The following is a 288358-nucleotide window of genomic DNA, read 5'->3' as shown; positions in this document are numbered from 1 at the left end:
AATCAAAATAACAACAGCATTTACAATAGCAAACACATGGAGTGCCTTACATACACTAGTCACTAAGCTAGACACTTTATATACATTATTTTATTTAATTTTCACAACAATTCTATGATAGTTATCATCTCTATTTTACAGATGGGAAAACTGAGGCACAGAGAAATTTAAACATACTGCTCAAGACTATACAGGTTATTGTGGGCAGAGACAGGGTATGACTTCATGCTTACTAATTCCAGAGCCTGTTCCCTTACCTCTCTCCAACATTATACTCTTTCCATATAAGTGTAGATATTTATATAAATACACATAAACACACATATATACAATGAAGTTGTACCTGCTGACCACTGCCTTTCTCTAGACGGTCAATCATCTCCTCAAATTGCAATGGGCAGATGTCCATTTTCTTTTTCAGTTTATTCACGAATACTTCATCTTCAGAATCCAAATCATAGTCAGGCTGTTCAGCATCCAAACTAAAAGCTGACAGAAGAAATCATAACCATCATTTAGTATGTGACGCCATTTGACAAACCTTCTCACAAATGTTTGGGTAAAAACAAGACATAGACTTTCTAAAGAAATAAAGAAGATTTTTGAATTTTGTTTTCAGACACACAATCTAAGCTTGTAGATATGTTTCCCACGTTTAAAGTTTAAGAAATAGAGATTATCTTTACTATTAGTATAGATGTCATAAAAGACAATGGATGTGACTCCACTCCCAAAAGCAAATAAATTAGAAGTCCATTATTAAAAACATAAAGAGATTATTAATGCATATGAAAGTTTTTAGTTCAAAAACTGACAAAATATCAGCAATTTCACATGGTTTGATATAACATAAAAAGATCTTAAGTCCTATCTTATAAATTATTTAACTTCTTTACAAAAAGCGTAGGGTGCAGTATTTAAAGCTAAAGTGTTAGAAGTCACTGCCAACAATAGTAATAACTATCACTTAGTGAATGCATTCCTGGCAAAGGAGGTTTATTCCCTCATGAGACTCACTGTCATGGTGATAGAAATGTGAGGTGTTACTTGTATTTGCCAAGATTTGAAAAAAAGAGGCATAAACCACCACTCTATATTATCAAATGTCATTTAATTACTTATGAAAATGAAGTGAGGTTGACCATAATATAACTAAAATTAAATTAAGTAGCTTGATATCACAATTTGTCTTACATCTTTCCCTTGCCTAATTCCTCCTACTAACTTCCCATCACCTTAGAATCCAAATCCTTACAATTACATGAGCCCCACCTCCCTTTTTAAATATGTTTTTATTGATTTCAGAGAGAGGAAGGGAGAGGGAGAGAGAGATAGAAACATCAGTAATGAGAGAGAATCACTGATTGGCTGCCCCCCTGCATGCTCCCTACTGGGGATCAAGCCTGCAAACTGGGCATGCGCCTGGACCGGGAATCGAAACCTTACCTCCTGGTTCATGGGTCAATGCTCAAACACTGAGCCATGCCGGCCAGGCCACAAGAGGTCCTTTTTGATCTACTTGTCCAGTCTCACCAGTATTTTATGACCTAGCAATATCAAATTTCATATCTCACACAGCAAGTTATTTCGAGTCTTCAGGCTTTTACATTAGCTATTTTCTGCCTGCTCACCTAGCAAATGACTATTCTTCTCAAAACTCAACCTGATATCAACTCCTATAAAGTATAGCATAGGAAATATAGTCAATAATACAGAGTGGAGCAAAAGTAGGTTTACAGTTTTCAGTATGTGAAACATATAGTGTTTATTCTTTTCTTTTTTTTTAATATATCTTTATTGATTTCAGAGAGAGGAAAGGAGAGGGAGAGAGATAGAAACATCAATGATGAGAGAGTCATTGATTAAGCCTGCAACCCGGGCATGTGCCCTGACCGGGAATCGAACCCTGATCGCCTGGATCCTAGGTCGACGCTCAACTGCTCAGCCATGCCTGGCCGGGCTAGTGTTTATTCTTGTATTACCTATTATTTATTGTATTATTACCCTACAAACAACTGCAAACGTACTTTTACCACCCCCTGTATTGTAATAACTAATAACTATCTATGTATGGTGTGAGGTGGGTACTAGACCTATCAAGGGAATTGCTTTGTAACTTGTATAAGTATCTAATCACTATGCTGCACATCTGAAACTAATATAAAATAAATATTGAATGTCAATTATAATAAAAAATAAATAACTGAATATATCATACCATTGTGTTTCATTTTTTATTTTGGCCTATATCACACTTCTATGACATTCCTAATTACAGTAAATAAATATTAAGACTCATAAAAATCTCTGTATGTTAACATCTTTGCACCCATGTTTGTTTCAACTACAGGCCCTCTAACGATGTTCCATGATCTAATTCTGTTTGTTACTGCTATGGAAATCGAGTTTTTGGAGATCTCGAAGTGAATTAAAAACACTTGTTTCTCTTGTCCCTAACCAAGATAATCTATATTTCTGTGATTCAATAGGGTAACCACTAGCCATGTGTGATTAATTGAATTTCAAGTAATTAAATTAAAAATTCAGCCCAGCCGGGCTTGATTCAGCTGTTGAACATTGACTTAGGATCCAGATCGAGGTTCGATCCCTGGTTGGGGCACATGCCAGGGATGCGGGCTCGATCCCTGGTGAGGGGCATGCAGGAGGCAGCCGATCAATGACAACTCTCTCATCACTGATGTTTCTATCTCTCTCCCTCTCCCTTCCTCTCTCTGAAATCAATAAAGATATATTAAAAAAACACAAAAACTCAGTACCTCAGCCCGGCTGGGCATGGCTCAGTGGTTAAGCATCAACCTAGGATCCAGGAGATCATGGTTTGTTTCCCAGTCAGGAAGCATGCCCAGGTTGCGGGTTCAATCCCCAGTCCGGGGCATGCACGAGGCAGCCGATCAGTGACTCTCTCATCATTGATGTTTCTATCTCTCTCTCTACCTCTCCCTTCGTCTCTCTGAAACCAATAAAGATATATATATATATAAAAAAAAAAAATTCAGTACCTCAGTTACATTAGCCACATTTCAAGCCACAAACGCAACATATGGCTAGTGCTGTACCAGATGGCAAAGATTACAGAATGTTCCCATCATCATTAAAAGTTCTATTAGAGTGGTGATCTAGATAATCCAGAAAACCAAATTGATAGGGACCATCTAGCAATGTTCTGCCTTTGTAAGGGCATATTTTATATATTTTTAGGGTCTCATTTATACACTACTACTGCATCCTCCACTATAAAATTTGTTTCCCCTTAGATCAAACACATTTATAAAGCTTAATTATTCATAGAGAAACAGGCTCACCTAACATCAACTTACTTTTGCATTACCAAAGTACATCTGATATACTTCTGGCATACATTATACCATCAATGACAAGTCATGTCCAACATATCAGGAAATGGAATCAAGACTGGAAAGGAAAATTCCTATCCAAGGGATCTCAGTGTGTTTCCCACTGAAATTAACAAGTATCTGAGAGTCAGAGTGCTCTTGCCTCTGCAAGAAGCTATTCTTTTAGTTGGTACAAATATATCTAAGATCTTAAAATATAAAGAGAGCCCATTCTTGTTCAGATATAAAATATTAAAACCTTAGAGAAAAGCTAACATGAAAAAATTCACTTTAGGATTTCATTTGACCAAAATAAACTCATAGACAATGATCTAAGTATAATTTAGCTTCAGCCAAAACTGGAATTCTGACAGCTCAACCACAGCTAACAGATGTAATATATTTATTATGGTCCTAGAAATAGGAGTGTCTTCTAATTTTCTGGGCCATGTTATTGAGTGTGTTCAAAGTAGAAAACAGGGTGTAAAGAGAATCAGGCCAATGGGTTGCTTCTTCTAATTAAGTTCTGCCAATTAAAATGAGACCTAGCTAGCCAATAATTGTTAAATAATGGGAACCATACTGTAGAAGCTGACTCCTTTAAAAATATTTGATAGGGACAAACACAGATACGTGTATGGTTAAACAAAATACAATATAATATACAGATGGACAAAATACTATTGAAAACAAATCTAAGCAAAAAGAACACAATACATATAAACTGAATAATTATTTTAAATAGACTGGTACAAACCATGGTACTTACCCTCAGACTTAAGAGTCCAGTGATAGAGATGAAACGTATACGAATGTCTGTGTAACAAATGCCATATTGTGGCTTGGACTAAGTGTGTACAGGTGGGTATGTCCATAACTCCAAATAGTATTTTTAAAACATAAAAAGCAAATAGTGAAATAATATTTGGGCCCATGGAATGCACAAAATGTGGGTTACAAACAATATAATTCCTGATTGAAAAGAAGGCACACTATTCAAGGTTGAGGAGAAATTTCTCAGATCAGGAATGGTAAATAGGTTTCAACTCAGTACTAACTCTCAATGATTAGTTAATATGTACTTGCAAAACTCCTGGAGTAAGTACGTTCTGAGCAGCAGAAAGTATTGTCATAATAGTGATATTTAGTTTGAGGTGGTAGGTATTTGATATTTTTTGCCTTAGACTGAAGAAGACAAAACTATCAATGGACAACCAGACCAGGAAATTCTTTCAACATCTCCCCCCCCCCCCCAAAATATATCGTTATTGATTTCAGAAAGAGGGGATAGGGGGAGGGGGAGAGAGAGAAACATCAATGATAGAGTCATTGACTGGCTGCCCCCCTGCATGCCCCACAGAGAGAGAGAGAGAGAGAAAGAGAAAGAAACATCAATGATGAGAGATTCATTGACAGGCTGCCTCCTGCATGCCCCTCAGTGGGGATCAAGCCCACAATCCTGGCATGTGCCCTGACCAGGAATTAAACTGTGCAATTTCCTGGATCAGGTTGACGCTCAACCACTGAGCCATTTCAGCCAGGTTTTCAACTTCTTTATAGTATTTATAAGCGATTAGAGCTTGTTGTTACGTCTAGAATGTTCTTGGGAACAGTAAGTGGAGAATCCCACATTTGAAAGTTCTAAAATCCCAGAAATGAAAATTTTTGTAGACAAAGTTCTATGGTTCATGCTACAGAGTTTATCTGTCAGAAAGTGGTAGCTGAAGAGTAATGGGGGAAGAATGTATGTTGTAGTGGGATGTGGAGGCAGTCAAAGGGAAGGAGAAAGTATGTAATCTTTGAGAATGAGGGCATAAAGACAGGACACATCTATTCTGAGAGGCAATAAAAATAAGCTCTACATGTATCTATTTTAAAAAATATATTTTTATTTATAAGTTTAAATTTGTAAAAGATGCAAAATAAAAATGGTACAAGAACACCTGCAAATCTTACCCAAATTCACCCAGTGTTAAAATTTTATTGTTTTATCATTTGTGTGTGCATGTATGCTCTCTCTCTCTCTCTCTCCACACATACACTTATTTATTCATTTTTAATGTTTTTATTGATTTCAGAGAGAGGAAGGGAGAGGGAGAGTTAGAAACATCAACAATGAGAGAGAATAATCAATTCATTGCCCCCTGCACACCCTCCTACTGGGGATCGAGCCTGCAAACAGGAATCTAACTATGAACTCCTGGTTCCTGGGTCGACGCTCAACCACTGAGCAATACTGGCCAGGCAAACACTTTTTTTTTTTTAGCCATCAAAGAGTATTATACGCTGCTCTTTCTGCTAAATACTTCAGAGTATATTTCCTAAGAATGGAGAGATTCCGTTATATAATCACAGTCATCAACTTCATAAATTTACACTCATACAATTTTACCTCTTGCCTATATTCCAATTTGTCAACTAGTCCAATAATTTATAAAATTTTCTCCCTCCAGCATAGAACCAGTCTAGGATTAGGTATTATCTTCACTGTTGTCTCTTTAGCCAACTTAAATCTGGAACATTTCCACAGCCTTTGTCTTTTTAAAAAATTTTAATTTTCAATTACAGTTGACATTCAATATTATTTTTTTAAATTAAATTTATTGGGGTGACAATGGTTAATATGAACATATAGGTTTCAGGTGTGAGTTTCTGTATTATAAGATCTGCATATTGCTCTGTGTGCACACCACCCAAAGTCTTATCTTCTCCCATCACCATATATTAAGACCCCAGAGATCGTGCTTTGATCTGTTTCTCCCTTTAGATGTGTGTTTTGGTGCTCCCAGGTTGGGTGCATATATATTAAGAAGTGTTATGTTTTCTTGATGTAGCATCCCCTTTATTATTATAAAGTGTCCATCTTTGTCTCCTGCTATCTTTGTTGTCTTGAAATCAATTTTGTCAGATATGAGTATGGCTACACCTGCTTTTCGGTGGATATTATTTGCTTGGAGAATCATTTTCCACCCTTTTACTTTGAATCTACCTTTGTCTTTGCAGCTTAGATGTCTCTCTTATAGGCAGCATATGGTTGGGTTTTGTTTTCTGATCCACTCTGCTACTCTGTGCCTCTTTATTGGTGAATTCAGACCATTTACATTTAGAGTAATTACTGATGTATGAGGATTTCCTCTAGCCATTTTATCTTTAGTTTTCTGGTAGCTCTGTGCCTCCATTGGTTCTTTTCCTTTCTACTTCTATCTGTAGTTTTGGTTTGGTGGTGTTTCATACTGCTTTCCTCTGTGTCCTCTTTTTTTAAGCTATGTGTCCTGGATTGGGGATTTTTGTGTGTGGTTACCATTAGGTTTATAAAAAATAAAGTTGCATATATACAATAGTTGTTTTTTTTTCCTTTCAAGTGCATCTGCTGTTCATCCTTCTTTGCTGGTTCAGACCCTTACCCCCTCAACTTTTACGTTTTTGTTGTCACAAATTATCCCTGTTTACGCTGTAAAGTTTTTGGCGATCTTACTCGTAGTGTTGTGACCTTATGTTTTTTGTTGCAGGTAGAATAACTCCCTTGAATATTTTCTGCAATAGAGGTTTTCTGTTTATAAAATCTCCCGGCTTCTGTATGTCTAGGAATGTCTTTATTTCTCCTTCATATTTAAAAGACAATTTTTCTGGATATATTATTTGTGGCTGGTAATTTCTCTTTCAGATGTCTGAATATTTGGTTTACTCTCTTCTGGCTTGTAGAGTTTCTGCCGAGAAGTCAGATGAAATTCTGATGGGTTTTCCTTTGTAGGTCACTTCTTTTCCCTGGCTGCTTGGAGAATTTTTCTTTGTTATTAATTTTTGACAGTTTTAAAGTAATGTGCCTTGGAGAGGGGGACTCATTGAGGTAATAAGGTATTCTGTTTGCTTCTTGGATTGGATGATCTAGTTCTTTCCATAGGTTTAGGAAGTTTTCATCCACTTTTTGTTGGAATAGATTCTGTTCCCTTTTCCCTCTCTTCTTCTCCCGTCATGCCTATTATTCTAAAATTGCTTTTTTGGATGGAGTCAGATAATTCTTGTAGAGCTCTTTCATTTTTCTTTATGTTCAGGTCTCTCTCTTCTGCCCTCTGTGTCATTTCGAGATTCCTATCTTCAATATCACTATTTTTTCCCACCATCTGGTTGACTCTATTTTTTATGCTCAGTAGCTCATTCCTAATCTCCACAATTGCATGCTTCATTTCCAGGATTTCTGACTGGTTCTTTTTTGAAGTTTCTGTCTCTTTGGTAAAGTACTCATTTTGTTCACTGATGTGTTTTCTGAGTGCACTGCCTTTCCTGTCTGTATTTTCTCATATCTCACTGTGTATTTTCAGAACTACAATCTTGAAATCTCTGTCATTTATATCACATATTTCCATGTGTTCCAACTTGCTTTCTGAGGATTTTTCATTTTCTTTCTGATCATCCTCATTACCATGCTTGTTCATGGTAGTTGCTCCTCTCCATTTTCTAGGCATAAATGCCCCTTATATAGCAGCATTCTCTGAAGAGGTCTTTCTACTATATTCCAGTAGATGGCGCTGAATTGCAAGATTTTTTTACCTCTGTGACCTCCCAGACTTGCTCTCCACAGCTTCCTTAACACAGTACAGCTGTGATGCTTGGGGGTGGGGTTTTACACTTATTGCATTGACAACTCTTGGGTCTCCCTGGATCTCCCAGCCCCAAGCACCAAACCCAGGGTTCAGGCACAGAGGGAAACAGCGGTTCCACCGGAAGCTCTTGGTTTACAGATAAAATGTTCCTCGACCTGACACCAAGGGCAATGGGAAATGAGTTTTGGGAGTCCAAGGGGTGGCAGGGCTCTGTGGTTCCATTTCTTTGCCAGAAACAACCCTGCCTGACAGTGGACAGTCCCACAGCAGAACCCTGCACTCTGTCAGGCATTTGCTTGCTCAGTCACTGTTCTCTCTGCTTGCCCTGCTGGCCTGGCCCCCGCAGCTCTGTTCCTCCCAGACAGCTGAAGGAAACACCCGCTTGCCAGCTTCTTCCCCTCTCCCAGCCTTGCCTTGAGCTCCTGGCTGCAGGGCTGCATCTAATGGCTATCTGAGATTTCCTCCCTTCTTGTCTTGCCACCTACTCCCGGTTGCCCACCTTTAGATGTTTCAATGCCTGGGTTTCTCAGGCATGGCTCTGTGTTGGGTAGGGAAATCTTTGTTGAATTATACCTGGTTAATCTGCTGAAATGTCAGGGAAAGATTTCAAGGGTCTCTCTCACGCCGCCATTGCTCTGATGTAACCTCAATATTATTTTACCGTCAGGTGTACAACATAGTAGACAATTATATAAGTTACAATGATCACCCCCCAAAAGTCTACCCACCTGGTATCAGACATAGATAGTTATTACAATATCATTGACTATATTCCCTATATTCCACTTTACATCCATCCTTTGTCTTTTAAGACATTGATATGTGTGTGTGTGTGTGTGTGTTATAATTACACTGCTTTTTAGAGAAACTGAAAGGGGGAGAGAGAGGAGACATTGATATTTTTTGAAGAAAACATACCTCTTCCCAGGATATTATTTTATTATTATTTATTTTCACCACATTTCTCACTTTGATTTTTCCCCATTGTGATTACATTATGCCTTGTTGGCTGGCATACTGCATAGTCAAGTTTTTCAGTCTTCCTCAGGAGAAGACATCTAGAGGCACACAATGTTCATCTGTTTCTTGTGAGTGATAATAATTTTGATCATCAGTTAAGAAACTACCTTGATTATGCTGCTGTATTTTTTCCATTCTTGTAACTAATAAGCAGTTTGAGGATTAATGACTAGGCAAATATCCTGTGCCTCATCAAAATTTCCTCATATACTGGGCACACATTGATGATTCTTGTGTGATCCAATCTTTTTTTCTTTTTAAATTATTTTTTTAAATTTATACTTATTGTTGAAATTATTACAAATGTTCCCCTTTTTCACCCATTGATCTCCTCTCCCTTCACTCTTCCCCCTAGACCTTCACCATGCTATTGTCTGCGTCTATGAGTTATGCATATATGCATATAAGGTCTTAGGTTAATCTCCACTCACCCATCTAACCACCCCTGCCTTCCCTCTGAGATTGTTCAGTCTGTTCCATGCCTCTGTGTCTCTGGATCTATTTTGTTCATTGGTTTATTTTGTTCATTAGCTACCACATATGAGTAAGATCACGTGATACTTGTCTTTCTCTGGCTGGCTTATTTCAATTAGCACAATACTGTACAGGTCCCACAACGCTGTCTCATAGGGTAAGGGATTCTTCTTCTTCTTTTTTTTACATCTGCATAGTATTACATAGTGAAAATGTCCAAGAAGATGCTTGATATGATTTCAGTCTTCTTGAACTTGTAGAGACTTGTTTCGTGTCCTAACATGTGGTCTATCTTTGAAATGGCCCACACACACTTGATGAGAAAGCATATTCTGGAGCTTTGGGGTGAAATGTTGTATTAATGTCAATTAAATCCATCTGGTCTAGTGTGTCATCTAGAATCACTGTTTTCTTGATTTTTTAATCTGGAAGATAGATCCTGTAAAGTCAGTGGGGTGTTAAAGACCCCTACTATGACTGACTGTATTACTGTCGATATCTCCTTCAAAGTCTTCCAGAAGTTTTAAAAATTTTTTTCAGCCTGTGTGAATCTTTTGTTCTGAGGTGGGACTCTTGTACTCAGCATATATTTGGGTATGTTTTCTTATCCATTCAGCTACCCTATATCTATTGAGTGGAACATTTAATCCATTTACATTTAAGGTTCTTACTGATAGGTAGTTATCTATTGGCATTTTATTTCTTTATGCCTGTATTTCTCATTCTCTCTATTTCAATTTATTACAGCAGTCCCTCTAACATTTCCTACAATGCTAGCTGGTGGTGATAAATTCCTTTAGTTTTTTTTCTCCCCTGGGAAGATCTTTATTTCACTATCTGTTTTCAATGACAGACTTGCTGGATAGAGTATTCTTGGTTTCAGACCCTTGCTTTTCATGACCTTGAATACTTCCCTTCTGTCTTGTAGTTTCTGATGAGAAATCAATCAGCTGACAGCCTTATGGGAGCTCCTTTGTAGGTAACAGATTGTTTTTCTCTTCCTGCCTTTAAGATTCTCTCTTTGTCTTGAATTTTTGGCATTTTAATTACGATGCATCTGGGCACGGGCCTCTTTGGGTTCTTCTTGCTTGGGACTCTGTGCCTCCTGAACTTGTGTGACTTTTTCCTTCACCAGGTTAGGGAAGTTTTCTTCCATTATTTCTTCAAGCAGATTCTCTAACCCTTGATAACTTTCTAGATCTTCTGGTACAACTACAATGTGAATATTGTTACATTTCATGTTTTCCAATAGCTCCCTTAAATCGTCCTCCTGTTTTTTAATTGTTTTTTCTTTTTGGTTCTCTGATTGATTTTTTCCACCCTGTCTTCTAAATTTGGTGATCTGATCCTCAGCTTCCCCTAATCTGCTCTTTATTCCTTCCAATGTTTGCTTGTTTTTTTTATCTATACTATGTCATTCTTAATTTCCTTCATAGTTTCCATTTCTTTTCTCATGCTGTTGAGCATCCTTATGACCAGTACTCTGAACTCTGTATCTGAACTCTATATCTGATAGATTGATTATCCCCATTTCACTTAGCTCTCTTTCTGGAGAATTCTTTTGTTATTTCATTCGGGGCTTGTTTTTTGGCCTCCCCATTTTGGCTGTCTGTTTGGATTGGTTTCTATGTATTAGATAGATCTGCTAGGACTCCCAGTCTTTTGGATGATCTCTGGTGCAGGCCAATGTCAGATGCTGCTTGTGACTGGACTTGAGTACCGTGTTTGAAGCTCTCTGCCACATTCAGCTTGTTGTTCCCTGTGCTGGGGCTGGGAGCTGGGTGTGTTTAGACAAGACCAAGATGTGCACCAAGGTATGCTTTTCCAAGCCCTGGGTCCAGAAGCAAATCAGGCAAAGACACAAAGCACCCAGAGGCTGATTGTTATTCAGTCTCTTAAGGTGCCTCAGGCTGTAGAAATTCCACAGGGTGGGGCAATTGCTTTCCTGCCAGGCAAAAGCTGCTTGGATGGTAAATGTCTGCCTGAGAAAGATGTCCTCTGCAGTTTGGGGAAATGACTCAGCACAGGAATCCAAATGGCTGTCCTCTGAACTCTATCCCTCAACCAGCATACCTCGATTCTCCTCACACAGCTCTGGTTCACTCTGCCCTCTCTTTGTCAGAGCCTAGGGCGAGTGGCTGCACACAAAATTCTGTGCGTTAGACCTTTAAGAGTGTGTCTGCGTTTCCAACTGTCTTTTCCTGGCAGAAAGAAAATCCTGCTGCTTTTCATAGCTAGATGCTGTGTGGGCACCTTTCTCCATTCTGGTGCTCTGGGCTGGGAAGCCCAGCTTGAGATTTAGACCCCAGATTTCTTAGTAGGAACCCCCCACAGGTGAGATATCCCTCCGGAACTTAAGCTGCTGCTTGCCAGCCCTCTCTCTCTTCTCTGCATTTCCTACCAGTCTCTTTTGTCTTTGGTTATGAGGGTGCTCTCCAGTTAGTCTACTGTTGCAGTTGATTATTTAGGATATTTTTTCTGTATTTCAGTTGTAATTCCAGTTTGGTCCTGGAAGAGTGTCAGTATAGCTTCCACTCAGTCTGCCACCATCTTGGAATCTCTTGTGTGATTTCATCTTGATCATGTTAATTGCGAAAATAATTTCCCACTCCAGAACTCTCTTCACGTGTACCATTCGGCCACTGGCATTGCACAGTAAAAGCATGAGACATACTCTTACTCTTATCCATCACTTGTCTATTTATCATCACTTTGGCATCATGAATTCCTACTTTTTCAAAGGTTTGTAATTCATTATTACACTTAAAAATTTCCCGTTAAATTGTCCCAAAATTAGGTAGTGGAAACTCCTGTGTCCTTCTGAGTGCTTAATTTCTTGCATGACATGATGTTCCAGGTTCATCTTTTACTACCCTGCCCCAGCCCTGAAATCAGCCACTCTCCACAGATTCTCGGTGCTAGGTATGCTCACTGCTACTGAATATTTTTGCTTCTTGGCCCTTCCAGTGGACAGAACTAGAAATGCATATATCTATATCTATCCACACATATATATATACCTATACAAATATACATATCAAAACCTTTTAAAAAGTGTTTGCTTTGAGGATTAACAGAAGAGCTTTGAAACCCAAGTGCATGGGGAATAGGGAGGGCAAACTGTTCTAGTCTTCTGGTCAGAACTTTTTTGTCCTTTCTTACATTATTAATAGGAAAGGAAAAGTCCTATTTATATAATGATTTTTATATGGGTTTCTTCCTTCAAAGCTCTGACTAAGATAAGAGAGAGTAAATTATTATCTCTTTCCTAAGCCAGGTGAAGACAAGAATAGAATTGAGATTTTCCAAACTAAAAAGTTACGAAATATTAACAGATAACATGTAATGAATACATTCAAAAAATGTTTGGTTAAAATAAACGTTTTTTAAACTGCAAGACACCCAGAGTCTATAAAGAGAGTAATACTCTCATACGCATTATGCCTCTGGGGGTGGGGCGGGAATACAATATGCAATAATTCTAACATGTTTAATCACTGAGTTTTACGGCATACTAATTATCATCTTGAATACTCCTAGGAACAGTGTGTGTAACTTTTAAGAGCTTTATGTAACAGAAATGAGGGGAACTGAAATGAACCAGTCCATATATGTAATCTGAGGCAATTTACTAGACCACCTAGCAGTAAAGATGCAGTATCAACTTTGCAGAAACTTATACTATTATTAGCTTTTTATTATTTAGTATATTAAAAGCCAATAGACATGATCACCATGTCTCTCACCAACAGACATGGGGATAGCCAGAGGGAAAGCAGAGTTGGGAGAGGTAGAAGTGAACAGATGGAGAATAAATGGGGACAGAGAGAAACTGGACTTTGGGTGGTGAACGCACAATGCAGTATGCAGATGATGTTTTGTTGGGCTGTACACTTGAGACCTGTATGGTTTTCTTAACCAATGTCAATAAAATTCAATAAATAAAAAAGTCAATACCAACTTATTAAAGAATTGACATCAACTTTACACAATCTCTTCCTGAAAATGGAATAAGAATTTGTTCAATAAAATGTTAGCAAATCCTACCCAACAATGTATGAAAAAAAACAACAACAAAACACCACAGCCAACTGGGATTTATTCTAGGTATATAAGGCTGGTTCAACATTTGAAAATCAACCAGTTGTACGCTATGGTATCAATAGGCTAAAGAAGAAAAATCACATGATCCTATCAATTGATGAAGAAAAATGCATTTGACAAAACTCTTTCATGACAGAAACTCCCAGCACACTAGGAATAGAGGGGAACTTTCTCAATCTCATAAAAAGCAACTACAAAAAATCCTATAGGCAACATTATACTTAATTGTAGATGAAACACTAAAAATTGTTTCCCTCTAAGATCAGGAATAAGCAAGGATGTCTACTCTCACCACTTTTATTTTAACATGGTACTAAAGTTCTAGCCACTATAATAGGCAAAAAATGGAAAGAAAAGAAAAAAAGATATGCAGATTGGAAAAAATAAAACTGTCTCTATTTGCAGACTACAACATGATCTTCTACACAGAAAATCTGAATCTGAAAGAAGTTGCAAGCATTTCCTAGGACTAATATGTAATTTTAGTTAAGACCACACAGGACATAAGCTCAACACGTAATTAAACTGTATTTCTATATAGTGAAACGAACAAATGCAAACCAAAATTAAAAATGCAATACCACTTTTAATTGCTTCAGAGAAAATAAAACACTTGGGTATAAATCTAAAAACATCATGTACAGGATTTGTGTTATGAAAATTATAATGTGTCAATGAAAGAAATCAAAGAAAATCTAAATAGCAAGAGACTCATACTATGGCCATGAACTAGAAAATTTAACACAAGATCAATTCCTCCTAAAATGATCTATATGTTTAATATAACTCCTATCAAAATCTCATCAAGTTTCTTTGTAGATAACGAAAAATAAAGGAGGAATCACTCTCGCTGATGTTAAGGGTTATTATATAGCTGCAGCAACAAAGACAGAAGTACTGTCTTGGGATAGACACAATAGAGGTCGACAGAACAGAATACAGAACCCAAAAATACACCCAAATCAATATGCCTAATTAATTTTTGTCCAAGAACCAAAAGCAATTCAATGGAGGAGGGAAACTGGATATCCAGAGGCAAAAAACAAAAACAAAAAATTACTTTGACCTAAACCTCACATTCAAAACTGATCATACACTTAAATATAAAATGTAAAACTTCTAGAACAGGACATAGGAAAAAAACTTTGGGACCCAGAACAAGGGAAAGAGGAGTTAAAAACAAAATCATGATTTATCTGTAAGAGGAAAACTGATAAAACTAGACTCATCAAAATTAAAAACTTCTGCCCCGTAAAAGACCCTGTTAACATAAGATAAATTACACACTAGGAGAAAATATTTCAAATCACATATATGACAAAGACTTTCTGTCTAAAGTATATTACCAAAACAAAATCCTCAAAACTCAACATCAAAACAAACCAATTAGAAAATGGGCAAAAGACATGCACAATCATTTCACCAAAGATGGCAAATAAATACAAAAAGAGATGTTTAACATATTAAGCATTCAGATAAATGAGATATCACTGTATACCTATTAGGCTAAAATAAAAAGTAATAATCCCAAATGCTAGCAAGGATACAGGAGAAACTGGATCACACAAACATTGTTGATGATAATGTAAAGTGGTACAGTAGTCTGGAAAATAGTGCAGAAGTTCTTGTGCAACTAAAAATGGGTGACCCAGCAACTACATTCATAGGTATTTATCCCAGAAAAATAAAAAACATATTCACACAAAAACTTGTACATGTATGGTTCATGGCAGCTTTATCTGTAATAGTATAAAACTAGATACCCAAATGTCTTTCAATGGGTGAGTGGTTATAAACAAACTGTGGTACATATATATTATGGAATACTTCTCAGCAGTAAGAAGAAATGAACTACTGATATATGAAAAACTTGGATGAACCTCAGGATATCATGCTAAGTGAAAAACGCTAATCTCAAAAAAATACAAAGTACATGATTCCATTTATGTCACATGAACTAACATAATCATAGAGATGGAGAACAGATTAGTGGTTGCCAGACTAGGGATGGGTTTGGCTATAAAGGAGTAACAAGGTGAGTCTTGTGGTGATGGTATAATTGAGTATTTTGATTGTGGTGGTGATTATACATATTCTGTGAATCTATAATTATTCAAAACAAAACATTAAAAGAAACTCAAAGGCAGCTAACACTAATTTAGTTGACTTTCTTTCCAAAGACAACATACTTCAAATTTGTACTGATTAAAATTTTTCTTTCCAAACAAGCTATAATTATGCTGCCATTTTATTACTATTTGATTACAATGTCAGCTAAGTCAATTCTTTTCTAAATATAGTACCTTTTGACTTTTCTAACCAGAATGTAATTCACTCATTACCAGTAAAATGTGTTTCGTGGATTTTAGTCATCAATAAGCAGTCTATTTGTAAAACATGCAAATTTTTTTCCTGACAATGTAAATTGATTAATATAATTTTATCTTACTCAATCCTGCTTTAACCTAAAAGCATGCAATTGTAAGATAATATAGCCTGTGGCTGTGGAATACAATGTGGCTCTAGTAAATATATACAGGAAGATCAGATTTACAACTTTCACATGGACATGACTTTTCCAGAGAACTTACTTTTAGGTTCTAATATTGATCAAATTTGTTCAGAATGTCTGTGTCTTATATGTAATTAAATGTGAGTGGACAAGAAAATTACATGACACTTAAATTTGGTTCACTTCAAAGTAACTTTTAAATGAAGTTATTTTTTCTAAAGGAAATCAATAAGGTTACGTGCAAATAAGAGGTAAAGATGAAAAAATATCACAAGTTAAAAATATCAGATGTCTCCTACCACCATGTGAGGACACAAACAAGTCTGTGGTCTGGAAGACAGCCCTCACCTGACCATGCTGGCACCTGATACCGGACTTGCAGCCTTCAGAACTATCTCTGAGGGAATAACTAGGGCCTGACAAGTTACAAGACTTTGAGAAACAAAAGGCACTCTGGACTCAAGAACAGACACGGGAATATATAGTCACTCTGGCTATGATAGTTTCACTAGTTCAACATAATGAAATAGACATGAGACAGCTCTTTTCCTCCCTGGTTACTTGAAGATGGGCCGCCATCATGAACAGCTTAATAACTATCCATACCAGGAAGTTCATGACCAACAAACTACTTCAGCGGAAACAAATGGTCATCGATGTCCTTCACCCTGGGAAGGCAACAGTACTTAAACCAAAAGTATGGGAAAAACCAGCCAAAATGTACAAGGCAACAATAGATGTCATCTTCATATTTGGATTCAAGAATCCATTTTGGTGGTGGCAAGACAACTGGCTTTGCATGATTTATGACTCCTTGGATTATGCAAAGAAAAATGAACACAAACACACACTTGCAAGACATGGCCGTTAGAAAAGAAGACAAGAAAACAGCAAAAGGAACACAAGAACAGAATGCAGAAAGTCAGGGGGACTGCAAAGGTCAATGTTGGTGCTGTAAAAAGGAGTAAAGATTCTTCAGTGACTTTATCTATGATTATGCACATTTTTCATGAGAGGATTAATAAACTAAAAACTTAAAAAAAAAAAAATCAAATGCCAATATAGTACTGGTAAGAACCAATATGGCCACTATGTTTACTTTTGGTTTTTACATTTAAGAAATAGTAAATGTTTAAAACCCAGGACAAAAACTAGATCATATAGAGAAAAAGTTAACGAGTTAGAAAAGTAATTAATGAGTTAAAAACTAGTAAAAAGTAGTTTCTTTATGCCCTTAGAAAAAACAATAAAAGCAAAATAGACTTATACTATCCTGAAAAAAGTTTAGAAAGGCCCCTGGAAAAACCTCTTGCTATAAAAGTCAACAAAACCACCATGAAAACTGCCACAATTTTTTTTTTTGAAAGGACACACATTGTATAATTCTTTTTATTTATTTATTCTTAATCATCACCTGAGGATATTTTTTCCATTGGTTTTTCAGAGAGTGGAAAGGGGAGAGAATGAGAGAAAAAGAAACATTGACGTGAGAGAGACACATCAATTGGTCACCTCCCACTCCCGCCCCTACCAGGGTGAGCCTGCAACCGAAGTACATGCCCTTTGCTGGAATCAAACTGAGGACTCTCTGGTCGGAGGGCTGACACTCTAACCACTGAGCCAAACCACCTAGGGTGAATGCTGTTGCAATTTTACCTTAATAACTTATCAACTATGTTTCAAGTTGTCAACTACTTGGGGAATGAGAGAATGAAATATACAGTACTTATTCCCTTACAAGCTCTCAGCTATTCAGCATCATCTGTGATAATTATCAAAAGATTGTTTCTAATGTAGAACTTATCATTATCAAGTGAAATAAGTTAACAATTAGAACACTAAATTTTAAAAAATTAGTAGAGATACAGATCAAGGACTGGCAAACATGGCCCAGGGCCAATATTGGGCTGCCACCTTTTTTTGTCAATAAAGTTATACGGAAACACAGCCATGTCCATTCGTTTACATATTATCTATTGCTGATTTTGCCTTACAACAGCATAGCGGAATACTTGTGACAAATGACAAAAATGACTCATAAAACCTAAAATATTTCCTCTCTGAACCTTTACAGAAAGTTTGCTGACTCCTAACATTAAGTTCTTTAAGACTTATTAACATTGCAATTTCTGAACAATAAGAAAACCATTTCTGTATCTGAGGCATATTACTTATCCTATTTGTCTAAAGTAATGTAAGATCTCATGTTGAGATGAAACTCTAAATCTAGGATAAAAATGTTATCTTTTTTGTCAGGCAGAAATCTCAAGTACAATTTTAAAAGTTGAAAACGGACTTCAGTAAGGCTCATTTCATTAATCCTGGTCAATGAAATAGGTACTGAAAATGGCTTGAACAGATAAAAATCTGTCAAGAGTTACAGAGGAAAGATGATAAATACAGAAAATAGAGAGTAGTTACTTACGCTGTATGTGAATGAGCTGCTTTGGCATTTTAAATTCCCCAGGATATATAGACTCATAGTAAGCAATATTACTTTCTGCCTCTGGGACAGGTATAACCATATTATCCCTCTTCTCGCCATACACTTGCTGTGCTGAAATAGCCCGTTGAAGATGGTGTTCCTAAAAAAAGAGGGAAAAATAGGTAAGTTTATGTATTTTTAAAAAAGCAAACGGGATGTATAGTGTTATGAAGAGGTTTCTGTTCATTTGTTTCTAAAATACAGGGATTTTAGTAGTCATTTGAAAGGATGTTGCTAAAAATTCAGTTAGTAGCAAAAATATTTTAAATAGAAACGAGATTTTATTAGACATATTGTGTATTTCTTTAAATTAAGAGAAAGTACTACACTGAAACTGAGAGAGTTAAATTATACAAAAGATTCCAAAAGTTGACTGTTACATAGTCTGCATTTTACAGAGGAAATTTCAAAGAAAAGGGTTAAAACATTGAACATGTATGAGCAAAGCAGGCTACGGAAAAAAATTTAATCGACTCTTATCTCCTATATAGTACTTTCATACAAATATTATGTTTTCAAAGAAGGATAGAGATTATCTCCATTTTTAGTTGATAAAATGGACACAGATTCAAGCCTGGTCTTTTGTCTGGAGTAATAACTTTTTTTTAAATGAATTTCCAGACCCCTTTTGAACAATAGTAGAGAAAGCACTGGAGCTGAAAGCATAGGCTCTGGAGTTTTGTGTCTCTTGGCAAGATACTTCAGTCTTCTAAATCTATTTCCTCCAGTAAGAGAAAAATAGAATCTACCTGATAGTGTTGGTTAGAGATATAAGAAAGGTAAATTTACGTAAAATGTTTAGTATGATGTCTGGTATGTAACAGTTGCTCAAAAGGAGCTTTGATTTAGTGACCACAAAGGATGATTTTGCCAGTTTGTGATACTACCAGCTGTCATAAAAGTATCAAGTTCTCATCCAGCCCTATAAGCACTGAATTTTGGTTAACATTTTATTAAATTTTAACTATTTTTCTTAAATATATAAAATATAACTTCAAGGATGAAAAACATTCCAACAGTATGAAAACAAAAAATTCCAGTCCTCATAAGTAGCCTCTGTTAAAGATAAATGTTTATATATATATTTAAATTTACAGATAGGATTCTACTATGCAACATACAGAGCTTTATCCCTTGGCTCACTTGATATATTCTGGAGATCTTCCCATACTGACACTTCAATATTTGCAACAGCTGCATTGTATTGCACTATATCGATGCACAGGTTTCTAACGTAATCCGTTCCGGAAGACTGTTCAAGTTCGGAAACGTTCGAAAGCCGAGGGATTAACAGCCAAGAACTAGGCCTCAGGATCTTGCGCTCAGCGGAAGCCGCGTGGCATGTTCGACTTCCCAGGCGGGTTGGAAAACCTAAGCATTTACTTCCGGGTTTACGGCGTTCGTAAACTCAAATGTTCGTTAACGGAGGCGTTTGGAAACCGAAGTACCACTGTACCATAATTTATTTAACTAGACACTGATAAGAAAAAAAGCCCCGGAAGCAACAGAAATGCCATTCCTTCTCCCCGAATGCTGCAGAAACCACTCCTGTACTATTATATACAAGACATTTTTGTGGATTTGTGAAAGCATCTACAGGACAATTTACAAATGGAAATGCTCAAAGGGTATATGAGGTTACAACATATATGCCTATCATTCCTTGTAGTAACTAAACATCCCTTTTGAATTTTAAAACCACCCATCTCATTTTAATTTTTTTACAATGCCATTTATGTTCTCCCCCCCAAAAAATGTTGCTGCTTTTTGCTCATTGTCAAAAGTTCTGCTTTTTTCTTGTTGATGTTTAAATACATGGATTATTTCCTTTTTAATATTAAGGAAATTAGCCCCATGTAGTAAGTTTTACAAATATTTTCCTGAAGTTTGACTTTTTGACTTTGTTTAGAGTATTTTTTCCACACAGGAAAGTTCTACCAGTCAAATTTACGAATCTTTTTCTTTATGATTTTGTCAAGCCTAATAATAGGTATAAATTGTATAGTCACAAACTAGGGTGTATAAACAAATACTTTCTTTTTTATAACCCAATTTGATCTTTGATTCAGGCTGCGTAAGGGCTTCTGGGAGCTGGTAGAAACTAAGTGTGTAGGTGGGCAGGAGGGTTGACCAACAGCTAATTGTATCCTCTTATACTTGGGTAGTCTGTTTTGTCTACTGGTCCCTACTGCCCACTGACACAGGGTGCTTCTGTGAGGCTCAGCTGGAAAGTCAGTCACATGCATACTCTTCTACTCTGATACCCTCAAGAGTCAAGAGAAAATTTTTTTTTACCCATGCCCCCCCATATATACATCAAAATCAAGGAAGGAGTGGGGAAGCAAGGCACGTTATTCTTGGTTTGCATTTTGTGCCTAATTTAGAATGCTCAATCTATTATTTCTTTGTGTAGGTGAGCATGTGTGAGAGAGATGATTGTTTAATTTTTTTTTTTGTATAAGGATAGTGAGCACATAAATTTCATTCATAAAATCATCCACTTTCCTTAATGATTAAAAATGTCCCTTTATCATAGAATAAATTCCCCTTGCACTTAGGAGTATTTCCAAGCTCTTGTTTCCTACTCAGCTGTCTCCTATGCCAGTATTTAATGTGTTTTAAATGTAGAAACTGTAGTTTTATACTACATTTTATTATCATAATTCTTTGCCAGAACTTTCCTGGATATCTCATTTATTTTCCTAGATGAACTATAATAAAAATTATTTTCTAGTTGTGAAATAGGACCCCCAAAAGTTGATTTTTATAGGCAATACAGTATGGTGTTTAAGAACATAAACTTTATCATCAAGACTGCTCTGAACTTGAATGTTGGTGCCACAGTTTGCTAGCTCTATGACTCTGGGACCTGGAACAAGATATTTATCCCAGCCAAGTTTTATTATCTGTAAATGTACATTTGTGTACCTACCACATGGGACTGTGGTAAAGATAAAATGCCTGAGGCATACTATATACCCAAAACATGGTAGCAAAGGTATACCTTTCAATATTAAGAAGATGAAGAGTTTTCTACATGCTTAATATTTCTAGTGTGAACAGTGTTCTGTAGAAAGATGTTTCCTTACGTTTATATCCATTTCCATAACTGTGGAATCAAATTTTTGTTTATCAATATTATAATGAATACTTACAGCTTTAAAAAAATCTTATTTGTGGTTTTTTGTTTTATAAAACATTTCACACAATTTCTTCGTATCTTTAACAGTGAAGAAAATTATTTCCCCTTAATACATGGCATTTAGGGGTGAAGTGTCATGATATGTGCAACATACTTTCAAATGATTCAATCAAACACCATTTTCTTATGACAGAATAAAAAAATACTGCAAAACATTATAGAATCTAGACTGAGAGTATGTAGTAGTTCATTGTATGATTCTTTCACAGTTTTTCCTCTAAGTTTGAAAGTTTTCATAATGAAAAGTTAGATAAAGAATAGGAACCCAAGATGGGTCTAATAGACAACAGATATGGTTAAGTTCTTCTCTAAGTCTTAAAAATCATTCCTCAACAACTGGGGTGTAACTATAACCTCATGTATTCCCACTTATTTTCTCCCATGTATGTATGAGAATTCTAAGACAAGAAGACCAAACAGAGAAGGCTAGCGTGGCACAGTAAGTGATGGGGGAGAATGACAGGAGCCCCTGCATAGGAAGTTAGCACCAAATCATGCAGGGTCATGGGTCATGTTAAGGATTTGTTGATTTACTAAGAGCAATAGTGGCTGAAGGGCCACTAGCTGCTGTATAGAAAATGAACCATAGTCTATGTAATAGGATATATGTAGCCTTTAAATGGTTCAGAATAATATTTAATGATATGAGAAAGAGCCTCAACAATTTATTAAGTAAAAAAAAAAAAGATCTGAATATTGTATGTTTAGGATATTTGTGTTTTACCTTTTTAAAAAGAAAAAGGCACAACTGAACATAGAGAGAGAGAGAGAGAAAGAGAAAAGTCTAAAAGTAGATGTGCACATATATAATAACCCTTCTCTTTATAGTCCTTTTTTCCTTCTTTCCCTGCTTTATTTTTTCATAGCACTTATCATCCTCTGACATGTAATATACTTGGTTTGTTTACTATTGTCACCCCTTCCTCCCCATCCTATCCCCCCATCTCAATCTAAGCACCTATTTTGTTCACTGCTGAATAGCTACCCTAAAATAGAGCTGGGCACAAAACATGGTGCTTAAATATTTGTTGAATAAACAAATATGTATGTATGCATCTGTGTATGTACATGCATATGCACACACATGCATGCATGCACATACATACATAAAATTTTAAAGTGCATACACCAAAAAGTAAATAGATTATGTCCAGGTGGTACGATTTTGAAATGCTCTTCTGTAATTTTACTTCCTATGTTTTCTTTTTTTTTTAATCCTCATTCGAGGATATTTTTTCCATTGCTTTTCAGAGAGAGTGAGAGGGAGAGAGAGAAACATTGATGGGAGAGAGACACATAGATTGGCTGCCTCCGGGGACGGGGATCGAGTCTGCAACAGAAGTACATGCCCTTGGCTGGAATTAAAGCCAGGACTCTTCAGTCCGAGGGCAGACACTCTAATTACTAAGCCAAACCGGCCAGGGCTCCATGTTTTCTAAGATACTTTCTGACAAAAAAAAATCTGAATACATTTCACTAAATGATTTTCTAAAAAAATTATTTCTAAAAGACATAAATTATTTGCTTCAGTAAAGCTTTTCCCATTTAAGTCAGAAGCAATCTAGGAATCTATCAATAGATGAATGGATAAAGATGTGGTATATATTCACAATGGGATATTATTCAGCAATAAAAAAGAATGCAATCTTGCCAATTTGCAACAACATGTTAAGTGAAATAAGTCACACAGAGAAAGACAAATACTGTATGACTTCATTTATATCTGGATCTAAAAAACAAAGCAAACAAAAAACAAAACAAAACAGAAACAGATTTAGATACAGAGAATAAACTGATGGATGCCACGGGGAGGGGTTGAGTAAAAAGGGTGAAGGGAAATAAGAGGTATAAACTTTCATGGGGTTATAATGTACAGCACAGAGATACAATCAATAATATTGTAATAACTCTGTATGGGTATAGATGGTTACCAGACATATGGTGATCACCACTGTAAGGTATATAAATGTGGATCACTATGTTGTACACCTGAAACTAATATAATATTGTATATCAACTATACTTTAATAAAATAAATTTGAAAAGTAAATAAGCAAAAGAGTAAAACATCATGCTTATAGCTTTTCAGGTAAAGGAAGTAGTTTTAAAACCCAAAACTATATACATCTATTTCTATGAAATAGAACATTAAATTATATAATGTTAAATTATAAGTGAAAATGAGATTTTTGCTTTGAGTAGGAAAATTCACAATGGTGAAGCCAAGTAACAAATGAAATAAATTACAATGAGTTCTGAATTTGGTTCAATAATTATTTACTAAATACCTTGACTAAATACTTAAGACGATCTAACTCTAAATTATAATTATATAAAAGTTAGATGTTTCCTAAAGATATCTGTCAATGAAATTTTAGAATAAATCAACTTGCAGCACTGAGTACACCAGCATTCCCAAACTGTGTTCACTGGAATACTTTATTTCAAATTATCAACAGATAGCCCAATAAAGAGTCTGACAATAAAAAAATAATAAAAATAGTAGAAAATGCTGGATTCTAAACTTAGATTTTTCTACTTTAGAATTCCTCAGAGATTTTAACATGCTAATGTAAATTGTGGTTCTTCATGAGGGAGAACATAGCCATTCCAAACCTATGACCACAGAATCATTTCTTTCAGAAAATATCTATGGAGAACTTTTAAAATATATTTTGGGAAATACTGGTATAGAACAAAAACTAGAGATAACAAAGCAGAACATCCTGTTCATTAATTAACTTAGTCTATATTTATGGAATGCCAAATATGTGCCTGGCACTGGGAACAATGGTAAATAATATAGACACAGTTCTTGACATTGCAGAGCTTACACTAAGGTAGAGGAGAGAGACACCAATAAAATAGTCCTAAAAATAAACTGTAAAGTGTGATAAGTGCTATAAAGGAAAAGTACAGTGTATTAAAGGAAATATAAATAGGAAAGGGATTTCAAGGACAGTATCACTTTCACTACTGCAAAGTGACATTTAAGCTAAGATCTACAGGAATGGGAGCTAGTTAAAAGATTGTTTTAAGAACAGGGAATAAGCTATGTTGAAGACCACTTACTAGTTTGACACCCTGGTCTTTATATTATAGAATATTTATAATAATTAGGTTCAGTTGCAATTTAAGAGTTAATCACCAAAACACAATGAACAATTCCAATTTTTCATAAAATAAAAGAGGCATAAACTCTTGAATAAGTCTGATCTTACAGGAACAAAGTAAATAAATAATCTAAAGAATTCAATCTTATATATAATGGAATCAGATGAACCATAACTTATGATTAAACAAATAACTTTAAAAGCCTCTTGCACTGCAAGTAATTATAGACGTTTTCTATACATAGCAATATAAACAATAAAAAAGAGGATATAAAAAAGACTCAACAATGACCTTTAGAAAGTTCAGAGGCACACTTTCATGTCTCCATGAACCTTGCTATTGTGAAACTGGGCTCCAAAATCGTTCACTTTTGTTACTTCAGCCTGCCTAGTACATTGGAAAAGCATGAGCTTTAGAGACAAGAGACCCAAGAAAGAGCCTTAGTTTCCTCATGAGACCCCCAAGTCCAGCAACTCACTTTGCTACCAATTTTAAAAATTGCATTATATATATATATATTTTCCTTACCCATCTTTCCCTCTCTTCTCTCCAGCAGTTAATGTTTACTCTTTTACTGTCCTCTTTGTTATTTTTGCTTGCCCTAGAAAAACTTTGCGTTTTCGGGTGGCTTTTTATGGTCTTTGCTAAACACATGGGTAATTAATGTGAAAAGATTCATTGGCTCTAAACAGGGCATATCACTTAAATTTGAGAAGCCAGAAAACATTTTTACTGATTAAATAGCAGTGGCATTAGATATGTTAATATGTAGGCTGAAATATTTAGGGAAACATGCATTGATGCCTGCAATTTATTTTGAAATGTATATTAAAAAAAAGTAAGACGGATTGATGGATGGAGAGATGGATAGATGTCTGATAAATCAAGTAGACTCTAACTTGTGGGTATTTGGGTGGTCATGGTAAAAATTCCTTTTTTAATATATGTTTTTAAAAAATATATTTTTATTGATTTTTTTAGAGATAGGAAAAAAGGGAGAGAGAGAAACAGTGATGCAAGTGAAACACTGATTAGCCCACAACCCGGGCATGTACCCTGACAGGTACTTGAACAGGCAACCTTTTGATGCACGGGACAAAGTCCAACCAACGGAGCCACGCTGGACAGAGCCATGGTAAAAATTCTTCAAATGCTACTATGTCTGAAAAGTTTCATAATAAAATATTGCAAAAGAAAACGGAATCTCTCCCCCTCTCAACCCCAGAACACTTACTCTCTACCCCTCCACCCTAATTTATTTTCCTCTATAACATTTACCACCTAACAGACTACTGAATTAATTGTTTATTTCTTGCCTGTCTCTTCTCACCAGAATATAAAATTCATGAAGGTAGGTATTTGTTTTTTTGCCTTACTTCAACCAGGTCTAGAATTGTATATAACACATACAAGCGTCCAAAAAAATATTTGCTGAATAAATGAGCCAGAATAGACTTCATAAAAAACTAAGATTAACTTTCAGAAAAGGAAAGAAAAATTAAGACCTGAAGACATTTTGTTTTCGTATTTAAAATACTCAGGGTAAATAGTTAAAATAGTTGAAGGATAAAATATTTGACAAGAACAATTCAATACTTTTTTTCTTGAATAAGTGGTAAAAGATCCTAAGACTATTACCCTCTACCGCTCTCCTCCTACGTAGAGCTCAGTACTGCTAAGGTACAGGTAAAACAGTCCAGTCTTGTTATTTCTCTTCGGTGTGAAATATTCGTCAATTTAGTACTTTTCTTACAAAATATTCAGGGCTTATAGTTACTAAGTAGCAAGGTCAAAGGCAGCCCTAGGAAAAATTGAGTTTAATTTTGCTCCTTGCCTTTCTCATATTCCTTATTTGTACCCCTTACATCCCTTTGGACTTGGGTTGTTTGTGTTGTACTTATTAAGAGCCTACTTGCCTAGTGTGATGTTTGGCAATATGAAGGAAAAGGGACCAAAATTAGTTTCTTTCTACTCGTAAAACTCAATCTCACTGGAATGTTTCCCTAAAATTATATTTAATAAGACTCAAAAAGCTTTTATTTTTGGTTACAATCTTTATACTGATGATTTCTTTACCTCCCTCCAATGCACTCCTGAGAGCTAGGAATCTGTCATTACTTCATATCTTTTAATTCACGCAGTCAAATAAAATTCAAAGCATGTTTCTCAGGGGTTTTTGTTTTTGTTTTTGTGGTTAACACCCTAAATAAAGCAAAAGCATTGACTACACTGACTATCTAATTTAAACTTGTCTAAAACAAAACATGTTTAGATAATCTAATACAAACAAAAGCTGTACCAGGACTTATCCTTAGCCCCTGTACCACCACTCTTGGGCTTTCATCCACTATCATGGATTTAATTACCATTTGTATGCTGATGACAGGATTCAAAAAATCTTAATTTCAAGCCCAGATTTCTGCTGAACTCTAGGCACATTTATAAAAAGATCTCTTACTATATATTCCACAGACATATCTCTCATAACATCATTTCCATCCGCTGACTCTCCAAATCTCTTCCTCCTGTTTTACCTATTTCAGTGAATTAAACAATCATATATCCAATCATCAAAGCCAGAAAACTTGATTTTTCCAGCTCCCTCTTGCTTTTTACTTCCCCATTTCCAAATTAGGCACCAGATCCTCTAGATTTCTCATTCATTTCCTATCTAGAAATTATTCAGTGAATTTTTCATCCCATTGTCATAGTTCAGGCACCAACTAGCCACCTTATCTCTAGTATTACACTATTCTCAAATTCCCTTCTAGTTACTGCCAGTGATCTTTCTAAAAGAATTTGATCACGCCACTGTCATGCTTAATTCTTGGCTCTCTATTGCCTTTGTGATGAAATTCAAACTTCTTCGCATGGAAAGCAAGGTCTTTCATGATCTAGCTCTACCTAATTCTTCCAGTCCAACATCTTACCACCTTCTACCCTGAATTTCACACTCTGGCCACAGAACTTTCTATAACAACTATTGGTGATGCTTCCTGTATTTAAGTCTATAATCATACAAACCTCTGTATTATTTATAATTCTACTAAGATATCTACCCCCTTTTAGAAAGTCTTTCCCAATTATACCACTATCACAATAGTAACACAGAAAACAGGAAGGGGTGATTTTAAAAAATGTCTATTTCATAAAGATTCAATTAAAATCCTTATAAAATTGAGAACCAAGCAAGTCAGAATCCAGAAAAAAAAAATTCCTGATGGGGTTTTCACTCCTAAACTACCTGTCTCATACATACCAGAGGGGGCAGAGCACGACGGGCAGGGAAGAACACCAAAAACAAGAACAACTTCTATAATTAGATATTTTTAAAAGGCATTCATCTTGGTTAAAATATTAATCTATTTGGAAGAAATGACTTTGTGAAGTCCCTTTCAGCTTTGGGTTATAAAGCTTTAACAACTTCACTTAGGCTTTATTATTATGCGTATTAATTCATCTTTCCAGAATTAAAATAATAATAGCTAACATGTACTGAGCATTTACCACATGCCAGGCTTGAGCTTCACAAATCTTATTTAAAGCTTACAATACCATTCCACACACACGTAGAAAAAGAGGTGGCAACTACCATCCCTATTTCACAGATCAGTAAACTTGCCTAGGTTCATTCATAGCTGAATTCAAACCCAGCTATGAGTATGAGCTCTAAACAACTTCACTATATTGACTCTCAAAAAGATGTAGATTCCTCACAGATGGCTCATTAGTTGCAAGGAAAAACTATTAACTATACAGTGGAGAAACTGGACCACACCTTGACTGGTGATTAAAATTAACATTACTAATGAGGGACAGATAGATGTGCCTCCAGATGTGATGCCATGAGAATACAACATCTCTTCTGTAATATTCTAGCTGGGAATGCAAAACCTGAATCTAATTGAGAAAACATCAGACAAACCCCAAATGGTATCGCTATTTAAAAAAAAAAAAAAATCAAAGGGACTGCGATCTTAAGAAATGTCGACATCATAAAAGATTAAACATTCACTGAAATGTTTAGGGTGATGACATAGGCAACTTATTCTCAAATGGTTTGGGAAAAATACAAGTGTGGAGGAATGACAGAAAGTGTGTGAAAAACATCATAAAGCCAATGGGGCAAAATGTTAATAACAGGTATATATGGGTGTACTACTCCTTTTCTTAACTTTTCGTTAAGTTTGAAATTATTTTCAAATAATAGCTTTTTTTTAAAGCTAAAAGCAAAAGGAAACTTAAGAACAAGTAGACTGTCTGTAAGGAAGAGATACAAGTACTTCTTCCAGAATTGCTGCCAAGAAACTGCATAATCTTCATAAATCAGTTAGTTTCCAGCTCTTAATTTCCCAATCTAAACTAGGTAGTCTCAAGACTACTGTCCTCTGAATAGTAGTTGTAGGGATATCATTAGGTGTTATGTGAGGAGTTCTGTGATTAAATAATTTTGGGAAATGCATAGACATGGATAAACAATGTTGAATAGTTTCTTTACAGAAGAATCCTCATAGATTTTACATAGCCAAAATGCACCATGATTTTCCAAATGAGTAATATAGAAGTCAACCTTTTCTTATTATTCATTGACCATTGTTAGTGTGATTTATCTGAATTTTTTGTGGGACCAAGTCTTTACTTTTCAGTATTAAAAAGTATGGTAAGCATTAAAGTAAAGTTGTAATGTTAGACTGTGGTATACAAAATCCATTGTCTTCTACACTAATAGAGAGTTTATCAATTTTGGGAAACAACTTATTGACTCTATTTAACTCATACTGAGGTATCTTTTACTAAGTTCATTTTTAAAAAGGGGAACTGTATTTAAATATGCAATCTCTGACAAAATACAGATTAGGGGTTGGCAAACCATGGTCTTAGGGCAAATTCTGCCCACCACCTGTTTTTTGTAAGTAGTTTTATTAGTACGTAGTCACACTCATTCATTTGCATATTGTCCATGGCTGCTTTTGCCCTATAACAAGAGTTAAATAGTTGTGACACAGATTGTAAAGCCTGCTAAGCCCAAAATATTTACTATCTGTGTCTTTACAAAAAATTTACAGACTCTTGATATATAGTTATTTATGCTGAGATTCAGCAGTCTGGTTGTGGTAAGGTGGACCATTGGCAGACACTAAAGCATGCTTTACTATTTATATGGTGGAAATGACAGAGAGAAGAAGGAAGTAAATTATTAAGTACAAATTTTAATCACTCTGTTCAGACCCTAACAGACACAATCTGCATTCTGAAGATGTATTACTATGCCTGTTTTACAGCAAAAGTGAAGCTCAGTAAGATTAAGTCACTTGCCCTAAGTAGGATTTGGATTGAGGTCTGACTCCTCATGGTCTTTCTACTATAGCTTAATTCCTCCTCCCTACTTCTTTTGCTTTTCCAATGTATGGCTGAGTTCTGATTGGTACTCAGGGGAGAATTCAGAATACTGAGAGAAGCAGAAGGGACTTGAAACAGCTATAAAGAGATGAGCAACAGCATTGTGGTTACAAGGATCACTGGGAAGATACAACCAGATAAATCAAGGGAAGTAACAGCCGATTTCCTTTTTTTTTTTTTTTTTTTTAATAGAATTCTCATTAGAGTGCTTTACTGGATTAGAGCTCATAAACCTTATCTGCTGGTAATACCCAGGCACACTGGATATGAGGGATGAAGCTGAGGAGAGATTAAGTGACGTGAAAGCCAAGACCAGGTACATGTTTCCCTGTGTAACTACTCTTAATCAAGTATCATCCCTACATGTATAGAGGTTCACAGTAAAGGGTAAAGTATGTTTTTCTTTAATAAGTATTGTTTTATCTTGCTGAATGGACAATAGAAAAATATTAAAATTTGTTACTTCTTGCCCTGGATTTCCAACACTATATTGTATCTTTATCAAATGTGGAAACAAAATAATCTTTTTACAGAAATAACTAGCAACATCAGTTTTCCTCCAAGAAGGAAATCAAGAAATCAGCTTTTAATTAAAAAAAAAAAAATTATGAAGGAACTCACTTGTCTTTACAAGTACTGTATTTAGGTACTATTATATATATATAACCTACCGTAAAGGAAGTCAAGGATACTAACTGATTTACCACCTTAAAGAGATAAGGGCCTATGTGATGAACTAAGAAGGATGAAACAACTCACTCAAATTCACTCTCCCTTTATTTAAAGTAACTAACACAGTAGTGAATGAAAATAAATCATATTTCATAATTTCAAATCATTCTAATTAATTCAATGTTATTTGGTGCTACGAATTTTCTTGTATATAAAACATACTGTACAGAAATAAAATTTGACTTTATTAGAATACTCTGTATTCAATAGGAAGACATATACAAGGTATATTATTTAACAGCACACATTCTGGTGTCAGAACCCTGGATTGGAATCCCAATTCTGCTGTTTATTAATTGTGATTTAATTCCTCTAAACATCAATATCCTTATTAGTAAAATGAGGTAACTGCCATAGGATAAAATGAGATAAGAAATGCAGGTAAAACTCTCAGCACACACTTATTAGCACTTCATATATAAATAATGAAACCAATTGAACCTTTTTTCCTTATTAATAATGGGCAGAAAATGCTACCTAATTTACAAGGTTGCACTGAGCAAAAGTGAAGTTATACCAAAAAGCACTGGTCCATTAATAGAAATTGCTTTACTGTAGCTATATATGAATCAATAAATCAATATTAAAACTAATTCCAAATTTACCCTGTGTTTTCCTAAAAGGTATTTTTTCTCCTACTAATCCTATAAAAGCCGACATTTTATTATTATTATTTTTAATTATTTTTTCTAATATATCTTCATTGATTTCAGAGAGAGGAAGGGAGAGGGAGAGAGACAGAAACATCAATGATGAGAGAATCATTGATTGACTGCAGCCCGCAACCCGGGCATGTTCCCTGACCGGGAATCGAACCCCGATCACTTGGATCCTAGGTCAATGCTCAACTGCTGAGCCACGCCCGGCTGGGCAAGCCGACATTTTAAACCTCCAATTAATTTTTGTTGGCAGACCGACACTATTAACAAAATAATCCTAACCTCTGAAGATAATCAAATCTCACTATAGAACTTAAGAAGAAGTCTACATAACAAATTCAGGCACCATACTATAGCCAGTCACCTTTTCAGCTTTTACAAGAGAATGAGATCTCTACACACTTTAAAAAGTACAAAACAAACGAACAAAAAGTACAAAAAATGTATCGCAGTCATAAAGAAGCCTTGTTCTCCCAGCTTTCCTAAACAAGTTAAATTAATGGCAGTAATTCATTTCAAAGCTTATACCACACACTTCATTCCAATAGGTAGAGATAACTCACTAGAAAAATGTAAAACTTTTAAAGCTACCTGAAGTAGGTCTGGTAAATGAGAGAAAAATGCCTTTGGGAAGGGAAAATTGGTTGCAAAACTTGAACAACAAATATACCTACAACAGTTTCAGGTCTAATCCTAACACATTTAAATTATTCTCTCTTTAGTTGACATTTATAGACATAAGAGAAAGGAAATTATAGTCCTTCTTGCAAAGGTCTTTAGGCTCATAAGTCAACTCAATAAAGCTTCCAGATAATATTTAAGTTTCTTATAAAAATGTTAAGCAAACTACGCTAAAAGTTTGTATCGTCTCAGGAGATGCATTAAATTTGGTAAGAATGAAAGGATGATTCTTCTACACCTAAACAAGAATAAGTAATGTACTTAATAAAGATCTCATTTCAAAGCAGCAAACTGTGGCAGGCAATGACAGTCAATTCTTTTCTTTTTTTAACCCTATAAAGGCAAATTAACTTTCCAGTAATAAATGGTAGCAGAGGATTGGTATTATACCTGTACCTCATTAGGAACTAACTTACTTCAATCTGATCATAACGACCAAAACATGCCTTCTACTAAGTAACTGAGATATTTACCTTTTTATTATAATATGAATAAATCATGTTCAGAATGCAAAACTTACTTCTTACAGTGAAGGACAGATCAAAGGCCTTAAGCTTGGAAGATATAAAACACAGACTACTGAAGTTATACCTCTTATCTGTCTTCACAAATGTCCTCTAAAAATGAGAGGACAGTTAGCACACTGCTCAAATGCAAGGAGTTGTAGAATTTAATCTACAATAAATACCCTCTTTTCCTCATCTTCTTTCCCTAATACACAAAGATGAATATTGAAAGTCTAATAGTCTTTGATTCTGTTCATCAAATTATTTCTGACTGTATTCAGGCATGCAGTACAATTGTGCTTTTCTGGCCCTCCTGTGGCTGGCTGGTGGCACAAGGTGGTATTTCTGGCCAATGAGCTGTGAGTCAAAGCCTCTTATGTCACTTCTGGACCAGAGTATTTAATTGCTGGTAAATGATGTGAAATCCTTCAAAGTGCTCCTTCTACCTGTCACCATGTTTGAGAGGTTGACTGCTGCATCAGCCTGTTTCCCCAGCTGAACCATGGAAAAAATATGACATTAACAAGAAATAAACTTTTGAAGTTGTTTTTTGTTTTTGTTTTTAATATATCTTTACTGATTTCAGAGAAAGGAAAGGAGGGGGAGAGAGATAGAAACATCAATGATGAGAGAGTCATTGATCGGCTGCCTAGCCCGTAACCCGGGCATGTGCCCTAACCGGAAATCGAACCCTGATCGCCTGGATCCTAGGTCGATGCTCAACAGCTGAGCCATGCCCGGCTGGGCTGAAGTTGTTTGTTATCACATCATAATCTAGTTTGTCCTGAATGACATAAATTGGCCCCAGAAGTGCTGTACTGTTATAATACAAAGACTAAAATATATGCCATTAGTTTGGGGGCTAAGAAGCAAGGAAATGTCCCAGAGGCTGGAAGGTTGGCAACTCATAGTAGGTAGTACAAAATATTGGTGAAAGTCAGTTATGATGACTTGAAAAGCAGGTAATGTATTTAACAAACCAAAAGCTCTAGGAGAAGAGGTTAAAAAAACAATAACTGAAGATTAAAACGGTGTGTTAGCTGCTCTGTGTTTAGTATTACAAGAAAAACAATTTTAAAAACTGACCAGTTTGTAAGCAGGAATGATAGGGAAGAGTCCAAAAATTTGTGGACTTGGAGTATTTGAAGAGTGCGTTGTCTCCTGGTCATACGGTAGAATTATACTTCCTGGTTCCTTTGTGGTTAGGTGGAGCTATAAGACTTGTTTTGGCCATCAAGCTTTGAGCTGAGGTGACATGTAACTTCTGAACAGATAATTTGAATAACTGATACAAGATATGAAAAATTCCAGGCTCATTCCTCTATTAGTGTCCATCAATGTTCAGGAAGGAGGATGCTGTGTCAGCTGGACCTGGAGTGAGGTCATGTAGAACAGAACTCCCAAATTAACCCAATGAGAAATGCAGTGTCAGGAATTAATCTGTTACAAAGCCACTAAGATTTTAGGATTGTATGTTTATAGCACAACCTTGCCTATCCTGTCTGATAATTGGAGAGAAATCCGAAATGTGACTAACATTTGAGTCAGAGATCAACTAGTTCAGGTTCCTTCTACAAATGATAAAAGGTCTAGCAGTTAAGTGACATGTCTAATCACATAGAAACAACATGTTTTAAAGAATTTAATGGAATCACCATTGTCCCACTAAATTATAGTGGGAGTTATGCTCCTAAATCTTTAAACACAGCTCTGAAATAGATTAAACTAACACATGAATACATTAACAGGCAAATCTAGTCGTTCATTCAACAAATAATGAAACCATTAAGCTGTGAAATTAAAGGTACTTGGGGCTTAGAGTCATATGGTAAAGACTAATCAAATAACCACATAAATAAAATGGAAGTTTAAACAGTAATTGCTAAGAAGACACGATTATTGGAGCATGTAAAAGACCTATCCTAATACACCAATATGCTACATATTTATATCACAAGGATGCCTTAAGAGCCCCAGCAATACTTTTAGAAAATACACATATATTAGGAATACTGGTCATCTTGTTCCATGCCACTTCATATAGTAAACGTTAGATTATATCCCATTATTTCCCAAATGATAAGGCAGGCTACCTAGTGAAAATTTTCTAGATCTGAATCTTAGAAATTGTAGATGTTTTTAAATCCAAATTTAAGATCTATTCCAGAAAGGATTTAACTAAGCTGAACCAGAAATAAAGAAACATTATCGTTATTTAATTGTTTTCCTGTTAATGATACAAAGTATTAGACATCCATGAGAAATAAGAGCTTTAGATATCAGTAAGAATTAAGAATTTTATATGAAAAACCCAATCCTAAAAGTATAAAGACAAGAAATGTTAATTTTATCATAAGCATTTCTTATTCTGCCCCATCTTCAGGGAAAAAAAATTTTTCCCCTTCACTACAAAAGTTAGCAGAAATTTCTGAAGTGTATTCTACAAAATCACAACATAAAAGTTGAGACAAAAGGTAAAATAGAATTCAAAAAATGATTTTAAACAGTATAAAAAAAAAACCAATGCAAAGGAATCTGGGACTATATTTTTATGGAGTTGCTCTATGATATTTCCTGGTATAGAGGAAAAAAAGATTGCTTTTCTTTCATTGAAATTGCATTATAAAGGAAAAATTTACCAAGGGGGAAAATTTATATAGGATTCTCATATAGAGTGTCAAGGTGTCACTTATAGTAGATGAAAAGGAAACTTTAAAGAAGGTAGTAAAAAGGTAATTACAACCAAAATTTTTTGATTTTCATAACACTTTCAGATCAGAGAAGGAATTTTAATGTAAGAACTTTAGAGTAAAATAACTGATTTTGATTTTACATGATTTTACTTGTATCAATTATGTAAACTACCCAGAGTAAAAAGATATTTCTAATCTTTATAAAAGGGACTTAAAAAGACTACCCCAGATGATGGTTTACTTCTCATGTGAACTATAAGCCCCTTGAAGAAAAAGACATGTCTGTGAACCCCATAATATAATATTTAGCATTATACTTGCTAAGTTTACAAATATTTATTAAATCAACACAATATAAGCATTTTTAGCACAGTGTTTCACAAAACATAATTTTGGCAATGCCACGATATTTTCTCTGGCTTAAAATTTTGGCTTAAATTATTAGAATGTCACATGTCCTTCCCAATCTTATAAAAACCATAGTTTAAATCCTACTTTATTAGCCCCACTCTGAAAGCTCAAAGGCAATTAAAATAGGTATCTACCATTTTCGAACCCAAATAATCATGAAGTACCTATATTTTTACAGAATTATTTAAACATCAAAGGAACATCTGTGCCAGAACAATATTGTCTTTTAAGTTGCAACATTGTTTGTTTTCAAAGGGCTTGTAGTATAAAGGAAATCATCATATAAATGAATTTGTTTTCTTAACGTGTGTGTGCTGTCATAGGGCTTTGAAGGGGCAAGTCGAGAAAGGCTTCATAAAAGTTGACAGCAAACTGAAGTGTGTTGACTGAACATGGGGAAAGGAAAGACATTTGGGGTTAAGAGGGACGATGTAAGCAAAGGCAGAGGTGAGGAACTAAGACAACATTAAGTACAATAGTTCAGTTCACTGAGCAGAGGGCTTGTGGTAGCCAGACTCCAAGATAGCCTCCAATGATCTTTCCCTCTTGGTATTCACACCCTTGGGCAGTTCCCTCCCACACTACCAGTGTTGGTCTGTGTGACCAATAGCACATGGCAGAAGTGATGGTATGTCACTTGTGAGATTAGGTTATAAAAGACTGCAGCTCTTGTCTTAGGTGCTTTCTTACTCACTTGCACACTTTTTCTTTTAGATCCTTTGCTCTGGGAAAGCCAGATGTCGGGTGCCCGTGTATGGAGGAAAAAATGCCTCCAGCAAGGAATGTGAGTGAGCTGAAAGCAGACTCCCCAGTTGAGATGACTGTAACCCTGAATAGTATTCTGAAGACACTGAACCAGAACCACCCAGTAAGGCCACTCACAGATTCCTGATACTCAGAAACTCAGACTGTTGTTTTAAGCTGCTAAATTTGGGATAAGTAGTTATGCAGCAATGGGTAACTCATGTCAGTACTGAGAGTCCTCACTGTGTAACAAAAGCCTAAATTGTTGGGATGGCTTTGGAACTAGACCTTGGCCTTTGAGATAAGTATTAGTGAAGAAGCTATTAATAAAAGCCTCATGGTATTTTACAAGGCTGCAGGTGAGGGCAGAAAATATAGTAACACTGTTAACTTTAGTTACGTGAAAAGTAGAAAATTTATCTAATGAACTGAGTTATTTGGCTAAGGTGATTTTCAACCAGAAAGTTAAAAGTGTTGCCTTGTTCTTCTGCTATATGTGGTAAAAATGAGGAGCCAGGACTTGATTTTGAAAATTTTCAGTCTCTCTAGATTGCAAACAATGCTAAAATTTAGCAAGGGATTCCGAGCCAAGATCAAATATAGGGTACTGACAAAAAACATGGTCTAAAAAACTAAGCCAAGGAAGTGCCTAAAAATCTTCTATTAAGACCTCAGAAAGATCAGAGATGGTGCCTCAGACAAAGGGACTGCTAAAGAGAACTATGTGCTTCAAAGGTTTTTTTCAATAAATAAGGCTAAATTTTAGGAAGCTTAAGGGTGTTGTCTCCAGCAGAAGCTCAAGGCAGCAAAAGGCTTATGTCAAAGACATTTATGGGTGTGGCTTTAAACTAATGGAATGGGCCTCAATGAAATTCACACAGGACTCATAAAAGAATGATATATTCAGGAACATTGCCAGCTTGAACTGAAAGAGATGATATGAAATAAAAAGGGGCCTTCAGAGTCTAAAAATTTTGGCAGAAAGCAAGCTAAGAAAATTCAGTAACAAACATATTCTACCTTTCATGGAAAAGGAAAAGATGAAAAGAAGGTAGAACCAAATGCACAAAGGGCAAAGATGAGAGCCTGGGGTGAGTTATCCCCAGGAAATGATGCTCAACCAAGGAACTACCATCACATGCCTGACTGGATTTCAGACTCCCCCTTATGCCCTCCCACCCCCCACCCTCTGTCTTCCTTTGAAAAGGAATATTTTATAGCAGTTATCCTAGCCTGACCCAGTATTGTATACTGGGTATGTGAGGGAGGATGAGCAGATACCTCTCTTTAGGTTCTTAGGTAGAGAGGAATTTTATTTAAGAAGCCATACTTACAGAACTGCATCTGAGAAGCCTCACTGTACTTGAATCCAATTTGGATGAGATTCTGGACTGTGAACTGATATTGTAATGGGATGGGACTTTGGGAGGGGCTGAAAATATTCTGCATGTAGAGACTGTGGTAACCAGCCTCCAATGATCCCCATCTCCTGGCATTCACAGCCTGTGTAGTTCCCCCCCTACATTTTTACCAGGGTTGGTTTGTGTAACCAATAGCATATGACAGAGGTGAAGGTATGTAGCTTCCAAAATAAGGTCATAAAAGACCGTGGTTTCTGTCCTAAGTGCTCTCTCTTTTGTATCACTCCCTTGGGTTGAAACCTGCTGCTATGTTGTGATGACACTGATACAGTAATGGAGAAGTTCATGAAGAGAGGTCTCCAGTCAACAAGGAATTGAGGTTGCTAACAACTATGTGAGTGAGCTCAGAAATGAAATTCTCGACTCAGTCAAACCTTTAGAAGACTGTGGCCCTTAGCACCTTGTAAAACACCCTGGGCCACTATCACCCAGATAAGCTGCTCCTAGGTTTCTAGTCCTCAGAAACTGTGTGATCCAATAAAGTGGGGTTTTTTTTGTTTTGTTTTAAGCTGCTAAATTTGGGAGTAATTTGTTATGCAGCAATAAAATAGAGGGCTTAAGGAAGCTTAAGGAAAAGGCGGGATATGAAGGCTAAGGTCATTAAACCCCATTAAGGAGTTTTTACATTTTATTCTATCACAAAAAGAAACAATTTACAGGTTTTTAGATATCAAAGTAACAACCAGACTCAGCTGTGTGGCTCAGCGGTTGAGCATCGACCTATGAGACCTATGATCCAGTAGATCGCAGTTTGGTTCCCCAGTCAGGGCACATGCTAGGGTTGCGGGCTTGATCCCTAGCTAGGCCTGGGCAGGAGGCAGCCAATCAATGACTCTCTCATCACTGAAGTTTCTCTCTCTCTCTGAAATCAATGAAAATATATTTTAAAAAAACAACAATACCTTGATAACTTTGAGTTGGAAATTTGAAAAATAGAATGGGGAGACCAGTTAAGAAGAAATTATAAACCTTTCAGAATAAAGAGGGCATCCTCAACTTTTAACAGGAATTCTTAGATCTAAATGAATTGATTTATGTAAAATTTCACCTACTAGGATATTCTACGGGATAGCCAAAAGTCACACGGGTGATTCCTTGTTTTGCAGGACTATCCTTGGCATGGTGGAACTGGTTCCTGGCCCCAAGAAGTATCTCCCCAAATTGGGACAATCAAAAGCATCCCTACAGTTTTCCAGAATGTCTTGAGAGTGAAAGAATGGTATAGTCCCTGTTCCTGTTTGAGAACCATGGTAGAGGAGGGAGAGTTTGCAGACATTCAATAGCAACCCCAAAGATCCTGAAACAAGCATGCTGTATAAAGATTCTTTGTTGTTAAGATATACAACTGTGCAGCAGGAGTGATACTCCTTGGAGTTCACCGAGCCACAGTTTCTATCTAGTGCAGTGGCTGTCCTTCCTACAGGTACCATGTCTAGCTGCAGGAGTGGTCCCGTACAGTTCAGAGTATCTAATAGAAAAGTATCTTGAACTGTCTGTGCATCTGAGGTTGGCTGGATAAATTTCATCATTCTTAATAACCATTACCAACAAAGTTCAAGACTTAACAGCATCACCATTCTCATCTCAGCATTCCCAATCTGACCCATTTTTCTCTTTCCCCACCTTCCTCAACTCTTCCACTCTGTTCTCTAGAATAAGGATATTATCAGTAAACTCTTCTTTATAGTCTCAACTTATTTTAATATTCCCTCATCTTCTTGCCCTAACTGAAGCCTGGCAGTGTCTTCTAAAAGCAGTACTCCATATACTGCAGCCCTTTCCAGCAGAAGCTTTGTTTTCTCATGTCTCACATACTGACAGACAGGAGAGGAGTTTATTCTCCTTGCTTCCCACTGCCCGTCCTTTCCTTGTTGTCCTTTCAAAAATCATAACCCTTCAGAAGTTCATACACCAGTCTCCCTCCCCAAAGCTGTCATGCACATTTTCTTGGTCACAGAGCTCATAGTCTTTTCAACTACTACTGCATTTCTGGCATCATTCTTAGTGAAAATATCTACATGGATGATACATCTAATACCATGACATTATCACCTGCACTAATCTTTTCTCCACCTCAGCCATTCCTGTGGTTATACTCTAGATTTTGCCTTCACTAATCATTGTGCCACCTCTGAAATCTAAATGCAAACATCTCACTCTTTAACCACCACCCTCCCAACTTCATTTCACCTATTCCAGCATTCACTCCAACAAAGCTACTGCACAGAGCTTTCTGTACAAATGAGTCCTACCACTTCCCCACTATTCATCAGCTACCTGATGTCTTTTTTCCTCTGCTTAGTCAGTTTAGAACCCAAGGTCTACTATCATGATAACCTACCTCAGATACTTTGAATCTCAACTCTCTCTTCCTTCTTAATACTTGCTAGAAAAACACCATTATATACCTACTTTGTGCTTGAACTCAATCAAGCTCAATGCTTACATTCAATTGCCCAAGTGAGCTAACTGGTCTTACTTGATTTAAAAAAAAAAATGTTTTTACTGATTTTAGAGAGGAAGGGGGAGGGGGAGAAAGAGAAACATTGATTGATTGCCTACCTTATGGTTGGGGGACCCTAAGGGAGGCAACCTGGGCATGTGCCCGGATCAAATCTGAGATCTTTTGGTGCAAAGGATGCAACTCCAACTGAAACACGCCAACGACCAGGGTTTAAGTGGTCTCACTTTAAATGACCACAAATATTCCTCATCAATACTACCACATTTCTCCAGTAAGTTAGCTTTCCCCCACTTACCTTTGTCTCTCTTAAGGTCCCTCTCAGTCTGAGGTGATGACCTCACCTCATACTTCATAGTGAAAATAGAATCATAGGATAAAGTACCTCATCCTCCCATTGCCAACTCTACCAACTAATTGCTCTAATTAGTGACCAACCCCTCCAAATAACTGAACCAGGAGAGACAGTAAATAGTTCTTAGGAGCAAAGTCCTTGAGTAGAAGGAAAAGAAGGGATAGGACAGTTTACCCTTTTTAATGACTTAATTCCAACCATTATACTAGTTCTAATAACTCATATTTTTATTTATAATAGCTATTTTAACATTTTAATCTACTAATTCTATCACCTGAGTTGTTTCTGTATCTCTTTTTGATGAAATTTTCCCTTAGTTATCCATTATATTTTCGTTTCTTTGCATGTCTAATTTATTATTGGGTCCCAGGAACTAACATTTATGTTGTAAGATCTTTTAGTACTCCTTTAAACATTTTTGGGCTTTATTCTGGGACACAGTTAAATTACTTCAAATAAATTTGATCCTTCTGAGACTAGAGTTTAATTAGTTAATCTTTGTTAGGGGAGCACAGAACAGTCTTTTTTTAGTCTAGAGCTAATTTGACTACACTACTAAGGAAATAACCCTTCTGAGAACTCTTATCTGATGCTCCTGATATTAGGAGGGCTTTTCACTCCGGCTGTGAGGACACAACCTATTCCCAGTCCTTTGTGAGCTCCCAGGACTGTTCCTCCTCCTTCCTTCCAGCTGCCTTTTCCCCAGCTTCCAGATTCCTCACAGAACAGTTTTCAGCCAAAGACTTAAAGGGGATCACTCTGTACACCTCTTGTGCCCTGCTCTGAAACCACTTCAGCCTCCCCAAACCCTGCATTCTGTCTCTCTCCAACTCAAGGAGGCTGTCAGGTTCTATTTGGGACCTCCCTTACTTATGCTTGCAGCCTGGAAACTCTAGATAGTGACTAGGACATTTGAGGGCTCAGCTTTGCTTCCTTCCTCTTGTTTGTGTCTGTTAGAACTTTGTAATTTTTTTACGAAATCATTTGTTGATGCTCCAGCTCCTGCATTATTTTTTTCTACTCCTTTTCAAAGCAGAACTATTCCAGAGTCATCTATACTTGCTACTGACCCCTTTCTGTATCATTCACTTTTTTCTACTATTCTAATTGGGCTTTTGTTCCCACCACTTAAACAAAACAGGCCAATGGCACACATCTAATCAAATTAAACAGTCACTTTCCCCTTACTCATCTTTTCAATGAACACAGTTACCCAATGCCCTTCCCTTCCTTGAAACATTTACCCTCATTTTCTTCCTACTTCTCAAATAGCTCATCCTCTACCTGAACCCCAGGGCACAGCTTTAAAAACCATTTATACACCAAAGACTTTTAAATTTATAGTACCAGCCCACTGCTTCCAGATAATACACTTCTAGAGCAAACTGCTTTAATGCACTACATTTTTGCACATTCCAATTAAATATGGATGACTAACAGGCACTTCAAACTGAACAAGTCCATCCTTTCTATACCCTCCCTCCACCAATTCCCCCTATCTCAGTAAGTGGTCCAATCATCTATCTATCCAGCTGTTCAAGGTAAGAATCAGGGTTAATCCTTGATTCTTTCTCCCCAGCTGGTTCACTCAAATTGCTCAGCAAGTTCTTTTGATTCTACCTTCAAAATACACATCAAATTCATCCATTTCTCTTCATCTCCACCCTAGTTAAAGCCACCAACTCTCACTCTTGCCCAATATGACTCATTCTCCACATGGTAGGGAGAATAATCTTAAAAAACATAATTCAGATCTTGTTATCCCCTTGCCTGAAGCTACCTAATGACTTACTTCATTTCAAAACAATCAAAACTCCCTGTAGCAGCCTACAGATATGGATCCCCTGACTACCTCTGGGTCCTCTTCCCATACTTCTTAACCCTTTTTTTACTTTGCTCCATTCATACTGGCTTCTGTTCCTACCTCAGGCTCTCTGCATGTGGTGGTCTCTCTGCCTGGACTATTCTTCATCCAGGTCTTCATAGGGCTGGCTCATTCTGACCATTCAAATCTCAGGTGCAAAGTTCCTTGACCATCTATGCAAAGAAAACTATAGTCTCCTCCTTCCACCTGAAATTCTGTATTATCTTGTTCCACTACCACATAAGAGTTGCATTATATTTTTTTACTTTGATTTATTTGCTTTTTGTCTGTGTTTTCCCATTGGAATTTGGTCACTCAAACAAACACTCACTACGTGCCAGGCACTATTTCACGTGCTGAAAACACATCGTGAATAAAACAGGCAAAATTCCTGCCCTCATAGAGCCTATGTTCTAGAATGTAAGATATATGAAAAATGGAACCCTGTTCATTCACTACTGTATCCACAGGGCCTTTATTTAACAGTCCTTGGCTCCCAGCAAATATTTGCTACAAAAGTGAATGAAATGGATTTTCTCAGTCTTTGTACAACATACCTCACCTCAAATATTCCCACTTAGCTTTGAGAATAATGATCAGATTCTTACTTTAGACTTCAAAATACACTTTTATTTTGTTTCCCCTTCAGACTCTATTACCTTATGGGTAAAGCACGAATCTGCAACCATCTCTACAAAATTCTGGCTCTAATTTTAAATTCTCATAACACTAAAAGCATTTTGTGACTACCGCATCCATTTATATTCATTAAATCCTAGAAGAACTAGAGCCTCCCTAAATGGAAACCACTTATCCATGCACACAGACTACTTTACTTCTGTGTCAATTATGTTTATGTAATATGCAGAAGTCATTAATTCAAGATTTAATGATTAAGTAACTATAATTATAAACACAATATACATTTGGAAACAGACTTAAATATACTGGTAACACAACATGCTCATTACAGCAGCAAACTATCATAGTTCTACTTCATTTTGCAGTTAAGAAAACCTGGGTGAATGAGAGCATGTATGCACAGCACACAGTTTTAGAAGCTGGATGAGACCTTAGCTTTAATAACTTCCAGTTAGATGCTTTTCCCAATTAACAATTAGCTAACTTTAAAGAATTTTTTACAACTATATCATACAACTCTTTAAGGTCAGAGAGCACATCTAACATGTTTGTATCAGATGATCCCAAATACAAGAGACTGTATAAATACAAGTAGTTTTTGAGCATCAACAAAAAGCAAGGCCATTCTAAACATTCTATTAGTATATAATAATGAAATTCATCAGTACAGCAATATTTACACATGCTGCCTTATACTAAAGTTCATTTAGACTTGTCTAAGGCCACAAAAGCCAAAGTACGTTTTCTCAGATATATTAACTGGTACTTGGGATTCCAAAATTATTCAAAAATGAATCCCAAAATAATTCATCCTAATATATAAAGACACTTAAACTTTGATTACATTCAGAGGACGTTTAAACTTCAGATTATCTTTGCCCTTGGAGTCACTGTAAGACCACATCCTATTTCTTCAGCCAGAACTTGCTCTACTGAAGAAAATTAAACCAAAATGATTTGCTTCAATAATCTGTTGGAAGGTTCAGCAAACTATGTCACCATGCATATCCAAAGCTGAACCAAACTTATTAAAGATAACCTTTATAACAAGTAATTGAGGAAGGACTTTATTTTTTGAAGAACTGATTGTATCCCTATTCATCAAAGGTACAATTCTAGACAATGGGTCATATTAGATTTATTAACTACACAACTTTGTTTTTCATATACCTACTACAGTGGGGCTGGTGGACAAAATTCCCTTCTTAGATCTGCCACAATTTATACATGTACTGAAGACATGTGAATCATTTGTTTACTCGTTGATTTCCCCATAAAATTATTCTTACAGAAAAGTTACTGTAACATTAATGTAAGTCACACTTCAAGGGTTCAAAAATTCACATTAAAAGTAAGACATATTTGCCCGCCTGGTGTTGCTCAGCGGTTGAGAGTCAACCCATGAACCAGGGGGTTCTGGTTTGATTCCCCAGTCAGGGCACATGCTTGGGTTGAGGGCTTGATCCCCAGTAGTGGGTGGTGCAGGAGGCAGCCGATGATTCTCTCTCATCACTGATGTTTCTCTCCCTCCCTCCCTGAAATCAATACAAACAAATCTTTAAAAAAAAGAGAAAAAAAGATATATTCTACCTAGTTCTGTCTCTGTATTTCATACTTTCATACCACTTCTGCACTTAGAGGCTCACAATTCACTTTATCCCAAATTAAAATACAAAATTCTTATTTCCGTGTGAGTTGACTTCTTTAAAAAAAATTTTTTTTTAAGATTTTTTAGAGAGAGGAAGGAGGGGAAGAGAGAGAGAAACATCAATATGAGAGTGAGACATCCACTGGCTGCCTCCTACACGCCCCCACCAGGGATCAAGCCCAAAACCTGGGCATATGCCCTTGACCTGGAATGGAACTGCCAACCCTTAAGTGCACAGGACAATACCCAAACGAGCCACACCAGCCAGTACTGAGTTGACTTCTTTTAAAAAGTAAAGTGACAAACTCTACCATTATTCCATGGCATTACTGCCCTTTTTAAAATGCTACCCTCTGCTTTACAATTACTGTTTTAACCAATTACCAATTGTTGATAACAAGGCTCCTTAACTTTCCAGGAGAACTGAATCATATAGTCATAATCCACACCTTCATATATACAAACAGAAATCCTGCCGTTATGCATGTACATACATACACATATGTATCTTCTATTTTTTTTTACCATGACTACTACTACATACCACAATGTGGTAGAATGAAAAACATAAAACTGAAACCGAGTCCATTTTAAAGTAGTAGGAGCAATTGGTTTCATATTTAACCCAAGCCACAAATTCATGAATTTGTAAGCACAGGTTATATTATTCCTTGTTTACAAAATTTAAGCTACCCTATATTTAGATGGTAGTTTTAATTAAGTCCTGCTGATTAACAGAAAAAAGGTAGTTCGGCACAAATTCCATTACATATCACAAAGCACCCACAAATGCCTTTAGATACATAAGCCCATTAGTTTTCATTATTACTGTTTTATAAGAAAACGAAGTCTAAGTACAAATGGTACTAATCCAAAATTTTAAATATCAAATAGTACACTGAAACAGGAGCTAATATTAACACTTTAGGCACTCAGGCACTATACTTTTTGAGAGATTCCTTTTGTAGTAAAGAGTCCTTAGTCTCTGAGCCGTTTTCAATTACGTCCCCCTATTAAATCCATGTAATAACTGCCATTCTGATAAAAACCAAAAAAACTCCGTTTGAAACTTCTAGGACAGTAGATCCTTGAGCTTTGCCTTGAGAAACTGCTGACAAATACGAACTTTCTTCCTAGAAAAATATACCATCACAAAAGTTTACATGCTTATCACGGTAACCACCATGTTCCAGAATCATTTTCATATAACCCTCAAGACCCCAACTTCTATTCAAAAATATCTTGAGCCCTAGCCAGTTTGGCTCAGTAGTTAGAGCGTCAGCCCGCAGACTGAAGGGTCCCGGGTTCAACTCCAGCCAAGGGCATGTATCTTGGTTGCTGGATCAATCCCCAGCCCTGGTTGGAGCTCCTGCAGGAAGTAACCAATCCATGTGTCTCTCTCACATTGATGTTCCCTGGCCCCCGCTGAAAAGCAATGGAAAAAATATCCTCGGGTGAGGATTAAATATATATGTACATATGTATGTGTACATATATATCTTGGTCAGGGTAAAAAACTGAAACTAGATTTTATCATTGCTTCTCAACCTGTGATTTTATCTGATTACAAAACCTTGCCCTGGACAGTGTTGCTCAGTGGTTAGAGCACCTAGCCTGTGCACCAAAGGGTCTCGGATTCGATTCCTAGTCAAGGGCATGTACCTGGTTTTCGGGTTCACTCCCTATCTCCGGTTGGGGTGCTGGTGGGAGGCAACCAATTGATGTCTTTCTCTCTCCCTCCCTTCCTTCTACTCTCTGAAAGCAATGTAAAAAAAATATCAAGTGGTTAAAAAAAGCCGTAACACAAAAAAACAAACAAAAAACTTTGGTTTACAAAATGTTAAAGGAATTTCTCTCAAAAGGAATCATTCTTTTAAACTTATCATTTAAAGTAATTTAAACTTATTTTTATAAAAAAAAACAAAAAAACTAGATTTTTGTTGTTTTGAAAATGTAGTGCTTAAAATTATTTCTCATATCAGAGATATGTACATATTTTCAATTTCCTCCTAATTAAGATCAAAAATCATCTGTCTGCTTTGTAAGTGGTCCTTAGCTTGGGTTTAATAAGATTTTATACTGGGCCAGTAATGAAAAATAGTTTTAAGAGGTGAGAAAACGTAGGTGTATGAGACTATTCCATCTGGTTAGAACCCAATGAAACCTAGGTGTTGGACTGTGATGGCTAGACCCCAATTCTAAGGTGGCTGTATAGGGTAATATCAATGTGATACCATCAACATCTTATTAATTACATCACATAGCCTACCCAACTAGGTCTAAGCAAGGACAAGGAAGGTTAATTCTCTGCCCCTTATAATAAATGCAGCCACACAGCCTATCCATCCCAATGAAAGAAGTTAAACCGTTATAGAAACCAGGTAGCTCCGTTTGTTAAATATCACTTTAAAACCAATGTTTTCAGAATGTAATTGCTAAAGTGAGAAATATCCATAAAGGAGAATTACAATTTAACATAAAGCTCCAATTTTAATAATATATTTTAAAAAGTCACCCTTTCAATTAAAGGTAAAACTGTGGTACCAAACTTACTATTTTAACACTTCTAACTTTAAAGTTAAGACCTTAAAGTTAAGATATAATCTTAAGAAAAAGTTAAAATATTATAATGGTGCAACATCTGCCCCCTCCCAAAATGCTTTAACTTCCATCCTTTTTTAACCCCCAAAGGGACTCATGTATCTCATATTTACAGCTAAGTCTACTGACTTCCTATGATTTGAAAATTACTCCTGTAACTCATTAAATCAAAGCCTTCAACTGTTACTTTTTGATTTAGCAAGCTACAACATATTACATTATATCAATTCAGACATTTAATACCTAACAGCTATGATCTCCATCAAGTCCCTACTACAACAATCAAAAAATGACTAACAACTAAATTCCAACGATGAGAAAATTTCACTTATGGGGTACTTCTAGTTTCTTAAAAATTAAGAGGTATATGCCTAATTAAGTCATTGTGTTAAGTTTATAATATAAAAATTAGTTAAATGGGAGTACATTAAGAAGTGTTATTTTCCCAGTGTTAAAATGTAGAATTCCTGTCAAGTTTACCATAGAAACAAAATATGGTAACAATTACTAGAGCTCACTTGACAATTTTGCAGACACATTTTGATCATGAAATGCTTTCTTAATGAGGTGGTGTATACAAAACTGTCCTCATCTAAATCTGCACCCATCTTTGATGATCAACACAGGATTATATATTCTCTAAACTAGACACTCAATTCAGGTTCTCGGTCACTCCAACCTAAAAGACACTGTAACTAATGTGTCAATTAAAGACAAAAGTTTGTTTTAATCCTTTGTCTTATAAGAAATATATCATGCTTCAGTAAATTATCAAAAAGTTTTTGTTTTTCTAAGGGTAACTTAGAATTCAATTACCTTTATTCTTAGTATACATTTCCATAATTGTGTAACATGCTACTTTCAATATTGTGATTTATACATCCGCTAACTACCGGCATGAACCACAGGACTGGAAAGCAGCTGTTGACCTGGTACTGTTCACCTTCTTCTATTAACTTCATTATTCCTGAGGTCTATGCTACCCAGATCAGAGTTTTAGTTGGACGTGAAGTGAAACAAATTCTAAACAGATGACAGAAAAAGATAGTGTGAAAGAAAAAAGAAATCCTTTATGTCCCTCAAAAACAGGGACTCCACATGTTACAAACTAATGATATCCATTGCACTATAAAATGTCAAGATCATTTCAGTGCACAAAAATAATCTGTAAAATTTAACAAGCATATTGATACTTAAATTGAGCTCAACTCTGATTTCAGACTGTAGCTCTTGGATTGTTCAAGACTTTTAACTAAAGCATGACTTAACTAACTTTCGAAAGTGTACTGTAGTGCTACCTTGCTTTTATCAAGGCTATCCCCTTCCTTGGCTGCAAAACAAGAACTACAAATTAATTTCCAGGGCAGTGTAACTGCAACACCATAAATTTAAAGTATTATCTGTAAAACAGGAACAAAAATAAAACCAAAAGACAAGATTCTGCAGTCACAAGTACTTTAATTTTTAAAAACATCACTTATTTAAAGATAAACAAATGGCACCATTCTGCACTAAAGTTGATACAAGTAAAATAAGAGGTTCTGTCTCATCATGTGCTGACAATCTCCACTACTACATCACTTATTCTTTAGCATATCTGTAAAGTTAGATTTAAGACACTATTCTCAAAAGTAACATGCAACTGTCACAACTGTTTTACTTTAAAAGGTTAAACAACCCGAACAGTTTAAACAGCTTTATTTTCAAAATCAACATTACAGAGCAGAGCATAATTTCTACATTTAAAATTCTTACAGTACCAAATAGAGGTATTACAGTACAGTTTTCCACAAGAAAATTGTAGGACACAAATCCAGCGACTCCTCGACTTCCTTGAACTGTCAATACACTGCACCCTGTTTAAATGGCTGTACCTGAAAACCAAGGTATGCAATTCCTTAGTTTTAGAAGTCATCAAGTTATACTGTCAAGGATCTGGGGGAAATGAGATGAAGATTCTATTATCCTTATGTCTGAACCCAACTTCCACGACAAAGTAAAGCCACAGCTATGATAAAATGTCTATTAGCTGTAAATATTTAAATACTGAAACCCACCCAAATTAGACATCTTAACGTTAAGATTTTAGTTCTGTTATGGACAAGAAAGGACACTCTTTCGAAATTTCGATCTGAAACATCTACTTAAGGTGCGTGTTTTCTACCCCCGTGATAAGAAACTAGAAAGCAGGCGAACTTAAAACTTTATTTAAAAAACAAAAGCAAAACAAAACCTGATAATAAAATTACAGGTTTTAGACGAACCGCGTACTAAAAAAAAGACAAAAACAAAACAAAAAAACTGCAACAATCTGCAACACATTCTCAAAGATCAAAGAAAAACTCAGGAACAGTAGTTTATTATCCTCCGACTAACTAGAATTGGGGAGGAATGGATGCAGAAGTGCCAAGGATACAGAAAATGTAAGTCTCCTCTAGTATGAAAGTCGTCCGGGCAAACACGCAGTCCCCTCAACACTTCGTTGCAGGGAAGGGTGATAAAACCTCAACGGCCTGCAATCAACATTGACTGAGCCCCAGGAGGCTCCACGTGGGGCCCCATGGAACCCCACGTTTCCAGGCCACCGGGAAGCGAAACGCCCCCACGGTGCACAGAACCTGAGCTCCCGGGCGCCAGTGACGCGCGAAGACCGAGGTGGCCCTAGAGCGCCACCCAGCGGCCCGCGGAGCGGCCTGCAGGCGGGTACTCCACAGCACCCGGCGCGCTGCACCCCCACCGCCACCCAGCCCGCTCCCGTCTCCAGAAGCATAAGGCCCAACCCGACAACTGAGACCACAAAATGGCTGCCGGCAGCTTCGTCACGTGACCCCTTTGTGCCTTTCGGGCTCCCGAACTCCGTGGGACCCGGGTACAAGTGGCCGGGGTCGGCGGGTGGCCTCAGAGGAGGCCCCGCCGAGCCGCGGCGGCCGGGGGTCGAGGCCGGGGAGGCGGGGTAAAAGGCCGGCCGGCGACTGAGTCGGCGGCGGAGAGAAGATGGCGGCCATTTTGTGTGGGTTTGGTGCTCCGCCGCCGCCGGCAGCAGTGGGAGCGGGGCCTGGCGGTGGGTCGGACAGGGGAGTTAACACGTACCGACTCCTCTTCCTTCTCCATTCCGGTGGGCATCTGCGGCACGGCCCGGTTTATCGAGGCGTATTCGTGCAGGTCGGGCAGATCCTCACAGCGGAAAACCGGCAGCGGCTTCGAGGCGTCTAGCGCCCGCGCCCGAAACGACAGTTTACTCATCTCAGGCGCAGCAGATACCTCTCTGCTCTGGGGAAACGGCCCCGGCCAGCGGGATCATGGAGAACCGGGGGTTCGGTCCCCACTCGCCTACCGATGCCGGGGACTTGAGGGGCGGAGCGCAGAGCTCGCCGTCCGGGCCCTAACAGCAGCCTGGAGGGTGGGAGGCTGTGCCGTTCCGCTCCTCTCTCGCTCGCTCTCTTCAATACGCCATGGCCAACATGGCGGACATTAAAACTCCACTGTGCGCTCTTCAGCCAACCCCAGCCATTCCCCACACTGCATCGCGCAGCGGCGCGGGCACGCGGGGGGGGGCGCGGGCTCGAACGGGCGCCGGCCCGGAGCGCGCGTCCCGTCAACCCCCGGCGCCCGCCGGCCGCGTGGGCCGCGCCTGGCTGCTCGCGGCTCCCGCCCTCCGCGGCCCCGAGGCGGCCGGGCTGGGCGAGTGGCCTGGGCGCTCGGAGGCCGGGGCCGCGGCCCGGCGCCGCTCGCTCCCGGCACACGCTCACTGTCTCACGCTCGCTCCCTCCCAGCGCCTTTGGAAGACAGGCAAAGGGGCAGGCAACTATCTGCGCCCGCACGGATTTCCGAAAGGCCGCGGCGGGAGCCGCACGGGGCGGTGCTACCGGCCGGGGTCGCCGCGCCGGCACCTGCCTTTCTCCCGCCCCGGGCGGCGCGAGGGGCGGGGGCGGCCGGGCGGGAGCGGCGCTCCCGGGGCACGGGCGGGTGAGGAGGCGTCGTTACCGCCGAGCATTAGGTCTTTAAAACAAAAAAAGCGAACGAAATTAGGGGTAAAATGCTACTTGGGGCGAACTTTTGACAGCAATTATTTTTATGTCCAATGAAAGTCTGGATTATAACATTTCATAGGCTTCGCATCCCATCACTGGTCACTTTCCACCGGGCCTAACATTAAGGGCTGTCTCCTGCTCTGATCCAAAGTAGGGTTTTTGTTTTGTTTTTTAATTCTGCATTTTATCAACCCGTACTGCCCCCTTTATTATAATTGAAGCAAAGGGAATAATAGTTATCAGCCACTGTAACCTCCAGGGGAAAAATTTAAAGCAAAACCTGTTTCAAGATTTTAGAGCCTGTTCTTTATAGGTAGCTCATGATTTTCTGTTTGTATTCAAAGAAAGTGCTGCTTCAACATAGTTATGGGCTTCGCACTCATTTCTTCTGTGGGAAACTTTATAAAATTGAATCATATGAAGACCTGTAGTACTCCTGCCAAACCTAAAAATGAAAAATGAAATAAAAGGAAAAGCGGAGTTATTAGAAGAGATCTAGATGGATGTGATAAATTGGCAACAATTTAGATCACAAATGAAAATGAGTATCCCCAGAGAGCTCTTTCCAGTGCAATATTTTAAAAATCAGAGAGGGGTGGGTTTAGTAAGTTTGGCTGCAAAATTTCAAATGTTCACTGAGATACAAACATGTTTTAAGTCTGTTCTCCCTGGGAGCTACACAGTACAAATAATCACTATTCTTAAATACTGGGTTGGGTGGGAACTATATTTAGCTTAAGGCACAAAGGCAGACTGCTGCCTTTCAGGCTGGTTTATCTACACCTTACCAGGTGGGGAGAAGATGAGGACGTGGATGGCAGTTCTCCAAAATTAACCTAAAGCTCTGATCTTGACACATCTGCTGGGCAGAGGGACTGCCACTGCATTTCCTGTAAGACGGTGCACTTACTCAGTGAACAGTTATTGAGCCCTCATGGCCTTGGAAGTACCCGCTGATTACTCAGCACCTACAAGGCCCCGGGAGGAGCTTGCACAGTGGAGGAAGGACTGTGTGGACGGCACCTGCCCACCAAAGGTGAGTGTTCTGATGAAAGCCCAGGCTACTGTGAAAACAGGCAGGAGTGGCACCCAATCCATGGGGAATGGCTCTAATGAAAGTACTCAGGGAAGGCTTTTTGGAGGGGATGATATGAGTAAAAATTATGTAGGATAAGTATGGATTAACCTTGCAAAAAAAAGAAAGTATCTTAGGCAAGGGAAGCAGGGTGCGTCAAGACTCAAGAGTGCATGTCACAGCCTGGAATCCTCGACAACTGCCAATTGCACGAGAATATGGCGCCTATTTAGATAGGTTTCACCGTTCTGAAAATACTGGATGACTATTAGTATAGTAGTCCTCTCCAGCCTACAGTAAAATCCTAGTAGTAGAGTTTGGTTCATTGAGGAACACAAGATTAAGCCATGAGTGAACCACCAAGGAAAGGAATATATATTTTTAAGCTTTACTAAAAGTAACAGCCTATAGATAACATTTTCTACATCCTACATTAGTAATAAGGGGCACCATACAACTAAGCTCCTTGTTCCCTAGAAATTCTAGAATCACCTCCCACAGCAAGTTGAGAGAGATGCTTACAAATTAAGTTTGATAATATGCTTGCTAAGAGATATTTTCTTTCTGCATCAGTTCCCCATCCAACTCAATGCCCTGGGTTTCCAAGGCTGGAGCCCTTATATTCAGTTCACTCTCCTCCCTCCTAAGGGGCAGGAGTGCAGCAATAAAGATTCAGGTTCAGGTTTTTTTTCTTCAGCTTCCTTTATCCAATCAAAAGTTTCCTTGCAAAAATGGCTAATCCTGCACAGTCTTTAACTTTTTCTATTCCCACCTTAAAGTTCCCCCTTTGTTTAAGTATCCCCAACAATGGTAATGTGACATTTTCAGTGTTACAGAAGATACATACTAGTGAAAAGCTAACTATATTAACCTTTCTTCAAGGGAAAACTCTTGGTTGGGAAGGGATTTGCAGTATTTAAAATACTTTAGTCATGTCACAAATATTTATTGAATAGGTAACACACCATACCAACAATGTAGGGGATATAAATAAAATACTGATAAAGGGATACCCAGTTAACCAAATGACCAGTATGGTGAGATGCAGTGCTGTGGGAGTTCAGAAAGTTGGCAGTTCTAGCTGGGATGACCAGACATCATGGAGAAGACAGCAGGTGATTTGGTTCTGAAGGATGAGAAGGATCCCAATCAGTAATGGGAATGAAATGGTAGAAGAAAGGGTATTCATGGGTGATGGTAACTGTATAAAAAAAAAGGGTGGGAGATGCTTGAAGAGGTTTATTTGGCCAGAGTTTGTAGGAAATTCCAAAAACAATCCAGGGAGAACTAGTAAGAACTTGGGTGGAGGGAGTAGGAGTAGAAAGTAGAGACTTAAGTTTTAATGGTAAAAATAATTACTTATAGTGTCATTACCCTGATATGTGATTCGTTTCGTTTCAAATACAGAACTTCTGCTTAAACAACAAAATAAAATGTGTCAAATGCAACTGCTCTGACACTGCAGTTTGCTGTATATAATAATATGAAATATGGATCTAAATATTAGTTTATGTTTAATATGTGCCCAAGTCCTATTATTTTTTCTTTGAAATTGTTTCTGGGATTTGCCTCATTATTTCCATTCCTGTTGTCTTAACCATAGTCCTAGTAGAAACAACCTCCAACCCAATTTATTTTTAATTAATTCATTACTTCAGTAAACCTTTATGAAGATCTTACTTTATAGAAAACTGTGCTGGTGTTCTCCTAATAGTGGCTGATGGGAACCCGTGGTGGCTGATAGAGGTGGTGGATCCCTGGGGATGTGAAGAACACAGTTCAAACAGCCCTCTAGGGCTTCATAGTCCATGTCATCAAATCAACGTGCCCTCAAACCTCCATTTCCATCTGTATCCTCCCTTCTCCAAATCATTTATTTATAACTGCTTTTTATTTTTCCATTCCACAAAGCCATTTTTAATTTTTTTTTTTTTTGGTATGGCTGTCAAGATCTCATAATTTTCCCTTTCTGTCCAACTTTGCTTCTCATTACTGCCTAAGACAAGCTCTTCATTCTGGCTGGTAAATATAATCTCCTCAACATCTTTAGAAATCAGAATGTCTTTCCTGCCTTTAGGTTTTCATTCATTCTTTTCTATTCTCTCTGCCTGGCTTCAGATCATCTACTGAAATGCTACCTCACATTTTTGAGGAATGTTTTGAGGATTACGTAAAGCAATCCATGTAAAACATTTACAGTGGTTTCTGGTCCACAGTAAATATTCAATAGGTGTAAACTATTGTTATCTTTCAAAATCCAATTAAAATTTCACCTCCCCCATGAAATTTTTTTTGCTTAACCTCTCTGAGTCCTAATTTCCTAATCTGAAGAATGAGTGAGTGGTTAGGTAAATTCAAAAACAATTCTTAAGCCTGTATCAATGTTTTCATCTCTGAACTCCTATTATACTTTTAAAATAATATATGTTTTTACTGCCCTAGCCAGTTTTCTCAGTGGTTAGAGCATCAGCCCTCAGACTGAAGGGTCCTGGGTTCGATTCTGGCCAATGGCACGTACCTCGGTTGCAGGCTTGATCCCCGGCCTGGGCCTGGGTGCAACCAATTGATGTGTCTCTCTCACACTGATGTTTCTCCCTCCCGCCCTTTCTCCCTCCCTGCCTTCCTCCCTCCCTCTCTTTCACTCTCTCTGAAAAGCAATAGAAAAAAATATCCTTGGGTGAGGATTAAAATAAATATATATATGTTTTTATTGATTTCAGAGAGAGGAAGGGAGGCAGAGATAGAAACATCAATGATGAGAGAGAATCATCGATAAGCTGCCTCCTGCACACCCCCTACTGCAGATTGAGCCTGAAACCCAGGTATATGCCCTGACCAGGAATTGCACTGTGACCTCCAGGTTCATGGGTAAACGGCTGAACCACTGTACCACACTGGCTGGGCTCCTATTATACTTTTAATCAGTAATAATACTACCATTGAACTTCCAAAGAAGTTAAATTCTCTTTGATGTGACAATTTATTGAGCATTTACTATGTGCCAAGCAATGCAGAAGTCCATCTTAAATGCATTATCTCAGTTAATCCTTATGACAGTCCTATGAGGTGTGTTGGGTTAGAGAGGTTGCAAGACCTGCCTATGATCACAAAGCTGGCAAGAGGTAATGCTGAGATTGGAATGCCTGGTGTCTGGTGCCAGCGTGGAGCCCCAGAAACTGAATTATAAAGTGAAATGAGTGAACTAAAACTGAGGAAAGAGAGATGCCTCTTTTAAGAGGCTTGGCTGTGAGGGGAGGGGAGAGAAAGACAGAAAGGGATAGCTATTCAGGCCACTGGCTTTGTTTTTGAAAGTGGGAAAGATGTGGACATGTTTGTATGCTGAATCATGCAAATGGGTTAACTTTAGGACCATCTTCCTCTGAGGCAGGCAGGAAGGAGGGCAAAAATGGATAGTCATCCAAAGAAGTTACATTCTCTTTGATGTTACAATAAGGTAAAAACACACACCTCAAAACAACGATACCAGTTGTAGTAGCAGGAGTCCAGATTCTTCATTCCTTTAAGCATTCAATAAATGTTTTTTGGATATTTACTAACAACTAGGCAAAGCACGATCCCTATAGCCTCACAAAGCTAACAATAAAGTGAGATACAATTGTATTTAATTGGGAAAATGTGAAATTAATATTTTTAAGTGTGTGAATGCACAATGACCTCAACATTAAAATGTAATACAGTGCTATAATTGAAAGCATCATATAAAAGTACTAAATACTGAATTAGTATATTTTTACTCGAAGTGACCATTTTTCTTAACTTTCTACTTTTTATTTTTATGCAAGCCATATAAAGAAATGGCATCAAATAATTATTCCAACATAACTTTTAGGAAAAGAAAAACTGGAAGCTTTTTATGATGTGTTGCTTTTTCATTTAGGAAATGTTGGGAATAAAATATTGCACAATTCATTGCATACATTTCATAGGGTTTCACAGTAACAATACTGAAATATACTGATTTTCTACAGTTGATTTATACATGGAATTCTGTACATAATATTTAAGAACTATGTTTGATATAAAATAAAATAGTTTAGAATACTTTTAGACACAGCCTATTTCTACCTTAAAGAACAAAGGGCAAATTATGAATCTTAGCAAATGGTAGCAGGATAGACTTAAAGTCATTTCAGTTTAACTGTATGTCCAATATACACAACTAAAACAAATTGGGCCTGAGAAGGAATTAAAATTTTTAAAATCCACGAAGTGGTTCTAGCACTATTGCAACTAAAAACACACACACACAAAATATAATACATCTTATTGTGTAATGTAAAATCTTAAATTTATAGAAAACCCACTCTGAGCACAGCAAGAATTTTGCTAAACTTTAGACCCCCCCCCCCCACCCTCCAAAAAAGTGATTGGGTAAGTTGAACCATTTTTAGGACTTGCCACCTTTAATTCCTAGTTTTATAAATCACCTGATCTTTCCCTCACTATCCTGCAGCAGTTGATGAGGCCTCTGTGGCAACATTTTAATGAGGATACTACTAGAAGCAGTTGGAGAAGTGGTGGGGGAGGCACAGACAGGAAATCATTTGGGACTTGAACAATAACAATGAGGTATTTAAGGAATGTTATCCATTCCAGTTAATTTGCCAGAAGAATAAAGGTCTATTTTAGAAAATAATAAATACTGAAGTATTCAACCATATACATTAAAAAATATTGGGTATTTTAATCTAAGCTGAATTTTGTTTAATTATAGTTACCTTATTTAACCCAATGGCTGGCACTCACTATTGTATATAGTCCGGTGTTAGTGCAAGACTGTAAGGGGCAGAAGGATAACAGTGCGAGGACAGGGCCAGAAGGCTGCCTCGGAGGACAGGGCAGGGAGAGGGAAGGGAGGTAGCTGCCTCTAGGTGCCTTACCATATTGAGCACATAAAACATACTACTTGAGCATTAGTTTTACTAGGCAAACAAGCAAATCAGTACGGCGGTATAAATGGTACATGAGGGGTGAAAGGAAGAAACTTAGAGGTAGAAGAGAAGAAACCGTTAATGAAGTAGAAATTTATATTGAAAGGTTTAAGTGAAATACTGTATCAGTAGGTGGTGGACAAAGAAAGATTGACAGGGAGGAGGGTATTCAAGAGGGGCTATTGTGAATTTCTATCACTTCTATGACCCATGGAAGGAAATGATTTCTATTTTCCTTCTGCAACTTGGGGCACAGAATTATCTTTTAAATTACCTAATAAATTAATATTAGTGAAATAAGTTTTACTTTTACTATATTTACTCTTTTTTATGATACTTGGAGTAGCATCGTGTCAAGTGTTCTCTGAACCTGGCTCTTCCTCTTTTTCAGAAGAGGGAAGAGAAAGTGATTTCTAACCTGAGGAGTGTGATTACAGGTGTGAAGGATGATTCATGGAGTGAGAGGAAAAGGGCATGGAAAATGGAGCCCCAGAGAACACCAGCACCTAGGAGACAGCAGAGAGAGAACAGCCAGGAAGAGAGCAAAGGAGCAGAGGCTGGGAGAATTATGGAGAGAAGCAGGGGAGGTCACTGTTTCAAGGAGATGGTCAGTGAAAAGGACCCAAAAGAATGAGTAGGTGACTGGAAGGCACAGCAAGCACAACTTCTGTAGGATGCTGTGGGTGGAAAATACACTCTGCTGAACTGAAATGTGGATTGGAGGAGTCTCAGGCTGAGTGGTGCCTAAAGCATGTTAATCATTTACCAAGTAAGCCAAAGCCATGTAAAATTTTGAAATGGTTTCCCAGGGTCCTCCTATGTATTTTTCACAGGAGCGAGAGCACTTTGAGGTTCAAAATCAGCTTAGCTTGGGGATACAGCCAGGGACACAGGGTAGCTAACGTCATCAGCAACTCATGCATTAAACATCAGAAGAAAATACATTTTATTATTTCACAAGTCTTCACAAAATCCCATCGATAGGAAGAAGTAAAAGATATCTTCCATCTTTAAAGTTGCAGAAATTGATAAACAGAAAACCAACCTGACCTGTTTAAGTGAGTTACTGCAAGGGTATAAGCCACATCCAGATCTTAACATTTCTTTTGAATTAGGTTTCCCAAACACTAGACTTTAAGCCAAAAAACAACACAAGTACCCTGTGGTAGCACATACGTATGGATATCTATTTTGGTTTTAACTGCTTTACTCATAATTAGGTTAACATTTTGGTGTTTTTATTTCTTCCAGTCTTTTCTGGTTTTGTTTTTCATTTGTTTGTTTTATAATATTGGAATAATACTGTATATTATTTTGTGGTCTTCACTTCTTAATATAATTTGATAATGTTCCCACCTCATTAAATATTCTTATAAGATTATTTTTTGACGAAGATACTTACTTTATGTATATAGAAAATTTATTTAGCATTACCATCTTAAGGGGCATTTAGAACATACTGACTTTTCTTAAATAAAAATGAGTTTAACTTTTCATGCTTTAAGGCACAGAACAAATTTCTGCTGTTCTTTGAATAACAATAAAGCCAACTCTACACAAATGAAGGTCGGCAATTTTATTGTCAATTTGAGCTGATGGCAAAAACCCAAGTCTTAAATGTTAATATTTCTTCCCAGATATGAGCTTAGCATTTTAAAAGTATGTTCCATAAAACACTAATCCAGATGTTACATTCTGAAGTGAGTTTCATAAAAAACCAATAAGTTAGGGAAATACTGCCAATTATAGCTTTCTCTTTAAAATATGTATAGGCACACAATGTATAGGCTCAGGTAAGTCTTGCAGCAAAGAAATCTATTTACTGATACTAAGCATGGTACTTCCAAATTTAGCTGACCATGTAATCTCATCATGTACTATCAGTTATTACCACTAGTTCTGTAAAAAGCATACTTTGGAGTTTCCTCATATTCCAGAAGAGAGGAAGCAAGAAATTGAAAACCTGTTTGAAAAAATAATGACAGAAAACTTCCCCACCTGGTGAAAGAAATAAACTTACAAATCCAGGAAGTGCAGAGTCCCAACAAGATGAACCCAAAGAGGCCCACACCAACACACATCATAATTAAAATGCCAAAGGTAAAAGACAAAGAGAGAATCTTAAAAGCAGCAAGAGAAAAGCAGTTAGTTATGTACAAGAGAGTGCCCATTTGACTGTCAGCTGATTTCTCAACAGAAACTTTGCAAGCCAGAAGGGAATGCCAGGAAATATTCAAAGTGATGAAAAGCAAGGACCTACAACCAAGATTTCTCTACCCAGCAAAGCTATCATTTAGAATTGAATGTCAGATAAAGAGCTTTACAGACAAGAAAAAGCTGAAGAAGTTCATCATCACCAAACCAGTATTATATGAAATGTTGAAGGGTCTTCTTTAAGAAGAAACTAATGAACAAAGTAAACTGATGAACAAAATAGACCCAGGGACATTGAAGCATGCGACAGACTGACTTATTTCACAGGCGGGGGGGGGGGGGGTGGGAAGTACAGAATAGGTTAACCAAAGAACTTATATACATATATGCAAAACCCATGGACACAGACAATAATTCAGTGGAAGCCTGGGGAGGGGGCAGGAGCAGGGTGAAGGGGGTCAACGGGGGAACAAAGGGGAACATATGTAATACTTTCAACAATACAGATACTTTTTTTTTTTAAACCACACTTTGGGAATTCTAATCTAGGCAGTTCAAGGAAATAAGTTTTTCTGAATAAGCTATCCATTTATTTTATTTATTTTTTTTAAAATATGTTTTTATTGATTTATTTTTTAGAGAGAGAGGAAGATAGAAGGAGAGAGAGAGAAACATCAATCTATCAGCTGCCTCCTGCAGGGCCCCTACTGGGGACTGAACCTGAAACCCTGGCATACATCCTGACAGGAATCGAACCTGCGACCTCTTGGTGCATGGGATGACGCTCAACGGACTAAGCCACACTGGCCATGTCTATCCATTTAATCACTTAAAAAGGTCTGACATGTATACTTTGAAAAGGCATAAATATCTTATAAACAAAGTACTACCTTTATTCTTAAGATTTTTATCCTGCTAAAAACAGCGTAAAGTAAGACATTTGAGTATAAAACTGGACAGAATTCCAGCAAGCACTAGAATTGAACAGGTTGCTATACGATGGCAATATATTTGGTGTTAAATACCAAATTAACTAGAATGTTTAACTAGATTTCTTTCCCTAAGTGTCCCTACTAAAAAGAACAAGTTGAATTTTGATTAAAAGATTTTTACTGTAACTTAAACTCTTGGAAAAGAGGAATCATAACAGAATCTATCACCTAGGTTGTTATATTGATTCAATGAGATCATTGAAGCAGAGTTTAGCATGGACCTGAAACAAAAGTCATGCTTAATAAACAAGCTATTTTTAAGGATATTTTTGTTTTACATCTGTGACTAAATCATTTTACTTTTCTGAGCTTTATTTTTTTGTATGTACAGTATAAAACATAACACTGATTGTAAACCCTTCAAAACTAAGGAAACAAAACATAGCTAAGAAATCCTCAAATGAAACCAAAGACCAACTGGATATATATAAAAGTAATTTGTATACAATATTATACTCATCCTCTGGAATCTTTGTTTTGTTTCCACTTGGTAGTTTTGTATCATTCCTATGTTTAAATCTGTAAGGAGCTCTGCTACACCTTTCCCCTCCATTGCCAAATGATTCATCAGGTGGTTGCCCAGTGACTACTTAATCTCCAAATCTGGTCAAGCAAGATCCCAGGGAGTCAGGGCCTCTCTGCACAGATTGCAACTGTTTCCCTCAGGGTGAGTGCTTTGGTTAAGAACAATCCAATGATAAGTAACATTTTGCATTCAAACTAGCAACCTCATGCAGTGAGACATAGGATTATGTACTGGAAGGAATACTGGCTTCCATGTGTGAAGATCTAGATCCTGATCTAATATCTACCACTTATCAGCAGTATGACCCTGTAGAAATTATTTAATGCCTGAGCCTTAAGTATTTCATATGCTTGGTCTAAAAAATACTTGTTCTCACTCTTACTTAGGCCATTGTGAAGAACAAGTGAGGTAATATAACGAAAAGTCTTTGACAATTGCAAAGTACTATACAAATGTAAGGAAGAATACATTAGTTTATTTCAGTTTCACCATAGTAGTTAGGAAGGCATACATATACATGCCCCCAAATAACACACTGAAACAGAAAATCTATGACCTGTTCAGATCATACATTTGGTCACAGAAGATTTGATTTTTAGACTAGGATCCTTTGGAGATTAACCCATTTTAATTATTTTCACCCTTTTTATTTTGCTTAAAAAAAATTGTCCTAGAGAGTGTCTAGCACAATATAAAAGTTTAGGAAAGCTATGATAAGTTTGAATTATTTTTATTTATTTATCTTTATTGTTGAAAGTATTACAAATGTCCCCCTTTTCCCCCCATTGATCCCCTCCACCCTGCACCCTCCCCTCCAGGTCTTCACAACACTATTGTCTGTGTCCATGGGTTATGCATAAATGCATATAAGTTCTTAGGTTATTCTCTCCCTAGCCACCCACCCACCCCTGCTTCCCTCTGAGATTCATCAGTCCATTTCATGCTTCTATGTCTCTGGATCTATTTTGTTCATTGGTTTACTTTGTTCATTAGATTCCACATGAGTAAGATCATTTTATACTTGTCTTTCTCTGACTGGCTTATTTCACTTAACACAATACTCTCCAGATCCCACCATGCTGTCTCAAAGGGTGAGGGATCCTTCTTTTTTTTTGCATAGTATTCCATGGTGAAAATGTCCAAGAAGATGCTTGATATGATTTCAGTCTTCTTGAACTTGTAGAGATTTGTTTTGTGTCCTAACATGTGGTCTATCTTTGAGAATGTGCCATGTGCACTTGAGGAGAATGTATATTCTGCAGCTTTGTGGTCAAGTGTTCTGTAAATGTCAATTAAATTAATCTGCTCTAGTGTGTCATTTAGAGTCACTGTTTCCTTATTGATTTTTTGTCTGGAAGATCTATCCAGTAAAGTCAGTGGAGTGTTAAAGTCCTCTACTATGACTGTATTGCTGTCAACCTCTCCTTTAAAGTTCTCAAAAAAAATTTCCCCCCAGCTTCTGAGTCTTTTGTTCTGAGGTGAGATTCTTGTAGACAGCATATATTTGCTTTATGTTTTTTTATCCATTCAGCTAATCTATGTTTTGATTGGAGCATTTAATCCATTTACATTTAAGATTATTATTGATAGGTACTTAACTATTGCCATTTTATTTCTTTATGCCTATGTTTCTCATTCTTTGCAGTACTAGTTTGGTGGTGATAAACTCCTTTTATCCTTTTTTTTTTTTGGGGGGGGGGTCTAGAAAGCTCTTTATTTCACCATTTTTTTTTTATTTTTAAAATATATCTATCAATTTCAGAGAGAAGAAGGGAGAGAGAGGAAGGGAGAAGGAGAGAGATAGAAACATCAATGATGAAAGAGTCATTGATCAGCTGCCGCCTGCACGCCCACTAGTGGGGATCTAGCCCACAACCTGGGCATGTGCCCTGACCAGGAATTGAACCACAATCGCTTGGTACATAGTTTGATGCTGAACTGCTGAGCCACACCAGCCAGGCTTACCATCTATTTTGAATGATAGCCTTGTTGGATAGAATATTCTTGGTTTCGGATCCATGCTTTTCATTACCGTGAATACTTCATGCCATTCCCTTCTGGCCTATAGAGTTTCTGATGAGAAATCAGCTGACAGCCTTATGGGAGCTCCTTTGTAGGTAACAGGTTACTTTTCTCTTGATGCCTTTAAGATTCTTTGTCTTGAATTTTTTGCATTTTAATTATTATATGTTTGGGCCTGGGTCTCTTTGGGTATTTGTTGCTTGGGGCTCTCTATGCTTCATGAACTTGTGTGACTTTTTCCTTGACCAGGTTAGGGAATTTTTCTGTCATCATTTCTTCAAACAGGTTCTCTAACCCTTGCTTACTTTCTACATCTTCTGGTACTCCTATGATTCGAATATTATTACATTTCATATTGTCCCACAGGTCCCTTAAACTATCCTCCCATTTTTTAATTGTTTTTTCTTTTTGTTTTCTGATTGAGTGATTTTTTCTACACTGTCTTCTAATTTGGTGATCCAATCCTCAGCTTCCCCTAATCTGCTATTTCTTCCAACTTTTAAAATTTCTACTGTGTCATTCTTAATTTCCTTCATAGTTTCTACATCTTTTCTCATGCTGTTGAGCATCCTTATGATCAGTATTCTGAACTCTATGTCTGATAGATTGTTTATTTCCATTTCATTTAGCTCTTCTGGAGAATTCTATTGTTCTTTCATTAGGCCTTGTTTTTTTGTCTCCCCATTTTGGCTGCCTGTTTCGATTTGTTTTTATGTATTAGATAGGTCTGCTAGGACTCCCAGTCTTTTGGATGGTCTCTGGTGAAGGCCAATGTCAGATGCTGTTTGTGGCTGGCCTTGAGTACCCTGTTTGAAGTTTCCTGTCACATTCTATAGCTTGTGGTTCCCTCTGCTGGGGCTGGGTGTGTTTGGAAAGGATGGATATGTGCACCAAAGTCTGTTTTCCCAAGCCCTGGGTCTAGAAGCAAATCAGGCCCAGTTTGAATTATTTTGAGATAAGAAATGTTCCTGTATTATAATTTTTACAATTATAAATTTTTGTTTAATATAATTTTCTTTAATCATCCCACTTAGAACAGAAAAATCAATATAGATGTTTTTACTGATTTCCTTTTTTTTTTTTTTTTTTTTTAATATATCTTTATTGATTTCAGAGAGGGGAAAGGAGAGGGAGAGAGAGAGATAGAAACATCAATGATGAGAAAGTCATTGATCGATCCCACAACCTGGGCATGTGCCCTGACCGGGAATCGAACCCTGATCGCCTGGATCCCAGGTCGACGCTCAACCACTGAGCCACGCCCGGCCGGGCTGATTTCCTCCATTTAAAAAGCAGTACTCAAGGTTTCTAGCAGAGGAGCTTTAGGAGAACAAATTGCTAAAGATAGAGTGTAATGTAGGGGCTAAAAGTGCTAATTCCAGAGCCAGACACAATTTGGGTTTGAATCTCAACTTTGCTCTAATCTAGCTCTGAAAACTTGAATAAATCCTTAACTTCTATGAGTGTCACATTCCTCCCCTCCCCGTGGAATTGATAAATAATTCACGTAACCAAATTTACAGTGCCTGTAAGATTTCAACAAATATTAGATATTATTTCACAAAAAAAGCTGCACCTTTTTCTTAAAGGAAGTTTCCAGTGTAGGATAGAAAGATGGTTGCCCCAGAGTAAGCTGAACCAGGTACTCATTACCTTCATTTTAACACAGCTGCTAAACTGGGTTTATACTAGCTAATGAGTCCTTTCCCTAAAACAAAAATACTCAAAACCCAAATCTTAAAGAGAAAAAAATGTTATCTGAATGTGTTCCTTCCTGAATAATTTTTCAAATCCTATTCTTTCCCCTTCCATACACAAAGGTTAGAGTGCACGCACACACACACACACACACACACACACACACAGAGCTGGGAACAAACACTATAGTGTATCTCTCCTATACTTAGCTGTCCTTCTGTTTGAACAGAACTCTCTTTGCCTTCATTTTCTTGGGTTGCTCCATAATCTGTGCTTTTTCATTTAAAAAAAATTTTTATTTATTTAATTTAATTTTTATTTTTAAAATATATCTTTTTTATTGATTTCAGAGAGAGGAAGGGAGAGGGGGAGGGAGAGATAGAAACATCAATGATGAGAAGGTCATCATTGATTGGCTGCCTCCTGCGCACCCCCAACTGGAGATCGAGACCGCAACCTGGGCATGTGCCCTAACTGGGAATCTGTGATCTCCTGGATCCTAGGTTGATGCTCAACCACTGAGCCATACTTGGCCAAGCTAATCTGTGCTTTTTTTAGATAACTAAAAATTCATGGTCTACTTGAGAAATAATGATTCTTCAGGATTAATTTTGAACTATATTCTGAAAATGGTCTTTCATAAAATTCCCTTTTCTTAATTCCAGTGTGATAAAAAACAAAACAATTTTAAATATAGAGAAAAGAGTCTAACTTTATATATAATGGTATTGCCTTCATCATGGGGCTTTTTAGTTTGTTTTTAAGCTTATTAAACCATGTTACATTTTTAGAGTAGAGTCATCAAAATATAATTCATGCTTGGCTATCTCTCCTATATTAAATAGTTATTTATGAGCATTTTATTTTAAAAGCTGTAGGTTCCAAGTCTGGTGTGCCACCAACTAGTTGTATGATCTTGGTCTTAATCAATCTGGGTCTTAGTCTCTTCAAGTTTGAAAAGGCCTAAGATTTGATGATTCCCTCCCAACTCTTAACTTTTATGACTATCTTCCCTTTTCTATAGTTGGCAGGAAAAAAGGGAATACATAAAAATTTTTAGACCTAAAATGTTAAAAGAATTAAATTGAGATATATAATTTCTGTAGAAACTATGCCTTTAGGTATTTTCTGACAATATTTGCCATGAGTATGGTCAAATGTGATATAGTTATAAATATTTCATTAATACTGGAAAATAAAGATTCAGAATTAATATGAAAGAAAGATACAAACTTCAACATGAAAGCTGAGGGGGAAAAAAAGCTGAAACAGAAATGGTCCAAATAATGAAGTCTAGTAGTAAAAGATCTGCAATTAGTCTGATATTCTCACTGGAAAATCACAGGACATTTCAATGTAATCAGTTAAGAAAATAATTAACACAATAGTATTGTCCAGGCAATGAGGAAAATGCCAAACAGCAGCAACAACAATAGTAATACATTAACCAGTTTAACAACTGGAAAAGCATGATGAAAGTGTGAAGAGTACATTTATATCTTACCTCAAAAAACTAGATTATGTTTCATATACTTTAGTGAGTTTTCCTAATATCATTTCATTAATTAGGCCCCACCTTTGTACAAGCATTGTATTATGAACAATGGGAGATACAAAAGAAAAAATGTTATTGCCTTTAATGAACTTAGTTTCTGTAAAAACAAACAGGGTATGTCCTGTGTGTATATCCTGGTTTGAAAGGTAACATTTTAAATAATTTGATATATTTATATTTTCAGATTTATAAATGATTAAAATAAAACATGGAGGAAATTTTTCATATATTTACCCTACAAAGTAGTTTATTTTTACCTCTTTTACCTCTTCTCATGACAGTTAAGAAACAATTTTCAGGTACACTATCTTAAACCAAAAGTTTATTCATCATTTTAGATTTTCCTTAATTAAGTTGGAAATCAATATTCAATAATTATGGAAAAGTCAGCCCTCAATTTATGTTGCCATTTATGTCAATACATAGAAAGAAACAACATACACAGTATGGTGAAATGAGGGAATGAAAAGCAGCACATGAAGGTTGACCTACACAGGGATCACAGTCTCCTAAACAGGTATGGTGGACACTGAGAGAATCACGAAGGAAAGGCAAGTGGGAAAGTTTCTCCCTAAGTGTAAAATGCATGAAGCAGTAAGATGCCATCTTCCTTATACCCTTGAGAGATTTTCTGATGGGTGAGATGTAGCATTCTCAATGGCATATTCCAGAGCTACTAAAGTCTACATGGAAACTTGCAATTTTCCATTAACATCAGTGACAATCTGAACTTCTAAAAGGGTTGGTAAAAGATGAATTTCACCAGAAAAGTTTGATGAAATTTAGTGTAGATAGTCTTGAATTTTAGATAAAAGGAAAAAAATTTCATTTAAAAACCGCAAAATTTCATAATCATAAAAACTTCAAATTCCATATGTTTGGGATGTAAAGTAGAATGCATATTAAAATTTTAATTAATTATTTAACTAAAATTTTATTTTCAAGAGTTTCCCCCCCTTTTTTAAACTTATTCCTTTAACATAGTGGAGCTGAACAAGTGTACTTTAATAAATGCAAAATCTTAGAGAGTCATATAAGCATGTTTTCCAATTGGAATTTATACATTTTCAAATTTATAAACTCTGAGTTCCTACTCATTTGAAAAGAGATACCTAAACAACCACTGATGTCTATGCTCTCAAATAGCAATGTCATTCTGTCATTAGCCAGCCTGTTCTCTCTTCTTTCTCTCTCTCTTTTTAATATGTTCTCTTTTAAATTTCTATTCATTTTGGAGAAAAGAATATGAAGTTCTTACTAATATAAGTAGCCTTATAGATATAAACTCATAATTGACAAGAAATATTACAGAAGCAAATCCTCTGTGCAGTCTTTCAACTTTTAGTTGCCTTCACGCTGCCCCCTGCTGCCCAGCATCTACACTGAAAATTGTCCATAACTTTCAACCTTTTTTGTTTTCTCTTTATTCTCCCCATCAAAACTTAGCAGGCCAGAGATCCAGACCGTTGGAGATTTCCTCTACCAGGCAAAGGATAAACAGCTTACTACTATAAGAAAGAGGCAATTCCCTCCTACTTTTCCCCAACAGCATTTTCTTGCCAGTTACAAGCATTTGAACTGGTGTTTTGTTGGGCAATGACTGACATCTAGATGCAGTCATTGTGCTGGTTCCAAGATACCATCATGGGTCTATCTTTCCCAGGCTCTAAACTCACAAGCTACATCTTCCTTTCTACCCACGCTGAACTTTTAGCTGGTATTTACAAATGCCATGCATTTTCTCTCCTTGCCTGTGCTCACAGTGCCTTCCTGTTTTTCAACGCTCTGGTCAAAACTACCTTCTCCATGAACTTTATCTTAATTCCCAAGTCCTTCTCTTCTATTCTCTCTTTAGTCCTCAAAAGCTCAGCACAATGTTGTTTTTTCAACACTGAAGAAACTCCCTAAAGATTTCTTTAACAAGCAATGAGCAGATAACAAAGAAACCTTAATTCTTAGAAAAGCAATTTGACTTGGTGGCTTTATTCAACAGAGTACCTGGAGGAGATAATGGGAGCCTCTCTAATACTACAATATCAATACACTTGTATGGGGTGATCTTTTTAATTCCCATCACACTGTGAAAGGCCTATCTTGATCCCTGAAATCAGAGGTGTCTATGCAAAAATGAACTTAAAGCTATATTGAGTGCTTATGACATGGCAGGCACTATTCTAGGTGCTTTAAATGCATTAACATTGTGGTCTCACAGCAGCTAGCTGAGGTAGGTAATATTACCTCATTTCATAGAAGAGGAAACTGAGGGTCTGGATAGATAAGTAATTGGCCCCAGATTATACATGTAGTAAAGGACAGAGATAGGAACTCAACAGATAAATCAAAGCTGTGTCCTTCAAGTGTTTTCATATCTTTAATAGAAATGTGCATGGAGAGGCCTCTAGTTAGCTATTCTGGAAGTTTAAAAAAACCCTTGTCTATAGAGTAAGCTTGGAAATTGTGACCACATAGTCAGACAAAACTGTGAGAGAGATTCAGTGTTAAGTATCTGTTAATATCTGCAAGATTGGATTGTCTTGTCCCAGCTGGGTGGCTCAGTTGGTTGGAGCTTTGTCACATACACCAAAAGGATTGCAGGTTCCATTCCCAGTCAGCGCACATACCTAGGTTGCAGGTTTGATCCCAGTTGGGATGTGTGCAGGAGGCAACTGATTGGTGTTTCTCTCTCACATAGATGTTTCTTTTTCTCTCTCCCCCCCCCCCTCCCTTTCTCCCTCTCTCTATAAAAATCAGTAAACATATCCTTGGGTGAGGATTTAAAAAAATTTGATTCTCTTACAAAACAGAATGTAAAGGAATGTAGGATTCTGCCAAGTTCAAAGGTCTCTAAATCTTATATTCTAGAAGATTAAGAAATAAAAAATCCATATATTTGAAAATTGAAGTAGTCACTTGTGTGGCACCCAAAGATTCTAACTTGGCTTGAAAAAGGAAAGATATGACAATATTTCAGGCATGTAGTATTTGACTCAGCATGTCACATTGATGTCTCAGACAAGGATTTAGTTGTGTTCCAACCCAAACCTTTGCTCAGCAAGAAACCTCAAAAAACTGAGAAGGCAGACCAAGATATTCACTTGGGAAGGCAACACTCAAAATTGGTAGGACACAACTGTGTTCCTCATAGGTAAGAATCTTTTAGCTTCAGAAAGATTTAGAATAAGTACAGAAGTGTTTTTTAGTGTAGGTAATTAAGAACATTTGACCTAATGGAATAAGAGGTAAGCCTATTCAACTTTTAAGTAGTACTCCTACTAAGTTATATATAGTGTTGAAACATTAAAGGGACCTTAAGAATCATCATATTTAAAAATTAAATTTATCAGATATGTATGACTTTAACTTCTTGACAATGCTTACTAGGTACCAAAGGAGGCAACTGCATGCAGTGAATTTGTAAATGCAGTATAAAAAGTTGGGAGGTGTTTAAGCAGTGCTATAAATGAGACCAAATTTTAAATAATCAGGATTTCTAAAATTTGTAAATTTATAAATATGATGTGTAAACTAAATTTAAAAACATAAGAACTACCTTTGGATATGTAACTTTAATACATTTCATATTTTAAAAAAAGCAAATTAACTTTTTCAATATACAAGACTAATTCTTAAAGACATGAAATAACTTATAACTTAAGAGCAGCTGTTGCTGTCTTCTTCCAGTGAAAGCTGGTGTTCATTAAGCAGTCAACTTAATGTTTCACCACACAGAACTTGGTATGACTATTCCGTTATTCTTTATTTTGGTTTCAACCTTCCTCACATCCTAGACGATGGATTGTAACTTTTCAAAGACTGAGATGAGAAGTAGCAACACTAACCTACTGAACTCTCAAATTTTAGGTTTAGTGACTTACTTCAACAGTGTAATTTAGCAGTTCTAATCCCCAGCTGTATATTAGAATCTCATGGACATCTTTATGAAAATACTTATACCCAGATCCCATCCTAGCCCAACTAGAATCTCTGGGGGTTGGGTGTAGGCATTTTGTTTTTAAGTTTCTGAATGATCCTAAGTACAGGCAGAGTTGAGAACCACTGGTACAACAGTGTGAACCTACCATGGTCTGAAGCACCAGTGCTGTCCAGCAGAACTTCCTGCGATAATGGAAATTGCTATAAACCAAATGTTTATGTCCTGCCCAAATTCATATATTGAAATCCTAATTTCCAATGTGATAGTATGTATTTGGAGGTGGCACCTTTGGGAGATGATTAGGTCATGAAAGTAGAGCCCTCGTGAATGGGATTCGTGCATGCTCTTGCTCCCTCAACCCTTCCACCATGTGAAGACAAAGTGAGAAGATGGCAGTCTATGAATCAGGGAGTGGATCCTCACCAGACACCCAGTCTGCCAGCTCCTTTATCTTGGACTTCCCAGCCTCCAGAAGTGAGAAATAAATTTCTGTTGTTTATAAGCCACCCAGTCTATGGCATTCTGTTAAAGCAGTCTGAACAGACTAAGACAAAAATGTTCCATAAATTTGTCCAGTACGGTAGCCAACTAGCCAGGGCCAAGTGTAGCTACTGAATTTTTTTATTTTAAATATGTTTTTATTGATTTTAGAGAGAGGAAGGGAGAGAGAGAGGAGATAGAAACATCAATGATGAGAGAGAGTCACTGATCAGCTGCCTCCTGCACTCCCCCTACTGGGGATCGAACCCACAACCGCAGCATGTGCCCCGACTGGGAATGGAACCACAACCTCCTGGTTCATAGGTCAATGCTCAACCACTAAGCCATGCCAGCTGGGCACTACTGAATAGTGATTACTCTATTGGACAACACAGTTCTGGCAGTTTTGAGCCATTTAAAATTATCTGAGTCTATTATTAAATAGGTGCTGAATGGTTGTTTTTGATACTGAACCACACCAGCCCAAACTTACTCCTTATACTAGCTTCTTTGATTAGTCCTTTAGTAGTATGAAAGGAGGGGCTTCTGGGAATGTTAAGGACACTGAATTTGCTGGTTGTTTTTTACTCATATATGATGGCAGTTTGTTTCTTGCACTTTATACTTTAATGAAAAGTGAGAAAAGACCTTCAGAACAAAAAATTTCTTGTCTCAGAGCAGTGAAGCAATTAAATTCTTGGAAAAGTTTCTCTTCACTCCTTGGCACATTATAGTGTTTTTGAACTGGAGGTTCTGACCTCTGTCTTGGAGGACAGAGACTTTCCAGTGGATTGGGGCAGTGGCCTGCATTTCAGAGCTAAATATAGGTCATTGGCATGGCAGCCTCTCTTTCTCAGTCTCATTGAAACCATGTCCTATTAACGAATGTCGAGCATTTGCGGTTGGTAGGATAAAATCTTGAGAAAAACCAGCAAAGTGCCACAGACACAGACATCTTTTTCACATGTAACTTGCTATTGAGCACAACTAAATTCTATTTTTAACTGCTATTAAAAGTAATTTTTAAATTATGGATTTCTATTTTTTTTTAAAAAAAGGTTAAAATACACACATATATGAATTGTTGGCAAATAAGTCTCAAATATGATATTCATGCTGAGGCAAAAGAAGAATCTTTCAAGTCATTGCTGAACTCTCTCCCCTTCCCTTCCCCCCTCCTCCTCCTCTTCTTTTTTCTTTCCTTCCTTCCTTCCTTCCTTCCTTCCTTCCTTCCTTCCTTCCTTCCTTCCTTCCTTCCTTCCTTCCTTCCTTCCTTCTTTCTCTCTCCCTCCCTCCGTCCCTCCGTCCCTCCGTCCCTCCGTCCCTCCCTCCCTCCCTCCCTCCCTCTCTCTCTCTCTCTCCCCCCCTCTTTCTTTCTTTCTTCTTTCTTCTTTCTTTCTTTCTTTCTTTCTTTCTTTCTTTCTTTCTTTCTTTCTTTCTTTCTTTCTTTCTTTCTTTCTTTCTTTCTTTCTTTCTTTCTCTTCTTTCCCCTTCCTCCCCTCCCTCCCTCCCTCCCTCCCTCCCTCCCTCCCTCCCTCCCTCCCTCCCTCCCTCCCTCCCTCCTTTTCTTTCTCTCTCCCTCTCCCTCTGTCTCTGTCTCTCTCTCTTTCTTCTTTCTTTCATTGAATGTATTGGAGTGATATTGGTTATAAAATTATATAGGTTTCAGGTATATAGATGATATACATCATCTGTATATCATATTGTGCATTCACCACCCCAAGATAAGTCTCCTTCCATCACCATTTATCCCTCCTTAACCCTCTTCTACCTTCTTCCACCCTCCTTTCCCTCTGGTAATCGCCACACTGTTATCTGTGTCTATGAGTTATTTTTGTTTGTTTAATCCTATCACCTTTTTGACCCAGTCTCCCAACCCCCCTCCTCTGACAGTTGTTTCTATTTTGTTAGTTTATTTGTTAGATTCCACATATCAGTGAAATCATATGTGGTACTTGCCTTTCTCTGACTGACTCATTTTAAAGAGCATAATGTTCTCCAGGTCCATTCATGCTGTCACAAAGGGTAAGATTTCCTTCTGTTTTATGACTGAGTAGTATTCCATTGTGTAAACATACCACAGGTTTTCAATGAGGGTATCTTGACCACCCTATTTAATATTGCAATATGTATTTATTCATATAGCTGCCAAATGTTAAATGACACTGCTTAAAGTTTGACATACTGCAAAGCCAACATATATACCATGGTAGGTACCATCTGGTTCTCCAGAGCAGTGTCTCAACGCGTGGTCCCTGGACCAGCATCATCAGCATCATCTGGGAGACTGCTGGAAATGCAACTTCTTAGGCTCTACTCCAGACCAAATGAACCAGAAACCCTAGGTGTGAGGCCTAGCAATTTGTTTTAGGTGATTTCAGCTCATGCCAAAGTTTGAGATCCACTGATCTAGAATATACTGAATGTCCCCAAAATATCCCAGAGGCGAAAACATCCCTAAGTTGGTAAAGATAGGAAACATTTTGTACATTGTGAAACAGAAGCCAATGCTTGGACCTAGTGTTATGAATCATGAATTTACGTACATCAACACATCCTCCCAGAATTTTTTGTCTTTGATCTTTATTTTCCCTATAAAATTCAACTTCTGAAAGAATTTTATGAGATATTCCTGAAAAGATGAGATGCAGTACAAGTGTGCCTTTAGCAAATTCAATGTACAAATATTCAGACATATAAAACTGATAAATTAGGTGGGCAATTACTCATTTTATGAAAAGGTTATTAGATTTATAAAATAAGTTACCAGATGATTCATGAAACAGTGATACCATACAGTGCATTTAAAATGTCAATTTACACAACAGAAATTTACAAATATCTAATGTGACCGTATAGAAGAGTAGATAAGTAAACAGGCTCTGATTTCAGTCTTTCCAGGTTTAAACTCTAGCTTTTTCATTTACTGTGTAACCTGGGCCAAGCCTCAGCTTTTCATTTACTATGTAACTGGGCCAAAACTCTAAGCCTCAGTTTCCTCATCTATAGAATGGGTATAATAATTTTCCTATCTTCCAAGTTTGTGTGAGGACCTAAGGAGATAATAAAGGTAGCATTTAGCCTAGAGGCTGAAACATAGTAAACTCTAATTAAATATTTGTTTTTAGTTTCTTTTTTGTGTTTTTGTTTTTTAAATTAGCTGCATCTGTGACCAGTCTGGTTTCTATGAAAACAGATATTCATGTTTTATCACTCAAGAATGTTTATACAAAGCAGATAAAGTTTATACAAAGCAAATACTGTAGGAGCTAACCATATTGAGCACTGAATACTCAGCAGGTGTTCACCTTTTCAAGAGCTCTTCTCTAGCCAAACCAATCACAGTAATTTCAACCTCCCTGTCTGTGACTGGTTTAGGTATGACCATGTCCTACAAACTGGCCAATACGCTGTTAAAAGCAGTGTGCTTGGGGCTCTGGAAAGAATTCCTTCACTTATGAAAGGATACATAACAGAAACTCTCCTCCCTTTGGAAATTGTAATATCAGGATACGATGCTTGGAACTGCAGCAGCCATCTTATCACTATGAGGAGGCATCGCTGACATATGGCAGCGGCAATGCAAAAGAGTGAAGCCTACCAAGGAACTTGATAACTCTATTCAGCTACTGAACTAATATTAGAACTGCCTTGCTTCTTGATTATGAATTTAGTTGAAATATGCAATGTCCTCACATTTTAATGCCACTATCAGTAGCATGAAAGCAAACTAAATGACATAATGCATCTAGCTAGTATGGCTTAATTGGCTCTTTGACAAAATGATCTGGTGACTTTATTCTTGAGGTATATTAAACCACATACAGAGAATCTTAATGAATAGCGTCTTCTCCTTCAATTGATCTGTATGAACTTTCTTGCTCAATATCTGATGTGCTTAATTAATCATTAGCTAAACATGTAATTATATTATCTTTATAAAGTGTTTTTATTTATAAAATTTTTGTTAATATATCATTAAAAGTATTGCAGATTTCAAAGTGAAAATAAAATTTTAATTCTATAATCTTTAATACTGTAATTGTATTTCCTGCTTTGTTTTACAATTTATATTTACATTGACATTTATTTCATAACATGTGAACTAAATGTACAAAATGAGGCTCTACCACATTTGAAAAAAAGTTTTCATTAAACAGACCTCACAAGGACATGCCCCAAATTCTTACTACCAGAGTGATCTTCTTTGTTTCTCTTCTCAAGCAAATAAGTTAATGTTTTATTTCTCACTTTGCAATAGGAATTTGCATTGAGTAACTATTTATGTAGCATTTATTTGGGCCATATCTAGAATCTGAGGGCTATTCTCCCCTCAATGTGTGAATATCTGATACCCAAATAATGGTCCTTCAATACAAAGATGTTTGTTAAATCCTATTTAAACAGATTTAGGTACAAAAAAACACAACAACCCACAAAACTTACTTTAGAGATCTTATTTGGCCTTTATTCCCAAATGGGAACCTCTCACATCTAAGACTTTAGATTTAAAGTATCCTTAGAACTTTGAATCATATTGGACTCTAAACTCGATTAATGGATCCTTTCCTCTTTTACTTAATATTGTATCATAGCATCTTTTTATAATAGCACATAATAGGAGGAGAATCTAGAACATACTAACCCCCAAATAAAAATAAATATTGAACAAAGGTATAAAATACATCATTTTAATCTTTTTCATCAAGAAACCATCATTTTTGCTTTACTTTCCCTTTAGATTCTCCATTTGAGAATATTTTTGGAAAGAAAAAGTCATAACACAAACGACCATTTTGCCTATAATTTCCCCCTTCTCTTCCTTGGCAAAACCATGCTGAAGAGTAGTGAGTGAATTTGTATAGTAAATATGCACAAGAAGTGGGTAGAATTAGGAACATACAATTTCAGATCTGTATTCAACTTGATTTTCAGAAGACAGCATTTTTAGCTATTTTTTGTTCTTCTAAAAGAGTTCATTCTAAAGTATATTAGATTGGTCTTGGCTAATATTTTCAGCATTTTATGTTAGGTCATCTTAATATCTCCATAAATGTGTCTTCTCTTTGTTACCTCATCTTTCCTAATAGGGTTGGTTAACCTGAAAATTTTCTCAACCTTTAGCACTACTAATGAATACAAATTAATAAATTAGAAAATTATGTGAGTTCATTGCATTAAGTCTAAATAAAATTCTCAGTGTATTTGTTATTGACCAATCTCTATAATTTCAAGTTCACTTTTCTGAGGTGTATTGTTTAAAATTCGATTTACAGATTCTCCATGTCTTTGGCATTATTTATTTCTTCTTCCTGCAGCCTGTTTTTGGCCATTTCACTACTCGTTGACCCCTCCCTCCATTAGAGGGATGGGCAGGGTAAAAAATGATATGATATTTTAATATAGTCAATTTTACCACTTGCTAAAATCTCTGGTGTGCAAGAAATAAATAAGTGTGTAACTATTGACTAAAATGACATTTAGGATTTTAAAAAATAATTCCTTGTTCATAATCTAGTAACTATTACTATGAAAAAACTGAATTCTCTATATGCTGCATTTAATAAAGATTTTTCATGATGAAAGCATAGTTTATTATAGTAATTCTATTCATTTTCACCCCAAAATCATGAACTAAATGCCTACATAAATGTTGTCAATTTAAAAAAGACAACATCCAAAGAATCAATAGCTAAAGTGAAGCACAAGGTGGATTTAAAAATGGAGAATAATACAAAATAATGAATTGGTTTTGCCTCATAGATTTAAACCTCCTTACTTACACAGTGATTTAAGAATCACAAATAGAAGAATATCTTTAATATAAATATCTACAGATGATTTTTTAAAGTGAAGATTTAACTATAATGGTTACTTCATAATCAATGATGTAATAGTCAATGGTGTGGGAGAACAAAGAGCATTGAGTAGCTACATATGGACTTCATAGCATCAGTCTGCTTTTTAAAAGGGGGGCTACCTTACATAAATATTTTTAGTTTTCACAAATTAAAATTTAAAATATCACCAGCTAAATAACAGAATATTTTAGCAATAAAAATACTGGCAATTATATTTTCAGTAGATCAACTTTAGAGAACTAAACTCTCCATCGTAACCAGAGGGTTAGATAATAAATTTATACCTGCAGTCTTTCATTCAATAAATAATCTATAATGTCATTACTAGTCTTGATGGGGACATTTCAATTTTACAAAGAGATAAAATGTTACAGTGAACATTTTCAAATTTTTATAGCATAGTATAAACAAAATATAGGCAGAACACATAATTATTTTTGAAGTTCAAGGAAAGGATTTTAAACAGAGAAATTATAGGGACACAAAGATCAGAAATACTACTTTCAGTCATTTTCACACATTCTTTTACTTTAGAATTTTTAATGATTAGTGAAATGAACACTTAGATATGTCAAAGTGAATAAAAACACAATAATAACTCAAAAATTTTTACTCTCTCAAGAAATAATCTATTCAATTGTACCAAAAGGTGGTTTAGGATACTATTTCAGTTGTTTTAATTTTATTTGGCAAAATAATATATTTTTAGTTACAACTACTGATTCCTCCCACTTTCTTTTTGAATGGAGGACATATTTACTATCTTCATAAACAACTAAAATGTTCAGAGGCCAGTAAAACCCATATCATACAGTAATATACATTTTTGTTCTTGTGAGACCTTGGGCCTAAATATTCTCTAACCAGATAACTCTCAATAAGGACAAAGATGGAAAAGGTTTATCCTGCATTTAGATATATGATATGAATATTTTTAAAGTTAAAAGCAGTAGTATGTATGTTCTTTCAAAAATAGCCTTTAAAAAATAAAGATATACATAAATTCAATTGAAGTATCATTTCAAAATAAACCAGACAATAATGTAGGCATTATTATATGTCAAACTTCTAGAAAATTCCCAGGAGAAACTTAGGATAGTTAGTTAAGAAATCCCTAGGTTCAAAATGGAATTCAACTTTTACAATGTTCAGTGAACTAAAACTCAAACGTTTTCTTAAATTGAAAAAACATTAACATGTATGATATTGTAATATAAGGAAAATGCAAAATGTTACAAGCGAGGGTAAACTGGAAGCTTTATTATTGAAGAAATCTGGCCTAGAGATAATCATACCAGATAAAACACAACTGCAAACTGCATGCTTGTCCCTGATGCTCCCTGGACTGGTTGTGAGGACATGCCTGCACAGTTCACAATTCACAAAAAACATTTAAATCATACAACTGAATAATTTCTTCTGACCAAACTGAACTTTCTTTAAGAAAATAAAGGGATGAGATAATAGATCAAATCTTGCCCCACCTCTTCTTTTCCCCCTTTTTTCTTTTAGTGAAACTGACAAATTGGTGAGGAGCACTACAGCGCCACCAACACAGATCAATGCAAAACAAAAAAGATCTCCCACCGTGTGCAAAAAGAGAGAAAAAAAAAAAAAAAGAAAAGAAAAGAAAAGAAAAGAAAAATGCCCCAAATTACAAAATGTCTCCCAAATGTACCTCTTTGGAGAAAAACAAGATAGATCTGCAAAGATTATCTATGAAGAGCTTCAAACAATATCATGAAATACAAGTTTAGATCTGATCAGCAAATAAAAGATCCACTATTTGGTAACAGTCATAACTTAATATAAACCCGGTAATGTCAGTCTCCACCTTCATTATACCAAGGACAGCTTTTCTGTAGTTTGTATCCAAGTAATCCATCAAGAAAACCACAATAGGCCGTAACGAATACAAAAAACAAAATACATCCATAGCTTGCCTGCTAATAATTTAGTCCTGGACAAATTAGGTAATACACAATTTTTATAAAGAAGATATGCACATATTTGGCATTACCAACATTGCTGGCACAAAACAAGTCCATCTTGAAATAGCTTAGTTCCTCTGTAGTTCACAGTGATTAAAGTATAATTTACATGATAAATATTTCGCTTTAGTAATGAAAAAAGTAACTATTTTTTTTCTTTTGGTAAAAAAATAACCAGACAAGATTAGGTGGAATGTGCAGATCAAAGCTAAAGAAAAATACAGAGATTGGTTTTGTGAGAAGAAACACAATGAAAATCCTTTTTACCTGGTGGCTCATTCAAAGATTTAATGCCATAAATATTTAAAATTACAAACTTACCTTTAGTGCAGGCAAAGAAGAAGCCAGTTCTTGCAAAACAATTGTAACAATATAGGCTGGATACTTGTGTCCCTAGAAACAACAGCCTCCAGGCAGCATATGGAGCTTGAAACATCTTTAAGATTTTTGGTAAATAAAAAGTAATACTTTCTTCCATGATCAGCGGCTGAATGGGGTGGATCCCTCCAGGATCTGTGGGCGTTTGGGAAAAATCGGAGAAATATCCACGGAAGATTAAAAGCAGAGGAGGCAGCGGCAGCTAGAAGACTCTGGGGTTAACAACTTTGCGATGGCAAGCAGGCGCGCTCTGATTGGCTGGGAGGGCAGTGTCCCTACAGTCTGCACTATCCCCCGCGCCCCCGCCTCCCGCAGCTCGGAAAGAAATGCGGTGTGTGTGCCATTTTACACTGGGCTTTTAAAAGCACAGCCATCCAAATGACAAAAGTCTGAGCTTGCTGCTAAGTGACACTGCAAAACAATAGCACCCACGACTGCTTGTTAGCTCAGGAAAATGCCTTTTAACGTCTTAAAGGAACACTCTTGTTTCTTGTGTGTGGTTTTTCTGCAGAATATAATGCTTTTCTTAAGCAAATTGTTTATCACTTCCCAAATGTCCGTATATAATTTGGATACAAATATGACCACTTGAAAACTATTTCCATCAAAACGTTTTTTGATTTGACATCATAAGATACCTAAAGAAGCCAGTCATCATTGCAGAAATTCACGACTCCTTTAGCTTTTGGAGCTTTAATTCCTTGAAAAAATAAAATTTATTAGCCATAACTACTACTATTTCTGCAAAGAATAAAAATAAAATAATTATTTCAATAGTTAAAATCAGTGGGCATACTTTTTTTTTCTCCTTAAAAATTCTGTTTCAAAAACCTTTACTGGCTGACAGAATTCAACCACTCTGCCTTACAAACAAAATGGCTGTGGTACTGAGTTTTTTTGGATCCTCCCACTGTGCCTCCTCCTGGCCTCCAGGAAGTGGTAAAAATCCAAAATAAATACAGTAGTCAAAGTACATTGTCCAGCCTGAACTCTGGTGAAACGTTTGGTAAGGGGTTCTTAGAATGTGCTGTTTTTTATTAGTTTTTTTAAAAAAATTGTTTTGAAAGAACATCACTCACTAGAGATTTACTTGACTGTAATTTGAACTTCCTGCTTTACATATTTATAAGTCCTTTCACCTATCTTGGCTGGCATTCAGATGAAGTGGGCTGGGAAATTTGATGCTCTGTTTCTAGTTGTGAGCTGAGTCACAACTAGGTACTTGGTGGTTGCAACTGGGCTTTTAAATAAAAATGAAATAAAAAACTTAAAAAAAGTAATGTTAAATGGATGCTACACTATGATTGAAAATGTAGTCAAAAGGTAGCAAATATTGAAATGTTTCAAATACTGTATAGTATATGTTTTAATTGAACACATTCAGTATAAAATTCTTTGCCAACTAATTGCTAATGAGCCAAGGATGGAACAGGGTTTAGAGGAAATGGATGAAGAAAGGGGTGGGGACTTGCCTACCTTCTTTAGGAGCCCTCCCCCAGATACACACCTATACACGGTTTGTTAGTTCTATATAATTTATTGTCTAAATCAGGACATTTTTGAGAATGAAAGGGGGCATATTACTAACTACAGCACGACTGGAATAAACAGGGACCGTCCATGGTAAACCAGGAGGTAGAGCTCACTGTGTATTCAGAGAGACCTTGAACTTTTAAAAAATATATATCTTTATTGATTTCAGAGAGAGGAAGGGAGAGAGAGAGAGTTGAAACATGAATGATGAGAGAGAGCCATTGATCAGCTGCCTCCTGCACGCTCCAGACTGGGGATCGACCCCGCAACCTGGGCACGCGCCCTGACTGGGAATCGAACCTCGATCTCCTGGATCCTAGGTCGATGCTCAACCGCTGAGCCACGCCCAGCCAGGCTTGAACTTTTTAAAATTTATATTTATATATATAACATGACATATCTATGTACAACATGGCTGGGACAGTTGAGGAAACTATACAAGGATGTTTGGCATTTCCCCCCTCCCACATGAACTTTAGACTAAGAAGACAGCATGAGGAAATGGAGTAAGAAACACAAAAGTTATATGCAATTCGAAGTGACAAAGAGTCTGGGTGCCAAGGAATCCTGCTCTCTCCATTTCTTCCTCACCAACTTTTCCCTATCCAACCTGAATGACAGCCTGAAAAGTGAATGGCCAGTCAGGGGGGAAGTATATACACACCCCATCCCCACGCATCAAGTTCATCATTCATTCTCACTGGGCCGAATGTTTGACCTGTCAGAATTTGTGAGAGGGTTACAGAATCTTCCTCTCTTGAACAGTGGGTTCTCACCCTGACCCTCTCCATCATAACTAGTAGGTTGCATTCAGTAAGATTCAGGCCAAGCTAGTGATAACTAGATTGAAGATGCTGGCCACCTGCAACCCCTTTCCTTCACTTGTTCATGTATCAGCATGGCTTCTCAGTCACACAGGAGCTGGGTTCCTGAGCTCTAGCAAGGCAGAGATTTCTGTGTTCCTTCTCTCTCCTTAACCACCTTCCTAGCTTTCTCCAACGTGAATGACCTCCTAAGAACCGGCTGCTCCAGCCCTGCTGTAGTATGAAGCCCCAGGGGCTAGCTCAGTTCATCCCTTTTCTTCTTTCCTCTCTAATAATACACCTGGCATCTGATTACATCAGAAATGAGGGCCTCCCCCTGTGCATGACTGAGCATGTTTCCTCAGGCCCACAGCTCAGCTGCCAAGAGCAGCCTTTTTAGCAGCAAAGGCACAGAATGCAGGCCAGGAAAGTGGGCTGGGGCAGAAGCAAGAGCTTCCATGGCTACCTTATTAGAATTGGTTTTTTCTTGATCCTAGGTCCATGATACTTATGAAGCCCTCTTGCCTGCATTCATAAGCCCCCAAATCTCCACTTCCTCTCTCCCCATCTAGTCTTCAAATGGTTCCCCTGTGTAGGCTGTTCACCCATGGGCCTTCCTCATTAGTTTTACAATGACTAGCAGAGCTTTTTAGCTGGCATTTGAAGAATTTTAAAATCAGAATCAATCTTTTCCATATTCAACTCTATTTTACAGATGAGGAAATAAGAAATCCTGAGAGGTCAAATGATTTGACCAAGGTTATGTATCACTTCTACATGGAACTAGACCCAAACGCAGATCTCTTGACTCCTAAACCAGTGCTCGTTCCACTATCCCGTGATACTTTCAAAAGCAACATGCTGGGAGAGAGACAAGGTGTCCATTTTATATAATGTTTTCCAATCTTGACATCAAGAGCCAGGGCAAACTGTAAGAGGCACTAAGGGAGGTTAAGTAGGCATTGTAGTTTTAGGCAAGCAAATCAGTTTTTCTTTTTGAGGATTCTTTAAACCTGCCATAATGGAAACATGAAGCAACAGCAGCGTAAGGGACAAAGCACTTAGAAGCCCAGAAAATAGGTCTCATTCAATCTACCTTTCCCAACAGTGTCAGGTCAGCCTTGGGTGTTGCACCTGCCACATCATTCCCCAGGCTTAGCCTAACCAATTTTGAGATTCTCTTCCTAAAAAAGAAATCTTGTCTCCCCAGTTTCTTGTGCATAAGAAAGACAGTTTGCAGTATTACCCAATCCTAGTCTCCTAATTCTGGGCCCCTACCTGGGCTAGAGTGAGGGTGTGGAAATCTCAGTTCAACCAAAGAAATCACCTCAGAGCCCCTCTTCCACACACACTACCTCCTCAGCACCCCGCTGAATCAGTCGCTGCTGGCCAGCAAGCTGAGTCTCTCCCTGGGTCCCATTCCCTCCCTGCCTACGGTATAGAAAAGCGCAGGGGGTGAGGAGGGGAGAAGAGGGGCCCAGGCTACCCCACAAGCTGGCTGGTGTCAAGCGAGGACTTTCTGGGGCAGATCCTGTGGGGTGGGGGTGTGGTCACCAGTCACCAGGCTCTCGTCTGGCCCTGCGCTTGGCAGCTGTTTATTTTTCATCTTGCCTTTGGCCGCGCTGCAGTCTCCTGAGTCAAAGTACTTTTGTCCTTTCTGGAGCCTCTTCCCGAGGAAGTCGGAGCCTCCAGGCTTTCGTCCTAGGCTTGGATATTTGGCCTTTAGCTTTGCCTCCTCAGCTCTCAGGGAGAATACCTTCTTCCTCCTGCGTGCCCTGCTTCTCCTGGCAGGGCTCCTCTGCAGGGTCCTCTCCTTGTGTCTGAGGTGCGGCGGGGCCGCTCTGCGGAGCGCAGGGGCCCAAGGAGTCCGGCGGAGGGCGGAGGGGGAGAGGGGGGAGGGGGGAGGGGGGAGGGGGGAGGGGGAGGGGAGGGGAGGGGAGGGGAGGGGAGGGGAGGGGAGGGGAGGGGAGGGGAGGGGAGGGGAGGGGAGGGGAGGGGAGGGGAGGGGAGGGGAGGGGAGGGGAGGGGAGGGGAGGGGAGCCGCGCGGCTCCTCCGCTCCTGCCACTAGGGCGGCTCCGTCAAAGGGCAGCCCTTGGCTGTCGAGACCTTGAACTTTTGCCAGGAAGGCCACCCTCGGACATGGGTCCTGGCCAGTGTAGAGAACCTGAGCTAGATCCCTTCTCTGTGCTGTACCCGCTTCCTAGCTCTACCCTCAACTGAAGTAGACAACAAAGACCTCGATTCGGGTGTACTTAATGAACAACCATGGGAAGGAAATAGTTACGTTTTCACTTTATTTTGTGGTCTCACTAATAGTGGCCATAAGACAGTAAATTTTAATGACATTTATTTGATTGAAATCAGGAAAATATTTTTAAGAAGTCATTTAATGAAGAGAGTATACTAAAATTCTTCAGAAATTTTTCAATGGTTTTCCATAAAATAGAAAAAATTTGCTAAGGATCGTTTTCACTATATACTTTTGTTTTTTCACCCTGTCCTTTTCTGCCCCATCCCTTCCCCCACCCCTGTATATCCATGTACATCCATATATGTAGATATACATACATATTACACAAATATTATTTATATATGTGCATACATATATAGTTTTTTATTATCTATCTTAAGGTTAGAATCTTCTGTATACTTTCTACAAGATGAGTATTTCTAACAACATACTTTACTGTGGGAGTATTTTCTTCAGAGATTTTGAGGCAATATTCATCACACATGATTCGAACATCTTTTGTTTTGGTAAAGGTAAAATGTAGCTTGAGATGTTGTTTAGTCTAGTAGGAATACAGAGAAACAAGCAAGCAAAGATATATATAATTGGCAATTAGGGTAAGTGCTATTTAAAGAAAGAAACAGAGTGCAGTCTTAAAGAATAACAGGATGGGAAATACATAGATAAGGTAGTAAAGAAAGTTGTTTCTAAGCAGGTGACATTGAAGCTAGACTTGAAGAATGAGAAAGAGACAAATTTGAAAAACACATGAAAAATAGCAGACCAGTAAAAGGTTACATGTGCTAAGGTCCTGAGGCAGAATGAAGCTTGAGGTATTCCAAGGCAATGAAGTCAATGTCTGTGCAGCATTTTGAGAGAAAAGGAAAATAACATTCGATGAAGTAAGAAATGTAATGACATTCTGCAGAGTGACAAGTTACAGAAAGGAGTTCCATATCTAAGTATGCAAATTGTATTCAGAGACTAATATGTTGCAGTTTGAGATTTTGGAGGTTTTAGTGATAATAATATCCAGAGAAGCTAACTTTGAATTGACATAGCTTTATTAATCACAGTGTTTTTATATTATATTTTTTAAAATCCACATTTCACCTGCATGTTACAGCCATTGGTTATAACTCAGTTCATAAATAAATAAGAACAAGAAACAAATATCTAACATCATACATATTACTAGTAAAACGAAAGGGAAGAACTCAGGCAACTATTGCCTCAGTTTTCTACTTCTCTGTATTAGTGTTGATTTTGATACCCCCCCCCCCCCCCCCCGAGGATAGGTTTTTGTTGATTTTAGAGAGAGCGGAAGGGAAAGAGAGAGAGAGAAACATCAGTGTGAGAGAGAAAGATCAATCAGTTGCCTCCTGCATATGCCTAGACTGGAGGTTGAACCCACAACCTGGGTATGTACCCTGACTGGGAATTGAACCCACAGTCTCTTGATGTACAGGATCATGCTCCAACACAGGCCAGGGAGATTTTGGTATTTTTTAATTAAAAAAAACCTTACATTTTATATCAGTAGAACAAAGTCCAATTAACAGTTTTTGTTAAACAAATGAGGTAAAGCATTATTAAAACTAAAATTTAGCTAACTGGAATAATTGGAATAAAAACAGTTATTCTTTTTGAATTTACTAACTGGTTGTTAGCAAACCCAAATCCTATGTACACATGAGCGAAGTAATGTGTTCAATTTCTTAGATTTCAAGAGAAATATTTAAAAATTAGGCCAAGTCAGTCATGTGTAATCCCTTGTGTGAGCTTTGATAGTAATAGGAATCTCTAAAAAAATCTTTACTTCTCAGAACTGTGAGGTGAAGGAAGATGTTTTTAGAATTCAGAAGCTAGTTTCTGTGGAGACTCCATTCCATCTAGACTTTTTCTTTTTTACATGAGAGAAAAGCACCATTTATGGGGTCCCTTCCTCATAGCCAAATGCATTCCTTAGAACAATTAGTATGAGTAATCTTCAAAGAATTTTCCCTGTTAAAATCAGTGACTACTTAATTGTTGTGTTGTGGCAGGCTGAGAAGGAAGACAAGGGGAACTTATGAAATGCAAGAAATCTGATAATCTTAAATCTAATAATTTTATAGTAGTAATATGATGCAGCACCTCATAATCAAATACAATAATATTTTTGCAGTAAAATATAATCACACTAATGAGATAAAAACAGATTATAAGTAGCCTCAACTTTTGTCACCAAATAGATGCTACAAACTTGTGAAAAAGTTGTCAGTTTTCAAAGATTTTTAGGAGTTCATAATTGTGGATAAGGGATTGTAGATCTGTAGCCATTAGTCCCATTCAAGTAGTTAAAACAATTATTCTTAGCTTAATTCAGAGCTTATAATTGTAATGATTATGAACAAAGTTACAACCTGAAAATGGCCAGATTTCCATTTGTGGGCCCTACTGAATTCAAATACACTCTATTATTAAATTTCTTTAGTTATTTGAGTGGTCTTAGATAAATCATTTTAATTTAATCCTTTACAATTTACCCCATATTTTTCCTCTTAAGAACAGTGAAAAGTTAATCTTTTTGCCTTTTTTCCCCCCAAAATGTTTTAATATTATGTCTTCAGTAGAGATTATAACAGTGTTTATTTCAGAACTCATCACCCATTGCTAGATGCTGTAGATCGCACTTATCTGTTGCAAGCACAGTGGTGTTTTCAAAAGTCATTCACTGGAGAAATTTGTGACCACTGGTGTGGCGGAGACTTCTTACTGACTAACCAATATCCATCCTCCATTTCTTTCTTACTAATAAGATCCAATTTTACTTTGAATTTGCCACTCCAAACTCTGTTTACTACACGGTTTCAACCAGTGAGATTTAAGCTAAAGCCATTTGGTAGAGCTTCTGGGAAGGTGGCTAACAGTGGCAGCCTTCTCTGTCCCTCACCTTCCCTTCCAGCTTCTTCCTGCCTGGAGGGTAGATACCACTCCTGGGTGGAGTCCAGAGCTCTGTTGAGACAAATAAGGCATGTCGTGGATAAGAGTAGCTGAACAGAAGAAAAGCTAGGTTCTGTGGGGTCTCCACTCCATCTAGACCTTTTTTTTTTTTCGACAGGGGAAAAAAAGAAAAGAAAGCCCCTAATTGTTTAAAGCACAGTATTATGGGCTCTCTTTTTCATAGGCAAATGCAATTCCTAGTATAATTACTATGAGTGATCTTCAAAGTATCAGCTCTGTTAAAAGTAGCTACTTTTAACTTGCTGTGTAGTACTAGGGGAGCAAGGGGACTTTATGGAATGCAAGAAATCTGTCTTAATCTGGGTTGTGGTTATGTGTGGTTACATATATATGAGATATGTATATGTACACATACCATATATGTAAGCATTATTGAGCTGTACATTAATTGGTGCACTGATTGTGTTTTATTGCACCTATGTTATCCCTGAATGAAAGAAATTTTAATATGTTACAGAGTGATGGATTCTGACAATTTGAATATAGACATTGTAAAAGAGCTGGACAAATTTAATTCTTTTAAAAAATATTCGATAATCATTTTGTTCTAAGTACCTAAGAAAACTATTCATTTCTCTCACTAAGAGGGTAAAGGGGGGTTAAATGGTGATAGAAGGAGACTTGACTTTGGGTGGAGAACACTGTATTGTAGACTTGTACTTTTGAAACCTATATAATTTTATTCACCAATATCACCCCAATAAAAATAAATAAACCCCAAAATGGTGCTCCTATTTTTATATGTTTCCCTGTAATCATGTTGCCGGCAAAGTGTTCTAGCATATTCCATCACTATTCACTCCGTATATGTTCTTTTTCTTATATTTTTATTTGACAGCTATATGCATGCCTTCATCAGCAGCAGCCATCTTCGTTTTGTGAACCCTAAGTTTTGGGTGATCTCAACTGTCATTCAAGTTTTTCATTCTTATCAGAATTTTAGGATCTGTGGTAACTGACCTATTGTGGACCTAGTGGACATGAAATGGTTAAACAGCAAACCCTAAGCAGGCATTTTCTTGCAATATGATATAGGATGTATTATAGTAAAATCTGTCTAGTTATCAATATGAAAGTTACTCTTTTTGATATTAAAAACAGGACTATAAAGATCTCTCTCCGTGACAACTGCTGCCCTAACACACATACACACACATTGCAGGGTGGTGATGAAGAAAAATCACACACTGACAGAGACCGTACGGCTTAAGATTTCAACAGTGCATGGCTTTATGAGGCAAAAGAGGATCTGGAACTTCTACAGCAATAGAGACACAGCTAGTAAAGACAAAGTATGAACCTTGAACAGTTATAGAAAGAGAAATTTCTGTAAGAGATCATTAAAGCTTCCATACAACAAAGGCCATTTACTGTTATGGAACATGAATCCTTATTGGAACAAAAACAGAGTCGGCAAATAATTCAGGTCTAGGATGACAAAGGAAGAGGAGTTTAATAGGATCAAATCATAAATAATTTCTTTAAGTATATTTATTTATTTATTTGTTTTTTATTTTTAATTTATCTTTATTGTTGGAAATCTTACATATGTCCCCCTTTCCCCCCCATTGACCTTCTCCACCCTGCACCCTCCTCCCAAGGCTTCCACCACATTGTTGTCTGTGTCCATGGGTTTTGCATATATGCATATAAGTTCTTTGGTTAATCTCTCCCCCCTCCCCCTTTCCTGTGAAATAAGTCAGTCTATTGCATGCTTCAATGTCTCTGGGTCTATATCGTTCATCAGTTTATTTTGTTCACTAACTTCTTTTTAAAGAAGATCCTTCAACATTTCATGTAGTATTGGTTTGGTGGTGATTATCTCCTTTAGCTTCTCTTGTCTGTGAAGCTCTTTATCTGACCTTCAACCCTAAAGGATAGCTTTGCTGGGTAGAGTAATCTTGGTGGTAGGTTCTTGCTTTTCATCACTTTGAATATTTCTTGCTACTCCCTTCTGTCCTGCAAGGTTTCTGTTGAGAAATCAGCTCCCTTGTAGGTAATTAACTGCTTTTCTCTTTCTGCTTTTAAGATTCTCTCTTTGTCTTTAACCTTTGGCATTTTAATTATGATGTGTCTTGGTGTGACCTTTGGGTTCCTCTTGTTTGGGAATCTCTGTGCTTCCTGGACTTGTAAGTCTATTTCTTTCCCCAGGTAGGGGAAGTTTTCTGTAATTACTTTTTCAAATAGTTTTTCAATTTCTTGCTCCCTCTCTTCTCCTTACATCATTTGAATGCTGGCGCCTTGAAGTTGTCCCAGAGACTCCTTACGCTGTCTTCATATTTTTGGATTATTTTTTTTTTCTCTCTTCTGGTTGGGTGTTTTTTGTTTCCTCATGTTCCAAATTGCTGATTTGATTCTCTGCGTCCTCTACTCTACTGTTGATTCCCTGTAAATTATTCTTCATTTAAGTTAGTATATTCTTCATTTCTGACTGGTCCTTTTTTATGTTGTTGATGTTCTAACTTCCTTGAAATTCTCATTAAATTCCTTGAGCGTCCTTATAACCATTGTTTTGAGCTCTTTATCTAGTAGTTTTTTTGCTTCCATTTCATTTAGTTCTTTTCCTGGAGATTTCTTTTGTTCTTTCATTGTGACATGTTTCTTTGTCTCCACATTTTGGCTGCTTTTCTGTGTGTTTCTTTGTATTGGGTAGAGCTGCTATGTCTCCTGGAATTTGTAGAGTGGTTTTGTATAGTAGGTATCCTGTAGGGTCCAGTGGCTCAGCCTCCCCAGTCACCTGAGCTGGGCCTTCTAGGTGCTCCCCTGTGTGGGCTGTGTGCACTGTCCTGTTGTAGTTGAGCCTTGGTGCTGTTGCCATCACTGGGAAAGATTGACCCCCAGGCCAGTCAGCTGTGAGGACCAGCTATGACTACAGTGGAAGGACTGCTGTGCAGGAGACGCCCCTATGGAGCAGGATTTGCTTCAGTGGGCTTTGGTGCTCACCGAGTCCACCCATTGAGTGTGTCACTTGTGGATGTGATAGGGTTGTAATCTTGTGTGGTAGAAACTGACAACTGGATGCACTGTGTCTGGGACCTCCTAGGAGGTGCAAAGCCAGCATCTGCCTGTGCCATGCCCAGGGCCACCCAGCATGCACTACACAGCAAACCATAGATGGCTACTGATTGTGCTGGGCTTGGAGGTGGCCTGGAGAGGCCAGGATATGAAACAGTGTAGGCTGCCATTGGGGCCGGGCCTGGGGCCACTTATCAAGTTGTATGGAGCACACAGAAGCCAGCTGCTGCTTTTTTGAGAGATTTTAGGAAAGTCTGAAGCATAAGACAAGAGAGGTCAGTTGTATGTAAAAGCCTCTGGAAATGGCTTGGATGAGCCTGCAAATAGGAAGGGGAGACATCTCTGGGAATCACCAGGGCAGGTTGAAAGGCGTGAGTCAGGTTGCTGGCTCTGTAGGGGGCGGGCCCATCAAAGGAGCAATGGCCTCTGCCATCTCTTCTGTCCAGGAGAAAGCTTCCCCTCGAACTGTCACCCTGATGACAGGCAAATTAGTTCCTCCCTGAATATCCTAGGTTCCTTTCATGCTGCTGCCCAGTGCTGGAGCTCAGAGGACGTGAGTCTGAGTAAGTCTGTGCTCCCGCCCTTTAAGAGGGCCTGCCTGTGGCCAGCAGCCTCCTTGTCACTCAGCCACAGTCCCTGCTGGTTTTTACAGCCCAAAGTTGTGGGGACTTCTCTTCTTGGCACGGGACCTTGGGCTGGGGGGCCTGATGTGGGGCTGGGACCCCTCGCTCCTCAGGGAAACCTCCACAGCCAAGATATTCCTCCCGATTTTTAAAAAAAATATATGTCTTCACTGATTTTAGAGAGAGGAAGGGAGGGGGAGAGAGAGATAGAAACATCAATGATGAGAGAGTCATTGATTGGCTGCCTCCTGCACGTTCCCTAGTAGGGGTTGAGCTCAAAACCCAGACATGTGTTCTGACGGAGAATCGAACCTACATCTCCTGAATCATAAGTCGATGCTCAACTACTGAGCCACACCATCTGGGCATTCCTCCTGATTTTAAACTGCCACATGTGAGTGAGGGACCAGTTCAGCAATTCTGGCCGGAGTCTCCACCCCTCCTACAGGTTTCTATATGCTTCTTTAATTCCCTAGTTATAGGACTTACGTTCAGCTAGATTTCAGGTGGTTGTGAATGATGGTTGTTCTGTATTTTAGTTGTAATTTTGATGTGGTTGTGGGTCCTTAGCTGTGTTTAGCTAAGGATTATTTTAATTCCTTAGTGTGGGGGGAGTGGGGATTGATGTTAATGACAGAATCTACACAGGTGGTTTATTGTATTTTAATATTTAGTCAGCTATTCTTAATGAATCTTCCCGTCTTTATATTGTATTGCATTAAAAGAACACTTTAGGCATTGTTATAAATCAAATTTGGGGACTGAATAGCTCACAGCTGACAATTGCCATCAAAATTCTGGTACTCACGGCAGTTAGTACAGAGAAGCAGCACCCCATACAGAAATGTGCTTTTACAAGGCTTATTTCTATCTGTCTGGGTTAACACTTTATAGGGCTACACACTAGGAAACAGGGGGCCATTATTGTGCTAGTAAGGAGGACTACTAAAAGAGAGGCAGTTCTTGCAAAACCATATTGCCAGTGTGATGATTCACTTCAACATTTGATCATTGAAAGAAGCATCACATGATATATGTGATGTAAATATATATATTTATAATCAGCAGACCATCATCCGTTGTCAAATCTAGCTTTCAGATTTTCTTATTGATAAAAGTAATAGCTTAAGTGACCTTTACTCTTGCATACTATCCTCTTTTATTGCATTCACTTTCCCCCTCCCAGTGGTAAAAGTAATATAAACTCATTACCAGCCATTTGGAAAATACAGAAATGTGTAATAAAGAATACACTAACCACTTGTAGTTCCACTCCTCTGGATCTCTTTCCAATGTCTTTCCTCATACTTCTTTTTGTGTTGGCAAACTTTCAGGAAAAATGGTGCCAAGTCAGCAATCCCGATTATATAACTGAACAAAAATAACTCAGACAGAAGTGATTACATAATTAACACAATTGCACCCTACTTTGATAAAGGGCAGAGATTTGGGGAGAGGAATTAGAAAACTACTCTCCTCTCTAGTTCTAAATTATTTGTAAAATCACAGATAGCACAAGTACAACCAACTTTAAGTGAAATAACCAGGTTACTTACTTGCTTCCTAATCATTTACCAAGGTCATCTGTACTGAATGAATGGGGTTACATGGGGGTCAATATTAAAAAGAGGGATAACTTTGGAATATGAAACACTTGGAAAACAAAGACAGCCAATGGGCAAAAATGAAGATATGGGATTCCTGGGCAGTGAGGGAGAAGAATATAAGAAGGGCAGGTGGAACATATAATAATATGGGATGGTGCCATAGATAGGGTGACCAGATAATTTAGTTAAATCCGGAACATTTTCAAGAATGAAAATGGCACTATTAATAATTGCATTGGTCAATAATTTGGATTATACATTTAAAATCAGGAAATATGGTCATTTTAGATAAACTTTTACAAAACAAAACTACTTCCCCAGTGGCAGCCAATTGTTTGCTACCTTTACCATATATATGATAACTTCTTGATATTACCATCCTTAGTTTTTGACTCACCATCATTGACTTCTAATGAATCTTCACTATCAAAAGGAAATGCCAGGTGGGTACTAATCCCCACTGAGGGTTTAAAGAGATTGCTTTTGCAGGAGTTAGTGTAAAATGTTGAGGCCAAGATCGAGTTTCGGTCATTGTGAGTTAGAGTCACTCTATTTTAGGGTACAGGCTTCATTCTCAGAACTGCTGGTAAAGATCTATGTTATTGGCTTTTTATTTTATGGAAATTTAAAGCCCAAAGCTGGCACATTGGACCCTCTCTTGGCCTCTCTGTAGTGACTATTGTAATATATTGTGCCATCATAGAAGTCTGATAATGTAATTTTCACTAACAAATATCTCAGACTGTTTGCATTTTCAAATCAGTTTGTTGTGTCCATATTTGGAAAATTAACACATTTTACCTCAGTTTGCAAACCATAATTTGAGGAGTACTTACAAAAGGAAACAAGGTTAGGAAAAGTTGCTTCTGGATAAGCTTTCACCCTGAGAATTTGAGGAATAGGAATTTGTTGAGAGCTGCGACCCTTCAGGCTTGGGACTCTGAACCAAACATGATATTTGGAATTTTCTCCGCCAAAAGAAGCCCAAAGAACCCTCTGTCACCCAGAGGCCCCTTGCACCAGCATGTGGCATTTGGTTGCATCAGAATGTCAAATTTCTACCTGCTGTTCTTTTCTTTCCCCAGTGGTCTATATCAAAATAGGACTCAGACTAGCTGGGCTCCCCACCTCAAGATGCTGCCAAGTGCCCCAGATACATGATAGAAAGGGGTGGAAACTTGAGAGTATAGACACTTCTTGGAGACTTTCTGCTCAAGGGCTCCCTCTCTGGCAACAGACTGGGATAGTGTTGCACATCAAATTACAGAGAGGTAGCCTGGTCACCTGCTTGCATAGGAATACTCTGAGGTGGGATTTCTCAAACTAGAGACTCTAGTGTTTGTGAACTCTCTGTGAGAATATTTTAATTTTGTATTTTTATTTAAATAGTAATTTAAAAAACCATAAGCATCTTATGGGTCATCTAAATGACTTCCCTATAGCCAAGTGCTACTCTGCAATTTTAATTTCATGTTTGTGTTTACAATTGTGTCAGCACTAAACAATTCGTCTTTACTCAGGGAGCTAATGAGAAGCAGACTTAATATGTAAATGATGCATTTATACAGTGAAGGCCACATGTTATCACAACAAACTCTATGAACAAATGGTTTACAATAATTTGAAAGAAAAAAATTGATAGGGAATTATCATCTCACACTACCTGGTAGTAATCTGACAGTAATTCATGCTACAGCTCGTGATGAGGAAAACCGTATCATCTGTCGCATAACATTAAGACTTATAATTTAAAACTTATTGGCTTTATTGCTTGATTTATATTCACTTTACAGATTAGTATTTTTATAGTTACATAAGCTCTATAAGCATAAAGAATATATACATAGTAGTATGTGTGCATAAAGATGGTTGAAGAGCATGGATTTAGGGGCCAAATTTCCTGGATATCAATGTTAGCACTGCCACCTAGTAGCACACATTAATACTGTGTATGATGTACTGGTCTGCACATTTATGTTATATTTTCTTTCCTGGTCTTGGTTTTCTATTCTGTATTTTTTCTGAATCTGAAATTTTATGTATACTGTTTTATTATTTGGAATTCTTATACTCTACCTCATATACATTTTGGAAAATTTTGAGTCATAAGTAAACAAACTGACCCATGGTTATAGAACTAGTAAGATTCATATTTTGACCTGAGTTTTTTGGCTTCATGGGGAAGTCACATTTACTGACCATCCAATAGGACCTGGTACCTAATACACATTACCTTGTGAAATCCACACATTAACTGGTATGAGGTAGGTCTATTACTGCTGTCTTTATTTTCAGAAATGGAAATAAGAAATGAAAGCTTACAATAGTTTTAAGACTTTCCCAAGGTTAATAAATGTTCTAATTTCTGGTCCTATAAACTGTTCTTAAAGAAAAACATGAACTTCCTCTTCTAAATTCTGCCCTGTTGTTTAGGGCCAGATCTTTGTATCCATCTCCCATTCCTTCCTCTCCCTGCTACCCTGCCAATCCCCCACCCCCACAAGTGGCTTTTCCTCCTGTGACTTTGCCAAGAACAAAATTTAGCATTCCAACTACCTGCCACTTAAATAAAGCATTTATCATTTTTTAGCTAAAAAAGTACTTGCTATAAAAGAAATAGTATGACTATCAAGCAAAGATGGTCCCCAATTTACAATCTCCTTAGTAGACTTTCAAGGTTTCCCAGAGCACAGCGCTTTTTCTGTCACTGTTGTACACTTACCGAGGATTCACACTTGCCTTCTAGAAAGTGCCCCAAAAGAGGCAACTTAGAGGCTGGTGCTCTAAGGGTGTGGTGCCATGCAAATCTATGCTCTCTAATTCTGGCCAATTTGCCTGTTTCTTTATGTGGGTCAGTTTTATAGTTTTTACAGAACTTGAAGACTGTCACTCAGATTGGCCCTATCAGCATATTTCCTGGCTGTTCCAAATTTGTGATAGGATTGCTCCCCTGCCACCCAGTGACGAAGGTGGTGCAGTAATCCAGCTATTGGTTGGATTAAGGCAGAACAGAACGTGTTTTATTGATCCTTGCCATTATGACCTACATTGACAAGGAAGCACAGGAAGTATCACTAAATTCCATCCAGAGAAAAAAAATGACATTTGAATCTCAATTGCCCTGCTGTCATTTTACATTAGTGTTTATAGTGATTCCCAAACTTCAGTCACTTGATTGTCATAATTTTTGCTACATCCTCATGTCACCTTTACTATTATTTACCTAAATTTTCTTTAAATTAATGATGCTTTTACTTAAATATGTTATTTTAAAAGGGGGCTTTATATTTCTGCCATTAATAGGAGAAAAGTTTCACTTACTATTAATAGATAATAGTTTTAGATATTATTTAAGATTTCATTTTAGATAATCTTAAAATGAAATATAATGACAAGAAGACAATACTATTAAATTCTTTCCAGTGACTGGGATTGGGAATTAGGAGGCCTTTTATTTATTTCTAACAATCACATAAAGTATTACATAAATTATAGGACACTATGCAAGCAATATAACATTTTGTGCCATCATTTTCTCCATTTGAAAAACTTCAGAACTATTTACCATATTCATCATAGGCCACTAGTTGTGAGGAAAAGAGGAGAGATTTACTGTGCCAACTGCAGGAAGTAACAAGACTATAGGGCATTAGGTTATGGAGAGAAGGTGCTAATAGATTTTAGAAACTATGAATAAAGAGAATCATCAACATGATATAGAGCTAAAACTAGAGGATACCAAATTTGACAAAAATTTCCCCTTTGGTCACACCTAAAAAGTTTGATGAGTCCTACTTGCTGATTTAAAAACAATTTGTTAATCCTCACCAGAGGATATTTTTTCCATTGCTTTTCAGAGAGAGAGTAGAAGGGAGGGAAGGAGAGAGAGAGAGAAACATTGATTGGTTGCCTCCTGCATTAGCTGCCACACCCCTCCCCCGCTGAGATTGAGCCTGCAACTGAGGTACGTGTCCTTGGCCAGAATCAAACCTGGGACCCTTCAGTCCATGGGCTGACACTCTAACCACTGAGCAAAACGGCTAAAGCATATTTATAGATTTTGAATAGCAAGATAAGAAAAGCAAAAAGCACAGAAAGACCTTAGAATAAATGGCTTATAAGGAGGGGGGAAATCATGACACTGGGGAGATTGAGTGGAAGGAAAAAAGGGTAGTGAATGTTCTTAGTGCTAAAAATTACAAATTCTGACTCCTAAGCAAAATTGTGCTCTGATGATCATATCAGATTAATCTATTGACTTTGGAAATATGCATAGTGCATATCTTGAAGGGTTCCTTTACTTTTTTATGGACTTGTAAAATACTTCATGGGTTACTTAGGTGATAGCTACATTTGTGGATATTATTGGTCATTGAATAAGCAAAGAAAGGCCTAGAAGTCTCTTAGGAAAAGCACAGAGGTCATGGAGCCATTCTAAATATAATTTGTTATTCAAATTGTCAGTTTGAAAATTAAAACTGTCAACATAAGAAACATTCAAGCCTATAGAGAATTTTTGTGAGTTTATTTGAGACAAACTGTCGACAATTGCGGTGAAGCAAATCAGGAGATTTTTGCTCCTGAGAATGGCAGCTTTGCACCTTATTTTATATATTACAATCAAAAGAGCAGATGCAAGTGGGTTACATGAAATCCATTGGTGATAGATTAGGGAGGTGGGAGAAAGTAAAGTGGGGAGACCTCTGGGATTGGATGAAAAGTAAAATGATAGACACATATATCTTTTACATAGGTGGGCACAGGATAGCTAACAGTCAACAATTAACTCAATAACAATGATGGAATTTGTGGTCTCTGCAGAGTGGTGCCTGTGCTTTGAGGGGTCCAGAAAAAGGAAAATTACTTTGACATTCCAAAGATATGTTATTGTAGATGCAAAAAGGCAATAGACAGGCTCATTTAAGGTAAATATTCACCTTTGCCAGGGAAGATGCTGGCCTAGGACATGACTACCTGCCATAAACTGCTTTGACATAACCTGAGCTTGTCGGGTTAGCATGTGGCCCCTTTTCATCCACGAAATAATTTATTGTCAAATACAGAGATTATTTTATGAGAGTCCTGATTAAAATTCCACTGGGAATGATTATCAGACACATTCTTTCAATGATTCAGCTGTCAAGAATAAATGAATATAACATGCAAAGCCTTGGATAGCTTGTCTTGGATGAAGCACACTGATTTATTTTGGACAGAATATATGAAAGTTGCTAGTTAGATATTATAGCAATTATATGAATTGGGCTGAGAATAAGGAATGTTTACAAACAATTATAAAAGGAAAAATATGCAAAGATGACATAGTAGCAATGAAAAAAATTAGGAAGTTTCTTTAAATCAATTGAGCAGGATTTGGGATGTGAGTAGTTGTGGTGACAATAATGGTAAGAATAAGTGAAACAAGTCATCAATCTTGAACTTTTTATTATAGAGAAATGCTTCTGTGAACATATTCAGTAGCTGCATCCTCCATGAAGTGTGAGAACAATTAAGTGTATGTTACCTTAAGATTAAATTGCTTCCTAGAAAGGGGAATGGGAGTGCAAAAACTTTTTGAACATTTTTTGAATCCTGTGGAAAAAGGGAGATAAATTTAATTTCTCTTTCTCTTCGTCAAAGCAACAAAAGGCGAATTTCCCCCATCCAATCTAGGTCCCATAGCTGTAAATGTAATTGTAGGCTTACATCATTTTTGAGGGGCAAATAATTTCTTTGGGTATGGGGGGACTTTCAAAAATATATGTTACTTAAGACTAAAAGGTAAGATATGAGATCAGGATTTCCATATAATTGAATTTAATCTTAAATTCAACATTTTAAAGAAGATAGTTGAATCTTCCTGTCTTCTAGGGATATTTACCTGTCATTATTGGATTTCACGACCTCCTCAGGATGAGAAATCTGCATGCCTTGAAGGTGCCTTGATGTTGAGTAGGCCCCCAAACCCATATTAGCAAGTGTGACTTGGAAAGAGTAAGCTTTCTCAAAAATATAGGGCTTTCAAAAGTCCTCTAGCCAGAAAGTGGTACCCACATGATCTTAGAGGTATCTGATTCAAATATAGGGCTTAGGCAAGTAAGAATTAGCTGGTATTGGGACAGAGGCAAAGACCACTGCCATAACCAGGGGACATAAATTCTACCCTTACTTGGATATGTTATAAATTGACCTATGATTGTTCTTTTGTCTGTGAAAACTTCTGAATATCTTTAAGGGTCAGTCATGTTTCACTCAAGGAGTCTTTTGAGGCATATTTATTTTATTTTATTGAATTTAACATACATACTAAAAAAATACAAATCGTAAGTGTATAGTTTGATGAAATTTTACAAAGGGATAGGACTCAGAATAAGAAACAGATTAGTGAAAAAAAAAAGAGAGAAACAGAATATATTAGAATCCTGGAAACCCCCTTTAGACCCTCTCCCCCATAAGTAACTAATATCCTTACTTCCAGCACCATAGACTCTTTGTTTATATTTAATTTAAACCTTATAAAAACAGAATCATATGATATATACCTTCATGTTTGGTTATGTTTGTGAGAGTCATTCCTGTTGTTGCATAGTTTTGGTCCATTCATTGCTGTATAATATTCCACTTTTGAATATATCACAATTTATTGATTAATTCTACTGCTGGTGGACAGTTGGGCACAATTTTGATCCTTTACTGGACAGACCTGGTTCAGAAATTTGGCTTCTGGGCTTTAAAGGAGTATTTCTAAAGGTACGCTTGAATGTGATGTTGCTGAGAAAGACTTAGTACTACCTATACAAGAGGCTTATATGAAGGATAAATTGCTGTATAAGGAGGCATTCAGGTTATCATCAGAGTCTGTTAAGACTTTTCTAAGAGAAAGTGAAGAAGATTATACATATATCAAAATTCCACTGAGGTCTTTCAGGCACAATCAAATATTCATACTTCATGCATTTCTATAAAGTAATTTCCTAGTTTTCTTAAATGAAATTATGTAAACCCTAGAATTTTGTAAATTGCAGAGCTGGTTATACATTATCATCATTCTGAAAAAGTCAGAAATCATCACTATTTTTCTTTAGAAAGAAAAGGGAGGGTAAAGACCTTATAATTCCTGATAAAGATATTCCTGTCTTTGTACTTAGTCCCTAAGAGCCTGAGTTTTCACTATAGAAGTTTTCATGAGGAAGGGTTGGTTTGGGCATTTTGTGTTGACTCCTTTTAACATGGCTATTGTGACGTGGTGGTAGATTATGATGAGCATGTGAGTATGAATTAGGAGAAATATAACTGTGGAGCTCAAATAGGAACACTACTGTGGCACTGGTAGCAATACCCTCAACCATAGTCATGTCTATAGAAAAGCCTTGGTAGGACTCTGAGACTGTTATTGAAAGAAATTTTGGTTTACTTCAAGAAGCACAGATAATTAAATACCTGATCAGACTCTACATTTCTTTTCCTATTTCGCATTTGGAAACAGCATTGACTCCTTTTCTTTGAGTAAGCCCTTCATTTTTTGAACAATCTGTAAGTGAGAAGCCTTAAAATGAAATTAGTGTCTCCCTCCCTCCCTCCCTTCCATCCTTCTTCCTTTTTCCTTCCCCTTAGGGCACTCTTCCTATTCATTCTCCGCCCTTGAAAGAGGCAGGAGCTATGGAGGTGGCAGTCCCTGGGGGCTGAGGAGGCAACTGACATGGTAGGTAGATCAATTACATTTGGGTGATTGAGCAAATAAATAAGCATATTGAGGATAATGTGAGTCAGGTTTCTCACTATTGGAGAAGGTATTTCCAAATATGGAGGTAGGGAGGCTGGAGAGAACACTGAGTTGCTTGATGGGAGCTGAAAAATATTGGCATGTAAACTAATGAGTTTAAACTATATATGCACTGATAGATATAGAAATAGGTGGAGATATTCAGGGTGTCCCACCCAAATGTATACACACTTTGAATACCATTATTCCAATGGGTTAAATCTGAAAAGAAATAAACATCAATTGAGCTGCCAGCTGTTAAAGTGTGTATACATTTTTTTGGGACACCCTGTATGTGTACATATGTTTGTTATTCTTTTTTGAAAATTTCTTCTTTTTTTTATGCTTTATTGCTTTGATATTATTATGATTGTTAATATTTTTGCTATTTTCTCTCTTGTTTCTTTGGTATCTCTTATTGGCCTCCTTCTTTTACTTTATCTTTTTTTTCCTCTTTTTCTTTTACATTCTTTCCTTTGTTTTACCTTTCTCTCTCTTCTTGTTACCTTTTCATAACTTTTCTTTCTTTCTTTGTCTTCTTGTATTTAATCTCTTCCCATCCTCTTTCCCCCCTTCCCTCTGAGGTTCATCAATCTGTTCCATGTTTCCATGATTCTGGTTCTATTTTATTCATAAGTTTATTTTATTCATTTGATTCCACATATAAGTGAGATCATGTGATATTTGACTTTCTCTAATGGGCTTATTTTGCTTAGCATAATATTCTCCAGGTCAATCTATGCTGTCCCAAAGGGTAAAAGATCCTTCTTCATTACAGCTGTAATGTATCACAGCTTTTTTATCCACTCATCTACTGGTGGGCACTTGGGCTGTTTCCAGATCTTAACTATTGTAAATTGTTCTGCTATGAGCATAGGGGTGCATATATTCTTTCTGATCGATGTTTTGGGATTCTTAGGATATATTCTTAGAAGCAGAATCACTGGGTCAAATTGAAGTTCCATTCTCAATTTTTTAAGGAACCTCCATACATTTTTTCAGAGTGGCTGCACCAGTCTGCATTCTTACCAGCAGTGTACTAGGGTTCCCTTTTCTCCACATCTTTGTTAGCACCTGTTGTTTGTTGATTTGTTGATGGTAGCTATTCTGACAGGTATGAAGTGATACCTCATTGTGGTTTCAATTTGCATCTTGCTGATTATTAGTGACCTTGAGCATTTTTTCATATGTCTTTTAGCCATCTGTATGTCCTCTTTGAAGAAGTGACTATTCAGGTCATTTGCCCATTTTTAAATTGGATTGTTTGTCTTTCTGGTGTTGAGTTGCATAAGTTTGTTGTTGTTTTTTTGTATATTTTGGAAATTAACCCCTTATCAGGTGTGTCATTGGCAAATGTGATCTCCCAAACCATGGGATCCCTTTGCATTTTGGGGAAGTTTTCTCTCTCTCTGCAGAAGCATTTTAGTTTGATGTAGTCCCATTTGTTTATTTTTTTCTTTGTTTCTCTTGCCGTAGAGGATATATTGGTGAAAATTCTGCTATGTGAGATGTCTGTGACTTTACTGCCTATGTTTTCTTCTAGGATTTTTAAGGCTACACAACTGACATTTAAGTCTTTTACCTATTTTGAATTTATTCTTGTGTGTGGTATAAGTTGGTGGTCTAGTTTCTTTTTTTTTTTTTTGCATGTATCTGTCCAGTTTTCCCAACACCACTTATTGAAGAAACTGTCTTTATTCCATTGTATGTTGTTGCCTTCTTTGTCAAGTATTAATTGAGCATAATGGCTTGGGTCTATTTCTGGGGTCTCTGTTCTGTTCCATTCCACTGATCTATATACCTATTCTTGTGCCAGTACCAAGCTGTTTTGATTACAATGGCTTTGTAGTATAGTTTGATATCTAATAAAGTGTTCCTGCTAACTCTGTTCTTTTTTCTCAAGATGGCTGCAGCTATTTGGGTCTTTCTTGGTTCCATATAAATTTTTGGAGTATTTGCTCTAGATCTGTGAAATATACTGTTGGTATTTTAATAGGAATTGTGTTGAATCTATAGATTGCTTTGGGTAGTATAGACATTTTAATGATATTAATTCTTCCCATCCATGAGCATGGTATATTCTTCCACTTGTTTGTATCTTCTGCTATTTCTTTTTTCAGTGTCCTGTAGTTTTCTGAGTACAGGCCTTTTACATCCTTTTAAGTTTATTCCTTGGTATCTTATTTTTTTAGTTGCAATGGTAAATGGGATTGTTTTTTAGTTTCTCTTTTGAGAGTTCATTATTGGTGTATAAAATGCCATTGATTTTTGAATGTTAATTTTGTATACTGCTACCTTGCCAACTTCATTTATTAAATCTAGAAGTACTTAGGTGGAGTCTTTAAAGATTTCCTATGTACAATATCATGCCATCTGCAAATAATTACAGTTTTACTTACTCCTTTCCAATTTAGATGCCTTTTGTTTTTATTTTTTCTTGTCTGACCACTGTGGCTATGACTTCCAGTACTATATTGAATAAGAGTGGTCAAAGTGGACATCCCTGTCTTGTTCCTGTTTTTAAGGGAAATGGTTTTAGTTTTTGTCCATTGAGTATGATGTTGGTTGTAGGTTTGTCATATATGGTCTTTATTATGTTGAGATATAATCCCTCTATTCCCACTTTGCTGAGAGGTTTTATCAAAAATGGGTGCTGGATTTTGTTGAATGCGTTTTCTGCATCTATTAATATGATCATATGATTTTTGTCCTTCATTTTGTTTATGCTATATATCACATTTATTGATTTAAAAATATTATGCCAGCCTTGTGTCTCTGGAATAAATCCTACTCGGTCATGGTGTATGATATTTGTAATGTATTGCTGGATCCGATTTGCTAATATTTTGTTGAGGATTTTAGCATTTCAGGGATATTGGCCTGTAATTTTCTTTCTTTGTAGTGTCTTTATCTGGTTTTGGGATAAGGATAATGCTAGCCTCATAAAAAGAGCATGGGAGTCTTCCCTCCTCTTGATTTTCCTGGAATAGTTTGAGGAGAATAGGTATTAATTCTTCTTTTAATGTTTGGTGGAACTTGCCCCTAAATCCATTTGGTCCTGGGCTTTTGTTTGCTGAGAGGTTTTTGATTACTGCCTCAATTTCATTAGTTGTTATCAGCCTATTCAGGTTTTCTGATCCCTTCTGATTGACTTTTGGAAGATTGTATGTTTCTAGGAATTCATCCATTTCACCCAGATTGTGTAGTTTGTTGTTATATAATTGCTCACAGTATTTTCTTATGATTCTTTGTATTTCTGTGGTGTCAGTTGTTATATCGCCCTTTCATTTCTAATTTTATTTATTTGGGTCCCCTCTCTTTGTTTCTTGGTGAGTTAATCTTATATATCTTTTCAAAGAACCAGCTCTTGGTTTCATTGATCTTTTGTATTGTTTTTTTAGTCTCTATGTAACTTATTTCTCCTCTGATCTTTATTATTTCTTTCCATCTACTTACTCTGGTCTTTTCTTATTGTTCTTTTAGTTGTATTGTTAGATAGTGTATTAGAGCTTTTTCTTGTTTCTTGAGGTATGCGTGTAATGCTATGAACTTTCTTCTCAGGACTGCTTTTGCTGTGTCCCATGAATTTTGGGTTGTTGTCTGTTCAATTTCATTTGTTTTCTGGAAGTTTTTGATTTCTTCCTTGATCTAATTCTTAACCCATTCATTGTTTATTAGCATGCTATTTAGCCTCCATGTTTTTGAATATTTTCATAGTGGTTTCTTTCCAGTTTCATGCCATTGTGATCTGAGAAGATGCTTGATATGGTTTTAATCTTCTTGAACTTGTACAAATTTGTTTGGTGTCCTAACATGTGGTCTATCTTTGAGAATGTTCCATGTGCACTTCAGAAGAATGTATATTCTGTTGCTTTGGGATGAAATGTTCTGTAAATGGTCAATTAAATCTATTAAATCTAATGTGTCATTTAAGGTTTCTATTTCCTTGTTGATTTTTTGTCTGGATGATCTATCCAATGATAAAAGTGGGTGTTAACGTCCCCCACTACAATTGTATTGCTGTAGATTTCCCCCATAAAGTTGACCAAAAATTTTTTTAATATATTTAGGTGCTCCCATATTGGATGCATATATATTTATAAGGGTTACAGCCTCCTGTTGGATTGATCTCTTTAGTGTTATCTAGTGACCTTCTTTGTCTCTTGTTATGGTCTTTATTTTGAAGTCTATTTTGTCAGAAATAAGTATTGCTACCTGTTTTTTGTGTGTGTTTTTTTTGTTTTGTTTTGTTTTTCCATTTCCATTTGCATGGAATATTTTTTCCCATCACTTCACTTTCAGCCTGTGTGAATTTTTTGTTCTGAGGTGAGTCTCTTGTAGACAGCAGATATATGGGTCATGTTTTTTTATCCATTCAGCTACCCTATGTCTTTTGATAGGAATATTTTTAATCCATTTACATTTAAGGTTATTATTGATATATACTTATTTAATGCCATTTTTTTTTTTTTTCTGTATGCCTATGTACATTTCTCTCTCAATTTCTTCTTCTAAAGCAGTCCTTTTAGCATTTCTTGCAATGCTGATTTTGTGGTGCTGAACTCCTTTAGCCTTCTTTTGCCTGGGAAGCTTTTTATTTCACCTTGAATTTTAAATGATAAAATTTAGAGCAGTCTTGCTGGATATATTGATCTTGGTTGCAGGTTCTTGCTTTTCATTACTTCGAAAATTTCATGCCAATCTGTTCTGGCTTGAAGTGTTTCTGTTGAGAAATCCACTGACAGCCTTATGGGAGTTCCCTTGTAGGTCACTGCTTGTCTCTCTCTTGCAGTACTTGATATTCTCTCTTTATTTTTTACATTTGCCATTTTAATTATGATGTGTCTTGGTGTGGGTCTCTTTGGGTTCTTCTGGATTATGACTCTCTGTGCTTCCCAAATTTGTAGCTTTTTCTTTCACCAGATTAGGGAATTTTTCTGTGATTTTTTTTCAAATATGTTCTCTGTCCCTTGCTCACTTTTTTCTCCTTCTGGTACCCTTGTGATGTGAATGTTGTACCAGAGTTCCCTTAAACTATCCTTGTTCTTATTAATTCTTTTTTCTTTTTATTTCTCTGCTTGGGTGTTTTTTTCTGCCTTGTCTCCATAATCATTGATTTTATTCTTTGCTTAATTCAGCCTACTTTTAAGTCCTTCCAGAGTGTTCTTGATGTAAGGTATGGTATTCTTTATTTCCAAATGGTTCCTAGAGTTTCTATTTCCTTTTTCATGTAGATGTAGTTGTCATTCGATTCTTTGTAATTCTCACTAAATTGTTTTTTGTTTTTTTTTTAAGTTTTATTATTGTTTAAAATATTACAGATGTCCCTTTTTCTCCCCAATGACCCGTTCCACCCCATTCCTTCCCCCTCCCCAGTCCCTCTCCCCACCATTGTCCATGTCCTTGGGTTGTGTATATATGCACATAAATTCTTTGGTTACTCCCTCCCCCTCCACCCACCCGCCCTCCTCCATCCCTCTGACATTCATCAGTCTCATCTATGCTTCCATGTCATTGAATCTATTCTGTTCATCAGTTTATTAAGTTCTTTAGATTCCACGTATAAACGAGATCATGTGATATTTGTCTTTCGCTGCCTGGCTTATTTCACTTAGCATAATATTCTCCAGGTCCATCCATACTGTCCCAAAGGGTATGAGATTCTTCTTCTTTACAGCTGCGTAGTATTCCATGGTGTAAATGTCCCACAGCTTTTTAATCCACTTATCTACTGATGGGCACTTGGGCTGTTTCCAGATCTTAGCTATTGTAAACTGTGCTGCTATGAACATCGGGGTACATAGACCCTATCTGATGAATGTTTCAGGATTCTTAGGATACATTCCTAGGAGTGGAATCACTGGGTCAAACGGAAGCTCCATTTTTAATTTTTTGAGGAACCTCCACACTGTTTTCCATAGTGGTTGCACTAGTCTGCATTCCCACCAGCAGTGTACTAGGGTTCCCCTTTCTCCACACCTTCGCCAGCACATGTCGTTTGTTGATTTATTGATGGCAGCCATTCTGGCAGGTGTGAAGTGATACCTCATTGTGGTTTTAATTTGCATCTCTCTGATGATTAGCGACGTCGAGCATTTTCTCATGTGTCTCTTGGCCATCCCTATGTCCTCTTTGGAGAAGTGTCTATTTAAGTCCTTTGCCCATTTCTTAATTGGGTTGTTTGTCTTCCTCTTGCTGAGTGCTATGAGTTCTTTGTACACTTTGGAAATTAGCCCCTGATCAGATACATCCTTGGCAAATATGTTTTCCCAGACCGTGGGGTTCCTTTGTATTTTGAGGCTGTTTTCTTTTGCTGTGCAGAAGCTTTTTAGTTTGATGTAGTCCCATATATTTATTTTTTCCTTTGTTTCTCTTGCCCTAGGAGATGCATCAGTGAAAAGTCCACTACGTGGGATGTCTGTGACTTTACTGCCTATGTTTTCTTCCAGGATTTTTATGGTTTCGTGACTTACATTTAAGTGTTTTATTCATTTTGAGTTTATTTTTGTGTATGGTGAAAGTTGGTGGTCTAGTTTCATTCTTTTGCATGTATCTGTCCAATTTTCCCAGCACCACTTATTGAAGAGACTGTCCTTACTCCATTGGATACTCTTGCCTCCTTTGTCAAATATTAACTGACCATACTGGCGTGTGTCTATTTCTGGGGTCTCTGTTCTGTTCCATTGATCTATAAGCCTGTTGTTGTACCAATACCAGGCCGTTTTGATTACAGTGGCTTTGTAATATAGTTTGAAGTCTGGTAATGTGATCCCTCCCACTCTGTTCTTTTTTCTCAAGATGGCTGCAGCTATTCGGGGTCTTTTTTGGTTCCATATAAATTTTTGAAATGTTTGTTCTAGGTCTGTGAAATATGCTGTTGGTATTTTCATAGGAGTTGCATTAAATTTATAAATTGCTTTGGGTAGTATAGACATTTTAATGATATTAATTCTCCCAATCCATGAGCATGGTATCTTCTTCCACCTGTTTAAATCTTCCTCTATTTCTTTTTTCAGTGTCACGTAGTTTTCTGAGTACAGGTCTTTTACATCCTTGGTTACATTTATTCCTAGGTATCTTATTTTTTTAGTTGCAATGGTAAATGGTATTGCTTTTTTAGTTTCTCTCTCTGAAAGTTCATTGTTGGTATATAAGAATGCCATTGATTTCCGGATGTTGATTTTGTATCCAGCTACCTTGCCAAATTCGTATATCAAATCTAGTAGTACTTTGATGGAGTCTTTAGGGTTTTCTATGTACAGTATCATGTCATCTGCAAATAATGACAGTTTTACTTCCTCCTTTCCAATTTGGATACCTTTTATGTTTTCCTCCTGTCTGATGGCTATGGTGAGGACTTCCAGTACTATGTTGAATAAGATTGGTGAAAGTGGACATCCCTGTCTTGTTCCGTTTTTTTATGGAAATGCTTTTAGTTTTTGCCCATTGAGTATGATGTTGCTGTAGGTCTGTCGTATATGGCCTTTATTATGTTGAGGTATGATCCCTCTATTCCCACTTTGCTGAGAGTTTTTATCAGAAATGGGTGCTGGATTTTGTCGAATGCTTTTTCTCCGTCTATTGATATGAACATCTAAATGTTTGATCATCCTTATAACCATTATTTTGAACTCTGTGTCTGATAAATTGCTTGCTTCTATTTCATTTAGTTCTTTTTCTGGATATTTTTCCTTTTCTTTTATCTGTGGGTTGTTTTTCTGTTGCCCCATATTAGCTGTCTCTTTGCTTTAATAATGTGTTATATACTCTAAAGTTTCTAAGGGAGTAATCTTAAACATTTTTACCATAAAAAGAACTGGTAATTCAAAGGCTATAATGGTAATCACATTGCAATATGTGTGTATGAATTCAACAGGTTGTACACTTAAAACTTACACAATTTTATATGTGAATTATATTAAATATTATTGGAATAAAATCACTGTACATGTAGATGCAAGGAAACATTGAACATAAAAATCTTTAAAAATAATAATTAATATATTATAAAAATTGATATATTCTGCTGATGATTTAGAAAGGGCTATACAATAGCTTTGAAATACTGAATAAGTTACTAGCATATGATGTATAAACTTCAGTGCTTTAATCTTCTCTAGGTGCTGTAGGCAGTGGCCTATACCTATACATGAAGGTTCATATATATTCATTCAGTTTATTTCTGTTAATAGTGTTTACCTTTATAGTTCCTTTTAGTAATGTACAAGGTAAATGTGATTAGCAGGAATGTCTAAGCACAGCCAGGGATACCTTAAATAAGGAAAAATAAATAAAAAAGGTTAATGGGTAAAATCTATTTGTAGTCAAAATGCTTGTGTCCTTCTATTTCAAGTATATTTTCAGAGGCAGTTTTACTAAGTATAATAGATTTATTATTGTTGAGAAAAATTCACTTTACCCTGCTACATCCATTGAATTTCCCATTGACATTGAGCTTCATCAAAAGTCTTCTATTGGCCAATTCAATGCTGGTAAAAGTGACAGCATTCCAGTTCCAATTACAAATTTAAGAGATGCTATGGTTTCTGTTTTTCGCTTGTGCTCCTACCATCTATCATGCTCTAGGTAATCCTTGATGACTTAGCTTGAGTTCTGGAATGAGAAGCTACATGAAGCACACCTGATCCTAACCTTTAGCCTGAAGCCAAGTCCAGTTAACTTAGCCAAATGTATCTGAACCAGACTGACCTGTGGACATGAGAATAAAAAATAAATGTTTGTTATTGTGAGCCACTGAGGCTTTGGGGTTATTTGTGGTGCTGCATTATTACAACAAAACCTGACTAATACAATTTTTCCCAAAATATAGTAGTATCTTTTCTAGTATACTTTTATTTAAAAACACACACAGAGGATTCACTCCAGTTGTTAATTTTTCCTTAAGCTTATTTTCACATACAGCCAATGAAATATCAGTCAGTCTCTGTGCTGTATACCTTCTGTTTGCCTCTCTAAATGCACTCTCCAACCTTTCCCACTTTTCTCTGTGTCTTAAGAGGTGTAAGTAAAATTTGGTCTATGGGAACACTGACAGGATAGCAGAAGAAGGAATAGAGGAGAGTGGGATTGGGGATATTTAATTTCTGGACTTTCTCCCTTCTGAATTGGCTGCATCCTGCGGCTAAAGGACATAGTATCAGCCAAGCAGCCCTATCTGCATTTCAGGAATAGCTCAATTTCATTTTCCATGTGGGATTCAGGGCGACTAAGCCCTGAGGTGTCTAACCCCTAAGATTCTGCACTATTCCTTGTGGTATACTTATACCTTTCCACACCTTCATAAAAGTGCCTTATTGAACTTTCTTCAAATTGCTCAGTTTGAGTGTGCCACCTGTTTCCTGTTATCACCTTGACTGATACAAATTTCTTGGTTAAATTTTATAAAAAGTATTTATGAAGTGGCAGGAGTTCAATTTAATCTGGTATTTTGACTGACATACTTTATATCAAAAGAAAATGTAAACATACATATGCGAAGAATGTGCAAGGTTCCCAACCTGATTTTGTCCCCTCTGCCCAAGGCTCCTAGGTTTGTGAGACCTTTTTCAAGGTAGTGTTTTTTGTCAGGTACCTTGATATTCTAGCTCCAAATATTTTTGCTAATTAAGAAACTCTCAAAGCTTTCTCCTGCAATTTTCTCCATAAATGCTAGACTGATTTTATTTTTAATTTTTTTCCTCAGGATTCAGTAAATGAGAAAAAAAAGTGAAAACAGAAGAATAGTTTGCTCCTTAATTCTCTAAACTTTCATTATAACAAATCTCATTTTTCAGTAGTAGGCAATTGATCATTCCCCAAAGCTGCTTTCAACTGTGAGAGCTTAGGCAACATATTTGTCCATTCTTTACCCCCTGTCCCCCCTTTTTTAGGACTAGAATATCAAAATCAGGGCTAGAATATCAGTTTTATTCTGAGAATTTAATGCAACATATGGAAAAGGATCTAAAGCAGTGATGAGTGCCTATTGACTTTGATCTTCCTTTCAACTGCATACTTAAAGTATTACATTTAATATACTTTTAAGGTTTATTTAAGTCATTCTGAAACTGCTTTTCTGAAAGCTTGAGTATTTGGTGGACTTATTATTATTTTTTTGCTACTTAAAAAATTTTAAACTGTGGTAAAATACACATAACATAAAGCTTACCATCTTAATCATTTTTAAGTGTATGGTATAGTATTATAAAGTATATTTATATTGTTGTGAAACCAACCTCCAGAACTTTCTCATCTTGCATGACTGAAACTCTGGACCATTAAACAACAACTCCCTATTTCCCTCTTACCCAGCTCCTGGCAACCACGATTCTACTTTCTGTTTCTATAAATTTCACTATTCTAGATATTTATATAAGTGGAATTATGGAGTGTTTTTGTTTCTGTCTTATTTCACTTAGTATGCTGTCTTTAAGGTTTATCTATGTTGTAGCATGTGTCAGAATTTCTTTTGGTAGACTTTAAAAAATAAATTTTCTAAGATGTACTTGCCAAAATTCCTTGATTTTGTTTAAAACCACATTTCTCCATGTGTTGAAAGATAATGACTGTAACACTGAATATTATTATTTTGAAATTGTAAAAAGTGAACTATGTTCTTAGAAAGCATCCTCGAATCACTCATGTGCTCCTCATGAATTATCCCAATTTGGTTGCTATATGTACACATGGGGCTATTTATTCCCTTGAATCAGTTCGTGTTCTCTTTCACAGGTTGTTCTTTGTCAGCACTCTTGTTCAGAATCATATTAACAAGTTTAATGAACAAAATGGAATGCATTTTGTAAAAATGCATATTTCAAATATTAAGTATGTGGGCTATCTATTGATTATGATAATTCCTGAGCAATTTTAATTTAAAATTCCTATTTACTACACTTATGCCTCCTGTTACCAGATGCCTTTCTGGGCTCCACTTCGAGCTTTGCTTTCTGTGTTCTTTCTCTTTGTTTGGAACAGACAGCCTCCCAGAGCTCCTGGAATTCTTCTGAATATGGTGATGTGGGTCTCTTCCAAGACCTTCAACAAATGCTGATGCACTGTTAATTTCTCCAGGGCTTGCCCAGTGAAAACAGGCAAAAGGCAGTCTAGGTGATAGGTAGAAAATACTCTCTCAGATTCATTTCAGTGCAAGTACTATTCACCCTCTGAGCTATTTCTTTGCTCCCTCTGCTTCATGAAGAAATGGGAGTGGGGTGTGTTGGAGAGGGATGATCCAGCTGTGGAGAATTCCCTAAATGTGTTCAACATTCTCCCCCCACCTCCAGTTATATTGAGATGATTGACATATAACATTATATTAGCTTAAGTTGTTCAACATAAAGCTTTGAAATAGTATGTATTATGAAATGATTACAACAGTAATCATTCTCCCGCCCACCCTGGGATGAGAACTTTGAAAATCTACTCTCTTAGCAAGTTTCAAATATGCAATACAGCACTGTTAACTATAATCACCATGCTGTTCATTAGAATAGAACTTATTTATTGTATAATTGGAAGTTTGTACCTTTGACCTCCCCCACTCACTCCTGTGGCTCTAATCATATCTGTTCTCTGTTTCTATGAGTTTGGTTATTTAAGATTCCACATATAAGGGAAATAATACAGTATTTGCCTTTCTCTGTCTGGCTTATTTCACTTGTCATAATGCTCTAGAGGTCCATCCATGTTGTTGCAAACTCCAGGATTTTCTCCCTTTTTATGGCTGAATAATATTCCACTGTTTATATATATCACATTTTCCTTATCCATTCATCTGTTAATGGACACTTAGATTGCTTCCATATTTTGGCTATTGTAAAATATGCTGCACTAACATGAGGGTGCATATATCTCATTAATATAGTGATGTTTTCCCTTCAGATACATAACCAGAAGTGGGGTTCCAGGATATTATAGTTCTATATTTAATTTTTTAATGAAAATTCATACTGTTTTCATTAGTTGCTGCACCAATTTATAATCCCACAGTCTAAAAGCCTTCCCTTTTCTCTGCATCCTCACCAACACTTCTTATCTCTTGTATTTTTGATGATATCTGTTCAAAATTAGGTAGTTGATATATAGCATTATATTAATTTCATGTGTACAACATGATTCTATATTTATATATGTTGCAAAATGATCATCACAATACATTAAGTCTAGTTAACATCCATCTCTACATATAATTACTAATTTTTTAAACATAATTTTAATAATTTAATTATTTTTCCAGATTTGTATTATGGCACATAGTATGGTCTAGGTTGGTAAATACAAAGGGAAAAGATTATTTATTCTTCAGTGTGTTTTTTCCAGTGTTCTATAAATGTCAAATACCTTGAGTTGGTTGATAATGCTGTTAGTGTTGAAAGTGTTACTCAAGTTTCTATATCTTAACAGATTTTCTGTATTTATTTTATCAAATATGGAGGGACAAGTAATGAAATCTCTGCCTCTGATTGTTGGTGTGTCTATTTCTCCTTGGAATCCTGTTTTTGCTTAATGTATTTTGAATCTCTTTTATTAATTTCATACATGTTTAGGATTGTTATGACTTCATAATGAATTACTTCTTTATCATTATAAAATAACTCACTTTATGCCTGGCAATAGTCTTTACTCAAAAATCTTCCTCTTCTTTTTTTTTTTGTGTAATGTAAGAACAACATTTCTTTTTCTCTCTCTATTTTTTTCATTATGATTTATCCCCCCTATACCCTCTTCAACTTCCACCCATGACCTATCCCAAACACTCACCACACTGTTGTCCATGAGTTTTTTCTCTTTTTTTTCTTTTTTATTCAATCCTTCCAAATACCCCTGCCTCCAAGCTGTCAGCCTGCTTTCTATCTATGAGTCTGTCTCTATTTTGATTGTTAGTTCAGTTAATTAAATTCCACATATGAGTAAAATCATATGGTACTTGTCTTTCTCTGAATGGCTTATCTCAGGTATCATAATGCTCTCCAGGTCCATCCATGCTTTTGCAAACAGTAAAATTTTCTTCCTTTTAATGGCCAAGTAGTATTCCACTAGGTAAATGTACCATAGCTATTTGACTCACTCATCTACTGATGGACATTTGGGCTGCTTCCAAATCTTGGCTACTGTAAATAATGCTGCAATGAACATAGGAGTGCATATATTCTTTTGAATCAGTGTTTCGGGTTTCTTCAGATAAATTCCCTGAAGTGAAATTGTTGGGCCATTTTTAATTTTTTGAGGTAATTCCATACTGCTTTCCACAGTGGCTGCACCAATCAGCATTCCCACAAGCAGTGCACAAAGGTTCCTTTTTCTCCACATCCTTGCCAACACTTGTTGTTTGTTCCTTTATCGATGATAGCCGTTCTGACAGGTGTGAGGTAATTTCTCATTGTGGTTTTAATTTGCATTCCTCTGATGATTAATGATGTTGAGCATCTTTTCATATGTCTGTTGATTATCTGTATGTCCTATCGAAGAACTGTCTATTCTGGTCCTTTGCCCATTTTTAATTGGATTGTTTCTTTTTTGGTGTTGACTTATATAAGTTCTTAATAAATTTTGGGTATTAACCCCTTATTGGATGTATCAGTAAATATGATCTCCCATTCAGTGGGTTGTTTTTTCTTTTCTTTTTTTCTTTTTTAAAAAATATATCTTTATTGATTTCAGAGGGAGGAAGGAGAGGGAAAGAGAGAGATAGAAACATCAATGATGAGAGAGTCATTGATCAGCTGCCTTCTGCACGCCCCCGACTGGAGATCAAGCCCACGACCCAAGCATGTGCCCTGACTGGGAATCGAACAGCGATCTCCTGGATCCTAGTCCGATGCTCAACCGCAGAGCCAAGCCCGGCTGGGTGTGGGTTGTTTTTTCATTTTGTTGATTGTTTCCTTTGCTGTGCAAAAACTGTTTAGTTTGATGTAGTTCCGTTTGTTTATTTTTTCTTTTGTTTTCCTTGCAAGGGGAGATATTGCAGAAAAAATATTGCTATGAAAAATGTCTGATATTTTACTGCCAATGTTTTCTTCTAAGATTTTTATGATTTTGAGTCCAACATTTACGTCTTTTATCCATTCTGAGTTTATTCTTGTGTGCAGTGTAAGAAGGTGGTCTAGTTTCATTTTTTTTTTTTGCATGTATCTGCTCAATTTTTCCAACACCATTTATTGAATAGATTAACTATCTTTAGCCCATTGTATGTTTTTCTTCCCTTGTCCAATATTAATTGACTATAAATGTGTGGATTTATTTCTCGGCTCTCTATTCTGTTTCATTGATCTATATGTTTTTATGTCAGTACCATGCTGTTTTGATTACTATGGCCTTGTAGTATAGTTTGATTATGGCATAGTGTGATTCTTCCAACTTTGCTCTTCTTTCTCAAGATTGCTGCTGCATTTTGGGGTCTTTTGTAGTTCCATATAAAATTTTGGAATATTTGTTCTAGTTCTGTGAGATACACCATTGTATCTTGATAGGAATTACATTGAATCTGTAGATTGACTTGGATAGTATGGATATTTTAATGATGTTAATTCTTTCTATCCATGAACATGGTATATGCTTCCACTTATTTTTATCTTCTTCAATTTCTTTCTTCATTGTCGTATAATTTTCCGAGTACAGATCTTTTACAACTTTGGTTCAATTTATTCCTAGGTATTTTATTGTTTTTGTTGCAATTGTGAACGGGATTGTTTTCTTAGTTTCTCTTTTTGATAGTTCATTATTGGTGTATAAAAATGCAACTGATTTCTTGATATTTATTTTGTATCCTGCTGCTTTACTGAATTCACTTATCAGTTCTTGTTTTTTATGGAGATTTAGGATTCTCTATATACAGTATCATATTATCTGCAAAGAATGACAGTTTTACTTCTTCTTTTCCTATTTGGGTGCCTTTTATGTTCTTCTTCTTGTCTGATTGCTGTGGGTAGGACTTCCAGTACTATGTTGAATAAGAGTAGAGAAAGCAGACATCCCTGTCTTGTTCCTGATCTTGAGGGGAATGCTTGTAGTTTTTGCACATTGAGTATGATGTTGGCTGTAGGTTTGTAATATATGGCCTTTGTTATGTTGAGGTATGGTCTCTCTATTCCCACTTTGCTGAGAGTTTTTATCAGAAATGGGTGCTGGATTTTATCGAATGCTTTTTTCTTCATCTATTGATATATGGTCTTTTTTACTCTGAGGTATGTTCCCTTTATTCCCACTTTCTGAGAGTTTTTATCATAAATGGGTGCTGGATTTTATCAGATGCTTTTTCTGCATGTAATGATTTGATTAGGTGGTATTTATCCTTCTTTCTGTTTATGTTGTATATCATATTTATTGTTTTCCAGACATTGTACCAACCTTGCATCCTTGGAAGAAATCCAACCTGATCATGGTATATTATCTTTTTAACGTATTGCTGGATTTGGTTTGATAATATTGTGTTGAGGATTTTAGCATCTATGTTCATCAGGGATATTCGCCTACAATTTTCTTTCTTTGTTATGTCTTTAACTGGTTTTGGAATTAGGATAATGCTGTACTCTTAAAATGAGCTTGGGAGTATTCCCACCTCTTGAATTTTTTGGCATAGAGAAAGATATGTGTTAGTTCTTTGAATATGTGGTAAAATTCACCTGTGAAGCTATCTGGTTTGGGACTTCAGTGTGCAGGGAGTGTCTTTTTCTTTCTTTCTTTCTTTCTTTCTTTCTTTCTTTCTTTCTTTCTTTCTTTCTTTCTTTCTTTCTTTCTTTCTTTCTTTCTTTCTCTTTCCCCCTCCCCTCCCCTCCCCTCCCCTCCCCTCCCCTCCCCTCCCCTCCCCTCCCCTCCCCTCCCCTCCCCTCCCCTCCCCTCCCCTCCCCTCCCCTCCCCTCCCCTCCCCTCCCCTCCCCTCCCCTCCCCTCCCCTCCCCTCCCCTCCCCTTTCTTTCTGCTTCAATTTCAATAGTTGCAATTGGTCTATTCAGGTTTTCTGATTCTTCCAGATTCAGTTTGGGACGATTGTATGTTTCTAGGAATTTATCAATTTTTCCCATGTTGTTCAATTTGTTGACATATAGTTGTTCATCATATTTTCTTACAATCCTTTGTATTTCTTTGATGTCAGTTGTTACTTCTCCTCTTTCATTTATGATTTTATTTATTTGCATACTCTCTTTTTTCCTTTATTAGTCTGCTTAAAGTTTTGACTATTTTGTTTATCTTTTCAAAGAACCAGCTCTTGGTTTCATAGATTTTTTGTTTTGTTTTGTTGTTTACTCTATTTCATTTATTTCTGCTCTGATCTTTATTATTTCCTTCTTCTGTTCACTTTGGGCTTTGTTTGTTGTTCCTTTTCAAGTTCCTTTAAGTGTAAAGTTAGATCGTTTATTTGAGCTTCTCTTGTTTCTCGAGATAGACCTGTCATGGTATGGATTTTCCTCTTAGTGCTGCTTTCCCTGTGTCCTAGATATTTTGACTTGTGTTCTCATTTTTATTTGTTTCTCCCTTGATTTCATTGTTACCCTATTCATTGTTGAGTAACATGTTATTTAGCCACCATGACATTGTGTGTTTTTCAGTTTTCTTCTTGTGATTGATTTTCAGTTTCATAGCATTGTGGTCAGAGAAAATGCTTGATATGATTTCAACTCTCTTAAATTTATTGAGGCTTGTCTTATATCTTAACATGTGGTCTATCCTAGAAAACATTTCATCTGCACTTGTAAAGAATGTATATTCTGCTGCTTTGAGGTTTAATGCTCTGATGGTATCAATGAAATCTATTTGATTTAGTGTGTCATTTAAAGCCACCATCTCCTTGTTGATTTTCTGTCTGGAAGATCTATTCATTGATGTCAATAGGGTGTTAAAATTTCTTACTATAACTGTATTACTATCAATCTCTCCCTTTATGTCTATCAACATTTTCTTTACATAATTAGTAGTTCCTATGTTGAGTGTATAAATGTTTACAAAGCTTATGTCCTCTTGTTCAATTGCTCCCTTTATCATTATGTAGTGTTCTTTTTTGTCTCTTACTGTAGCATTTGTTTTAAAGTCTATTTAGTCAGATATAATTATTGCTACCCCACTTTTTTGTCCTTTTCATTTGCATGAAATATCTTTTTCCATCCCTTTACTTTTAGTCAGAAAGATTTCATTCTGAGGTGGGTCTCTTGAAGACAGCATATACATGGGTCTTTTTTTCTTTTTTCTTTTTTTTATCCATTCAGCTACCTTCTTTTTATTGGAGGATTTAAGCCATTTACATTTAAAGTGATTATTGAAAGGTATGTATTCATTGCCATTTTATTTTTTAGCTATGTTCCTCTGTTCCTCCTCCCTTCTTCCTCTTCCTCCTCCTCCTCCTTCTTCTTCCCCTTCTTCTCCTTCTCTTCCTTCTTCTCCTTCTCCTCCTTCTTCACCATCTCCTTCCCCTCCTCCACTTCCTCCTCCTTCTTTGTAAAGCAAACCCTTTAGCATTTTTTGTAATACTGGTTTGGTGGTAACAAACTTCTTTAGCTTTTTCTCATCTAGGAAATTCTTCATTTCTCCTTCAATTTTATTTATTTTTATTTTTTTAAATTTACCTTTATTGTTGAAAGTATTACAAGTGTCCCATTTTTACCCCCAATTGACCCCCTCCACCTCACTCCCACTCCCTCCCTAGGCCTTCACCCAGTTATTGTCTATGTCCATGGGTTATGCATATGTGCATATAACTTCTTTGGTTAATCTCTTCTCATCCTCCACCCCCTTCCTTCTTTCCTCTGAAATATGATTGTTGCATGCATCAATGTCCCTGGACCTATTTCATTTGTCAGATTCTTTTGTTCATTAGCTTCTTCTTAAAGAAGACCCTTCAGCATTTCATGTTGTTCTGGTCTGGTGCTGATGAACTCCTTTAGCTTTTTCTTGTTTGTGAAGCTCATTATCTGACCTTCAGTTCTAAATGATAGCTTTGCTGGGTAGAGCAATCTTGGTTGTAGGTCCTTATTTTTCATCACTTGAATATTTCTTGCCACTCCCTTCTGGCCTGCAAAGTTTCTGTTGAGAAATCAGCTGACAGTCGTATGGGTGCTCCCTTGTAGGTACCTAACTGCTTTTCTCTTGCTGCTCTTAAGATTCCCTCTTTGTCTTTAGCCTTTGGGATTTTAATTATGATGTGTCTTGGTGTGGGCCTCTGGATTCCTCTTGCTTGGGACCCTCTGTGCTTCCTGGACTTGTAAGTCTATTTCTTTCCCCAGGTAGGGGAAGTTTTCTGTCATTATTTTTTCAAATAGGTTTTCAATTTCTTGCTCTCTTTCTTCTCCTTTTGTCACCTCAATAATACAAATGTTGGGCTGCTTGAAGTTGTCCCAGAGGCTCCTTATACTATCTTCATATTTCTTTTTTCTTTTTGCTCTTCTGGTTGGGTGTTTTTTTGTTTCCTCATAGTCCAAATTGCTGATTTGATTCTTAGCATCCTCTATTCTACTGTTGATTCCCTGTAAATTATTCTTCATTTTAGTTCATGTAGCTTTCATTTCAAATTGGTACTTTGTTATGTCATCGATGATCTCACCTGTTTTCAGAATGCTCTTATTAATATGCTTGAGCATCTTTATAACCATAATTCTGAACTCTGTATCTAGTAGCTTGCTTGGTTCTATTTCATTTAGTTCCTTCTCTGGAGATTTCTCCTGCTCTTTGCTTTGTGACATGTTTCTTTGCCTCCACATTTTGACTGCTTTCAGGGTTTTGTTTTGTTTTTTTTTTTCTATGTATTAGATAGAGCTGCCATGTCTCCTGGAATTTGTAGAGTAGCTTTGTGTAGTAGGTGTCCTGTAGGGTTCAGTGGCTCAGCCTCTCCAGTCACCTGAGCTGAGCACTCCAGGTGCTCCCCTGTGTGGGCTGTGTGCTCTACCTGTTGTAGATGAGCCTTGGTTGCTGTTGGTGTCACAGGCCAATTGGCTGTGATGACCAGCTGCAACTATAGCCAAAGAGCTGCTGTTTTGGAGACACTCCTATGGAGCAGGATTTACCACAGTGGAGCTTTGGTGTTCACCAAATGCACCACTTGAGTGTGTCATTTATGGATGTGGTAGGGTTGTAATCCAGTGTGGTCATGTCTGACCACCAGGTGCACTGTCTCTGGGGCCTCCAGGAAGGTGCAAAGTCAGCCTCTGCCAGTGCCTTACCCAGGGTCACCCATCATGAGCTACACAGCAAACCATAGTTGGCTGCTACTTGTGCTGGGCTTGGAGGTGTCCAGGAGAGGCCAAGCCATGAACCAATGCAGGCTGCTGCTAGTGCCAGGCCTGCGGCGACTAATTAAGATGTATGGGCCACACTGCTGCGTGTTGAGAGATTTTAGGAAAGTCCTAATCATAAGCCTCGAGAGGCCACTTGCATCGAAAAGCCACTAGAAATGGCTTGGATGAGCTTGCAAGTAAGGAGGGACAGGGTCTCCGGGAATCATGAGGGCAGGGTGAAAGGTGTGAGTCAGGTGCTGGAGATTCCAATATGGTGCCTGCCTGCTGGCTCTGTGGGAGGATGGCTCACCAAAGGTGCAGTGACCTCTGCCAGCTCTTCTGCCTGGGAGAAAGCTGCCCCTCCACTCTCACCCCAATTTCAGGCAGGTTAGTTATTCCCCAAGTGTCCCAGTTTTCTTCAAGCTGCTGCTTGGTGCTGGAGCTCTGAGGGAGCATGTCTGAGTGAGTCCGTGCACAGGCCCTTTAAGAGGAGCTGCCTCAGACTCCCTCCTCCTATGTGACCCTCAGCAACAGTTCCTGCTGGTTTTCATATCCTGAAGTTATGGAGATTTCTTTTCCCAGCCCTGGAGCCCTAGGCTGGGGGTCTGAGGTGAGTATGGGACCCCTCACTCCCCTAGGAAACCTCCACTGCGGAGATATCCCTCCCAAGTTTACCCCATGGCACTGGGTGTGGGCCCATGGCTGGGCCTCTGCAATTCAGCCCTGATATGCCTGCCCCTCTTACTGGTCTCATTGCTCCTTCAGTTTTCTCCTTTAGGGCTTCTGTTCAGCTAGATTTCAGGAAGTTCTGAGTGATGGTTGTTCTGTATTTTAGTTTTAATTTTGATGTGGTTGTGGGAGGCAGCGGGCACAGCTGTTACCTATGCTGCCATCTTGTTTTCTCCCTCCTTCAATTTTAAAGGCTAGCCTTGCTGGTTCACGTAGCCTTGGTTATAGGTCCTTGCTCTTCATCACTTTGAAGATTTCATGTCTATCCTTTCTAACCTGAAATGTTTCAGTTGAGAAATCAGTTGACAGTCTTATAGGAGCTCCCTTGTGGGTAACTGACTGCCTTTCATGGCTTTTAAGATTCTCTCTTTGTCTTTAACTTTTGCCATTTTAATTGTGATGTGTCTTGGTGTGGGCCTCTTTGGGTTCATCTTCTTTGGGACTCTTTGTGCTTCCTGGACTTAAATGTCTTTTTCCTTCACCAGGTTAGGAATGTTTTCAGTCATTATTTCATCAAATAGGTTCTTGACCCCTTGCTATCTCTCTTCTCATTCTTGTACCCCTATTATGTGTACCCCTTGTACCCTCTTGTACCCCTTAAACTACCCTCATTTTCAAAATTTTCCTATTCCTTTTCTTGCACTGATTCAGTATTTTATCCTACCTTGTCTTCCAAATTGCTGATTTGATCCTCAGCTTCACTGAGCCTACTGTTTATTCCTTCTAGTGTATTCTTTATTTTAGATATGGCATTCTTCATTTCTGACAGGTTTTTTTTTTTTTAAATTTATTTCTATGTCATTTTTCATGCTGTTGAACATCCTTAAAATCATTACTCTGAACTTCTTATCTGATAAATTGCTTACCTCTGTTTCATTTAGCTTTTCTTCTGGAGAATTCTCTTGGTCTTTAATTTGAGGCCTCCCTATTTTGAGGTTTCTTTGTCTCCCTATTTTGGCTATCTGTTTGTATTTGTTTCTATGTATTAGATAGATCTGCTATGACTTCTAGTCTTGATAGGGTGGCCTTATGTAGTAGGTACCTGTGGAACTTAGTGGCACAGTTTCCCTGATCACCTGAGCTGAGTGCTCTAAGAATGTCCCTTGTGCACTTTATGTGTACCTTCCTCTTGTAATTGAATCTTGATTGCTATGGGCCAGTTTGTGTGTGGGATCAACTCTCAGGCTGGGTGGCAGTGAGATTCAACTCCCAACACAAATGCAAGCTGCTGTGTGAGTGCTGATCACAAGAAGCAGAATTTGCCTCAGGGAGTTTGGTACCTGCTGAGATCTACCTGTAAATATTCAGCTTGTGAAGCTTATTGGATCTTGCTCTGTTGTTTTCTGGAGCTGGCCACTGGTTATATTGGTTCTGGGCCTCTTTGAAGGGACTTTGGTGTAGACCAATGTCAGAAGCTGTCTGTGAGTGGCTCTGGGCAACCTGTTTGGGGTTACCAGTGATCCACAGCTTGTGGCTCCCTCTGCTTGGCCTAGGTGCATGTGGAAAGGACCAAGCTGTGCAACAAGGTCTTCTTTTATTAGCCCTGGACCCAGGGGCAGGTCAGCAAAAGTCTCAAAGCACCCTGAGTTCTACCTCTGCCTGCAGGCTGTTTGTTAGGCTTAGTTACTTAAAGAACTTCAGGCTGTACTACACAGCAGAGTTTAAGCTCCACAGGGTGAGGTGAGAGTGATTCCAATAGGTGGAGCTATTGTTTCCCCCCAGAGGCTGAAGAATAATGCTCTGCATGAAAATGATGGCTTCTGTAATATGGGGAAATGACTCTACACAGGGATTGTGGTAGATAACCTCTCAGCTCTCTCCCTGGAGCCACAAACCCCAGACTCTGCACATGCAGTGAAACCTTGCTGCTTTTCATAACCAGGTGTCACATGAACACTTTTCCCAGTTCTGGGGTTCTGGGTTGGACAACCCCTCTTGAAGTTTAGATCCCAGACTCCTCAGAGGGAACCCACCAATAGCTGAGATATCCCTCTAGAATTTTAGCTGAAACCCATGGAAGCCCGGTCAGCCCTCTAGCACCTTTGTACTTCCTACCAGTCTTGATGTGGCCTCCTCTGTAAGTCCTTGGTTCTAAGGCTTCTCTCCAGCTACTCTTAAGTTGGTTATTCAGGATGATTTTTCTATACTTTTCTATGTTGTAATTCCAGTTTAGTCCTGGGAGGAAGTAAGTGTACCTTCCACCCAATCCACCACCATCTTGGACCCTTACAGGTTTCTTTTGATTAGTGTTAGCATGATATGTCTTTTCTGTGAATTGGGAGGCAATTTTCTATTAATCTCTTACATTTTTATACTTCTTGTTTCAGCTTTTGTTCTGGACTAATTTTTAAAAGAATATTCATATACCATATAGTCTAGGAAGATAGAGATAGGATCTCCAACCTGGGCAAAGGGCACACTTTGTTTACTAACCAGGATAATAAAGAGAATTTCTCCATCTAAGGCAATACTTGTGTAAGTTTTATTATTGATAGAATGGGACTTCATGAAGCCATTTTGCTATCTATTTTCTATTTGTCCCATATGTTCTTTGTTCCCTTTGTTTTATTTTTCTGCAATCTTTTAGACTGGGTATTTTAAAAATTCCATGTCATCTCCTTTTTATTTTTGAGTCTTTAGCTATAATTCTTTTCTGTGTCATTTATTGCCATTTTATTATTCATATTTTTGACCTTTTCTTTCCTTCTTCTTAAAAGAGACCCTTTAACATTTCTTGTAATACTGATTTGGTGGTAATGAACTCCTTTAGTTTCTCCTTGTCTGGGGAGCTCTTTATCTCTCCTATATTCTAAATGGTAGCTTTCCTGGATAGAGTAATCTTGGTTGTAGGTCCTTGCTTTTCATCACTTTGAATATTTCTTGCCAATCCCTTTTGGCCTGAAAAATTTATGTTGAGATAACAGCTGACAGTCTTATGGGAGCTCTCTGAAGGTTACTAATTGTCTTTCTCTTATATCTTTTAAGAGAGCCCTGAAATAAACTCACTTCTTTGTGGTCAGTTAATATGTGGCAAGGGATGTAAGAACATACAATGGAGAAAAACAGTCTCTTCAATAAATGGTGTTGGGAAAATTGGAAAGTTATATGGAAAAATATAACTAGATCTACTTATACCATACACAAGAATAAACTCAAAATGGATAAAAGTCTAAAATACAAGTTGAGAAACCATAAAAATCCTAGAAGAAAACATAGGCAGTAAAATCTCAGACATCTCTAGTAGCAATATTTTTGTCAATATATCTCCTAGGGCAAGAGAAACAAAGGAAAAAATAAACAAATGGGATTACATTAAACTAGAAATCTTTTGCACAGCTAAAGAAATCAACAAAATGAAAAAGAAACCCCCTGAACTGGCAATCATATTTGCCAGTGATACAGCTGATAAGGGTTTAATTTTCAAACTATATAAAGAATTTATATAACTCAAAACTAGGAAGATAAACAATCCATCTAAAAAACATGCGAAGGACCTGAACAGACACTTCTCCAAAGAAGACATACAGATAGATGGCCAAGAGACATATGAAAAAATTCTCACCATCACTAATCATCAGAGAGATGAAAATTAAAACCACAATGAGCCTTGACCAGGTGGCTCAATTGGTTGGATCGTTGTCCTGATATGCCAAGGTTGCGGGTTCAATCCCCGGTGTGGGCACATACAAGAATCAACCACTGAATGCATAAATAAGTGAAACAGTAAATTGATCTATCTATCTCTGTCTCTCTCTCTCCCTTCCTCTCTCAATCCTAAAACAAAAACAAACAAAAATGACAAAAAAACCCCACACAATGAGATATCATCTCAGGCTTGCACAATGGCTATCATCAATAAATCAACAAAAGAGCAGTGCTGGCAAGAATGTGGAGAAGAGGGAACTGTTGGTGGAAATGCAGACTGGTGCAGTCACTGTGGAAAACAGTATGGAGTTTCCTTGAAAAATTAAAAATGGAACTGCCTTTTGACCCAGCAATCCCACTTTTGGGAATACATCCCAAGAAACCTGAAACACGAATTCGAAAGAATATATGCACCCCTATGTTTACTGCAGTGTTATTTACAATAGCTAAGAGTTGGAAGCATACCAAGTGCCCATCAGTAGATGAGTGGGTAAAAAAGCTGTGCTACATTTACACCATGGAATACTACTTGGCTGTAAAAAAGAAGGAAATCTTACTTTTTGTGCCAGCAGGGATGGACCTGGAGATTATTATGCTAAGTGAAATGAGCCAGTCAGAGAAAGACAACTACCATCTGTTCTCACTTACATGTGGATCTAATGAACAAAATAAACTGACAAACAAAACAGAAACAGAGGCATGGATACAGAAGCGACTGGCAGCTGTCAGGGGGAAGGAGCTTGGGGAGCTGGATGAAAGAAGGTGAAGGAATTAAGCAAAAAACAGAAACAAAACACCATATATATGTACAACACATAGACACAGACAGCAATGTGGTGATATCCAGAGGGAAAGGGGGTGGGTATAGGTGGAATGGGGCAAAGGAAGGATAAATGGGGACTAAAAGAGACCTTGCTTTGGGCCATGGACGCTTGATGCAGTGTGCAGATGATGTTTTTTTGAGTTGTACACTTCTAACCTGTATGGTTTTGTGAACCAATTTCACCCCAACAAATTTAATAAAGAAGAATAATGAACTCATTCATGTCATAGATTTGAGCCACTGCAAAGTTTGACATTCCATGCTTAAATTTATTCACATTTTAGATTTCTTTACTTTTACTTTACAAGCACTGATACTTGTCTTTGGTTCCTAGCTGTGTTGGATAGTAAGACTACAGAGAGATAAGGATGCTGGATTTCTTACTTGACTAATATGGAGTGGCTTGCTTATGTAATATGACAACTTGACCATTCAGATTTTGCCAGCAAAATAAAAAATGACTAGATATTCAGTTTTCAGGGTTCTGAAAAATAGTAGAAACTTTGTCAAATCTAGAAAATTTGAGGATCTCTTTTAAGTTAAATATCTCTTTTCTGATTTTTAGTTCCATCTCTCCTACCCTTTGCATTTATAATGGTTTCCAGAGATTTTGAATTTAGTGATTCAATTCTTTGTAAACAATTTTCTCAGATTAAATTTACTGCCAACTTTTTATAATGTTGGTGTAGCATTTAATAAGTTTCTTCACTATATGTATATTTTTCTCTTTGTATTGGCATAATCCATACTGAAAAATGCAATGATAACTGTAAACCTTCATGATTTTTGAACATACCCAGAAAGTCAGAGCAGAAACATTTCTGGCACTCCAGAAGGCCCATTGGTGTCCATTTCCAGGCAATCCCAACTGTAACTACCAATAGTATATTGGAGGTTGCTTGCAGCAGCTCTTGTGGGCTGATTGTTGAATTTTCAAGAATTTGGAGAGGCAGTTCTTAAACACAGCCAATATGAACAATGAAATTATATTAAGTTAATATATTTAAATATAAAAATTTTCCTTTGGTTTACAAAGCTCCGCTTGGAGTGTTTTAAATGAATAATCTTCAATTTTTTAAAGACAAAATTAATTTATTGAAGTCAAACTACTAACTCACTCTACCTTGGAAAATTGCATAGGGAAGTAGGTGGGCCCTGCCGGCGCCCTCGGCGGATTGCCCGGCGGCGAGAGCCGGGCCCAGGGCTGACGGCCCCTAGCGGTCCGCGGCTGGAGCCCTGCCCCGGGCGTGGGATCAGCCAATCAGGAGGCACGGAGCTCCCTCCGCCCAGCCTCTGAAAAGCAATGGAGAAAGTGTCCCGGGCTGAGGGTAAAACCCAGGGAGGGGAAAACTTGGGCAGGAGCCCGCCCGCGGGGCACAGCTCTCTTCCTGGTCCACTTTATTTCTGAAATAAGTAGGATACGGAGTCCGCTCAAAGGCCAGGTCACACTGAAAGAGCTTTAGACAGTGGCAGGTAGGGGCCTGCGGCCGGTTTGGCTGGCGATGCCCGTTTTCAAAGTACCGAATTGGCCCCGGTTTTATTCCTTTAGGCCGAATGCCTGAAATCATCTGCGGCTGGGCAGGGGCGAGAGGGCAAGAAGGAGGCGGCCGCCTGGGCAGCGCCGCCCGAGGCCCCCACAGCCGCAGAGCGCGGCCCTCGTGGCGCCGGGGACGCAGCGCCTCGGGGGCGGTGACGGGCGGTGACGGGCGGCAACGGCCGAGCGGCGCCTGGGCCTGCGGTGGTCGCGGCCGCCGGGGCGCCACGGCCCGGCCTGCGCTTTCGGCATGAGGGTCAGTTTGTGAGGCGGCGCGGCGGCGGCGGCGGCGGCGGCGGCGGCGGGCTTCCGGCCCGAAGGCGCCTGGGCGGCTCGGGGTTGGCGCCGCGGCCGCTCCGAGCGCGCCCGGGACGCCCCCAGCGGCCCGGCAGGTACGCCCCCCTCGGGCCCGGGGCTGCCCCCGGCCAGCTGGGAGGGTTTCCATTAGGTTCTTTTGCAAAAGCGTCCTTGCTTTCCTCCTGATTTTACCGCCGAGCGGCAGCCGTTCTTTTGAGGCAGAATCTCAGGCAAATCATACTTTTCCAACCCCCGCTCCCCCCGCCCCAATTTCGTGTACCGCGTTATTACGGCTTGAAATGACTATCAAATTAACCCTTGAAGGAAAACCAGAAAACCTTTTTCTTTGTGGTGTAAAGTGACTGATAAACTTGGACCAATTTATGGTGATATAATATCAACCTCCTAGGATTGTTAGGTTTTAAATGAAGTAAATATGTAAATATAAGTATTCACCACATGTAACTTCTGTATTAATGTGAACTTCATGGATCCATTTTTGAGGTCGTTTCCTAGCACCAAGGGAATGTCCTATTCTTTTCTTACTGTTTTTTTGAAGTAGCCCACATTTCTGCCTTCCTGTCTGTTACTGCAGGTAAACGTTCCCTGCGCCCATGTAAAGTGCATTGATCCATTTGGTCATTAAAACTCATTTCTTTGCCCGGCTGAGCTTGCTCAGCGGTTGAGCATCAGCCTAGGATCCGGGAGGTCACAGCCAATCAGTGCCGACTCTCATCAGGGATGTTTCTTTCTCTCTCTCCCTCCCCCTTCCTCTCTCTGAAATCAATAAAGATATATTAAAACACAAAAACAAAAATACCTCATTTCTTGTTTACTCAAGGATATTAGCCCAGCAGTTTTCCTGTCTACCACTCATATATTTTGCTTTCTATTGAATGATTTCCATCAGCATATATATTAGTTTCCTAAAGGTGGCGTGATAAAGTACCACAGACTGAGTGGCTTAAGACAGTAGAAATGTATTCTCTCCCAGGGCAGAGTACGGGATTCTGAAATCAAGGTATTGGCAGGGCTGCCTTCCCTGCGTCTGCCTAGTTTCTGGTGGATGCTGGCAAGCCTTCACGTCCTTGGCTTGCAGCCCTGTCACTCCAGTCTCTGCCTCTGTCATTACTTGGCCTTCCTCTCTGTTTGTTTATACGGATGTGTCTTCACATGTCTTTCTTATAATGACACCAGTCATTGCATTTTGGGCCTACCCTAATCCAGTATGACCTCATGCTAATGTGATTACATCTGCAAAGACTGTATATATATATTTTAATCCTCACCCGAGGATATTTTTTCCATTGCTTTTCAGAGAGAGTGGAAGGGAGAGAGAGAGAGAGAGAAACACCCATGTGAGAGAGACATATCGATTGGCTGCCTCCCACACACGCCCCAACCAGGGCTGGGGATCGAGCCTGCAACCAAGGTACGTGCCCTAGGCTGGAATCGAACCCGGTATCCTTCGGTTGGTGGGCTGATGCTCTAACCACTGAGCCAAATTGGCTAGGGCAAGACTGTATTTTTAAATATGGTCATAGTCACAGGTGCCAAGGGTCAGGACTTGAACATATCTTTTTTGGGGACACAATTCAACCCACAACAATGGGACTTGTCTAGGTGTGGAGAGCTCCAGACAACAGAGAACCAATGCTCTTCTGTCTTATTTTCGATAGTTTCTTCCAGGTAACTCCCATGGTCAGGTATATTCTTTCAAATTCTTTGGGAGGAGACATTGTCCTGAGTCTTAATCAATCAGCTTTGGAGAGAGAGCTGATTGATTTATACTTCCTTATCCCAGCATGAGTTTGGTGTTGTCTTGATATTAATCTGCTCATACCCTGGGCCTAGGATATTACTTCTATGGAAATAATGACATATATAAAGGGTATATATTAGCTCAAAAATGGAAGAAAGCTAAGAATAACATTTTAAAGTCTTCTAAATACATTCTCTCACTGCTACCACTGTTGTCTTCTCTCTCGTCTGCCCCCATCCTAAGTGCCCATACATAAATCAACCTTCAGTCACCTCTCAGAGTTTCTTACATTTTTTTAAAAAAATGTTGTTATTATTTGTTGTTAGGAATGTTTCCCTTTTCATTGTGTAATTTCTCCGGAATTGATTTTGGGATTTATCATCTTCATGGCAATAAATAATCCTTCCATCATTTTATATCTGACATCTTCGCCTTTTGTTCACAGGGAGGAATAAAAGTTTTTTTCACCTCTAATTTGGAAGTTAAGTAAATAACAAAATGAAGCCAGTAAAGCATCTGTTGTCCTCTAGTAATAAACTGGCAAGTGTTTCAGAATTAAGTTACAAAAAAGGATTACTTAATTCACCATTATCACCTAAACCAAAGGAGAAACAAAGTTCAAAATTACTACGTGATAAACTTGAACCAATGGTCTTAAGATCTCCACCAACAGGAGAATCCGTTGTGAGGTATGCTTTGCCCATTCCATCAAGTAAGACAAAGGAGTTAATAGCAGAAGATGAACTGCTCAGGAAAATTACCAAACATCTGAAGACGGTAAGTCACTTGTTGGTCTTTGTGTTGAGGGTCCCCATGACCATCCACAGGTTTAGTGATTTCCTAGATCGACTTGCTGGACTCAGCATATAGTCATATTGATGACTAAGATTTATTACAGTGAAAGGATACAAAGCGAAATCACCAAAGGGTAAAGGCACGTGGGTGAAGTCTAGAGGAAACCAGGTACAAGCTCCCAAGATTCCTCTCCTTTTGAAGTCACAGAGGACATGCTTAATTCCTCCAACAACAAATTGTGACAATACATATGAAATGTCTATAAGAGAAGTTCATTGAAGACTCAGTGCCCAGGGTTTTATTGGGGCTTGATTACCTAGATACTCTCTGCCTGTCATGTATCAAAATTCCAGGCTCCCTGCAGAAAAGCAGGTGTTAGCATAAATTATTTTTTGTATAAACAGCATAGGGACAGTGAGCCACTAATCAGTTAGTGAATGGTGGGAACCCTCCTGAAATCCAAGTTCTGATATGCACACAGACCTTTCTAAGGATAGGCTGTTTGAAGTCTCAAAGCTGCTATGTCAACTCTTCTCTGCACTTTAGAAACTTTAGCTCTTAGTGTTGGAAAATAAATCTTCGTTTCTCTGGGTGTCTTTTTGCACAATGATGCAGACTGAATTGTAAATGTACCAAATACCAAGTGAGAACAATGAGGGATAGCACAAACATAAAAAGAATATAGTTTGTCAGACTTCCAAAATACAAGTTTGTTTAAAGTTTGAGGGGTCAGTTCAGAGAATTTCCTTTAAAAATGTACTGCTTTCTGGTTTGCATCTTTCTATTTTCCCTACTCTCCTCAAAGAAGAAAGTTGAGTCAGGTAAATTTTGAGGAATACTTTGGTGGTAAGTAGGGTTGATGCTTCAGTTATGCATAGACAGACCTTCTCCCCTTTAAATACCCGTCAACACAAAAATGGAAGAGTCATAGGGCCTCCTTGCTAGGAAGTAGGGTCAAAGACTGTTGCTCATCATTTCTTTATGATGAAATGAGATGGGGTATAAGATGGAAAATTTACGTTTAGAGCACTCGCAAAAATAAATCTTACTGCCAAAAAGGTCCTGACATGGTTGATTTAATATCTTTTTACATTTAATATAATAATTTTAAACTATAAAAGTACTTAATTTGCTTTTTCTCATAGGTTGTTTCTACTCTGGAAGAAACCTATGGAATTTGTAATGAAAATGTGGAAAAACCAGTTGTGAAGTCCGAACATGAAGAATTATCTTTATCTGTAAGTATATGTAACCCTAATGTAGAGACATTAACACTAAAAAGGGCTAAGATTTTCTTTTGTAGTCCACGTATGTTTACAGAATGAATTCTTATCCATTAAAATGATCCTCTTAGGAAACTTGAAAATAGTGTACTGATTTTTCCATCCTCTGCCAACCACACTTATCTTAAAGTTTAATTAAGGCATACACACACACACACACACATATTTACACATACATATACAGGGTGTGGCAAAAGTAGGCTTACAGTTGCTCATATGGAAAATAATACAATAATTAATAAATTATAATACAAGAATAAACTCTGTGTTTCAAGTACTCACAACTGTAAACCTGCTTTTGCCTTACCCTGTATTTTGCAACCTTGCTCAATGTACTTTTTCATTCTAGGAGTTTTTCTATAGATTCCTTGAAATTTTCTACATAGACAATTATGTCACCTTCAAATAGAGGCAATTTTACTTTTTCCTATCCAATATGAATGCTTTGCATTTCTCTTGACTTATTGCTCTGGCTCCCAGTATTATATTTAATAATAGTGATGACAACAAATATCCTTGACTCATTCTGACTGCTACTTCCAGACAAAGGTGAAAGTTTAGTTCTCCGTTTGTCTCCACCAACACCACTCTGGTGGGGGAATTGGAGTGCCATCTACTACTTCCAGCTAGGTGGTGGAGATTCACTCTCTAGCCCTGCTGACACCACCATAGTGGGGAATGAGGAAGGCCAACTTTCACTTCCACATTATTTTGCAGTCCTATTCACACATATGAGGTAGTGGTGCAACATTTTCTTGGAGTTTGTCTCCAGTAGGATAGGTATTGTCAAAAAGGTTTTGTGTTACGGTAGAGATGCCTTTTCACAGTCCTTTGGCTTTTCTTAGGGCTATTTTTTATTGTTGACAGTATTACAGATGTCCCCCATTATCCACCCCTTTGACCCTTCCCCCCAGCCCCCACCCCACCCCAGGCCTTCACCACATTATTGTCTGTGTCCATGGGCTATACATATATGCATATATATTCTTTGGTAAGTTTCTTGCAGTCCTTCCCACCACCCTACCCTCTGAGATCTGTCAGTCTCTTCCATGTATCCATGCCTCTGGTCCTATTTTGTTCGTCAGTTTTATTTTGTTTGTTAGATTCCTCATTTAAGTGAGATCATATGGTATTTGTCTTTCTCTGACTGGCTTGTTTTGCTTAGCACAATAATCTCCAGGTCCATTTATGCTGTTGCAAAAGGTAAGAGATCCTTCTTTTTTTACAGCTGCATGGTATTCCATTATATAAACATAGCACAGCTTTTTTATCCACTCATCTACCAATGGGCACTTGGTATGCTTCCAACTCTTAGCTATTGTAAATAACGCTGCAGTAAACATAAGGGTGCATATATCCTTTCAAATTAGTGTTTCAGGTTTCTTGGGATGTATTCTCAAAAGTCACATTGCTGGATCAAACAGCTGTTCCATTTTTAATTTTTCGAGGGAACTCCATACTGTTTTCCACAGTGGATGCACCAGTCTGCATTCCTACCAGGAGTGTACCAGGGCTCCTTGTCCTCCACATCCTCACCAGCATTTGATGTTTGTTGATTTATTAATGGTAGCCATTCTGGCAGGTGTGCCATTAAAACTACCCCATTGTAGTTTTAATTTGCATCTCTTTGATAATTAGTAATGTTGAGCATTTTTTCATGTCTATTTGCCATCTGTATGTCCTATTTGGAGAAGAATCTATTCAGGTCCTTTGTCTAATTGGATTGTTTGTCTTCCTGTTCTTGAGTTGTATAAGTTCTTTATATATTTTGGAAATTAATCCTTTATTGGATGTATCATTGGCGAATATGTTCTCCCATACAGTGGATTCTGTTTTCCTTATGTTGTGGTTTCTTTTGCTGCCCAGAATTTTTTTATTTTGATGTAGTCTCATTGATTTATTTTTTCCTTTGTTTCCCTTGCCCTAGGAGATATATCGGTGAAAATATTGTGATGTCTGAGATTTTATTGCCTATGTTTTCTTCTAGAATTTTATGTTTTTGCTACTAATATTTAAGTCCTTTATCCATTTTGAGTTTATTCTTGTGTATGGTATATGCTGGTGGTCTAGTTTCATTTTTTTTGCATGTACCTGTCCAATTTTCTCAACACCATTTATTGAAGAGACTGTATTTACTTCATTGTATGCTCTTGCCTCCTCTGTCAATTATTAATTGACCATAATGGCGTGGGTTGATTTCTGTGGTCTGTATTCTGTTCCATTGATCTATATGCCTGTTCTTGCGCCAATACCAAGACTTTTAATTTTATTTTATATCAATGGCTTTGTAGTATAGTTTGATATTCAGTACTGTGATCCCTCCCACTTTGTTCTTCTTTCTCAAGATTGCTGAGGCTATTCAAGGTCTCTTTTGGTTCTATATAAATTGTCCAAAGCTGGCCACTTGTGCTGGTCCTAGGCCTACCAGGAGACCCTCTTGTGCAAGCCAATGTCAGTCATTGTCCTTGCCTGGCCCTTGACAACCTGACTGAAGCACAGCAGGACAATGCCCCAAGTAGTCCAGTTGGTGAGGCCTGTGAAGCTCAGAAGCTCTGTTTCAGGTCTCGCACCTTCTATTTCCCTGCTCTGAGCTGCAATCCCTTCCTTCACCAACCCCGTGCTCTGGGGTGGTATCCAGAACTTGGCCATGGTGGTGCTTCTAACCTGTAGGAAAGGAGCAGGCACTTCTTCTCCTTCGCAGGGCAGCACTGTCTGAACTCACTGAGGGTCTCAGTTCTGGTCCCCCTTACTGCAGCTGAATGGCCCAGCACAGGCCTGATGCCTCCTGGACAGAAGCTCTCCTAGGAGACACAGTTGCAGTACCTGAGCTCTGTCTGGCTCCCTGGCACCACCTTGCCACCACACCAAGTAGAAGGGGATAAGGAAAAGGCCCCACGTGGCACTCCTGTGTTTCTGCCCAGCCAGTCCCTCTGTCCATGCTCTGACAGGGCTAAATGTCTGAGTCCCCATTGTCACCAGACTGAGCAGTACCGGCACAGATTTTCAGTCGAGCACCGCCCCCCTTTGCCTCGGATCACAGCAGGATGGAGGTGGGGGGAGAGGCACCACACATGCTCTAGAGGTGAGCAAGACCTATCTTTTTTCCCAAGCTTCACAGTCCAGCCCCCATTCAGCTCTCTGCCCAAAGTTTTTCCAGAGAACAGAAGGGCCCTCAAAGTCACTGCTGGGTGTACCAATCGGACCCCTCCACTGGCCTATACCTCTGCTGTGTGACCTCTCCGGCAGACACAGATTGGAGCGAAACTCCCAGGCTGGTGTTCTAACAAAGAAATCAGTCTTTTCCTGGGATGGTGCGTTGTGAGTCTCCCAGGTGGACCGGGTCCCCAGTGATTCCCACCACCCAATGCTATGCAGGCTCCCATTCCCTTCTCTGTTGCTCTGGACTGGGGATCCCTGTGTGGGGCTGGGACCCCACGCTCTCAGGGATGGGGGCCCTGCTGCCACAATATTCCTCTGGCTTCCCAGCGGTGCATCTGTGCAAGTTGGCTCACCCTCTCTGCCTCTCCTCTTGTCTTTCCTCCATGTTCCCTGCTCTCAATATTTCAGATCAGCTACACTTCAACTAGTTTTTCAAGCCCTTGCTGCAGTTTAGCCACAGGTCTGGTCCAGTGCTCGGAGTAAGCAGAGGGAGCTTTCAGCTACTCTGCAGCCATCTTGGAATCCATCTCTTAGGACATTTTTATTGTTCTTTTTATTCTCCTTAAGACTCTTTTTGATTTTTATTTTAAATATATATATATATATATGTAATATATCTTTATTGATTTCAGAGAGAGGAAAGGAGAGGGAGAGAGAGAGAGAAACATCAATGATGAGAGAGTCATTGATCGAGCCCACAACCCAGGCATGTGCCCCGACAGGGAATCGAACCCCCATCGCCTGGATCCTAGGTCGATGCTCAACTGCTGAGCCACGCCCTGCAGGGCAAAAAAAAATTTTTTTATTGATTTCAGAGGGAGGAAAGGAGAGGGAGAGAGAGAAACATTAATGATGAGAGAGTCATTGATCCGCTGCCTCCTGCACGCCCCCTACTGGGGATCGAGCCTACAACCCGGGCATTTGCCCTGACTGGGAATCGAACTGTGACCTTCTGGTTCATAGGTCGATGCTCAACCACTGAGCCACGCTGGTCAGGCTGTTTTGTTTTTTTATCTAGCCTGACAATTTGTCTTTTAATCAGTGTGTACAGTTCAATTACATTTAATTGATACAATTAAAGATCATGTAATTAATGTTTTATAGCAAAATGTTAATGACATAATCAGAAGTAAGTTTACTATCCTGCTCTCTGCATTTCTTTGGTCCCATATGTTTTTTTGTTCCTTTACTCTTTCTTTTGTTTTATTTTGAGTTATTTTCATATATATATCTGTATATATATATGTATATGTATAATACATATATAATATTTGCATTTCATTTTATTTCCTTTTTGGGTTTTTTAGCTATGTCTTTTTTGTGCTTGCTCTAGGGATTCCATATGTATCTTAAACATCACAATCTCTCTTGAATGAGTAGTATACAACTTCATTTCTAATGTGAAAACTATATAGCAGTATAATTCTATTTACTTATGTTTTTGTGCTACTTTAATATTGTTTTCCCCTTTTTAATGACTGCATAAAGATTTTCTCTTTATCTTTGTGTTTCAGCAGTTTGATAAGATACACCTAGGTGAGGTCTTCAGTATATTTATTCTGTTGGAGTCCATTGAGCTTTGAGTTGATGTTTTCATCAGATTTGCAAAATTTTATTCATTGTTTCTTCAGATATTTTACTGCCTCCCTTCACCCTTTTTATGACACTCCAATTACACATATATTAGCTTGATACCATGTAAGAAGTTGCACTATTTACTTCAATTTTTTCTCTTTCTGTGCTTCAGTTTAGACAACATACGTTACCTTATCTTTGAGTTCACCAGTCTCTTCTGTGGTGTCTGATCAGTTGTTAAGCTCTATCCAATGAACTTTTTATTTCAAATATTTTAATTTTCACCTTTAGGATTATCTTTTGGTTCCTTTCTATGTTTTGTTTTTTTTTTTAAAAATATACCTCCTGTTGTCCATCTTTTCTCCTAGCCTATCTTTTCTTGCAAATTGTTCCATCTTATTAATAATAGAGTTTCAAAATTTTCCTATCTGCTAATTCCAATATCTGGGTCATTAGTGTGTTTGCTTCTACTGACTGTTTTTCTTTTGATTATGGATCATATTTTCCTAATTATTCATATGTTTTGTAGTTTTTTTTATTGGACCCCAAGCATTTAGAAGAACATTGGATATTGTGGTACAATCTTTTGTTTTCTAGAGAATGATTGCCCTTTTCATTTTGGCATTTAGGTTGAAAGCCTAATCATTGTCATTTCTCTAAGAGTTAAATTGAACAGGAACTAATCTATATGTTTAATTAGGTTGAGTTCTTGTTTGAATTTTCTAATCTACAATTTCTCCTATTGCTCCTTCCCCTGAGGAGCCAATTTCTTTGATCTTGGCAGTATTTTAGCTGACAGAAGCTTGGACTTTAAGTTTAAATAGTTTTGGTTCACATTTTGGTTCAGTCCCAGCAGAGTTTCAAAATGCGGTTACCACAAGAACATGCAGGATGAAATTTCTCTATTTTTTAGCTCCTCCTTTTTTATAGTTGGGTAATTATCACCACAATGAAAGTATAAACATTTTGATTACTTCCAGAATCTCCCTTATTTCCTTTTGCAATTAATTTTCTCCTGCTCTGGCTCCAGACAACAACTGATCTATTACTATAGTTTTGCCTTTCCTAGGATTTCACATAAATAAAATCAAACAGTATGTAGCCTTATTATTTTTTTTGTTAATCCTCATCTAAGGATATTTTTCCCATTGCTTTTCAGAGAGAGTGGAAGGGAGGGAGGAAGGTTGGGGGGGGGTAGAGAGAGAGAGAAAGAGGTGGGGGGGAAGAGGAGGTGGGGGAGAGAAACATCAATGTGAGAGAGACACATCGACTAGTTGCCTCCCACATATGCCCCTATCAGAGGCGGGGAGCAAACCCATAACCCAGGTATGTGCCCTTGACCAGGAATCGATCCCATGACCCCTCGGTACTGGGGCCGATGTTCTAACCACTGAGCCACATCAGCCAGGGCTGTAGCCTTCCCACTCCTGATGTTTCTGAGATTAGTCCATTTTGATCTAGGGGTTAGTAGTTTGTTCATTTTATAGTGAAAAGTATTCCATTGCATGGCTATACCACAATTGGCTTATTCTTTTACCAGTTGATAAACATTTGGGTTGTTGGATCCAGTAGCTATTTTGGCTATTATAAATTAAGCTTTTGTGAACATTTGTGCACAAGTTTTTGTGAGGACACAAGTGCTTATTAATCTTGGATAATTACTTAGGGGTGGGATTGGTGGGTTATATTTTAAGTATATGTTTAACTTCATGAGCAATTGCCAAGCTGTTTCCCAACATGGAAATACCATTTTGTTTTTGTATCAGCTTTGTGTGAAAGTTCTAGTGGACCCATATTCTTACCAAAATTGGTACTGCCAGTCTTTTTAACTTTGAGGATTCCTAATGGATATATAGTCCTCATTTTTTGCCACTACCGCCTATATTTTTCATTCAGTCTAATATTCTGACTCCAAATTTTTTTGATTCCATTAGGAACTATAATCCATTAATCCTACTGCCTTTTATTTTTATTTATTATTATTTTTAATCCTCACCTGAGGATATTTTTTTATTGCTTCTCAGAGAGAGTGGAAGGGAGAGGGAGAGAAGAGAAAGAGAAACATTGAGGTGAGAGAGACACATCGATTGGTTGCTTCCTGCTCATGCCCCGACTGGGGTGGAGCCTGCAGCTGAGGTATGTGCCCTTGGCTGGAATCAAACCTGGGACCCTTTAATCTGCAGGCTGACACTTTAATCACTGAGCTAAACTGGCCAGCGCCCTACTGCGTTTTACTGTTCCAAGTTCTCCTTGTGTCCTTACTTACCTAGATTAAATTCCATGACCCATTATTATTATTGCTTCCTTGCATATGTACTGTCCTTAACTCTCTTGCCCTATTCTGCTTTATTGATCTTATTTTATTAAACTACAACTCTGATCAAATTGATCTCCATCTTCTCTATATTTGTGACACCTGAATGTGGGTGGAAGAAAATTCCCAAGTATGCTAATGGTCTCACTTTATAGTATTGATTAGTTCATTCATCTTCACATTCTCCTGAATGACTATTGTAGTTTTCCCCCCTATTTCATATTTAAATGTAGGTCCTTACCATTGCAAAAAAATATGTGAGCCTATGAGTATTTTTAAAATATAATGTCGAGGGAACATATTCCTCAGGGAGAGCATTATGTGAGGATCTTAACTCTATACCAGCATCAGAGATTTGTTTATCAGGGGTTAAGTCTATGATTTACAAATCACTGCTCTTCTAGAAGAGATTCAGTCACTTTAATCAGTGATTATTTTTTTCCTCAAGGTTTTCTTTTAAGCGAGGGTGAAAGACTACTGCTCCTGGCAAATATATTTTATAATCAGAAGTCATAATTAGCATTCATATTTAACACAAAAATATTTATAAAGGTATGCACATAGTAGTTACCTTTTTTGGCCACCCATAATGTTTTAGGAGTGTAAGACTGGGGGTGCTTGATTTTCTGCAACTATGTAGAGGAGAATGAGAGGAGAGACATAACTGGGTGTATGTCACTAATAAGCCACTCCCCAGAATGTACTTCTACATTTTCTGGGAGAATTTGCTAGCATAGCATTTGGAGCCTGGGTTGTTTCTTGTCTAATAAGTTTTAATGAACATAAATTATATACACAAAATTATTTTCAAAACTAGTTCAATATACTAAAATATAGATGAATATGCATATAGATTCTAAAATAAAAGCAACTTTCTGTTTGTTATTCTTTTCAAAGGTTGGGGATGATCTAAATTCATTCTTGGTATGTTGTTCGCAATTTGCAACTCAGTTAGAAGGAGCAGTTAAAGAGGAACATCATGTATGTATTCTGTGTAAACTGCCAAGCATAAAATATTGCTTACTATTTTAATAATCTTAATATTAATCAACAATATAAACAAAACAAAATTAATAGTATATACTTAAATCACTATTATTAACAATAATTTAGTAATAAAATATTTAATGTTATATTGGTTATTTGACTTGATTGTGGTTATCCAGTCAGCATTATTAGTCTAGATACAATGCCTTAATTAGTTATAAAGAGCACTAGAAAGCATTATTTATTTTTCTTTATTCTTAACATAAGCATTTAGATCGGTGAGTTTTCCTTTGAGTAAAGCATTAATTGGGTCATTAATATTTATATTTTATTGTGCTTTTTTATAAGTAAGTTAATATTATAAAAGTAATATAATTAATAAAAATTAAAAATATGAAGACATGCAAAAAGAAGAAAATAAAAGATACCATAATTCTATTTCCCCAAGATAACCAACTATTAGAAACATATACTTGTTTACCTTCTTGTTTTTCCATAGTTATATATCTATTATTCTTTAAAAATGAAATTATATTTTATGTACTATTTGGCAATACACTTTATTTTTTGTTTTGAAAAATAACATGTATTGTGTTTTATCTGATTATAAAAGTATTCTTGTGGAACATTTGAAAAAGTGAAAAAAGTACATAGAAAAATAAATTACATGTGATCTCACTCTAATATACAAGCATCATTAATATTTTAGAATATATTTTTTAGTGTTTGGCTGTGTATACACACCTACACATATGTGTAAATGTATATATGCATTTATATGTACACTTATAAATACATTTTCCCAATAGTTATTGTGGTAAAATACACATAACATAAACCTGTCTTACGCATTTTTAAAGTTGCAGTTCAGTGGTAATAAGTACATTTATATTGTGCAGCCATCACTCCCATCCATCAGAACTCTTTTCATCTTGCAGAACTGAATCTCCACGCCCATTAAATAATCACTAACCCCCTATGACCTCCTCCTCCTCCTGGCCCCTGGTAACCACCATTCTATAATCTGTTACTATGAGTTTGGCTACTTTCTTCTTTTTGTTTTTAATTTTAGGTTTCACATATAAGTGAGATCCTGCAATATTTGTCTTTCCGTTTCTAGCTTATTTCACTTAACATGTCTTCCATATTTTTTCATGTTGTCACAAATGGCAAGATTTAATTTTTTTATGGCCGAGTAATATTCCATTGTATATATGTACCACCTCTTCTTTATTCATTCATCCATCTTTGGACACTTAGGTTGTTTCCATATCTTGGCTATTGTGAATAAATGCTGCAGTGACCATGAGAGTGCAGATAGATACCTCTTTGAAATACTGATTTTGTTTCTTTTGGATATATACCCAAAGTGGGATTGCTAGAATGTAGTTATTCTATTTCAGAATTTTTGAGGAACCTTCATACTATTTTCCATAGTGGCTGTACCAATTTACCAACAGTGTGCAAAGGTTTCCTCTCTCTATATTCTCGCCAATATGTTTCTCTCTCTCTCTTTGATAATAGTCATTTTGACTGGTGTGAGGTGATATCTTATTGTGGTTTTGATTTGCATTTCCCCGATGATTAGTGATGTTGAACACCTTTTCATGAACCTGTTGGCCATCTGTACGTCTTTTTTGGAAAAATATTTAGTTGTCTGGTTATTTGCCCACTTTTAAATTGGGACATTTGTTGTTTTTGTTATGGAATTGTGCAAATTTCTTATATGTTTTGGATCTTAATCCCTTATATATATGGTTTGCAAATGTTTTCTTCCAATCAATAGACTGCCTTTTCATTTAGTTTGTTTCCTGTACTATAACTTTTTAGTTTGATGTAGTCTCACTTGCTTATTTTTGCTTTTGTTATGCCTGGGCTTTTGGTGTCATTTCTAAGAATTCATTGCCAAAATCAGTGTCGTAAATCTTTTCCCTTATGTTTTCTTCCAGGAGTATAAAAGGTTTAGATCTTACATTTAGGTCATGGATCCATTCTGAGTTAAATTTTGTACATATTGTAAGGGAACTTTATTCTTTTGCATGCGGGTATCCAATTTTCCTAGTACTTTTTGATGAAGAGGTTGTTCTTTGCTCAATGTGGTGTTTATACCCTTGTCAAAAATCATTTTGCTATATATGCAAGGGTTTATTTTTGAGCTCTCAATTCTACTTCATTGGTCTATTTATCTTTTTATGGTACCAAATTACTTTATTTGAAGGGGCGGTACAAATGAAAGAACATAAGTGGATGATTTGGTACAAGTTGTAGAAAAGGTAAAGGTAACTCCAACATACACGTACTGCTTTGGTGATCAGGGAAGTCACCCCTGTTGTTATGGGAGGGCAGCCTAAGGCTTAGCTGTCTTCATTGTCTCCCAAGGTGTGCTTGTCAAAGAGATACTCTGCCATACCTGTTTCAGGGCCCCCAAGCTGTGCAAGTTGGTTACATGGTCACTCAATTCTTTGGTGGATTTCACCTGCTCATCCAGGTCGTGAGTCTCAATGAAGTCATACAAATGAGAGTCATTTCTGTTAGTGGCCAAAAATCGAATCCCGATCGCCTGGATCCTAGGTCGACGCTCAACTGCTGAGCCATGCCTGGCTGGGCACAACACTGTCTTAATTACTGTTGCTATAGTATATTTTTCAAGATTGTTTTGGCTATTCAGGATCTCTTGAGATTCCATATGAATTTTAGTATGTTTTTATATTTCTGCAAAAAATATGATTGGGATTTTGATGGGGATTACATTGAATTTGTAGATCACTGGATAATGTGGACATTTAAAAAATATTGTCTTCCAGTTTTGAGCATGGGACGTCTTTCCATTTATTTGTATCTTTTTTGGTTTTTAAGCAATATTTTATGGTTTTCTGTGCACAGATCTTTTATCTCCTTGATTAAATTTATTCCTAAATATTTTAAATTTTCTTCTGATGATATAGTAAACAGAACTGTTTTCTTTCTTCTTTTATTTTTTTATTTTTTATTTTTTATTTTTATTTATTTATTTTTAAAAAATATATCTTTATTGATTTCAGAGAGAGGAAAGGAGAGGGAGACAGACAGAAACGTCAATGATGAGAGAGTCATTGATTGTCTGCAGCCCACAACCCGGGCATGTTCCCTGACCGGGAATCGAACCCCGATCGACTGGATCCTAGGTCGACGCTCAACCGCTGAGCCATGCCCGGCTGGACTTTCTTTCTTTTTTTAATATGAGAAAGTTTATTTAGAATGTCACAGAGGTAGAAGTGAGTCATAGAAGAAATGGGCTCAGGAAGCAAGTTAAGCAAAAGAAGAGCCCTTGGAGCTCGGGGGAGAGAGAGAGAGAGAGAAAGAGGGGAGAAGGGAGAGGGAGAAAATGAGCTTTGAGAGATAAAAGAGGGAAGAGAGGTTGGGATCTGCTCTGGGGAGAGGGAGAGAGAGAGAATGCCCTGGGGAAAGAAGGGAGTGGGAAAAGGCACAGACGTGCTCCATAGAGAGAGCCACCAAGGGATTGTTTCCTTTTCTTTTTTAATTGTTGACACTATTACAGATAGTATCCTTACGCCCATCCACCACCCCCTTTACCCACCTCCACCCAGCCCCAGCCCCGCCCTGCCTCTGGAACATCTCCACACTGTAGTCTGTGTCCATTGGTTATGCATTTATGTTCTTTGGCTAATCTCTTCACCATCTTTCACCCATTACCCCCTCCCCCCTTCCCTCTAACCTCTGTCAGTCTGTTCCATGTATCCATGCCTCTGCTTTTATTTTGTTCATCAGTCAGTTTATTTTGTTCATTAGATTCCATATATAAGTGAGATCATATGGTATTTGTTTTTCTCTCTCTGGCTTATTTTGCTTAGCATAATAATCTCCATGTCCATCCCCGTTGTTGAAAAGGTAAGAATTCCTTCTTTTTTATAGCTGTGTAGTATTCCTTTGTGTAAATGTACCACAACTTTTTTATCTACTCATCTACTGATGGACACTTGGCCTGTTTCCAGATCTTGGCTATTGTAAATAACAGAGCTTTGAACATAGGGGATTGCTTTCTTAATTTAGTTTTGGATCATTGTTAACATAAAGAATTCAGCTGATTTTTGAGTGTTGATTTTGTATTCTTCAACTTTGCTGAATGTTTAAATTAGTTCTAACATATTTTTTGTGTGGAATCTTTTAGGGTTTTATACATATAATACCATGTCATTTGCAGATAGAATTTTTCTTCTCGTTTTCCAATTTTTATGCCTTTTATTTTTTCTTTGCTGATTGCTCCATCTAGAACTTTTGGTACTATGTTGAATAGTGGTAGTGAGAGTGGGCACCCTTGCCTTGTTCTTGATCTTAGAAGAAAAGCTTTCAGTATTTCCTCATTGAATATGATGTTAGTTATGGCTATTCTTACATGGATTTTTATATTGAATTAATATTTTTCTATTCTTAGTTTATTGAGTGTTTTTATCATGAAATGTTGAATTTTTTCAAATGCTTTTTCTGCATCTGTGGAGATGATCATGTGGTTTTTATCCATTTTGTTTATGTGGTATATTACATTGTTACATATGTGCTATATTATGCTGTTACATATTATTACATATGTTGAGCCATTTTGTGTTCCAGGTAAAAATCATACTTGGATATGCTGTGTGATCCTTTTTAAATGCCTGTGAATCTGTTTGCTAGTATTTTGTTTAGGATTTTTGCATCAATATTAATCAGGGATATTGGTCTGTAGTTTTCTTGTGTTCTTGATTAGTTTTGATATCAGGGTAATGCTGCCCTCATTGAATAGGTCTAATACGTTCAATCCTCTTTGGTTCTTTGGAAGAGTTTAGAAGGATTGGTGTTAATTTTTTAAATGCTTGGTAGAATTCTTTGGTGAAGCCATCTGATTTTGGGGTTTTCACTGTTAGGAGGCTTTTGCTTATTACTTCAATCTACTGACTGTTATAGGTCTGTTCAAATTTTTAATTTTTTTCACAGTTTGGCCTTGGTAGGTTTTATGTTTCTAGGAATTTGTCTATTTCTAGTTTATCCAATATTTTGGCATATAATTGGCCGTAGTAGTGTCTTACGATAATTTGTCTTTCAGTGGGCATTATTGTAATAGCTCCTTTTTCACTTCTAATTTTAGCTATTTGAGTCTTTTCTCCTTTTTTCTTAATTTGGCCAAGGGTTTGTCACTTTCATTAATCTTTAAAAAACAACTCTTGGTTTCATTGATTTTTTTTCTATTCTCTATTTCACTTTTCTCTGCTCTAATATTTATTATTTCTTTCCTTCTTCCCACTTTGGATTTAGACTGTTTTTTTTGTTGTTGTTGTTTGTTTTTTTTTGTTTTTGTTTTTGGTGTGTTTTCTTTATTGTTTCTTTAGGTAAAAGGTTAGGTTGTCAGATTGAGATATTTTTAAATTTAATTTATTTTTTTTTTGGTTATTTTTAATTTTTTTAGCTTTCTTTATCTTTATTGATGAAAATATTACAGATATCCCCTTTTTACCCCCATTAATCCCTTCCACCCTGCATCCACCCCTCCCCAGGCCTTCCCCAGACCAGTGTCTGTGTCCATGGGGTTATGCTTGTAAACATATAAGTTCTTTGATTAATCTCTCCCCATCCACTTCCCCCTCCCCACCTTCCTTCTGAGATCTCTCAGTCTGTTCCATGCTCTATGTCTCTGGATCCATTTTGTTCATCAGTTTATTTTGTTTATTATATCCTACATATAAGTGAGATCATGTGGTACTTGTCTTTCTCTGACTGGCTTATTTTGCTTAGCATAATACTTCCTAGTTCCCTCCATGCTGTCCCAAATGTTAAGAGATTATTCTTTTTTTACAGCTGCATAGTATTCCATGGTGTAAATGTGCCACAGCTTTTTTATCCACTTGTCTGCTGATGGGCACTTGGGCTGTTTCCAGATCTTAGCTATTGTAAATTGCACTGCTAGGAACATAAGGGTGCATAAATTCTTTGCGATTGGTGTTTTGGGTTTTTAGGATATATTCGAATAGCCACAGCAATCTTGAGAAAAAAGAACGAAGTTGGAGGGATCACAATACCAGACATCAAGTTATACTACAAAGCCACTGTAATCAAAACAGTCTGGTACTGGCACAAGAACAGACACATAGATCAGCGGAACAGAACAGAGAACCCAGAAATTGACCTACACCATTATGGTCAATTAATATTTGACAAAGGAGGCAAGAACATACAATGGAGTAAAGACAGTCTTTTCAATAAATGGTATTGGGAAACTTGGACAGGTACATGCAAAAAAATGAAACTTGACCACCACCTTACACCATATATAAAAGTAAATTCAAAATGGACAAAAGACTTAAATGTAAGACATGAAACCATAAAAATCCTAGAGGAAAACATAGGCAGCAAAATCTCAGACATCTCTTGTAGCAATATGTTTGCTGATACATCTCCTAGGGCAAGAGAAACTAAGGAGAAAATAAACAAATGGGGCTGCATCAAAATAAAAAGCTTCTGCACAGAAAAAGAAACCATCAACGAAAAGGGAGCCCACTGTATGAGAGAACATATTTGCCAACAACACATAGGGTAAAGGGTTAATATCCAAAATATATAAGGAACTCACACAACTTAACAAAAGGAAGACAGACAATCCAATTTAAAAATGGGCAAAGGACCTAAATAGACACTTCTCCAAACAGGACATACAGATGGCTAAGAGACATATGAAAAAATGCTCAACATTGATAATCATCAGAGAGATGCATCTTAAAACCACAGTGAAGTATCAGATCACACCTGTCAGAATGGCTACCATCAACAAATCAAAGAACTACAAGTGCAGGTGAGGGTGTGGAGAAAAGGGCACCCTAGTACACTGCTGGTGGGAATGCAGACTGGTGCAGCCACTATGGAAAGCAGTATGGAGGCTCCTCAAAAGATTAAAAACTGACCTGCCATTTGACCCAGTGATCCCAGTTCTAGGAAGATTGAAATATTTTTTTAATGCAAACATTTATGACTATAAACTTCCTCTTAGTACTGTACTGCTTTTGCTGAATCCTATAAGTTTTGGTATTTTATATTTTCATTTTTATTTGTCTCCAGATATTATCTAAATTCCTTTGTGAATTTTTCTTTTACCCATGGGTTGTTTAATAGCATGCTGTTTAACTGTTACATATTTGTGGATTTTATGCTATTGATTTATTGTTTTATTCCATTATGTTCAAAAAGATGTTTTACATGATTTTCACCCCCTTAAATTTGTTAAAACTTGTTTTGGCCTTGGCAGGTGTAGCTTAGCTGGATGGAGCATCATCCCATGCATCTGGAAAGTCATGGGTTTGGTTCCCAATCAGGGCACATACCTAGGTTGTGGGTTTGATCCCCAGTCCGGATATCTTTGGGAGGCAGATGTTCGATGTATCTCACATTGATGTCTCTTTCTCTCTCTCTCTCTCCCTTCCCCCCCCTCTAAAATCAATAAAACAAAAACAAAAACAGTAACAAAAACTTGTTCTGTGTCCTAACATGTAGTCTATCTTGGAGAATGTTCCATGTGTGCTTGAGAAGAACATGTATTTTTCTGTTGTTGGGTGGAGTATTCTATACATGCTTGCTATGTCTATCTAGTTCATAGTATTGGCCAAGCCTTCTGTTTTCTTGTTGACATTCTGCCTGATTGTTCTATCCATAACTGAAAGCGGGGTTTTGAAATCTTCTATGTCATTGTGTTGCTCTCTCTTTCTTCCTTCAGTTCTTCCAGTGTTTGTTTCAGATATTTGGGTGCTTTAATGTTAGGTGCACTTATATTTATAATTGTTATATATTCCTGGTGAATTGATCCTTTTATCATTAAATAACGTCATTCCTTGTCTTTTTTGACAGTTTTTATCTTAAACTCTATGTTGTCTGATATAAAAATGGCTACCTCTACCCTCTTTAGGTTCCTGTTTTCATAGAATATATTTTCTTCCAGCCTTTCAATTTTAGCCTGTGTAAGTCCTGAGCTCTAAAGTGAGTCTGTTATAGGTAGCATTTAGTTGGATTTAAAAAAACAAATGACTTTAGCCATAATCTCTGTCCTTAAATTGAAGTTTGATTTACATTTAAAGTAATTACTGATACGGAAGGACTTACTATTGCCATTTTATTTATTGTTTTCTGTTTGCCTGGCAGCTTTTTTCTTCCTCTTTACCTCTCTTGCTCTCTTGTTTTGAGTTTTGTTGATTTTTGTGTAGTGACGTATTTTGATTCCCTTCTCATTTCCCTTTGTGTATATTCTATAGATATTTATTTTGTGGTTACCCTTTGTAGTGACACGGGGCTATGTTTTATGTGGCCACAGAATTTGGAGGTTGAATACCACTCACCATGCACACTTGAGACGGACTTGAGGCAACAAAACACTATTTATTGGAGCATTAAGTAAAATAGACAGAGTAAAGCAAAGTAAGACAAAGAGTAAAGCAAGTCCTCACCACCCGAAGAGTGTTTCCAAGGGAACGGAGGCAGCACCTTGGCTTCAGGGGTGTCCGGGCGAGTGTCCCCGTTGGAGAGTTCTGAGTAGGGCCCCTCAGGAAGCTATTCTTATAGGATTTCTTATAAGTGCTTGACTTATGGAGTTTTCTATAGCAACGAGGCACCCTACCTGTGGTTACTATAAGGGGGGGGAAGCACCTCTACGTGATCCTATTCATGCTTTCTACCGGTGGGTAAGCTGTGGGTCAGGAAGGCTGGTGAGGCCCTTCCGAGCTCACTGCTGCTGACAAAGGAGTCAATGCCCGGGTGCTGCCCGGGCGGAAAGTTCTTAGAACACAAGTGGAAGGCACAAAGGGACACCTACTTCCTATTGTCTTTAATTAACACCACTGCAATTATATACTTAGCTTCTTAAATTTATAGCAACCTATTTTAAACTGATAACAACTTCAATTGCATATAAAAACTCCACATATTTGCCCCCTTCTATTATATTTTATTGATGACACAAATGACCTTTTTTAATTTTGCATTTCATTAACATAAATTTATAATGACTTTTCATGCTTTTTAATAAAAATTATGTACCAGATTTATAAGTGATCTATTCACCTACTTTACAATACTATAGGATTTTGTATTTGTTGATATATTTACCTATGCAAGGGAATTTTACATTTTTAAATGCTTTTGTGTTGATGTTTATTGTCCTTTATATTCAAATTGTAGGACTTCCATCAGCAGTTTTTGTAAGGAAGGTTTAGTGGTGATGAACTCTCTCCGCAGTTTTTTACCTGTGGAGGTCTTGATTTCTCCCTAATAATTGAAGGGCAGTTTTGCAAGCTATAGTATTCTTGGTTGGCAGATTTTTTTCTTTCAGTACTTCCAATATGTTATGTACTCCTTTGTCCAGCCTGCCCATTTTTTTTTATTAGAAATCTGCTGATGATCTGATAGAAGCTATTTGTATGCAATGAGTCATTTGCTTTATGCTGTTGTCAAGATTATCTCTCTCTGTTGTGACTTTTGACAGTTTGATTATGATGTATCTTGGTGTAGATCTCTTTAGATATTTTTCTAGTTGGAGTTCTTTAAGCTGCTTGAATTCATATGTCCATTTCTTTCCTCAGATTTAGAAAATTTTCAGCATTCCTTCAAGTAAATTCTTTTTTTCTCTCTCCTTCCTTCCTTCCTTCCTTCCTTCCTTCCTTCCTTCCTTCCTCCCTCCCTCCCTCCCTCCCTTCCCCCCCTCCCCCCTTCCCCCTTCCCCCCCTTCCCCCCTCCCCCCTCCCCCCTCCCCCCCTCCCCCCTCCCCCCTCCCCCCTCCCCCCTCCCCCCCTTCCCCCCTTCCCCCCTTCCCCCCTTCCCCCCCTTCCCCCCTCCCCCCTCCCCCCTCCCCCCTTCCCCCCTTCCCCTCCCTTCCCTTCCCCTCCCTTCCCTTCCCCTCCCTTCCCTTCCCCTCCCTTCCCTTCCCTTCCCTTCCCTTCCCTTCCCTTCCCTTCCCTTCCCTTCCCTTCCCTTCCCTTCCCTTCCCTTCCCTTCCCTTCCCTCCCCTTCCCTCCCCTTCCCCCCCTTCCCCCCCTTCCCCTCCCTTCCCTTCCCCTCCCTTCCCCTCCCTTCCCTTCCCTTCCCTTCCCTTCCCTTCCCTTCCCTTCCCTTCCCTTCCCTTCCCTTCCCTTCCCTTCCCTTCCCTTCCCTTCCCTTCCCTCCCTCCCCTCCCCTCCCCTCCCCCTCCCCTCCCCCTCCCCCTCCCCCTTCCCCTTCCCCTTCCCCTTCCCCTTCCCCTTCCCCTTCCCCTTCCCCTTCCCCTTCCCCTTCCCCTTTCCTTCCTTTCCTTCCTTTTCTTCTCTCTCTCTCTCTCTCTCTTTCTCTCTCTCTCTCTTTCTCTCTCTCTCTCTTTCTCTCTCTCTCTCTCTCTCTCTCTCTCTCTCTCTCTCTCTCTCTTTCTTTCTTTCTTTCTTCTCTTTTTTCTTGGAGTCTCATAATGTGTAATTTGTTCTGCTTCTTGATATCCTATATATCCCTTAGGCTTGCTTCACTGTTTGTTTGTTTGTTTGTTTTTTCAGCTTTTCTTCTTTTTCCTCCTTTGTCTCAGTATTTTTGAATATCCTCTCTTGAGTTTGCTGAATCTTTCTTCTACCTGGTCAAATTTGATGTTGAGCCCCTGTAATGAATTTTCAAATCAGTTATTGTATTCTTTAGTCCCAGAATTTGTTTTGTTTTTCTTCACAGTTTCTATATTTTTATTGATATCACCATGTTGTTCATGCATCATTTTCCTGATTTTGTTTAGTTGTCTACCTGCATTTTCTTTTAACCCATTATGCATCCTTAAGATGACACTTTTGAATTCTTTGGCAGTTCGTATACTGTATCTTGGTTTCTTTAATGTTAGTTTTTGGAGATTTAATTTGTTACTTTAAATATCTGATCATTTTCCTTTTTTGTCTTTTAATTTTTTGTTGTTGAAATGTTGGCATCTGAAGAATCAGCCAATTCTCCCAGACTTTGTCTCTGATCTTTTATATGAACGACTTTCCCCACTCAGCCTTCCTTAATTGTGGAGACCTCTCAAATATTTTTTTGTGTAGGCAGTGCCTCTGGGTTTGTGCATATAAATCTATGAAACAGGTTTGCAGGTTTCTATTCAGGCATGCCCCTACTGTCTCCCTGTGGTACTGCAGTCTGTATGGTGCTGTTGTAAATCACAATACTGGAGCTCCACCTAGCGCCAATTTTTTTGGTACTGCAGACTTTAGTGCATGGTTGATGGCCTTGTTCTCAGAGATCTTCAGCTTGGCACCCTGTTCCCAACAGTAGTACTTGGATAGAGGCAAGAGTGAAACTAGACCCTTGGGCAGTACCCCCTAAATGTAATACGTTTGTATGTGGGTTCTATTCCTTTCTATTCCCCAAGTGGAAGATGGGAGTTTGGGAGATCCTCCCAACTGTGCTGCAGTGCAGAGATAGGGAAGTGGATGGGGCAAGTTGAAGTGGAGAGAGTAAAAAACTTTCCTACTGGGCTTTGATATAGTTGGCTTTGTCCTTACCTGGGGTGCAGCAGCCTTTTAACTGGTTTCTGGATTTCTTATAGAGACATTTAGTTTGTTTGATGTTAAATCTCTGTTTTCATGGGGGAAGAAGGATATTGGGCTTCCTATTTGCCATTTTGCTGAAGGAGCCTTCTTTCTTTTTAATGGGAAATTTTGATAGAACCAAGATCCGATAGTTAATTTTACCCATTAGGTCCTGGAGTGTCTTGGCTTTTTTGCCCTTTCAGCAGACAGAATTAGGGAATGTATGCAAGTATGCATATGCATACGTATACATATTTGTTATATACATATTCCTGCATACATATAAAATGCACAAATACATGCATATAGACATGAATAGACATATTTAGAAATTGGGAGTTCTTACAGACACCTTCACTTCCAGTCTTTTACTTCAGGGATTGTTTGTTTTTGCCTTCTCTCATTTCATATATGTACGTCCTTTCTTCCACAGTGAGAATCCTAACTCTCAACATCAACACATACTCATTTGCTCAAACCTATAATACTTCTATGATTGTTTAAGAATTTCTTGCACAGCTGGGTGTGGTTCAGTGGTTGAGCATTGACCTAAGATCCTGGAGATCATGGTTTGATTCCCAGTCAGGGCACATGCCCAGGTTGCAGGCTCTATCTCCAGTCGGGGGCGTGCAGGAGGCAGCCGATCAATGACGACTCTCTCATCATTGATGTTTCTCTCTCTCTCTCCCTCTCCCTTCCTCTCTCTGAAATCAATAAAAAAAGGTATATTTCTGAAAAAAAAAGAAAAAAAAAGAAATTTTTCACCCATGTCACTATAAAAACAAATCTACCAGAGAGATTTCATGATTTGTTTGCAATTCCTCCCCTCACCCCTCAGCAGCACTCTTGTCCAAGACTGAGTATAAGGTATATGTTAAAGTCTGTTCATGAGTTACTTGGATTAGTTCTTTTCCTTTACTAGTTTCATCTGTTTAAGTTTGCTTTTAGTTTTAGTTCCACCTTTCTATCTTTATTGACTTAATTTTATTTTAAGAATATATAGAACATTAATATACTTTTATAAGTAAAAAGTAATGCAAAAGGTATAGTTAGAGAAGTACCATTCCTCCCCCTCATGTACCTACTTTTCCTTGCATTCCTCAGCCCCTTCTCTTATTGCAGGTAACCAACTTCATTGTTTTTGGTTTATCTTTCTTATATATATTTTTTCTTTTTTAAAAATATATCTTTATTGATTTCAGAGAGAGGAAAAGAGAGAGAGAGAGAAACATCAATATGAGAGAGCCATTGATCAACTGCCTCCTGCACGCCCCCCACTGGGGATTGAGCCGGCAACCTGGGAATGTGCCCTGACCGGGAATCGAATCCCGATTGCCTGGATCCTAGGTCAACGCTCAACCGCTGAGCCACGCCCGGCTGGGCACTTATATTTTTCTTTTAAAAGATAAGTATTTTTCTATTTCTATATATTTCTTGTATTTCTCTGTTTCTTCCCCAAACTGTAGCATATTAGATAATCTCTTTTAATTTTTTTTGACTTAACATTAATTCCTGGAAATCACTCCATATCAGTTTACAGAAATCTTTCTCATTCTTTTTATAATCCTATGTTTAGCTGTTTGTGTGATAGTGTATACCACAGTTTATACTGTAGAGTTCATAGTATGTCATAGTTTATATCATAAACTATCATATATCATATAGTTTGTTTATTTAATCTGCTATGTGAACATTTAGGTGGTTTTCAATATGTTGCAATTGCAAACAGTACTTTAATGAATAATCTTGTATATATAAATTAATATTTTTACAGATGTAGGTTCAAAGTAAGTTTCTTTAAGTAGGATTGCTGTGTCAAAAGGTAAATGCATATGAATTTTGTAAGATTTTGGAAATTTCTCTAAATTGAGGGATTGTGCCACCTTTAATTTCTGTTGCCCCATAGCCTCTTCAGTTGAGTGTATGTCACCTCTTGAAATTTTGCTAGTCTAATGGGTGAGAAATGGTAGACTGGAGTAGTATTAAATTTTGTTTTTAAGAGTGAGTTTGAAAATAGGCTTAAGGTTCATTTTTATTTTTTATGTGAATCTGTTCTTGTCTCTTGACCAGTTTTGTATATGATTTTCATCTTTTTCTCTCAGTTTCTAAAAGTTCTTTGTATATAGGGGTATTGACCTTTTATCAATGACACATTATCTTGATTTTGTTTATGGTAATTTTGGTCAAGCCAAGATTGTCATCCTCTTCCTCCTGCTCTTCTCCTTCTCCTCTTCTTCTTTTTATGTAGTCAAATGTAGAAATATCTTATTATGAATTTTTAGTATAGAAAAAACTTTTCCTAAATTCATATTATAAAGGAATTTACCCATGTTTTTTCTAGTATTTTTACAGTTTCATATAATTTTAAAATAGATCTTTTAAAAAAAATTTATTTAAAAATTGATCTTTATTGTTGCAAGTATTACAGATATCCCCCTTTTTAACCTTATTGATCCCCTCCACCCGCATCTGCCCACCGCAGGCCTTCACCACACTATTGTCTGTGTCCATGGGTTATGAATATATGCATATAATTTCTTTGATTCATCTCTCCCCACTCACTTCCCCACCCCTGCTTGCCCACTGAAATTCGTCAGTCTGTTCCATGCTTCTGTGTCTATGGTGGATCTATTTTGTTCCTCAGTCTATTTTGTTTATTAGATTTCACATATGAGTGAGATCATGTAAAACTGAATCAGAAGAATCAGAAACCTGAATAGGCTAATAACAATTGATGAAACCAAAACAGTAATAAAAAAAACTCCCAGCAAACAAAAGCCCTGGTCCAGATGGCGTCACAAGGGAGCTTTCTGATTCTTTAAGTTGTAGGGTTAGATAGTTTACTAAATTTTTTTCTTGCTTTTGAGGTAGGCCTGCAGTGTTATGAACTTCCCTCTTAGGACTGCTTTTGCTGTGTCCCATAGATTTTGGGTTGTTGTGTGTTCATTTTCATTTGTTTCCAGGAAGTTTTTGATTTCTTTCTTGATCTTATTGGTAACCCATTCATTGTTTAATAACATGCTATTTAGCCTCCATATGTTTGAATGTTTTTGAGTGTTTTTACTGTAGTTGATTTCTAATTTCATGGCCTTGTGATCTGAGATGCTTGATCTGATTTCAGCCTTCTTGAACTTGTAGAGACTGGTTTTGTGTCCTAACATGTGGTCTATCTTTGAGCGTGACCCATGTGCACTTGAGTCGAATGTATATTCTGCAGCTTTGGGGTGAAATGTTCTATAAATGTCAATTAAATCCATCTGATCTGGTGTGCCATTTAGAGTCACTGTTTCTAGGCTGACTTTTTGTCTGGAAGTTCTATCCAGTGAAGTCAGTGGGGTGTTAAAGTCCATGGCTATGGCTGTATTGCTGTTGATCTCTCTCTTAAAGTCTTTAAGGTTATTATTGATAGGTCCTTATTTATTGCCATTTTGATTCTTATCCTATGGTCGTCTCTCTCTTTCTTCTTCTTCTTATGGCAGTCTCTTTAACATTTCCTGCAATGCTGGTTTGGTGGTGATAAACTCCTTTAGCCTTTTTTTTTTTTTGTCTGGAAAGTTCTTTATTTCACCACCTATTTTGAATGATAGCCTTGCTGGATAGAGTAGTCTTGGTTTCAGATCCTTGTTTTGCATTACCTTGAATACTTCATGCCATTCCCTTCTGGCCTGTAAAGTTTCTGATGAGAAATCAGCTGACAGCCTTATGGGAGCTCCTTTGAAGGTAACAAACTTCTTTACTGTTGCTCCCTTTAATATTCTCTCTTTGTCTTGAAATTTTGGCATTTTAATTATGATATGTCTGGGTGTGGGCCTCTTTGGGTTCTTCTTGCTTGGGACTTTCTGTGCCTCTTGAACTTGTGTGACTTTTTTTTTCATCAAGTTAAGGAAGTTTTCTGCCATTATTTCTTCAAACAAATTCTCTATTCATTGCTTTATTCTCTTCCCCTTCTGGCATTCCTATGATGCAAATATTGTTATGTTTCATATTGTCCTAAAGCTCCCTTAAACTGTCCTCCTATCTTTTAATTGTCTTTTTTTTTTTTTTTTTGGTTTTCTGATTGAGTGATTTTTTTCTACTCTGTCTTCTAATTCGCTGATCGGATCCTCAGCTTCCTCTAATCTGCTGTTTATTCCTTCCAGTTTATTCTTTATTTCTGTTATGTCATTCTTCATTCCTTACTGGTCATTTTTCATAGGTTTTATATCATTTCTCATGCTGCTGAGCACCCTTACAATCAGTATTCTGAACTTTATATAGGATAGATTGCCTATCTCCATTTCATTTAGCTCTTTTTCTGGACACTTCTCTTGTTTTTTCATTTGGGGCTTGTTTTTTTGTCTCCCATTTTGGCTGCCTGTTTGAGTTGTTTCTATGTATTATGTGGATCTTCTAGGACTCTCAGTCTTCTTGGAGGGTCTCTGGTGCAGGGCAAAGTCAGACTCTATGATTGGCCTAGAGTACCTTGTTTGGAGCTATCAACAACCCAGAGCTTGTTCCCTGTGCTGGGGCTGGGTGCATTTGAACAGGGTAAAGATGCACACCAAAGTCTGCTTTCCAAGGTTCAGGTCCTGAAGCAGATCAGGCAAACACTCAAAGCACCGAGAGGTCTGCCCCTGCTTACAAGCTGATTGATCTTAATCTTTAATGAGCCTCGGACTGTATACCAGAGCAAGGTGTAAACTCCACAGCGTGGGTGAGAGGTTTTCTAGTGGGTGGGGCATTTGTTTCCCCCCCAGGCAAAAGGTGCCTGGCTAGCAAAAGTCTGCCTGAGAAAGATGTCTTCTGCAGTCTGGAGGAATGACTCAGTACAGGAATCCAGATGGTCGCCCTCTGAGCTTTGTCTCCAAAGTCCACCAAACCTCAGATTCTTCTCAAACTACTCTAGGCTACTCTGCCCTCTCTCTGCCAAAGTCCAAGGTGAGTGACTGCACATAAAACTTTGTGCATTGTCCCTTTAAGAGGGTGCCTGCATTTCTAGACTTCTCTCCCTGGCAGACAGAAACCCTGCTGCTTTTCAGAACCAGATGTTATGTGGGCACCTTTTTCAGTTCTGGTGCTCTTGTCTGGGAAGCCCAGCTTGGGATTTAGGTCCCAGAGTTTTCAGTGGGAACCTACCCCCCACCCCGCACCCCCCCACACACAGCTAAGATATCCCTGCAGACCTTCAGCTTCTGCCAGTGGGAGCCCCGGCAGCCCTCTCCTGCCTCCATACTTCCTACCAGTCTTTTTTTTTTTTTTTTTAGATATATCTTTATTGATTTCAGAGAGAGGAAGGGAGAGGGAGAGAGAGAGATAGAAACATTAATGATGAGAGAGTCATTGATTGAGCCCGCTACCCGGGCATGTGCCCTGACTGGGAATTGAACCCCGATCACCTGCATCCTAGGTCGACGTTCAACCTCTGAGCCACGCCCGGACTGGCCTTCCTACCAGTCTTTGTGCAGTCTCTCCATTAGTCCCTTGGTTATAAGGGTGCTCTCCAACCTGTCTTCAGTTGCAGTTGATTATTCAGGATGTTTTTTCTCTATTTTAGTTGTAATTCAGTTTGGTCCTGGGAGAGTGTCAGTGTAGCTTCCACTCAATCTGCTGCAATCTTGAAATCCAGTAATATTTTTCCTTAATAATTTATTTCAAAACACTTATCCCTGATAGTGTGCTTTTTCATGTGGCAAGTGTAATAATTTTAGCCGTACATTTTCTAAGTGGTAAATATTGATATTTTGGACTGTGAAATTGGTTTTTATATATTTAGTTTCTTTCACAAGCTCCTATACCAGATCTTTGCATTTTCTGTTAAAAATATTAAGTAGTAGTATAATATTTTATATTTTGATTTTTAGGCCCTTTAGCAGAGAAAAATTATATTGAAGAGGTAATGTTTGGTAAGGTAATGCTTTTCATCATTGTACTCTCTGCTATATGAAAAAAGTTATGTTCTTCTGAGAGGAATTTAAATTTTATTTCTTAACCTATATTAAAAAAATATATAAAATCATACATGTAAATTATATTGTGGTCTCTTTTAATATATATCTATAAAGATGGAATTTTTTTTTCTTTCTAGAACTAAGTTGTCTATGCAAGTTGTACTAAAACCTTTGTATAAATATTAAAGTATTGTGATTTTGGATTATAGATTTATAGTTTAATTTTAATAATTTGTACATTTTTGTGATTTAAAATTGCAAGAGACTTGACTTAAATATTTTATCATATATACTGTGAAGAATTTTATTTTAAAATGTTTAATTAAAACTTTATTTTTCAGATTTTGGAATCCCTTTTTAAGGTATGTTCAAAATATTGCAGTTTAAGTTTACTAAAAGTAAATACAGAAATACATGTAAATAAAGAAGTTTCTAAGTTTTGAGGAAGTAAAAGAAAGTCCTAGAATTGCTGCTATATATATTTTAAAATTTTATGTTCCAATTGTATGTTAAATCAATCCTATTCTGAATTGTAGGATAAATGATATTTGGTTCAGTACCAATATTTGATATATGAAAATTTTCTGCCTCCCTCCCTCCCTCCCTCCCCCCTCCCCCCTCTCTTTCTCTCTCTCTCTCTTTCTCTCTCTCTCTCACACACACACACACGCACACACACACACAACACGCATTTATTTCACTGCAGAAATTTAACTTGTCAATAACTATTTCTTTTCTGTTCTTTTTTAAAAGTGGTTTCAACGACAGGTCAATCAAATGGAAGAGGTAAATATAACATTTTTAATTGTTAATTACATCAATATTTTGTCTCATTTGTAAACCAATTAGAAGTATAAGTTGAAAATTTTTGAATAATCATTGGTTATTATATTAATTTACATAGAAAAAGAATGAATAGATAGAATAAAAGTGTCTCAGTGGTTTACACACTACATTCCTGCATATATCTGGTGTACTCTGACTTTGGCACATTCTTTCAACTAAAATTGAATAATAGAAATTTAATTATTCTTTCCCTAATTTACATAAAAGAACATGTGACAAGAGAAAACTTATCAACTTAAAAGTTACCCTATATTTAAAAAATCATGCATAATATATATGCTTACTCATAAAATTATGTATTGGTATTTTTAAAAATTTAATGTAATTTTAAGTTTTTTTTGAACTTTTTGATTTTCAGGTGCTTTTCCACCAGTTTGAAAACTACTGGTGCCTAGCCTTAGGGACTTCTAATTCTGTTTTGTAAAAGACTTTATGTATGCTGTTAATATAGCAGAATGATTTACAGGGTAGCTTCAACGATACATAGGATTATTTTAGTGCTCCCTTGGATATGCTTGTGGTTTAGTCCAATTAAGCACTCTTTTTTTTTTTTAAGTTTCTTTATCTTTATTGTTGAGAATATTACAGATGTCCCCTATTTATCCCCATTGATCCCCTCCACCCTGTATCCATCCCACCCCCAGCTTTCCATATAGCAATGTCTGTGTCCATGGGTTATGCTTATAAACATATAACTTCTTTGATTAATCTCTCCCCACCCACTCCCTCTCCCCATCTTCCCTCTGAGATCGCTCAGTCTGTTCCATGCTTCTATGTCTATGGATCCCTTTTGTTCATCAGTTTATTTTATTTATTATATTCCACATATAAGTGAGATCATATGGTATTTATCTTTCTCTGACTGGCTTATTTCACTTAGCATAATACTTTCTAGTTCCCTCCATGCTGTGCCAAAGTATAAAATATTCTTTTTTAGAGCTGCATAATATTCCATGGTGTAAATGTGCCACACGCATTTTTATCAACTCATCTACTGATGAGCACTTGGGCTGTTTCCAGATCTTAGCTATTGTAAATTGCACTGCTATGAACATAGGGGTACATAAATTCTTTGTGATTGGTGTTTTGGGTTCCTTAGGATATATTCCTAGAAGTGAGATCACTGGATCAAATGACAGGTCAATTTTTAATCTTTTGAGGAGCCTCCATACTGCTTTCCATAGTGGCTGCACCAGTCTGCATTCCCACCAGCAGTGTACTAGGGTGCCATTTTCTTCACACCCTCACCAGCACTTGTAGTTCTTTGATTTGTTGATGGTAGCCATTCTGACAGGTGTGAAGTGATACCTCACTGTGGTTTTAGGATGCATCTCTCTGATGATTAGCAATGTTGAGCATTTTTTCATATGTCTCTTAGCCATCTGTATGTCCTTTTTGGAGTGTCTATTTAGGTTCTTTGCCCATTTTTAAATTGGATTGTTTGTCTTCCTTTTGTTAAGTTGTGTGAGTTCCTTATATATTTTGGGAATTAACCCTTTATCAGATGTGTTGTTGGTAAATATGTTCTCCCATACAGTGGGCTCCCTTTTCATTTCGTAGATGGTTTCTTTTGCTGTGCAGAAGCTTTTTATTTTGATGCAGTCTCATTGGTTCATTTTCTCCTTAGTTTCTCTTGCCCTAAGAGATGTATCAGCAAACATATTGCTATGAGAGATGTCTGAAATTTTGCTGCCTATGTTTTCCTCTAGGATTTTTATGGTTTCAAAACTTACATTTAAGTCTTTTATTCATTTTGAATTTACTTTGGTATATGGTGTAAGTTGGTAGTCTAGTTTCATTTTTTTTGGATGTACCTGTCCAATTTTCCCAACATCATTTATTGAAAAGACTGTCTTTACTCCATTGTATATTCTTGCCTTCTTTGTCAAATATTAATTGATCATAATGTTGTAGGTCAATTTCTGTGTTCTCTGTTCTGTTCCATTCCATTGATCTATACGCTTGTTCTTGTGCCAGTACCAGACTGTTTTGATTACAGTGGCTTTGTAGTATAACTTGATATCTGGTATTGTGATCCCTCCAAGTTTGTTCTTTCTCAAGATTGCCATGGCAATTTGAGGTGTTTTTTGGTTCCATATAAATTTTTGAAGTGTTAGTTTTAGGTCTGTGAAATATGCTGTTGGTATTTTAATAGGGATTGCATTGAATTTATAGATTGCTTTGGGTAGTATGGACATTTAAATGATGTTAATTCTTCCAATTCACGACCATGGTATATTTTTCCATTTGTTTATATCTTCCTCTATTTCTTTTTTCAGTGTCCTGTAGTTTTCCAAGTACAGGTCTTTTACATCTTTGGTCAAGTTTATTCCTAGGTATCTTATTTTTTTAGTTGCAATGGTAAATGGGATTGCTTTTTAGTTTTTGTTTCTGAGAGTTCATTACTGGTGTATAAAAATGTCGTCAATTTCTGGGTGTTAATTTTGTATCCTACTACCTTGCTGAATTCATTTATTAAATCTAGCAGTTTTTTGGTGGAGTCTTTAGAAATCTTATGGACAATATCTTGTCATCTACACATAATGACCTGTTTTGTTTCCTCTTTTCGAATTTGGATGCTTTTTATGTTTTCTTCTTGTCTGATCACTGTGGCTAGGATGTCCAGTACTATGTTGAATAAGAGTGGTGAAAGTGGACACCCTTGTCTTGTTCCTGTTCTTAGGGGAAATGGATTTAGTTTTTGCCCATTGAGTATGATGTTGCCTGTAGGTTTGTCATATATGGCCTTTATTATGTTGAGGTATGATCCCTCTATTCCCACTTTGCTGCGCGTTTTTATCAAAAATGGGTGTTGGATTTTATTGAATGCTTTTTCTGCATCTATTGATATGATCATGTGATTTTTGTCTTTCAGTTTGTTTATGTGATGCATCACGTTTATTGATTTATGAATATTGTACCAGCCTTGCATGCCTGGAATAAATCCCACTTGGTTATGGTGGGATTAAATATATTGCTGGACCTGATTTGCTAATATTTTGTTGAGGATTTTAGCATCTATGTTCATCAGGGATATTGGCCTGTGATTTTCTTTCTTTGTAGTGTCTTTATCTGATTTTGAAGTTAGGCTAATGCTGACCTCGTAAAGAATTTGGAAGTGTTCCTTCCTCTTGGATTTTTTGAAATGATTTGAAGAGGATAGGTGTTAATTCTTCTTTGAATGTTTGGTAAATCTCCCCTGTGAAGCCATCTAGACCAGGACTTTTGTGTGCTGGAAGCCTTTTGATTACTGTTTCCACTTCATCAGCAATTATTGGCCTATTTAGGCTTTCTGACTCTTCCTGACTGAGTTTTAGAAGGCTGTATTTTTCTAGGAATTTATCCATTTTATCCAGGTTGTCCAGCTTTGTGGCAAATAGTCATTCATAGTATTTTTTTTGCAATCCTTTGTATTTCTATTGGGTCAGTTGTTATTTCACCTCTTTTATTTCTGATTTTGTTTATTTGGGTCTTCTGTCTGATTCTTGATGAGTCTGCCTAAAGGTTCATCAATCTTGTTTATCTTTTCAAAGAACCAGCTCTTGGTTTCATTGATCTTTTGTATTGTTTTTTTAGTCTCTATGTCATTTATTTCTGCTCTGATCTTTATGACTTATTTCCTTCTACTTACTCTGGGCTTTTCTTGTTGTTTTCTTTCTAAGTTTTTAAGTTGTAGGGTTAAAGAGTCTATTAGAAGTTTTTCTTGTTTTTTGAGGTAGGCTTGTAGTGCTATGAACTTCCTCCTCAGGACTGCTTTCATTGTGTCCCATAGATTTGGAGTTGTTGTGTGTTCATTTTCATTTGCTTCCAGAAAGTTTTTTATTCCTTTCTTGATCTCTTTGTTAACCCATTCATTGTTTAAAAGCATGCTTTTCAGCCTCCATGTGTTTAAATATTTTTTAGTGTTTTTATTATAGTTGGTTTTTAATTTCATGCCCCTGTGGTCTGAGAAGATGCTTGATATGATTTCAATCTCCTTGAACTTGTAGAGACTTGTTTTGTGTCCTAATATGTGGTCTATCTTTGAGAATGTCTTGTGTGTAGTTGAGAAGAATGTATATTCTGTAGCTTTGGGGTAGAATGTTCTGTAAATGTCAATTAAATCCATCTGACCTAGTGTGTCATTTAGGGTCACTGTTCCTTTGCAGATTTTTTGTCTGGAGGACCTATCCAGTGAAGTCAGTGGGGTGATAAAGTCTCCTAGTATGAGCGTATTGCTGTTTACCTATCCCTTAAAGTCCTCTACAAGTTTTTAAAATAAATTTAGGTGCTCCTATATTGGGTGCATATATGTTTATCAGGGTTATATCCTCTTGTTGGATTGATCCCTTTAGTATTATATAATGACCTTTCTTGTCTCTCTTTATAGTCTTCATTTTGTCCGATATGAGTATTGCTACCCCAGCTTTTTTTTCATTTCCATTTGCATGGAAAATTTTTTTCCATCTCTTCATTCTCACCCTGTGTGAGTCTTTTTTTCTGAGGTGAGTCTCTTGTAGGCAGCATATGTTTGGGTCATGTTTTCTTATGTATTCAGCCACCCTATATCTTTTTATTGGGGCATTTAATCCATTTACATTTAAGGTTATTGTTGAAAGTTACTTATCTATTGCCATTTTATTTCTTTATGCTTATGTTTCTCATTCTTTTTATTTCTACTTCTAACTATAGCAGTCCCTTTAACATTTTCTCTAATGCTAGTTTTGTAGTGATAAATTCTTTCAGCCTTTTTTCGTCTGTGAAGCTCTTTATTTCACCATCTATCTTGATTGATAATCTTGCTGGATAGAGTAGTCTTGGTTTTAGATCCTTGTTTTGCATTACCTTGAATACTCCATGCCATCCCCTTCTGGCCTGTACAGTTTCTGATGAGAAGTCAGATGATAGCCTTATGGGAGCTCCTTTTTAGGTAACAGATTACTTTTCTTTAGCTTCCTTTAAGATTTTCTCTTTGTCTTGAATTCTTGGCATTTTAATTAGGATGTGTCTGGGTGTGGGCCCTTTGGGTTCTTCTTGCCTCCTGAAGTGTGTCACTTTTTCCTTGACCAGGTTAGGAATTTTTTGCCATTATTTCATCAAGCAAGTTATCTAACCCTGCTTATTTTAGATCTCCTCTGGCACTCCTATAATACAAATATTGTTACATTTCATGCTGTCCCACAGCTCTCTTAAACTGTCTTCCTGTTTTTTAATTGTTTTTTTGTTTTTGGTTCTCTGATTGAGGGATTTTTGTCTACCCTGTCTTCTAATTCACTGATCCGATCCTCACCTTCCTCTAATCTGCTGTTTCTTCCTTCCAATATAGTCTTTATTTCTGCTGTGTCATTCTTCATTTCTGACAGAATATTTTTCATAGTTCTCATATCTTTTTTCATGCTGTGAAGCATCCTTGCAATAAGTATTCTGAACTCTGTATCTCAGAGATTACTTATTCTCCATTTCATCTAGCCCTTTTTCTGGACACTTCTCTTGTTCTTTCATTTGGGGTTTGTTTTTTGGTCTCCCCACTTTGGTTACCTTTTTGGGTTTGTTTTTAACTGTTAGGTAGAATTGCCAGGACTCTCTGTCTTTTTGGAGGGTCTCTGGTGCAGGCTAATGTCAGATGCAGTTTGTGACTGGCCCTGAGTATCCTAGTCTTGAAGTCTCCAGTGGTAGGTAGGGTACATTTGGACAGGACCAAGATGCACACCAAAGTCTGCTTTTCCATGGCCGGGATCTCAAAGCAGATCAGGCAAAGACTCAAAGCACCCTGAGGTCTGCCTCTGCTTCAGGCTGTAAAAGCTCCACAGGGTGGGGCAGCTGGTTGTTATCAGTCTCTTAACAAGTCTCAGGCTGTAGAAACTCCTCTGGGCAGAGCAAGAGACTTTCCAGCAAGGTGGGGCAATTGCTTTCCCCCTCAGGCAAAATCCAAAAAGTCACAGCCTGAGAAAGTTGTCTCCCACAGTCTGGGGGAATGACTCGACACAGGAATTCAAACAGGCTTCCCCTGATTTCACTCTTCAGAGCTCAGAACCCCAGACTCTTTCCACACAGCTCCAGTCTACTCCACTCCCCCTCTGCTGGAGTCCAAGGACAAATGCCTGCATACAAAACGTTGTGCGTTGGCTCTTTAAGAGGGTGCCTGCAGTTCCAGCTGCCTATCAGAAGCCCAGCTGCTTTTCACAGCTAGATGTTATGTGGGCACCTTTCTCAGTTCTGGTGCTCTTGGCTGGGAAGCCCAGCCTGGGGTTTAGGCCCCAGAGTCCTCAGTGGGAACCCCCCACAGCTGAGATATCCCTGCAGACCTTCAGCTTCTGCCTGTGGGAGCCCAGGCAGCCCTCTCCTGCCTCCGCACTTCCTACCAGTCTCTGTGTGGTCTCCACTCTTCCTCCTTGGTTATGAGGGTGCTCTCCAGCTAGTCTTCAGCTCGTTTTCAGGATGGTTTTTCTATGATTTAGTTGTAAATCCAGGTTGGTCCTGGGAGAGTGTCAGTGTAGCTTACAATCAGTCTGCTGCCATCTTGGATCTCTCCAATTAAACACTCTGGAAGCCCAGAAACTTTAAAGAAATTTATTTATTTGTGATATAAATTAAAGAGTAAAGATAGAAATGATATCCAAGCACTGTCTCCAGAGTAAACTTTCATGGTCTTGTACTCTTTGCTTTAGGATAGATATGGCTGATATTGGAAGAGTGTTGGTAGTTGTTCTTTGATTGTGGTAGATTGGTCATTGTCTTTCCAGAGAAGTGGAATTGGGTGAAGTTCGCTATTGCCCCTACTCTCTTATTAAATTGGTACTTCTTTGCAATTTGGGTAATGCAACTTATCTTTTGCCTCTTATTTTTATATACCAACCTCTTTTTATTCTATTTTTCATGCATTGGTCTCATTCTCTTCTTTATACACTTAGTTGTATCAACGTATGAGATACACCCAAAGCTGGCTTCTCAGTTCCTTGACTTTCTCATCTCTGAAGATCTATGTCTTAATTTACCTCTGGCCCTAATTTCAGTCACACTCTAGAACTTATCATTAACCAAATTGTTTTACTTTAAAGATTAATAATTCAGGCAACTCATTCTTGAACTAGAAATTTCTATCATTCCAATTATTATTTTAAATACTGCTCTGGCCACTTCTATTTTTTGAATTTATCTTTATTGTTAAAAGTATTACACATGTCCTCCTCTTTCCCCCCATTGATCTCCACCCAGCATCAACCCCTGTACCCCCAGTCCTTCTCCACACTATTGTCTGTGTCCATAGGTAATGCATATATGGATGTAAGCTCTTTGATTTATTTCTTCCCCTCTCACTCCCCACCCCTGCCTTCCCTCTGTCCCACTGTTCCATGGTTCTATATCTTTGTATCTATTTTGTTCCTCAGTTTATTTTGTTCATTGGATTCCACATATGAGTGAGATCATGTGATACTTGTCTTTCTCTGACTATCTCACTTAGCATAATACTCTCTAGGTCCATCCATGCTGTCCCAAAGGGTAAGAGATCGTCTTGTACAGCTGAATAGTATTCCATGGCATAGATGTACCACAGCTTTTTTATCGACTTATCTGCTGATGGGCACTTGGGCTGTTTCCAGATCTTAGCTATTGTACATAGCACTTCTATGAACATAGGAGTGCATAGATTCTTTCTAACTGGTGTGTTGGGTTTCTTAGGATATATTCCTAGAAGTGGGATCACTGGCTCAAATGGCAGTTCTACTTATAAGTTTTTGAGGAAACTTCATACTGTTTTCTATAGTGGCTGCACCAATCCCAACAGCAGTGTGCTAGGGTGCCCTTCTCTCCACATCCTCACGGGCACTTGTCATTTGTTCATTTGTTGATGGTAGCCATTTTGACAGGTGTGAGGTGATATCTCATTGTTGTTTTCATTTTCATCTCTCTGATGATTTGTGACTTTGAGCATTTTTTCATATGTCTGTTGGCCATCTGTATGTCCACTTTGGAGAAGTGTTTATTTAAGACCTTTGCCCATTTTTAAATTAGATTGTTTTTCTTCTTTTTGTTAAGTTGTATGAGTTCCTTATATATTTTGGAAATTAACCCTTTATCAGATGTATCAGTGGCACATATGTTCTTCCATACAGTGGGCTCACTTTTCATTTTGTGGATGGTTTCTTTTGCTGTGCAGAAGCTTTTTATTTTGATGCAGTCCTACTTGTTTATTTTCTCCTTTGTTTCCCTTGCCCTAGGAGACGTATCAACAAACATATTGCTAAGAGAGATGTCTGAGATGTTGCTGCCTATGTGTTCTTCTAGGATTTTTATGGTTTCACAACTTACGCTTAAGTCATTTGTCCATTTTGAGTTAATCTTGTGTATGGTGTGAATTGGTGGTCTAGCTTCATTTTTTTTTTTTTTTGCATGTACCTGTTCACTTTTGCCAGCACCATTTAGTGAAGAGACTATCTTTACTCCATTGTATGCTCTTGCCTCTGTTGTCAAATATTAATTGAGGGTAATGGCTTGGGTTGATTTCTGGGTTTTCTCCTCTGTTCCACTGATTTATATGCCTGTTTTTGTGCTGGTACCAAGCTTTTTGAGCGCAGTGGCTTTGTAGTATAACTTGATATCTGAAATTGTGATCTCTCCAACTTTGTTCTTCTTTCTCAAGATTTCCTTGACTGTTTGAGGTCTTTTGGGGTTCTATGTAAATTTGTTTGTTCTAGATCAGTGAAATATGCTGTTGGCATTTTAATAGGAATTGCACAGAATTTATAGATTGCTTTGGGTAATATAGACATTTGAATGATGTTAATTCTACCAATCCATTAACATGATATATTCTTCCAGTTCTTTATATCTTCCTCTATGTCTTTTTTCAACATCCTATAGTGTTCCAGGTACAGGTCTTTTATCTCCTTGGTTAGGTTTATTCTGAGTATCTTAATTTTTTGTTGCAATGGTAAATGGGATTGATTGTTTAGTTTCCCTTCTTGTGAATACATTATTGGTGTATAAACATGCCATTGATTTCTAGGTGTTAATTTTGTATCTTGCTACATTGCCAAATTCATTTATTAAATGTCATAGTTTTTGGTGGGGTTTTTAGGATTTTTTTGGTACAATATCCTGCCATCTGCCAATAGTGACAGTTTTACTTCCTCTTTTCCAATGTGATTACTTTTTATTGTTTCTTCTTGTATGATCATTGTGGCAAGGACTTCAGATATTATGTTGAATAAAAGTGTGAAAGTGGACATCCCTCTTTTGTTTTTGTTCTTAGGGGAAATGGTTTTAGTTTTTTCCCATTGCGTATGATGTTGGCTGTAGGTTTGTTATATATAACCTTTATTATGTTGAGGCATGATCCCCCTATTCCCACTTTGCTGAGAGTTTTTATCAAAAATGAGTGTTGAAGTTTGTGTTGTGTGGACAAAATAAGTCTCTGCAAGTTCAAGAAGACTGGAACCATATCAACCATCTTCTCAGTTCACAATGGCATGAAATTAGAAATCAACTACAATAAAAACACTAAAAAACATTTAAACACATGGAGGCTAAATAACATGTTATTAAACATTGAATGGGTTATCAAAAGGGATCAAGGAAGAAATAAAAAACTTCTTGGAAACAAATGAAAATGAACACAAAACAACCCAAAATCTATGGGACACAATGATAGTAGTCCTGAGAGGGAAGTTAATAGCACTACAAGCCTACCTCAAAAAACAAGAAAAACTTCTAATAAAATCGATAACTCTACAACTTAAAGACTTAGAAAGAGAACAACAAGAAAAGCCCAGAGTAAGTAGAAGGAAATAAATAATAAAGATCAGAGCACAAATAAATGACATAGAGACTAAGAAAACAATACAAAACATCAATGAAACCAAGAGCTGGCTCTTTGAAAAGATAAACAAGATTGATGAACCTTTAGCCAGACTCATCAAGAATCAAAGAGAGAGGACCCAAATAAACAAAATCAGAGATAAAAGAGGTGAAGTAAGAACTGACCCAACAGAAATACAAAGGATTATAAGAAAATACTGTGAACAACTATATGTCACAAAGCCGGACAACCTGGATGAAATGGATAAATTCTTAGAAAAATACAATCTTCCAAAACTCAATCAGGAAGAGTCGGAAAATCTGAATAGGCAGGTAACTACTGATGAATTTGAAGCAGTTATAAAAAAAACTCCCAGCACACAAAAGCCCTGGTCTGGATGGCTTCATAGGGGAGTTTTACCAAACATTCAAAGAATTAACCCCTATCCTCCTCAAACTATTCCAAAAAATCCAAGATTAGGGAACACTTCCAAGCTCTTTTTATGGCACCAGTATTAGCCTAATTCCAAAACCAGATGAAGATACTACAAAGAAAGAGAATTATAGGCCAATATCCCTGATGAACATAGATGATAAAATCCTCAACAAAATATTAGCAAATCGGATCTAGCAATATATTAAAAAGATCATACACCATGACCAAGTGGGATTTATTCCAGGGATTCAAGGCTGGTACAGTATTCACAAATCAATAAATGTGATACATCACATAAGCAAATTGAGAGACAATAATCATATGATCATATCAATAGATGCTCTGGCCACTTCTTGATGTTAAGAGCACTTATTTATTCCTCGTATCTTCTTGCAGTCTTTTTACTCATCTTTCTTTTCAGCTTTGAAACTATGTACTTCAACACAGTGAATTTCCAAATGTTTTAGTCTCCTTTTCTTTCTCTCTCTCTCTCCCTCTTTCTTTCTTTCTTTCTTTCTTTCTTTCTTTCTTTCTTTCTTTCTTTCTTTCTTTCTTTCTTTCTTTCTTTCTTTCTTTCTTTCTTTCTTTCTTTCTTTCTTTCTTTCTTTCTTTCTTTCTTTCTTTCTTTCTTTCTTTCTTTCTTTCTTTCTTTCTTTCTTTCTTTCTTTCTTTCTTTCTTTCTTTCTTTCTTTCTTTCTTTCTTTCTTTCTTTCTTTCTTTCTTTCTTTCTTTCTTTCTTTCTTTCTTTCTTTCTTTCTTTCTTTCTTTCTTTCTTTCTTTCTTTCTTTCTTTCTTTCTTTCTTTCTTTCTTTCTTTCTTTCTTTCTTTCTTTCTCTTTCTTTCTTTCTTTCTTTCTTTCTTTCTTTCTTTCTTTCTTTCTTTCTTTCTTTCTTTTCTTTCTTCTTTCTTTTTCTTTCTTTCTTCTTTCTTTCCCCTCCCTCCCTCCCTCCTTCCCTCCTCCTCCTCTTTCTTTCTTTCTTTCTTTCTTTCTTTCTTTCTTTCTTTCTTTCTTTCTTTCTTCTTTCTTTCTTTCTTCTTTCTTTCTCTTTCTTTCTTTCTTTCTTTCTTTCTTTCTTTCTTTCTTTCTTTCTTTCTTTTCTTTCTTCTTTCTTTTTCTTTCTTTCTTCTTTCTTTCCCCTCCCTCCCTCCCTCCTTCCCTCCTCCTCCTCTTTCTTTCTTTCTTTCTTTCTTTCTTTCTTTCTTTCTTTCTTTCTCTTTCTTCTTTCTTTTTCTTTCTTCTTTCTTTTCCCTCCCTCCCTCCCTCCCTCCCTCCCTCCCTCCCTCCCTCCCTCTCCTCCTCTTTCTTTCTTTCTTTCTTTCTTTCTTTCTTTCTTTCTTTCTTTTCTTTCTTTCTTTCTTTCTTTCTTTCTTTCTTTCTTCTTTCTTTCTTTCTTCTTTCTTTCTCTTTCTTTCTTTCTTTCTTTCTTTCTTTCTTTCTTTCTTTCTTTCTTTCTTTCTTTCTTTCTTTCTTTCTTTCTTTCTTTCTTTCTTTCTTTCTTTCTTTCTTCTTTCTTTCTTTCTTCTTTCTTTCTCTTTCTTTCTTTCTTTCTTTCTTTCTTTCTTTCTTTCTTTCTTTCTTTCTTTCTTTCTTTTCTTTCTTCTTTCTTTTTCTTTCTTTCTTCTTTCTTTCCCCTCCCTCCCTCCCTCCTTCCCTCCTCCTCCTCTTTCTTTCTTTCTTTCTTTCTTTCTTTCTTTCTTTCTTTCTCTTTCTTCTTTCTTTTTCTTTCTTCTTTCTTTTCCCTCCCTCCCTCCCTCCCTCCCTCCCTCCCTCCCTCCCTCCCTCCCTCTCCTCCTCTTTCTTTCTTTCTTTCTTTCTTTCTTTCTTTCTTTCTTTCTTTCTTTCTTTCTTTCTTCCTTCCTTCCTTCCTTCCTTCCTTCCTTCCTTCCTTCCTTCCTTCTTTCTTTCTTCTTTCTTTCTTTCTTTCTCTCTCTCTCTCTCTCTCTCTCTCTCTCTTTCCTTTCTTCTTTCTTCTCTTTCACTTGTCTAACAAAACACAACCCTGAATAAATGCAGTAATTACCTCTTTGGGTTTAGCTGTGAAACACTGCTAAAGAAAGTGACACAATAGGTCAGTCACAATTATTCCAAATACTGCCTGGAATTTGTATCGCATCTGAAATTGATCTCAACTGTTTTCTGCTATCATTTCAAACTCACCCACTTTGTTTCATTTTTGCCTTTACTTTCATCCAGTCACTTGAACTGCTTGAACTATAAGTCACTGGTTAGAATTTTTCTGCTACCAAAAAGCAAGTACACAGAAACCCCCCCACCTTATTTACATCCATATTCATTCTATCTTCCTTTTCACTTGTTAATCAGAGTTTATTGTTCCTCCTCGTACATAAAATTCATTCTTTTACCTCTATTTGGTCTCATCTCAACTTCTCAAGAAATTTGATTAGTTATTCTCTCTTGTATATTAAAATTTTGCCATTCAAACTGTGTCCTTCCTTTCAGTGTTTAAATATGCTCATGTCTTTCTAATTTAATGCCAAATTCCCCTCCAGTTATAGGTCTGTCTCTCATTAGCCCCTCATAACGAATTTGGAGACTTGGGAGAGTAACTTCAGAGGAATGGTGGCATGAGAGACCCCCTTATTCTCTCCCCTTGAAGTTTCAACAATTTGAACAGCTATAAGTCAACAAAGGATTCTCTGCTCAATGCACAATAATGTCTGAGACATCAGCATATTGAAACTTCTAGAGGTGGGCAAGTAGTCCTGGCTGGTGTGACTTAGTTGGTTGGAGCATCACCCTGGTCAAGGCACATACTAGGTTGCATGTTTGATCCCTGGTGTGGGCACATGTGCAAGGCAACTGATCAATGTTTCTTTCTCACATGGATGTTTCTCTCTTTCCCTCTTCCCTCCCCCCCTCCCTTCCTTTCTCTCTTCTCAAAAATAATCAATGAAAAAACATATCCTCGGTGAAGATTTAAAAAATAAATAAATAAAGGGGGGCAAGTGCATGCCATCCAGGTAGGTGAGAAGGGAAAAGAGCTCAAAGGAGCCACAAATACCAATCCGCAGCCTGGAGCTCACTGCAGGGGTCAGTCCAGAGAGTGGAGGAATCAGATTGTGGCTGGCACTCCCTTCAGCTGGGAGGAGCAAAGAGATTTAGAGAGCATTCCTGCAGGAGTGGGTAGTAGAAGCTATGACTGAGCCCAGTAACCAGGGATAATTTGTGACAACAAAAACATAAAAAGGGAAGGGGTAAAAGTCTGAATTAGCAAAGGAGGATGGATATCAGATGCATTCAAAAGAAAAAGGACTACTGTATATATGAAACTTTCTTTTTCATAAACCTAATGGTAACCACACAAAAAGCCCAAAACTGAGACACATAACTTCAAAAACGAGGAAACAGAGGAAAAAAGTATGGAATACTAGCAAACAAAAACAACAGACAGAAACACAAAGGGAAAAAAAATAAAGGCACAGAGCTACCAGAAAACAATAAATAAAATGACTATAGGAAATCCTCATCAGTAATTGCCTTAAGTGTGAATGGATTGAATTCACTAATAAAAAGGTACAGAGTAGCAGATTAGATAAAAAAATCAAAAACCCAACCATATGCTGCCTTCAGGAGATACATCTAAGCTGGAAAGAAAAAGATAAGATTCAAAATGAAAGGGTGGAAAAAAATCCTCCAAGTGAATAGCATCCACAGAAAAGCAGGTATAGTTATTCTTGTATCTGACAAAATAGACTTCAAAATAACAAAAATAACAAGAGTCAAAGATGGACATTTTATAATGATAAAGGAGACACTACATCAAGAAGACAATAGTTTTTAATATATATACACCCAATCAGGGAGCACCAAAATACATAAAACAACTACTAACACAACTAGGGAGAGAAACTGACAAAAACAATCATAGCAGGGGACATAAATACTTCATTGACAGCTCTATGGAATGGTTATTCAGACAGAAAATAAATATCAGCCTTAAACGACACATTAGACCAAATGGGTATAATTGACATTTACAGAGCCTTTCATCCCAGAATATCAGATTATGCATTCTTCTCCAGTGCACATAGAACATTCTCAAGGATAGACCATATATTGGGTCACAAAACTAACCTAAACAAACTTAATAAGATTGAAATCATACCAAGCACAGTCTTTGACTGCAGTGCTTTGAAATTAGAAATCAACTGCAAAAAGGTAGTAAAAAACCCCCACCAATATGTGGAGATTAAAAAACATACTACTAAAAAATGACTGGGTCAAAGAAGAAATAAAAGGCAGATGAAAAGTTACATAGAGACAAATGAAAATGATGACATGACATATTAATACTTCTGGGATGCAGCTAAAGGAGCAATAAGAAGGAAGTTTAGATCATTACGGGCCTATCTAAAGAAACAAGAAAAATCTCAAGTAAACAACCTAACGTTACATCTTTGTTTTTTAATCTTCACTTGAGGATATTTTTTCCATTGCTTTTCAGAGTCGGAGAGAAAGAGAAAGAGGGAGAAACATTGATGTGAGAGAGACATACCAATTGGTTACCTTCCACACGTGCCCCATCCAGGGCCTTCGATTGAGCCTGCAACTGAGGTACATGTCCTTGTCCAGAATTGAACCTGAGACCCTTCAGTCGGGCTGAAGCTATAACCACTGAGCAAAACAGACCAGGGCCTAATAGTACATGTTGAAGAACTACAAAAAGAACAAAAGCAGCCTAAAGTAAGCAGAAGAAAGGAAATAAATAAAAACTAGAGCAGAATAGAATGAAATAGAGAAAAAAGACCATACAAAAAATTAATACAACAGAGAGTTGGTTCTTTGAAAAGATTAATAAAATTGACAAACCCCTGGCTAGACTCACTAAGGAAGAAAGAGAAAAAACTGATATAAACAAAATCAGAAATGAAAGAGGAGGAATTATCACAAACAGCACAGAAATACAAGGGATCATTTTAGAATACTATGAAAGACTATAAGCTACCAAATTCAGTAACCTAGAAGAAGTGAGTAAGTTCCTACAAACATATAACTTTCATAGAGTTAATCATAAAGAATCATAAAATCTAAATAGACTAATCGACAGTGAAGAATTTGAAATGGCTATAAAAAATTTCCCCAGAAATAAAAGTCAAGGACCAGATGGTTCATTAGTGAAATCTTCCAAACATTCAGAGATTTGATACCTATCCTTCTCAAACTTTGCCAAAAAATGGAAGAAGAGGCAATACTCTCTAGCACATTTTATGAGGCCAGTGTAAGCTTGATACAAAAACCTGGTAAGGATAACACAAAAACAGAAAACTACATACCAATATCTCTGATGATTACAGATACAAAAATTCTACACAAAATACTAGCCAATCGAATACAACAATACATTAAAAACAATACACCACAGTGGGGTTTATTTCAGGGGCACTAGGATAGTTCAACAAACACAAGTCAATCAATGTAATATGCCACAGTAACAAAACAAAGGATAAAAATCATATGATCTTTATCAATAGATGCATAAAAAGCATTTGATAAAATACAATAGCAATTTATGATTAAAACACTCAATAAAATGGATACAGAAGGGAAGTACCTCAACATAATAAAGACCACATATGACAAACCCTCAACTAGTATCATACTCAATGGTGAAAAACTGAATGCCCTTCCTCTAAAATCAGGAACCAGACAAGGATATCCACTCTCACCACTCTTATTCAACATAGTGCTGGAAATCCTAGCCAGAGCAATAAGGCAAAATAAATAAATAAAAGGCATTCAAATTGAGAATGAAGAACGTGATCCTTTATATACAAAACGCTAAAGACTCCACCAAAAAATTATTAGGAACAAAAACAAATAAACTTGCAGGTTACAAAAATCAATGTACAAAACCCCATTGCATTCTTATATACTGACAATTAAATTTACAAAAATAAATAAAAACACTATTCCTTTTGCAATTGAAATAAAAATAATAAAATACCTAGGAATAAACTTAACAAGGATGTGAAGAATCTACATACTGAAAACTGCAAAGCATTATTAAAAGAGATTGAAAAGGACACAATAAAAATGGAAAGATATTCATGTTCATGGGTTGGAAAAGAATCAACATAGTTAAAATGTCCATATTACCCAAAGCAGTAAACAGGTTTAATGCAATCCCCTTCAAAATCCCAATGACTTAAAAAAAAAAAAAATCATCAGATATGTATGGAACCACAAAAGACCCCAAATAACCAAAGCAATCCTGAGAAAAAAGAACAAAGCTGGAGGTATCACACTACCTGACTTCAAATTTTACTACAGAACTATGATAATCAAAACAGCATCATATTGGCAGAAAAACAAACACAAAGACCAACAGAAACAGAATTGAGAGCTTAGAAATAAAACATGTATATGGGCAAATAATTTTTGACAATGGAACCCAAAACTTCCAATAAAGAGGAGAAAGCCTCTTCAATAAGTGGTGCTGGGAAAATTGGAAAGCCACTTGCAAAAGAATGAAACTTGGCTGCAGTTTGTCCCCATGTACAAAAATTAATTCAAAATGGATCAAAGACCTAAATATATTATCTGAAACAATAAATTACATAGAAGTAAACATAGGTTCTAAACTTATGGACTTTGGTCTGAGAAGATTTTACGAATTTGACCCCAAAGGCAAAGGAAGTAAGGCAAAATAAATGAATGGGACTACATCAAACTAAAAAGCTTCTGTGCAGCAAAAGAAACTGCCGACAAAACAAAAAGGTGACCAACCAAATGGGACAAGATATTTGCAAACAACAGCTCTGACAAGGGTTTAATATCCAAAATATATATAAAAAACTCATGCCCTGCCAGGCGTGGCTCAGCGGTTGAGCATCAACCTAGGATCCAGGAGATCTGGGTTCGATTCCCGGTCAGGGTACATGCCTGGGTTGCAGGCTGCAGCTGATCAATGACTCTCTCATCATTGATGTTTCTATCTCTCTCTCTCCCCCTCCTTTCCTCTCTCTGAAATCAATAAAGATATGTTTAAAATAAAATAAAATAAAATAAAAGACCATTCAATGGTCAACAGAGTCCTCTACATTTTAAAAAAAACCAAAAATAAAAAAAACTCATACAACTCAACACAAAACAGACCAATTAAGAAAAAGGGCAGAGGACCTGAACATACACCTCTCCTGAGAAGGCACACAAATGGCCAACAGATATATTAAAAGATGCTCAAAGTCACTAACTATTAGGGAACTGCAAATCAAAACTACAATGAGATACCACCTCACATTTGTTAGAACGGCTGTTATTAACAATGCAAGTTATAACAAGTGTTGGAGAGGTTGTGGAGAAAAAGGAACCCTCATTCACTGCTGGTGGAAATGTAAACTGGTACAGCCACTATGGAAAAAAGTATAAAGGCTCCTCAAAAAATTAAGAATAGAATTAGTATATGAACCAGCAATTCCTCTTCTGGATTTCTTCCTGAAAATTTTGAAAACATTTATTTGTAAAGATATATGCATTATTCATGGTGGTCAAGACATGGAAACAACCTAAGTGTCCTTGGATAGATGATTGGATTAAAAATGTGGTATATATATACAATGGAATACTACTTAGCCCCAAGAAAAGATGAAATACTACCATTTGAGACAACATGGATGGACCTTGAAGATATTTTAAGCGAAAGAAGTCAGAAAAAGCTAAGAACCATTTATCCATGCCTCTGTTTCTGTTTTGTTCGTCAGTTTATTTTGGTTATTAGATTCCACAGCTGATACAGGGGAGAGTGTGGTTCAGGTGGTGGATGAAGGAAGGTGAAGAGATCAGGAAAAGAAGACCCCTATATTTATATAAAACACATAAATACAAACAACAGTGTGGTGATAGCCAGAGGGAAAGGAGGGTGGGGGGTAGGTAGAGGTGGACAAAGTGGGGAGAATGGGAAGGGAAATAGACTTTGCTTGGGGCAATGGGCACATGATACATTGTGCAGATGCTATTTTGTTGAGTTGTACACTTGAAACCTGTATGGTTTTGTGAACCAATGTCACCCCAATAAATTTAATAAAAAAACAAAAAAGAGAAAAAGCTAAGAACAATATGATTTTACTTATATGCAGAATATAAAACTGAAACTCTTGGTTGCCAGAGGGAAGGGGGTTGGATGGTAGTAAAGGGTAAAGGGGACCAAATATATGGTGAGGGAAGATGATTTGACTTTGGGTGGTGGGCACACAATGCTATATATAGATCCTGTATCATAGAAATGTACCCTTGAAACCTATATAATCTTATTAACCAGCACATTAAAAAAAGGTATTTTATATGCAAATATACTTACATGAGGGAAATATTTTTTAGATTATTGTTGGGGAATAAAAGCAACAACCAAAATTTATAAAAGAGAGGGAAGAAAAACACTGCAGATAGTTTAAGAATGATGAAACTTGTTGAACTTTTCTTAAAAAGTGTTAATCTTCTCATAAACTAGCACTTAGTGAAGGGGTTAATCTGGGTACTTTTTCCTTGAAAGAGCGAAACTAGGGGTGTGAAATAAAAAGATTGAAGTTTTTTATGGATTATTTGATAAAATCTTAAGTGTTAAGTTGAAGACCATCCTTTACAGGGTCAGAGCTATTTTATTTTATTTTTTTTTGGTATCAATTTACCATACTCTGTGCTGAAACTTTTCTCAGCCTACCCAGACTGGATTCTGTCCCCATAACAAAGAAAACATTCTGCATACTTCTCTTCAATTTATATGTTGTTAACTTCAACAGGCAATTTTCTTTACCTCAGCTATTGTTAATGTTATTGGTCCCTTCCTTATTTTAATTTTAGCTCTTTGGCTTTCTCCTTTTTAGAGTTACCTTCTTATCTAACCATTAAATGTTGGAGTGCCTCAAGGTTTCATCTTATGTCTCCCTTTTTTCTTTTTTTACTTTAAACTTTCCCCCTAGGCAATCTCATCCCATTTTTTCACTCAAGTATTACCTTTATGATGGTAATTTAGAAATATACACCTTTTGCTCGAAACACCCTCTGAACTCCAGACATGTATATAATTAGCCTACTAAATTATCCTACCTCAAACCCAATGGGTCAAAGTAAAATTTCTCCCCACTAAACTCATCCTTCTTCCAGTGTTCTCTGTCTCAGTGAGTGGCAGTAACACTGTCCAACTGGGTAAATCAGAAATGTGGTAATTTACCTTGACAACTTGATTCCTTTTATCCCTAATATTTAATCCATTTTCTGCATCTTCTTCATTTTATGTCCTAAATAACTGTCAATTACTCCATATCTAATGGTTACACCTTTGTGCCAATACCCATCATCTATAGTATGACTAAAATCCTGTTTTATGCATTCATAACCACTTGGAGGAATCTTCAGTATACAATTAAACTTCTGATTTTGGATTCCAAGTTTTTCAATGTTTAAACCCACAGTTGCTTGATATTTTTGTAATTTTGTGTATATGATACATTGTCTAAGTATTTGTATTATCTTGTGCCTTTCAAGGAGTGTCCCTTAAAGTATAATTGATGGATCATGTTTAAATACCACCTAAGATACCTGTTACAAATACACATTTCAGAGCTCCAAATCAGACATACTGAATTAAAAGTTTGTGTGTGTGTGTGTTCGTTAGGAATCTGCCCCTTTAACAGGCTCCCTTAGAGGATTATTATGCACACTAACATTTGAAGATCTTGGAATAATCTTGTTTTTATTGCTGATACATTTTATTGTTAGTACATGCTGGTGAGGTTACTGCCTGTGATCTTGTTGCGTGAAAAGAGATGCATGTTGAAGCCTTCAGAATGTATGGTGAGCTGCACTAGAGAAATGTTTAAGCAGGTAGCCTATATACTTTACAATTGTTGTGCTGGAACCTGTGCTCTCTTGCTGGGAAGCTGTTCACAGAGTGGTATGCTGGAAAGCTTCCCAAAGGAAGGTTCAGAAGGTTCAGTATGAGTAGTAGATTTTAATAAGCAGTTCTGGGAGAAGCTGCCTATGAGAATGTGCCAAACTAGGGACCTTGCGAGGAAGTCACCCATGGAGGTGGTGCTGTTGAAACTTGCTGGAGGTGAGCATTACAAAATATATACTGTGCACTGCCCTAGGTTTAAGGAGAGAGAGAGAGAGAGAACAGAACCAAAAAGAAAAGCTCCTTTTAATCTAGTGTCTAGAACCCTCTACTGACAAAGGTTAACATCATACCACCTATTAAAAAAGAAACATAAGCAGGACAAAGAAGAATGGATTTTAGCTGAGAGACAATAAATTGATAACTGTAGCTGATTGCTGCACCACCTTTTAGCTCAATTTATGATTGGTGTCCTCTTCTTTGGAATCTTGACTTTGTACTTAGAGTTTCCATAGATTTCCCGCTTCCCTTCCACTTGTACTGCATTCCCCAATCTCAGACTTAGAGTACATTGCCCCATATTTACTTGTGATGTTTATATCATAACCCTAGTCCAAACAGCCATTACTAAAATGAAGACTTAAATTCCCAAAGCTAGAATTCATTAGTAAAGCCATCTGGTCCTGGATTTTTACTTTTCTCTAGGTCCTGTCAAAACTTTCTAACCTCAATGTACTGTTCTTGCTTGTGTCTCCACATGTTGGCTGTTTCTAGGTTTCTTTTATTGTGATTTTTTGGGCACTCGTTCTTGCTGAACTTTCTTTAAATAGACTTATTGCCTAGAATACCAATTATCGTCTGCCATCTTATATAGTGGACTCTGTTGATTCTCCCGACTGCTCATCACTTTGTAGCTTGGTGTGTTTCAAAAGGTTTGAAACAACCAAAGGGGTCTTAGTCTTCCTCATGCAGACTGAGGAATGCCAGCTCTATAAACCTTTATATAACTTCTCAGAGTTAGTAGTAGAAGATATTAGCCTTTGAGAGCAAATTATTGTGTCGTTCCATAATTTATCACAGTAAGAGTATTCTTAGAATGGATTTTGAGGTAGTAATTACTTTAAATTCTCTCATAAGTAATTTCAATTTCATTTAATGCTGCTACAATTGTTACTGCACTTGCTTAAAATTCTTAAATGTTAAAATAATAAACAGAAGATTGAATTTGAGTTTTGACATGTAAAAGTCAACACTTAGCTATGATTCTTTTGCTAGATAATTGCTCATATCAGTATATTTGTAAAATATTAGTATTTTACAAATAGGTAAGGATATAAAATTCTAGCTATAGATAAGAATAATACAAAATTATTTAGATATAATAAATGAAACAATGAAATTTCTTTGAGCTAAGGGAACAAAATGGGCATTTCCTAAGTACCTTGCTAATTTTATTATTTTAGATAAGTAAAGATCAAAGTTTTTCAGAAGCAGAGTTTCCAGCACCTGATAAAGCAGTCACTTTAAGCATTTCACAAATAGTAAAGCAAGTGCAAAAACTTGAAGAACTGAAAAAGCGCCTTAAAGAAGAATCCAAATACTCCTTGAAAGCCATGCTATCTAAGCCCAAGTAAGTAAAATATGAGTTAATAGAATTAAAAACAAGAATGGGTATGTAATTAGTAACAAATGCAAGATAAGATTTCAGATATACTACATGTAGAGCTTCTAAGTCAAAAAGGAAGGTCTAGTCAGTTTTTTCCTATTTGAAAATTTTAATAGTTTGAAATGGCACTATTTAATACAGTAGACACTAGCCATATGTGGCTATTAAAATTAAAATTCTATTTAATTAAAAAACAAATTTCCTAGTCCCACTAACTACATTTCAAATGCTTGGTAGCTGTGGCTATTGTTAGATAGTTCTTTTGGACATTGGTGTCTTTGAAATATCTGACTTATTTACTCTTTTTAGTATGATTAGGTAGCTTTTATAATGAATAGCAAACTAAAATATGATTAAATATTTTATTATTCATGAACATCATTATTTAAAATTGCATAGGGAAATATATATATGTGTATATATATGTACCTTTTCATATATATATATATACATATATATATATATATATATAGTGTGTGGTGAGAACACTTCAGATCCACTCTCTTGGCAAATTTCAAGTATACAATCAATAGTATTATTAACTGTAAATACCATGATGTACATAAGATCTCTAGAATTTATTGAACTTATAACTGAAAGTTTGTACCCTTTGATTGACATCTCCCCATTTCCCCAACCCCTAGCCCTTGGAAACCACCATTGTATTCTCTGTTTCTAAGAGTTTGACTTTTTGAGATTTCACATATAAGTGAGATCATTTGTCTTTCTCTGTTTGGCTTATTTCACTTAGCATACTGTTCTCCAGGCTCATCCTTGCTGTGACAGATAACATTTCCTTTTGTTTATGGATGAATAACATTATGTTGTATATATTTACCACAATTTCTTTATCCATTTATCCACTGACTGTAAGTTAGGTTGTTTCCATATCTTGGCAGTGGTAATATTGCAGTAAACAGAGGAGTGCAGATATATCTTCAAATATATAGATTTCATTTTTTTGGACATATATTTGGAAATGGGATTGCTGGATCACATGGGTGGTAGTTCTTTAAAAAAATTTTTTTTGAGAAATCTGTTATCAAAACAGGTTGTGTCAATTTATACTATCAACAGCAGTGTACAAGTGTTTTCTCTCTCCACATCCTTGCCAACACTTTTGATAATAGCCATCCTAACAAGTTTGAGATGAGATCTCATTGTGGTTTTGATTCATATTTCCCTGTTGATTAGTGATGTTGAGTACCTTTTCATGTACCTCTTGACCATCTGTATATCTTCTATAGAAATGTCTATTTATTTGTCTATTTCTATGCCCATTTAAAAAATTGGGTTATTTAGATTTTGCTATTGGTTTGTATGAGTTGCTCATATGTTTAGGATATTAATCTCTTATCAGACATATGGTTTGCAGATATTTTCTCCTATTCTGTAAGTTGCTTTTTCATTTTGTTGACATTTCCTTTGGTGTATAGAAACTTTTATATTTGATGCAATCTCATTTGTTTGTTTTTGCTTTTGTTGGCTGTGATTTTGGTGTAATATCCAAAGTATCATTGCTGATACCAGTTTTAAGGAGTTTTCGCCATGTTTTCTTCTAGGAGTTTTATGGGTTCATTTTGAGTTAATTTCTGTGTATGGTATAAGATGATGATACTATTTAACTCTTTTTACATGTAGATAGTCTGTTTTTCCAGCATCATTTCTTGAAGAGACTATCCTTTCCCCATTGTGTATTCTTGGCATCCTTGTCATAGATGAATTGACTGCACGTATGAGGGCTCTTTGTTCTGTTCCATTGGTTTATATGCCTATTTTTATGCAAGTACAACAATATAGTGATTACTATAATTTGAAATCAGGAAATATGATTCTTCCAGGTTTGTTGTTATTTAAAATTTTTTTTTTTTAATTTTTCTGAAGATTTTATTGGCTATTCAGGCTCTTTTCTGGTTCAATATGAATTTTAGGATTTTTTCCCCTTTTTTTAAACTTTATTTTTATTGTTGACACTATTCCAGATTTCCCCATTTTCCTTCCCTTTGCCCACCCCTACCTAGCCCCCACTCCCCTTCCCTCTGGGATCACCACACTTGGTTGTCTGTGTCTGTGCTTCATGTATGTGTGCTCTTTGGCTAATCCCTTCACCTTCTTTCATCTAGTTCCCCTACTCCCAGCTGTCAGTCTGTTCCATGTATTCATGCCTCTGTTTCTATTTTGTTCATCAGTTTATTTTGTTTATTAGATTCCACATATAAGTGAGATCATATAGTATTTGTCTTTCTCTGACTGGCTTATTTCACTTAGCATAATAATCTCCAGGTCCATCCATGCTGTTGCAAAAAGTAAGATTTTCTTGCTTTTTATAGCTGCTAGTATTCCGTTATGTAAATGCACCATAGCTTTTTTATCCACTCATCTACTGATCAGCACTTGGGCTGTTTCCAGATCTTTGCTATTGTAAATAATGCTGCAATGAATATAGCGGTGCATATATTTTTTTGAATTGGTGTTTTAAGATTCTTAGGATATTTTCCCAGAAGTGGGATCACTGGGTCAAAAAGCAGTTTCATTTTTAATTTTTTGAGGACACTCCATACTGTTTTTCATAGTGGCTAGACCAGTCTGCGTTCTACTTCTATGGAAAGTGCCATTGGAATTTTGAATTTTGAAAGGGATTACATTGGATCTGTAGATCACTTGTGGTAGTATGGACATTTTAACAATGTTAACTATTTCACTCCATGAACATGGGATATCTTTTCATTTGTTCCTCTATTATTCTGTTATGTTTAATCACACCTGGTATAGTAAGTTATCTAAGTAAAATTTACATTTATAAACAACATTGTTTTCGTTAAACATAAACTAAGCCTTTTAATTTTATAGTGTTAAAATAGAAAGTACCCATAATTGGGAGGGGCTACTATTTATTATGCAATTACTTTATTCATAGCGCCATTTGTCAATGACTAGACTTAAAGGGACAAAGGGAGTGGTACATGAGTTGGTGCCAATGGGGGTTGCACAATAGATCCTTGGTTCAGAGGTTCAGATATATTCCCTTGAAATATCTATTGAGGCATGAGATTAGTTTTTTATCATATGTTAATATTAATACCTTAAATTTAATCGTCTGATGTGCGTTGGTATTTTCCTCAGAACTTTGCATGTATCCTTTGATCCTTACAAGTGCATTAAACAACAGGTACTCTAATACCTTAGTTTTAGCAGATGAAGAAACTGAAGCTCAGAGAGGTTAAATAACTTAAGTACCCAAGCTCACATAATTTTAAGTGGGTAAAAAAGATTTTGAGCCAAGTATTCTGACTCTAGAACTTGTGCTTTTAATGCATGCACCATTAATAATACATTGGTAAAAAGAAATTTCATGTTTCTATCCAATTTATTTTTGCTATTTTTGTTGTGAATGTTGTTGGTATACCTAATTTTATTCACAGAATATATAGAATTTATAAAATTACATAGTTTGACTTTTATACCTATTTGCTAATAATTTACTTTATTGTCTGTGAATAAAGGTTAAACAACATGTTAAATTTTATTTTACAAACTATATATGTCTAGAGTGTATATTCTAATTCTTATTTAAGAATCTTATTCTTTGGTAATAAATATGTTTTATTTATTGACATTTTACAGGGATAGTGAAAATCCATCAGAAGTAGCGCAAAGTTATGAAAATATACAGCAGAAAATTGAAGGTGATATTTTATGTGTTTGCTTTTATGAGGTTTCCTAAATACATTAACATTTTGAGACTTACAGTTTAAAAGTTTGTAGCCATGAAATTATACAATAGTAAATTTCAAAAGATGTTACTAGAGGGAAAAGGGGGAAGGTAGTAAAAGGTAAAGGAGGTCAAATATACAGTGACAGAAATAGATTTAACTTTGGGTGGTAAACACAGAGTACAATGTATAGACAATGTATCATAGAATTGTACACTTGAAACCTGTAAAACTTTATTAACCATTGTCACCTCAATAAATTTAATTAAAAATATATTTAATAGTGAATTTGAAAAAATAGTGAGTTTGATACTTTCAATAAAAGTTCTTATATTGCAGATTATAGAAGTGTATAAAATGAATAAAATTTTGTTGTTGCTTCTATAAAACCCAGAACTTACTAAGGTCACAAGCACATGAAATATCATTTTTCATAGTGTCATGCATGATAATTGTTTGTGTAATCTGCAGTGTGAGTCTACAGAAAGGAGCCAATTTGTTCAATTTGAGAGAGGAAAATTTTATGCAACCTTAAAGCACGAATAGGACTTAGTTAAATGAAGAAGGGAGATATTTGGTATTTTAAGAAGATATAGTATGAATGAACAGAATGAATGAGGAATTACAACTGGATTGGTATTAGACTGTAAAGCAATAGGCAGGGATAAGGTAGGAGAGAGCCTAGTCAGAGGGATTGAATGTTGTGCTAAGAACTATTTATTTATTTATTTATTTATTTATTTATTTATTTATTTATTTATTTAAATATAATAGGGACTCATTGAAGATTTTCTGTAGGGAAGTGACATTGTATTTAATTTAAAAGATTATTCTGGCCACATTGTAGGAGCTAGACTTGGGGTCTGGGAATAAGAAAGAGAATCGTTGCTGTATCTTAGGTGTGTAATAAGTGCCTATATTAGAGCACAAGTAAAAGAGAAGGGGCAGATTTGAGAAATATGTACCTGATAAAATTGGCAAAACTTGGTGATTGGATATAAAAAGAATGGAGATTAGATGATGGTAACATTAACTAAGAGAATATAAAAGGAAAAACAAGTTTTGTTGAAAAAATGGCGAGTTCACATCACTCAGTTGTTATGCACATTCTTTCAGACATTACCACGGTTGCCCAATTGGGAAGATCTGTATGTTGGCAGCTCTACTGTTTTTCTTAGAATTTTTTTTCTCTTGAATGAGTTGTTGAAATAAAAACTATAAAATTTAAATTCAATTAATACGTATAATTGATATTTGAAACTTATGACAAATCACTCTTATTTCAGAATTTATAAAAACCCATTCAACTGAAGAATTTATGGATGTTTCTGCAACCGAGCCACGTAAGTTTCCACTCATTTAAGCATCAGTGTTATTAACCTCTGTTGAGGGCATTAATTTCTATAATTTTCTATAATTTAAAGTAACAATTATTGTTGCAAAATAGATTCCCTTAATTTTGGAGTCATACAGTTGAGCTGGCTATTAAGCAAGTATTGAAATTTCTAGTTAAGGTTAGATGTTATAAAAAATACTCATTTTTGAGGAGCACCATATTACTTGGAATGGAGGATTTTAGGTGTGATTAGAATATACTAGTGGGCTCTGGCCAGTGTGACACATCGGTTAGATCATTGGACTGCACACTGGAGGGTCACGGGCTAGATTCTTGGTCAGAGGCATGTACCTGGGTTACAGTCTTGATCCCTGCCCCCAGCTGGGTGCCTGTGAGAGATAACCAATCCATGTGTCTCTATCACATTGATGTTTCTCTCTTTCTTTTTCTTTCCCTCCGCCCTCCTCCCTTCCATTCTCTCTAAAAATCAATGGAAAAAAGTATCCTCACTCTTTGGGTGAGGGTTAAAAAATAAAATAAAATAGAATATACTACTGAAATGTTGCAGGGGTGGCAGGCCTTTAAGGTGGAACAGTAATAAAGTTAAGAGATCATTTGTAGCTTTTGTTACTAATTAATTACAGATCATCTCATAAAGACTAATGCTACTGGTAGGTACTCAGCTGTAGCCAAAGCTGCTAGAACTAGGATGTTAAACTTCTGACAAGTTGCCAAAAAGGAGAAATTACCTTGCTTATGTTTTAATAATGGACAGAATTTTCTAACAATCATGAAATGTATACTATGGGATACAGTTTAGAAGTGGAAAATACGATTTGATTAGAAAAAATTGATGGGAATCCTGTCCTCTTTCGACATTAGCTTTAAACCCTAATGTTGCAAAACCCTAATTTGTAAAACAAGGACAGATATACATTCTACAGTACTCCCAGGTTCTATATAGACTTCTGATCAAGAGATCCTGTCTAGGTAGGATAGAAAGAGCTTTGAAGTGGATAGTGAAAGCCTCTCTGTGCCAAACCCTCTGCACATTTATGGAGCTCACCCTCTCTTAATCTGTGAAGCTTGTTTCTGTGTAGTACTGTGCCCTGTTAATTCTAGCTGCCAAAACTCTAAACTTTTTCTCTGAACTAAAGGAGACTCTTTTTGGGTTCATCTTCCTTATGTTGTGGCCTAGAAACTCCATGCAATAAGCTGGCATGATCATTTTAAGGCTTTTTCCTTGTTGTCTCTCAGGGATTACTGCTTTATGCTTTCTGTTTTCCAATGTCTGAACATTGCTGTTTCTTTATTTTTGTCCAGTTTTTAACTAGTTTAAGGTGAAAGGGTAATTCTGGTCCCTGATGCTTCATCATAGTAAAAAAAAGAAGTCTCTGCGCCTACTTATATGCCAGTGGAACACATCCTCCAACAACAGCATAGTTCTAAAAAATATAGTAGTAGAAATTTTATGCATGACTTTTCAGGGAAGCACAGGACAGGGTTACATTACACAATATGGTGTAAAACCTTTTTCAAGTTCCTAAGTATCTTTTCTCATGGCTGCTGCTTCAGTCCTTGAGCTCCATTGGTATAGATCTACTCTCTGTCAATATTGTTCTGTTTCACTTATGTACTCTCTCTTTTTTTATTAAAACTACTCCCTTTTGGAAACAAAAGAAAAAATAACCAGTGGGACTAAATCAAACTAGAATGTTTCTGCACAGCAAAGGAAGTCATCAAAAAAGTGAAAGGACAACCCATTGATGGGAAAACTATTCATGATGATATATCTGATAAGGGGTTAGTATCCAAAATTTATTAAAAACTCACACTACTCAACACACACACACACACACACACACACACACACACACACACACACACACAATCTAATTAAAAATTAGGCAGAGGACCTAAATAGACCCTTCTCCAAGGAGAACATACAGATGACCAATAGACATGTGAAAAGATGCGCAACGATGCTAACAGTCAGAGAAATGCAAATTAAAACCACAATGAGATATCACCTCACACCTGTCATAATGTCTGTCATCAGTAAATCCACAAATGACAAGTGTTGATGAGAATGTGGAGGATGGGAACCCTTGTGCACTGTTGGTGGAATGCAGAGTGGTGCAGCTATTGTGGAAAATAGCATGAAGTTTCCTAAAAAAATTAAAAATGAAACTGCCTGTGACCCACCAATTTCACTCCTGTATTTATCTGAAGAAATCCAAAAGACTAATTTGAAAGAATATATGTATCTCTATGTGCATTGCAGCACTATTTACAATAACCAAGCTATGGAAGCAACCCAGGTGCCCATCAATCGATGAGTGAGGGGAAGAAAAAAAAAAGCTGTGGCACATCTATATAATGGAATATTACTCACCTATAAAAAGAATGAAATCTTACCATTTGTGATAGCATGGATGGAGTTATGCTCAGTAAGTCACTCTGAGAAAGACAAATACCATATGATTTCACTTATATGCGGATTCTAAAGAACAAATAAAACTGAATCATTGGTGCAGAGAACAGACTAGTGGTTGCCATGGAGAGGGGTTGGGGGACTGAGTGAAAGAGGTAAAAGGACTGAGAAGTACAAATTGGGGGGTTACAAAATAGTCACGGGGAGATAAAGTACAGCACAAGGAATATAGTCAATAATATTGCAATAACTATGTATGGTACCAGGTAGGTACAGGAAATATCAGGGGGAACACTTTGTAAAGTATATGATTGCCTAACAACTATGTTGAAAGTAATACAAAATAATATCAAAAGTGCAAATTGTTATGAGGTATCACCTCACACCTGTCAGAATGGCTACCATCAACAAATGACAAGTGCTGGGGAGGATGTGGAGAAAGGGGAACCCTAGTACACTGCTGGTGGGAATGCAGACTGGTGCAGCCACTATGGAAACAGTATCGAGGTTCCTAAAAAAGTAAATATGAAACTGCCATTTGACCCAGTGATCCCACTTCTAGGAATATATCCTAAGAAACCAAAAACACCAATCAGATAGAATTTATGCACCCCTATGTTCATAGCAGCACAATTTACAGTAGCTAAGATCTGGAAACAGCCCAAGTGCCCATCAGTAGATGAGTGGATAAAAAAGCTGTGGGACATTCACACCATGGAATACTATGCTGCTGTAAAAAAAGGAAGACCTTTGAGACAGCATGGATGAACCTGAAGAGTATTATGCTAAGCAAAATAAGCCAGTCAGAGAAAGACAAGTATCACATGATCTCACTCATATGAGGAATCTAATGAACAAAATAAACTGATGAACAAAATAGATTCAGAGACATAGAAGCAAGGAACAGACTGACAAATCTCAGAGGGAAGGTAGGGGTGAGTGGGTGGGTGGGAAGAGATTAACCGAAGAACTTACATGCATATATGCATAACCCATGGACACAGACAATAGTGTGGTGAAGGCCTGGGGCAGGGGGTGGGTGCAGGGTAGAAGGGTCAATGGAGAAAAAGGGACATCTGTAATACTTTCAACAATAAAGATAAGTTCAAAAAAGAAAGTAAGCTCTTATTGAAAATAGAAAAAGATAGACTAGGAAAAAAAAAAAGAGAAAAAATGTACCCTCTTTCATCTTCAGCCAAACTTTATTCTCTTCTCCCCTTCCCATTCTCTAAATCGTATTAGATTCTGTAGCCTAATCAACAAGACAAAAGATACTTCTGTATTCCACTTTTTTTTTCTTTTTTCAGCTATAATCTTGATGTTGCTTCATTTCATTATTAATAGACTTTATTTTTTAGAGCAGTTTAAGTTATAGAAAAATTGAGTAGAAGTTACCGAGTTCTGATATACCCAGTTTCCCCCCTGCCCTATGCAAAATTTTTTCTATTATTAATATTTTACATTAGTATTAATATTGGTTCATTAATTTTTATTATTTTTAAAAAATATATCTTTATTGATTTCAGAGAGAGGAAGGGAGAGGGAGACAGAGATAGAAACATCAATGATGAGAGAGTTATTGATCATCTGCCTCCTGCACACCCCGCAACCTGGGCACGTGCCCTGACCAGGAATTGAACCTAGATCTCCTGGATGCTCAACCGTTGAGCCACGCCTTGTTGGACTTGGTTCATTATTATTAATTAAAATCCATAGTTTACATAGAGTTCAATTTTTGTGTTGTACAGTTCTATGGGTTTTGACAAATGCATAATGTCATGCACCCCCCAATATAGTATGATACAGAATAACTTTACTGCCCTGAAAATCCCATGTTCTACTTACTCATCTCTCCCTTCATCCACCTGAATCCCTGGCAACCACTAATCTTTTTCTTGTTTCTATAATATTGCCTTTTCAAGAATGTCATATATTTGGAATCAAAGAGTCTTCCTTTTACTTAGCAATATACATTTAAGGTTCCTTTATATCTTTTCATAGTTTTATATCTCATTTTTTATTGAATAATAATTTGTTGTATGGATGTATCATAGTTTGTTTATTCATTCATCAGTTGAGGAAATCTCGGTTGCTTCTGAGTTTTGCAATGACAAATAATGCAGCTACAAACAAAGGTTTTTGTATGGGCATGTTTTTCACCTCATTTGGGTAAAGACCAAGGAGTGTGATTGCTGGATCATATAGTAAAAGTATATTTTGTTTTGTAGAAACTACCCAAACTGTCTTGCAAAGGGGCAGTATCATTTTGCATTCCCACCAGCAGTGAGACTGAAAATTCATCTTAGTCAGCATTTGATGTTGTCAGAGTTTTGTTTTAGCCATTCTAAAAGGAGTTTACCAGTGTCTCTGTTTTAATTTGCAATTCCCTGATGCTATGTGATGTACATCTTTTCATATGTTTATTTGCCCTCCATATATCTTCTTTGGTGAGGTGTTTGTTAAGATCACTTATCCATTTCTAAAATTTGGTTGTTTGCTTTCTTTTTAACATATTTTTCTTTTTCTTTTGCATTTTCCCTTTCAACATTATTTTGTATTGGTTTCTGGTGCACAGCACAGTGACCAGACAATCACAAACCTGTGTGTTCTCTCCCGCTCCCCCCATAACTCCAGCACCAATTTCTTCGTATCCTTACCAACACTTGCCATTTGTGGATTTATTGATGATAGCCATTCTGACAGGTGTGAACTGATATCTCATTATGGTTTTAATTTGCATTCTCTGACTGCTTGTGATGTTAAGCATCTTTTCATATGTCTATTGGAGAAGTGTCTATTCAGGTCCTCTGCCCATTTTTAATTGAATTGTTTATTTTGGTGTTGAGAAGTATGAGTTATTTATAAATTTTGATATTAACCCTTATCAGAGGTATCATTGGCGAATAGCTTCCTCTATTCAAAAGGTTATTTTTTCATTTTGTTGATGGTTCCCTTTGCTGAGCAAAACTTTTTAGTTTGATGTAGTCCTATTTGTTTATTTTTTTCCTTCTCTTTCCCTTGCCTGAGGATATGTATCAGAAAAAAATATTGCTACAAGAAATGTCTGAAATTTTACTGCCTATTTTTTTCTAGGAGTATATAGTTTTGAGTCTTACATTTAACTCTTTAATCCATTTTGAGTTTATTCTTGTATATGGTATAGAAGGTGGTCTCATTTCAATTTTTTGCATGTATCTATCCAATTTTCCCAACACCATTTATTGACTAGACTGTCTTTACCCCATTGTATGTTCTTGCTTTCTTTGTCAACTGTCAATTGACCATATAAGCATGGGTTTATTTCTGGGCAGTCTATTCTTTTCTGTTGACCTAGATGTATGTTTTTATGTCATATCGTACTGTTTTGATTAAATGGTTTTGAAGTATACTTTGATATCAAGTAGCGTGATACCTTCAACTTTGTTCTTTTCTCAAGATTGCTGAGGCTATTCATGGTCTTTTGTGGTTGCATCTAAATTTTTGGATTATTTGTTCTAGTTCGGTGAAATAAATCATTGATATATAAATATTTTTAATTTATCTTTATTGTTGAAAATATTAGAGATGTCCCCTTTCTTCCCCATTAACCCCTTCCACCTCACACCTACTCCCTTCCCAGGCCTTCACCACACTATTGTCTGTGTCCGTGGGTTATGCATATATGCATATAAATTCTTTGGTTAATCTCTCCCCTCCCATCCACCCCCACCTTTCCTCTTAGATTTGTCAGCCTGTTCCATGCTTCTATGTCACTGAACCTATTGATATTTTGATAGGATTTCTGTTGAAAGTGTAGATTGTTTTTGGTAGTATGGACATTTTAATGATGTTAATTATTTCTATCTATGAACATGGTATATGTTTCCACTTATTTGTATCTTCTTCAGTTTTCTTCTTTAGTATCATATAATTTTATGAGTACAGTTCTTTTACCTCCTTGGTTACATTTATTCCTAGGTATTTAATTGTTTTAATGCAATTGTAAATGTGATTATTTTCTTAGTTTCCCTTCCTGATAGTTCATTATTGGTGTATAAAATACAACTGGTTTCTGAATATTAATTTTGTATCCTGCTACTTTATTGAATGTCTTTATCAATTCTACTGCCTTTTTTTGTGAAATATTTAAGGTTTTCAACATACAGTATCATGTCATCTGCAAATAATGACAATTTGACTTCTTCCTTTCTAATTTGGATGCCTTTTATTTCTTTTTCTAGTCTGATTACTGTGCCTAGCGCTTTCAGTACTATGTTGAACAGGAGGGGTGAAAGTGAACATCCCTTTCTTGTTACTGATATTAAGGGAAATGCTTTTAGTTTTTGTCTCTTGAGTATGATTTTGGCTGTGGGTTTATCATATATGGCCTTTATTATGTTAAGGTATGTTCCCTTTATTCCTACTTTGCTGAGAGTTTTTATCCTAGACAGGTGTTGGATTTTGTCAGATTCTTTTTCTGTGTCTATAGTTAGGATCATATAATTTTTATTTTTCATTTTGTTTATGTGATGTATCAGGTGAATTGATTTGCAGGTATTGTACCAACCTCGCATCCCAGTAATAAATCTTATATGATCATGGTATATGATATTTTTAATGTATTGCTGGATTTGGTTTGCTAATATTGTGTTGCAGACTTTTGCATCTACATTCATCAGGGATATTAGCCTACAATTTTTTTCTTTGTAGTGTCTTTATTTGGTTTTGTAATTAGGATAACGCTTGTAAAATGAGCATTGGAGTCTTCCCTCCTCTTGAATTTTTTGGACTCATTTGAGGATAGGTGTTAGTTCTTCTTTGAATATTCAGTAAAATTCACCTGTGAAGCAATTCAGTCCAGGACTTTTGTTGACTGGAGTTTTTGATTACATTATTTGTAATTGGTCTGTTCAGATTTTCTATTTCTTCTTGATTCAGTTATGGAAGATTGTATGTTTCTAGGAATTTATCCATTTCTTCTATGTTGTCCAATTTGTTAGTGTATAGTTGTTCATAATATTTTCTTGTAACATTGTATTTCTGTGGTGTCAGTTGTCACTTCTCCTCTTTCATTTCTGATTCTATTTGGATCCTCTCTCTTTCTTTCTTGATAAGTCTGGTTAAAGGTTTACCAATCTTGTTTATCTTTTTAAAGAATAAGATCTTGGTTTTATTGATCTTTTGTATTGTTATTTTAGACTCTATTTTATTTATTTCTGCTCTGATCTTTCTATTTCCTTCCTTCTACTCATCTTGGGCTTTGTTTGCTGTTCTTTTTCTAGTTCCTTTAGGTATAAGGTTAGATTGTTTATTTGAGTATTTAAAATTTTATTATGTATTGTTTTGGGGTGTACAGCTTAGTGGTTAGACAATCATACTTTACAAGGTATTTCCCTGATGTCTCCATTACCCCAATTGGCACCATACATAGTTATCACAATATTATTGATTATATTTCCTATGCTTTACTTACCTCCCTGTGACTATATTGTAATTACCAACTTTTGCTTCTTAGTCCCTTCACCTCTTTTACCCAGTGCCCCAACACTCCTTTTGCTCTGGCAATCACCAGTCTTCTCTCTGTATCTATGAGTCTGTTTCAGTTATGTTTGTTCATTTATTTTGTTCTTTAGATTTCACAGATAAGTGAAATCATATGGTATTCATCTTTCTTCGACTGACTTATTTCACTAAGCGTAATGCTTTCTAGGTCCATCCATGCTGTTGCAAATGGTAAGATTTCATTCTTTTTATGGAGGAGTAATATCTCATTGTATACATGAAACATAGCTTTTTAACCCACTCACTTATTGATGGGCATTTGGGTTGCTTCCATAGCTTGGCTATGGTAAATAATGCTGCAATGAACATAGAGGTGCATGTATTCTTTTGAATTAGTGTTTTGGGTTTCTTCGGATAATTCCCTAGAAGTGGAATCAGTGAGTCAAAAGACAGATTTATTTTTATTTTTTAAAAGGACCCTCTGTTCTGTTTTCTGTAGTGACTGCACCAATCAGCATTCCCAACAACAGTGTATGAAGGTTCTCATTCTCCACATCCTTGCCAGCACTTTTTGTTTGTTGATTTGTTGATGGTAGCCATTCTGACAGGTGTGAGTTGATATCTCATTGTGGTTTTAATTTGCATTTCTCTATTGGTGACATTGAGCATCTTTTTACATGTCTGTTGGCTATCTATATGTTCTCTTTGGAGAAGTGTCTATTCAGGTTGTCTCCCATTTTTTAATTGGACTGTTGGGTGTTTTTTTTTTGGTTGAGTAGTATGAGTTGTATATAAGTTTTAGATATTAACCCCCTAAGGGATATGCCATTGGTGAATATGTTTTCTCATTTAGTAGGCTGTCTCTTTATTTTTTTGATGGTTTTCTTTGTTGTGGAAAATCTTTTTAGTTTGATGTAATCCCATTTGCTTATTTTTTGTTTTGTTCCCCTTGCCCAAGGAGATATATCAGAAAAAATATTGCTATGAGAAATGTCAGACATTTTACTGTATTTTTTTTTCTAGGATTTTTATGGTTTTGAGTCTTACATATAAGTCTTTAATCCATTTTGAATTTATTCTTGTGTATGTTGATAGAAGGTTCATCTTGTTGAATTCATCTTTTCAAATTTTCCAGGACCATTTCTAGAACAGACTGTCTTTACCCCATTGTATGTTCTTGCTTCCTTTGTCAAATATTTATTGATCATATTAAACATAGGTTTATTTCTGGGCTCTCTGTTCTGTTTCACTGATCTATATGTCTGTTTATATATCAGACCATACTGTTTTGATTACTATGGCCTTGTAGTGTACCTCGATATCGGGTAGCATGGTACGTCCAACATTTTTCTTCTTTCTCATATAGCTGAGGCTATTCAGGTTTTTTTGTGGTTCTATATAAATTATTGGATTATTTGTTCTAGTCCTGTGAAATACATCATTGGTATTTTGATAGGGATTGCTTTGAATCTGTAGATGGCTTTTGGTAGTATGGATGTCTTAATGATGTTAATTCTTCCTATTCATGAACACAGTATATGCCTCCATTTATTTGTATCTTCTTTGATTTCTTTTTTTCAGTGCCTTACAGTTTTCTGTGTACAGGTCTTTTACATCCTTGGTTAAATTTATTCCTAGGTATTTTACTTTTGGTGGTGCTATTGGAAATGGAATTGTTTTCTTTGTTTCCCTCTCTGATATTATATAATTGGTATTTAAAAATGCAGCTGATTTCTGAATATTAATTTTGTATCCTGCTACTTTACTGAATTTATCAGTTTAGTAGTTTTTTAGTGGAGTCCTTAGGTTTTTCTATATACAGTATCATGTTATCTGCAAATAATGACAGCTTAGCTTCTTCCTTTCTAGTTTGGAAGCCTTCTGTTTCTTCCTCTTGTCTGATTGCTGTGGCTAGGACTGGTAGTACTATGTTGAGTAAGACTGATAAAAGCAGACATTACTGCCTTGTTCCTGATCTTAAGGGAAATGCTTTTAGTTTTTCCTTCTTGAGTAAAATGTGAGTTATGTGTTTCTCATATATGACCTTTATTACTTTGAGGTATGTTCCCTCTATTCCCACTTTGCTGAGAATTTTCAACATAAATGGGTGCTGGATTTTATCAAATGCCTTTTTGGCATTCTTGGATATGATTATGCGATTTTTATCCTTCATTTTTTAATGTGGTGTACAGTGTTAATTGATTTAAAAATGTTGTACCAACCTTGCATCCCAGGAATAAATCCTACTTGGTTGTGGTGTATGATCTTTTTAATGTATTGTTGGATCTGGTTTGCTAATATTTTGTTGAGGATTTTCCCATGATGTTCATCAGGGGTTTTGGACTATAATTTTCTTTCTTTGTAGTGTGTTTATCTGGTTTTGGAATTAGGATAATTCTGGCCTCACAGAATGAGCTTGGGAGTCTTCCCTCCTCTTGAAAAAATTTTAATAGTTTGAGAAGGATAGTTGTTAGTTCTTCTTTGAACATTTGGTAAAATTTACCTGTAAAGCCATCAGTCCAAGGCTTTTATTTGTTGGAAGTTTTTTGATTACTGTTTTGATTTCACTAGTTGTAATCTGTCTATTCAGATTTTTGATTTAGTCTGGGAAGATTGTATGTTTCTAGGAATTTGTCCAGTTCTTTCAGGTTGTCTTGTTTGTTGGCATATAGTTTTTCATAATGTTTTCTTACAATCCTTTATATTTCTTCAATGTCAGTTGACACTTTTCCTCTTTCAATTCTGACTTTATTTATTTGGGTCCTCTCTCTTTCCTTTTTATGAGTCTGATTAAAGGTATGTAAATCTTGTTTACCTTTCCAAAGGACCAGTTCTTGGTTTTATTGATCTTTTGTATTGTTTTATTAGTGCCCATGACACTTATTTCTGCCCTAATCTTTATTATTCCCTTCCTTCTACTCATTTTGGGCTTTGCTTGTTGTTCTTTTTTTGGTCCCTCTAGATGGAAAGTTTGATTGTCTATTTGAGGTTTTTCTTGCTTCTTGAGGCTGGCCAGTATTGCTATAACTTTCCTTCTTAAGACTGCTTATGCTGTGTCTCATAGGTTTTAGGCTGTTGTGTGTTTATTTTCATTGGTCTCAAAGTAACTTCTGATATATTTCTTGATCTCATTGTTGACGCACTCATTGTTTACTAACTCATTATTTAGCCTTCATATATTTGTGTGTTTTTCAGTTTTTGCCTTTTAATTGATTTCTAGTTTCAGATTATTGTCTTTGGAGAAGATGCTTTATATGATTTAAATCTCAAATTAACTGAGACTAGTTTTGTGTCTTAATATGTGGTTTATACTAGAAAATGTTCCTTGTATACTTGAAAAAAATGTATATTGTGCTGGTTGTGGATGAAATGCTCTGAAAATATCAATTAAATCTCTGTGGTCTGGTGTTTTTTGGTTTAGCTTTTTTTCTGAAAGATATATCCATTCATGCCAATGGGGTGGTAAAATCCCCTACTATGACTGTATTATTTTCCATCTCCCCCATTATGTCCATCAACATTTGCTTTATATATTTAGATGCTCCTATGTTGGGTGCATAAATGCTTACAAAAGTTATATCCTCTTGTGGATTGACTTCTTTATCATTATTTAGTGTCCTTCTTTATCTATTATTAGTTTTTGCTTTAATGTCTATTTTTTCTGATATAAGTAATGCTAGCTCAGCTTTTTTTTTGTTTCCACTTACATGATATATCGTTTTCCATCTCTTTACTTTCAGTCTGTGTGTATCTTTCATTATGAGGTGGGTCTTTGGTAGACAGCATATATATGAGTCTTGTTTTGTTATCCTTTCAGCTACCCTATGTTTTATTATTGGAACATTTAATACATTTACATTTAAGGTGATTATTATTACTGTTGTTGTTAATCCTCAGCCAAGGATATTTTTTCCATTGACTTTTTTAGAGAGAGTGCAAGGGGAAGGGGGGAGAGAAAGAGAGAGAGATATGAGAGAGACACATTGATTGATTGACTCCCACATGCATCCCCATGGGGCTGGGGATCCAACCTGCAACCCAGGTACATGCCTTTGACTGGGAATTGAACCTTTGACCCTTCTGTACGTGGGTTGATGCTCTAAGTGCTGAGCCACACTGGCCAGGGCAAGGTGTTTATTGATTGGTACATATTTACTGCCATTTTATTTTTTAAAACTATGCTCCTGTTTTCTTTTCTTCTTCTCATGAAAGATACTTTAACATTTTTTGTAATACTAGTTTGGTGGTAATGTACTCCTTTACCTTTTTCTTATTTGGAAGCTCTTTTTCCACCTTTAATTTTGAGTATTAGCCTTGCTGGTTAGAGTAACCTTGGTTGTAGGTTCTTTCTTTACATCATTTTGAATATTTTATGCCAATCTCTTCTGGTCTGAAGTGTTTCTATTGAGAAATCAGCTGACAGTCTTATGGGAGCTCCCTGGTAGGTGACTGTCGTACTCTTGCTGTTTTTATGATTCTCTTTGTCTTTTTTTTTAATCCTTACCTAAGAATATGTTTTAAAGAAAGAAAAGGAGAGAGAGAGAGAAGCATCAATGTGATAGAGAAACATCAATTGGTAGCCTCCTGTATGCCCTCTTTGACCAGGGATCAAACCCACAACCTAGGAATGTGTCCTGATCAGTAATCAAACCCGCAGCCTTTCTAAGGTACGAAGTGACACTCCAACCAAGTGAGCTCACGGCTGGGGCTCTCTTTGTCTTTAACCTTTGCCATTTTAATTATGATAAGTCTTTGTGCGGACCTTTTTGAGTTCATCTTATTTAGGCCTCTCTGTGTTTCCTGGACCTGTGTGTCTCTTTCCTTCAGCAGGTTAGGGATGTCTTCAGCCATTATTTTTTTCAAATAAGCTCTCAATTCCTTGGCCTTTGTCTTTTCTCTCTGTTACCCCTATAATGCGTATTCTCTAGTGGTTCCTTAGACTATCCTCATATTTAAAAACTCTTTTTTCCTTTTGTTGCTCTTTTTGTTGCTTTGATTGGGTGTTTTCTGCTACCTTGTCTTTCAAACTTCTGATTTGGTCCTCTTTTTAATGTAGCCTACTGTTGATTCCTTCTAGTGTAGTCTTCATTTCTTACTGTTTTTTCTTTCTTTCATGGATTCTATGCCCTTTTTCATGCTGTTAAGTTCTCACTTTCTTGAGCATCCTTATAATCAATGTTTTGAACTCTGTATCTGGTAGCTTGCTTATCTCCATTTCATTTAGTTCTTTTTCTGGGGATTCCTCCTGGGTTTTTCCTTCTTCTTTTGGGGCATGTTACTTTTTCGGCCTATCTGTATTTGTTTCTGTCTTTTAGGTGGTTCTGCTATGTTTTGGTTTGGTGCCCTTATGTAGTATGTGTCTTGTGAGGTTTAGAGGGGCAGTCTCCCTAATTGCCTGAGCTAGGTACTCCAGTAATGCCCCCTGTGTGAGTTTTGTGAACCCTCCTGTTGTAGTTGAGTCTTGATTCCTGTTGGTCTGTACTCCACTAGCTGTGAGGATCAACTCCAAGCCCAATGTATGAGCTGCTGTGCAGGGCTGGCTCCACAAAACTGAATTCTTCCCAACAGGATCTGCTGTTTATCGAGATCTCCCTTTGTGTGCTGCTTGTGGAGTGAATTGGATTGTGTTCTGATGTGGTTTGAACCACTAGTGTGTTGGTTCTGGGGCTTCTTGGGAAGAGGTCCAGTGCCAGTCGATGTCAGATGTTACCAATGACAGGCCCTGGGCTACCTTTTTGGAGCTACAAAGTGATCTGTATTTGTGGCTGTCTCTGTTTTGCTCGGGTGTGTGTGGGAGTGTCCCAGCTGTGCAGAGGTCAGTTTCCATCAGCCCTGAGCCTAGGGGCAGTTCAGGAAAAGGCCCAAGGCTTTTTGAGATCTTCCTTCACTTGTTAGCTGTTAGGCTCAGTTACTGAAAGAGCCTCTGACAGTATGTGAGTTGCTTGAGAGAGGCTCTTAGTGAATCACCAGCTAGTGTTGAGTGCTGATCACCAGATAGGTACAGATTCAAACTTGGTGCCAGTGATGTGTTTGAGGACACTCAACAACAGTCTCAGGGTACGCCATGGTCAGCCACCACATGCCATGTGCATAGGGCTGGGTCTCAGGGATTCATTGGAGTGAGGCCAGCTGTGTTTATCAGGCCCAAATAACCTTGCATTTGGCCATATGAAGGAAGGACTTTGCCTAGAGTGCATAGAAAAAATGGCTTTCTGCAAGAGGGCACCTGGGTTTCTAGCAGTCTCTCTTCTCTCCTTGGTGGACAGAATCCCTGCTGAAATTCACTTCCAGATATTATATGGGCACCTCCTCTCTGCTCAGCTGCTCTCTCTCTGCTAGAGAGCCTGGTGTGGGGTTTAGATCCCACTTTCCTCAGGGGGGACCTTTGCAGCTGAGATATCTCCCCAGATTCTCAGTTGCTGCATGTGGGTGTAAGGCCAGCCATCACTGCGTGTCCACCTTTTCTACCAGTCTCTATGGGGCTTCTATAAATCCCTGGTTGTAAGACTTCAGTTCAGGTCATTTACAGTTTGATTCATGCCATTTTTTCTACAGTTTAGTTGTAATTCCAATTTGGGAGTGGGAGAAGGTGAGTGCAACTTCCACCTCCTCCACTGCCATCTTCTGGATGTCTCTGAGATTTCTTTATTACTTGAGGTAGGCCTGTAATGCTATGAATTTCTGTCTTAGGAGTGCTTTCGCTGTGTCCCACAGATTTTAGGTTGTGTTTTCATTTGTCTCAAGATAACTTTTGATTTCTTCCTTGATCTCATTGTTAACACATTTACTGTTTAGTAACATGTTATTTAGCTTCCATGTGTGTGTGTTTTTCAAGTTTTTTCCCCCCTGTAATTGACTTCTAGATTTATATCATTGTGGTTAGAGAAGATGATTGATATATTTCAATATTCTTCAATTTATTGAGACTTGTTTTAAATTCTGATATGTGTTCTATCCTAGAAGATATTTCTTGTGAACTAGAAAGATTGTATATTGTGCTGCTTTGGGGTGAAATGCTCTGAAAATATCAATTAAATCCATGTAGTCTAGTGTGTCATTTAAAGCTGCTGTTCCCTTGTTGATTTTTTGTCTGGAAGATCTATCTATTGATGTCAATGGGGTTAAAATCTTTTACTATGACTGTATTACTGTTGATATCTCTCTTTATGTCCATCAAGATTTGCATTATATATTTAGGTGCTTCTATGTTGGGTGCATAATGTTTACAATGGTTGTATCCTCTTGTTGAATTAATCCCTTTACCGTTATGTAATGTCCTTATTTGTTTCTTGTTATAGCCTTTGTTTTAAAGTCTATTTTGTCTGATATAAGTGTGCTACCCTTGCCTTTTTGGTTTTCATTTGCATTAAATATCTTTTCCCATCCTTTTACTTTCAGCCTGTCTGTATCTTTTGTTCTAAGGTGGGTCTCTTGTAGAGAGCATGTATTTGGGTCTTGTTTTCTTATCTTTTGAGCTACCCTATATCTATTGATTAGAACATTGAATCCATCTACATTTAAAGCAATTATTGATAAGTATGTATTTGTTGTCATTTTATTTTTTTTAGCTATATTATCTCATTTTTCCCCCTTTCTTATTCTTATAGAAGACCCTTTAACATTTGTTGTAATACTCATTTGGTGGTAATGAACTCCTTTAGCTTTTTCTTTTCTGGGAAGTTCTTTTTTCATCTTCAATTTTTAATGATAACTTTGCTGGGTAAAGTAGTCTTGGTTGTAGGTCCTTGCTTTGGATATTTCAAGTCAATACCTCTGGCCAGAAATGTTTCTGTTGAGAAATCAGCTGAAAGTCTTATGGGATCTTCTGTGTAGGTCACTACCTGTCTTTCTCTTGTTTTCAAGATTCCCTGTCTTTAAACTTTGCCATTTTAATTATGATGTGTCTTGGTGTGGTCTTCTTTGGGTTCATCTTGTTTAGGAGTCTCTGTACTTCCTGGACATTTGTGTTTTTTTCCTTCACTGGGTTAGGTAATTTTTCAGACATAATTTTTTTAAGTAGGTTATTGATCCCTTGCTCTCTCTCTCCTTTTTCTGGTACCTTTATGATGTGGATGTTGTGATGCTTCATGCTTTACCAGAGGTCCCTTAGACTATCATCGTTTTTCAAAATTCTTCTTCTTTTTTTTATTTTGCTGCTCTGATTGGGTGTTTTTTGCTCTCTTGTCTTCCAAATCACTGATTTGATCCTCTACTTTATTTAGCCTGCTGTTGATTTTTTTCTAGAGGTATTCTTCATTTCAGATATTGTATTCTTCATTTCTTATAGGTTCTTTTCATGGTTTCTATTTTTTTTTTTAATGTTTATTTTCTTTTGTGTAAATTCTCACTGAGTTTATTTATTCTTCCCCTATGTTCCTTGAAAATTCTTGGAACAGTTTTCTGAACTCTGTATCTGGTAGCTTGCTTCCCTTCATTTCATTTGGGTTGTGGTTTTTTTCCTGGGTATTTCTCCAGTTTTTTCATTTGTGAGTTTATTTCTGGGATCTCTGTTCAGTTCCATTGATCTGTTTGTTTATTCTTTTGCAAACTGTGTGAATTACTGTAGGTTTATATTAAGTCTTAAACTTGGATAGTGTCAGTTCTCCTACTTTATTCTTTAATATTGTATTGGCTTCTCTTGATCTGTTGCCTTTCCATATAAAGTTTAGAATTTAGATTGTTGATATACACAAAATAACTTGCTGGGATTTTGATTGGGATCACACTGAATCTAAAAAGCAAATTGGCAAAAACTGATACCTTAACAATATTGAATTTTCTTATTGCAGTTGTTCCTTATACATAAGCAATGAACAAGTAGAATTTGAAATTTTACACACACCATTTGCATCAACACCCAAACTCTCAATACTTATATATTAATCTAATTAAATATGTACAAGGTCTATGTGAGGAAAAGTACAACATTCTGATGAAAGAAATCAAAGAAGATATAAATAAGTGGAGAGATATTTCATGTCCATGGATAGGAAGGAACTGCTTTCATGTTATTTAACATTTTCTTTGCACTTGCCATGTTTTGTTTATATAGCAAAAAACTAAGTGCACAGGGACTGTTTTCTGTCATATAATTCTTGTGTTACAAGATTGAAGAGTCTTGTGTTACTACCCTAAGAGTTCACTATTATGGATTCCTTTTGGACTCATTATGTTGGTTCCCTTTTAAGTAGCATCTTAGGTAATCTTTTGGGTTATTTGTTTCAGTTGAAAAATTTAACAAGGTTGTTAGATTCTTCCCATAGACCTTACTGACTTAGCTGCAGCAACCAAAGCAGATCTCTCTTAGCATCCTAGAGTCTTCTTATATATAATATCATAAAAAGGTCACACACACTGGACTTCAGTCCAGTTTTGTCACATAGTTGCATAGTTTCAATCATGTTATATAATCTCTCTGAGCCTCAATTTAGTTATTTGGAAATGGTGACAGTATCTTCTTTTTGGGTTTGAAGATTATAGTGTCTTGCACATAATAGGCATTTAATAAAATGGCAACTATTTTTATCTTGAGCATTTTGTTCGTTGACTGCTTACATGAGTACTCTTCTTTATGCTTGTCTAGTTCTCACACATACAGAAGTGAGTTATATCAGCATAGAGATATAACTTCAGCCATTTGTAAAATCTTTAAATGTTTTCCTTTTTTTTTTTTTTAAACAATAGAAACTACATATTCAATACCTAATCGATTGAATGCCATCTTGAAAATATTTGAGAAACAGTCAAATATGTTAGAGAGGTAAGTTTTGAAATAATTTTTTCCCGATTAAAAAACTGAATACATATTTTATTTTATTTTATTTTATTATTTTATTTTATTATTATTTATAATCTTTATTGATTTCAGAGAAAGGAAAGGAGAGGGAGAGAGAGAGAAGCATCAATGATGAGAGAGTCATTGATCGAGCCCGCAACCCGGGCATGTGCCCTGACCGGGAATCCAACCCCGATTGCCTGGATCCCAGGTCGACGCTTAACTGCTGAGCCACGTCTGGCCGGGCTACATATTTATTTTAGAAAAATTGGAAATATAAAGAAGAAAATAACATCACTGTTAAACATTTTGTGTTCTTACATCAATATTTATGATATGCATAATTTTAAAACTTAAAATTATAATCACACAGAATGTAAAATTGTATAGTTACATTGTGAAATAGTATGTCAATTCTTCAAAAAATTAAAAATAGAATTACTATATGATTTAGCAATTTCATTTCTGGGTATATACCCCCCAAGTTGAAATTAGTATCTTGAAGAGATATCTATACACACATATTCACTGTAGCATTAATCACAAGAGTAAAAAAGTAGAAGTAACCAAGTGTCCAACAATGAACAAAAGGATAAAGAAAATGAAATATATACATACAATGGAATATGACTCAGTCTTAAAAAGGAAGGAAATTCTAGTTCATGGTACCACCTGAATGAACATTGAGGACATTATGTTAAGTAAAATAAGCCAGTCACATAAAGACAAACATTTTATGATTTTAGCTATATGAGATAGATAGTGTAGTCAAATTCATAGATACAGAAAGTAGAAAAGTGGTTTCCAGGGGTTGGGGAGAATGTTACTTGTATATATACTCTTCACTTATTGATAATTCTTTGTAAGGTTATAATTATTTTTAAGTAAATGTTTTAAACATATTCAGAAAGTACATATCACTCAGTGTTTAAAAATATTTTATTTAGATTCAACATTGAAAATTTGGGAAATTTAACATGATCAGGTTTTCTAGTTATAAGACCCAGTGATCAAGAATCATAGGAAAGTATAAAGAAAATGTAAAGAAAATGATGTTCATCCCTAGCCTGTTTAGCTCAGTGGTTAGAGTGTCAGCTTTCGGACTGAAGGATCCCAGGTTTGATTCTGGCCAAGGGCACATACCTTGGTTGCAGGCTTGATCCCTGGCCCCAGTCAGTGCATGTGCGGGAGACAACCAGTCAATGTGTCTTTCTCACATCGATGTTTCTCTGTCCCTCTCTCTCCCTTCCTCTCTGAAAAACAATGGAAAAAAATATCCTCAGATGAGGATTAAAAAAAATGTATGATGGCTTGGCCATCGTGGCTCAGCTGTTGAGCACCGACTTATGATCCAGGAGTTTGAGGTTCGATTCCCAGTCAGGGCACATACCCAGGTTGTGGGTTCAGTTCCCAGCAAGGGGTGTGCAGGAGGCAGCTGATCAATGACTCTCATCATTGATGTTTCTATCTCTATCTCTCTCTCCCTTACTCTCTCTGAAATCAGTTAAAAAATATATTAAAAAAAAATGATGTCCAGGGAAACTGCTAAAAATGGCACTAAAGGACTTATGGCTTGTATTCATTAATGGTCAGATTTTTGGTATGTAATTCAGTTAGGTTCTATTTGTCATTTCCCCTTTTAATCTTTTTAGAATTCTCCCTATTAGAAGGGTAGGGTCAGAATTTGCACAGCTTTGCCAGATGAAAGCTTTAACATTTTCTAAGGGCATTCTTAAAGGTGGTGGTTAGTTTCCATGAATATTCTTTCCATTGAACCAGGGTATTAAAACAGATATGTATACTATTATTTATTCTATCTTCTCACGTTAGGCTATTGGTACTAGTTACAGCTAGTTTTAGAATTCTTGGATGTAAAAGCAAGATGTGGGAAGGACTAACTGAAGGGGTTACTTTAAAGAGAGAATTTTCAACTTGAATTGTCTGATTCTCAACTAGCTTCATACAATTGTCTGGTTAGAATATGTTTTGTATATTTCTTTCAAAGTCACTGTGGATGACCTACAGTTCTTTGTGGTGGCTAAGGTTATATTAGTTATACAATTGGTATGTTGAAAAAGCATATCTTGTGGAATAATGTCACAAAGCCTATTTTTTAACATTCTTTGTGTTCATTTATATTTGCTATTTGGAGCTAATTTCCTTCCTGCTCCTGAATAAAAATTAGGCTTTTATGATTACTCTTAAAGAATAATTAATTTAAATTTAAGTTATAAACACTGCACTAAATTGAAAATTAATATTTCTGGTCAAATATTATAGTCAATATTTTAACTTCTATTCAAAGTTAAGACTTTTATTCCTCTCCCTCACCCCAGCATCCCAGCTGGAGCCCCCTGGGAGATGTGGTTGGCTTTTCTCTTTTATTACCTCCATTCCCACTAAGTAGTTGTGGTTTCTGTTCTTCATGTGTTTGGAAAAAGAGGGAAGAAAGATAAGGTATACAGGAAAGGTCTTGATTTTCGCTGCCTTCCTTCTCTTTAATTGAAGACAACATATAACACATTTTCTGAATATTCTATTTAAAGTGCCTCTTGAGGCTTGAAATAAGGTTAATCGTATTCGTCCCTCCCTTAAGGGTATGGATAGGGCTCAAGACACCAGATAGCTCTCTACAAAGAAATATTCTTTCTAAATCTTCTTTCCCAACCCTTTCATATTGTTCATATTGGTGAAAGGTTTTAGTGCTCTTCCTTGACTGCACATTTTTTTTTCAAGTGTTAATAGTCATCTGCCTCACCTCTTACTTTGATATATAATACTTTGGGCTTAGGGCCTCAGTTGATGCACCCATTTAACAACTTATTTATATACTTTACATTCTGTTAAAATAAACATGGGTGTGACAGATGTCTTAGTGTGGTTTTAAGCTTAAAACTTCAGAACTATAATAATACAAGTATCACAAACATAGAAATTTGATTATGTACATTTGTTTTGCACTTACTAAAATTTTTTGAATACTAATTTAAAAAGGTTTCTTTGTTAAATTTTTGTTTTGGTCAGCATTTTACATAGTCAGTCAGAGAGACAGTAATAAATTATTGTTCAAAATTCACATGACTATCTTAAGGAAGTGGAAAATAATTAAACTATCATTTTTTAATTTTTGTAAATCATTACACATATCTTTGAAGTCATTGAACTGTAAAATTACACTAAAGTTTTTAGAACATACTGAATTTATTGAACTTCTACCATGTAGCTGAGTGCTTGGATCAAAATCCCAAATCAAATTAGTCTGAGCAAAAAACATTTTATTACTAAGATTATGGATATCTCATTGAATCTAAAAATAGCAATATGGCTCAGTCTCAGAAAAAAGTGTAAATCAGAACTTGAACACTATCAAAATACTTAAATTTATTATTATTTTGTATTAGTTTCAGGTATACAGTTTGGTGGTTAAACAACCATAAAATTTACAAACTGTTCCCACTGATTTCCATTACCCACCAGCATCATACATATTTATTACAATATTTTTTTACTATCTTTTTATGCTGTACTTTACAACCCCATGACTGTTTTGTAACTACCAATTTCTACTTCTTAATCCTTTTACCTCTTTCATCCAGCCTCTCAACCCCCATCCCCTCTGGCAACCATCAGCCTGTTATTTGTATCTGTGAGTCTGTTTCTATTTTGTTTGTTCATTTATTTTGTTCTTTAGATTCCACATATAAGTGAAATCATATGGTATTTATCTTTCTCTGACTGACTTATTTTACTGACCATAATACCCTTGAGGTCCATCTATGCTGTTGCAAATGGTAAGATTTCAATTATTTTTGGCTAATATATATATATATATACACACACACACACACATACACACATACATATACACCACAACATCTTTATTCACTCCTCTACTGATGGGCATTTGGGTTGCTTCCATATCTTGGCTTTGTAAATAGTGCTGCAACACACAAGGGTGGATAAATTCTTTCAGATTAGTTTTCCAGGTTTCTTAGGATATATTCCTAGAAATGGGATCACTGGGTCATATAGCAATTCCATATTTAATTTTTTGAGTAACCTCCATACTGTTTTCCGTAGTACTAATCTGCATTCCCATCAACAGTGCAGAAGGGTTCTCTTTCTTCCAAATCCTTGCCAACACTTGTTCATTGATTTATTTATGATAGCCATTTTGACAGGTGTGAGGTGATATCTTATTGTGGTTAATATATGGTAAAGGAAACAAGAACATACAATGGGATAAAGACAATCTATTCAATAAGTGGTGCTGTAAAATTGGACAGACACATGCAAAAAGAAAAAAAAAAGAAAAAGAAAAGAAACTAGACCACTTTCTTATATCATACACAGAATAAACTCAAAATCAATAAAAGACTTAAATGTAAGACTCAAAACCATAAAACTCCTAGAAGAAAACATAAGCAGTAAAATCTCTGACATTTCTCTTAGCAATACTTTTTCTGATATATTCCTTGGGCAAGGAAAACCAAACAAAAAATAAACAAATGGGACTACATCAAACTAAAACATTTTTGCACAGCAAAGATAACCATGAACAAAATGAAAAAACAATCTATTGAATGGAAGAAGATATTCATCAATGATACATCTGATAAGGGGTTAATATCCAAAATTTAGAAAGAACTCATACTACTAAATACCAATAAACCCCACAAAACATTCAACTAAAAAATGGGCAGAGGACTCGAATAGACATATTGCGAAAAAGGACATACAGATGGCTAATAGACATACAAAAAGATGCTCAAGATACTTTTTGTACCCCATACATAGGCTTTATTTTCTCCCATTGCAGACCCCTTCTTTTCTTTTTTCCATTAATTTTTTTTTTTTTTTTGCCCATAGGTGGGAAGCCATCCATGACTGCTGTTAATTTCTAAGGTTTAATCTTTCAGCTTTAGTCACTATGAGGGATAATATTTGAATTTTTTAAGTCTAAAATTCCTTGGTGAGAATATCATTAGTGCAGCTGGAGACAGGTGCCTATTTTGGGACCAATCAACTCTAGTCAAAGACTTATGGTCATATAAGCTCTCTCAAGAATTATGTTGATTCAGAGTGGTGGGGGCAGGGGGTTCTCCCAAAAAGGGGTAGGGTCTATTTCTGAGATACTTAGTAATGAGCAGAGTAATGAGATAAAAGCCATGCTTATATAGGGTAACATATAGAAAAAAATAATTTTTATTTTGTTATTATGCATGAATCATACAGTGGCAAGATAGGGCAATCATGCTAGGTGGGTTTTTTTTTGGTATTTGTTGTTGTTGTTGTTGTTTTTTGGCTAATCTATTCATGAGGATCTGGTCAAGCTATTGGTCTAGCTATTGGTCTGTGAGTAGTGGGAAGTGGAAAAGTAAGTATAGACCCAGGGGACCTTGAAAAGTTATTTCTTCAATTATGGGACAAATTGGGATTCCAATTAAAGATAAGATTAAAGGATGGTTTGTGAAGGCATACAGCTTCTTTGAGAACAGAATGCTGAAAGCTAGAGTACAGCGGTGGTGATGAAGTTATCAACATTGGTTAGAACACTGCCCATCACCAGAATCATGTGTAGTCCTGACGGGAAAGCAGGCCTATTAAGAAATCTATCGTAATGTTTTCTCTAAGAAGGCATATGGTCAGAAGTAAGGTTAGTAGGCTGTTTTACCTTTCCAATTGTCTTTAGCTCAGATATTTGTATCATAGGTGGTTACATCAAAAATGGAGTCATATTAACTCCAATGTGGCAAATTCAGTCTTGAATGAATTTCAGTGGTCATCTAGGGCATGGCAAGGCAAAGGCATCCATCTGGCCAAAAAATGACAGAGTCTTCACACCATTCAAAAAACTAAATTTAATGTTGATTACAGACCTAAATGTAAGAAAACAAAGTTATAAATATAGGGAAATGCATTTGACTCTATCAAAATTTGAAACATTTTGTTCAAAAAATGAATCAAAGTTTATAGATAAGCCATGGACTGGAAGAAAATAATTGTGCATATACAAGGCAAAGGAGTGACAATAAGAATATATAATTCCATAAAAAGGCAAACAACCCTCAAAAACCAGGCAAAGTGTGTATGTACACACACACACACACATACACACACACACATATATATAATTTAAGGAAGAGACAAAAAAAGGCCAATGAACATTTTAGAAGATGCTCAGTCTGACTTGTGATCAGGGAAATGCAAAGCAAAACAAGCAACAATACATTTTCTACCATCAGTTTAACAAAAAAGTAAAAGTTTTTGAATATCAAGTTTTGACAGAGATAGAATATTATGAATACCTTAAAATGCTAATACAATAGGAATTGCCTACACTCAATGATGATTTAAAAAAAAACACTACATGTTTTTATTGATTTCAGAGAGAGGAAGGGAGGAGGAGAGATAGAGAGAAACATCAATGATGAAAGAATCATTGATCAGCTGCTTCCTGCACTGATCAGGCCCACAACCTGTGCATGTGCCCTGACCTAGAATTGAACCATGACCTTCTGGTTCATAGGTCGATGTTCAACCACTGAGTCATGCTGGCTGGGCTCAAGGACATTTTAGCATGGTTTACCAATAACAACAAGAATGTATACCTTAAGGAGTTGAAGATGGTGGTAGATTAGGTGAAAGCAATATACTCTTGCTCCCTGCACCAAACCAGAGATAACAGCTAAAACTTAGAACAGTTAATCTAAATTAACAACAGAAAGGTGCCTGAATAGGAGTATATATATCAAGGATTGAAAAACAGAAGCTACACTGAGACTGGTAAGAAGAGAGGTGTGGAAAGGGCTTGTCCCTGCATACAGGGGCAGCAGCTTTAGTCAGAGAAATACTGTGGCTGCAAGAGGGCCCCCCGGGGGGAAAAGAGAGGTCTCAGTCCCATACCAGGACCCCCAACCCAGAAAACCAGGGCCTGAAAGAAGAGCCTGCATAACATTTGGCAGTAAAAAATAAGTGGAGAATTGGCCCACTGGAAAGGGGAGGAAGTCTGCCTGAACCAGGGTATTCTCTGTAAAGGATACTGCAGAGGGACTTGCTCTGAGGCACTCACGCGGGGCTCTGGAAGAGGGAAGGAGACTCAGGGTGTACGGAAGCCAGAAGGGGAAGATCAAGGTGGCATAGCACTATAGACCAGAAAGGCAGGCTTCTGAGGTCCCAGTCCCTAGCCAACACCCCAAACCATCCCCAGACACCATCTCCCAGGGCCCAGCACTTTTATTCTTATAGCACTAACTAGAGAAAGTGCACTAACCCTGTCCTCTAAATACTAGTGACACCACCCTGCTGAGCTTGAGTCTGGCATAAAGTACTAAGCTGTACCCAAAAGAGACCTGAACAGTGCTTTTTCCTCTGGAGAAACTATAGACAGCCTAGATGAACTTTGAACTGAGTGGCTGGGGAATAAGGGCCAATATTCCCCTCCTCCCATGGGGAAGGCGGGCACAATCCCCAAAGGGCCTCAGGCTACAGGCAGCTGAGAAATAAGGGGGAAGCATGCACTTGCAAGCCTCCCTTCAGGATCTTTGGCCAGGCCTCGCCAAGCTAGGAAGGCAGCTGCTAACTAACCTGCCAAGGTCCTGTGCCACCCCCAACAAGGGACTGCCCAAAGTTGTATTCCCAAGGCTGGATTGGCATTTAAAACCTGCCTGCACCACAAGCCAAATGCAGACCCACAGCTGGAGCAAAGTGCAAACCAGAACTGGGACTTTGGAGGCCCACTCCTCAGAAGCCTTCATGAGGGCCTCTGGCAGTGAGATGCAGGGATAGAGCAGTGCGACAGCTCCACTGAAAAGAGCTGGTGCAACCCCAACCAGAGGGCGCAGGCTTGTGCTATCACTCCAAACCCCACCTACACCACCCTGGGAAAAGGGGTCATGAATCAGAACTGTGAAATTTGGTGTGACCTACTAGGAGCCGCCCTTCAAGACCTCTGGTGGGGTGCCGATGAGACGTAAAACAAGTGACTAGCTTCCTTCTTGAGAGCTGAGGACCTGCAGCATTTCCAACAAGAGGCCACCTGGATTTGTGTTCCCAAAACCTGCCCATACCACCAGCTGAGTGTAGACTGAAAGGGGAGAGGAGTTGTAGGTCAGAACTGGGGTATCTGGAGCCACCCCCTTGGAAGGCTACATTAGAGCCTCTCACAGTGAGCTGCAAGGGGAGAGGGGCATGACAAACTCTCTCCCACCCCCAACAAGAACCAGTGTCACCCCAAGCAGAGTGGGCAGCTGTGATCTACTACTCCAAGCCCCACCTACACTGTCCTGCAGGTGCAGCCTCACAGGGTAAAGGGATCACAAATCAGAACTGTGAAATCTGGTATATTCCCCCAGGAGCCCCCCTTCCAGAGCTCTGGCATGGAGCTTCAAGGAGAGCACCTACCTGCCCTCTTGAAGGTGAAGGACCCTCACCACCTCAGTCAAAGGGTGGATTAGAGAAGCATCCCCAGATTCTGCTGGCAACACCCTGCTAATCTCAGATCCACTGCGGGAAGGGGGTGCAAAGCAGAGCTTGGACATTGGACTTGACTCACTTGGAGCACTACAACAAGGCCTCTGGCAGAGCACTGCAGAGACAGAAGGAAGCCAGCAGCACTCTCCTTCTCCTCCCAAGGGAACGTGAAACCCCAAGTGGAGGGAGGTAGCCTTGTTCTCTTCCTCCAAGCTTTGCCTGAATATCCCTGCTGAGGAAGCCACACAGAGGAAAGGGAACATATCCCAGAGCTGGGGCATCTGGTGCTATCCCCCCTCAGAGCTTCCCTTCAGGGTTTCTGACAAGGAACTGCTGAGCTAGAAGGCAAACAGCTAGTTCTCCTTTTGAGGTCTGAGATCTTGTGTGACTCCATTCAAAGGGAGGATTAGATTTGCACTTCCATCTCCAGCTGGCTCTATCCTTCTAAGCTCTATTCTGTGGGATGGAAGTCGATCCCACCCACAAATGGGCCAACAACAATCAGCTCCCAGTCACAAGAGGGTCCACATAACCCACACAAGGGACATTAATAGAGCATTCAGCTCAGGAGTTCAAGGAGACTTTATCACTGTGTCTGACATAGGCCATCTCATAAAGACTGAGTGTCATTGTAGTTCTATCTTAGACATAAGAACAAAAAGAAAGAGACAGCTAAAATGGGGCAACAAAGAAACTCCAAAATAAAGAGAAGGAAAAATCTCCAGAAAAAGACCTTGATGAGATGGAGATAACCAAGTTATCAGAAACAGAGTTCAGAGTAATGGTTATAAGATGCTCAAGGAAATTAGTGAAAACCACAAGACACTTAATGGGACCATTCAGGAACTTAATGGGAAATACAAAAAACCTAGTGAAAACTATATTAGCATAATAAAAAAAAAGACATAGGTACTATGGATAAGAGCTAGGCAGAAATAAAGAATACTGTATCTGACATCAAGAATATGCTGGAAGGAATTAAAAGCAGGCTCAGTAAAGCAGAGGACTGAATAACAGAATTGAAGATAAGGTAGAAAAAAACAATCAGAGCAGCAAAAAGAATACTTAAAAGGCATGAGGACAGTTTAAGGGAACTTTGAGACAACTTAAAACATACAACATCTGCATCATAGGGGAACCAGAGGGGTAGGAAAGTGATCAAGGGATAGAGAACCTATTTGAAGAAATAATCAAAGAAAAGTTCCCTAGCATGGTGAAAGAAAGTGCTACAGAAATTCATGAAGCACAGAGAGCCCTAATCAAGATGAACCCCAAAAGACCCACACCAAGATATATCATAATTAAAATGGCAAATGGCAAGGATAAAGAGAAATATGAGGGCCGCAAGAGACACACAATCAGTGACCTACAAGGGAGCACCCACCCATAAGGCTCTTAGTGGATTTCTCAACAGAAACACTTCAGGCCAGAAGGGATTGGCATGAAGTTCTCAAAGTGACGAAAAGCAAGAACCTGGAACCAAAACTGCTCTATCCAGCAAGGCTATCGTTCAAAATAGATGGTGAAATAAAGAGCTTTCCAGATAAAAGAAGGCTAAAGGAGTTCAGTACCACCAAGCCAGCATTGCAAGAAATGCTAAAAGGACTGCTTTAAGAAGAAGAAATATAGAGAGTAAGGCACATAGGCATGAAGGGGAAAAATGGCATTAAACAAGTACATATCAATAATTACCTTTTTTTTGTCTCCTCATTTTGGCTGCCTCTTTTGGTTTGTTTGTATGTATTAGGTAAATCTGCTTGGACTCCCATTCTTTTGGAATGGTCTATGGTTCACGGCAGTTATACACAGTTTTTGACTGGCCTTGAGTTTCACACTTTCAATGATCCACAGCTTGTGACTCCCTCTGTGTTGGGAAAGGACCAAGATGTGCACCAAGGTCTGTTTTTCCAAGTCCCATGTACAGAGGCAGGTCAGGCAAAGGCATAAAGCACTCAGTGATTTGCCTTTGTCTGTAGGCTGATTTTTATCTCTTAATAAGCCTCAGGCTGTAGACCACAAAGTGTAAATTCCACAGGGTGGGATGAGAGGTATTCCAACAGGGTGGGGTAATTGCTTCCCCCCCCCCAGACAAAACCTGCCAGGACGGTAAAGGTCTGCCTGAGAAAGATGTCCTCTGCAGTACTGACCCTTTCTGCAAAGGGTCAACTCAGGAATCCAGATTGCCACCCTCTGATCTCTTTCCCCAGAGCCAGCATCTCTGGATTTTCCTCATACCACTCTTGTCTGCTCTACCCTCCATCCACCAGAGCCCAAGGTGAATGGCTGCATACACAATTTTGTGCATTAGTCCTTTAAGAAGGTGCCTGCATTTCAGCCACCTCTCCTTGGCAGACAGAAACCCTGTTGTTTTTCACAGCCAGATGTTATGTGGGCACCTTTCTCATTTTTGGTGCTCTGGGCTGGTGAGCCCAGCTTTGGGTTTAGATCTCATAGTTCTCAGTGAATACCCCCCACAGAGGAGATATCCATCTTGACCTTCAACTGCTGCCTCTGGGAGCCAGGCCAGCCCTCTCGTACCTCCTTACTTCCTACCAGTCTCTGTGTGGTCTCTACTTTAGGTCCTTGATTATGAGAGTCCTCTCCAGGTAGTCTTCAGCTGATTTTTCAGGATGGCTTTTTTCTATTTTAGTTGTAATTCCAGCTTGGCCCTGAGAGAGTGTTAGTGTAGCTTCCACTTAAGTCTGCCATATCTTGGAATTATTGATTTTTAAGAGACAGAGAAAAATTTGGAGAGAGACACGTTGATGTGAGAGAGAAACATTGTTTGGTTGCCTCCCATATGTGCCCCAACTGTGACTAAAACTTAGAACCTAGGTATGTCCCCTGACCTGGAAGTGGACCCACAACCTTTTGGTATATTGGATGATGCTCCAACCAACTGAGCCATCCAGCCAGGGCATAGACTTAATAATTTTAAAATGGCAAAACTCTCCAAATTGTTCTACAGATTCAATGAAATCTCTATCAAAATCCCCTTTCTTGCATGACTTGACAAGCTGATCCTAAAATTCATGTGGAAACACAAGAGACCCAGAATGACCAAAGAAATCTTAAGAAGAACAAAGTTGGAGGAGTCATACTTATTTGATTTTAAACTTAATACAAAGCTATAGTAATGAAGACAATGTGGTACTAGCATAAAGATAAACCTTTATAAATGAATGGTATAAACCGAATGTTCAGAAATAAACCCTTACACCTATTGCCAATTTATTTTCAACAGGGAGGCCAAGACAATTCATTGAGAAAGAATAATATTTTTAAAAACTGGTATTGGATAACTGGATATTCATATGCAAAAGAATGAAGTTTGATCTTTTTTTCATGCCATGCACTAAAATTAACTCAAAATTATCAAAGACCTAAATTTAAAAGCTAAAACTATAAGCCTCTTAGAAGAAACAGAGAAGTAAATCTTTGTGACCTTGATTTAGGTAATGATTTCTTAAATAGGACATCAAAAGCACAACCAACAAAAGAAAAAATAGAAAAATTGAACTTTATAAAAATTAAAGACTTTTGTGCTACAAATGATACCATTAAGAGCATGAAAAGACAACTTGTAGTATATACAAATCATATATCTGATACCAGACTTTCATCCAGAATATACAAAGGACTCTTACCCCTCAATAATAAAAAGATAAATAACACCACTTTAAAATGGCCAAATTAGCCCTGGCTAGGTGTAGACATTTTCCCAAATAGCATATGCAAATGGTCAATAAGCACACGAAAAGATGCTCAACATGATTACTCCTTAGGGAATTGCAAACCAAACTATAATGATATTACTTCACACCCCCTAGGATAGCTATAATAAAGATAGACAATAACAGTTGTTGGAAAAGATGTACAGAAATTAGGGCCCTCATACACTGCTGGTGGCAATTTAAGTGGTACTTCTGCTATGAAAAATAGTTTTTCCATTTTTCAAAATGTTAAATATATAGTTAACATATGACCCAGTAAGTCTATTCCTAAGTTATGCCTGAGAGAAATGAAAACATGTTCACACAAAAACTTGTACATGGATGTTCATAATAGCATTATTTATAATAGTCAAAAAGTGGCCCAAATGTCCATAAGCTGATGAATGGATAAATAAAATGTGTATATCCATGAATGGAATATTATTTGGCAATAAAAAGGAACAAAGTACTAATAAATGCTACAACATGGATGAACCTTGGAAACATGTTAAGTGTATGAAACCAGCCTCAAAAGACCACATATTGTATAATTCTATTTATATGAAATATCCAGAATAGGCAAATCTATAGAGACAGAAGGTAGATTAGTGGCTGCCAGGACTGAGGCAACGCTAGGAGGAATGGGCTGTGACTGCAAATGGGTATAGAGTTTCTTTTTGGAGTAATTAAAATGTTCTAAAATTAGATAGTAGTAATAGTTGATCAACTTGGTGAATGTATTAAAAGCCATTGAATTGTGCATTTAAAATGAGTGAATTGTATGGTATGTTAATTATCTTAATAAAGCTTTGAAAATTCTGATTATAATAGATAAGCAACTTATTGGTAAAAAAAAAAATGTATAGTTTATCCTTATTATGGAATAGTTGTCTTCAAACTGCCGCCTGTGAGTCAAATCTAGCTTCCAGCTTGTTTTTGAAAATAAAGTTTTATTGGAATATAGTAAAACCCACTCATTTACCTATCATCTGTAGCTGCCTTTGTAGAGTTGGGTAGGAGTGACAGAGATGTTATGGCCTGCAGAATCTAAATTATTTACTATTTGACTCTTTACAGAAAGAGTTTGCCAAGCCCTGCTATGGAATAAGAAGTGGTATTTATTTTTATTTTTATCTTTTAAGAAGTGGTATTTATCCCACATATGAGTGAAATCAGATGTTGTGTCTGACATTTGGCATAGCATGATATTCTCAAAGTCCATCAGGTTGTTGTAAATGGCAATATTTCATCTTTTCTTATGGCTGAGTAGTAGTCCATTGTACATATGTACCACCTCTTTTATTTTCACTCTCACTATTTTTTTTATCTTTATTGATTTCAGAGAGAGGAAAGGAGAGGGAGAGAGAGATAGAAACACCAATGATGAGTCATTGATCGGCTGCCTCCCGAATGCCCCCTGCTAGGGATCGAGCCCGCAACCAGGGCACGTGCCCTGACCGGGAATCAAACCCCGATAGCCTGGATCCCAGGTCTATGCCCAACCACTTAACCATGCCTGGCCGGGCTTCACTCTCACTATTAATTAATTATTTTTAAATTGAATTTATTGGAGTGACATTGGTTTATAAAATTATATAGGTTTCAGGTATATAATTCTGTAATAAATCATCTGTATTGTATAATTATATATTATTAATATTATAATTCTATAATACATCATATTGTATTGTGTGTTTACCTATACCACATCTTCTTTATCCAATCATCTATTCAAGGATACTTTGGTTGTTTCCATGTCTTGGCCACCCTGAGTAATGCTGCAATGAAATGGGGGTACATATGTCTTTGTGAATAAATTTTTTCAAATTTTTCAGATAGATACTCATATGTGGATATAAAACTGAAAGCAGCAAATGAACAAACAAGAAAATCAAACCAACAAAAGCTAACAGAAACAGACAACAGTATGGTGGTTATCAGAGGGAATGCAGTGGTGGCGGGTAGTAAAGGGTAAAAGTGGTAAAATATATGGTGACAGAAGATTATTTGACTTTTCATGATACGTAATCTTCCTAAAGAAGATTTGCAGAGTTGGGTAGTAGTGATAGAGATGTTATGGCCTGCAGAAGATTATGTATCATAGAAATGAACACTTGAAAACTATGTAATCTTATTAACCAATGTCACCTGAATAAATTTAACAAAAAGGAAGAAAAAAATTAAAAATGAATCTTGTTGGAGCCCTGGCCTGTGGTTCAGTTGGTTGGAGCATTGTCCTGTACACCAAAAGGTTGAGGGTTTGATTCCTGGTCGGAGTGCATATGAGAGGCAACCTATTGATATATCTCTCTCATACCGTTTTTTTCCTCTCTTTACCCTTTCCTCTCTCTCTAAAATCAATAAACATATCCTTGGGTGAGGGTGAAAAATAATGAATCTTGTTAAGTTAAAAAAAAGAAAGAAAGAAGCAGTATTTAAAAGAAGGGAGATAGATCTATGTTTATCTATAAATAGATCTCAGAAATTGTGTTAAGTAAAAAAAAATAAGTTGAGAACAATATATATAGCAATGTCATTTATGTGAAAAAATACAACAGACAACTAACCCACTAATAAAAATTATAGAATCTAATAGGTACATGCAGTATTATATAAATTCATGGAACAAGTTCTGGAAAGATATACAGCAATCTAATATTATCTCTAAGGAGAGCATTGAATGTTTGGAATGGTGGTCAAAGTGTACACTAATCTTATTTGTTATATTTAAAAAATTTTTTACAAAGAATATGTATAAGTTTGTCACATAAAAAATATAAATAGAATTGTAATATATTATATATATTTTTAATTTATTTCAGAACTAAGAATGATAAAACTTTGTTAGAAACTGTAAGTATAGCACTCTCAGTTTGAAATTGCACTTTGCCTTTGTAGTTAATAAATTCTAGAAATTGTCAGAATAAATAATCTTAAAGATCCAATGCTTACTAGTTTATTCAAGAGATTTCTATGCATATGTGAGCTGGAAAGCTTTGTTTATTCTTTTGATTTTGCTGGACCTTATTATCTCTCAGAAATACTTCACTTATGAAATATTGAACTGTAGTATCTCTCAGTGTCCTAAACTTAAATTCATTGTCACTTCTAGTTCCTTTACCTCTTTCTGCCTCAATTACAACTTCACTTTACAGATTAGTACCAATGGTTCATTATTTTCATGAGTTAATGAATACTTTCTTACTTTAATAATTAAGTACCCAAATAAGTTCTCTATATTGAGATGTTGCTTTTCATTGTTACTAAAATTATAATATTTGTTTTTAGAAATACAAACAGATACAAAATGATTTCCAAGTGCTGTCAGAGGAGAAATTGGCGCTGGAACATGAACTACAAAAGTTGAGGAATACAGAGGTTAGTTAAATTTTGTGTCTGAAAATGGCATATAGTACCTAAAAAGCCTTATTATAATAAAATAGCAATAAAATATATTTAAGTGTTTTATTATACATTTTCAATATTAATAACTGGTAACACCTGTGTTTTAAAAACCTAAAACGTGCCCGGCTGGGTGTCGCTCAGCGGTTGAGCGTCAACCTAGGATCCAGGAGATCAGGGTTCGATTCCCAGTCAGGGCATATGCCTGGGTTGTGGGCTCGATCCCCAGTCAGGGGCTTGCAGGAGGTGGCAGATCGATGACTCTCTCATCATTGATGTTTCTATCTCTCTCTCTCCCCCTCTCCTTTCCTCTCTCTGAAATCAATAAAGATACATTAAAAAAAACCACACCAACCTAAAACAATGCTGTATTTAAATTATACTAGCTATGAAAAGAAAAAAGATGCTATGAAAAGCAGACTAAATTTTAAACATTCTGAAAGACATTTCTATGCCCAAAATTTAATTTGTTAAAACACCAATAAATTAGGGTTTTTAAATATACTTTAAATTTGCAATTATATAATGTGTGTCCCAGTTCACTATACCAAGTAGAGTGAATAGAACTATCTAGGATAAAATTTTTCTCCTAATTTTTCCTCTTTGCAATTTTTATAAAGCATATAAGTTTCAAAATGTAGACGACAGAGTCAAATGGATTAGAAACAAATTTTTATTAACTACTTAAAACCATAAGATGTATTGTTTCAACATAAAATCAACATAAAATGAAGGAAAATACTCTTTCTTGAATGCACTAATGTTGGTTACCAGATAATTTTTCCTTACTATATGAGGAAGCAGAAGTGGTACTAGGAGATTTGCTACTTAATCAGTTAGAGAAGCAGTGATCCTACACAGGTGTTAAATATAAGATCAGAGCTGTCAAACACAACCGATTAGGAATAGTTCCATTTTGGTATAGTTCCAACTAGGAATAGAAAATTAAAAAATAAAATAAAAATAAAGTAGTATATTATTATATTAAATAATTGAGTAGTCTGGCCAAGTGTAAGAATTTTGCAACACTTAATCATGCGTCATTAGGCCCATATTAAAGAAACACCTTTGAAGTGGGTTTCTGTTCAAGATGGCTGTGTAGGTAAATGCTGCATGCATGTACCTCCTCCCACAACCCCATCAAAATTACAATTACACTACAGAACAACCATCATTCAGAACTGCCTGAAGTCTAGCTGAACAGAAATCCTTATAACTAAGGGTATACAGAAGAAGCCACATAGATACTGGTAGGAGGGATGATGTGGAATGGGCTATTCCTACACCCACGTGTATCGGTTTAAAATCAGGAGGGATATCTTGGAAGTCCTCCCTGAGGAGTAAGGCATCCCAGTCCCATACCAAGGACCCCAACCCAGGGTTCCAGTTCTGGGAAGAGAAGTCCCCATAAATTCTGGCTGTGAAAACCAGTGGGGATTGTGCCTGAATGAGCCCAGAAACTGCTTGAGTTCCAGGTGTTCCTCCTAAATTTAGGGCCCACACATTGGACTCACTCCAAGCTCCAGCCCCGGGACAGCAACTTGAAAGGCATCAGGAATATATGGGGAGGAACTGAATTGTCCATCAAGTGCTGGAGGGGCAGCATTCTCCCAGACAAGTGCTAGCAGAGACCATATTTCTTTTGCTAAGTTCTCCCCACACGGAGCTAGGAGGCAGGCTGGCTAACACTGTTTGCCCTGCCCTGGTGATTCCCTGAGATCCCGCCTAATCCAATTTATAGTCCTAGCCAAGCTGCTTTTCCATACAAATGGCCAGTCTTGGCTCATGTTGCAGACTTTCCGAAACTCTCTCAAGTAGTATTTTACCTTTGGGTGCCCTCACTACTTTCTAAGTGGTCCTAGGCTCGGCACTAGCTGCAGCTGGCCTCGGTTTTCAGGTTGGCATTTTGTTGCTACAAGCCTAGCACAGGTAGCAACCATATGCAGATCACTTTTTAGCTCATGCCTGGTCGCCCTGGATAGGGCACAGGTGGTAGCTGACCTTGCCTGCATCTCCCTGGAGGCCCCAAAGCCATCACACCTTGTAGAGAGCTTCAGACTTCAACAAAGCACCACTCAATTACCTCCATAAGTGACACACTTAAGGGACAGATTTAGTGGGCTCCAGAGCCTTGCTGAAGTCATTTCTACTCTGTGGGGTCAGCCCCTGAACAGCAGATTCTCAATGGTAGTTGTGGCCAGTCCTTGCAGCCAGTTGGACTGGGGATAGATCCCTCCCATTGATGTGCCATCAACAACCAAGGCTTAACTACAACAGGAGGGTTCACACAGCCCATACAGGATGGAGGGTATACAACTGGAGTGCCCAGATAAGGTGAATGGGGAGACTGTGCCACTGGGCCCTACAGAACACCTACATTAGGCCATTCTACCAATACCAGGAGATGTAGCAGCTTTACCTAATACATAGAAACAAACACAGAGATGCAGCCAAAATGACTTGATCAAACACAGAGAACAAAACTCCAGAAAAAGAACTAAACAAAATGGAGACAAGCAATCTACCAGAGGCAGAGTGCAAAACTCTGGTTATAAAGATGCTAAAGGAACTTACTGAGGACCTCAACAAAGAGATAGAAACCATAAAATATGAGATATAAAATATATAAATGAACCAGTCAGAAATGAAGACTGCAATAATTGAAATGAAGACTACATTACAGGGAATCAATAGTAGAGTACCTGAAGCAGAGAACACCAAGTAAGAACAGAAAAAAAAATCCAAAATGAGGATAGTTTAAGGAACTTCTGGGACAACTTCGAATGTACTAACACTTACATTGTGGGGGTGCCAGAAGGAGAAGAGAAAGAGCAAGGAATTGAAAACCTACTTGAAAAAAATAATTATGGAAATCTTCCCTAACCTGCTGAAGGAAAAAGAAAAGACACACGTGTCCAAGAAATACAGAGAATCCAGAACAAGATGGACCCAAAGAGTACCACACAAGGACACATCATAATTGAAATGGCAAAAGTTAAAGACAAAGAGAAAATCTTTTTTTTTTTTAAATTCTCACCTGAGGATATTTTTTCCATTGCTTTTCAGGGAGAGTGGAAGAGAGAGAGAGAAAGAGAGAGAGAGAGAGAGAGAGAGAGAGAGAGAGACATATCGGTTGGTTGCCTCATGCACATGCCCCAACTGGAGCTGGGGATCGAACCTGCAACTTAGGTACATGCCCTCGACCAGAATTGAACCCTGGGCCCTTCAGTCTGTGGGATGATGCTCAAAGAGAAAATCTTAAAAGCAGCAGAGAAAGACAGTCAGTTACCTCCATCGGATCTCCCACAAGACGGTCAGCTGATTTCTCAGCAGAAACATTTCAGACCAAAAGAGATTGGCATAAAATATTCAAAGTGATTAAAAGCAAGTACCTACAGTCAAGACTACTCTACCCAGCAAGACAATCATTAAAAATTGAAGGTGAAATTGAGAGTTTCCCAGACTATATAAAAGCTAAAGGAGTTCTTTACCACCAAACCAGTATGACAACAAATATTAAAGTTTTCTTTAAGAAAAAGAAAGAAAAAAAGACCATAGTTAGAAAGAATAAAATGGCAATAAATACATGCCTACCAATAATCACTTTAAATGTAAATGGATTAAATGCTTCAGCCAAAAGACATATGGTGTCTGTACCTTATGTATGCTTCTATGAGAGACTTCAGATTGGAAGACACATCTAGATTAAAAATAAAAGGATGGGAAAAATATTTCATGAAAATGTAAACAAACAACAACAAAAAAACACAAAGCTGAGGTAGCAATATTTATACCAGAGAAAATAAACTTTAAAACAAAGGCTATAACAAAAGACTTGGAAAGACCTAGCAATTCTACTTCTGGGTATTATCTGAAGAAACTCAAAACACTAAATTGAAAAGAAAAATACATCCATTTGTTAACTGCAGCTATATTTACAATATCCAATATTGGAAGCAACCTAATTGTCCATGAATAGGTGAATGGATAAAGAAGTAGTGCATAAATGCAATGGAATATGACTCAGCCATGAAAAGAATGAAATCTTGCCATATGCACAAACAGCATGGATCTAGCATTAGGGTATTCTGCTGAGTGAAATAAATCAGACAGAGAAAGACAAATGCCAGATCATTTCACTTATATGTGGAATCTAAAAACAAAATAAATGAAGAAGCAAAACAGAAACAGACTCATAGATACAGAGAATATTTTGACGGTTGCCAGATGGGAGGGGGCTTGGGGGATGGGTGAAAAAGGTGAAGGAATTAAGAAGTACAAATTGGTAGTTACAGAATAGTCAGGGGGATCTAAAGTACAGCATAGGGAATATAGTCAATAATATTGTAATATCTATGTATGGTGTCAAATGGGTGCTAGATTTATCAGGGTGATTACTTCGTAAGTTATATAATTTTCTAATCACTGGGTTGTTCACCTGAAACTAATATAATATTGTATGTCAACTGTAATTAAAAAATTAAAAAATTTATTTAAAAATGTGGAGCTTCTTAGATAACTTGAAAATGTTGCAGCAATTTTTGGTTTTGCTTTCTTGTATTGTTTGTTTAGGTTTTGTGTGTGGAAACCTAAAGAAGTGTGGAAATGTGAAGGAGAAATATGGAAGGATCATTTCTACATGTACAATAGTAGTATTTCCACATGAGGATAAAAACCAACTCCAAGAGAATGGAGTTGATGTAATATGATGGTGGGAAGAGAATAAAGGCTATGGAATTATGTCAAACTCAGAATTTCTAATAACAAATATATCTATTTTCTTCCACAGTACACTTTGTTTCCTAACTTAATTTTATCTTTTTAAATAATTTTATTTTTGTAGACAACCAATTTTAATAATCAAAAGCCACATTTGATTTCTAGCCTTGTCTGCCAAATGGTAATCAGTAGTTTTCTGTGTCAGTTAAGGGTTTTATTATTACTATTATTACTGTTGTTTTAAATTTATCTTTATTTTTGAAAGTATTACAGATGTCCCCTTTCCCCCCCATTAACCCCTCTCCACCCCACTCCCACCCCTCCCCAGGCCTTCACTGCACTATATCATTTTTTTTTGGTAAGTAGGAGAAATTGAGCCTGACTATCTAAAGCAAGAAATTTATTGGATGGGTAACTCAAAGAACTGAAGGAAAATTGAACGACATGTTTGGTGAAGGATAGATGACCCAGGGCAGTTTTTGGAGACAAAATAATAGAAGTTCATGGACAGCCACTACATCTGTCATTTGAAGGAATTTTTAGAGAGGGAGCTTATGGCTACTTTTCTCCCCATCCCTTTGTTTACTAGCTCTCAGCTCCAAATGGCTTCCCTTCCATAATAGACATTCTGAGGTGATTAGATCTTATTGACCTTGTTTGGGTCAAATATCTGCAGGACAGTTTGAGACAAGGGAAGTGCAGAACCTTCCTAAAATGTGGTGCTGTTTCTTAACACAAGGGAAAAAGGATACTGGGCACAAATACCTGGTGTTTACTGTACTTGGTTAAGTTTCCCTAATTACTATCTTATCTCTCAATCCAAGTATCAACAAACTTTTACTCTAAAGGACTAGATAAATATTTTAGATTTTGCAGGCCACACCATCTCTGTTGCTATAACTCAGATCTGTTTCTGTGGTATGAAAATAGCCCTAGACAATACATAAATGAATGAGCAGGACTATGTTGCAATAAAAATTTGTTTACAAAAACAGGCAGCAGGGCAGGTCTATAATTTGCTGATTCCTTATTTACTCCATTTCTGCTATCACCTGGCTTTCTACTCTAGCTTCCTAACTGAATCCCCTACAAGCATATGTTTTGGCTCGCTGTTGCTGGAAAACACTATTGCTTAAAGATTTTTTTTTGCTCCTTCTGTTTTGTTCCATTTGTCCTTGTCTATTCCTACACCAATGTCTGAGATCCCTCATGATTAAAAATTTAGAATAAGTCCTGATATTTTTATAGGAAGTCAATCCACTTTGTTTTTTAATAACAAGAATTTATTATATGTGTATACAATGGAATACTACTCAACCATAAGAAAAGATGAAATACTGCCATTTGTGACAACATGGATGAACCTTGAGAATATTATGCTAAGTGAAATAAGTCACAGAAAAAGTTAAGAACCATATAATCACTCATATATGGGATATATAACTGAAAACAACAAATGAACAAACAAAAATAAGCAAACAAAAACTCATAAACACAGACAACATTATGGTGGGTACCAGTGAGAACCACCATATGGATGGTAACTATCAGTTAAAGGGTAAAGGGGGTCAAATATATGGTGAAAGAAAAAGATCTGACTTTGGGTGGTGGTATCATAGAATTATACACTTGAAACCTACACAATTTTATTCACTAATGTCAACCCAATAAATTTAATTAAAAAAGAAGTTATTTCTTTTTGATCTTTGCACTTTTATATAAATTTTAGAGTTAAAATGTCAAATTCTATCATTGTACTGAATCTGTACATCAAATTGGAGAGATTTACGTCTAGGATATCAAGACACATCTTTTCGTTATTAAATGTTTCCAATTTTGAAGGTTTTCTTTAATGTTTAATGATAAATATTTATGATTTTCTTTTTAAAGCTTTCATCCGTTTTTAATCTTAAGTGCTTCATATTTTCATACTACTATAATTGCTGTCTTTTAATAGATATTTTTAACTTGATAGAGAAGTACAATACATTTTTTTGTATGTTGAATTTGCATCCATAAACCTAGCTACAGTCATGATTAAATTTTTATTTCTTACTTGCAAAACTATGAATAATGATAGTCAAAATTTTCTTCCTTTCTAACTTTTAATACTTTCTATTTCTTTTTCTTGCATTGTGTTGCTGCACTGGCTACAATAGTGTTGAATAGACTATGACAGCAGGCACTTTTCATTTGTTCTTAACTTTAAAGGGAATTTATCTCTCTCCTTCCATCTACCCCTCCCTTCTCCTCTCCCTCCCTCTGTCCCTCTATCCCTTCTGTCTATCAGATTAAGGGGTTTGTCTTCTTTACATAATTTGTTAAATATTTTTTTTATGTTCCACAAAATTCTTCCAGCCTTTATTCACTGCTCAATTCCAAATCTACTTCCAAAATGATTAGTTGTATATTATAACAGCACCCCACTTCCAGGTAGCAGAATCTGTGTTACTTTACATTTGCTGCTCAGTTGGTTGCTTTACTGGTTACTTTAGGGTTTACAGTCTTGTTTTTAATGAATGTAGTCTATATTCAAGTGACTTTAAATCACTTCTCGTACATGAATCTTAAAATAATGTACTTTCATTTGTCCCTTTCCAGCCTTTGTGCTATTGTTTTCACACATGGTTTACTATATATAATATAAACTGCACAACACATTGTTATTAGTTTTGCTGTAAACGATCACCTTTTAAAGATATTTAAATAATAAGAAAAACAATCTTTATATTTACTCATGCAATTATGATTTCTGGTGCCCATCTTTAATTTGTGTATTTCTTATTTATGTCTGATACCATTTTTCTTCTGCTTGAAGGATTCATTTATCATTTTGTTGTGCAGCTTTGCTAGTGATGTATACTTTCAACTCTTTGGTTTCTAAAGGAAAATTATTTTATGCCTTCAGTTTTGAAAGATATTTCTTCTGGATAACAAATTCCAGGGTGACTTTTTTTCTTCCAGTACTTTAAAGATGTTGCTCCTTTGCTTGCATTGTTTCTAAGATATTTCCTCCTTATTCTTGCATGTAATCTGCTTTTCTCCTTTGTATTCTTTTAAGATTTTATTGCTGCTTTTAAATAATTTTATTACGATGTCTTGGGGTAGTTTTTCTCATATTGATGTGGCTTTGTGCATATATAGCTTTCCTCAACTATGAAAAAAATTATCCATCATTTCTTTAAGTACTAATTTTTCCCTTACCCCTTCTCTCCATCATGAACTACAATTATAAGAACATTAGTCCACTTGAAATTGTCCCACAGCTCACTCATGATTTGTTCACTATTTTTTAGTTTTTTTCCCTTCTATTATTTTAGTATTTTTGATTGCCAATATATATTAGACTTTTCTGAATACTAAGTATATCCAAAGACTCATATTTAAACTAGAAAATATTATTTGGAGGCCTTAACAATTCTCATTAAGAATTCATCATCATGTTTATTTTCCATATTTTATGAGAAATTGTTACACTTTGTTTTTAACTTGTGAGAACTTTTCCACTGTTGTGAATTTGGTATCTGTTGGAAGTTGTGGTCTGAAATAGGAAATAACCACCTAATACTTTAATAGGTTTCTATTATTAAGCATATCTAAAAATTTCAATAATCTAATTGTTAATTTTTTCTCTCTACTGTTTTTAATAAAATAATCTGGTACTATGTAGTAGTTCAGGAGTACTTTAAAACATGTAGTCAGTAGTCCCATAATATTTGTTTTGAAATGCAAATTTGTTTTAACACAGTTGAACAATTTGAACATAATGTGAATTTTACATTTGCTTATGCACAATTTTATCTCCCAAAAATATAGGTGAAGGCAGAAAAGAGTGTCTACAAGGTACCTTAGTTCACCATGTATGTAGTATACCACATCAGTTCACTGATGTTAAAACTTTTCATTCAGTTTCAGATAACCAACCTTCCAACACTGCACAATAATTTACAACTTGCAACCTATTCAGTGGTCACTTCCACAAATAAGCTTCATGTCTTTTTTAAGATAAAGAGCTATATTTTTCACAGTACTTGTTTCTTAATTATTTAACTGTATAAAACTATACTAATGTTTTTATTAGGTTGCTATTTTTAAAAATGTATCACTGACAACTTTTTTGGGTGCTGTGTACCTAATACCACTTTCCTCATATATCCTGCAGTTTGTATTCCATGATTTTTCATAGTGAGGAAGTTTTCATGAAGGTATATGTCATATTGTAGAATTGACTATAATTTATCAGGGGAATTTAATTATTTTAATATGCATTAACTTATATATGACTTACATTCTGTAAAACACTGTAATAAACATTCTGAATGTATCAATATTTTGCTTCTATTTAGATAATTTTCCTTGAAAAATAGTATAATGCTTTTAAAAATAAAATGGGAATCTTAGCAATGTATATTATCATATATTTCCCTATAATTTATTGTCTCATTAACATTTTCTGGCTTATATAAAATTACAGACAACAAAGCCTACATATGATGGAACAAAGAAAACTGTGAAAATGGAGAAGAAAAAAGCCAAAGAGAAGTCTGAGGATTCAGAAGCGTAAGACATAAAGATACATGCTAGTATTTTCTTTCCTTGTTAACTTATATTTTTAATTTATACAAGCAATTTGAGGTAATATAAATATAACTTATTAATAGGTTTATTAAAAAAGTAACATTAGCAAATATAGTCATGAGCCATGTTACAACATATTGATCAACAACAGACCACATATACAACAGTGGTCTCATAAGATTTTAATGAAGCTGAAAAATTCCTGTCACCTGGTGACATTGTAGACGTTGTAATGTCATAGTATATCACATTATCTATGTGTTTGTGATGATGCTGGTGTAACAAACCTACTGCACTGCCAATCGTATGAAAGTATAGCACATACAATTATGTACAGTACATCATACTTGATAATGATAATAAATATGTTCTGGTTTATGTATTTACTAACCTATATTTTTATTGTTATTTCAAAGTGTACTCTATTTATAAAAAATGTTTACTGTAAAACAGTATGCCATGTTATGCTGGCAACAAAATCATACATATTGATAATGTTACCATGTCTCTTAATTGCATAATTTTCTCTTGTGCTTGATTTAATCTCATGTTATTTATGAATTTCATGTAGCATAAGTGTAGTGTTTATAAAGTCTACAGTATTGTACAGTAATGCTTTAGGCCTCATGTTCACTCACTCACTGACCCATCCAGAGCAACTTCCAGTTTTCCAAGCTCCATTTATGATGTGCCCTACACAAGTGTACCATTTTTAATCTTTTATACTATACTTTTACTGTATCGTTTCTATATTTAGATATATTTAGGTGCACAAGTACCGTTGTGTTACAACTGTTAAGTACATTGTTCAGTACAGTAACATGTTGTACAGGTTTGTAGCCCAGTAGCAATAGGTTATACCATATAGCCTAGGTATGTAGTTGGCTATACCATCTAGGATTATGTTAGTGCACTCTGATGTTCATACAGTGAGGGAATTACCTAAAAATGGATTTTTCAGAATGTATCCTTGTCATTAGTGACACATAGTTGTATATAGTTTTATAAGCAAACAAGGATATGATTGTTGGAGAAAGCTGAGAAGGGAAGTATGAATTAAAGAGGAGGAGAATGAACCACAAGATATTTAGGAACAGGCAAACAGAATTAAATTGTAAATAATTTTAAGGAAATGAATTTACATTGTGTCCTTGATGGTCTAGCTAATAACTCCCTAGTCTGGGCTATGCTTTTTTTTACTGAACTTTTTTTTGAAATCCTCACCGGAGGATACCTTTATTTTTATTTATTTTTTAATTGAATTTAGAGAGAAAGGAAGGGAGGAAGGGGAGAGAGAGAAAAAGAAACATCAATGTGAGAGAGAAACATCAGTCAGCAGCCTTCCATATACATCCTGACTGGGGATCGAACCTGCAACCTAGGTATGTGCCCTGACCAGCAATCAAACCCCAAACCTTTTGGTGTACAGGACAATGCTCCAACCAACTGAGCCACCTAGCTAGTGCTTTACTGAACTTCTTCATTGTACTTATTTTATAAAAACAATTATCTATTATTAAAATGTATGTGGATTTTGTTAACTGGTCTTATTAAATGAATATCTTCTTTAGTAATATAAAATAACTTTTGCGTTTTGAATTGGATTGGTCAAACTCTAATATAAATATAAAGTTTAAAAAGAAATTATGAATTCCATGTTTACACAGCTCCATAGATTCTAAAAATAAATTTATTGGGCAAATGGCCTTGATCTTTGACTTAGCAAAGAAAAGACGACCAAGGAAGAAAAAATGGACCAGTGTACTTTGAAAATCCTTGCCCCATCTCATTTTTCCATATTTTAATCATACCAATGAGAAGTTAGTTTGAGAAATGTTATTCAATTATTTATCATATAACCTATTTTAAGGCTTTTAAAAATATAAATGTCTTTTGAAAATTTTTAGTTTTACAAAGGGTTTAAGTACTCCCCAAAAAAGCAAAGTAGTCATGCAATTAAAAAATATCATGATATATTTGAAAACATTTTTAATTACAGGAAAAAGTCTTCAGTCAAAGAGCTTAAAATGGAAGATTTCCTTAAAGCCCAGGTAAAACTCTCTCTATGCCTCTAAGTTTGATTAATAAGTGCTCTGATAATTATATGTATAGACAACATTAGTATGTATGTGAATATAGGTGAGTGTATGTGTGTGTGTATGTGTATCTCTGTATATGTGTGTACTAAAGTTTTTCCTAAGATATTTCTTTCTTGTTGGTTGACTCTTCTCAGTAAGTTTCAGAAAATCAAATGGTAAATCTAGGCATGTTTCTTATCAAGGTTATGAAAATGATGATTTACTCAACCACAGGCAATAACATGGAGGAAAGAACATTATACTGGGAGTCAACAGGGACTTACTAATTATGTGACATTGGACAAGTCTCCTTTTTTTCTGGATCTAAGCAAATATTCATCAATAGGGAACCAGCTAAATAATGGTTTGTTCTTACAAAGGTATATCATGCATCTGTTTTTTTCTTTATTTTTTTCCATCACTGTTTATCCCCCCTATACCCACTTCCACCTCCCCCATTCCTACCTCCTACAATCACCACACTGTTGGACAAATCCCTTTCATCTACTTAAACTTCATATTTTCCATTAGTAGGGTGGATAAAACAATCACTGCCTTTTCTCAAAAAGATATATAAGAGGTAAGAAGGAAATAAGAAAAGTTCTTCAGAAATTGTAAATTATGTAGCCCACACATTTTTATGTGATCTATAAAAGGAGTACAAGTAATCTTTTATTTCATCTTCACTTATTTTCTTTTGCTACAGTTTAACTTCTTAATAACCATCAGAGCATCACATCACCCATTTTAGTGAGTGGCTAGAGTTAATTGTCCCACAGTATGAACCTGAATGACTCAGGAATGAGATAACATAAATTTGGGAAGAAAATGAGAGCACTGCTTGAGATATTCAATGTAGAACTTTATGGTATTAGTTTTCTATTCCTGCATAACAGGTTACCACAAATTTTGCAACTTAAAACAACTTATATTGTCCCTCAGTTTGAGAGGGTTAGGAGTCTGAGCATGACTTAGCTGTGGCCTACGTTCAATGACTCACCAAGCTGCGATCAAGGTATTGACTAGACTCTATTCTGTTCTGTAACCTGGGGTCCTCTTCCCAGTTTAAATGGATGTGGCAAATTTCAGTTTCTTGCAGTTGTAGGACTGAGACACTCAGCCATGTGGCCATCTCCATAGGCAGTTTACATCATAGCAGCTTTTTTCTTCAGGCCAGCCAAGAGTCTTTCCTGTTTGCCAAGACAGAGTTTTATGTAACACAGTCATGGGAGTGACATCTTGCCATTTTAGCAATATAATGCAATCGAATAGAGGGAGTTGCATCACACCACTTTACAATATTCTATTGGCTAGAAGCAAGTCCTAGGTAACAGTAAAAAGGAGTGGATTATACAGAGCATAACACCAGGGATGGGGATTGTAGAGGCCATCTTAGTATCCTATCGATACTTATGAGTTTATTTATACAGGACAGCATTTTCAGTATTGTGTATATTTAAAAATTTATTATAATCCCATATTATTAATATCAGAAGTCATTAAGCTAGTGTTTTTGTTTTTAATTTGGGCTGTGTCTTTGTCCATTCATACTGTTCTAACAAAATATCAGGGACTGGTTAGTTTATAAACAACAGAAATTTATTTCTAACAGTTCTGGGGGCTGCAAGTTTGAGATCAGGGTGCCAGCAAGGTGGAATAAGGGCCTCTTCTCGGTTGCAGACTTCTTATTGTATTCCCACTTGACAGAAAAGGCAGGGGAACTCTCTCAGGCTTCTTTTATAAGGGCATTAATCTCATTCATGAGGGCTCTGCTATCATGAACTAATTATGTCTCAAAGGCCCCACCTCATAATACCATCACACTAGGCATTAGGAATTCAACATAAGAATTTCTTTTAGGCCCGGCCGGGCATGGCTCAGCAGTTGAGCGTCGACCTAGGATCCAGGCTATCGGGGTTCGATTCCTGGTCAGGGCACATGCCCAGGTTATGGGCTTGATCAATGACTCTCTCATCATTGATGTTTCTTTCTTTCTCTCCCTCTCCCCTCCTCTCTCTGAAATCAATAAAGATATATTTAAAAAAAAAAGAAAAGAATTTCTTTTAGGACACAATACTAGATAAGAAAATACCATAGACTGAGTGGCTTAAATAACAAACATTTATTTCTCACATTTCTAGTGGCTGACAAATCCAAGATCAAGGCACCATCTTCACATGGCAGAAAGGGCAAGGGAGCTCTCCGGAGTCTCTTTTATAAGGGTGCTAATCCCATTAATGAAGGCTCTACCCTTATGTCCTAATCATCACCCAAAGGCTTCATCCTCATATACCATCACATTAGGGATTAGGTTTAAATTTATGAATAGCTTTTTGTGAGGGGACACAAATATTCAGTCTGTAACAGTTAATGAGTTTCATTTTAAATTATTTTTAATGAAGTTAAAGTAAAAATTCTTTATATAGGTATAATTTTTTAGTGGGAAGATTTATGGATTTAGTGAGAATTTTAAGGGAATTTCTCCCTCCTCCAAAACTCTTTTATAGGCCGTTTTACTCTAGGCCATTTTACAAAGATCAATAAAAGTTAAAAAGGGACTTGCTTAGTGTTAGAGAACAAATTGGTAGTGAAATCTGAACTGCAAACATAGCTCTCTGAGTCCTGCTCAGAATTTGCAATTTGTGAAAATATATTGTTTTGCTTTCTCAAACAGACATGAATAATAGAATCAGTTGGTATTATTATCTATCTGCCCAAGTAATTTAATGCTTATAAAGTGCTTAATAAGACATATAAAACTGTATTTTAGTTTTTAAATGAACTAGTTTTTGTTGTTGTTGTTTACCTCTAACATTTAGAGTATGTAGATAAAATAATCCATTTGGACCCAAGGCTGTCTTTATGTTGTACAAATTGTACCTTTAACAAGGGAGGGGCTAAGGCAAAAGTGGGTGTTGAAATTCAATGCATGGTTTATTTGCCAACTGCATACCCTGGCACAAGGCTACATTTGCTTGAAAGAGGCTCCTTTTTCTAATTCATCAAAGATACCACAGGGGTAGGGAACCTTTTATTCTGCCAAGGGCCATTTGGACACTTATAACATCATTCGAGGGACATACAAAAATATCAACTTAAAAATTAGCCTGCTATCTTTGGCCAAACCTTTAATTAACTCACCCCTAATGTGATGGCTGGAACTGCTTCTCTTTGGTGAGGCCTTGGCAGGTCCAGACCAAATGATGTCATGTGCCTTATATGACCTGAGGGCCAGAAGTTCCCCACCCCTGCTGGGTAGCAATAGCCAGAGTTGTACTTAACAAAATCATACTTCGATAAAATTATATCAATTTTCTTTTATTCTATTAAATTTTGATTTTCAGATTATTCGTTAGACAAATAGAGCACAGTTATTTCATTCAAGTATCTAAGTGGGTGATTAGCAGCTTAATCATGTGAATATAAGAAAAGACAAATGTATTTTTGAAATGTTTCTGTCCTTTTTAGTCTAATGTGATGGTGTTTCTCTTAAAAACTTTGTTTTCCATGTATGTTATTGTGCTTCATTCATTTACTCAAAAGCCCATAATTCTGAGATAGATTTCTTTTTACTTAAGATATGTCAGGACAATACCATCAAGATAATTTTTGTCTAATAAGGAGGGTCCATGAATATTTAAATCTCTTTGAGGGTTTAACAAGGAGTCTTATAACCACAACTTTGAGTTAATTTTGATCCTGAAGCTCCATTTTATTGTCCATAACATGGCTTTGATCTTTGCATTAAAATATTTTCCTTCCTTGAGAATATTTTTGCAGGCTGGAATTCTGTCTTGAACTATCTATATGTTTTTGTAATTTCTGCTTTAAATTTGAACCGTTATTAAATATTTTTTAAAATTTTTTTCTTTATTTTTAATTTTTTTAAATTTAAATTTTTTTTGTTTGTTCAAAATATTACAGATGTCCCTTTTTCTCCCCGCTTAGACCCATTCCACCCCACCCCAGTCCCTCTCCAAACTATTGTTCTGTCCTTGGGTTATGAATATATGTATATAAGTTCTTTGGTTATGGCTCCCTTCTTTGTGTGACTTTCCCCTAACATTTCCAGTGGTTGTGATTGCCCTGAACTTTGTCCTCTGGTTTGTAAAGTCTAAAACTCAGGCTTTCTATTGGTTATTAGGTGCTTTGTCTGGCTCAGGTAGGGCTGCCCTCAGACTAGGAGTCAAAAACCAAGAATCTTACTACTCTTGGTTACCTTCTCTCAAGAATCTAACTACTCTTGGTTGCTTTCAAATGTTGATATTTGTTCATAGTTTATGGTGGCTGTCCATGACAGGGCTTGTCCAGTAGGAATTTGCTCTGCTATCCCAGAGCAGAACTGGGGACTTTAGATATGGTTCTTCAATCTGTCATCCATCTGCTCAAGAATTCTTGAGCTATTTCATGTGTAATAAATCCACTCCTTCTCACAAAGTCAGAACTATGCTTATTTTGCATTAAAAACAAAGTTGTTCTTTTTATAAAATTTGAAATGTTTATATTTAAATATTTTAGGCCTAAAGAAAAGAATAAAAGAAATGTTTAATTTACTGTAGTTATAATTTACCAGATTCAAAGTCAAATTGCATATGGAAAATCAATAAGAAGTTATAGCTACAGAAATTATCCACCATTATGTCTGAGAAGTTTGTAGTAAATGTGTATGTTAGAATCATCATCTTGGCTCTATATATGGTAATAACTATATATAACAACAAATTAATAAAAACAAAAGTACCAAAATGAATACCACTCTCCCTGCCCCCCTTATATTGCATCTTAGAAAACAGCACATGCTCTGGAAACTGAGAATAAAGTCCTTCAGGAACAACTGAAACAAGCATTACAGGTAAAGGACATCAGGTTCTTTTAAAATTGTTATCAAAGAATTTATATGCATATATGCACAACCCAAGGACACGGACAATGGTGGGGAGAGTGTGTGGGGAGGGGGAAGGAACGGGGGGGGGGGAAGGGTCATTGGGAAGAAAAAGGGACATCTGTAATACTTTAAACAAAAATAAAAATTATAAAAAAAAATTGTTATCAAATGAAAATATCTATAAGGAGCTTTTATTTTGAAAATTGAGTTTATTGGGGTGATATTGGTTAATAAAATTATACAGATTTTTAAAATGAATAATTTTGATGTTGTTAACTAATAAGTATATGCTATTTTGCCAGGTTTAAAGTATTTTTATTTTACACACTAGGAATATATTAATAAAATTAAACATTCATATTTCTTTTTACACCTAGAGTTTTATTTTATTCTTTTTAATTAAATTTATTGGGTGACATTGGTTAATAAGATTATATAGGTTTCAAGTATACATTTCTGTGATACATGATCTATAAAAGACATTATGTGCCCACCACCCAAGTCAAATCATCTTTTGTCACCATATATTTAACCCCCTGTACCCTTTACTACATCCCCACCCCTTTTCCTCTAGAAACCACCTTACTGTTGTCGGTGTCTATGAGTTTTTGTTTTTCTTGTTTGTTCCTTTGTTGCCTTCAGTTTTATATTCCACATATAAGTGAAATCATATAGGAGTAAGGTAGAAAGAAAGTAAACATCCTTAATCAAACAAAAGAAATCTATTTCAAACTGAGACAATATTATACATAAAAGTAAAATACTGCAATCATTCCAATTAAACTCAGTTAAACTGGGATGTTGGCTCTTACTGCTATTTTTCAAATTGTTGCTAAATGATCAAAGAAAGAAACTACATTTTTGTAAACAGATAGACAAAAGTAATATTACTTATATATTATATAGTTTTCCTTTTGAAAAACGCAAGATAATACACAAATTTGTTATTAATGATATTGTTCAAAAAGGTGACTGAGGACAAAATAAATATAAAAAGCAACAGTTTTTATTTTTATCAGAAGCAATTAATGACTGTGTTGTACACCTGAAACTAACATAATGTATGTCAACTGTAATTGAAAAAATAAAAAAATAAAAAGAATTATACAAGAAAAAAAGTAGCAATTATTTATTTTTAAAAATATATCTTTATTGATTTCAGAGAGAGGAAAGGAGAGGGAGAGAGAGAGAGAGAAACATCAATGATGAGAGAGTCATTGATTGGCTGCCTCCTGCATGCCCCCGACCGGGGACTGAGCCCTCAACCCTGGCATGTGCCCTGACCTGGAATCGAACTCCAATTGCCTGCATCCCAGGTCACCGCTCAACCACTGAGCCACGCCCGGCCAGGCTAAAAGAAGCAATTATTTAGAAAATATAGTAGAAAAATTATATTCACAATATTAGGATAGCATATTTAACAAAAATACACAGAGTTTTATATGAAGAAAATACACTTTACTGAGGGATATAGGTGAACAGTGAAGAAATTTATATTTTTGGTTTTGAAGGCTCACTATTATAAATTATTTCATTTTCTACTTTCTCCAAACTGATATACAAACAATGCAATTTATTTTTAGATGTAAGCGGAATTATTTTTCAGCTTAACAGAGCTATTATAATAGCATATATTGAGGTAAGAAATTGGTGGGGGAAAACAAGGAAAGTTTGCTCATCTAAAAATCAATATGTAATGTAAAACTATAATATCTAAAACTGAATGGTTCTGGATTTGATACTGAATAGAAGAAACAGTAACAATTATCTGGTCTTGGCTAGAGCAAGGCTTTCTAAACATGTTAATATATTTATATATTTAAATATATAAATTTAAGACATTTTAATGATAAAAATTATAAGATAAAAAGGTAAATGGAAAATTTTTACATAATATTTTACATGAAGATATTTTACAAATCTAAAAGAAATATGTATAACCCTCTTCCCAAATAGACAAAGGACACAAACAGGCAAGTCATAATTTAGAAACACACATGCCCAATAAATGCATTCGAGTATATTCAACCTCACTCTTTTCAAATTAGTGTAATTAAAAATAAGAAAATATATGGTGATGAAAGATGATTTGACTTTGGTTGGTAGGCACACAATGCCATAAACAGATCATGTATCATAGTAATGTACACTTGAAACCTATATAATTTTAACCAATGTCAGCACAATATATTTAATAAAAAATAAAATAACAATGGGATAGATTTTTTTTAACCTTCCATTTTGGTAAACTTTTAAAAGCAGAAAAATCTAATGTTTGTGACTATATGCAGAAATGAGCAATCTTTCACATACTTCTATTATTACTATGAATCAATCCTTTCCTGAAGAAAACATATAGCAAAAGTCTTGAAAAGACATATCTTTTTCATTGAACAGTTTCACTAGTAAAAATTTGTTGTAAAGAAGAAAAAAGTATACAGAGATTTTTACAAGTATGTATAATATAAAATTTTTTAATAGCAAAATATTTTAAATTATCAATCTGTCCATTGATAAAAAATTTGCTAAATAAGTTAAAGAGTATTATTAAGGTATATTATCTTAGCCATGTCATTATTAGGTTTATTATTATTATTATTATTATTAGGTATATTATTAGATATATTATCTTACTATTCTGACTTACATGTTTATTTATTGTCATGGAAACATATCTATGACATTATATAATGAAAGGGTCATATTATGTGAATATATATATATATATATATAGTACATGATCCAATATAGATAAATATTTAAAAATACATGTATTTATTAGTTATATTTATAAATAATTAAAAAGGATATACATTGAAATGTTAACAGTGAGTTTTCTGTCTGTGGTGAGATTATTTGTGAACTTTATTTTGTTAACCTATATATTCTTTCATACAAAATAATATTTTAAAGAAAAAATTTATTCTAGAAAAACAAATTATTTTTCTGGTTTTCTTTTTTTTATATAGATGTTAATTACCATAGCTATAATTCAGCACTTTGTATAATGTATACCTTTTATTAACTCTTACTGTGCCTGTATAATAAGTATAGCCCTTAAAAAAGTAAGAGCAGATTTTCCTCTTTTTTTTTTCTGGCTAAATAGTACTCCATTGTGTAAATGTACCAGTTTTTTTATCCACTCATCTACTGATGGGTACTTGGGCTGCTTCCAAATCTTGGCTATTGTAAATAATGCTTCTATGAACATAGGGGTGCATATATTCTTTTGAATTAGTGTTTCAGTTTTCTTTGGATATATTCCCAGAAGTAGAATTACTGGGTCATGAGGCAGTGTCTTTTTTAATTTTTTTGAGGTAACACCATACTGCTTTCCACAGTGGCTACACCAATCTGCTTTCCCACCAACAGTGCATGAGGGTTCCCTTTTCTCTACATCCTCTCCAACACTTATTTGTTTATTTATTGATTATAGCCATTCTGAAACCTGTATAATTTTATCGACCAGTGTCACCCCAGTAAGTTTAATTAAAAAATAAAAAGTAAGAGTACTAGAAACTCCTGGGTATCAAAATAGCTCTCAAAGTGGAAGAGAATTTTCATAGTTTAAATGTTGAGGATCTATTAAACTATGGATTATGTCAGTGGTTTAACTTGGGTTCCTCCAACTCAGTAAAAGTAAAGTTAGGAAGTAATATGGGCATGAATATATGCATATTTTTGAAAGTTGTAATATTGGCAGGAAAATGTAACAGAAATAATGTTGATAAATGGCTACTTTTTTTCAAATAGGAATCTGAAAAAGCTAAGCATCAACTGAAATATTTCCTAAATCAAGGGGAATTACTTAAAAGTGACAGGAAGATCAAGACAACAATGGAAAAGAGTATTAGTAAAACAGAAGTTAAAGGTGAAGATTCAAAATCTATACCATTGGAGAAAGAAACAAGGAAAGCACAAGTTGCAGATTCTAGTGGACTAAAGACAAATGCTAAAATCCAAGAATATTCACAGGTAAGGAAATACTTACAACAAAGATAGTAATGTGTGCTGTTAGAATTTAATCTTTTATATTATTATTATTTGCTTTATTTGATTATATTTTAAAAAATTACCTCTGACTTTTTTTGCTTGGATTTTTTTCCTTTTGTCTTCTGAGTATATTAATTAATTATTATCTTGAATATGAACATTGAAGTGAAATATGTATTGATTTTGTGATTGATTTTAGAGAGAGGAAGGGAGATGGGGAGGAGGTACATTAATGAGAGAGAGAAACATTGATTGGTTGCCCCCCACACATGCCCTGACTAGGGATTGAACCTGAAACCTGGTTATGTGCCCTGACTGGGAATTAAACTTGTGACCTTTCGGTGCATGGGACAATGCTCCAACCAACTGAGCCACACCTGCCAGAGCTTGTAATTAATTTTTTAGACAGTTAAGTGAGTGACAATTTATTTTCTAGACAATGTTTCAATGTAGACTATTCAGATATAAAATATTGTTTTATATATTTATTTTAAAATTAAGATATATTTGACATATATTAGTTTCAGGAGTACAGTATAATGGTTTCACATTTGTATATTTTGTAAAATTATTAACACAACATGTCTAGTTAACATCTGTCACCATACCTAGTTACAGAATTATTTTCTTATAATGAGAACTTTTAAGATTTTACTCTCTTTGAAACTTTCAAATATGCAATAAAGTATTATTAACTATGATGACCATGCTGTACATTATGTCCCCTAAACTTATTTGCTTTATAATTGGAAGTTTGTACCTTTTTACTTTCTTCATCTATTTTGCCCACCCTCAACCCCTGCCTCTGGCAACCACCAATGTATCTATAAGCTTTTTGTTGTTGTTGTTTTTAAATTTCACATATAAGTGAGATAATATAGTACTTGTCTTCCTTTGTCTGATTTACTTAACAGCATAATACCTTCAGGGTCCATCCATGTTGCAAATGGCAAGATTTCATTCTTTTTTATGGACAATATACACAGGGTGGGGAAAAAGTAGGTTTACAGTTGTTCATATGGAAAATAATACAATAATTATAATAGTACAAGAATGAACTTGTGTTTTGCACACTGACAACTGTAAACCTACTTTTGCCCTCTGTATATTACAGGTTCTTCATTCATCTATGTACACTTAGTTTGTTTCCATATCTTAGCCATTTTAAATAATGGTGCAGTGAACATGGTGGTGCATATATCTTTCTGATGTAGTATTTTTGTTTTCTTTGGATAAATGCCCAGAAAGGGAATTGCTAGATCATGTAGTAATTCTATTTTTTAGGGGTTTTTTTTTTGTTTTTTTTTTTGAGGAACTTCCATACTGTTTTTCACAGTGGCTGTACCAATTTACATTCCCACCAACAGTGCATATGTTATACATGAGCCTCATGGTAACCATGAAGCAAATAAAAAACTATAAAAGTTAAGGAAATGAATCTAAACTTAACATTACAGAAAGTCATGAAACCACTAGGAAAGAAAGCAAGAGATGTAGAAAGGAACAGAGAGGAACTACAAAATGGCCAGAAAAAAATCCCCCAAATGTCAATAACTATGTACCTTGGACTAAATTCTTCAATCAAAAGACATAGATTACCTAATGGATAAAAATACAAGACCTATCTAATACCCATCTATATGTTGCCTGCAGGAGACTCACCTCAGATGTAAGGATACGCACATCTGAAAGTGAAAAAATAGAAAAAGCTATTTCATGCAAATGGAAACCAAAAGAAAGCTGGAGTAGCTATACTTATATCAGACAAAATAGACTTTAAAATAAAGACTGTAATAAAAGACAAACATAGCCATTACATAATGATAAAGGGATCAATCCAACAAGAGATTATAATATTTATAAATATTTATGCACACATCATAGGAGCACCTGTGTAATCACACAAATATTACCAGACCTAAAGGGAGAAATTGATAGCAATAGAATAATAGTGGGGAGACTTTAATACCCCACTTACATCAATGGATAAATTATGCAGTCAGAAAATCAATGAGGAAACACTGGCCTTAAGTGACACATTAGATCAGATGGACTTAATAGATATATGAGAAAATTTCATCCAAAAGCAGCAAAATAAACAATCTTTTCACATGCACATGAAAATTTTTCAGGATAGATCATATGCTAGGCCACAAAACAAGTCTCAATAAATTTAAGAAGACTGAAATCATATGAAGCGTCTTCTCTGGCCACAATGGTATTAAACTAGAAAACAATTACAAGAAGAAACTGGAAAATTTACTAATATGTGGAGATTAAGCAACATGCCACTGAAAAACCAATGATTTAATGAATACATCAGAGTGGTAGTCAAAAAATACCTCAATACAGATGAAAGTAGAAATACAACATACCAAAATATGTGGTATGCAGCAAAAGCAGTTCTAAAAGGGAAATTTATAGTAATACAAGCCTATCTCACAACACCAGAAAAATCTCAGATAAGAAATTTAATCTTATGCTAAAGAAACTAGAAAAAGAAAAAAAACAAAGTCCAAAGTTAGTAGAAGAAAGGAAATAATAAAGATCGGTGCAGAAATACATGAAATAGAGACTTTAAAGACAGTAGAAAAGATTAATGAAACAAAAAGCTGGTTATTTGAAAAGATAAACAGAATTGACAAACCTTTAACTAGACTTCTTAAAAAAAAGGGCTCAAATAAAATCAGGAATAAGAGAGGAGAAATTACAACTCATTATCAAAGAAATACAAAGGATTGTAGGACACTACTATGAATAACTGTATGCCAACAAAATGGACAACCTACAAGAAATAAATACATTTCTAGAAACATGCAGCCTTCCAAGATTGAATGTTGAAGAAACTGAAAACCTGAATAAGGAGATTATTAGTAAGCAGATTGAATGTGTAATTTAAAAATGTCCCCAAAGTCCAGGATTAAATGGTTTCACTGGTAAAGTCTACCAAGCATTGAAAGAAGATTTAATATTAATTCTGCTCAAACTCTTCCAAAAAAATTAAAGATGAGTGAACACTGTCAAATTCATTGCAAGACCAGCATTACACTGATATAAAAACTAGAGAAAGATGACACAATAAAAGAAAAACACAAGCCAATATCTCTAATGAACAAAATGCAAAAATGCTCAGAAAATATTAGCAAAGCATTCAACAATGCATTAAAAGGATTATGCATCATGATCAAGTTGGATTTATTCCAGAAATGCAGAAATGGTTCAACATATGCAGATCAATAAATGTGTTACATCACATCAACAAAATGAAAGATAAAATCATACAATCATTTAAATAGATGCACAAAAAGCATTTGAAAAAATTCAGCATCCATTAATGATAAAAGCTCTCAACCAAAATGGGTATAGATGAAAAATACCTCAACATAATAAAGGCTATATATGACAAGCCTACAACTAACATTATACTCAATGGAAAAAGCTGAAAACTTTTCCCTTAAGATGAGGAACAAGACAAGGATGCCCACTCTTGCCACTTTTATTTAACCCAGTTATTGGAAGTCTTAGCCAGAAAAATTAGGCAGGAAAAAGAAATAAAAGGAATCCAAATTGGAAAGGAAGAGTTAAAACTGTCACTATCTGGGGATGGCATGATTTTTTACATTGAAAACTATAAAGACTCCACCAAAAACTGTTGGGAGTAATAAATTCAGTAAATTTTGAGGTACAAAATCAATATACAAAAATCTGTTGCACTTCTGTACATGACCAAGAAACTATCAGAAAGAGAAATTAAGAAAAAAATTTCATTTACAATCTCAACAAAAGTACTAAATACCTAGGAATAAATTTCACCAAATAATGAAAGACCTATATACTGTAAACTATAAGACATTATTAAAAGAAATTGAGAGAGAAACAAGATGGCAGCATAGGTAACAGCTGCACTCGCTGCCTCCCGCAACCACATCAAAATTACAACTAAAATACCACCAGAACCACCATCACTCAGATCCTCCTGAAATCTGGCTGCACAGAAGCCCTATAATCAGGGAACTGAAGAAGCATAGAGACTGGTAGGAGGGGCGGAGATGTGGGTGGATCTGGGCTGAATTGCAGAGTTGCAGGCAGGGGCCTTCACCCAGTGGCTCGGTTGAAACCCAGGAGGGAATCTCAGGGGTGGGGGTTTCCCAGAGGAGTAAGGGGTCCTAGCCCCACATCAGGACCCCAGGCCAGGGCTCCAGGGCTGGGAAGAGAAATCCCCACAACTCTGGCTGTGAAACCAATGGAGACTGTCTCTGAGGGTTGTAGGCTGCGGGAGCCCCAGCAGCTCCTCTTAAAGGGCCCACGCACGGAATCACTCAGACACGCTCCCTCTGAGCCCCAGCGCCGGGCAGTAGCCTGAAAGGAACCTGGGACACTTGGGGAGGAACTAACCTGCCCGAAATCCAGGCGAGAGGTGGAGGGGGCAAGAGGTGGAGGGGCAGCTTTCTCCCAGAGAGAAGAGCTGGCAGGGGCCATTGCTCCTTTGGCGAGACCTTCCCACACAGAGTGTGCAGGCAGATACCATATTTGAATCACCAGCAGTTGACTCACACCTTTGGCCCCACCCCAGTTATTCACAGAGGCCCTGCCCCACCCTCCGGCAGGCTCATCTAGGCCATTTCCAGGGGCTTTTCTCTGCAAGTGGCCCTTGAGCCTCATGCTTAGGACTTTCCTAAAATCTCTCAAACAAGCAGCAGTGGGCCCCATACAGCTTGATAAGTGGCCCCAGGCCTGGCACTAGTGGCAGCCTGCATTGGCTCATAGCTTGGCTCTCCTGGACACCTCCAAGCCCAGCACAAATAGCAGCCATCTATGGTTTGCTGTGTAGCTCATGCTGGGTGGCCCTGGGCAAGGCACTGGCACAGGCTGACTCTGCACCTCCTGGGAGGACTCAGAGACTGTGCACCTGGTTGTCAGACTGAACCATGCTGGATTATAACCCTACCACATTCACAAGTGACACACTCAAGGGGCACACTTGGTGAACACCAAAGCCCCACTTAAGTAAATCCTGCTCCATAGATAGGGGTGTCTCCAGCACAGCAGCTCTTTGGCTGCAGTTGCAGCTGGTCCTCACAGCTGATTGGTCTGGGGGTCAGATCCTCCCAGTGACACCAACAGCAACCGGGGTTCAACTACAACAGGACGGTGCACACAGCCCACACAGGGGAGCACCTAGAAGGCCCAGCTCAGGTGACTGTTGAGGCTGAGCCACTGGACCCTACAGGACACCTACTACACAAAGCCACTCTCCAAATTCCAAGAGTCATAGCAGCTCTACCTAATACATAGAAACAAACGCCACGAAGCAGCCAAAATGCGGAGGCAAAGAAACATGTCACAAAGGAAAGAACATAAGAAATCTCTAGAAAAGGAACTAAATGAAATAGATCCAAGCAAGCTAACAGATACAGAGTTCAGAATAATGGTTATAAGGATGCTCAAGGATATTAGTAAGAGTATGACAAAAATAATTGAGAAAATCAATGACATAATAAAGTACCAGTCAGAAATGAAGGCTACACAAACTGAAATGAAGAATAATTTACAGGGAATCAACAGTAGAGTAGAGGATGCTGAGAATCAAATCAGCAATTTGGAACATGAAGAAACAAAAAACACCCAACCAGAAGAGCAAAAAGAAAAAAAAAATCCCGAAATATGAAGATAGCATAAGGAGCCTCTGGGACAACTTCAAGAGGCCCAACATTCATATTATTGGGGTGCCAGAAGGAGAGGAAAGAGAGCAAGAAATTGAAAACCTATTTGAAAAAATAATTACAGAAAACTTCCCCTACTTGGGGAAAGAAATAGACTTACAAGTCCAGGAAGCACAGAGAGTCCCAAAGAAGAGGAACCCAAAGAGGCCCACAGCAAGACACATCATCATTAAAATGCCAAAGGTTAAAGACAAAGAGAGAATCTTAAAAGCAGCAAGAGAAAAGCAGTTAGTTACCTACAAGAGAGCACCCATATGACTGTCAGATGATTTCTCAACAGAAACCTTACAGTCCAGAAGGGAGTGGCAAGAAATATTCAAAGTGGTGAAAAACATGGAACTACAACCAAGATTGCTCTACCCAGCAAAGCTATCATTTAGAATTGAAGGTCAAATAAAGAGCTTCTCAGACAAGGAAAAGCTAAAGGAGTTCATCTGCACCAAACGAGCACTATAGGAAATGTTGAAGGGTCTTCTTTAATTCGAAGCTAATGGACAAAAGAATCTGATGAACTAAATAGATCCAGAGACATTGACGCATGTAACAGACGATCATATTTCAGAGGGAAGAGGGAAAGGGGGTGGAGGGTGGGAAGAGATTAACCAAAGAAGTTATATGCAAATATGCCTAACCCATGGACACAGACAAAGATGGGGTGAAGGCCTGGGGAGGGGGTGGGAGTGAGGTAGAGGAGGTCAATTGGGGGGAAAAATGGGACACCTGTAATACTTTCAACAATAAAGATAAATTAAAAAAGAAAAGAAAAAGAGTGAGTCTGTAAACAAGTGCAGGAAAAAAAAAAGTTATAATATTTAAAAAAAAATCCCAATCTCCAGGTTGGACCCTATACCAATTAAATCAGAATGTCTGGGAATGGAAGCCAGACATCAATCATTAACAAACATCCCAAGGGTGCTTTGTGCAGCAAAGTTTGGGAACCACTGGATTAGAAGCCTGTTAGTAGTGGAAGCAACCCGTTCCTTTGGCAACCTTTAAACAAAACTCACCATGAAGTCTTCCACATGGACCCTGTCCTCCTCTGTTCAATTTTTTACATTCAGCTAACATATCTTTAGCACCTGTTTAGTGCTAGTACCATGCTGAGCACATCTAATTTCATTTAACTCTGTCAGCATGATGTGGGTTCTTTTATTTTCTCTGTTATTATTACGTATTTTCAAAATACCTACTGTGTGACAGAAATGAATACAACATGATGACACTATGATTAGGATTAAGTTCTTAAAGCTTAGCTTTCCAGGGCAATAAAGTCAGGCATTCCAGAAGATTAAATAGTTTCCAGAAATAAATGCTAGTACACTGCTTTGCTTTGCTTTTCCAAAGCAGGGCTTTCCCTTTGTTTTATAATAACTCTGATTATTTATTCACTTCTAAAAATTATGTCAATGAATTATAAGATAATAAAAATTTTAAAAACGATAAAAATATATAAAAAATAAAATAAAATAAATTGAATTCAATAAAAAAAATTGAAGGATAAAAACAAATGTAAAAATATCCCATGCTTATGGATTGGAAAAACTAACATTTTTAAAATGTCCGTATTACCTAAAGAAATCTACAGATTGAGTGCAATACCTATCCAAATCCAAATGGCATTTTTCGCTGATGTAGAACAAAAAATCCTAAAATATGTATGGAATTATAAAAAACCCCAAATAGCCAAAGCAGTTCTGAGAAAGGACAAAGCCAGAGGTGCCACACTTTGTGATTTCCAACTATTCTACAAAGCTACAGTAACCAAAACAGTATGATATTGGCAATAAAACAGATACATTAATCAATGGAACAGAATCAAGAGCACAGAAATAACAAATTTACAACAAAGGAGCCAAGAACATGACAATGAAGGAAGGAAAGTCTCGTCAATAAATGGTATTGGTAAAACTAGAAAGTCACATGCAAAAGAATGAAACTAGACTACTATCTTACACCATACACAAAAATTAACTCAAGATGAATTAAAGACTTGAACATAAGACCTGAAACCATAAAAGTCCTAGAAGAAAAAATAGGTGATAAGCTCCTTGACATTGGTCTTAGAGATGTTTTTGTGGGAAAACAAAAGCAAACATAAATACATGGGACTGCATCAAACTAAAAACCTGCACAGCAATGGAACCCATCAACAAAATGAAAATTCAACGTACTGAATGGGAAAATATCTTTGCAAATCTTACATTGATAAGGGGTTAATATCCAAAAAAATAAAGAACTCACAACAACCAAAAATAACCCAATTAAAAAATGGGCAGAGGATCTGGATAGACATTTTTTTTCAAAGAAAACATACAGGTGGGCAACATGAACAGGAATAGATGTTCAAGAGCAATAATTATGAGGAAAATGCAAATCAAAACCACAATGAAATGTCACCTTACTCCTGCTAGAACAGCTATCATTGAAAGACAAGTAACAACAGGTGTTGGAGAGGATGAAGAGAAAAGGCACCCCTTGTACAGTATTGGTGGAAATATAAATTAGTACTTCCACTAGTAATGCCAGTATGGAGATTCTTCAAACAAAATTTAAGAACTACCGTGTGATTCAGCTATTCTACTTCTGTGTATTTATCCCAAGAATATGAGAAAACTAACTGGAAAAGGTATAGCACACTTATGCTTATTGCAGTATTATTTACATTAGCCAAGATAAGAAACAATGAAGTGTCCATAGATAGATGAATAGACAAAGCACGTGTGGTGAAATCGTGCCATTTGTGACAACATAGATGGATCTTGTGGGTATTGTGCTAAGTGAAATAGGGCAGATGGAAATCACAAATACTCTACTACTATTTTTTTAATTAAAATTTTAAAATGTTGACATTATTACAGACTTCACCCATTCTTCCCCCTGCCTTTGCCCACCTCCACCTACGCCTGCATCCCCCTCCCTTGGCCTTCACCCCACTGTTGTTCCTGTCCCTAGGATATGCATGTATGTTTTTTAGCTAATCCCTTCAACTTCTTTACCCAGCCACCCCCATCTCCCTCCCCTCTGGCACCTGTGAGTCTGTTCCATGTATCCACGCTTCTGGTTCTATTTTGTTCATTAGATTCCACATATTAGTGAGATCATATCATATTTGTCTTTCTCTGATGGCTTATTTTGCTTAGCGTAATACTCCCCAGGCCCATCCATGTGGTCATAAAGGGTAAAAATTCCTTCTTTTTTATAGCTGTGCAGTATTTCATTGTGTAAATGTGCCACCGTTTTGTTTTTTTTATCCACTCATCTTCTGATGGGCACTTGGGCTGTTTCCAAATCTTGGCTATGATGAATAATGCTGCTATGAACGTAGGGGTGCATATATTATTTTGGGTTGGTGTTTCAGGATTCTTAGGTTGTATTCTCAGAAGTGGAATATATGGGTCAAAAGACAGTTCCCAGGGCAAGAAAAACACAGGAAAAAATAATCAAATGGGACTACATCAAACTAAAAAGCTTCTCCCCTGCAAATAAACCATCAACACAATGAAAAGGAAACCCACTGTATGGGGGAACATATTTGACAATGATGTATCTGATAAGGGGCTAATTTCCAAAATATACAAAAAACTTATAACAACTCAAAACTAGGAATGCAAACAATCTAGTTTAAAAATGGGCAAAGGACCTATATAGACACTTCTCCAAAGAGGACATACAGATGGCCAATAACATACGAAAAAATGTTCAGTGTCACTAATCTTCAGAGAGGTGCAAATTAAAACTACAATGAGATATCACCTCACACCTGTCAGAGAGTAGCTATCATAAATAAATCAATAAACAACAAATGCTGGTGAGCATGTGGGGAAAAGGGAACCCTAGTACACTGCTGGTGGGAATGCAGATTGGTGCACCCACTGTGGAAAACAGTATTGAGACCCCTCAAAAAATTAATAATGGAACTTCTGTTTTATCCAGTGACCTCACTTCTGGGAATATATCCTAAGTATCCAAAAACACCAATCACAAAGAATATATGCACCCCTATGTCCATAGCAATGTTATTTACAGTAGCTAAGATCTGGCAACAACCCAAGTGCCCATGATAAGGAGAGTGGATAAAAAATCTGTGGTACACTTACACTATGGAATACTATGCAGATGCATAAAAGGAAGGCTCTCTTACATTTTGAGATATCATGGATGGATCTGGAGATTATTATGCTAAGTGAAATGAACCAAAGAAAGACAAATATCACATGATCTCAGTTATACGTGGAATCTAATGAATGAAATAAACTGACAAACAAAATAGGTCCAGAGGCATGGATGCATGGAATAGACTGACAGTTCTCAGAGGTGGGGGGAGAACACAAAGACATTAACCAAAAAACTTATATACATATGTGCATGGCCCATGGACAGAGACAATAGTGTGGTGAACGCCTGGGGTGGGGCAGGGGCTGGATGGAGGGGGCTAAGAAGGGGAGAGTGGGGAACATCTGTAATACTGTCAACAATAAAAAATAAAACAAATGTCATTGAGATTTTGATGAGGATTGCATTACATAGTTTTTTGTTTTTTTAAAAAAATATATCTTTATTGATTTCAGAGAGAGGAAAGGAGAGGGAGAGAGAGAGATAGAAACATGAATGATGAGAGAGTCCTTGGTCGAGCCCACAACCCAGGCATGTGCCCTGACCGGGAATTGAACCTTGATCGCCTGGATCCTAGGTTGACGCTCAACCTCTGAGCCATGCCTGGCCAGGCTGAATCTTTATATTGCTTTGGGTAATATGGACATTTAAACTACGCTGACTCTTCTGATCCATGGAATATTTTTCCATTTCATTGTGTCCTTTTAAATCTATTTTAATAATGTTTTGTAGTTTTCAATATATAGGTCCTTAACAGCTTTGTAAAGTTTATTCCTAAATATTTTATTCTTTTGGTTGCAATTGCAAAAGGAATTGTTTTTTCCATTTCTTTTAGTCAAATTTCATTATTAGAATATAGTAATGCAGTGGACTTTTGTACATTGATTTTGTACCCTGCAACTTTCCTCTATTTGTTTATTGTTTCTAATGGTGTTTTGGTGGAGTCTTTGGAGTTTTTAGTATAAAGAATTATTATGTCATCTGTAAAAAGTGACAATTTTACTTCTTCATTGCTATGTCATAGGGTGGTTCTATTTTTAATATTTTTGAGGACTGCCCATATTGTTTCCCAAAGTGGCTGCATCAACACTAAATGAAGTTTTTTTTTTGGTCCACATCCTCACCAACGTTAGTTGTTTGTTGATTTCCTGATTATTGCCAGTCTGACAGGTGTCAGGTGATATATTATTGTGGTTTTAATTTGCATTTCTGAGGATCAGTGATGTTGAAAATCTTTTTATATGACTATTGGCCATCTTGATGTCCTATTTGGAGAAATTTCTATTTAGGTTTTCTAACTGCTTTTTTAAAAAAGTTTTTTCCCGCCATATTTAAGGTTGAGAGTATTACAGATTTCCCCTTTTTTCCCCATTGACCCCTTTTACCTTGCACCCACTCCCCTTACCCAGGCCTTCACCACACTATTGTCTGTGTCCATAGGTTATCCATTTATGCATATAAATTTTTTGGTTTTAATCTCTCCCCACCTACCCACACACCCACCCATGCCTTCCCTCTGAGATTTTTCAGTCTGTTCCATGCTTCTGTGTCACTGAATCTATTTTGTTCATCAGTTTATTATGTTTCTTAGATTCCACATATAAGTGAGATCATGTGATATTTGTCTTTCTCCCTGGCTTATTTCACTTAACATAATATTCTCAAGGTCCATCCATGCTGTCCCAAAGGGTAAGAGATCTTTCTTTACAGCTGCATAGTATTCCATGGTAAAAATGTCCCACGCCTTTTTTATCCACTCATCTATGGATGGGCACTTGGTATTGTACATAGCAAACCCTAAAGACTCTAAAAAAGTTCTACTAGATTTGATAAATGAATTTGGCAAGGTAGCTGGATACAAAATTAACATCCAAAAATTGATGGCACTTTTATATACCAATAAGGAATTCTGAAAAAGAGAAACTAAAAAAAAAAAAAACCATTTACCATTACAACTAAAAAAATAAGATACCTAGGAATAAACTTAACCTAAGATGTAAAAGACCTGTACTTGGAAAACTACAGGACACTGAAAAAATAAATAGAGGAAGATATAAACAAATGGAAGAATATACCATGTTCATGGATTGGAAGAATTAGCACCATTAAAATGCCTGTATTAGTCAAAGCAATTTATAGATTCAATGCAATTCTTATTAAAATACCAACAGCATATTTCACAGAACTAGAACAAATATTCCAAAAATTTATATGGAACCAAAAAAGACCCCAAATAGCCACAGCAATCTTTAGAAAGAAGAACACAGTTGGAGGGATCACTTTACCAGATATCAAATTATACTACAAAGCAACTGTAATCAAAACAGCCTGGTATTGGTACAAAAACAGACATATAGATTAATAGACAGAACAGAGACCCCAGAAATTGACACCATTATGGTCAATTAATATTTGACAAAGGAGGCAAGAGCATACAATGTAGTAAAGACAGTATCTTCAATAAATGATGTTGGGAAAATTGGACAGGTACATGCTAAAAAATGAAACTAGGTCACCAACTTACTCCATACATAAGAATAAATTTAAAATGGATAAGACGTTAACCACTTTTTAATAAGGTTGTTTCTCCCCCCTTTTGGTAAGTTGTAAGAGTTTTAAATAAATTTTTGATATTAACCCTTTTTCAAATGTATCATTGGGGAATGTCTTCTTCCAATCATTAGGTTATTTTTTTATTTCGTTGATTTATTTTTTTGCTTTGCAAAACTTTTTAGTTTGAGGTAGACCTATTTGTTTATTTATTTTTGTCCCCTGTGCATAAGGGCATATACCAGAAAAAATATAACTAAGAGCAACTTCAGAGAGTTTGCTGTCTATGTTTTCTAGTTGGAGTTTATTGGTTTTGGTCTTACATTTAAGTCTTTAACCCATTGCCAGAAAGGCTACCATTAACAAATCAGCAAACTACAAGTGCTGATGAGAATGTAGAGAAAAGGGAGCCCTATTACACTGCTGGTGAAAATGCAGACTGGTGCAGCCACTATGGAAAACAGTAAAGGAGTTTCCTCAAAAAATTAAAAATGGAACCGCCATTTGACCCAGTGATCCCACTTCTAGAAATATATCCTAAGAATCCTGAGACACCAATCAGAAAGAATATATGGACCCCTATATTCATAGCAGTGCTATTTAGCTAAGCTATAGCTAAGATCTGGAAACAGCCCAAGTACCCATCAATAGATGAGTGGATAAAAAATCTGTGGTACGTTTCACAATGGAATAGTATGCAGCTGTAGAAAAGAAGGATCTCTTACTTTTTGAGACAGCATGTAGAAACCTGGAGAGTATGATGATAAGCAAAATAAGCCAGTCAGTGAAAGACAAGTATCCCATGACCTCACTTATATGTATGTGGAATATAATAAACAAAATAAGCTGATGAACAAAATAGATCCAGAGACATGGAAGCACGCAACGGACTGATGAAACTCAGGAGGAAGGGAGGGGGTGAAAGAGATTGACCAAAGAACTTATATGCACATATGCATAACCCATGGACACAGACTTTAGTGTGGTGAAGACCTGGGAAGGGGGCAGGAACCGGATGGAGGGAGTTAATGGGAGGAAATAGAGAGGAAATCTGTAATTGTTTCAATAATAAAGATAACTTAAAAAATAAATTTACGCCTTTCCATTATGGCTCAGCAGTTGAGCATTGACCTATGATTCAAGAGATCACTGATTCCTGGTCATGGCACATGCCCGGATTGCAGGCTCAGTCCGCAGTTGGGGGTGTGCAGGAGGCAGCTGACCAATGGCTCTCTCAGCATTGATGTTTTTATTTCTTTCTCTCTCTCTCCCTTCCTCTTTCTGAAATCAATAAAGATATATTTTTAAAAATCAAAAAAATTAAATAAATTTATTCTTGTATATGGTGTAAGAAGGTGATATAGCTTCCTTTTTTTGCATGTACCTGTCCAGTTTTCTTAAACACTATTTATTTACTATTCCATTGTATATTCTTGCTTCCTTTGTCATCAATTAATTGACCATATAAGTGTGAGTTTATTTTTGGGATTTCTATTCTGCTCCATCAGTTTATGTGTCTATTTTTATGATAGTACCATGCCATTGTGAATGCTATAGTCTTGTAGCATGTTTGATATCAGATAGCGTGATACTTCCAACTTTGGTTTTTTTTAAAATTAAATTTATTTGGGTGACATTGGTTAATAAAATTATATTGGTTTTAAGCATATGATTTTATGTTACATCATTTGTATATTGCATTGTGTGCTCACCATCCAAAGTCAAATCTTCTGCCACCATATATTTGACACTCTTTACCCTTTACTATATCTCCACCCTTCTTTCCTCTGGTAACCACCATACTTTTGTCTGTGTCTATTGTCACAACATGAATGGATCTTGAGTATATCATGCTAAGTGAAATAAGTCAGTCAGAAAAAATTAAGAACCATATGATTTTACTCATATGTGGGATATAAAACTGAAAGCAACAAATGGAAAAACACGAAAAATCAACTTCATTTTCCCCCCTCTCGATTGCTGTGACTATTTAGGGTCTTTTGTGGTTCCATATGAATTTTAGAATTGTTTCGTCTAGTTCTGTGAAAAATGCCATTGGCAATTTGAAAGGGATTTTATTAAATCAATGGAATACTTTGGTACAATTAACATTTTCAGGATAATTCTTCCTATCCATGAGCACATATATGCTTCCATTTATTTGTATCTTCTTCAATGACATAATTTTTCAGGTCTTCTACCTCCTTGGTTAAATTTATTTGGTCTTATTTTATTTTTTTGATGTAATTGGAATTGAGCTTGTTTTCTTAATTTCTCTTTCTGGTAATTGTTTTCAGTGTATAGAAATAAAAATGACTTTTGAATATTAATTTTGTATTCTGCTACTTTACTGTATTCATTTATCGGTTTGAATAGATTTTTTTTTTTTGGTAAGACCTTTATGGTTCTTTCTACATAGTATCCTATTATTGACAAATAATGACAGCTCTACTGTTTTTTTCCCCCCTCCAATTTTAATGCCTTTTATTTCTTTTTGTATGATTCCTGTGGCTTGGACATCCAGTACTATGTTGAATTAGAGTGGTGAAAGGGGACATCCTTGTCTTGTTCTTAATCTTAAGGAAAATGTTTTTAGCTTTCGCCCATTGAGTATGATGTTGGCTATAGGTTTTTCATACATGGCTTTTATTATGTTGAGGCATAATCCCTCTAATACACTTTGCTGAGAGTTTTTATTATAAACGGGTGCTGGATTTTGTCCAATGCATTTTCATATATCTCGATATGATTATATGATTTTTATCTTTCCTTTTGTTTATGTGGTGTATCATGTTAATTGATTTGCAGGTGTTGAACCAACCTTTCATTCCAGGAATAAATTCCACTTGATCATGGTGTTTGATTTTTTTATGTATTGCTGAATTTGGTTTGCAAGTATTTTGCACCTGGGATCATCTTAGATTTTGTTCTTTAATTTTCTTTTGTAATGTCTTTGTCTGGTTTTATAATCAGTGTGGTGCTGCTCTCACAAAATGATCCTGGGACCTTTCCCTCCTCTGGAATTTTTTGGGAAAGTTTGAGAAGGATTGGTGTTAATTCTTTGGTAAAATTTACTTGTGAAGCCATCTGGTCAAGGACTTTTGTTTGTTGGGAGATTTTGATTGGATTTCATTAGTAGTAATTGGTTAGTCCAGATTTTATGTATCTTTTTGATTCAGTCTTGGAAGATGTGATGTATCTAGGAATTTATTTCTGCCCAATTTGTTGGCATATAATTGTTCATAGTATTTTTATAATCCTTTTTATTTCTGTTATGTCAGTTGTCACTTCTCTTTCCTTTCTGATTTTATTTATTTCCTTTTCAGTGTAATACATTTATTGGAAGATTACTATATACATACTTTAAAATATGTTTTAAAGGTTAACATTAGCATTTGGCTTCATGATTTTTTTAAAAAAATATCTTTATTGATTTCAGAGAGAGGAAAAGAGAGGGAGAGACAGAGATAGAAACATCAATGATGAGAGAGCCATTGATCAAGCCCACAACCCGGGCATGTGCCCTGACCGGGAATCAAACCCTGATCGCCTAGATCCTAGGTCGACGCTCAATGGCTGAGCCACATCCGGCTGGGCTTCATGATTTTTAGTTTCTTTCCATAAACAATATTCAATGCCATCAATTCTCCAGCTAAATAAAATATTGTTATTTCTATTTTAAAATGAGGCAAAGTGACATAGAGATACTTACATGTTAAGTAACTTATTCTAGAGTTATTTGAATAGTGGTTTAGAAAATTCTGCAAACTGGCAGTGACCTATCCAAACTTGAAGTTTCTTTTGCTCTATTATCTCTTCTTTTTATGGGAAATTTGGGTAGACAATTGGGCACATGTCAGGACAGATGTATTAACCTCTCAAGGTAGTTTTAATTATTTCAAAGGCTATCATGGAGCTAGTTCTATATAATTCAACTGAATGGAATTCAATTTAAATAAACTTGAAATATTTATTGGTTGCCTCCTATAAAGTAGATGTTGCTCACAGGATGCCACAGTTTAACAGGCATGAAACCTGTGTAACCATTCATTGAAATACAGTGTGAATGGGGGGATGAGAAGATATGGTACAAGGTGTAGAGGTAGCAAAGTTAAGAAGTGTGATTAGGATTTCTCCAGGCTCACAGGGGTTGGGCAAGGGCTTTGTTGGCAGGAAACAACCTGAGCAAAGGCAGGAGGGGAGCAAAAGCATGGCAGGTATGGGAAGTGCACATAATTGGTTGCTGAAGTACAAAGTAACTAGAAGGTGAAAAAAAGGAACAGCAGGAGATGAGTTTGGTGAAAGTGGTCGAGGTGCTCCAGAGAGCACTTTGTATATGTTACCCTAAGTCAAAGAGATAATAATAGCATGTCAAAACTCCCAAAACGTGTTCTAGATTATACTATCTGTTTATCATTTCTACACCACAGAGTGATCTATGGTGTCTTTTTAGAAGTAAGCAAGACTTTTTTGTTGCATCAGCACCAAAAGAATAGGTTGTTTTTGAGCTTGCTTCCTGGAGGGTGGATAAGAAAATAAAAGAAGAGTAACCCTGAAGATTTAGTTTTAACTTCCACATCTAAGTGAACCCTTAGTACTTACCTAGAGGTGTTAACATTTCTGGTCATTGATTATGTTTAAAAATTTGGTCTTATGGATGAAACTGTTCTGTGCAAAAGAACCATTTTAAACATTAACCAGATTGTCTCCTATTCCAGAATTGTTCAGTTGCTTTAGAACTCTGTCCAGTCATGGCACTCTGTTCAGTGCCACAGTACATGAATTAAGCTTACTTCACCTTTGATATATCAGCTGTATTTTCGTTTATTCAAGTTAGTACCTCAGTCATTGTTGATGGAGCGCAGTGAACTAAGGAAATGACAAATATACAGAAGCACACTCCCTTTCTTTTAAATTGTTTACACTATTGCAGAGGTCCCACATTCTGCACCTCCTCTGGGCCCCCCTCCACCAAATCCACCCTCCCAGTTGTTCACCACATTTTTGTCTGTGTCCACATACATATATATAGTCCTTGGTTAATCTCATCCAGTCCCCCTCATAGCCCTCCCCTCTGAGATCTGTCAGTCTGTTACAAGTATCCATGCTTCTGGCCCTATTTTGTTCATCAGTTTGTTTATTAGATTCCACAGATAAGTGCAATCATGTGATATCTGTCTTTCTCTGACTGGCTTATTTCACCTAGCATAATAATCTCCAGGTCCATCCATTCTGTCCCAAAGGATAAGAGTTCCTTCTTTCTTACAGCTATGTAGTATTCCACTGTATAATTATACTACATCTTTTTATCCACTCATCTACTGATGGGCACTTGGGCTGTTTCCAGATCTTGGCTATTATAAAAAACACTGCTGTGAACATAGAGGTGCATCCATTCTTTTTGATTGGTGTTTCAGGATTCTTAGGATATATTGCCAGAAGTGGGATCACTGGGTCAAAAGGAGTTCCACTTTTAATTTTTTAAGGAAACTCCATACTGTTTTCCACGGTGGTTGCACCAGTCTGCATTCCCACCAGTAGTGTACTAGTGCTCGCTTTTCTCCACAATCTCACCAGCACTTGTTCTTTGATTTATTGATTCTAGACATTCTGGCAGGTGTGAGGTGCTACCTCATTGTAGTTTTAATTTGCATCTCTGTGATGATTAGTGATATTGAGCATTGTTTTATATGTCTATTGACCATCTGTATGTCCTCTTTGGAAAAGTGTTTATTCAAGTCCTTTGCCCATTTTTAAATTGGCTTGTTCGCCTACCTTTTGTTGAGTTGTATAAGTTCTTTATGTATTTTGGTTATTAACCCCTTATCAGATGTATCATTGGTGAATGTGTTCTCCCATTATCAATATGTTCCCTTTTCATTTTGAGGATGGTTTCTTTTTCTGTGCAGAAGCTTTTAAGTTTGATGTAGTCATATTTGTTTATATTTTTTGTTTCCTTTCTCTAGGAGATGTATCAGCAACATACTGCTACTCAAGATGTTTGAAATTTTACTGCTTATGTTTTCTTCTGGGATGTTTATGGTTTCTTGACTTACAGTTAAGTCTTTTATCTATTTTTAGTTTATTTTTGTGTATGGTGTGAGTTGGTGGTCTAGTCTCATTTTTTTCCCATGTACCTGTCCAATATTCCTAACTTCACTTATTGAAGAGACTCTCTTTACTACATTGTATGCCCTTTCCATCTTTGTCAAATATTAATTGACCATAAAGGTGTGGGTTTATTTCTGGAGTCTGTTCTGTTCCATTGATATATATGCTTATTCTTGTGCAAATACCCGGCTGGTTCGATTACAGTGGCTTTGTAGTATAGTTTGATATCCAGTATTGTGATCCCTCCAAGTTTGTACTTCTTTCTCAAGATTGCTGAAGCTATTCGGGGTCTTTTTGGTTCCATATAATTTTTTTCAAATATTTGTTATAGATCTACAAAATATGCCATCAGCATTTTTATAGGAATTGTGTTGAATCTATAAATTGCTTTGGGGAATATGGGAATTTTAATGGTGCTAATTGTTCCAATCCATGAACACGGTCTGTGCTTCCACTTGCTTGTATCTCCTTCAGTTTCTTTTTAAAATGCCCTATAGTTTTCTGAGTCAAGGTTTTTACCTTCTTAGTTAACTCCTAGGTATCTTATTTCTTTGTTGCAATGGTAAATGAGATGGTTTTCTTAGTTACTCTTTCTGAAAGTTCATTATTGGTGTATAAAAATGCCAATGATATCTCAGTATTAATTTTTTATCATGCCACTTTGCCAAATTCATTTATTAGATCTAGTAGTTTTTTTTTGGTGGAGTATTTAGGGTTTTCTATGTACAATATCATATCATCTGAGAATAATGACAGTTTCACTTCTTCTTTTCCAATTTGGATGCCATTTTTTAATTAAGATTTTTTAAATGTAGATATTATTGTAGATTTGCCCCATTTCCTTTCCCTGATGCTTTGCCCACATCCAACTACCCTGCCTCCTTCTCTTTTGTCCTTAACCATGTATTTATTCCTCTCATCTGATCACAGTGGCTAGGATATCCAGTACTATGTTGAATAACTGCGGTGAAAGGATCATCCCTGTCCTGATTCTGACCTTAAGTGAAACACTTCTAGTTTTTCCCATTGAGTATGATGCTGGCTGTAGGCTTTTCATATATGGCTTTTGTTATCTTGAGATATGATCCCTATATTCCCACTTTGCTGACAGTTTTTATCATAAATCAGTGCTGGATTTTATCAAATGCTTTCTCTGCATCTATTGATATGATCATGTGATTTTTATTTTTCATTTACTGTGTTGTATCACATTTATTGATTAGTGAATATTTTAGCAACCCTGCGACCCCAGGATAAATCCCACATGGTCAGTATGTATGATCTTTTTAATGTATTTCTGGATCTGATTTGCTAATATTTTCCTGAGGATCTCAGCATCTATGTTCACCAGGGATATTGACCTATGATTTTATTTCTTTGTGGTGTCTTTATCTGGTTTTGGAATTAGGATAATGTTGGCCTTGTAAAAGAACTTGAAGACTTCCCTCTTGAATTTTTTGGGATAGTTGGAGGAGGATAAGTGTTAGTTCTTATTTGAATATTTGGTAAAATTTGCCAGTGAAGCCATCTTGTCGAGGACTTAAGTTTTCTGGAAAATTTTTTAATTACTTTTTCAGTTTTATTATTTGTCATTGTTCTATTCAGGTTGTCTGATTCTTCCTAATTCCATTTTTGAAGATTGTATGTTTCTTGACTTTGTCTTTTTTATCCAGGTTGTCCAATTTTTTGGCATATAGTTGTTCATAGTATTTTATTATTATTCTTTGTATTTCTCTGATGTTGGTTGTAACTTCTCCTCTTTCATTTCTGATTTTATTTGTTTGGGTCCTCTCTTTTTGTTTCTTGATGAGTCTGGCTAATGGTTCATCAGTCTTCTTTATCTTTTCAAAGGATCAGCTCTTTATTTCATTGACTTTTTGTGCTGGGTTTTTAGTTTCAATGTCATTTATTTCCTCTCTGATTTTTCTTATTTCCTTTCTGAGGGCAGGGAACTCTGGCAAGGGAGGGGCTTCTGGCCAGAGATAGCCGTCTATAATCTTGGGGCTTGGGGCTTTGCTGAAACATTCCTTCATTGCTTTGTTTCAGGCTGGACACTGCCAGGTGCTTACTGCTTGACCTCTGTTTAAATGAGGAACTTCAAGACTAAACAGTATGGCTCTTTTCAGTTACTGCATGAAGGAGTTAGACTAGTCCAAGTGAAAAGCAGACCTTAATGGTTACATTATGCAAGCTGTGAGATTTTTTTGTGGCAAGGGACAGAGGGAAATCCTACTCATCGCATGGAAATCCTCACTTAAGCTCCAGTGAACCAAAAACACTTAAAACCCATGAACCTTCATCTGGTCATCTTTAGCCAGTCTAATCTCTATAAGGAACTTGCATATGTTCTTACACTGGTCACCCTATAGCTGAATTACTTCTTCATATTCTAGATGCTCAATTACAGTATCATTGCAGGCAAACTTCTTCTTAACACCTTCACTAGTTTCTTTATATCATATCCTCAGCAATCCCTTGGACAGTAGTAAGGGTCTTCCTGTAATTTCTCTGTTGAATTCTTGTATGGATATAGTCCTCAGTGCCAGCAGGAAGCAGAACATCACCCTTACTTGCATCAACAAAGGGGTGGAAAGAGTGGAGGTTCTGGATAGTGGCTATACCATACATTCCTTTTCCTTGGTAATAACTGCCTGTGGAAGACTGCTGAGGAAGAAGGCGTGCGCGCGGGTGTGTGTGTGTGTGTGTGTTTGTACTGGAGCATTGGGAAGTGAGGGTGCTCTACGGAGGGGTTGCTGAGTCCTGGCTGGGGATCGATCACTGACTGGGCATTTTTTTATACCTTGGTCTTACAAATAGACATATTTTAAAAACTTGTTTGAATGAATGATGTTTTAAAAGAGACTTAATGTAACACATTATATGCATATTTGATGTATTTGAATTTAGTATTATTTTTATCACAGATCTCAACTTTCCACAATGGAAACTCAATTGAAAACAGGTAAAACATTTAAAAATTTATTCTTTTTCTAACCTCACCAGTTTACATAACTAATTGGTAAAAATAGCCATTCTAAATTTAGTATCATAAAAATTTTTGGTTCTTATCTTTGCTTACCACATTGCACTCTTATCTTTGATTAATGATGTTAGATGCTGTCAAAATCAAAATTTTTAAGTGAAAAATTTAAATTAAGGACCAGATATAGTGTACAAACCCACAATTCCCCCCTCCCCTGCTGAAAACAGCAATTACATTTGTAGATAGTGAGAAACTGACCCTTATTTGGAAGTAATTATCATCATTCAGAGGCATGACTTTAATATATAACAGTGTATTGCTGAATCACACACACACATACTTATGTATACATGAACATAATTGAATTAATTTATACAGTTAAAACTTATAGTTTTCACTAGTGAGTCTGTTTGATTAACATATTTTGATTGAGTCACAGCCTGAGCAAGATACATTAGTGCATCAGCAAATTCTGTCAGTAAGAGTTAGGTTGCTATTCAATAAGAATAAAGTGTGTCAATGTTTCCTTTTAGTCACCGACTTGAATTATTGAGAATTCAAATTCAATGTACATGAGGCAATTATTCCTTAGCTCTATGCAGCTTATATGTAAAATTTTGGCTTTGATTGCCATACAGAGAAGAGGAAATAATTACCTAGAAGGATGTATTTATCTGCTACTTTACTACATTTTTTTTCATTTCTCTGTAGGGTTTCTCTTAGATCTTTTTAAATTTTATTTTATTGAATTTATTGGGGTGACCCTGGTTAACAAAATTATACAGGTTTCAGGTGTACAATTCTATAGCACATTATCTGTACACTGTATTGTGTGTTCACCACCCCAAGTCAAGTCTCTATCCATCACCATTTATACCCCATACCCTCCTCCATCTCCCCATACCCTCTCCACTCCGGCAAGCACCACATTGTTGCCCGTGTCCATGATTTTTAATATTTCTAGATTACAGATCCAGATGAATTAATAATAATTAGGTAATAAATGTAATGATTAATGGCCAGAAGTCTTTAAAAGATCCATTTTAATGTCTGTTGTTATTTATATTTTTAAGAGTATATGTGTTTACTGTCACAGGAGAAAATTAAATATTGGCTTGTCACTTTACAAACTTATAGGTAGATTTCTTGTCATTTATTTTTTTACATTATAAATATGTATTATCAGTATTATAGATATTTTATAAGATATAAGAAAAATTATTAATAACTATCTTCAATATTAATGGGACTATGAGCTGTGTCAAAATAGAAACAAATAAAGCCTGATAGTCTTATATTCATGTTAAGATTATGATAGAACATGGCATACTACTATAGTTTTTCTATGAAACTTAAGGAAGTGTAGGCTTTGAAAATGCTAGGAAAGCCAGTAATTTATCACCCTGAAACACATGAAGTGATATCTCTTTACATAAGTTGTTTTAATATTGAACATTTAGTTGCTGGTAATGAATTTGATAGACTATTTATATATTTGATGAATCTCAGAAAGTAAAAAGGCTTAAACAAAACTATTTTAAAGGGACTCTTTAGTCTCTATGAAGACATAGAAAGGCCATCTCAATTACTTTCCATGAGCTTTGGGGAAAAACCTTGAAAAATGATTGTGATAGTGTTACTGTGAGTTACTGCTTTTACCAGTCCCCATCCTACTTCGCTGAAAAGTCACAGTCAAGAGTGATGATGGGAAGTGAATAAATGTGGGAAAGGTTGGATGGGGAACAGCAGGCTGAGAACAATGGGGAATATAGGGCATCAGGAGCAGAAAAGGATTGTAGAATGGATATCAAATAATTCCTCTTTAAGTGGTTTTTCTCTAGAAGTGTAACTTGATATAATGCTCCCTAACTTCAGGAAGAAGAGTATTTAAATTAATTTAAACTCAATTTAATTCAAATAGGGAAATGTGGATTGAGTGTCTATACTATGCAAGGCACTGTGGTAGATAATATGGAAAGTATAAAGGTGACAACTATATGGTTCTTGCCCTCAATGCAGTAATATAATAAAAATTCAAACTATTAAGAACATGGCACATTATTATTCATCAAACTTCATTTTGGGTTACTTCTTAGATTCTAATAGAATTTCTGAAATACTTTGGAAAAGTCTCTCAAACCTTCAGAGAGTGGATGGGAGCGAAGTAAGGAGATCCTACCTGAGCAGACATATGGTATTGCTTACAATAAAGTACATTTTTTTTTGCACTTTCCAACATTTAGCAATTTATTTTGACTTAGGGAATGAGTTAGTCACAAATATTTAATCAAACACAATTGCTATTAATAATTTAGTGTTTCACATCATACACGTTGTTAGCTTTTCTTAAATGATTTACACCATTGAAATTCACACCTTTAAAAAAAATAAAAATAAAAATGTAAACTATTAAGTGGTTATTTTTAAGAGTCACACATCCAACCTACTTCTTTCTAAATCCCTCTTTTTAATACTTTCCCCTCAATATTAATTAAGTTTGTTATAAAGGAGGAGGTGTGTCCATTTTTTCCTCCATAGATAAGATGATTAGCTATTAGATTTACTCATGCTTTTTTTCTCCCACTAAAATAATTTGTTAAATATTTTTTGTCGCCTTCATATGCCAGGTACTTTTCTGGGTGTTGGGTTTAACTGATAAATAACACAAGTGAGATTTCTTCTCTTGCGGTGTTTACATTATAGTGGGAAAGATGGACAATAAACAAGTGAAAATAAATGAACAAGAGAATTTTCAAAAGTAATAAATGAAGACAACAAAACTACCTTTCTGATAGGGTGTCACAGGAAAGGACAATTTAGATTGGGTGGTCAATGAAGGTATTGTCTATCATGAGAAGGAATTATATAATTATGGAATAAAAAACTATTAAAATATTTTGTCTCCAATTTTTACCTGAATAAACCTTCTACAAATGGAAATTTACCTTATTATTAAAAGCTCTAGAGGAGATTTTGTAATTTTTCTCAGTTAACTCGTATGCAAGGAACATATTACTAGTGATCCAAATTGTAGGCAAAAAGTACATTTTATAGAGGAAATCTTACAAACTAAGAAACAATAGAGTAAAATACCCCTTGAGCTATTATTATTCTATAGAGAGGTGCGCTTGGACTGAGCATAGATGGATTCAACAGGAGAAAGTGCTCCTGAGAGGGACTTTTTCCTCATATAACACTTTTTAAAATTACAAGAGCATTGGGATAGAGAACACCTAGTCAATCATGTAACAGAGATTCCTGGTTGAGGCAGTGGCCTTGTTAAAAAAAGGGAGCACTTGGAAGAGCAGGCACTCTTTTCACTAACATAGCTGGTGTTAGTGAGAACTATATTTTCATTGAACTATCCTGGGGGCCTGCTTTGCCAAGCCACCGAAAGCGCGAAGAGGGAGGGCCATCAGGGCCATCCATAAGCAAAGATTTGCCTCTCCTCTGTCCACCTCTTTGTTTTGAAGCCTCATTAATATAAGTCTCTCTGTTAGTTCTGGCAAACACCTAGTCCTGATGATAACAATTTCCACAATATTGCCTGGGAGAAGGATGTCAATAAGGTCCTCAGCTGGGTTAAAAAATTCTCATTGTAAACTCTACTTCTTGGACAACAAAGAAGACTATTTTGGAATGTCTTTTCAATATCTGCGATAAGAAAGAGAAATTTATTTGTCATCTCTCTTGACATTTCCCCTCCAATAATTTCCCAGGATTAGATATGTTCACATTTGACAAACATATCTGTTATTTCCTCTGGAGATGAGCCAGATTGTCATTTTTCTGGAGTGATAAGTTCAGCAATGACCCCAAAGTTACCATTTGCCTTTATAAGTCACTTGCTGCATCAGGAGAGGATGTCTGCAGAACCATCTGATGCAAAGACAATGTCCATTTTTAAAGTAAGTACTGAAGTCAAAGCAGAGGGTGAAAAAAGAAGGGGAACATATTATTGCTCTTGAAATAATCTTTTCCCTTACTTCCCTAATTCCAAGGTGCTTCAGAGTTCAGCCAATGCAAAGGAGCCCTTGGTATGGGAGCCTATAACTGGTAAACAACCAGGGAAAGCTGGACCAACAAGCACTGTGGAAGTGTTTAAAGAGTCTGGCTTAGAAGGCAACTAGAACAGGCTTGATGGGCAAGAGTGGTTTACGCACCTTTTAAATGAATTCTTTATTAGGCATCCTATTCCTTTATGGTAGGTGGATTTGAATAGGGACCCAAAACTATAGTAGAGATGACGGTCACACATTCTTGATTGACTTTTTCATTTCAGATAGTTTCCTTTTCTTTAAATGTAGTTTTTTTTTTTTTTTCTTGTGGGCAAATACATATGAAAAATAAAGATAGAGTTTGCTACTATGTTGTTGTATCTATTTCCTTGGGCAGGTGTCTCAGAAAAGTGTGTGTATTCAGTAGTTTTATCCTGGGTTGCCCAATGGCCTGACCATGTAACTAGACCATTAGCAATGGCTCTTGAGTGTTTGTAAAACTATACTTCAGTCTAAGAGGGAGTGTGTTCTATGGCCATGAACAACGCTGGAAATTTATCGAGTTTTGAAAAATGTTCAATTCCATGGGATCTTAACTATCATTCTGGTGGGTGAATGCAGCACTCCCTTCAGATTTTATGACCTTTGAGAGAGTCTATTCAATCAGTGAGTCATACTCTCTTCTCAGGTGGAAAATCTTCTAGGCAATGGCCTTATTAAGTCAATGGTTTGGTTAAAACAGCAGAGGAGCATCCTGATCCCAGTGAGTGTGCAGCCTTATTTTATGAATTTGGCTAAGGTCTTAAGGACCAGGATTGGCCTTTGATTGGATGTGCTTTCTCCCCTTTTCAATAGAATTTTTCTGAGCTTGTATCACCTTAGGACATTTTGGTTTAGAGAAGGCCCATTATAGGATAGGAATATTGGGTTGAAAAGTGAGAAAATCAGTCCCATTAGTGCCCAACAATAGGCTATTAGTCACTGCCCAAAGGGTATGTGTCATTCAGCAATAGGAGGAAATCATTGAGTTGAAAGATCCAGGAACTAAGAAATAACTTAAAGTATTGTTGCCAAAGGTTTCAGTCAGCAAAAGTTTTCTTACAGGTACGGTTAATTCCATGTGTCTGAATAATATGGCAGATATAAAGTTAAAACATGTTTTTGTGATTCTTGGAACTCTTCCAGGGCTACTTAATGTAGGGGCTTTCATTTCAAATTAGTTGCATTAATACAGATACTTTGAGGAATCACCAGGAGTACCTAAAGAAGAAAGTTATTTGTAACTGGGGGATGCAGAGCCAATAAACTTCCCTTTAAAGGATATAGAATGTACCTTTTTGATGCTCTCCAGATGATGACACTTTCTTTTCTTTTCTTTTATTTATTTTTGTTTAAAATATTACAGATGTCCCTTTTCTCCCCAGTGACTCATTTCACCCCTTCCCTCTCCACACCATTGTCTGTGCCCTTGGGTGGTGCATATATGCTTATAAATTCTTTGGTTAATCTCTCCCTCTCCACCCTCCTCCATCCCTCTGAGATTCGTCTGTATGATCCATGCTTCCATGTCATTGAATCTATTCTGTTCATCAGTTTATTAAGTTCTTTAGATTCCACATATAAGTTAGATCGTATGATATTTGTCTTTCTCTGCCTGGCTTATTTTGCTTAGCATAACATTCCCCAGGTCCTTCCATTTCGTCCCAAATGGTACGAGATCCTTCTTCTTTACAGATGCATAGTATTCCATGGTGTATATGTCCCATAGCTTTTTTATCCACTGATCTACTGATGGGCACTTGGGCAGTTTCCAGATCTTAGCTATTTTAAATTGCACTGCTATGAACATAGAGGTGCATATATTCTCTCTGATTAGTGTTTCAGGATTTTTAGGATATATTCCTAGAACTGGGATCATTGGGTCAAAAGGCAGCTCCATTTTTAATTTTTGAGGAACCTCCATACTGTATTCCATAATGGCTGCTCCAGTCTGCATTCCCACCAGCAGGTTCTCCTTTCTCTACATCCTCGCCAGCACATGTCATATGTTGATGGTAGCCATTCTGACAGGTGTGAAGTGATACCTCATTGTGGTTTTAATTTGCATCTCTCTGATGATTACCTACATTGAGCATTTCCTCATGTGTCTCTTGGCCATCTGTATGTCCTCTTTGGAGAAGTGTCTGTTCGGATCCTTTGCCCATTTTTTAATTGGATTGTTTATCTTCCTATTGCTGACTAGTATGAGTTCTTTGTACACTTTGGAAATTAGCCCCTTATCAGATACATCCTTGGCAAACATGTTTTCCGAGACTGTGAGGTTCCTTTGTATTTTGAGGCTGTTTTCTTTTGCTGTGCAGAAGCTTTTTCGTTTGATGTAGTCCCATAGATTTATTTCTTTTGTTTCTCTTGCCCTATGAGATGTATCAGTGAAAATTCCACGATGTGGGATGCCTGCGAATTTACTACCTATTTTTCTTCCAGGATTTTTATGGTTTTGCGACTTACATTTAAGTGTTTTATTCATTTTGAGTTTATTTTTGTGTATGGTAAAAGTTGGTAGTCTAGTTTTATTTTATTGCATGTATCTGTCCAATTTTCCCAGCACCATTTATTGAAGAGGCTGTCTTTTCTCCACTGTACGTTCTTGCCTCCTTTGTCAAATATTAACTGACCATAATGGGTTGGGTCTACTTCTGGGATCTCTGTTCTGTTCCACTGATCTATATGTCTGTTGTTGTACCAATACCAGGCTGTTTTGATTACAATGGCTTTGTAGTACATTTTGATATCTGGTAAAGTGAAACCTCCCACTCTTGTTATTTTTCTCAGGATGGATGCAGCTATTCAGGGTCTTTTTTGGTTCCATATAAATTTTTGACATGTTTGTTCTAGATCTGTGAAATATGCCCATGGTATTTTAATAGGGATTGCATTGAATTTATAGATTGCTTTGGGTAGTATGGACATTTTAATGATGTTAATTCTTCCAATCCATGAGCATGGCATATCCTTCCTTCCACTTGTTTAAATCTTCCTCTATTCCTTTTTTCAGTGTCCTGTAGTTTTCTGAGTACAGATATTTTACATCCTTGGTTAAGTTTATTCCTAGGTATCTTATTTTTTTTAGTTGTAATGGTAAATGGTACTGCTTTTTGAGTTTCTCTGTCTGAAAGTTCATTGTTGGTGTGTAAGAATGCCATTGATTTCTGGATGTTGATTTTGTATCCAGCTACCTTGCCAAATTCATTTATTAAATCTAGTAGTGCTTTGATGGAGTCTTTAGGGTTTTCTATGTACAATATCATGTCATCTGCAAATAATGACAGTTTTACTTTCTCCTTTCCAATTTGGATACCATTTATGTTTTCCTCCTGTCTGATGGCTGTGGCAAGGACTTCCAGTACTAAGTTGAATAAGAGTGGTAAAAGTGGACATCCCTTTCTTGTTTCTGTTTTTAAGGGAAATGGTTTTAGTTTTTGCCCATTGAGTATGATGTTGGCTATAGGTCTGTCGTATATGGCCTTTATTATGTTGAGGTATGATCCCTCTATTTCCACTGTGCTGAGAGTGTTCATCAGAAATGGGTGCTGGATTTTGTCAAATGTTTTTTCTGCATCTATTGATAGGTTCATATGATATTTGTCCTTCATTTTGTTTATGTGATGTATCACATTTCTTGATTTGAGGATGTCATAACACCCTTGCATGCATGGAATAAATCCCACTTGGTAATTATGTATGATCTTTTAAATGTATTGCTGGATCTGGTTTGCCAGTATTTTAATGAGGATTTTGGCATCTATGTTCATCAGGGATATTGGCCTGTAATTTTTTTTCTTTGTAGTGTCTTTATCTGGTTTTGAAATTATGATGATGCTGGCCTCATAAAAAGAGTTTTGGAGTTTTCCCTCTTTTTGAATTTTCTGGAATAGTTTGAATAGAATAGATGTTAATTCTTCTTTGAATGTTTGGTAAAACTCACCTTTAAATCCATTTGTTACAGGACTTTTGTTTGCTGGGAGTTTTTTGATTACTGCTTAAATTTCATTAGTTGTTATCGGCCTATTCAGGTTTTCTGCCTCTTCTTGATTCAGCTTTCGAAGGTTGTATGCTTCTAGGAATTTGTCCATTTCACTCATGCTGTCCAGTTTGTTGGTGTATAATTGCTCACAGTATTTTCTTACAATCCTTTGTATTTCTGTTGGGTAGGTTGTTATAATCGCCTCTTTCATTTCTGATTTTATTTATTTGGGTCCTCTCTCTTTGTTTTTTAGTGAGTCTGGCTAAAAGTGCATCAATCTTATTTATGTTTTCAAAGAACCAGCTCTTGGTTTCATTGATTTTTTTGTATTACTTTTTTAGTCTCTATGTCATTAATTTCTGCTGTGATATTTATTTCTTCCTTCCTTCAACTTCCTCAGGGCTTTTCTTGCTGTTCTCATTCTAGTCTTTTTAGTTGTTGTGTTAGATGGTTCATTAGAGCTTTCTCTTGTTTCTTGAGATAGGTTTGTACTGCTATGAACTTTTCTCTCAGGACTGTTTTTGCTGTTTCCCACAGGTTTTGGGTTGTTGTCTGTTCATGTACCTTTCTCTCACTATCCTTTCTTTTTCTTAGAGCAGACCTTTTAGCATTTCTTGCAATGCTGGTTCAGTGGTACTGAACTCCTTTAGCCTTTTTTTTTTTTTTGGTCTGGGAAGCTGTTTATTTCACCTCCAATTTTAAATGATAACCTTACTGGATAAAGCAATCTTGGTTGCATGTTCTTGCTTTTCATTACTTTGAGAACTTCATGCCACTCCCTTCTGGCCTGAAGAGTTTCTGCTGAGAGCTCTGATGTCAGCCTTTATGGGAGTTCCCTTGTAGGTCACTGCTTGTCTCTCTCTTGCAGTACTTGATATTCTCTCTTTGTCTTTAACATTTGGCATTTTAATTATGATGTGTCTTGGAGTGGGTCTCTTTGAGTCCTTCTTGTTTTGAACCCTCTGTGCTTCCTGAACTTGTGTGGCTTTCTCCCTCGCCAGCATAGGGAAGTTTTTTGTCATTTCCTCTATGAAGTTCTATATCCATTGCTCTCTTTTCTGCCCCTCTGGCACTCCTCCTATATTGTAAATATTCTTTTGCTTCATGTTGCTCCAAAGCTCCCTTAGATTGTCCTCATGCTTTTTAAGAGTTTTTTCTTTTTGCTGCTCTGATTAATTTTTTTCTACCTTATCTTCTAAGTCACTTATTCTATCCCCTGCTTCATTGAGCCTGCTTTTAATTCCTTCCAGTGTATTCCTGATATCAGGTACAGTATTCTTTATTTCTGCCTGATTTTTGTTTATGTTATGTATCTCTTTTTTCATGTTTTCACTAAGTTCCTCAACCTTACCATCTAGTACCTTGTTCTCAATTTCCTTGAGCATCTTTATAACCATTACTCTGAACTCTGTTTCTGATAACTTGCTTAACTCCATCTCATCTAATTATTTTTCTGGTGATTTTTCCTTTTTTTTTTAAAAAATTTGGGATTTGTTTCCCCCCCCCCCCCTTTTGGTGGCTCTTAGTGTTTGTATCCGTATATTAAATATATTTGCGGTCTCCCAGTCTTATGGGGAGGGGTTTTGTATTGTGAGTCCAGTTGAGCTCAGAGATGGGTTTTCCTTATATTTCTGAGCTCTTTGCTCCAGGTGTGTCCCTTTTGTGAGAGTCCTTTTTGTGTATTCTTTGGACACTTCTGTTGTGGTTGGGTCCAGATTGTTGTTGACCAGTTCTTGAGAGGACTCTCCTCTCAGGTTGGCTAAACTGTGTGTCTCAGCCCCAACATCATCATGTAAGCTGTTGTACGGGTGCTGGCAAGGCTGGACAATACACAACTAAACTTCCTGGGGACAAGGGGTATCTTACAAACTATCCTGACAGTCACAATAAAAACAACTCAAGTGAAACTAGAACTGGGAGAGTGAAGGGAGAACACAAATTATAGAGTAAAAAAAAAGAGAGAGAGAAAGAAAAGTAAAGCTTAGAGAGAGAAAAGTATATTGTTAATATTGGCAAAAATTTAGAAAATAATAATAATCTAAGCTAAAATGTAAAAAATAGAGAAGCTACTGGGAAATAAAAGAGGCAGAGAAAAGATTCTGAAAGGAGGGCCACTAAAAAATTAAGGGAGAGAATAGGAATAGGATTATAGTTAAAAATGAAAAAATAAAAATACAATAAAGAGAATAACAGAAACTAACAAACAAAAAGATAGGAAGACAGAAGGGAGAAAAACAAAAGGAAGAATGAAAAGAAGAAAAAAGTTATGCCAATGGATTGAGAGGAGAGAGAGAGATAAAGTTAGGGTAGGGAGGGAGTCCAATAAGAGATATGGGGGATGCTATAGAGAAAAGCAGCAAATTTGTTGGTTATAATGATAAAATCCCAGTAATTAAGCAGGGAATATCAAGAAAATCTTGATAGTAGAATCAAGGATAAAACAAAACAAAGCAAATAAATAAAACAAAACAAAGAAATAAAAAACAAGCTAAGCCAAACAAAATTCTTTTTTTAAAAAAATTAAAATTTAAAAAAAATATATAAAATTTAAAAAGAAGAGAGAAGAAAAATGTTTTCCTTTTCTCTTTTTTGAAAGGAAAAAGAGAGAGAGACAAAAAAAAAAAGTCAGGTGAGTTTCTTCTGGGAAGCTTTATATTGTTTGTGGATGCAGCTCACTGTTTTGTGTACTGATTTCTGTTCTGCTGGGAGGTACTTGTGTATCAGCCAATGTGAGGAGCTGTCTTGGTTTGGCTCTGGTGTCCTTCCGTAGATGGTTGGTCTGAGGCTCTCTGTGGACCACCTCCTCTTGTCAGCTATTTTGCAACCTTGTAGTTGCCTGGTCTTACTCCAGAGTCTTCTGTAGAGTCTTTAGGGTGAAGGATGGCTAGTGTAGCTCTGGATATCACTCCGCTTACTTAGAGTTTTCACTGTCAAGCACTCACTGTGAGGGCGTTAGTCTTTGCTCCACAGCGAGCTCCTCTGTCTCTACCCTATCCTCTGATTCTAGTTCCCCATGCACTGACCTGCTGCAGTTTCAGATTGATTTCAGTCTGTTGACTTTTCTGTATGGGCAGTTTTAGCAGCCTGGGCTCAGTGGGTTCAATTAAAAAACATTCCAGTGAGCCTTTTGCCTGCCCAGCCACCAGCAGTGGTTTTCAGCTTCCAGTTCCCAAACAACAGTCCCTGAGAGTCTTATTCTTGTAATGACCTCCTGTGAGCTGTTCTCCCTTCCCTCTCAGGACTGTGCCCTGCGGGGATATCTGGGGCATCAGTGAACTGAACCAGCCCCTTTCCTGTTGGGGGTGGTGCTCCTCAGCTGCTGGAGAGGCAGACGTGCTCTGCCCCTCCCTTCCCAGATCTGGTTGAATGGTCCCATCAGGCATGCACCTAAAACACTCTACTATGGAGACACAAATCCCAGCTCCCACTGGGCTGTCTGCCCAATGCAAGCCAGGAAGGTGGGAGCCAGTTGAGAGATCAAAATCTCAAAAACACACAAAGCAACACACAAGCAGAGAATCTGCCCTGCAAGGTCCTGCACCCAGAGCACCAGGGCACCCAGCAGGAGGGGATACAAAGTCAACTGCACGCAGGTCCCCTGTCTCACTGATCTCAGTATAGCTGAGGTAGCTCCACACACACTACCATGGCCCTTCTCAGTGCTGGTCAAAAATCCCAAACTCTCCCACCAGGAGGTCAGGGTGGAAGGACTCTCTTCCCTTTTCCTGCACCACACAGATTAAATGCTTTCTAGAGCTCAACACAATTCCTTACAGGAAGGCAGAGGGTCCCTGTATGTGGCTTCCCATTGCAGATTTCTGGTCCCTTACTACTCGGCTGCCACACACTTTGGGACAGCCTTTCCTATGGTCGGCACCCTGAGCATTAGACTCTGGTCACAGCCGCCATTAGCAGCTTTGTTTTGCTAGGAAGGTACTCTTCCGTCCCTTCGCTAGCACACCACTCCCTTGGGTCCCTCTGCCCTCTGCACAGGGCATTCCTTCCCTTCTCCTCTGCTCAGGGTTTGAGATCCCTGCTTTTGGATGCCAGTCCACACTCCCAAGGGGAGGGAACTTTGCAATCTCTAAGCCTCAGGGGATCAGAGCCCAACACAGGCTTCAGGGGGAACTCCCCCTTTCTATACCCGCCTCTCTTACCAGACTCTGTGATGTTTCTTCAGTGCTCCCTACTCGAAATATGTCCACTCAGGTATATTTCTCTGGTTTTTCCAAGCTGGTTACATAGTATTTTAGGAGTAAATCAAGTCCTTGGCTGGGAGCAGGGGTACGCTGCTGCTTCGCACAGTGCTGCCATCTTCCCTCTTCCCCTTTCTTTTCAAATTCACTTGAAGGACAGTGATCTGTATTATGTTTTCATTTAAATTTATCTTTAATTAGAGGTGCCTAGAAAACAAGCAGTACTTCTTTAGTGTTGACTACTGTCCTCAATGTAATAGGATATCTGGCTATTTCTAGCAGTACACATTATGCTAGGTTTTGTTCCACCATGCCTTCAGGTGTTGGAGGTTTGTTTTTTGTCACGTGTTGCAAAATCAGTGCTCCCACTCAGTAATTAAAACTTGGAACATATTTTTCCCAAATCATACTCTATTTTCATCCAGACTTTTTTTTGACTAAAAGGGTTGGTATATACAAGAAGGAAAAAAAAAGATTTTTTAGAAAAACTCCCCCTTCCCCATTTTTTTCTTTTTTTTTCTCTTTTTCTTTTTTACAATTTAAAGAGAAAGATACGTTGTGTTCAAAAATTGGCCAGAAAAGATCCTGAATTTTCATTAATTTCAAAACAGGTTTATTTTACCTCCCACCACTTTTGTTCTGATCATTTGCCCAGTGAGCAGTCTAGAAAAAAAGTCAATTCCTTTTTGAGAATGGCTGTATTTAATGGTCAAACTGCCTTATTAAGATGTGTATATGAGGAGAAAAGTGAGTGAAATAGTCAGGCAATCAGTCAATTGTTGCAAACTGCAATTAATCCACCAAGTCAAACACAGTATCAGTAGACATCCAGTGAAGAAATTGACAGTCTGATCTCTTACAAATGGGCAGAGTGGGCCACAGTCTGAGATGTACCCTAATTTGCAACTTTCAGCAGGGATCATGGGTTAGGAATGCAGTCAATTTCTGTATACATCAGCAGCTGTGGACATTTGCATGTGACCCAGATGGTCCTGCCTACATCCATGATGCTTTTAGAATTTAGGGCCTTAAAAAGAGGAGTCCTAAAACTGGAACCTTCCCAGAGTTTAATTGAGCCTATGTCTGCTTTCTGTTCTTCAGAACAACCCATGCTAAGGTTAAAACAGCCCATAGCAGACAGTATCAGGCTTTAGCTGAGAGTCAGGTCCAGACAATTAGGATCTGTGAAATAGCTTTTTCTTTAATTTATTATTATTATTATTATTTTTATTATTATCAGTAGAAAGCTGAGATGCTATATGTTTAAATTGGTTTAGACATGGCAAATTGATACATTTCTGACCAGTGAGATATGAAAGAAGTCTCTTACAGGCTTTGGAAAAGGTTTTCTTTCTTAGAAAGAGAAAAACAGGATGAGTTTTCTTTCAAAGTTTTCACAAGGAGGTGAAGCTGAACTGCTATAGCCATTGTGTCACTATTAATAGAGCTAGGTTGAGGACAAAGCTTATGTGCCAAGGATGACTGAGGGGAAAAAAAGCTGTATTCTTTTTAAAAAATTGTTATTATTAAGAGTATTACAGATGTCCCGCATTTCCCCCCTCTGCTCAGCTCCTGCCACATCCCAGGTCTTCACTACACTATTGTCCATGTACGTGGGTTATGCATATATGCATATAAGTTCTTTGGTTAATTTCTTAACCCCTTCCCTCTGAGATATGTCAGTCTGTTCCATGCTTTTATATCTCTGCACTTATTTTGTCTGTCAGTTTATTCTGTTCAGTAGATTCCATCTACAAGTGAGATCTTGTCTTTCTCCAGCTGGCTTATTTAGCTTAGCATAATAATACCAGGCCCATACATACTATCTCAAAGGGTAAGATATCCTTCTCTTTTACAGCTGCATAGTATTCCATGGTGTAAATGTACCACAGCTTTTTTATCCACTCATCTACTGATGGGCACTTGGGCTGTTTCCAGATCTTAGCTATTTTAAATTGCACTGCTATGAACATAGAGGTGCATATATTTTTTCTAATTGGTGTTTCGGAAATCATAGGATATATTGCCAAAAGTGGGATCACTGAGTCAAAAGGCAGTTCCATTTTGAATTTTTTGAGGAATCTCCATACTGATTTCCACAGTGGCTGCACCAGTCTGCATTTCCAGTAGCAATGTACTGTTTTCCCTTTTTCCTATATCCTCACCAGCACTTGTAATTCATTGATTTACTAATGGTAGCCATTCTGGCCTGGTGTGAGGTGATATCTCATTGTAGTTTTAATTTGCATCTTTCTGATGATTAGTGACATTGAGCATTTTTTCATAAATCTCTTGGCCACCTGTCTTTCCTCTTCAGAGAAGTGTCTATTCAGGTCCTTTTCCCAGTTATTAATTAGATTGTCATCCTTTTGTTGAGTTGCGTAAGTACTTTATGTATTTTGGAAATTAACCTATTACAGATATATTAGAGGTGAATATGTTCTTCTATACAGTGGGTTCCCTTTTCATTTTGAGAATGGCTTCTTTCACTGAGCAGAAAATTTTTAGTTTGATTTGTTTATTGTTTCTTTTGTTTCTCTTGCCCTAGGAGATGTATCAGAAAAATCCTGCTACTTGAGATGTCTGAGATTTGACTACTTATGTTTACTTCAAGAATTTTTATGGTTTCAAAACTTACATTTAAGGCTTATTGATTTTGAGTTTATTATTATGTATGGTGTAAGTTGGTGGTCTGGTTTCATTTTTTTGCATGTACCTGTCCAATTTTCCCCACACCATTTATTGAAGAGACTGCCTTACTCCATTGTATGCTCTTTTCTTCTTTGTCAAATATTACTTGACCATAATGGTGTGGGTTTATTTCTGGAGTTTCTGTTCTGTTCCATTAATCTATCTATGTGCCTGTTCTTGTCCTGATACCAGGCTGTTTTGATTATAAATGCTTTGTAGTATAGTTTGATATCTGGTATTGTGATCCCTCCAACTTTGTTCTTCTTTCTCAAGATTACTGAGGTTATTCAGGGTGTTTTTTGGTTCCATATAAATTTTTGGAATATTTGTTCTAGCTCTGTGAAATATGCTTATGGTACTTTAATAGGGATTGCGTTGAGTCTATGGATTGCTTTTGGTAGTATGCACATATATTGGTGTTAATTCTTCCAATCCATGAACACAGTATATGCTTTCACTTGTTTGTAACTTCCTCTGTTTCTTCTTTCAGTGTTCTGTAGTTTTCTGTGTATAGGTTTTTTACTGCTTTGGCTAGGTTTACTCCTAGATACCTTATTTTTAAATTGTTGTTGCAATGGTAAATGTGACTTTTTTTGTTTCTCCTTCTGAGACTTCATTATTGGTGTATAAAAATACCATTGCTTTCTGGATGTTAATTTTGTATCCAGCTACATTGCTGAATTAATTTATTAAGTCTAATAGTTTTTTGGAGGTGCCTTTAGAGTTTCCTATGTACAATATCATGTCATCTGCAAATAATTACTGTTTTATTTTCTCTTTTCCAATATGGATGCCTTTTATGTTTTCTCCTTGTCTGATTGCTGGGGCTAGGACTTCCAGTACTATGCGGAATAAGAGTGGTAAAAGTGGACATCCCTGTCTTCTTCCTGTTTTTTAAGGGAAACACTTAGTTTTTGCTCATAGAGTATGATGTTGGCTATAGGTTTTTCATACATGGTCTTTATTATGTTGAGGTATGTGATCCTTCTTTTCCCACTTTGCTGAGAGTTTTTATGATAAATAGTTGTTGGATTTTAGAGAATGTTTGCTCTGTACCTATTGATATGATTATCTTATTGATGTGATATTTATCTTTCATTTTGTTTATGTAATATATCACATTTATTGATTCATGAATATTGTATGAGCCCTGCATCTCCAGGATAAATCCCACTTGATTATTGTTTATGATCATTTTAATATAATGCTGAATCTGGTTTGCTAATGTTTTTTTGAGAATTTTAGCATATATGTTTATCAGAGATACTGGCCTATAATTTTCTTTCTTTGTAGTGTCTTTATATGGTTTAGGAATTAGGATAATGCTGGAATCATAAAAAGAGATTGGAATGTACCTTTACACTTTCAACACCTGATAAAGCTAAGCCAGCTGAGGTGGACAGGCAATTCACTAAACACAAGTTTAGTCTTCCAAGTAGTCTGTGGCCTCCCAAAAAAATGCCCTCCGAGTTTGTTACAGTTTCTATTCCTGCAACTTGTGGTATCAAAACCACTTCTTGGAGTTTTAAAGTGCTGCCAGGATAAGTGTACTTCCCCCTTCCATGAAAAAGAAAGACTGAAAATCTTCCCTTCTCTTGAATTTTTTTGGAATAGCTTGAGGAGGATTATTTCTTCTTTGAATGTTTGGTAAAACTCCCCTGTAAATCCTTCTGTTCCTTGACTTTTGTTTGCTGGAATTTTTTTGATTACTGCTTCAAATTGAGTAGATGCTATCAGCGTATTCAGGTTTTCTGATTCCTCTTGATTGGGTTTTGGAAGATTGTATGTTTTCAGGCATTTGTCCTTTTCACCCAGGTTATCCAGTTTGTTGACATACAGTTGTTCATAATATTTTCTACAATTCTTTGCAATTCTGCAGTGCTGGTTGTTGCTCACTTCTTTCATTTCTGATTTTACTTTATTGAGTCCTCTCTCTTTGTTTGTTTCTTTTTTAAAAAATTTATCTTTACTGTTGAAAGAATTGCAAATGTCCCCCTTTTTTTCGCAATGACTCCTTCTACTCTGCACCCTCCTCTGCCCCAGGCCTTCACTACAAAATTGTCTGTGTCTATGGGTTATGCATTTATGCATATAAGACCCTTGATTAATCACTCCTCCATCCCCCCCCCCCGCCTTACCTCTGAGATTCATCAGTCTGTTCCATGCTTCTATGTCACTAATCTATTTTGTTCATTAGTTTATTTTGTCCTTTAGATTTCACATATGAGATCATGTGATATTTCTCTTTCTCTAATTGGCTTATTTAGCTTAGCATAAATAAGCTGCTAAGGTCCATCTATGCTGTCCCGAGGAGTAAGAGATTCGTCTCCTTTACAGATGCATAGTATTCAATGGTGTAAATGTCCCACAGCTTTTTTATTCACTCACCTACTGATGGGAACTTGGGCTGTTTCCAGATCTTAGCTATTGTAAATTGTGCTCCTATGAACATAGGGGTGCATATATTCTTTCTGATAAGTGTTGCAGATTTCTTAGAATATATTCCTAGAAGAGGGATCACTGGGTCAAAAGGTAGCTCCATTTTTATTTTTTTGAGGAACCTCCATACTGTTTTCTATAGAGGCTGCGCCAGTCTGCATTCCCACCAGCAGTGTACTAGGGTTCCCCTTTCTCCACATCCTTGGCAGCATGTGTCATTTGTTGATTTGTTGATGGTAGCCATTCTGACAGGTGTGAAGTGATACCTCATTGTAGTTTTAATTTGCATCTCTCTGATGATTAGGGACATTGAGCATTTTCTCATGTGTCTCTTGGCCATCTGTATGTCCTCTTTGGAGAAGTGTCTATTCAGACCCTTTATCTGTTTTTCAATTGGATTGTTCGTCTTCCTCTTGTTGAGTTGTATGAGTTCTTTGTATACATTGGAAATTAGCACCTTGTGAGATGCATCCTTGGCAAATATATTCTCCCATATCATGGGGTTCCTTTGTATTTTGAGGCTGTTTTCTTAAGCTGTGCACAAGCTTTTTAGTTTGATATAGTCCCATTTGTTTATTTTTTTCTTTATTTCTCTTGCTCTAGGGGTTGTATTGGTGAAAATTTCACTATTTGAGGTGTCTGTGACTTTACTACCTATGTTTTCTTCCAGGATTTTTATGGTTTCATGACTTACATTTAAGTCTGTTATCCATTTTGAATTTATTCTTGTGTATGGAGTAAGTTGGAGATCTAGTTTCATTTTTTTGCATGTACCTGTCCAGTTTTCCCAGCACCATTTATTGAAGAGACTGTCTTTACACCATTGTATGCTCTTACCTCTTTTGCCAAATATTAACTGACCATAATGGGTTGGGTCAATTTCTGGGGTCTCTGTTCTGTTCCAATGATCTATATGTCATTATACCATTACCAGCCTGTTTCCATTACAGTGGCTTTGTAGTATAGTTTGATATCTTTTAAATTGATCCCTCCATCTCTGTTCTTCTTTCTCAAGTTTGCTGCAGCTCTTTGGGGTATTTTTTTGGTTCCATATAAATTTTTGGAATATGTGTTCTACTTCTGTGAAATATGCTGTTGGTATTTTAATAGGAATTGCATTGAACCTATAGATTGCTTTTGGTAGTATGGACATTTCAATGATGTTAATTCTTCCAATCCATGAGCATCTTTTCATTTGTTTATATCTTCCTCTATTTTTTTTTTTTTCAGTGTCCTGTAGTTTTCCAAGTATAGGTCTTTTACATCTTAGGTTAAGTCTATTACTAGGTATTATTTTTTTAGTTGCAATGGCAAATGGTACTGTTTTTTCAGTTCCTCTTTCTGGTTCATTTTTGGTGTATAAAAATGCTGTTGATTTTCAGATGTTAATTTTGTATCCTGCTACCCTGCTGAATTTATTTATTAAATCTCGTAGTATTTTGCTGTGGCCTTTAGGATTTTCTATGTACAATAGCATGTCATCTGTCAATAACGGCAGTTGTACTTCCTCCTTTCCAATTTGGATACCTTTAATTTTTTCTTCTTGTCTGATCACTGTGGCCAGGACTTCCAGTATTATGTGGAATAAGAGTGTTGAAAATGTACAACCCTGTCTTGTTCCTGTTTTTAAGAGAAAAACTTTTAGTTTTGGCCCTTTGAGTATGATGTTGGCTGTAGGTTTGTCATTTATGGCCTTTATTATGGTGAAGTAGAGTTTTTAGCAAAAATGGGTGCTGGATTTTATCAAATGCTTTTTCTGCCTCTATTGGTATGATCATATGATTTTTGTCCTTCATTTTGTTTATGTGATGTATCACATTTATTGACTTGTGAATATTATACTAGCCTTGCATCCCTGCAATAAATCCCACTTGGGCAAGGTGTATGATCTTTGTAATGTATTGCTGGATCTGATTGGCAAATATTTTGTTGAGGATTTTAGCATCTATGTTCATCAGGGACATTGGTCTACTATTTTCTTTTTTAGTAGTGTCTTCATCTGGTTTTGTAATTAGCATAATACTGGCCTCATAAAAAGTCCTTGGAAGTCTTCCCGCTTGAATTTTCTGGAATAATTTGAGTAGAATCGTTGTTAATTCTTTTTTAAATGTTTGGTAAAACTCTCCTGTAAATACATCCGGTCCCAGACTCTTGTTTGCTAGGAGTATTTTTATTACTGTGTCAGTTTCCTCAGTTGTTTTAGGCTTACTCTGGTTTTCTGATTCTTCCTCATTGAGTTTTGGAAGATTGTATAGTTCTAGGAATATGTCCATTTCACCCAGGTTTTCCATTTTCTTGGCATATAGTTGCTCATAGTATTTTCTTACAATTCTTTCTATTTATGTGGTGTCAGTTGCTATATCACCACTTTTATTTCTGATTTTATTTATTTTGGTCCAATTAGTTTCTTGGTGAATCTGGCTAAAGGTTCATCAATCTTATTTATCTTTTCAAAGAACCAGCTCTTGGTTTTATTGATATTTCGTATTGTTTTATTTTGTTTGTTTCTATGTTGCTTATTTCTGCTCTGATCTTTATTATTTTCTTCCTTCTACTTCCTTTGCACTATTCTTGCTCTTCTCTTTCTAAGACTTTTAGTTTTAGTGTTAGTTTTTGAAAGCTTTTTAGGTATGCCTGTAATGCTATGAACTTTCCTATCAGGACTGCTTTCATTGTGTCTTACAGATTTTGGGTTGTTTTCTGTTCATTTTTGTTTTTTCCAGGAACTTTTTTGATTTTTTCCTTGATCTCCTTGGTAACCCATTAATTGTTTAATAACATTCTATTTAGCCTCCATGTGTTTGAATATTTTGAGTTTTTTTTTTCTGTTGTTGATTTCTTGCTTCATTCCACTGTGGTGTGAGAAGATACTTGATATCATTTCAGTCTTATTGAAGTGAAGGAGACTTGCCTTGTGCCTGAACATGAGGTCTATTTTTGAGAATGTTCCATATGCACTTGAGAAGAATGTGTTTTCTGCTGCTTTGGGATGAAATGTTCTGTAAATGTTAATTAAATAAATTAGATATAGTGTGTCATTTAAGGTCTCATTTTCCTTGATTTTTTGTCTTGATGATCTATCCATTGATGACATTGGGATGTTAAAGTCCCCCCACTATGATTGTATTGCTGTCCATCTCTCACTTATGGTCTACCTAGAACTTTTTTATATATTAAAGTGCTACTGTTATTGCGTGCATATGTTTATAAGGGTTATATCTTTCTGTTGGCTCGATCCCTTTCGTATTATGTAGCGACCTTTTTTGTCTCGTTATGGTTTTTATTTTGAAGTTGATTTTGTCAGAAATAACTATTGCTACCCCAGCTTTTTTTTCATTTCCATTTGCTTGGAATATTTTTTTCCATCGCTTTACTTTTAGCCTGTGTGAATCTTTTGCTTTCAGGTTGGTCTCTTGTATGCCTGATACATATATGGGTCCTGTTTCCCTATCCATCCAGCTACTTTATGTCTTTTTATTGGAGCATTTGTTTCATTTACATTTAATGCTACTCTTGATATATACTTATTTAATGTAATTTCCCCCTTTTATTCTAATGTGCCTTACTCTATATTTCTCCTTCTTCAAGCACTCCCTTGAGCATTTCTTTTTTTTCCTTTCTTTTTATTTAATTAATTAATTAATTTATTTATTTATTATTTATTTTTTATTTTTTGTTTATCTTTATTGTTGAGAGTATTACAGGTATACCATTTCCCCCCCCAGTTGATCCCCTCCACTTCCCTCCCACCCCTTTCCCAGGCCTTCACCCCGTTATTAACTGTGTCCATGGGTTATACATATAACTTCTTTGGTTAATCTCTTCCCACCCTCCACCCCCCTTCCCTCTTTCCCCTGAAATATGATTGTCTGTTACATGTGTCAGTGTCTCTGGATCTATTTAGTTCATCAGATTCTTTTGTTCATTAACTTCTTGTTAAAGAAGACCCTTCAACATTTCCTGTAGTGCTGGTTTGGTGGTGATGAACTCCTCTAGCTTTTCCTTGTCTGAGAAGCTCTTTATTTGACCTTTAATTCTAAATGATAGCTTTGCTGGGTAGAGCAATCTTGGTTGTAGTTCCATGTTTTTCATCACTTTGAATATTTCTTGCCACTCCCTTCTGGACTGCAAAGTTTCTGTTGAGAAATCAGCTGACAGTCGTATGGGTGCTCCCTTGTAGGTAACTAATTGCTTTTCTCTTGCTGCTTTTAAGATTCTCTCTTTGTCTTTAACCTTTGGCATTTTAATGATGATGTGTCTTGCTGTGGGCCTCTTTGGGTTCCTCTTCTTTGGGACCCTCTGTGCTTCCTGGACTTGTAAGTCTATTTCTTTCCCCAGGTAGGGGAAGTTTTCTGTAATTATTTTTTCAAATAGGTTTTCAATTCCTTGGTCTCTTTCTTCCCCTTCTGGCACCCCAATAATATGAATGCTGGGCCTCTTGAAGTTGTCCCAGAGGCTCCTTATACTATCTTCATATTTCTGGATTCTTTTTTCTTTTTGCTCTTCTGGTTGGGTGTTTTTTGTTTCCTCATGTTCCAAATTGCTGATTTGATTCTCAATGTCCTCTACTGTTGATTCCCTGTAAATTATTCTTCATTTCAATTTGTGTAGCCTTCATTTCAAATTGGTACTTTATTATGTTATCAATTTTCTCAGTTATTTCCCTAACAGTCTGCTTAAACATCCTTATAACCAAAATTCTGAACTCTCTATCTGTTAGCTTGCTTGGATCTGTTTCATTTAGTTCCTCTTCTAGAGATTTCTTCTGTTCTTTCCTTTGTGACATCTTTCTTTACCTCCACATTTTGGCTGCTTTCAGGTGTTTGTTTCTATGTAGTAGGTAGAGCTGCTATGTCTCCTGGAATTTGTAGAGTGGCTTTGTGTAGTAGGTGTCCTCTAGGGACCAGTGGCTCAGCCTCCCCAGTCACCTGAGCTGGGCCTTCTAGGTCCTCCCCTGTGTGGGCTGTGTGCACTGTCCTGTTGTAGTTGAGCCTTGGTTGCTGTTGGTGTCCCTGGGAGGAACTGACCCCCAGTGAGGACCAGCTGCAACTACAGCCAGAGAGCAGAGAGCTGCTGTGCTGGAGACACCCTTATGGATCAGGATTTACTTCAGTGGAGCTTTGGTGTTCACCAAGTGCACCCCTTGAGTGTCATTCATGGATGTGGTAGGGTTGTAATCCAGTGTGGTAGAGTCTGATCACCAGGTGCACTCTCTCTGGGGCCTCCAAGGAGGTGCAAAGTCAGCCTCTGCCAGTGCGTTGCCCAAGGCCACCCAGCATGAGCTATACAGCAAACCATAGTTGGCTGCTACTTGTGCTGGGCTTGGAGGTGTCCAGGAGAGGCCAAGCTATGAGTCAGTGCAGGCTGCTGCTAGTGCCAGGCCTGGGGCCACTTATCAAGCTGTATGGGGCACCCTGCTGCTTGTTTGAGAGATTTTAGGAAAGTCCTAAACATGAGGCTTGAGAGGCCACTTGCATATAAAAGCCCCTGGAAATGGCCCGGATGAGCTGCAGGTGGGGAGGGGTGGGGCCTCCAGGAATCACAAGGCAGGGCCAAAGGTGGTGAGCCAGGCGCTGGTGACTCAAATATGGCACCTGCCTGCTGGCTGTGTGCCGGGAGGACTCGCCAAAGGAGCAATGGCCTCTGCCAGCTCTTCTGCCTGGGAGAAAGCCACCCTCAACCTCTAGCCCCGGCTTCAGGCAGGTTCGTTCCTCCCCGAGTGTCCCAGGTCCTTTCAGGCTGCTGGGCTCAGAGGGAGCACATCTGAGTGAGTCTGTGTGCGGGCCCTTTGAGAGGAGCTGCTGGGGCTCCCACAGCCTCCACGACCCTCAGCCACAGTCCCCCCTGGTTTCACAGCCCAGAGTTGTGGGGATGTCTCTTCCCGGCCTGGAGCCCTGGGCTGGGGGCCTGCTGTGGGGCTGGAACCCCTCCCTCCTCCCTTCTCCGGGAAACCTCTGCCCCCGAGATTCCCTTCCGGGTTTCAGCCGCGGCACCGGGTGTGGGCCCGCAGCACATCTTTGTGATTCAGCCCTGATCCGCCTGCGTCTGTGCCCCTCCTACCAGGTTCGGTGCTTCTTCAGGTCCCTGTTTGTGGGGCTTCTGTTCAGCCAATTTCAGGAGGCTCAGAGTGATGGTGGTTCTGTATTTTAGTTGTAATTTTGCTGTGGTTGCGGGAGGCAGTGGGTGCCGCTGTTACCTATGCCGCCATCTTGTTGTTCCTCCCCCTTGAGCATTTCTTGCAATGCTGGTTTATTTAGCTTTCTTTTGTCTGGGAAGCTTTTTATTTCACCATCTATTTTGAATGATAGGCTTGCTGGATAGAGCAGTGTTGGTTGCAGGTTCTTGCTTTTCATTACTTTGAAAACTTTATGCAAATACCTCCTGGCCTGAAGTGTTTCTGTTAAGAAATCTGCTGACAGCCTTATCTGGGCTCCCTTTTAGGTGACATTGTTTCTGTTTTGCAGTCCTTAAGATTGTCTCTTTGTTCTTGATATTTGCCATTTTGATTATGATGTGTTTTGGAGTGGGCTCCTCTTTTTTGGTACCCTCTGTACTTCCTGAATTTGTGTGGCTTTCTCCTTCATCAGCCTAGGAATGTTTTCTGTCATTATTTTCTCCACAACCTTCTATATTCTTTGCTCAATTTCCTCCATCTCTGTAACCCTATGATGCGAATGTTGTTTCACTTCATGTTGTCCCAAAGCTCCCTTAAACCATCCTCATGCTTTTTAAGTATTGTTTCTTTTTGCTTCTTGGAATGAATGTTTTTTTTCTACCTTATCTTCTAATTCACTTATTCGATCCTCTGCTTCATCAAGCCTGCTTTTCATTCCTTCCAGCATATTCTTGATGTCAAATATAATATTCTTTATTTTTGCCTCTTTCTTATTCATAGTATCTATGGGTTTTTTTATGTTGATATAACTTGCACTAAGTTCTTTGAATTTCCCATTAAGCTCCTGAGTGGTCCCATTAAGTGTCTTGTGGTTCTCACTAATTTTCTTGGGCATCTTTATAACCATTACTCTGATCTCTATTTATGATAATTGTGTTATCTACATCTCATCAAAGTCTCTTTCCAGTGATTTTTTCTTTTGTTTAGTTTGAGGGTTGTTTCTTTGTTTCCCCATTTTGGTCTCTCTTTGTGTTTGTACCTGTATATTAGATATATTTGCTTTCTCCCAGTCTTGTGGGGTGGGCTTTTGTATTGAATATCCAGTGAGACCCAGAGGTGTGTTTTCCTTACACTTCTGAGCTATATGCTCTAGTTGTGTCCCTTTTGTTGTTTTTTTGGGCTCCCCTGTTGTGATTGGGTCTAGATTGTTGTTGACCTGTTTATGCCAGGACTCTCCTCTCAAGGTTGGTAACTGTGAGGGTCACTCATAATCATGTTGTGATGTGCTGTTGTAAAGGTGCAGACAGGGCAAAACAGAACACAACTAAACTGATGGGAAACAAACAGCAAGTTACGAAATATCCTGACAATCACAATGAAAACAACCTAAGAGAAAGTAGAATTAGGGAAGCAAAGTGAGAACACAAATTTTAAGGCCAAAGAGAAATAGAGAAAAGGATATTATTGCTAATAGTAAGTAAATAAATAAATAAAATAAAAGGTAAAAAATAGAGAAGCTACTGGGAGATAAAAGGGGCAGAGAAAATATTCTGAAAGAAAAGAAGGGTGAGCAAAAAATTAAGGGGTGAGAATAGGTATAGGAAAGCGGTTACAGAAAAACAAGCAAACAAAAAAGACAGGAGGACAGAGATTGAAAGGAGAAAGAAAAAAAGTTATGGCAATGGAATAAGAGGAGAGAGAAAAGTAAAGCAGGGGTAGGGAAGAAGACCAATAAGAGATATGGAAGAGACAATAGAGAAAAACAATGAACTTAATGATTATAATAATATTATCCCAGCAATAAAGCAGAGAATATCAAGAAAATCTTGATAACAGAACAATAAAAACAAAAACAAAACAGAACAGTCAAAACAACACAAAACATATCCAAAACAAGAATTAATAAAAAGTTTAAAAGATTAAAAAATTAAAAAAATTATAAAATTAAAAATTTCCCTTTTTCTTTAAGAAAAAAAAGCCAACCAAGTGAGGTTCATCTGGGCTGCTTATGTTGTCTGAGGCTCACTGTTTTATATGCTTATTTTGGGTCTCCTAGGAGGTACTTTTGTGTCAGTCAATGTCAGTAGCAGTTTAGGTTTGGCTCCTGGTGTTCTTATTTAGCTGGTTGGTCTGAGGCTCCCTGTGGACTACCTCCAGCTGTCAACTATTTCACCTCCTCCTTGTCATTGCCTGGTCTTGCTCCAGTGTTTTCTGAAGTGTCTTTAGGGTGCAGGCCAACTAGTGTAGCTCAGGTTATTGATTTCATCCCTTACTTGGAGATTTTGCCATCAGGCACTCATGGTGGGGAAGTTAATCTCTGATTCAAAGCCTGCTCCTCAGTTTCTACCATATCCTCCAATTCTAGTTCCCCATACAGTGGCCTGCTGCAGGTTCAGATTTAATTCAGTCTGTTGCCTTTTATGTATGGACAATTTCAGTGGCCTGGGCTCAGTGAGATTGATCAAAAGACTCTGGTGTGCATGTTGTCTACCCAGACCCCAGAAGAATTTTAAGCTTGTCCTCCAGTTCCCAAATAATAGTCCCTGAGAATCTTACTCTTGTAATGTGCTCCTACAAGCTGTTCTCCCTTCCTCCACCAAACTGTGCCCAGCAGGGGATATCTGGGGTTTCACTGAGCTGAACCAGGCCCTTTCCTTTTGGGGGTGGTGCTCCTTGCCTGTGGGAGAGGTAGGCATGCTCTGCCCCTCCTTTCCCATTTCTGGTTGGCTGATATCATAGGGTGCTCAGTTCAAACTCTCTACAATGAAGGCACAAATCCCAGATTTCACTGATCTTTCTCCCCAATGTAAACCAGGAAGGTGGGTGCTGTGATGTGCCGACCAGTTAACATAATCATACAAAGTGAAAAACAGGCAGAAAACCTCATTTGCGAGGATTTGGCACCCTTGTGCCTTGGATCCAAGCATAGGAGGGCTTACAAAGTCAGCCCAAGCAGAACTCCTGCACAGCTGATCTCAGTAAAGTTGGGGCAGCTCTGAATGCTGTAGTGGCTCTCTTCAGAGCAGGTAAAAAATACCTGATCTGCCCCACCAATAGCTCTGGCCCCTCTCTGGCCCCACCAGCAACTCCAGTCCCTCTCTCTGTTGGCACGAGGGCTCTCTTCCCCTTCCCCAAGCCACACAATTCAAATGCTTTCTGGGTCTCTGCACAGTGCCTTACAGGAAAGCAGAGAGTCCCCTTAGGTTGCTGCTGGGTGCAGCCCACAGGCCTCTTTCTATTCAGAAACCACACCCTGTGGAACAGCCTTTCCTGCAGTCAGCACTGGAGGTGAATCTCTCATGCATGGGCTGCTGCAATTAGGCACCTTGTTTCACTGGGAAGGCAGGAAGACTATAACCCTGGCTCCCTCTGTCTGCTGAGCATGGCTCTCATTCTCTTCTCTACTGCTCAGGTTTTGAGGTCCCTGAATGGGAATGCCAGTCCACACTCCCAAGGGGAGGGAGCTCTGCAATCTCTAACCCTTGGGTCTTGCAGCTGAGCAATGGCTTCAGGGGGTCTCCCCCTTCCTACGCCTCCCGCCCTCTTACCAGTCTCAACGCTGTTTCTTCAGTGTTCCTTACTTGAAATATGTCCATCAGCTATATTTCTCTCTTTTATCCAAACTGGCTGTGCAGTATTTTAGCTGTAAATCTAGTCTGTGGTTGAAAGCAAGGGTGTCTGCTTCTGGTTTGAGTGCCACCATCTTGCTGACTCTCTCTCTGTTTCTTGATGAGTCAGGCTAAAGGTTCATCAACCTTGTTTATTTTTTCAAAGAACCAGCTCTTGGCTTCATTGATCTCTTGTACAGTTTTTGTCTTTGTGTCATTTATAACCACTCTGATCTTTATTATTTACTTCATTCTATTTACTCCGGGCTTTGTATGTTGTTCTTTTTCTAGTTCTTTGCAGTGTTAGGTTAGATTGTTTATTTTATATTATTCTTGCTTCTTGAGTTAGGAGTGTAATGCTATGAACTTTGCTCCCTGGACTGCTTTCACTGTGTCCCATAGATTTTTTGTTCTTGTGTGTTCATTTTCATTTGTGTCCAAGTAACTTTTGTTTTCTTCCTTGGTCTCATTGATAACCCATTCATCTCATTGATAACCCATTCATCTCATTGATAACCCATTCATTGTTTAATAAGATGCTATTTAACTGCCATGTGTTTGAAAGTTTTTGATTTCTTTAAATATTGTAGTTATTTTCTAGTTTTATGCCATTGTGATATGAGGATATGTTTGATATGATTTCAGTATTCTTGAATTTAAGACTTATTTTGTGTTGTAACATGTGGTCTATCTTTGAGAATGCTTCATGTACACTTGAGAAGAATGTAGATTCTGCAGCTTTGGGATGAAGTGTTTTGTAAATATCAGTTAAATTCATGCAATCTAGTGTATTGTTTAAGGTTGCTATATTTTTTGTTGATGTTTTGTCTGGAAGATCTATCCATTGATAACGGTGGGATGTTAAAATCTCCTACTATGACTGTATTGCTGTAGATCTCTCTTTTCAAGTCCACCAAGATTTTCTTTATGTATTTAGGTCCTCATATATTGGTTGCACATATGTTTACAAAGGTTAGGTCCTCTTGTTGGATCGATCCCTTTAGTATTATTTAGTGGCTTTCTTTGTCTCTTGTTATGGACTTTGTTTTGAAGTCTGTTTTGTCAGATGTAAAGTATTGCTACCTCAATTTTTTTTCAGTTGCATGGTATATTTTTTTCCATCTCTTCACTTTCAGCCTATATGAATTTTTTGTTCCTATAGGGTCTTTTGTAGACAGCATATATATGGGTCATGTTTTCTTATCCATTCAGGTACCCTATTTCTTTTGATTGGAGCATTTAATCCATTTACATTTAAAATTATTATTGATATCTATTTTTATTGCTAATTTTTCTTTATACCTATGTTCTTTTCTCTAATTCTTCTTTAAGCAGTCCCTTTATAATTTCTTGCAATGCTCATTTGTTTTTTGCCTGGGAAGCTCTTTATTTCACCTTCAGTTTTAAATGTTAGCCTTGTTGGGTAATCTTGGTTGCATATCCTTTTTTTTCATCTCCTAGAATACTTCATGCCACTTTCTTTTGGCCTGAGGTGTTTCTGTTGAGAAATTAGCTGACAGCTTTATGGGAAGACCCTGGTAGGCAATTGACTGTCTCTCTCTTGCTGCCTTCAAGATTTTCTTTTTTCTTTAACCTTTGCCATTTTAATTATGATGTGTCTTTGTGTGGGTCTCTGAGAGCATTTTGATCAGGAGTCTCTGTTCATCCTGAACTTGTGTGCCTTTTCCCCCCCATCATGTTAGGGAAGTTATCAGCCATTATTTCTTCAAACAGGTTCTCTATCCCTTGCTCACTCTCTTCTCCTTCTAGTACTCCTATAATATGGGTGTTATAATGCTAGATGTTGTCCCAGAGATCCCTTAGACTTCATTTCTCTTAATTATCTTTTCTTCTTTATGCTTTACTTGGATGCTTAAGTTATGTTGTCCTCTAATATGCTGATTTGAGTCTTTACATCATCTAACCTGCTGTTGATTTCTTCTAGTGCATTCTTCATTTCCTATATATTGTATTCTTAATTTCTGTCTGGTTCTTTTTTTATCATTCTTATGTTTTTTTAAATGCTTACCATCTCATTGTTTAAGTTCTCATTGAGGTCATTCAGGCTGTTCAAAAGTCCTTGAGCATCCTTAGAGCCATTGTTTTTAATTCTGCATCTGATATTTTGGTTGCTTCCATTTCATCCATTGCATTTAATTTTTTTTCTGGGGATTTCTCTTGTTCTTTAATTTGGGACATTTTTCTTTGTCTCCCTATTTTGCCTGTGTATTAGGTAGGTCTGCTATGACTTCCAAACTTGTTATGATGGTTTTATGGTGAAGGTGTATTGTAGGGCTCAAGGGCACAATATTCCAGATAACCTGAGCTTGGTTCTCCAGAAATGTTTCTTGTGGGTTATCTGCACTCCCTGATGTAGCTGAGGCTTGAATGCTGTTTACTTTGCTGTGGGCAGAGTTAATACTTTAGGCCTGTGAATATATGGTAAACATTGATCACCATATATGAGACATTGTGTTGGGGCTGTCCCTTGAGGCAGGGTTGTTCACAGTGCCTGTTGCCTGTCTGAATCCCCCTTTGGGTATGCCACTTGTATGGCTAGTGGGGTTGTACTCTAGTGTGGCCTAAAGCCCACCACTGGTTGTGCTGGTTTTGGTCCACTTGGGTGGGGTTCAGGTATACTTCAATGTTAGACATTGTGTGTAGCCAACTTTGGGCTATCTGTCTGTAACTACCACACTTTTCAATGTTTATGTCTGTGTCTATTTAACCTGAGTGTTCATGGGAGAGGTTAATCTGTGTAAAAAGGTCACCTTCTTCCAGCTTAGAGGTGGGGGCAAATCTGTCAAAGGACTGAGGCTCCCTGAGGTTCACCGCCACCAGTCAGGTACTTCACCTTGGTCTGAAGTTGCTTGGTCTTTTTTCAGAGCTTTCTAAAGAGAGACTGTAGGTTGAGCTCTGGCTAGCTGATATAGGGCTAGTGGGTCCCCTATTTAGAATTCATGGAGTCAGGCACTCAATGAGGGCAAAGTAGCCCCTGCTTCAAAGCCAAACCTCTTAGTTTCTGCCAGGGTATCCAACTCTAGTTCACCCTAAAGGGGGGCTTACTGCAAGTTCAGGTTGGGTACAGACAGCTGTCCCCTTAGCAGGAGCAAGCTCAGCTACCCTGGGCTACAAGATATAGACAAAAAGAGTCTCCCACTGGGGATGATGC

The 288358-nt window shown here is 36.9% G+C and overlaps 2 protein-coding genes and 3 pseudogenes across 8 annotated transcripts in view; 2 read left to right on the top strand and 3 right to left on the bottom strand.

Annotated features, from left to right (window-relative positions):
- The window catches only part of EPC1 (enhancer of polycomb homolog 1), a 97094-nt gene extending 17510 nt beyond the window's left edge, over nucleotides 1–79584 (bottom strand). For 3 of the 4 annotated variants that reach the window (XM_081139804.1, XM_081139803.1, XM_081139806.1), the window contains exons 1-3: nucleotides 50774–51221; nucleotides 18490–18649; nucleotides 344–489 (exon numbers count right to left, since the gene is read on the bottom strand). In XM_081139804.1, the coding sequence (XP_080995930.1) occupies nucleotides 344–489; nucleotides 18490–18649; nucleotides 50774–50926 (459 nt within the window). In that variant the 5' untranslated portion in view covers nucleotides 50927–51221. Of the gene's footprint in view, nucleotides 1–343; nucleotides 490–18489; nucleotides 18650–50773; nucleotides 51222–79275 lie in introns of those variants that run through there. The other variant, XM_081139805.1, reaches the window with a different exon arrangement.
- On the top strand, nucleotides 16645–17102 carry LOC308563214 (small ribosomal subunit protein eS24 pseudogene; annotated as a pseudogene). Its single transcript has one exon. The product of its transcript is annotated as a small ribosomal subunit protein eS24 pseudogene (transcript).
- Nucleotides 79585–83150: 3566 nt separating the features above from the next.
- On the bottom strand, nucleotides 83151–98120 carry LOC308547022 (alpha-endosulfine pseudogene; annotated as a pseudogene). Its single transcript has 3 exons — nucleotides 98032–98120; nucleotides 97675–97693; nucleotides 83151–83509 (listed from the first exon to the last, which is right to left on the bottom strand). The product of its transcript is annotated as an alpha-endosulfine pseudogene (transcript).
- Nucleotides 98121–128401: 30281 nt separating this feature from the next.
- Nucleotides 128402–237776, top strand: LOC308546976 (coiled-coil domain-containing protein 7-like; the record flags this gene model as incomplete). The annotated part of the gene is made up of 17 exons (XM_081116513.1): nucleotides 128402–128680; nucleotides 129844–129936; nucleotides 137927–138010; nucleotides 155822–155842; nucleotides 156234–156266; nucleotides 177854–178020; nucleotides 181681–181742; nucleotides 183056–183112; nucleotides 200705–200780; nucleotides 209150–209200; nucleotides 215803–215833; nucleotides 216269–216358; nucleotides 225576–225661; nucleotides 227679–227730; nucleotides 232544–232609; nucleotides 236396–236617; nucleotides 237750–237776. 17 exons carry the CDS (start codon nucleotides 128402–128404, stop codon nucleotides 237774–237776), a joined length of 1497 nt encoding a protein of 498 aa, XP_080972639.1.
- A 19635-nt stretch (nucleotides 237777–257411) lies between these two features.
- On the bottom strand, nucleotides 257412–257760 carry LOC308546902 (eukaryotic translation initiation factor 1 pseudogene; annotated as a pseudogene). Its single transcript has one exon. The product of its transcript is annotated as a eukaryotic translation initiation factor 1 pseudogene (transcript).
- Nucleotides 257761–288358: the final 30598 nt, after the last annotated feature.

The sequence above is a fragment of the Miniopterus schreibersii genome (genome assembly GCF_964146895.1).
Source record: "Miniopterus schreibersii genome assembly, chromosome: 1".
Lineage (NCBI taxonomy): Eukaryota > Metazoa > Chordata > Mammalia > Chiroptera > Miniopteridae > Miniopterus > Miniopterus schreibersii.
This window is presented reverse-complemented; position numbering and strand designations above follow the sequence as displayed.